This window comes from Nyctereutes procyonoides, unplaced genomic scaffold, assembly GCF_905146905.1.
Source record: "Nyctereutes procyonoides isolate TBG_1078 unplaced genomic scaffold, NYPRO_anot_genome, whole genome shotgun sequence".
Lineage (NCBI taxonomy): Eukaryota > Metazoa > Chordata > Mammalia > Carnivora > Canidae > Nyctereutes > Nyctereutes procyonoides.
Genome location: NW_026575132.1, coordinates 15002081 through 15260810, shown reverse-complemented (window position 1 = coordinate 15260810; position 258730 = coordinate 15002081). Strand labels below are relative to the sequence as shown.

Genomic DNA, 258730 nt, shown 5'->3' with positions numbered 1-258730 from the left:
TTCATAAAGATAATGTTTTACCATTTCTTTCTTCTTGCTATGAATCTTAAGAATTTTAATGAAAACTTTGCCTCTCATTCAACTTTTCTGGCTCTCAAAGCCTGCTGCAATAAAAGTAAACCATATAGGAGCACTTAGGTGGCTCAGTAGGTTGGTTGGGCCTCTCTTTGTTTCACCTCGGGTCATGATCACATGAGTCATGGGGTCAAGCCCCAGGGGCTCCATTCAGCATGGAGTCTGCTTGAAGATTCTCTCCCTTTGCCCCTCTCCCCATTCTCTCTCTCTCTTTCAAATAAATAAATAAACAAATCTTTAAAAATTTAACTATATACCACTTTGAAATTCTTATGTTACACTTCAGACAGGTGCAACGAGAAATAATGTCCTTAAAATAATACTAATCTGAATTTTCTTTTTTCCCAGGAGAAAAAGCTTATCTGACCTTTAAAACTACACAAAATGTATATCACAGTCACACAACTCTAACATAAAGAAAAAAATAGGAGGTCATCTACAGCTCACTTTTAGTTTTATCTTATATTTCCAAACCTTTTAGATGTGAATATCATGAAAGCAAGGAAGGCACAGCTCATGGGAATACGTCTATATGGAACATTTAAGGATAACACCATAAGACTGAATCTTTCTCTTCTGCACAGCAGCAGAGCATATTGAGACACCCTTAAATCAGTATTTCAGAAACGCCTTTGAGCATGCAGGTTCCTATTTGGAAGAGGCATGTTGAGATACAGGTAATTAAAAAAAATTTCCAGATCACTTACACAGGATTTCTCCCTGAACAAACTTATATTCAATATGTCCTCTTCTGAACTAAAATATCGAAGTTGAGTTGCCCCAAAGGCTGTTTATCCTTAGGGGGCAAGTCCAAGGGTCAAGCGCTGAGTTATAGGAAGACGGAGGGCGGGACGCTGTCCAGGGTGCTGAAGCCAGTGCGGTGCAGGACGCCCCGTCTGCTCCCACCACAGCACTCAGGTCGGCTCCCATAGGTTCCCTTCTCAGGCAGGACACTCTTCCCGGAGCCTGCAAGTGCCTCCGTCCCGGGGTTCTCCGTGCGCCCTGCTAGGAGCCCAGCGTTGGGCTCGCTGCGTCCCGATCCCACACCTGGTTCAACGGCCTCCCCCTCTTCAGTGCGGAGCTGCCGAGGACCGGCTGTGCGTGCCCTTTGCGCTCCAGTATTTCCCTTACCCTGAGCCTCAGAACTCCCAGGTCGCAGGAGGGCACCCCTTTGCACTTACCTGCTCAACCCTCCCTGGGTTCCCTGGAGTGTGTGAGGAGGAAAAGCTCAGGCTGCTCCCCGAGCGAGTGACGGTCCCCACCCCGGCGTCCTGAAGGCTACGGTGCCTCTTAAGCAGTGGGAGTGCTCGGCGCCTCTCCAAGTCTACGTCAAAGCGTTGGGAACTGCCGCCACCTCTCACCCCCAAGTCCGTCTCCGGCCCCCTCCGCCCCGCTCCCTCCCCAGGAGATCTCACTTCAGGTGGCCAGCAGGCTCCGCGCCACACGCCCTCACTGACCCCGGCGCGCACCTGCCCTCCACCCGGTGGAACCGAGTCTATGCGGTTTGACTTCCCGCCACGCGCCCGCAGGAACTGGAAAGTTGGGACCCAGCTCCGCGACAGTCTGGGAGCGAGTGGGGCTGCCAGATCCCCACCCCTCAGGCTTGCCTTGTTTGAGGATAAAGAAGGAAGCCCCGGGTCTCTTGGGGTCGGGAGGCACTTGGGCGCTGGGACAGAGGTCGGACAGGGCTCAGAGGAAATAGGGCGCGTCTTAAAGAGATCTGGGTGTGAACTTCTCCAGTCTGCCTGCAGTCCTGGGCTGGGAGGAGAAAAATGCACTTGGGACAAGGACGGAGGGAGGGAGGGACATGGGGATGCTGGAAGCTCCCCCTGTCTGGAGACAGGAAACCCCATTACCTCCAGGCTCTGTGGCCTGGATCCCCTCAGTAGCCTGGACTGTTACTGGCATCACTTGTGTGATGGAGCCCACTGCTCCAGATTCACAGGCTGGTCCCTGCTTTTTGCCTGGGAATCTCTTTTGGTTCTCCACTCACAGCTAGTTAATATCTCAGTGTGGGGCTGTCAAGACTCCAGGGCTCTGCTAAGCATTAGCATCAACCTCAACTGAAAACACACCCAGCCTGGGGGCCTAAGGCGAAAGTCCTACCTATGCAAGTGTTTCCGAGGTTTGCCCCTCACCTTAAAACCCTCTAAGTGTCCTAAAAACCACTTGTAGTCTCTAACTGAAGGCTTTTGTGCCAGCTCAGTAGTATCCATGGTTACCTTTCAGAGGGGCACAGAAAGGAACCCAGGCTTATAGCAAGATTTACTGAAGACAAGAACTGACCAGCTACCCAAGGGATAGAAATACAGCTCCAGAAATGCCTGGGTGGCTCAGCGGTTGAGCATCTCCCTTCCACTCAGGGCCTGATCCCTGGGGTCCTGGGATCGAGTCCCACATCACTTCCCTGCAGGAAACCTGTTTCTTCCTCTGCCTGTGTCTCTGCCTCTCTCTCTCTGTGTCTCTCATTAATAAATAAATAAAAATTAAAAAAAAAAAAACAAAAAGAAAGAAAGAAGAAAGAAAGAAAGCAAGCTCCAAAGAGGATTCCTGAGGGATTCTGGACTTTTTCTCGTGCTCTGAAACCTGATGGAGTGTACTTCAGTCTCTGAATTTGTGAACTGAACATGCTAATGCCTGCTTCTAATTATGCCCTAAAGATGGCAGGAAAGATAATAGGTGAGGTCTTGGACTTACTTCCTGGATTTCAAGATGCTCTCAGCCTTTTGGAGAAGGTCATTAGAAAAACACAGATGTGTGAGCACAAGGGAGAACCCTGTGGAAAGGGAAGGAAGAGAGAAGAGCAGGTATCTTTGAGGAGGTGAATGACGAACTTCTTGGAGGAGTTATGCAAGAGTCCTGGGGCCAAAAAAGAGAGAGGATAGTCTCTTCCAGGCAGTGAAGTAGGCGTGAGCAAAGACATGGAGGGAGCACTCAAAGCTGTTCTGTCGTTTTCTGGGGAGAATATGAAAGGAAAGGAGTGTAGAGAGAGAAGGGAGACAGTAGTAGGGTTGTGAGGATCTAATTCTGGTTTTGGATGTGTTGACATCACTTTTGAAAACATTTGTATATAGATTTTCAGTGCTTACTTTATTTTCCAGGGTCTATGTGCTAGGCACTATTGTAGATGCTATGAATGCAGAAGGAACAAAACAAAGTCCCTCCACTCATGGAGCTTACATTGTAGAGGGGGTGGGGAAGAACATTTATATTTTAATTTAAAAATTAAAAAAAAATATATAGGCACCTATGTGGCTCAGTCGGTTGAGCACCTGGCTCTTTTTTTAAAGATTTTATTAATTGGGGGTGCCTGGGTGGCTCAGTTGGTTAGGCGTCTGCCTTCAGCTCAGATCATGATCCTAGGGTCCTGGGATTGAGCCCCACATCAGGCTCCCTGCTCAACATCTAGCCTGCTTCTCCCTCTCCTCTGCTCATGCTCTCTCTCTCTCTCTCCCCCTCTTTTTATTTATTTTATTTTATTTTTTAAAAAAAGATTTCATTTATTTATTACTGAGAGACACAGACAGAGAGGCAGAGACATAGAAAGAGGGAAAAGCAGGCTCCCTGCAATGAGCCTGTTGTGGGACTCAATCCCAGGACTCCAGGATCAATGACCTGAGCCAAAGGCAGATGCTCAACCACTGAGCCACCCAGGCCCCCCTTTTTAAAAAGATTTTATTTATTTTTGAGTGACAAAGAGAACAAGTAAGCATGAACAAGCTGGTATGTGGGGAGGAGCAGAGGGAGATGCCAGGCAGACCCCAAACCCAGTGCAGAGCCAAATGGCCAACTTGGGGCTCAATCTCAAGACCCTGAGACTATGATCTGAGCAGAAACCAAGAGTCTGGCACTTAACCAACTGAGCCACTCAGGTGCCCCTAGTATTGGACTCTTGATTTAAGCTCAGGTGGTGGTCTTAGATCCTGGGGCCAAGCCCCACTTGGGGCTCCATGCTCAGAGGGAGAGTGCTTCACCCTCTTTTTCTCCCACCCTCTTCTTCTGCCCCTCCCCCTGCTCCTGCTCTCTCTCTTTCTAAAATAAGTGGATGAATCTTTTTAAAAATTATATATTTTTACAATGATTTGTATTTCCAGTTTCTGTGTTGAACATTGAGTTTACAGTTATATATCAAACACACATAAGTAGCTAATTAAACAAATATTGCCATATGAGTCAATAATGAGAATCTATCATTCTGAAGTGCCCCAAAAGTATATGTGTAATGTGTCAGATATGATAAGAAGAAGCAAAAGATGATCATGAGAAAGTAAAGCAAGATTGGAAAAGAATGTGGAGAACAGCTATTCTATATGGATTACTGAGAAGCACTTCCTGGTGAGGAAAAATTGAGTAAATTCTATTTATGTGAAATAATGACCTGTACAGTCACATGGGAATGAATTCTCCATGTGGGGTATATGGGAAGCATGAAACAAGTATGTTGGAAGAAGTATTTTCTGGGTATAGTGGTAGGAAATGAGGTCAGAGAGGTGGTCAGAGACCCATCCTGACTGCTCAGTAGAAAATAGATTGCATGGGGCAGGGCCGAGGCAGGGAGTATAGTTGGGAGCTGCTACAAAACTTCAGATCAGATATGGCAAATTGAAGAAAGGTGTAGCAGTTGAGTTGCTGAAAGTAAGTGGATTCTGAATATATTTTGATGATAGAAAAAATGGGACTTATTGATGGACTGGATATAGAGTATAAGAGAAAGAGAAATTGAAGATGACTTCAAGTTGTGGGGGCTAAGCAACTGGAAGTTTGGAATTACCATCAGCTAAAAGAGGAAAAATATCTTGAAGAATAAGTGTGAGAAAGAAACATCAAGGGTTTGGTTTTCAAGATGTCAAGTTCGAGGTGAACATCATCCAAATGGAGATGCTGAATAGACAAGGCAAAGCTGGGGACTAATGATAAACACTTGAAATACAACATTCAGGAAAGAAGTCTAGATTTGGGATTTAGGTTTACCTGTAGGTAACTCTCACAGGAAAGTATGTAAAGTGGATAAAATAGTAGCCAGAGGATAGAAACTAAGAAGTGCCAACACTTAAGTGATTAAGAAACAGAGTTAAAAGGAACTAGAAATTTGTGCCTTAGAAATCAATGAGATTGAGATTTTCACAAAGAAGGAAGAAATAAACCATATCACACAGATTCAGAAAAGGGGTCAATAAAATGAAGACAAAGAGTTTTCCACTGGATCTGAAAAATAAGAGGCTGCCGAGTTGTTCATTAGGAGACAATTTCAAATGAGTGTTGGGTGAGAGGCAGAGGAAGTGGTGGGCTGAGGAGAAACGTAAAGGGAAGAAATGAGGACGGCCCCCATGACACATTTTCTATGAAGTTTAGGAAAGAAAAAGGAGAAAGATTGGAACAGAAGGTTAGGGATTGGATCTTTATCATATTCACAGACTGAGGGAAAGAAACTAGTAGAGAGGGAGAAGTTGAAATTCGGGAGAGAAGGATGACTAGGAATCTCAGAGGAAACAAGAAACGAGGGGAATGAGAGAATTAAAAAAACAAACAGTGGTTAACAGAAGGGGGCATAGCTTGTTCTAGGAGCAAGGAAGAAGGAGACCTATCTCTGGATAAGGAATGTCTGTAGGTAGTATGATGGGAAGGGGTGCAAGAGTTGAGAGAGATGGTCTCACTCATCTTAATGAAGTAAGATAGCCACAAGAAATGATTGAGGGGAGGTGTTAAGGAAGGAACTGAAGAGTGAAAAGACTTTGGAATAATCATTGACAAGAAGAGAGGAAATAAGAGAGAAAGAGAGACTAAAGAAAGTACTAAAAGCCCAGGCAAAGCTTGAGACCATAAGTTTGTAACAAACCATTTTTCAAGCATGTCTGGTTTTTACGAGGCAAAATAACTTAACAATGAAGATTATTATGCTCTGTATCCAAACTGCCTGGGTTTACACCATATCTTTCTCACTTGCCATATTTCATTGAATCTTAGATGCATTTTTTTTCACACTTAACACCACTGAAATCAGAATGTATCTATCAGCTGATAGCAACTTGCAATTAGAATTACAGCATTTTCTTTTGCTTTTTTGAAATAATGGGATATTGACTGCATCTTTGATTTGATGTAATGTTTTGGGCAACTTGACCTCTGTGAAACAGTTTTCCTGCTTTTAATGGGCAAAAATCTCTCTTATGGCTAGTGTAAGTAAAATGAGATCATACATGGAAAATACTTAGAATGGGGCTGCACGTAGCAAGTACTTGAAAAATGCTACTTATTACTTTTCGCCTGCAGTGTTCATCCGACTGAAGGTAGGAAAAAAGAATGGTCATTATTACATTGATTGAATGTTAGAGTTTTGTTGAGTAACTACTGATGAAGAAGGATGTGAAAGACTCAAAGTCATAAAAGCAAATTAGAAAAAGAGAAGAGGCTGGGGTGGAGGAGGAGAGACTAGAAAGAAGTAGAGGAAATTGGAAGTCTCAGTGAGGGAGGAAAAAGAGCAAATGTGAGATGAATAAAGAAGGAAGGTTCTAGTCAGGGACATTTATGTTTTATATTTTAGAGGTGGAACAGCTCTGAATTCTGAGCACAGTCACTGAAATGAGTGGCTGAAGTGGAGTGAATATAGAAACCACTGTAATGAGCTGAAAATAATGAACTGAAATGGTCACCCCTATTTGTGAGGGGTGAGGGTGAGCTGAGGGTGAGCTGAGGGTGTGTGACACTGCCATCCCAATGAGATGGCCTACGACAGCTCTTGCCAATGGGAATAAACACTATTAAAATATATATTTTTAAAAGTCTAGCTAGTGCTTATTCATACACGTTTTTAAAAAATATAATTACTTGGGACAGGAAGGTTTTACCTTCGGGTCCACCCTGGAAGTAATGTCCTGATGAAACATTTCTCATAAACACAATTTACTACCTTGCACTTGAAACTTAGTCATCTTACTGAATATTTTTATTTAGAAGATCTTAATGACTACATACTCTGTTGTAAGGCATATTTAGTATTCCTCCACTAACAGAGAAATCTGGAGATATTCTTGGGAAGAAATATATGTCTTTTATCTGAACCTTACAATCAGCTTAATAATTGCAGGAGAAAAACAGCAGACTAATTCTTGAATTTAGGTAATTTATGCCACCAAATCATTTGCATAAAACACTTTATACTCTGTTTAACATATGCAAATATTTAGTTTGATATCTCACCTTTGTGGCTTCATTTCCATAGACTAAACTCTCCCCAAAATGCCAACTTCTAGTCAGTAATTATATTTTACAAAACATTATTTTCATATACTTGGTTACATGTGACTCTAAAGGAAACATATTTTATTCTCCTCTTTCCCCATTTGCTGTTAAGAGATTTTCCTTGGGTGACATAGCTGGTGAGAGTTAGAACATGGTCTGTTTCAAAACTTAGCTTTATTCATTGTCATTTATTTGTCCTAAATACTGTACTTGTATAAACACAGGTACTACCTGCCACTCTCTATTCTCTTCACTGTATAGTCTATCCTTGTCCTTGTATTTGCTCCCTGGTACCAACTGGGAGGGAGCATATGGAAGGTCCAACTTAGAGAATCATTTTAATAAGCTAGCTACATCTTTAATCATCTCTCACATCATCATTCTAACTTGTTAAAAATATTCAAAAAACCAATGGGTCATTTAAAATTACATGATGCCAAAAAACTGGTTTGACCGGCATTTGTCATCCAAAGAGTTGTTTCAGTTTTATGCAGTTGCAGCCTAGGGCAAAAGAATGACTAGTTGAGAAGTAAATCGCAATTAGCTGAATGTGCCCCATGGGTAGATTTCCTGATTTTTTTTGCCACTTGAAGCAATTCTCAAAGACATTAAAAGGGACTTCCGATTAATTTTAATGAAATTCAAGAGCAGTTATATAGATAGTTTGCATCTTCAGCAGTGCATTAATTTGCAAATGATGGGGACAGCTTTTAAGAATTGGGTGCTTCTTTAACATTTAGGATCAGATAGTAAAAATAATTACTTTCTCTCATTCTTTTATGCCTTTCCATAATTTGAAGATGGCAATAAACAAGGACAATTTCCTGGAATGCTCATTGGGGTAAGTGGATGAGTCATTCTTTTAAGTGTCATCAAATTCATGAGGACACATTGTAGTAAGTAGTCAGATGATATTGGACACTGATTCTAAAATGTGCAGAAGAGGAAAATTACTCAGGGATACAGGAATAGTTCATTCATGTTTTTCCTACTTATACAAGTAAAGATACTGTGGTTGTGATCATAGGTGGTGGGGTTTTTTGTTTGTTTATTTGTTTTGTTCCTTTTTGAAGGAACTTCTTAAGATCCTTTATCCCCTGCCCATTCTTTCCAGTAGGTTGCAAAGCCAATAGGGATTCTTATGGCTTTGTCAAGAGTAGTTTATCTCTTGCAATAACCCCAGTCATTCAAAAGTGACCATTATAAGTTCTGTCTTTTGAGTTACTCATTTCCAAAGGAGACTGACTACGATACCAGGGATTTGTTTTCAATTTGGTTTATCTACCAAAGTAACAATGATAAAGGTCTAAGATTTTAGTGATAGTAAGTTTCTTCTTCTAAGGCTCCAATTATGATAGAGTAACAACAACAACAAGAACAACGTACAAACTCTATTCAACACATTTAGGAGGAGTACAGGGGTTCAGAGGCAGAAAGTTGGGGGTCCCGTAATAATCATGGATTTTTGCCAAGAAGAAAACATCTGTGAAAAGTTCAAATAAGGACATAGACCTGTAGGTTGAAGGCATAAAACATCTTACTTTCACGGTGTATGAACAGGGCTCATAGGATGAGGAACTTTTCCTGGACTCATGCATCTCTATGGGAGTTAGTTTTTCTCTGCACCAGATATCTTCATACTTTATTCCGCCACAATTTTATTCATACTTTCATTATGTGCTTACTGTACTTTAACTGATATACATGCTTATCTGGTTCTCCTCACCTTCCTACTCCTACCCAATCATTCCTTCAGAATGGAAATCATGTCTGACTACTTACTCTCAGCTCCAGAGCCCAATACACACATAATAACTTCTTAATCAATGTGGGTTGAATTTATTTATGAGAATAGTCTCAGTTTGAACCTGAGACTGGAGTAGTGGATGTCATTAATCAACTTTGCATTTCTTTCTTATGCCTGGACAAAGAAATTAAAATGTCAATCAGCCAATTTAGTTGTTTTCCCTCTCTTCAGTGCCCACATTTTTTATCATGCTTTTGCTGAATGGAGTTATTACTTTGATATGACTATGAATACATCCTCTGAAATGAAGTTTTCAGTTGAAAGACTATAATCTAAAAGTATATGCTGGGCATTAAAGTACAAAATCATTTTCCCTGAGGGGAAAAAAAAAACCATCTCCAATTCAATGACAAGATTTTAATTTTCAGCCCTTGGAAAATGAGAAACATTCTAAATCTAGTTTGAGATCATTTTTGTAACGTGTTGTATTAGCTAGAAATGCATTTAACTACAAGTAACAGAAAACCTGACTATACCAGCTTAAATAAAAAGGGATTTTTTTTTCTTACCTAATAAGAAGTCTGGAGACATGTGGGTGCTGATATTAGTTTAGTGGCCAAAAATATCAGGCCCTACATTTCTGATTCCCTTAACCTTTCCTTGGACTCTCAGCTGAGCCACCACAGCTCCAGGATTCACATCTACATTCAAGGCAGGAAGTCGGTAGAAGGATTGTTCCAACCCAGGCACCTCTGTTAATTTTTAATCAAGAAAATGAAAACATTTTTAAAACCATCATCAATGGACTTAGACTTAAATTCATGGGCTACACTTAGGTCACACGGTCATTTGTAGAGGCAGGTAAGTCTAGAAGAAAGAGCTCCAGTGGAAGGGGGTAAAGTACTTTGTCCAGAGAGTTGGGAACAGCTTTTGGGGAAGCAATCAACAAAGTCAGCCCTACAAGGCAACATGAACGAATGGAAAACTATGCAACCTTAACTCTAAATTGGGTTATCTTTTGCTGCTTATCTTTTATTTTCTTAGGTCTTAACTTCCTTATCTTAAAAATGGAAGTTTTATTATTATTCACCAAACATTTCAAATTTGAGAAATAGAAGATGCTAATAAGAATGCGGTGATGGTTGCATAAACTACTTGGGGATGTATCTGAGAGCCCCTTGCTTCTAGGACTCAGAGAAGCATTTCAATTGTCCCATGCATTAATGTTTTCTGTAAATTATATGGGTCCAATTAGATAATCCCAAAACTCTTTTTTTGCTTTATCAGTTTTTATCTATGACTTATGGCAATAATCCATTGATTAAATAAATGTCTAGAAATTCTGGAGTTTAGAAAATTATTGAAATTAAGAATTAGAAGTGGTATAATCATTGTAGAAAGGAGTTAAGCATTTCTATAGCCTGTGAAAAGTGTACACTTCTCAATGTAAACACCAGAGATAAGCTTACACTTGTACACTAATAAATATGTATAAGAATGTTCACAGGAGACACTATTCATATAGCAAGTACCCAGAAACAACTCAAATGTCCAAAGAGTAGGGAATAAATTGTAGTATATTCACTCAATAGACTACTTCACAGTAGTTAAGATGAATGAAGTACATCTAGTTGGAACACCATGGATGGTTTTATAAATATAATATTGAAAAGGACAACATAAGTCCCAAAAGGTTATATACAAGATGTCAGTACCCTTTTTATAACATTAAGACAACTAAAACCAAACAGCAGATTTATTAAGAATATGTAAAATAATATGACTATGTGTTTCAAATGGCAATGAAATTACTATCATAGGAATCAAAGTAGTAATTACATTAGGAAGGAGGAGTTCAATGAACAAGATGGATGAGTTTCACACAGTGTTAGTTACTGTCAGAGTATATCAAGAATTGGTTCTGATTATTTCTATTTCAATTAAAAAATTTTTAATTCCATATCAGCTAAGGAAGGTCTTTAAGATACAAAGCTATTGTTCTTTCTTCCTCATATAAAACAAATGAAGTAAAACTTCATTAACCAAAAATAGAATTTCTTGGTTATTTAGGATGTCTTCTTTTGGAACACCTAGTCATTTAACCAGTGCTAGTAAAACAAGGTGGGAAACCAGAAACATCACACCCTGCCCTCAAATTTAGTCCCTCTTGGAATGACCACATTCTATTCTCTTTGACCACCAGTCCCATCCCTGTGCTCCTTCTCCAAGTGAGGTCAGGACAATGAAATGTGAGGGTCCATCCACAGCATCTTCCTGAGCAGAAAGGAATTTGCTGAGATGATCACATACTTGCTGTTTCAAAGCATGTTCTCTACTGGGTGCAATGAGAGGTCATCAAGCTATGCTTTAAACCACTCATAAATCCAGAAGCTAATGGAGAACACAGTAGATGAGGCAAAGTACAAGGTATTAAAATATACTAACACATATGCCCAAACAAAAGCAAGTCACTTGTTCAATATTATACACACACACACACACACACACACACACACACAGAGACACACAGGTGCCATTCACTGTTATGGGCATGGGGGACATATATCAATGAACAGGATAAGCAGAATCTTTGCTTTTGTGGAAATTCAATTCTACTGGAGCAAACAAATTTAAGTAAACAAATAAACAAGATAATTTAAGAGCAAGCATGAAATGAAGGAAATAAAATCATGTATTATCGTATATATTGAGGAAAAAAACATGGCTTTAATACACAAGTGACTTCAGTCCTCTCAATTTTTAAGATCTTCAATCCTTGGAAGCTTTGAGATTGTATTTGGTACTCATTGGAACAAAATGACAGCCCTTATGCTTGTAAAATTGAGTAGTATCAACCAAATTCAAGTGTCATTAGGTACACATATGTGAAACTACTGAAACCTATTGAGATATGTGGAGAGCATATGCCCCTTCCACCAGTCAGGCTTCTTTTTAACCCTTCCCCTACCTCTTCCTGGGAAACCTTGCATATGATAGGAAAGTCACCCCTTCTTTAATGACCAGCAGCTCCTGAAGAAGAGTAAGTTTTTTTTAACAGGCCCTATGCCTCTGACATATCTGAGGGTTATATTCTAAGGGAATTTAAACTTATGCATAATTTATATAGGCACAGATTTGGAAAAGCATGTTACATATTCAAATATATATGTATATATAGATGTTTGTATGTATGCCCGCATTCATCCCAACTTAGGATTCCCTATTCAGATGAAGTTTCATACCTAACTGACACCTTGCGACACCCATTAATACATGGTCATTTTTTTAAAGATTTTATTTATTTATTCATGGAAGACACAGAGAGAGAGAGGCAGAGACAGGCAGAGGGAGAAGCAGGCTCCAAGCAGGGAGCCCGACGTGGGACTCGATCCCAGGTCTCCAGGATCATGCCCTGGGCTGAAGGCAGCGCTAAACCGTTGAGCCACCTGGGCTGCCCTAATACATGGTTTTGAACTAGTACTTATGCAGAAAACTTCTAAACTCTAACAAAAGTGTGACATCAGCCAAGGCATTAATTAAATCTTAGTAAGAAATTTACCAATTCCTGTGTATACATTTGTGATTATTTTCAATTTGTAAACCTGATCCAGAGTTGCTATCAGAAAATTGACCACCTCTGCTCTCAAACATATCTACATTTGATATTTTTTTCTTTTAAAGATTTCATTTATATATTCATGAGAAACACACTGAGAGAGGCAGAGACATAGGCAGAGCGAGAAGCAGGCTCCTTGTGGGGAGCCAGATGTGGGACCTGATCCCAGGACCCCGGGATCATGACCTGAGCCACACAGGTGCCCCTACATTTGATGTCTAAATAGCTTGTCGTCTCCAGCTGAAAAATTTGTTTTTGGAACAAATTCCTTGAGCTTTTTTTTAAATTCAATACCTCTTGCTAACTAGGTAACATGAGTAAGAGAATTTTCCAGAAGATCTATCAAACAACTATTGCATTGATCTACTTCAAGACCAGAAAGATGTCAGGCAGGCAACAACTTACATATCACAGGCATTTTTATTAAACATCTCCTCAAATGCCTGGCAGTTTTTGAAACACTCTGATGAGCTGCTGGTTATAGTGTTGGTAAACACTATTGAACTGGGGCGCAGGGGTGGTACGGTCCGCCTCTTGATTTCAGCTCAGGTCATGATCTCAGGGCTGTGAGATCTGGCCCCAAGTCAGACTCTGTGCTGGGGGTAGAGCCTGCTTAAGATTCTCTTTCTCCTCCTCCCTCTGTCCCTCTCCCTCAAAATAAAGTCTATTGAACCTCTTCTTTATCTGCCTCAGATGTAAATGTTTCAGACATAAAAATACAATAAAATAGAGGAGGAAATTGAAACAACAAATAAAGTTAAAGCCATGGTGATATGCTAATAGATTCATGCTCCATCTCTCTGGCCATTTTTGAAAAGTCATACTTACAAATATGACTCACCTCATTTCTAAATCACCATAGTTCAACCATTTTCTGTCCAGAACCATGATCCCAGTAGATTGCTGACACCACACTTCTCCCTTTTCCTAAAATGGCTTCCAGAACAAGAGTTAGGTAGCCCCATAACACATCCTATAGAACAGCCTCTCATGCGGAATAGGGAAGCGGAGGCATTCTTAGACTCTCATAAAATCTAAATGGTGGAGAAGAGTATTATGAGGGGTTAGGACTGTTCTGTTAGGGGTGCGTCCAGGCTTTAATTTTCCCGTGATAGGAAAAAATATCTTGTTTCAAAAGCAAGACGTCAACACTATTTTTAGCCATCAATCACATTTTGTGCAAGGAACTCAGTTTTAGATATCGATCACTTTTTGCACAAGGAATTCAAAATTCAAATTCAAAATTCAAAATTCAAAATCTTTTTCTTTTACTATAATAAAAGTAAATATACACAAAGTGTTCCAACCAAACTAATTTCAGAGCTATTTAACCTTCAGAATAAGGTTTTGCCAAACAAAGAGATGATCTATATTATAGCCAAACAAAGAGAAAGTCAGCCAAACAAAGAGATGATCTATGTTATAAAATATTTGTAATAGTCCACTAATATAAGTGATATGTGAAATGTGGATATATGAATTGCTTGCCTTTCTGGGTAACTAACTGGAAATTGTACAAACTTTGATAGTCAAAGGACTTCTTCCAGGGACATTCATCTGTAATTCATTCATCTGTAAAAAGCAAAAGGCTTTTTATTTTATATGGACAGCTACCCTACTCGGTATATATATATCCTGAGAACAAAGCCAAAATGGACTGAATTGACTACATTTTTCCTCCTTTCATCTGACTGTTTGGTCTCATATAAATGTTTGAGTACAAGGCCTTCTCAGAGTTTTTTTAACTTTAATAAAGAAAAATTTATTACTTCTTTTGTAGCCATAGCTAATGAAATGTGCCCCCAGGCATTACATCACCAGGAAAGGAGAGGTTATACAACTTTCTGAGAACTCAATGAGATACAGAACCATTTTGATTACCTGTAACCATGACTCTCTACTTGGATTGCCTTCTTTTATTTCTTTTGTTCAAATCACATTTCTCAAAATGCCTGATAAAATGTCTTAAGCATCTTACCTCTCCCTTGTGTGGTACTTAGAATGTAATTGGGAGACTCAAGAACAATTACCAACTTTGTTGCGATCCACCTTATACCACTTGTCTGCACTTAAATCATTGTGGCCCAGGAGTAATACTTTTCTGTGGAGAGCCGCCATGGTGTTATTAATAAAAACCACTCTGCGGATAAATCAATCTGTGGCTTCTAATAAGTAAAGGAGTGTCATTCTCATCTCTTGTTCTTGGAATGCCAAATGTTCATAATTTCAGTTTTGGGCTAAAGAAAGTGTAATTACAGTTATAGTAATGGAAATAAAAGGATTTTTTAAAATCCCTTCTTTTGCTACACAGAGATACTGTCAAAGGTATCTTCAAGTTTGGACATCCCAGTTTTCCTAAAAAAAAAATTAAAATATATCTTAGTGAAGCTCCCAGGGCTTGGAGAAGTGGAATGTTGCCCTTTATGGAAAGCCATAATTGATTTCATATCGGTTGGAATCATGGCGACAGCAGGAAGAATGGATTCACCCCTTTTTGCTAAGTTCTGTCCTTGAGATCAAGAGAATTCAGTTCCACTGCCAATTAATATCATTGGCACTAGTACATAGAGCCAATCTCATGGAAGTAATCTTCCTCTGCTACATTTATTTTCACCCAGTCTCATCAGCTGTTTGTCTCCCTTGCTCTGTCCCCATCGCTTTCTGTGGTACCTCTTCAAGAATTTGCCTCTAGTTTTATGGCTTAAAATATGACATCTAAAGATGGTTCTCCAGTAAATATTTCCATCCTAACCCCTCCAACATGTTCTATATCTTCATTTCAATAACATTCTGGACATCTTCACCTAATTTCTGTCAGGCCCCTCAAATCCAATAGATCCACAATGGGATACGTCTTTGACCCCTAAATCAGGATTTCCTCCAGGCTGTCCACATCATCCCAACTACTAGGTATCAGACCTGGCCTCTGTCTTTTTTACCTTTCATCTCTTGTTTCCCACAAGCAGCTGCCCACTTCTGTTGATCCTGCCTGTGTGATCTGTCCCTTCCACTCCTGTTTGCCTTGCCAGAGCCCTATTTCAATTCCTCATTATCCTGGATCTGTGGTATGGGCCTAGCATCCTAACCTAAGGTTGGATACCACCTCCTGGAGCTCTTACCCACCATCCATCTTATATCCTACTGCCAGACAGCTTCCATTACTCTGATCCTCAGAAACTGCTTTCAACTGTCTGAAAAATCAAGTCCACACAACACAGCTCAGAATCTATAACTTTAAAACCCAAGGCTACATGTCATTCCTCACTCCCTTGCTTTCTTTATACTCTATGCTCTGATGAAACCAAGCTGCTTGGTGAATGTTCCAGATGAGGTTCCCTGGGACACAGACTCTGAGGCAGAGAACAGGCACAAGCTGTTTACTAGGGAGGGAAGGAAGTAAGATTGGGCAGAAGAGATGAGTTTCCTTGCAGGGAAATAGAGGAGGAGGTTTGGAGCTGGTCTGGCCCTGACAGCTGTCCTGAGTTGGAACCTGAGGACTGGGCCTTGATAATCCCACATTGATCCACCACTGGATGTGGCCCATTTCAACAAGGGCCACAGGAGAGGCAACCCCCAAAAGGGCCAACAACTGATGCCCATCTTCTGGTGGCACTCCCAGCAGACAAAGGAATACATCCTTTCTACTCCCCTCATTCCTCGAAGTAGATCCAAGCAGTGCATCATGTACCCACCCAGGGATTCCCATCCACCTTCACAATTGATTCCCCATGGTCACTTTCGTATAAGCTCCATGGCAAACTTTTAGCTGACTTTCCCTGTTCCTCTCTAACCTGTTTCTTTAGTAATAATATGCCCCACCTGTTACATTCTCTAGTCTCCTCTGCAACTAGGTGTGATTATGTGACTAAGTTCTAACCAGTGCTGATGATAAAAAGTGATATATGCAACTACCAGATTGGTATCCAGAGGAACTGGCAGTCCTTCCACATCTCCGTCTTGATTCTTGCTTCCTGGAAGGTGGGCAGGGTGGTGGACCCTGCACAGAGAATTTGTCCCATGGAGCAGAAGCTGTGTACTAAGGATTTCACAGCAGGAAGATGGAGGATATGTGGAGTTCCCATACCAGCTGTGGACTGTTCATGGAAGAAAAAATTAAAACTTCCATCTATTTTAAACCACTGGTATTTTGGCCTTTGTTATTTTTCAAAAGATTTTATTTGTTATTCACAAGAGACACTGAGAGAGAGGCAGAGACACAGGCAGAGGGTGACGCAGGCTCCTGTGGGGACCCAGATGTTGGACTCCATCACAGGACTCTGGGATCACGCCCTGAGCAGAGGGCAGACGCTCAACCACTGAGCCACCCAGGCGTTCCTGATCTTTGTTATTTTACCTGACGTTGTACATCCTCTCTAACTCAAGCTGTAACACTTTCCTCCCCATTTCCATATGTCCATAGTGCACCAATTGTTCCGATACCGCTTCAAATGTTACTTTACCCTGAGATGTTTGTTGACCTCCTTCCTTCACCTCTGTGACAGGAAGTAGCATTTTCCTCTGCTGATCTTCCATAGTTTAGCTGTATTTCCTTTACTTAGTGTGACACTTTCATCATAAATGGTCATTCTTTCCTTACTTCTCAGCTCCTCTACTAAACTGTGACATCCTGCAGAGCAACATCTGAGTCTCATAATTCCTGATCCACCATATTAGCCAAAGTTCTTTTATTAGTAGATGTTCATATTACTCGTTGACTCAATGGAGTTATTTTTCATAGAGGATGGAATGTGGCATTCCTGTAATCTTTCACTCAGCAGTTTTGTAGCAGAAAATTGTTTTACTCATCACAGGTAACAGAAAAATCCCCTTTCTTCTTCCACTCAATGCCTTACACATACTTGAAATTGGTTTACATATTCCCCCTTAGGTGCTGTGCCAGAGGAATAAATTTTCAGGCTTTTCCTTCAGTCCTGTGGCTATCCCATCTCTCTCCCATTCTCATTTTAACAAAAGGCCAACATTTACATTTAGAAAGGGAACATTTTACCAAACAGGTTCTCTGAATTGGGACACTCCCTGTCCCCCAGTGGTGGCAGTGAGGAACACAAAGGTAGGCAGCAAGGGATTCTCTCTAAGGATCTACTGTTAACACCCTCCCGCTCATTTTCTTGTGTTATAAGTGCTATATTCTAATCTCTCCTGGGTTCAAAAAAAGATCCAGAACTGGACTGCCTGTGTCCTGAGTCTGGCCTTGCCACTAATTAGAATGGTGATCTTAAGGAAGGGGTTAAATTGCTTCAACGTTGAGGTTTTTTTTTTTTTTTTAAACTATAAAATGGGGATAGATGAGGGGCAATAAAATGATGTCGTTAGACCACAGACTCTAAAGCTTAAAGTGCCTAGGGTTTCACTCCAGATCCATCACTAACTGGAACGTCCATCTTTGTGCATACCTAGAAAGCAGTGGAAGGACCGGGAAAGACTTCATGAGGAAAGTAATATTTGGGGTGGCACCAAGGGGTGCATAGGAATTTGACTGGGGCTGTAGCAGGAAGGAGAAGTCTTTCCAGCAGAAGAAACAGGCTGAGCCAAGGCCAAGAGATTAGAAAGTATTACTTTGCCCTAATAATGTGACTCTCCCATCCTTTTCTGGAGCCACGAGAACACAGAACATGGTACACAGTGCATGCGCACATGCGCACATGAGCAGGAGAACAAAACAGATCCTCAGAGAGACCCACTTGTTGCCTATCTTTGTGGACTGATTCTGTAGTGGTGAGAGCAAACAAAAGAAAGATTGAAGAAATTAACAAAAATATTGATGGGAGTTATATCTTGCTGATTAGATTACAGTTATTTTAATTTTCTCTAAATTTTTGTTTTCCAATTTTTCTGCCCAATAGACAAGTAGATTTTCATAATGACTCAAAATTTAAGTTTTTCCTTCCTGCTGAATTTTTCAGCTTCTGCATGTCTTTACTCAAAAATCTTTTTCTTATTTCTCCAGATTTGGAAAATTACATAGAACCTCTGGATTAGCTGGGTTGGCTGATTCACCCTCATATCCAATTGGTTTTGAAGAGTCAAAGACTGAAAGACTGTCTTAAGATTTGTATGGCTCTAGTCAGGTACTTCTGGTTGCTGGGTAGCAGACATTCATAATCGATCGACCACTGCACTCTCTCTAACAGATGGCACACATGGCTTAGGATCCAGGCAGCCACAAAGCTGCCTTAGCAAGCACTGAGACAAAGCCTCATGGACCACTGAGTAATGAGCATTGAGGCAAAGCCTATTTGCCAATGCATTAGCAGTTCTTGCTCACAAAACCAGCACATCTGAATAAGCCTAGCACACAAAACACCACCAAAAGGAAGCACCTTTGGGCAGGCTGCTTTCAGGTGGCTGTGCCTCATCCACACAAAACAACAGGAAGTCAATGTTGTAAGTGCAACTCATGTGAGCACCTGCCTGACTCTTCACTTGGGAACCCGCATCCCTGACTGGGAGCAAGGCCCGTCTGTGTCCCCACTGGAGCTATTAATTTCAGGGGGCCACACATGAAAATGTCTTACTAATGTATACAGAAGTTACATACTAGGGGCCAAGAGTTCTGTCTGCCCCACCTTGACCCACTTGTTTTTTTTTTTTAAGATTATTTATTTATTTATTCATAGAGATGCAGAGAGAGAGAGAGAGAGAGAGAGAGGCAGAGACACAGGCAGAGGGAGAAGCAGGCTCCATGCAGGGAGCCCAATGTGGGACTCGATCCAGGATCTCCAGGATCACGCCCTGGGCTGCAGGCGGCGCTAAACCGCTGCGCCACCGGGGCTGCCCCCACTTGTTGTTTTTAAAATATGAATTAGCTGCACCATTAAAAAAATAGGAAATTTTGTATACAAATCTGGATTTCTGGTTCCTCTGGAAAAATAAATGGAAAGGGCAATAAAGGAACCAATTTTCCACCTGATGACAATTGGCTGGAGCTGAGTGTAAACGGGGTGTGTGCTGTCCCACCCAGCTCAGTTTCCCCTCCCCTCTTGTCTCCTATACTACACTGTTCTGCTCATTTTGGTAATGTGCCATCCTTGTTTTATAGCCATTTCACCTACATAGGAAAACCTATTTCATACAGTCCATTCACTATCTCTATGAGATTTACAAAGGCCCCATAATGCTGTGTCTGTTGCTGCAGACTAGAGGCATCTCTGGTATTATTTCCAATTCAAGTTACCTCTTTGTATCTTCATCTTGAAGCCTGCGCCTGAAGAAGCAAGGAGCTCTGCTGCAAGCTCATTTACCCCCTGAAGACAGGAAGCTATTTAAAGCTCCAAAGAGATCTGAAGAACCCTTGAAATACTCCTGATCGGTCAGGATGAAGATTTTTTTGTTTTGTTTTGTTTTGTTTTGTTTTGCTTTGTTTTGCCTTGTTTTTGTAGGACCAATCGATTTACTCAGCTAATTTGGCTTTCAATGATCATCACAGTCAGATAAATGTTTTCATAAGGGTGGACTCTGTGGGGTCACAAGTGCAGTCTTTACAGCCACACCAGGGCAAGTGTGTGTGTACCAATCAGCTGCCAAAGGAGCATGGGCAGATCCCAGCAGGACAACTATTTTCAGGTAATGAGGGATCATGGCATTTGCATTCTCTCCAGAAGTCATGTCCGTGGCCAAGAACTTGTTCTAGTCAAGAAGCCAGACCTGCTAACAGGTTTCAGAAAAGCTCAAGGGATGGTAACTTTCTCCAAGGCATAAAAGACAGATCAGTATCAACTTTAGTAGACCGGAAGGGCAATTCCACTTGGAAAATGATTTTGACCTTTCATTAATTGAAGGACTTACTAGATGATGCTTAAAAAGCATTTACTTTTCTCAGAGTTAGGAGTCTCTCATGTTCTGTCTCCCTTTCTGATATTTCCCACTCATTTTTGACTCATAACTCTGGGACATGAACTAGGGGTGGTAGAAAGAGAGGTGGGTGGGGGGTGGGGGTGACTGGGTGACGGGCACTGAGGGGGGCACTTGATAGGATGAGCACTGGGTGTTAGTCTATATGTTGGCAAATTGAACACCAATAAAAAATAAATTTATTTTTTTAAAAAAAGCGTTTACCTACCCCCTCACTCCCGACTGAAATTAGCCAGGGATCTTTATGGGAAGAAAATACTAGACGTTCACAGGTCAGGTCAAAAAGCCCTCGTTGTCATTACTGACAGCCCCAAACACTTAAGACTGAGCCAGGATGGACACATCAGTGGAAAAGTATTTAAGGAACACAAGGTTCTGGTGGAGAGTCTTATAATCATAATCCCCACACAAGCTAAAAGAGTTCAGATATCTGAAAGTTAGATACAACATTACAGGTTGTTCATTTTCAAAGTATTTATGAGTGTACTTCGACCAACCCAGATGAGTCCTGGGTAACAGCAGTTAGTTATCATGGTATTAGGTCCAATGGCACAGCTTTTTTTCTCAACTGCCCCCTTCCCTGTGGAGCTCTTTCTGATCTCCAGGGAAGCAGAAGTCTCCCTCTCCTCTTCCTCTAAAGTACGGAATACTTATGTCTGCGAGAGCACTTATCACATTGCATTTACATGTTGTATCTTATTTCCAAGATCAAGAGCTCATCGCTGTGTCCCTGAGACCTGGCACAACAGGGTAGGGTTTTTATAGCTCAAGTGTTTGTGAAAGGTAGAAGGAAAAGAAGGAAGGATGGAGGAGGAAGAATGGAAGGAAACATGGATACTTCACATTCCTTAACCAAAGGTCTGAGCAGCTCTTCCTGGGTCTTGGCACATTGCTTCCTGTGCCTTGAGACTGCTTCCCACTTTATTAGACTAGTGTAGTCTTGTCATCTCTCAAGATGGTTCAAAACTCACTTCTTTTGGGAAGCCTTCCTGTATCTCTCTCCCACCTACCCCCCATCACTTCTTATCTCTCCCATTCATGATGTTGGCTGTCACATTTATTGGGTGTATCTCTTTGATAAATTGTGAGCAACTTTAGATCAAGAATTTCATTTTGTTCCTTCAACTTCCACAAGGAGCTCCTGGTATAGAGGCTTAATAAATATTTGTTGAATGAGCAAATTGATAAACAGAAGTCCCTTGCACATTAACCTAAGGGATGCCTATCTTAAATTTCAAAAGTGACTTAAGAATTCCATTGTGAGGGGCACCTGGGTGGCTCAGTCGGTTAAGCATCTGCCTTCCGCTCAGGTCATGATCCCGGGGTCCTGGGATGGAGCCTCATGTTGTTGGGCTCTTCACTCATGTTGTCTGCTTCTCCCTCTTCTTCTCCCTGCCCCTCCCCCCCTGCTCATGCTCTCTCAAATAAATAAAACCTTAAAAATATTCCATTGTGAGCACATGGATTTTCTACTTAATTATTCATATCAAAGTTTTAACTCAAGGGCTGCTGTTGTGTGTCTTTCTGGCTTCAGACCACCTTTCTCAGTAACCAAGGTAGCATGGATGGAACCCATCTCAATATCAACCTCAAAAATGGAATGACTTAAAGGAAAACATATCAAAAAAATTCAGGTAATTCATTTTAAGTCAAACTTAAATGATACTCTACATGCTTTCTGGTTTAAAGTATGATATTTGTGTTATTTTAAAATATTTCTATATTCCTTTCATTAAGTGAAATGACATAGAAACAAATGAGTTATGGTGAACAGACATAAAATTTCCATGAGATGATTCAACTTGGGTAGAAGAGGTTCTTGGAGGGGGATCTTAAGGAAGAGGCTTGAGAGGCTAAGCCACTGATGGCTAGAAAAATAAACAAAGTTGAGGCTATGCGAGGCAGGCAGAAGTTTCAGTCACACTATTAAGTTTGAACCTCATTCTATAGGTGATGAGGAACCCCTGCAAACTTTTCACAGAGGAAGGATGTGATCAGATCAGCCTCTCTCCCTATCAGTGTGGCAGATGTATGTGAGTTATCTGTGTCTGCTGAGGCCAAACCAAGGATGAAGGATACAGACCAAAAGATATTTGTAGAGAAGGAATATTATTTGGTGACCAATCCCATGTGAGGTGTGAGGAAATACCTTCCTTTGAATGTTTTCAATAAAACCAAATACTTCTATTTTCTTTAGAGCTTGATTGCAAATTCGGTACCAGGTCAAAAGTGTGGATATTATTACTAGCCATCCCCTTTAGATTCAGGAGAGAGATACTAAAGAAAAAAGAATTGATAATGTATATGATCCTAAGGTGGATTCCCCCCACCCCGATTTATAAGAATACATTCAATAAATTCAATGAAACTGAATTCTAATCAGGAATATGTTTATCATTCATCAGAGATTTTATTTTGCTCCATTGACTGCTTAAATTTTCAGTGAGCCTTTGATTGAGAAGCCCGTGCTAAAACTCTTGAAATCAGGCACATGGCCATTTAATCAACAACACAAGATAACACAAGAAAGGGGGCCTGAGAAAAATGATCCAAGTTTAAAGTGACAACATTCTATGTTAACAAAGATTTTATACACACTTGACGCATACAGTGCATACAATGACTACTGAATCTCCATTCCTAGGCAGCCAACGAGATTATGAATGAATTTATTAACTTCAAACAAAACTTCAGGTTGTACACTTAAAAAATTACAAACCATCTGGAGATGAAAATTAACAGTGGAAGCAACAATGACTGTAAAATATGATGGGATGACTTTAAAGAAAGGTTCAAGTATTGTTTGTAAAGTTCTTCGGACACTAGAGTCTTTGAAAAGTTTGTGCATTTCCCATCTTTGCATAGTAAAAACGAAAATGAAAACAAAAAACATACTTGGTAAAACTCCACGGCTCTACGTGATTCATGTTTCATAACATGCACCTATGTGTACTGCTCATTTAGCTAATAGGAGTAGCACTAATTCAGTGGGCTCATGCAGTGTCCCAGGTGAGCAATGAAGTTAGCGCACACCTCCTCATCCAGGTGTCATTAATTAATGCAGCAAAGAATAGCGGATGAAATGGGAACTCGTCATCACTTAACGCTAACTCTTGTTGGGTAACATTAGGATGGTGATACGCTTGTATGAGCTCAAATTAATAAAAAGGACTATTCTCACCACGAAAATCAGCAAATGAATGGCATGTGCAAGAGAAAATACAGCAAAGAGTTCGAAACGACATAACCCAATACCACCAACAATAATTATAATCCATTGTTTACGGTTGGTATGGTTGCATTACCTTTCTTTCCTATTCATACACACATAGCTTAAAGCTTGTGTATTTTACATATACACACAGATAATTTAACATTGGAACATAGGTCTGGTTACCTATGAAACTGCCAGTGTAACAAAAAGTTACACTGACATTTGCCATTATGTACATATTTGGGGACCACTGTGGTCTGATTTAAAACGTAACATCGCACACTTACAATGTTGTTTGTGAAATGCTCAAAAGTTAATAATAGAGATTTAACTTGTTTTGTAACCATCATGGTTTTGTTTTTGTTAAGTCACCGTGGTGCCTCTGGAAGAGCAGTGAAATGTATATGGTGTACTCAGTAACAGCTCGGAATCCGCTAGTGAGTAGGATCCAACAACAAGGACATAAACAATACAGTGATAGGAAGAGATGCCAAGTAATCTGAGTTTCCTCTGGGTTGAAAGAACCATCACCACTAGGCGAAGGGTTACAACCTGTGTCTTATGGAGCCAAGAATAAGGCTGATAAACCCTGTAGATAGCCCTGTTTTTCCAATATAAATATACAGCTAGTTCTAGAGAAAGACTGCAGACCTGGGTAGCACCTAGTACTCAGAAAGCAGTAACAGGATTAAGAGGTTAGGTTATGATCTACTGGGGCATACCAAAATTGAGGTTTCTGCTCTATGATTGTGACACTTCCATGATTAAATACACCTGGAAATAACCTCACGGTTTTAAGTAGTAGTTTTAGCACATAATCCTTTCCAAAATCAAAGCAAAAATTGTGACACTGGTGTCATGACTCTTGCTGAAAAGGGACCTAAAGCTAAATCTAGCAACTCATTTGGTGGTCATGAGGTGAACAGCAGGATTGCGTGTCCTGTTCCTGAAAAGAGGATGTTGGAGAAGTGTGGGCTTTCTGGGGGCCTTCGGGAAAGCTCCTCTCTATAAATGGGTGCTCACTGAAGGACTCACGTACTAGGTTCTACAATCAAAACCAAGTCAGGACCAAATTTATTAATGTATATACTTAACACTTGAATAGAAGCTATCTTGTCATAAATGGAAGAAGAAATCGATGCCAGTGAAGCAAACTCGAAGGGACTTGGGAACCCAGATTACATCTGCACATCTGCCTGAAGGCAAGAGAAGATCATGATTTTGTGAACAGTAGAATCCCATCACAATCTAGAACATTCCACACACCACACTGTGGGACCAATGAGATTTGTTGGAAACACAACACACAGACTTAAAGCCTACGAAGGCAACACTCGCAAGAAGGCAACTGCTACCTCGGTGTCCATTACCGGTTTGCCAGTGGGGTTCTACCAAATGTATTTTGAGGCAGGAAGAAGAAACATGAACGAAATGTTGACAATAATAGATACAAATAAAATGGAAAGCTTAACTTTTTCCCCAAGTTTTTAACATTTAAAAGTTTTTTTTTTTTTTTTTAATTTAAGGCTTTAAGTTTATCCTCCTTTCACATTGAAGACAGGGAAAGAAAACTGTCAAAACCAAAAACCAAAATCATGAGCTTGGCACTTCTGTGATTAATTCGAGAGGGTGTCTACTTTCTTACATTATATACATACATTTATAATAACATCAAAAAAATTTTAGACTTGTTAGTACATATATTTGCATTTACATAATTTTTGTGTTTTTAATATGGGTTATTTAGTTGTTTGTGTACCACCAGACCCACTCCCACCCCCCACTTTTGCTTATTTTTGGTTTTAAGCATTTCATTCAGGTATTTCCTTTTTAAATTGCACCTGTTTTGTGTCCAAACTCCCTGTATCTGTGGCTACATCTGTCTTTTTTAAGCAAGCCCCCAAATCACTGAACAATATGTTACCAGAGAAGAGAGAGAGAAAAAACAGCAAAAAGAACCCAAAAGATGGGGAGCAAACAATAAACTCAAATCTACAGAGAACCTTTACAAGAAAAATATTTCAGTACAGACAAGTGAAAATGATGTGTCAAAATCTCTTATTTCCATATTTACATTTATAAAAGAACTATACAATAGCATCATTGTTCAAATTCCAGTTCCCATTTCCAAAGGATGCTTGGTCCAGGAAAACACACAATGGGAAAGTGACTCAAGGAGAGCAGGGGTCTGTGGAGTCTCTCGTGGCCCGGTCTAGACTCGGGGGTGAGGGCCAGGCAGCCTCCATGTGTTCATCGCTCATCCTCACCTTAGGAATTCAGTTGCAAGTTTTGCTGCGGATTGGCTTGCTAGCTGCTTGTTGTATATATGCCATGCAGATTTTACCCTTTCGAAAATTAGATCTTCATGCCACTGGAGTGTGTCATTGGTAGGAAAAGAAAAAAAAAATCATGCCAAATCATTTAGAAGATATTAAGTGCCAGCAGGCTGAGGAAAGAAAAAAAATCATTTGCTATTTTTTAATGGTTCTTTTATTGCACTTCATTTTTTGTTATTGTTCCTTCTTCCTTTAGTTAGAAAAAAAAAGATTCGGAAATAGTTCTTTTATAATATTGTCTTTTATCCCCTTTTATTGACAGGTGGTGAGAGGGGTTCTTTGAAATTATTTCCCAGAATGACAGTTTCCTTTTAGCCCATCCCCATCCCCCAACTTCAGCTCTGTGGTCATTATCACCCAGTGGTCTTGGTTACAGACTCAACACTTCCGGCAACAGTGCTGTGAGTATGTCACACCCAGGATCCAACAGCACGAGGCACCGCTCACCCAGTGCCGCGGAGTCAGATGGGGCCTTGCTGAGTAGGGTCGAACCTCCTCTTCTTGACATTTCTTCCAGAGATGCAGGCAGGGAGGGAAAAATCCACAATATTAATCAGATCGCGAGGAGAGGAGGGTGATGATAATGACAACAATGCTAGTTCCAGAGCAAAGTAATCAACTCACACAGAGGCAGACTTCCCAAAATAACTGGCAACACAGAACAGCTCATGCTTTTGAATGTCTTTACAACATCTCCACTAGAGTACATCCATTTGTAAGACCAAAAGGAGCTTCGAGTTGCTCATTTTAAATCACTGGAAGCCTCCGCAGCCCAATTTGTCTCTTATTTCAGCAGTAAATGATACGGCTAATTTTAACCAGATGAACATGACAGGAAGGGCTCTTCCTACATTCTGGAGGGCTATTAGGGGAACTACGCAAAACTCTGAAGGGCTCCTTGATGCTTCCTTCCAGGACTTGAGAATTCTGTATCAGTCAGTCGGCCTTTGCCAAGAGGGCAAAGAGCCTTGTTCTACTCAGTTATCTTGCTGCCTTGGGTGTGTGAGCTCTTACCCCACCATGGAACAAACATTTTTCATATCCAAGCAGTTGAAAACCAGAGTGCACAGTACGACAGTACACTCAAAGGAGAATGGACACAGGCTCGGGTTAGTTAAGCAAATGCAGCAGTAAGCTTAGTGGAAATTAGCCAGTTAAAATGCCTTGCTCGCAGTGTCCAGTCTCCTAAAAAGTGGGTCCTATGTTTAAAAAGAGGAAAGGTAAGAACCAGCAAGACACTACAAGGCAACAACACAAGGTGGTTGCAACCTCCCCATGGTCTGGCTTCATGTGGGGCATCAAGCAGGGGGGGCTCATGCATTGAGTCTGCGCACTGGGCGGGTGCAACGCTGCTGGCCACCGAGGCGTCATGCAAGACTGGAGCACCAGTTGTCCCCGAGATCCCGCTCTCCCCTGCCCGCTCAGGGCCAGCTCAATATCCTTTCAGGCCTCCGTGCCAAAAAATTCCAGCGTGTTCCTCCTCCCCACCATGTAAGTCAAAATAAACACAATATTGAAGCTCAAAATACGCATTAAAGGCATCCCGCCAAGTTCTCATTTGTCCCGAGGTGACCACTTTGATACTCCCTTTTTGAAATAACAAATTAAAAAAAAATCTTTAAAGAAAATCTCCCTTTCCTTTTAAAGGTTTTCATGAAAATGTCTTCATTAATATGCCTAAGCCTGTGGTTTGCCGACCTGGCAGGTAATCCACTGCCACAAACACTACAGCAACAGCGCTGCTTCCTTTTTCCCCCATTCCGTCACCTCCGACAATCCTCTTTTGAGTCAGTTATTCTTGAAAGTGGGCATTGCTGCTCCAAGACCAAAAGGGACATGCCCCATAATGCAAGTGGCTCAGAGTTCCTTTGCTTGGGAGCACAGGACCTGTGCCTGCTTCCCACACTCACAGCCCTTAGAGGTAGATTTAGAAGGAACAACTCTACCCATGAGTCAGGTGGGGAAAAACGAAGACTGCCTGACCCGGCCAAATGACTCTGAAGGACCAGGGGCTCCAACCAACTTAGCTATCTGTTGCTGGAATTGAAGACAAATGGGAAGCTAATGTCCCCTCAATTAAAACGAATATAAAGATCAAGCCAGCTAGCGCTGGGCATGTAAATGACAACCTTGCTCACATCTAAATTCCCTTATTCGAATTCAGCGGATGGCAGATCAACAGCCATGTCCAAGATCTTAACTGCAATCCAGTTCATTTTTAAATGGAGATAGGAATTTCTATTTCAGCCTGGCATCCAGTCAACCTCCAGGGTCCAAAAGTTTGTGCTCCTTTTAAAAATCAGTGTTTGAAGTTTAGATTGCATTATTTTAAGGAGGATATAGTCTACAGGGTGAATGGGTTCCCAGGTCAGACCAGGAGGACACATCACCCTGTAGAATCATGTATTTCTATGGGAAAATGGACTCCAAATACCAACAGGGCACAATCTTTCCCCCACAGATGTTCCAGCAGGAGGAAGGCAGGGGCCTGTGATGAGGACAGAGAGGGACCCTCCTATGGCAGGCTGACTGTGACAGCTCTCTCACGTATAAATTGCAAAACTACTATGGTGAGTTCTGAGAACCCACCATCTATCGAGAATTCCCTATGTGGAAAAAGTCTTTTCGTTCCATTTCAGTGTGAAAGCACAACCATCACAGGTAGATGTTTGCTGCCTTCCTTCCACAAGCGTTTCATCTGAACTCCCTCTGCTCACTAGGAATGGGAAGGCAATGAACTTTGTCATCATAACGTGTAAGGTATTTCTGGATCATTATTCGATATTAGCTAATCCATAAGCCCTCCATTGACCCAGTTTTCATCAATCTTTATGATGTCTGAAAACCTATACTCTTGTCTACAATATATATTACATACATGTACATCTATACAAAGTTAAAATAAAGTTTTTCCGGTTAACAGCAGCCATCTCTAGTTTGTAAAAGCCTTTAGTTTTTTCAAGGGTATGTATTCATCGATTGCTATTACCTTCACATCCTTCCACAGTGAGTCATCACGACCCACCAAGAACCCTTCACTCAATCCCTCCTAGGCCACCTGTGACTGCATTCATTTCCCCAGAGGTCTGAGTCAGGGTCTTCCTAGCAGGAAGAAATCCCACAAGACCAGCCTCCTAGGTCTGAGTGAAAAAGTGCCTAACCCAGGAATTGCAGGATTTAAGGGAATTAGGCTCCTTGTTCCACTGGGATATGGTCATGGAATTCAGATAAGCAGGAGCCTGGTTTTCCTCCCAGAAAGACTAGCTAAAATTGATTCGATTTCCTAACTCTACAAAATCAAAAACAAAAGACATTTGCTCTTTTGAGAAAATATAATTAGCAATATTAAATTCCTTACAAATTTCATCCAACTTGACACTCAAAAATCCAATCTTCCTGTGATAAACCCAGATATGATCCTTTACATATCATTTATGCGAGTACCTTTTGTTTTATCTTTTCTTTGGTTTGTCCTATGAAATGGAACACAGGCCAAACAGAATAGCTTACAATCAAAAGCGGGCTCAATAAGAATCTGTACCCCCAGTAACTTCTCATAGAGAGGAAATCACGGTTACTATACAGACTTATCAAAGTAACACTTTTAATGTCCAGAGCAGCTCTTCCAGGCCAGTATGACCACTACTGGCATGAAATTACATTGAGACAGCAAGTGATAGGAAGTGGGACATGGTGATAGGGCTCTAGAGTCCGAAGCACGGTAATATGGTTGGAAGAGCTCAAGACTCACCCTCAAATCTAGTCAACAATCTATATCACTGTTACCTTCAAGTTTTTTTTCCTATTATCACCTAGAATTTCTCTCTCTGACCACCATCACTCGTGGTGTTCACATACTTCATATGCACGTCATAACTGTATTGCTCATATCTAATGCCTGTATTCAAATTTAGGTAATGTCAGATCAAAAGCCATGTCCAAGGTGGTAACAGAAATTCTGTTCACTTTTAAATGGAACCATGAAATCCTCTTTCCATATATTTGTTACCTTTTCTAAGATTTAGAGGAGATGCTACTAAAACGGCCCTTCATCTACTTGATTTTTCTAATGTCTAAGCAACAGCCCTAAAAATCGAATCAAGTAGTATTACTATTCAAAACTGAACAGAGGTTATGAGTCTTCATGAGTCAACCAGGACCAAGGTTTGCAACACTCTGCAGCACAGTCCACAGCTTTACTGTATGTGTGTGGGTAATGGAGAGGAAAAGGAACATGGGGGCGGTGGGCATGTAAATAGATGCAGATACAGGGGAAATGCTAGACAAATTGATGTGCCAAGAACCTACCTTCATTTTTCACAGGATTTCTCAGAGAAAAGTACTAACACTCCAAAGACTGGGAATCCACAAACCAACTACTTCTGAGGTATGGAATTAATTGAAGTTACCACACACTACCCCACACATCAGAATATGTGAAAGAAAATAACCTGCCAAATAGCATTTTTTCTCTTTTCGGGAGTTTTACAACGAAGCTATGGAAGTCTTGTTTGCATGAAGCAAAGCTTGCAGACTATTATTCTGCTAGAAAGATGTCATCTACACTTACGTTGTTTTTTTAAATCACAGTTATCTTGACAAAATTACATTATCATTTATTCGCACAAAGGTGCACACTTTCACACATGCATGCACACTCACATAGATTCATGCTTTTTACCACCTATTTCAGAGGAAATATGGCTTAAGAAATAAACTATAGAGAATGGCAGATGTTGCCAGGGGTCAGAGCATAGCTGTTTTCTTATCTATACTTGAACAGGTCATGTACGGTTGACACTTCTTCCACATTTAAATTGCTCACGGTGTCCCACCTCAAGAAATGTGACTTTAGGAAAAAGCGATACTTCCCTGGAGCATTAATATGTTTCCTCTATTTTTTTTAAATAATGTTTCCTTTAGCCTGAAAGTTCAGGTACCCTCAAATTACTCAGGCAACTTTGCTACTGGCTTTGCTTTTCGCATCTAGTAAAACACAATTTCAGGAAGGATTTCCAATAAAAGTATTTAAAGCAATCTCTTTTATAAACGATTTTCAACTTCTGATCCTAAATGACTCTTTTGTATTTACTTTGAGTTCCATGAAAAACTCAGACTTTCAGTTCAATTAGCAAATACCTTCTAGACAAATCTCCCAAATTGCCCAAGTGGTAGGAAAACCTAAACTGCACCATTTGGCACCCAAAGCCTTTCCTTGCAAAGTAGAGGTAGCTATATTTAACATTTAATGTAAACCACATGGCTACTATTGAAATCTAAAGCAAATTCAGATCTTCGTATCTGAAGAGTCAGCCACCAAGAGCCACCTCGAAGAGCAGTGGCTCCTCCAAGTTTGAATTCCAGCCTCTAAGAATCATCTTCACTTTTTTGTCTAAGGCATAAAGATACTTCACATTACCGTGTGCCACCCTACAATGTTTTCCTTTACAGAAATTTTTAGGGTCATAGGGCACGGGAAGGGGCATTGGATTAGGGCAGCAGTACACTTGTCTGCACAGCGGTTCCCCCCTCGGTGCTCAGTGGAGGCTGTTTCTCACCTCACTAGGTGTCCATCTCCCCTTCCTTTTCTCTGGTCTTCAGATGATTAGACATCTCTCTTAGATATAAGTTACCTGCACAGGGCCTAATCCACTTATATACACAGTGATAAAGGCTTTTCCATTTTTTCCCCAAAGAAACATGCAATTCAAGCTGTGCGCTAGGCCAGGCCACTGTTTTGAGGTCCTGCTACAGAATAGTGCTCTTGACTCCAAAGGCTGAGATGGTACATTTGGCTTTGTGTGTGGCCGGATAGCAAAGATGCACAGGACTGTTTTCCAGTCCTTGAAACTGAGGCTTCCTGATGCCAAAAAGGCATAAGCTTGAGCACAAGCCAAATTTATTTTTCTCGAAGCATATTTATGAAAAAGTTCAAGGGAGCATTATAAAATAATAACAGATCATGGGACTACTATAAGTGCAATGGCTTTTTTTTTTTTTTACAGTAAGATGGCACCTAAGAAAAAACTTTTGCTTGAATTAAGGCTGGCCAAACCAAACAATAACAACAACAACAAAATTATATATGGATGTTGTTGTTGTTGTTAGGTAAGGTACCATGAGTGACTCATTATCAGGGCAATGTTTTGTTGATACCACGATGAGAAATTCAAATTTGAGTTGCCCACTTTGTGTGTGTTTTTGAAAACATGATGATGCCAAAAGTACTGTTTCAGCAAACAGGTTCAAGTTTACAAATCTCTCTGTAGAAAGGAAGTACCATTTGATAACAACTTTCCAAGTTGAGCAGCTCAGCAACTTGCAGGCTTACTCATTAAATCTTAATATGATAACAAAATTAGCAGAAAATGTTGAATATATTAAGTCATCATGTGTTTTGTCTTCCCTTCATAATCCCTTTCTAATAATATTTTTTTAATCTGGTTTCAATATTTTGATTTCAGGATTCAAAATGTAAAATAGAATAAAGTTCATAATGCAATTATTCAGATAATTCAAGTAAAAAACTGCCTCTGTTGAGTAAACCAGATGGAGGCATAGTGGGTTTTGATTTTAGGTAACGGTCTTATTTCCCATTTAAATGCATTTTGACAGATCTGGTTGGAACTTAATTTTTCTCAGGGAATATTTGGCAAGGAAGTCTCATCTACAGATGATAATAATCAAGCCACCACAGTATGAAAAGATATAAAAAGCAATTATCCAATGAATCTGAGCTCTGAAAACATCTAAACTTTATAAATTAGCTTTACAAATTTTGATCATCATTAAGGTTTATTTGTGACTATCTGCCATGTCTATTTAAACAAACTTAGTTCAGTGATCAATGCATAATCCGAACTGAAAGGTCACTTTGGACACATACCAGTTAATTTGCAGTTAATTAGAAAATAAATTTAAGTATCACAAAGCCACAGACTTCAAATTTCAATGTGAAACCAATTCAGTTGGTTAGGGAATGAATAAAATTTCTTAAATCTATTTTTTATCAAATAATGAAGCTTTTTCAAATCACAATGCTACATATACTGTGTTACGTATGAAAAAATAATGAACAAGCGGTTCCTTAGGTTGTGAAAATTTCAAAATATCAGTGAAATATAAACCAGTTTTAAACAGATACAAGTGATTTATATCCACTAATTTCCTGACCACGAAGTTTCCTGATTATGGTCTATGAAAAACACTATCTCAGAATGCTTGCTGCTGAAAGCTGGAGTGTCTTCCACTGGAGAACCTCTACTTTGTTCACCTTCAGCTGGAGATGCAAATTCCATCTACACTTTCTGCTTTACCCACTAGCCCAGACAGGACATTTGTGGTTCCATGGTTCTTCTTTCCTAACCCATTTCTGAATAAATAAAATTTACTTTCAGCAGTTTCCTGGTAAAGCTTGAAATCTTGTAGCAGGAACTCAAAACCTGGTTATGTAAGCAGAAAAGAGAAGTGCCAGAGCCACTGAGAAGAAGACATGCGGCGTTGCTTACTTAAATCCCCATCCTGTGCCCCCAAGGACAATAGCTGCTACCAGGATGGCCCCAGCGATGGAGCCTATTATGAGATTGGTGGCACTAGGACCTGTGACAAAGGATCATGGGAAGAAAGTCATATGAGCCAACTACTGTCGTTACCACGAGGGAAAGGCAGTTAAGTGGTTTCAGGAAGTAAATACCCAGCATTGAAAAGTCGCTAAGTACTTAAATCGCCTTTATTTACTTCACTTAATTTGCACTGCTGATGCAACGGAGAGCTACTGCTTGGAAAGGAATGCCTCTACATCTAAAGCTTCTGCACCGCTGACAATTAAGTTCCTTTAAATTCACCTTCCACAGATTTTGAAGCAAATGCGCCCCACCTGCTGGCACATCTTTCTTCTCCTCCTTCCCAACATCATGAATCAAACAAGCAAAAGAGCGCATCAAGAACCCAGGTGCATTAGAATTAGCTAGACCTGACTGGCAAATGAGGGCAGGAAAAGAGAGAAAAATAGTCTAATAAAGTGCTCTCTCAGGCAGCACACCAAGTTGTCTGAATGCTACATTTTTGTTTTATCCCCCACTTGGAAACAGACCCCATTTAAAAGTCAGAAGGAGGTTCCGAATAAAGATCTGACTTTGAAGCCTTGCTCTCAGAGATGCATTTCTTCACTGTATGGATCCATACAATGTTGGAACAACAGCAGGTGGTTCCAAAGGCAAGATAGGTAGGAAGCATAAAACTTATTTAGGCAATTTTGTGGAAATGGAAAAAAGATTCGGCAAGTTCAATTGAGACTATCTTTCAAGTTCCCATTTGCAATTTGAGGCTTGGAGATATACTTTCAAAAGGGAGCGGAGAGGACAGCAAGCTAGAACACACAGGTGGAGTTTGCATCAATAGTTGGAGTCAGAGTCGATTCACAGGACAGCACATCCTCTCCACTCACAGAGGGAAAGGCTGTAGCTCTCGATTTTTCAAGGTAAGCAACCTTAACTTTAGTGCAGGATTATTTTGAATATCCCATCCTTAAGGATGCTAGTACATAGGTACAGTGCCCCAAACAGCAGAAACCTTCCAGTCCTGAGTATCCTGTACCAGAAGTCACAAGACCAATTTTGGTATTTCCCCTAAAATCCTCAACTTGGTGTATATATATTCATTTCTGTGTAAAAAAATTCTCTTTTCTGCTCACATCAGTGCCCTCAACTGTGTACATAAATGGATGCCAGTTTGAGCAGCACTAAAATTGTGTGCATCACATGTTTTTACTTAGAGACCACCCAGTGCTTGTGAGGGTGAGTAGAAAGGTGGGGGACAGATGCAGTGGGGGTTTGGGGATGTGGTCTTTTCAGGCTCTTGGGCTTGTGACACGTTCTTAAGACTAACCACTGAGGTCCTACAGAACACACATCTCAGTGTCCTTCAGGAACGCACAAATGATAATACAAGGTAGTAAGAGAGCAATACAACCAGGTTAGTGTCTCTACACTGAGCACGTACTACATGCCAGGTGTGGTTTTAAGCATGTGACAAGTATTCTCTCATTGGATCCTCACAAAAACCATACAAAGTAGGAGTTATGACTATCCCTGTCTAATAGAAGAAGAAGTGTTCTACTTCTAGAACGTAGTTATAGAGACAAGATGTGAACATAGATTTGACTGACTCAAAAGCTTATGCTAAAAACCAAGGGTCAGCAAACTATAGCCCATTGGCCAAATGTGGTCCCACTTCCTGTTTTTGCAAAGCAATTTTATTGGAAGACAGCCACACTGATAGGTTTTCATGTTGTTTACAGTTACTTTTGTACTAAGACAGCAAAGTCCTAAGGTTGTGACAAACATCCTGTGGCCTGCAAAGCCAAAACTATTTATCTCCTGGCCCTTTACAAAAAGTCTGCTAACCCCTACTCTAATGAAACATCCCATTTATATGTATTTCCTTCCCGCACTTTAATAGGGAAACACATTTTGAAACAAACGTTGAGAAAATATTTCTATTTCCATGTACATTCTGCTTTAGGCATGGTTTGCACTTTACTAGCTCAGAAAACAGGCTGGGATTAGAATCAATACATAATTCATGAGAAATGATTCCTGATTTACAATTATAAACTAAGGAGCAGAAATAAAAGTCCCCATTCCCCCCCCCCAAAAAAAAACCCCAAACCTTCTGTCCATAGAATCCTTAGTGACTAAGTGAACCTTACACTATCAGCTAAGCCAGGAAGTGTTAAAACAATCTATATTGTACTATTGTGGATTTTTTAAAAACCATGTTTATGATTTAGCAATTATGGTACAATTTAGAATTTGCAGGAAAACAGTCAGCTAACAAAAACAGTGCAGAAACCCAGAATAATAAGTAACAAATCTATTTTAAGAAAAAAAATACACGTATACGGACTTACCTGTCACAACCAGAAATAGGCACAAACCAACAAGACTGGAAGGGAGGAGGAAAACATGCTGGTAACAAGGACCATGCTTTACAACGAATGCCCTGGGGCTTGCCTATCTCTAAGGCTCAAATGGAAAATTATTAAAACTCCTTCCTTAGTCGGTACACTGCAGCACATCACAATTACGGTCAGTAAATAATCTAAAAAACATTGGAATTATTATTATTATTATTTTTTAGAAAACTATCCTTCTTCAAGGAGGAATTTCACATAAATATCTATGTAAAATTTCCCCCTGGAAAAGAAATGTTACTTCTATATATCACCCAGGCAGCAGATCCAAGGTGAAATTTTTATAGGACAGAGTTTTATTTTCTCTAAAGATGTTACCTCTACAATAATACTTTATTTTCTAACATGTAAAGGGAAACAAAATATCATTTCCAGTATTTCTAGCTGCCCTGAGTTAATGAACTTCACGGTCCCTACCGACGGGCTGTGAGTGAGCAGGTGCAAGTCAAGTCAAAGTCCTTCCAAGCAGGGGAGAGAAGGCTCAGATAATCTTCAGCCCAGAGCGGGACCTATGGGCCTGGGCCCCTCTTCCTGCTGTGTCAGTACCTGGGTCTCCCAGGCCCAGGATGGAAGAGCACCCAGGGGCTGTACTTACTGGGACTAAGGAGGAATGTGTGTAATAGGATCAACATGCCCACAGTTTGGTCCGGTTGAGTAGATGGTGTCCAGTGATTCCTCAAGATACTAGTACTTCACCCCTGGGCCACTATGAAGTGTTACCACCACCCCCTAACACAGAGACAGCACGTGAAGGGGTATTTCTGTCATTTGTAAATGTCCCTTGTAATTAGAGACAGAGAGAAAAATCGCTCTTTTAGCCTAAAGATTAGGAACCTCATGAAAGCAACATCCCATAGAGAACTGACAGCTATTCTGAGGATGTGGATCCAGTCTAGAGCAACCTCAATAAAGGTGCCAGAAGACCTTAGAGTTCTCTGGGAGATCAACAGGCAAGTGATGCACAAGTTACTTATTTACGCACTGGCTATTTTTAAGACAAAGCCAACCAGATAATTTGCAACTATTCACGGAAGGTTTTGCAGGTTTGAATAAATATCTCTTTCTTCTTCTTTGGTCCCAAATATTTATGTAAACTTCTGATTTGAATTATCTATTGTAAGTGGAAAAAAATGAAGGCAATACCCTACATATCTTCTTTACAAAAAAAAAAAATTAAGCCAAAGCCTCCCTCATCACTCTAAATAAGTGGAAAAAAATATTAGTGACTATCATTCCAATTACTGTAAAAAGAAGCTACAACTATTGATAATCCCTAGTTGGATATGTGGATCTATTTGACTAGTGAAGATTGTATTCATTATAAGAATCCTAAGCAAACACTCATATAAAAGCATTTTTGCCAATAAAAAATAACAAAGGGTGTATCTTAAAATTACTTCTATAAGGAGAGGAGCGGGGCGCCTGGGTGGCTCAGTCGGTTAAGCGTCTGCCTTCAGCTCAGGTCCTGATCCCCGCTGGGGACTGAGTCCCGAGTAGGGCTCCCTGCTCGGGGGAGAGTCTGGTTCTCCCTCTCCCTCTGCTCCTCCCCCACCCCACCCCATCCCCTCTTGTGCTCTCCGGCTCTCTCTCTGAAATAAATAAATAAGATCTTTAAAATAAGTAGAGGAGCAATGGGAGCTTTTGGACCATTGTCTTAATTGTGAAGACATCATAAGCACCCCAATATTATTTTATGCCCCACATTGTTCCAGACAGGAGAAGGTTCTTCACTGCACAAGAAGACCACACGACACAAACACATCCAAGTCACACCACAAGTTGCACTAGCATGGGAAACACGTTGACGAGACAACACACAGTAGGGGTCAGGTACAAGGGTCAGCTCATCACACATCGGGAACCAAACAGAAACACTCTGAAACTCACAGAGATGCTTACTCTATTCCCCACCCTGTGCCTCCAAAAATCACCCCCAGAGCCAGAATGGTGCCTGCCACAGCACCTATTAGTCTGCTTGTGGCCATGTTCACTGTGCGGAGGGAAAACGAAGATCTTTTTTAATAAAGGACATTAATCACACATCGATTTTGCTAACACACAAAATAACCTTTTCAGGAAACGCTCTGGAAGTCAGTTAAGTACTGACATCTTTCCTTTAAGATTTGAAATGAAGGTTTACATACACATTGAGAATACTTGAGGATAATTTGTATAATTTTGAGGATAATTTAACTGCAAACCTCACAAACCCTTCTTAAAAACATCGTCTCTTATAAATGCTGTTTAACCCATATATAATCTAATTTGAGTTAGAGTTCCTACAAGGAATGAATTGGAATTAAAATATCACTTAAACCGCCTAACAGCAAGTCTGGGTTTCAATTATAAAGTAACAAGCCATTAGTATACTTTATAAACTTCTCAAACTGTAAAATATGCCTAAGAGTCTACATGTTTTTAAAATTCAGAACTTACTATCTAATTTTGTGAAAGTCCTTACAAATTTAAAAGACTATCTTTAAGTGTATTTTCCCCTGTAAGAGTGTATTTCACGTAACTCTGCAATGTTTGGGTTTCTGTCACAGTATTTGGGCATTTAGGGTTTTTGTTGTTGTTGTTGTTTACAGTTTGAGTCCATAAACTACTCGCTGAGAAAAAGTTAGGGTCGCCAGGAGGCGTGGGACCAGCCAGCAGTAGATTACTGAGTGGAGATACTCCACGCTTGCACATCACCTCTTCCATGCAGAGCTTTTGGATCTTGCAAAAAGGGCCTGCGCTGAGCAGAGGTCCTCAAGTTGCTCTCCACACAGGCAAGGTGAAGGTTAACAATGAAGCAGAAAGGCAGATTAAGATGGAGTGTGTGAGTGCAAGCGTGTGGACACATACACACTTTACCTCATTCCCATGTGAATCAAAAGTACTGGCTTCAAGTCACTTTACTAACGAAAAGAGAGACTGACTTTGATAAGGCTGCAACACACACATTGTGTGCTGTGAGGCAATGAAGCAAAACAAAGAACCACAATTTGAACTCACAACTGTTTAAAGCTCAATATTGGGGTCATTGACCTTTTTTGTCTTTCCTCTCTGAAAGAAGAGAGAGAACCTCGGATCTCCAACCTTGGTGAGCAGCTGTACTTCATTTCATCACAGGGCAAATAATATGAGTAAGAGTCTAGCTTTATCATTAGGAAGGTACAACCTGAGTTGTTCTTAAAAAGGAAAAAAATGTGAAATACAACAGAAAACAGAGAAAGTCTACTGAGGACTTTGAGGAGAATGGAAAGAAGACCAACATATAAGATGGTGGTGATGTTTTCCAAATAGAACAATACATTATAATCCAAAATAACCTGAACTATATCTCAGATTTCCAAACTGTGAAGGCAAATACTGGAATGAAAGGTATTATAGATAGAAATACACATTTTTTTAAAGATCTTAGAAAAATCATTGCCTTCAGAATACTAAATTAACCAGGATATATTATTTTGTAATTTTTTTCCCTTAAGATTTAGGCATTGGCCCTCAGAGCCAAAATGCATGAAAGTCTTATTACCTGTCCAATTTTTATATAAGCTACAATGTTTTAAAGTGCTAAATTGTAGGACACACACACACACACACACACACATACACACACTGGTAAGATGTGGTGCTACATGAATACTTGTTAATTTTTAAAAACTATAACTGCATGAATGAATAAAATGGCAATTTAAAGAGGCTTTTGTGTTTGCCATAGATGTAATTTCTCACTGTACAATCAAGAGAATTAGGCAATCTGTCATGTGGGTTTTAAAAATCAAACAGAAGAGCAAGGCATTTCTGTAGATGCTTCAAATATGCATTCCAGGTAAACAAATACAGCCTATAATATCTTCTGAGCAAGAATAATTATCTTCAAATTCTTAACTGATAACCACTCTTAATACCAAAGAGAGATAAATTAAGTGCGAAAAGAGCTTTTTCAAAAGTATCCTCCATCCTCCTTGTTCACCCTCCCTCCTTCCCTCTCGCTGCCTTCAACTCTCGTACACTGACAACATATGTGAAATACACTTGGCTCTATCATGATACTGAAAAGGGTTATCTCTTCCAGAAGGTCGTGATTCAACCTTGCTTTTAAACTGACATGAATTAATCAACTGGCTCACAAGTGGGTGGATTTTTGCAGGGGACAAATTTGAAAACGGAAGGTTCAGCTGCTCCTTGCAGCTACAAAGGATTTATCTTATTTAAAAAAAGAAAAAACACCCCCCCAAAAAACCCACCTTGTATTTTGGGGGCCTATGCTGTCGTTTTACTCCTGTACTAATTGATTAGTGATGCAACTGTATCTGTTCATTCATTCACTCGTTCACTGGTTCATTCGTTATCTATTAAATGTCTTTTTTTGTTCCAGGAACTATGCCAGGCACATGATGACATACCTTTTTTATCTCCACGTCCCACCAAACCTGGAGATGGAACTCGTAAAGACTCTAGCTAATAACACAATCCCCCTATGAGGGACTCAACTTTCTTCCCTAACTCTTTAACGTACTTACCTTTGCGTTATAACTTGTCTGTGGAAATTCTTTATTACCTAGTGGTATGTCTTCATTTTTGTTTTCTCACCAACTTCTGTTGTCTTTTGGTTTATTATTATCATTGTTTTTAGTTTGGGTTACCTGCTATCTAGTATCACATGTAAAGGCACATTTTTAAATAAACTTGTACTATTAAGATACAAACTATAACTTTACTCCTTTTCGTAAGACTTTCTACTTTATTAGTAGAATTCTCCCACAGACAAGTCATGCTTCCAATAGTGTGAAATTGTGCTTTTGAAACTGAGCAATTGGGGTTTTTTTCCTTACTTTTGAGAGTTTCTGAAAAAAAAAAAAAGGTGCATTTATTTCATCTAAGTGATTCTAATGAGCCAAAAGGGCTATCATCCTGTATCCCTTAATAATTCAAAGACTGGAAGCATCAAAGCCATCATCTGTACTCTTATAAGCCAAAGCTCCTTCTGTAGGGATTTATGATTTCACTAAAATTTAAGATTAGAAATAAATACTAAATATACTCTTTATAATTCAGAATATAACATTGGCATGACAAACATATGTTTTCTAGCTCCATATTTCAATGTTAGACAATCAGATCTCCTTACTCTTTTCCATGAAATTAAAAAATAAGTTCATTTTCAGATACATTGGGTGAAATGTCTAAGAAGATGAAAAATTATTTCATATAAGAGTATTATTTCAGACAGTTTACATTGTCAGTGAAAATATCCTGGAGTTTTTCTGAACTCCAACAAAATCAATTCAGTTACTAAAAAATTAAAACCTGGTAAATCCTTCAGTTATTGATGAGGCCATTATTAATGAGAAAAATACATAGGTGATACATAATTATACATGAGCATAATCATATATGGTAATCATAAATCCTCATCTGTAGTCATCTGAACTACAAAATCAAAGATTTGTGTACTCACAAAGGAAGTTATCAACAAGACATATGCAAACAGTAAATGTAAACACTAAATAATACTCCTCAAGGTATTAAGACTTAGAAATTACTGTTTTCAAAGCACTAAATGCTAATAATATAAAACTCCCTCGACAGGTAATGGATGAGCTAACCAGCTTAATCACAACAGGGTTACTGTTTCACCCTTTCTACTTATTACTGCGCTATGAGAACCAGCAGAATAACGTAATACTCAGCTTTAAATAAGGCAGTGCACAATAACAGAGCATTAGGCTCAAGATCAGGTGATCTATGTTTTATTCTTGGCTTTGTCCCTACCTAGCTGTTAACTCTAATAATTAAATAGTCTTCTCATCTGTAGAACAGCAGGTCTGGACTGAATGACCACCAAGGCCCTTCTATCTCTGATTTGATGACTATTGACATAATGAAAGGGTCTGAGCAAAGCTCCCAGGAAGGCCTCTGTCCTTCCTTATCAATGGAAACATGTGATATGTTCCAGTTTCTTCTCTTCCCTCCCGTAATGGTGATGCAAACCATCCAGTGAGAAAAATTCCACTGTACTGCATAATAAGCACCAAAGATGTCCATGAATTGTCAAAAATTACCAGTACTTCTACTGGCTCTCCCTGCAGCAGGGGGGAGTTCTAGGCCTTTTAAAGGGTACAAACTTATCCTACCCCGTTAGGACAAACCAAAATAATTTCTCTGAATTCAATGGACACATGTTGGGAGGAGAAGGACCAGAAGAGTCCTCATATGTGAAATAAATGTCAATGTGGAGAACATGAGTGAAGTAATATGTAATAGAAAACTGCTCTTCATTTGTAGTAATTAATGGCTTTTTTCAACTTAATCAAGATTATCAGAGTCATGAGGATTTTAACAATTCTGGAACCGGTGGGTGCCTTTACTTTAGTGATTCCATTGTTTTCATTAATAATGAAAAAAGAAAATGTGCAACAGAAAAGAAACACACCAGAATGTGTATATTGATTACCTCTGAGTTGTGGAATTAAGGGTGATTTTTATTTCCTTTTTAATCTTTTTCTGTATTTTCAAAATTCTCTACAATAAACATGTATTACTTGAATGGTCATAAAAGTTATTTTTAAAAGATAGTATAGAATAGAATCACAGGGAAAAGGAAAACAAAACGGAAGGCAGCCATGAATCTCTTCTCCAAAATGCGGCTATTTACGCCTCCATCTAAGCTTTCTAGGTATGGGTGGGTGAGGAATTGGGGAACAGACAGATCCAGACACCTGATAAATCCCCACTCCACCTAATGAAAAAGGACAGAGTCTTAGGCAATGGAGCTCTGCTCATCTTTTCAGGCATCTTTATGCATTGCTTGAGGAAACAGCATCTAGACCTTTAGGAGAATCAGACATGCCATGGAGAGAAAATTTGGAAAGTGTGAATGTCTGTTTCCCTTGTGGGAGCTTTAAATCCACTCTAAATCCAACTTCTGAAGGCGGATCCAAGAATTTTTTGTTCCAGTTTTAAGGTAACTAAAGACTAAATGTGAAAGTGGAATTGGTTCCTTTTTACAAATAGAAAAAGGAGAACAGAAATAGACTGCGAGGGCGTGACTATGATTCTTATAGAATTTTAGCATCATGGGCATTTTCAGCAAATGCACGAAGAGTGTTTAGCACACCCACTATTACTGAACATTACACATGCACCCAGATCGGCTACATCTCTTCAGGAATTGGGGACCATGGAGCTTCATACACTTTTGAAGTTGTATTTACCCATATGGACAATGCTGAAGTTCAGAGTTTAAATGAGCTTTCATGCAAAACTAAGCAGATCAAAATGACACTGTTTCTAGGTGCATTTTTTTTCCTACCTGCTGGAAAAAAAATCATGATAGTTATTTATAAAACACCATTAGTGGTACCATGAAAAAGAAGAACCTGGTGTATGATGTCACTGGGATTCATCCTTTGTTCTAATAACTCTGGTTTCTCAGGTACAATGCTAGATAGATGCTGTAGTAAGCCTATTACAACTGATGACTTCTTTAGATCTTTGCAAAACATGAGGGCTTGGGAATGAGGGGAATAATGAGAAAGTGATTACCATGTTCATGATGACAAAGACTACATTATGACACAATGTAATGGGAGGCAATGGGCCTGGTCCTAGCCCTGTCTCTAATTACCTGGGTAACTTTATAGGATGTCACCTGACTTCAAGGCCTATGTATTCTCATCTGCAAAGTGAGGGTGGTTCTAGATGGTCACTGAGACGCCTCTTAATTCTAAAATTCTAAGGGCGCCTGGGTGACTCAGTTGGTTGAGCATCCGACTCTTGATTTCGGCTCAGGTCACGATCTCAGGGTCGTGGGATGAAGCACTGCACTGGGCTCTGTGCTCAGCATGGAGTCTGCTTGAAGTTCTCTCTCTCTCCCTCCACCATTCCCCTTCTCTCTCTCTCAATAAATAAATAAAATCTTTTTAAAAAAATAAAAATAAAATTCTAATTTCTCTCCTTCTGATGGCTGTTTGAGACAAAGTCCAGGCCTTTTGTTTTCTCTTAAAGAATTAACATTCTGTGAAGATTTTCAACTTCTCCCTAATCAAAAGCATGTTTAATCAGAATAAGAAGACTGCAATCTCCCTCTAGAGGGACTCAAATACTGAAGAATGACTAGAGTCTCACATCGGCCAAAAAAACTGTATCTATTAGAAAACTGGCATAGTGTAGACAAACTGTAAAATGATTAACATATGTGATTATGGAAAAAGAAGGTTTAAACTAAAGAAAGGAAACAAGAAGGAAGGAAATTGGTATATTTACTTCTTCCTAATCTCAGTTCTAAACTAAGGGGAAATTCACACATTTTTCCTCTCAAGACATCATTCTAGAATCCTTCACTCTGCAGTAACATGAACTATATATTTGAAAGGCCAAAAAAAAAAAAAAAAGATATTCTGATGTGTCTCCTTTCAAACCTATTAAGTTGTTATATTGGCACCACTGGAAGAGTACCAACAAATTCAGTATGCGATGAATTGAAACTGAAATCACACAAACCCTTGGGTCCTTCATCTTTGGGCGGGTGAAGGTTCCTAACTGGATCCCGGATACTGCAGTCAGTCCCTGCCCAGGTGAAATCACAGATGCAGGTGGCTTCATTACTACACACCTGTGAAGAACAAAGAACAGAGATGGGACATTGTCACTGGGATTGTGCTTTTCTGAATAATAGTGATAAATGTGAAAGAGCCATGGGGCAGGGCAGAAGCTTTTAAAAACTGTTTTGAATTTTTTAAGTCTCCCACGGTGGACAATGGGAGACAGTGTCTATATTAAATTGTTGAAGAGTGTTTTTCTTGTTAATTAAAGAGAGATCCATTTAAAAAAAGAAGACGTTTCATTAAATATTAATTGTTTATGTTGATATTATTTACCTGCACAAATGTCTGATGATGTAGTTTTTTCAAAAGTAGTTGTTTCTAGGAACATACTTTAGAAACATATGCTTAATTCAAGAAATTAATAGACACTGGGCTCCAGTGGCGAGGCCAGAGGTGAAAGGCCGGAAGCCATAAATCATCAATGTACTGTTTTATCTCACCGTGTCCAACGTCACATTTGTTTGGTGGCACTATCTCAGCCAAATGAACACCCCCCCCACCTCCCCTGCCTGCCCTGGGATCACTCTTCTCTGTCAGCCAGGCTGAAGACCCTCCTCGCATGCTCTTTGTCTCCTTTTGCTGGTCCTGGAGACCAAGCAGCATGCTAGAATGGGCTTATAATTTAGATGAAATAAACAACCATCTGCAAACTAGAGACAGAGGTGTTGAAGCTCTTATCCACCTGTGAGATACATTCAGAGACCGATCATTAGGGATGATAAATTGAATAGAAGCTTATTTCTGTAAGAAGCTTTTTAATCTGAAATGTTATAGTACCACGATTACGATTAATGAGGCTGAATTTGACCTTTTATTTAACAGGATGAAAAAGTGGGAGAGATAGTAGAGAATAAAGAGCCTTTCTAAGCATTAAGTTTTGATGTGTTCAGGGCAATGACTGAAATATCTCTCTGGTGCTTTTATTTTAACATAGCGATTATTGCGCACTTACCACGTGCTAGGCACCTTCACTGAGGGCTTTATGTAAAGCATCTAATTTGATCCTCACACTAGCACTCTGGTGGCTGTGGGAGGGTAAGTGACTTACCCGAAGTCACTGAGAGAACAAGAAGCAGAGCCAGGACTCCTACCCGTGGCTCTATCTAGCCTCCAAATCCATGCTCTAAATCCCTAAGCTGTACTGCCTCCCCTGTGAGCCTAGGATTCAACCAAACCCGAAATGCTCAGTAGTCACTGGGCATGTCCTTCTTAGGCCTCTCTACCTTGTTCTACTCTACATCTACTCTATCTCTATATCTACTCTATATCTATATTTTGAATTATTATCACCTTCATTCCAGCGTCTCCTTTTATATCATCACTCTCAATTTCTTCATGTCTCTCTTTTTTCCATTTCTAAAGTCTGTATACATTTTGAAAGATCTTTCTTTTACTAAACCAATTTAAATAATTATTAAAACTTGTTTCTAGATATTAAGCCTAGTTTTGCCAGGAAGTGTCTGCCCAAACACTTTTCAGAGAACTACAAATGTATTTCATTCAACTACAAATGTAGTCCATAGAATTACAAATCCATGCATGTGTGAGTAGAGAAGGCATCTTCTCTTGAGCTGGCAATGGTCTGCGCATAACCATACAACTTTAAACATGTGAATTATACCAGTGGTCCAACCTCTAGTCTACGCGATCTGGCACATGCAGATATTCAGTTTACATGCTGACTAGCTAAAGGGGAATTTCCGAGAGGACTAAAGTTATTTTGAATGGTACAAAGTAGTTCACGTGGGGTCGACAGCTCTATTAGGAACCATATCAATTTTCTTCCAATTCTTCAGATGTCAAGGTATAGATACGTGGTGAATACAAACAGCCAGTGATAAGAGAAACAACAAAATAAAACCATATTAATATATATGGGTATTATCCTTAGCAGATAAGAATACTAAGGAAAGCATCTTAGGGCACAGGTACCGGCAACACTCACAAAAGGAGAATGAATGGTTGGAATGGAAATCTGACCACTGTGAACTTTGAGGGTGCCAGACAATAAAAGTTTGAACCAGAACACAGATGACTACTTACCCCATGGCCTGAACAGACTTTACCCTTGGAATCAAGTGGGCAGCTACTCATATTTAGGGCCTGAATCTGTAGGCACTTCCGATCTAAACACATCATGGATGGACCACATGGCGTTCCATCTTCTACATAGCCCACATCTGTATCATCATCTAAAATCACATGAGCACCACTAAAAGGAGAAAAATATTCATACAACTATTAGCACCATAGTTAGAAATAGAAAGTCAACATGAAGGAGGCTTGGTCTTCATGAAACTAAAGAGGCATTTCTCCACTTATCCCTTCCTTTCCCCTTTCCCCACTTCTCCTTAATAAAAGAGCACATTGACAGGAAATACCTTTTATTGATATTATTACACTGCATGCCATCAGGAAAAAAATGTCATTTGCACAAAGTGTATTCTAAATCTTCACTTGTTTTTAAGAACAACGTAAAGACTAAGGGAGAGGTGTTCATCTAAGAATAAAGGAAGCAAGCTTAATATGAGCTCTCCAAGGCTCTCAGGTGCGTCATGATACAAAAAGGCAGATGCTGAGCAAATTAGCAAATGAAAATATTTTGAAAATTATTATGATTGCTTTAGAGAATTGGATTGTTCATGGTTGAGAAAACAAACCAATTCCTCCCTATATTTATTTACTTCTAAAATTTCAAAGTTAGGGACAACTTGAATTTGAATAATAATCAATGTTATAATTACTAATGGGGTATCTGGCTAAATATACTAGTTTAGAATGTATAATTTAATAAGGCTGTCATATTAAAAGATGTGTGAAAATTTATGTTCAATGAACGTGCATCTAAGTAACTATACTTGAAGACTGCAATTTTATTCCAGGAAGGATTTTTTTAAAGATTTTATTTATTTATTTGAGAGAGAGAGAGCACTAGAGAGATGAGTGGCAGGCAGAGGGAGAGGGAAAAGCAGGCTCCCCGCTAAGCAGGAAGCCCAACATGAGGCTTGATCCCAGAACCCTGGGATCATGATCTGAGCCAAAGGCAGACACTTAACCAACTGAGCCATGCAGGTGCTCCTCCAGGAAGGATCTTATCATCTAAGACAAGTTAGAATTTTCTTCAGAACAATTTATTTTTTTATTTTTATTTTTTTTAATTTTTATTTATTTATGATAGTCACACAGAGAGAGACAGAGAGAGAGAGAGAGAGAGAGAGGCAGAGACATAGGCAGAGGGAGAAGCAGGCTCCATGCACCGGGAGCCCGACGTGGGATTCGATCCCGGGTCTCCAGGATCGCGCCCTGGGCCAAAGGCAGGCGCCAAACCGCTGAGCCACCCAGGGATCCCTCTTCAGAACAATTTAAAAGAAAAAAAGGGCGTGTGGGTGGCTTAGTTGATCAAGTGTCAAACTCTTGGTTTCAGCTTGGGTCATGATCTCATGGGTGGTGAGATCAAACCCAACAATGGAGCTCAGTGGGGAGTTTGCTTGAAATAGTTCTTTTTAAAGAAAAAAACCAGAAATCATTTGACTAAGAGAACATTATTCAGTTTGTTTACTCAATTTCCTAAATTTTGTGCAAAAAATTTTTTGTATGTTTCCAAATCTTATATTCACTCACATAAGATGAAGGCTGGCTACTCTAAGCATAGTACAATAAAAGTCTGCAGATGCTGAAGGCAATTCTGTAGGGGAATTTCAGAAGTGTTTTGGGCAACAACAGAACCATTTGAATGAAAGGACAGCATCTTAGAATTAAGACTACTTTGAAAGGAACAATACTTATTTGGAATATAATGTGACTTCCTGGCTTTAAAAACATGCCTTGTACTCCCTGTGCCTTGTACTCAAAACTGAATATCAAAAATGTTTGCCTATAGTATAAACAATATTCTAATAAATATATTCTATATGCGGGTGACTATTTATTAAACCATCTTCTAAATGAGAAATATGTTACATATGTATACATATACATAAGTATAGCTTAAACTTTCTTGTCATAAAAAAATAAAACACACATAGTGTTCAAATAGTGACCTATTCCAATGCTCAAAGCTTTAATCATGGATACTGTAAGTCTGCTTGATGATTATAATTACAAAGACTGTCCCTCTACCACTAAGTGGTCCAGTTTTTGAGTGAATGTAATTTGCAAATCAACATACAACTTTGTTTTTTTTTCTTTAAATAACTCTGAACATGAAAAGTGATCATAAAATCAAAGTCTGACGACTCCTGTGAACAGAAAAATTTCCCTTGATTTTTCTGAATTTGTAATTCTTGTGATTCATTAGGTTTTCAAACATTTAATATATTACCTGCAGTCAATCACTCGGCCTTGATGGTAGAAGGAAGTTGGGATGATCTCACCCTGAAGTTGACCAATTCGTGGAGCTCGAGTAAGATTGGTACAGAGTAAAAACCCACAGAACACATCACTGAGCATGTTAAATAAAAACAAAAACAGAACAAGACAGGAGGAATCAAGCTCCACATAATCAAAAGTATTCAGTCCACACATATCCAATAATTGAAAATATTTTCCTCCATCCTAAATAAAAACACGTATTCAGACATTGTTGGTTGGCTATGACCCCTATCCTTCCTTGCTAACAGGATCACAGTTTTGTTTGGGTAGCAACCAGTTTGCAAGATGGATCATGACTGGTGTCTAAGCTAGTAATGGCACCTCCGGCCCCCATACTCACTTTCCTACCCATCCCACTGTCCTGCCCTAGTAGAACTAAAAGTGGCCCCTGGGTGTTGAGATGCGAGTAAAAGCCCGCTAGAAAGTTGCTGGGGAGAATGTTGCTTTCTGGATAAGAGGTTAGAGCCAGACAGGGAAAAGACCTTTTGTTCAGACTCCCACATTGCCTGCCTTTGAATGTGTGGCCCTGGCATCCACCTTGCCATAGTGAGCTCACCAGCAGAAGGAAGCACTCAACATGCTAAGCATTCCAGAGCAGAGAGAGAGAAATCGGCTGGGTCTTTAGCAACTCAGCCCTCATGAGGGCAGCTACCTCCTGCCTCTCTATTAAATAAACAGTGAACTAACTCCCCCTTTAAAATGGGCAAGGAATTGAAATGGCACATCAAAAAAGGGGGGAGGAGGAAATCCATGTCCAATAAATGATGAAAATGTACTAAATTCCACTGGTAATCAGGAAAATGCAAATTAAAAACACAATCAATTAGCATTATACCCACCAGAATGGATAAAAGTAAAAAGTCTGATAATAACAAGTGCTGATTCAGTATGTGGTTCAACCAAATTCTCATATGCATATTACTGATGGTTGGGTTTACTACTACAACCATTTTAGAAAACTATGCCATCATCTGGTAACACTGAAAATATACATACCCTGTGACCCAGCAATTTTTCTTTTGGGTATAAACCTTAGAAAAATGTATACAAATGTGCACTGTTACATGTATAGGAATACCCATGGCAACCTGGCTCCTAACAGCCAAAACATGGAAACGACCTAAATGCCCACTAACACAGAGTGGAGAACTACATCATCATCTGTGAGTATGAATACAAGTTAAAATAAAACAGATGAACGATAAATATGAACAGTGACACACATCATGGAAGATGCTTAAAATGCTGAACTTAAGAGGCAAAATAATACATGAAGTATGAGTCCCCAACTTTATGCCAAAGTGTGAGGCAAGATACATTAGGATGTATTTAGGGATGAAAACCAAAGCATCCAAACTCTAAAAGGCAAGAAAGTAATTGTCACAGAAGTCCCGATGATAATACCTCCAGGAGCAAGATGAGGGCACCCTGCGGGGAAGGATACATTTTCTGGGATGCTGCAAGTCCTATTTCTTGATCTATTTCTTGACATGGTAGTTCACGTAATAATTATTTGGCAAATTGTATATTTGTGTGTTATTCACTTTTCTGCTTATATGTCATATTTCCCATTTTTTAAACGTTTCAGAAAACATGCATTAATTTTCTTTAACTCATTGGTGGTTGGATATTCTGTTACTAGATATTCAAAAGCTATCTTCTACAATGACCCAATCCAATGCCTCCCAAACTTTTTGAAGTTACAAAGAACACACAGAAATGCCCAGGTGGTCTAGGACATTAAACTAATGAATGAAGCTAATGAAATCCAGGTGTCTAACCACATGGATTTTTATGACTTTAGGCTCTACTTCCTTCTACTCTCTGGCACCTCAGAAAGAAGAGCAATATTTTGGAACATCTGTGCCTCACTTGTGAGACATCAGATGGGAAGTTCTGCTCTATTATTTTGGTTTAATTTTAAAGAAATTACAGTCAAAGATTTGTTGCCTTGTAAGGCCTCATCCACCATCAAAGACTACAGGGAATAGCAAAGTTTCATGAAGTACACAAAGAGATCATTAACTAGAAAAATAACACTTCTTTAGATTCTTGCTCTGCTTCATAATTGGAAGAATCTTCATTGTCATGGAAGCATAATGAAGGAAATTTGGCCCATAACCTGATAGTTCCATAGAGCCATGTCATTGAGTTAACCTTAATAAACTATTAAATCACAATTTTCACTTTCCTTGACTAATCCAGGCAAAGTATTACTGATGAACTCTGAAAATATCTCATTTCCTGAGTAAAGATGCCTCTGGAATGCACTAACTAGATGCTTTTGGAAGAGGGAAAATATCTGATATAGACATTAGATGTTTAATTGAATTGAATGGTGTTGCGCTCATGGAACAATCAAAAATATATATTACTTCACTTTGAATTATCCCTAAAATACATACACTCTATATATTTTGCTTGTAGATCTAGATACTAGATATACTAGTACATGCATAGGCATTTCGTACTACCTCAGCAAAGTGTCTTTTCAAAACAAGCATCAAGTAAAATACAACATGTGAGAAATGTTCTGAATTTTACATAAACATTGTGAGTCTACGTCATGGTGAGCAACTTAGTCCAAAGCCATTTGCTTCTAGATATACTGATGTACTTTTAAAATACATACTATAAAATTTTAAACAGCTGAATATCTATTAAAACTCAGTAACATTTCTTTCGTGCTCAACTCACATCTGAACCAGGGCTTCCGATCACTCGTCCTGCCCCCAAAGCTGACCACTTACTGTTTGCTGCACTGGATCCAGCGATCTCCATCCCTCCCACAGTTTCCCTTCTCCGTGCCTTCTGTGTTCAGCTTCTCATAACAGAACTTGTCAGACCCAGAAGCCTCTTTTGGAGATGAACAAGAGAAGAGGATTTGTTTTAGTTGTTTTGGTTATGCACAACCAGCAGCGTGCAGGTAAATGTTTAACAACGGGTTCTCCAGGAAAAAAAAAAAAATCCTGACTCTGGCATATGCCAATTTCCCTGGTGTAAATGCCATCATGTAAATGTCTCTGGTATAACACAGGGCTAATCTCAAGCTACCAATGTGATGGCCACAGGCTTCTGAAATTCCTCAAAATTTAACACTTGGCTCTTGCAAGCTACTCCAGGACAGTTCTAGCATGCTGCTGTTTTTAACTTGAGAAACAAACGGACTCTCAGTGCTTGGTGGGGTTGAGGGAGGAAGAGAGGAATGGCCAACGGCAGGAATTAGGGAAGTAGCACATGGAAAACTAAGAAAGATCCGTAGGCTTGTTTTACCCTAGTATTAAAAGATATTATAAAAATCTTAGGCAATTAAGATTTTATGTCAACACTTGGGTTTTAGTATTTAAACCTTTTAAAAGACAATATGCCTCTATCATCTATTCTCTGTCAAAACTGAAGCACTGAAAATAAATCATTCAGTTAAATGATATTTTGCCAAACACTGAAATACTCCTGCAGGGGCTCTGTTCTCCTTCTGTGGGCTTTCTTTTTCTCTGGGGGTGACCCAGTTTCAGCCAGCAAGACAGACCCATTTCTCTGCTATGGTCTGGCCCAAAGAACTGAGGTTCACAGGACAGGCACAGTCAATGTCAGGAAGAGTCTGGGCCTCGGGGCGCCTGGGGGGCTCTGTCAGTTAAGCATCTGCCTTTGGTTTGGGTCATGATCCTGGGGTCCTAGCTGGACTCCCCACTTAGCTGGGAGTCTTCCTTTCCCTGCACCACTCCCCCCACCCCCTGGCTCAAGCTCACTCACTCACTCTCAAATAAATAAAATTTTTTAAAATCTTAAAAAAAAAGAGTATGTGCATTAACATTTAGGGCATATACTGAGAGCCAGGACCATGTACCCAAATCTCTGGGTCTACACCTCTGGAAGGACCCCATTTCTTCCCTTCAAAACTGAGATGATAAAATTACAGAATTTAAGAAATAAGTCTGGTACTTCGCTGGGGTAAAGGAACAGAAGACTAACCTGAGGGGTAATGGTAAAATCCAAGGTACATAGTGAGTCACACAAGTGGCTGGATATTGAACATGACTGTCACACTGAACCCAATCTTTGCAAGTGACATCTCTTCTCTGACAGCCACATCACTGAGGGACATAGCTTGGTTCTGATGACAAGTCCCCAGCTTGAACAACCATTTTCTGGGGTTTTGTGACTGTGATTCACAGTTCTCTCTTTTCTCACCCTTTCCTAGATTTTTTTTTTAAAAACATCACTCCGGGGGCGCTTGGGTGGCATAGTCAGTTGAGCATGTGACTCTTGGTTTCAGCTCAGGTCATGGTCTCAGGGTCATGAGCTTGAGCTCTGCATCAGGTTCCACACTCAGCAGAGAGTCTGCTTGAGACTCTCTCTCCCTCTCCCTCAGCCCCTCCCTACTTCCACTCTCTCTAAAATAAATAAATAAATCTTAAAATAAAATAAAAACATCACTCCACGCCGAACCAGTCTTCAGCAAGACTGGCAGAGCAGGGTAATGTGTGCAGAGAAACCCACATGCATTGACTAACCAGGAAAACATGACTTACTCGTGCCCCAGACGTGCTGACACTGGTTGTCCCGGGTCTTGCATTCCCCATTATAACAGCGGCCCTGGGGACAGAGAAACACATCAGAAGGGCCCACGCAGACACTTTCATTTCCCCCAGATTTGGACTGCATGGTCTCCTTTTGCTGTTTTAGGTAAGTTGATTTTTTTTCAATGCCATACCCCAGTATTTTCACAGTGAAAAAAAAAATCCCAAACATTGTAAGGGAGGCACCACCGACAGTTAAATTCTAAAACTCACAAGAGACCTCACAGTACAGCTCTTTAAGTCAAAAGTAATCGGAAATTTTAAATTTTATGAAAAACAAAAGTAGGTACACTTCCTTGGGCCATTCCAAAATGATTTTTAGCTCCTTTTGGGTATGAGTGCTACATCATAACATGGCTTCAGAAAAGAAAAAAAAAAAACACATTATCACCTATTATAGCACATTATAACACTCATATTTTCCCATAATAGGCTGACATTACTGAAAGATGATCACAACTCGATAAATTGGATTCCTAATTCTTTAGTCATTATATTTTTTTCCTTGCCCTCAATCTGGACAATTTGTCACCAGGGCTAAATATAATACTATATTTAGTATTTGATATGCTGTGCAACACTGAATTAGCCGTCCATTGAGATAATTTATTGTTCTTTGAGTTGCAATTTCTCTTCAAAGTTATATTCATCAGAAAGGGGGGAAAAAAAACCTCCCAAACTAATCCTTTTAAAATTATACTTAAAACTCATAGCCCAGCATACCTGATTTTGATTGCATGCATAACCATCTTGTTTATGAAGGTTTGGTGGGCACTGAAAAATACAATGTATTTAGTTAACCTTCAGATTATGTGTACAATATATAAAAATGCAAAAAAAAAGCAAGCATGGTGAATATATAATTGGGAATGTCTAGAAAAACACGAGTAACCCCTTCAGTAGGTTATCCAAACTAATTCTTCTATTACTGGCAAACATAATAAATTCATCCATGCGGTGAGTACTTCTTTTTATTTATCTGGCTTCCATGAGGTGGACTAGAATCAGAACTTACATATTCACTTGCCTACAGAGTTAAAAGTAGAAGGAATCAAAATGGACAATGAAGGGCATGAATCAGCTTGTTATGCAGGCAGGGAACATTCGGGAACTAACCCACGAGACCTCTCTCAGCCCTGTGAAATGTCAAATCTGCATTCGACACCCGTGATGCTCACCTAGAGGCCACATTACTGAAAAAGAAGAAATACTCTTTCAACTCAGTGTGAGTGCTGCATCTCCATTACATCTCTGACCTCTCTGACTACAGACGTGTTACTAGAATAATCGTGATGGGATGGTTATTGCTTTTTCCAGGTCTATTTATCAAGTCATTGTTTAAAAGTACACTTCATTTTCTCAGAAAGTTACTCTGAATGAATTAAAATTTTTACTCTCTATGCATTTTATTGGCCACATTTGAGAGAGCTGAAGACAGTTCCAAGTCAGAGGAGCTAGTACAGTGTTCAAAACAAATATGCAAAGAAAAAAGCAATATACAGGTAAATGAGTGAGAAACACAGCAATAGGCACCAGGGTCTCCCCCCAGTCTTCAGCTTCTCAGGATAGGACAGTTCTGCTTTCCCAACTGGCCAGGCCCCAAACCATGAAGTCATCCTCTGTTTCTCTTTCTCTCACACCCTCCTTCCAGTCCGTCAACAAATCCTACTAGGTCTACTTTCAAAATATAGTCACAATCTGATGACTTTTCTCCTTCTCCACTGCTAACCCCCAGTCCAATCCACCATCCTTTCTCACCTGAATTATGCAACAGCCTCCAACTGATTGCCCCGTTTCCACCCTAGTCTATACAGCTACTGGAGCGTCCTTTTAAAATCATAAACCACATCATGTTGCTCCTCTGCCTGATGACTTCCCAACATACTTGAGGGACTTCAAAGTTCAACGTTATATGCACTTTGCCATCCCCCCATCTCCATCCTCTCTCTGGTCTCTTTGCTACTCTGCCATCACTGATCTGATGCTCTGTGAACGTGCCAGGCTTGCTTCTTTCTATGCCACAGCCTCTTGCCTTTGCTCTTCCTTCAATCTCCCTCCCCACCCCCCCCGCCAGATTTCTGCATGGTTTGCTTTCAAAAACTGTAATCCTTCCCATGTTGGCATTCTCTATTTCCTGGTTTTTTCTTCTCCATAAGATTTATCATCTCATACTCATCTATGTTACTTATTTGTGTATTGCCCCCACCTCAATGTGAGCTCCATGCAGGCAGGACAGAATGTGCTGTTCCTTGCTGCCTCCCTAGCATCAAGAACAAAACTGGGCTCCATTATTATTGAGTAGGTGCTCAGCTACTATCAGCCAACTGGATGAAAAAAATGAATGACCCATTCAGACACAATTAAGTTACTCTGTTCTGGGTGCCTGGGTGGAGGGGCTCCGTTGGTTAAGCATCTGCCTTTGGCTCAGGTCGTGATCTCAGGGTCCTGGGATCGAGGTCAGTCTCCTTTTCCCTCTCCCTCTGTGCTTTCTCTCAAATAAATAAATAAATAAATAAATAAATAAATAAATAAAATCTTTTAAAAAAAAGTTACTCTGCACATATCAAGCTGTTTATCAAGTTCACTACAGAAAGGTAATAGAACTAATTTAGAATTTGCAATTGCTAAGAAGCACTAACTTACAAAGGAACACTTTTAGATAAAATGCTTTCGTCTTACATCTTTCTAAAGAATAAGAAGCACTAACTTACAAAGGAACACTTTTAGATAAAATGCTTTCGTCTTACATCTTTCTAAAGAATAACTGACTTTCATATAAGCTTTCATTCACCACAGCTTTTCAATCAATCTGATGGTGACTACTTAAAGGACATAATTATCAGCTCCTTTTTAAAACCTGCCACAGTGGGCCAAAGGCACAGAAACAGAGATCCAAGTGGACTCTTTCATCTATCCAAATCCACTGAAAATGCAGTCATTATCTTATTAATCAACTAACATTAATTATTCACTTACTCCAAGACGAATACAATCACACCAGACAAAAATGCAAAAGAAATGTTGCTACTAGAATGGGTCTATCAGGGTCTAAAATTATATGATAGTTGACTTTTGTGATGTTTCAATTAAAAAAATTTTGTAGAGCTCTTCAATAATTAAAAAAAAAGCCCCTATTGTAAACTGTTACAGCTACATGCAAGATTTCTAATCAATTTATTTTTAGTTTTTAGGCTAATGAAAGCAAATTGCTGATCACTGAAATGTTTAACATGGGAAATTATGGAATGTCTTACATCGTCTGGGGACCCTGAAAACAAAAGGACCATAAATCTGCGGACTTTATTCTACATGTGACTAGAGCTCTGGATTCAGTCTCTCTCTAAATACCATTCCAGCCCCCACTTTCATGCTGTGCAGGAAGGTTCACACGAGGCAGGACTTCAACAGTGCAGTAGCATTTAAATGTGCTTATTTTAAATTGTGTTATATCACCCATATAGATGACATATATTTTAGTGCTAACAAGAAACATTTCCCACATCTTTCAAAAATACTTTTATTATATCATCCAGTATTGTTTGCCAAGGATTTCTCTCAGTTGCACAAGTATTGTTTATTCTGTGAGAAACTGAATTTACAAAGTAGCTCAGAGGCATCAGTAAATGATAATCTCAAAATTTAGCAAAGACATGAGGAACAAGACAAAGTCAGAATATTGCCAATGACACTGATTCTCAGAGATGCAGAGGTTCTCAGAGATCCTAATCATAAGCAGTATCCATTAAATTCAAAGCTCAATGCCTGTTACAAAACAGAAGAATTCTGGGGGATCTTAATTCCCTCTACTCCCATTATCTATGTCAGGAGGATTCTGGTCATATAAGGAAATTATCGCTAAAAGAACATGCTATTCTAATATTCTAATTCTCTACTGAGAAATTAATTTAACAGTATAATTTTCACCTTACATACATAAAGCAAAAGGAATGTTTTAGGGTGTCTGAGTGGCTCAGTCAGTTAAGCCTCTAACTCTCAATTTTGGCTCAGGTCATGATCTTGGGGTCCCAAAACTGAGCCTCACATCGGGCTCAGACTCAGTGTGAAGTCTGTTTGTCTCTCTCTCTCTCCCCCTGCTTGCTCTCGCTCTCTCTCTCTCTTTAAAAAAAGAACATTTAAAAAATTTAGACAATAGAATATTAAGTTGAACATAGAGCCCTCATTATAAAAGCCTTACTTCCAGTAATTCTATGGCAATTCAGGAATTAAAGGCTGACATTAAAAACGACAAATACCCACCATTTGCTCCAACGTGGATGGAACTGGAGGGTATTATGCTGAGTGAAATAAGTCAATTGGAGAAGGACAAACACTATATGGTCTCATTCATTTGGGGAATATAAAAAATAGTGAAAGGGAATAAAGGGGAAAGGAGAAAAAATGAGTGGGAAATATCAGAATGGGAGACAGAACATGAACGACTCCTAACTCTGGGAAATGAACTAGGGGTGGTAGAAGGGGAGGTGGGCGGGGTGGGGGGTGACTGGGTGACGGGCACTGAGGGGGGCACTTGATGGGATGAGCACTGGGTGCTATTCTATATGTTGGCAAATTGAACACCAATAAAAAATAAATTTATAAAAACAAAAAAAAAACAGAATTAAAGGCTGAAAAGTGAAAAAACTGTACTTTGAAAAGAGCTGAACACATAGAACCCAAACTATATATGATGGGTGTAAGAATAGTAGTATTCTACAGAACTAAAAATATAACTCATGGAAACAGTATGTCAGGATTGTCACAAAACATAAAACTTGGCACAAAACATAGAACCCACAATTCTTACACCCTTTCACTATATTCTAGGAAAATTGCAAAGAAACCAATTTACATATCTAAATAGAAGAAACAGATATGCATAAAAATCAATAAAGAATAGCCTGAACACTATTTCTCTGCATCACATCCTTAGAAAGGTCCCTCTGAATTGAATCTCAGATAATATACATCAAGAACTTTCAAAAAGGTTAGTTAGACACTTTTGTGTCCCTCTCTTCTTGTTTTGTTTTGCTTTTTTCCAGTGAAGAGCACAGAGTGCTACTCCAGCTACTCTGCTCCTATACTCGCTTCCCCCTGAGGGCAAGTAGAGTGACTGATTGATTGACAAACTCGGGAAGAAATACTGGCCCTTTGGCTGCTGTTGCCACTCTTTTCCTGCCTACTCATGTGCATTAGACTATCGTCACTGCTCCTCCAAGACACACAAGACAATGGCCCATTTTTGCAAGAAGTCACTCCAGACCCACTTTTGTCAATAACCTGTTCCTACAGCCTGAATCTGGGATCTATTAAGAGGCTCATTTAGCTCTCATACGAAGTTACGGTTTTCAATGTGGCCATTTTCAATATGAAAAATGGTATTTAAAAAAAATGGTATTTTGACCTCCCACTGTACTCTATTTATTGGGAGCCCCGTGGAAACCATAATATCCGGCAGTAGATAAATCCATTTCTGGGCAATTTATCCTAAGGAGTGAATCCTGAATAAGAAACATTCTTAAAGATCCATACAGGTGTTCACTGCCATACTAATTACAATAATGAAAAACTGTCAACAACCTAAATATCCACCACTGGATAAGAAGTCACAAGTCAACTCATAAATCCATATGATAGACTCTCATGCAATTGTAAAAAGGGTATTTATAAAGACTGTATAATAATACAGGAAAATGTTTTTGAACAATGTCTTGAAGTAATGTCAGTGCAAAAATAAAAGTAGAATAAAATCCAAAATCCTTACCTATTCCCTAATTGCCCTAATACCTGATTTACTCTTGATTTTTTTCTACTACTCTCTGGTAATCCCTGCTTTCATTCCATTTCTTAAAGAAGCCAAGCTTCCTTACTAGCTGTTTCCTGACTAGCTCCTCCTTATTTACCCTTCTACTTAAATGCCAGCTTCTTCAGGAAAATACACCTGACCACCCCACCTAAAGCCACCCACCTCACATCTCACCTTATTTTACCTTAGCACATACCACTATTGGATATTTTTGTTCACTTATTTCTCCACCCAGCAGAATGTAAGTTCCATAAGTGCAAGAACTTGCCTATCCTATTCCCTACTATATCCCAACATTTACCAAACTCTTTTTATTAGCAAGATGGTTGCAGAATAGAGACAAGGCCCAGATACCACTCTCTGTAGTAAATATGAATCATTAACCAAGGTATTAAATTGTTCAGATTTTAAGACCCACAGTCTCAGAGTATTACTTTTGGAAAACAAGGCAATGGCAGTTATGTAAAGAATATACAGTAGTATGGTTTAAGACAAAACTTGTTTGTTTTTTTTAGTGCTGACACACAGCAGGTGCTCAATGAATGTTCATTTGAATGAAAAATAAAGACTTAAAATAATGTGATATAAATTTTTTAAACATAAAAAATTGTACAAAGAAGGAATGCTAGTAGGCAACATTAATTATAATGTTATAATAATTTTTAATGTGAAGAAGACCACGCCAAACCATATGGGCCATGATGCCAGGAAAATGTAAATGGGAAACAGTTGGAGACCAGAACTGAGAGGGGGACACCTGCTCCCGCTCCCTCTTCAATCAGAGCAGCGCTACTTGTTCTCTACTTTCTACAGTAGGCATCTAACAAATTTTTTCTTAAAAGAAAGTGCCCTGTGGCTTAAAAATGTTTGAAAATAGTACATTAATTCTTCATCAGTGTGAACATACAATTTTAGATGTGGGGACTGAAAGGAACATAAATTCGTTGGGTAGAAACCATATAATGGGAACTAATTATGAAGGAGAAATTTGAAAGAAGAAAGAGATTTAGGTCCAGAAAACACAACAAATGTTCCTAAAATCAAGGCACGGTGGAGATCCAGAAATTACTAGAAAACAAAGTGAAGTGAAACAAAAAAACAAAGAAACCAAATCATATTTCCATATGTAGCCCAACTGAACGCTTTCCAATGTGTACAATATTTGCAAGTCAAACGTATTTTTTAAAAACTTGGTTTGTCATACCTGGCCAGAGTCTCCAGTACAATATTCAGTAATATCACACCCATTCACAGCATCCCGACATTCATATCCTCGTGGCTGAAACTGCAAATCAAAATTCAATATTAAGAACTTGTGTTAATTAATATTTCCAATAGTTAGCATTGTTATATTCACCAATAATTTGGATACTTTCTCATAACCATCACCAAACTCTTGTTATGAATTAGCAAGTTAGCTGCAGAATAGAGACAAGGCCCAGATAACCACTCTGTGTAGTAAATATGCATCATTAAGCAAGGCATTAAATGTTCAGATTTTAAAACCCATGGTCTCAGAGTATTACTTCTGGAAAACAAGGTAACAGCAATTATGTAAAGAAGATACAGTATTATGGTTTAAAACAAAAGAGCAAATCACTAAAATATGAACATTTAAGATCTCTCTGAAGATTGATATACACACCCAAGCTTCACTAATTGTATCTGTTAGCTTGTTCATGTTAATCTTAATGTTAATCTTGCTTTGGCTAAATATACACAATCAAAGTGCAGTGAATTCATATGAACTCCTTTCAGTGACACCAATCATATTGAAGGGGTGGGTAAAAGATGAATGAAAGAGACCAATGATGTCAAGCAACTTATAATCTGGTGGGGAACATAAGGCAACCAAGCTAGAATTTCTTAAAATACCATAAAACCTCTTGGCATTGAATAAGATAATAAAATCATTTTACTTTATAGTTAGAAGCAATATTAGAGGGTCAACAAATGAGAAAAAGGAATATTTTAAAAATGGCTTTTCAAAAATTGACTGGAGGTTCTACAGATGGAAGTTAACTGTGTCCACATGCATTAGCTCTATATATACACATATAAGCAAATAGATGAATATTATTTCCTTATCTTGCTTTCTTGCCTTTACAGGAGATTTTTTTAAAAACCACACATAAAAATGTGAGCACTAGGTTTTATGTTCATGGTCCAAAAATAAATTAGGTCCAAAATAAATGTACATATACATTGTAATAAATGTAAAGAAAAATGTTATAAGTAGGCCATATTATTTAAAAAGACCCCAGGAATTGTCCCTCTTCTATTCAACCATCCTTTCAACCATCTAATGTGGTTTTCATCTTCATTAGCAGGGCAACTCTCAAGGTTGGAAGGACAGGATAGTTGACAGTGAACCATAGTAAAGGTAAATGTTTTGACCTACAGAATTTAGGTAGCATTATGGATTCTACAAAACTGCGAGGGACACATCAATCAACAAATGTGTGGCCAGATCTACAACTCTTCTATGTACACCGTGAGATATTTAGCTAATACGTCCACGAAAAGGAAACACAGAAGTGTCGGGTGACTCACGAGACATGAGGTACTGTTACAGCAGGGCCCGTCGCTGCAGTGGGCCCCGTTGGACAGAGAGCACTTCTTACAGCATAATCCATAGCATTCCTAGGGGAGACATTCCACGTGAGTAAGTGAGGCTGGTCATTCAACCCTCTCTCTACATGTGACTTATGTATAATCCACAAGAGGAGACTTGCACAATAACTAGCAAGCATTTCAGGAAGTAGTCACTTTAAACAATGATAAAATTCCTTCCTGCCATATTTTTCAGCAAAGTATGATCTTCTGTGAAAGGGCTTCTCTCCCAAAAAGTGAGCTTATTTCTTAGCAGGTACATCACCTTCCGTTAGCTCTTTCTTAAGACTCTATCTCATTTGGGGTTTTTAAAAAATATTTTATTTTTAAGTAATCTCTACATCCAACATGGGGCTCGAACTCACAATCCTGAGATCAAGAGTTGCATGCTCTACCAACTGAGCCAGGCAGGTGCCCCAAGACTCTATCTAGTTTTATAAAGACAAAAATAAACACACCATGGAAAGAATATTTCGTGATTTGGTATAATCTGAATGGGATGGATATGAGCTATGGATTTTTAAGAGATAGAAGATTTGATTAGAAGAACCCATTAGGTATTTTTTCAAACAGGGCCATAAGAACTTGATTATCTCTAACATGTCTGAGCTGGGATTAGACATTGATGAGAGAGATGAGAAAGAAAAGCAGTAAGACCAAGGGAAGGACAGTGTAGGCTTCTCACTATTCTTGTTTGCTCTGGGGAGGAGCTGGTTTGAAGGTAGGAAAGATCTCTTATACTTACCACATGTAATAAACCACAGTCACATTCCTCCCCAGCCTCCACATATCCATTTCCACATTCTGTGGGTTCAAATAGCTGAAAGAGGTTAGGAAGACAAAGGAAAAACATTTTAATTTATCACAGAAAACCAACACACCAATCAGGCCACATACATGGCCCTATAATCAGCTATCATGTGATATTCTTCTGTGATTTGCTGTGATGGCATCTTACAGATGATATCTGTGTGGGTAGCACTGTTCACTTATTAATAACACTTCTAAAAACGTATTCCAAATGGGGTAATATTTCTTGGAGGATTCTCTGGAGGTGGGCTCCAGAGATGACCTCTACCATTAGAATTACTTATTAATGGAAATTAGCTGTCAAAACGAATAGATCATTTATCATACTTGCTAATGGGGCAAAGATGCAATTGCTAAGACTAACGTATATCTAATTTACTGACTTATCTCAAGGTAGCTGAGAAAACATAAAAATTGTCAAAAAGATAAAAATGTTTCGGTCAGAGCTGAATGTAATATATATAATCAAGAAAATGCAAATAAGCTTAGAAAAGGTGCTGCTGGGAATCCATGCCCATCACTCTCATTGAAAGGAAATCTGCACTGTCTAAAGCATATTAAATAAATGTGCAGACGGGGCACCTGGGCGGCTCAGTGGTTGAGCATCTGCCTTTGGCTCAGGTCGTGATCCCGGGGTCGTGGGATCGAGTCCTGCATCAGGCTCCCTGCAGATAGCCTGCTTCTCCCTCTGTCTATGTCTCTGCCTCCTTCTCTCTGTGTGTCTCATGAATAAATAAAACCTTTAAAAAATAAATAAATAATTGTGCAAACATATGCACCGATGTATAGAAATCTCTTGATCATTCCTGGAGCAATGGAAGAGTCAAATTTCTAGAATAATCCACTTGACTAGTGCTATAGTTTGCCAGACAAACTATACTGCAAACAATTGTGGAGGCAGTGAGTGTTCATGAGAAACATTCCCATATTCTGTCAGCTGGAGCAAGATCTCCCTGTGTGTGTCTATCACACTTGGATGAAGACTGGAACAGCACATTCCAAACAAAACGCTCAAAGCCAGGAGTATGAGAGGGCAAAAGAGACTCCTCCTCCAGCATACACACCCCAAGGGAAGGGTTGCCTTCCAAGCCCATCTGAGGAAGACCTGATTCTCCCTCCACATTGAGGAAGGGAAAACTCTTACTCAAAGCAAGAAAGTTTTTCATTCCTCCATAGGAAAGTCCCACGAGTAACATCAACAGTCCTCATCTCTGTGGTATTTCATCAGCAGTCAGGAGGAAATGGAAATGGCAAGTTCAGACTGGACCATGGCTAGCACTTCCTATTAGGCCTCACATGGAGCCAAATGCTAGATCTCATTCTTAGGACCCTCCTTCCATCCTGCGGCAGGCCTCTATCACAAACCAGGTGGAAAACACAGCAGGTGGGGAGAGTCCCACAGCACAGAGACAAGGCAGGCAAGTAATGTGAAAAAAACATGTAAACCGTGCATGCATACATTCATTGACTAAAAAAGCACTTGGAAAAGGTCAGTTCTTTGATACATACATATAAACTATTCCACTGGAATCCACGGGGGCTTCCTTTAAAAAAAAATCATTCTACCATGTAGCTGAAAAAAATAAATCCGTATTTACTAACTTTTAAAACTGAAGACATACGGCTATTTTTATTTGGTTTCTGAGCTACTGGAATAATTTTCTTTCTACTCACAGGCAATTGCAGAAATCTAATGATGCACTCTTCCACACACACTAGAAACCTGAGGACTGAGTGCTGTGCTCTCAGGCAAGATGCTATATTATAATTGACTGGTGAGACGCAAGGCAGGTAAAAATCAATCACGTACACTTTAATTCATAAATGCCAGCAGTTCACATTGATTCATTACTACTCATCTCTCCCATTTTGAACACTTTGAAGTTTTCAGATTTCTGTTGCACTGAGATCAATGCCATGAAAGGCAGGCGGTTGAATTTAATGGTGCAAGGTCACCTTAAAATTCCTGTTTCTTTTTCTGCAGACTCATTGAGATTTTATAGAGATGTCAGGCATCAAACTACAGTCCCTTGACTACAGGAGTATCACTTAATGATGAGGAGAGGAGTAAATTATTCTGTTAGTTATCCACACTAGTCACTGATTTTTTTTAAGTTAGTATGATTTCACTGTTCTTTCAATTCATAGAGCATTAAACATTTTGTATAGCAAATGGACTATATTTGATTTATGAAGTAGTATTTTCAAAAGAAATATGAAATGTGTAATGTTAGAATCTCTATACCATCTGCTAATGAGCAGCAATCCTGTCTTTTTGCCTGTTGAGTGATTCATTTCCAAACACGCTACTAGAGGTCCACAGTCCCTTATGCAAAAGCTTTGTGGCCAGTGAATTTGAAAATTCTGGCTTTGCTAGATTTTAGAAAAGTATGATGCATTTACCACGTTCTATGTAATAGCCCTGAGGGGCCTGGTGCACACCCTCTAATAAAAAACATTTATATTTCTGCAGTAATACTTATGAATATTTACACTATGAAGGATAATAAAAGTTTTCAGTCCAGGAGAAGTTTACTGCCTGACGTGTTTTCTGCAAACTCATAAAAAACACTTTCAATTTTCAGACCTTTTTGAATTAAGGAATGATGGATAAGGGTTGTGACGCTGTATATATGAATTCTGATGAAATGCCAGTTGACATCATGGACCTTCCCACACAAAGAGACTATATAACAAATAATAAATACACATATGTATTTATGAGATCCATAAATAACTTGGGCTATTTTTTGGCTAGCTGATATTCATAATAGTTCCTGTCTAGGGGAATAGACCACTCAAAATTTCTTTTTAAAAAGCCAGGGAATTGGGGATCCCTGGGTGGCTCAAAGGTTTAGCGCCTGCCTTCAGCCCAGGGCGTGATCCTGGAGTCCCGGGATCGAGTCCTGCATCAGGCTCCCTGCATGGAGCCTGCTTCTCCCTCTGCCTGTGTCTCTGCCTCTCTCTCTCTGTGTGTGTGTGTGTCACTCATGCATAAATAAATAAAATCTTAAAAAAAAAAAAAAGCCTGGGAATTAGTTATACCCTTAAAGAGATGTCAGTGGAATATGGAATTTTTGTCAGAGAAATGGGTTGAAGCAATATCCCTTAATCTAACTCACAATCTCTAAGCAGCAGGATGAAAATCCTAACGTGTAAATTTCAAAGATATTTTAATTGAAGGGCATTTGTTTCTTTGTTTAGAGGACAAAGTGGGCGGGGTACAGCTAGCACTGAAAAATCAGATTCACAGTAGCAAAACCATGATTTTATCATTCATTTAAGCAGGACCAGATTTCAACATGATAATGGCTTTTATAATAAATATTAATCTGACTGACAACCCCCCACCAAAGAAAAACCTATTTTCTAAGATAAGTATCTGACATTTGGCAGTGTTTTATTGTAAATAAATATGCCTTTTTGCAACTGATTTTATTAAGGCACAGAGCTACTTTTCAACATTTCACAAAGATAAATGCAAGAATGACTTTTAAGTCTTTTCCCATAATAGATTTGTGACTAGATCCTGAGCAGATCAGAGGTGGATATGATCACGAAGGTTGTTGCTTTCATAAATGTTATGTACATCAAACACATTTCTCAAAAGCAAGAAAAAAAAAAAGGAAGAAGAAGAACCAGAGAAATAATTACACTTTCTGAGTTACTAACCTTTGTCGGCCTGTTGAAAAGACAGGCTCCACCCCCTCTTTGTAAAAAGTCTCTATATTCCAAAATGCTGCACTTTGAGAACTTTCGGGAATGGGACACCCTGAGAAAATAAAGAATCAATTATGTAAATAATTTACCAAAAGCAGTCATCAGAGAAGAAAATTAAAACCCTTGAATTAGAACAAAATGTTCACTCTGGATCTAGATGATTCCACACAAATTTTGACAAGGCATTTATGTTCAAATTGCCAAATAAGTATGTGTGGTAGAACTTATAAAAATAGTCTAAGAAAACCACAGATTGGGAGCCAGGTTATCACCTCCTCAGCAGCCACGCCCTTCTGTGCCTGGGCTTGGAAGCATTTTGGAGAGCTTATCACAAAACTTCTTCACCTAGGCTACATTTTAAAATGTGGTCATTTTTATTTGCTCAGTCTCAGTAAAGGCAAGCACTTTTTGGCCTCTGTCCTGAATAAAAGATGCATGGGAACCTACTAGATTCTACTTAGAGGAAGGAATTGTGACAATCTATTAAAGATTATATAATGCAGGCATCAGCAACACCACTGAGGCAAACAAGGAAATCTAAAGAGAAGTATTATACTGTTTTTATACACAGACACAAATATGTATACGAATATGTGGATATCTGTTTTTTGCCCATATACACACGGTAAAAACAGAATTAGGCTTAAGCTCCTTCTGATTAGAATTAGGTAATTCTAATTTTTATGCTCAACTTCAAACATACTCATGACTTAGGAATATAGTATGAGCCTGTTTGCGATTCAATTAATCAAACTGTCTCTATGTCAGTACATAGGGAGATGTTATACACATGGTCGAGGTTAAACTGAATCATACACACTGATTTCTTGGGTGTGTTTATCATAGTACTTGATTTGAGAGTGACAGGCCACTTATTCTAGGATGTAATCTAAAAGTTTTTTGTATCCTGATGCATGAGGGTAGTATATGGAAGTAGGAAAAGTTTTTGCCATTGTTGACAGTAATCTCCTAAAGGAACTATGTGGAAATGCATACTCGAGAAAATATATGTAAACTTTAAATAGTTTTATTATATCCTCTGGGCAGTCAGTCCAAAAATTCATTTAAAAACTGGGAGTTTAGAAGACAGAAGGTGCCTCCCTAGAGAAGCAATACTATAAATGGTGTTACCTTCTTACTATATTGTAGTTCTCAAAAATGTTGTTTAAGCCATAATGTTAGTAAATTATGGTACAAAAACAAGGGGAGCATGCACACTAACAGTTTCATGTTTAAACCACATTTCTAGAAACATATGTTTTAAAGCAGCCAGCAGAATGGTTGAGTGTCTCTGCAAACCCTCACGCTCACGCTCCCCTTTTCCCCATGAGCAGGACTCCTGGTAGAGGAGTAAGGAAGGGACTCTATACTAGTAGGTCAGAGCTTCTGGCTTCTGGGGCTCCTCAGAATAGGGGGAGGACCAGAAATGGGCTATGTGTTGAACAGATATCTGGCATAGGCACAGGAAGCAGGAGAGACACATGGGTGGGAAAACCTCTTCCATCTAGTAGGAGTGGGCTCTAGCTTAGGGACCCTTCGGTGAATGGCTCCCATGGGGGCAGGGGCCAGGGGCAATGTTTCCAGGCCTTGGCTCACAGATGCAACAGCAGCTCCAGGGCAGTGGCTCTGTTCTCAAAGCATCCTCATAAGAAGAGAGGAGATAGGTGAGAAATGTTCAAATGTCTATCAATAGAAGATACCTAATTTAGACACAATAAATCTGTCTTTAAAAAAATGCTGTATTGATTATATAAACAGTACGGTACAATTTTTCTTACAGCAAACAGGTCTATTTGTGACTTCTTTAAAATATAAATTGACGACTAAATTGATTTTCACGTACTGCTTCAGGCAGACAACTGGCTCTTATTCTAAGTGCACTAAAAAATTAATGCATCTACTAAACTTAGAAGCATTTAATAATGTGCTTTCTTTAAAGGTTAACAGAAGTAGAAGTTGTTATTATATTTTACTCTTATCAACAACTTTAACTAAAAAATGAAAATATAAGGTGAATTAGTCCTTTCATTTTTAAAATATCAGATATTTAATGACTGAATTTATACTGAGTGCTGAGCCTACAAGACCCTGAGAGACTCTGCATCTAATTATATGCAGCAATGTCAGTGAAAGGCCTATATCAAATGCAGGTAAAATGAAAATTTACCCTGTTTCCTCCATGATGCAGCCACCCCAGGATTCTGTGCAGTCACACTCTAGACCAATGAAATAATAAAAAGCAACAGAAGAAAAGAGAAACAACAAAAGTCACATCTTTCATTTGCATTGCAACTCTGGAGATAATTCCTTATTTACCAATTCTGTGTCTTGTAGATACAGAATGTAAAATCCCACCAAACAAAAACTATTTCCATTAAATCAAATTTTCTTTATATCTTTTCCAGAAGTATAGGTTATTTCCTAAGACAACAGCTGACAAGAAATAAAACTATCCCTCCCTTCATATTTGTGACTCAGAAAACTCAATAAAGTTCCTATTTCCAATGTGTAATGGAAAGTAGCCTGGTCGAGAAACAAAAAGCCTGAGTTCTAGTACAAGTTCTACCCAGTGAGAGTCCTGCAGGCAAGTGACTTAGTATTTCTTGGGTCTCCCGTATTCCCACCTGGAAAATGGGGAACAGCCTCTGTGCCTATCTCTCAGAGTGGTTCCGGGGGTTCACATAAGATAAGCTCAGGTGTGCGCTCAGTGAGCTGAAAAGCTCTATTGCACAGATGTAATGAGTCACCAGTGAAACTTCCCCAACAGAGCACCCTGGAGGTTACAGGAGAGAATCCCATTTGCTAGAATCCCAGTGAGGTTCAGCCAGAGATGTGAAGGACCCTCCGCTAAAAGTTTTAGGAAAAGAGAGCATTCTAAAATAAAAGCACAAATAGTCATTTAAACTAAACAACAATCACAAACTCAACATAGATGCCAGAGACTGACATATTGATGTTGTGATGGGCTATGCTTTCCATTTATTTTTTCCTATTCTCTTTCCTATCATAGACAAAGATTTTTAAAAGAGGGACTGCTGAATGGATTTTTTCAAAGTCAAAGTTCAGAACTAATGAACTATCTACCTAAACAAACAATTCATAAAGGACTAAAACATTTTAGGAAGGAACTACTCCAGGCATTGGGCCTGAACCTCTACTTCTCACCCCACCCCTCACCCAATTCGGTAACATCCCTCAGCGGACCCCAGCACTGGCCTCTCCCTGGCCCCAGGGTTCTCAAACAAGGTCAGAAATCTGGCCCTACTCTCCTCTGATTTTCAAGCCATCTCTCCCAGCTGCTGAAACCCAAAATACCTCCTTCAAAGTGTATTATGTGTTTCCTTGGGAAAGCAAATACCCTGAGCAAGATATTAATAAACGAAAGTTTGTGGATATTTGCTAAATGCCACCAGACTTCATATACCCATAAAGTGATGAATTAATATGCCCATAAAGAGAATCGAGAAGACCCTGGATACGTATTTTGTTTCAAGTTTCCATAACACTATGCATTAATGACAATTATTTGATAGTAGTCAAAAAGGCATAAAACGTAGGATAAAGTTACAGAAGAATTTTGTCCTTTTCTTCCTTGGGTTGCTGAGGTGGGCAGGGAGACCTTTACTTTTGGCATCTGATATTTTCACATAGGGGAGCAGACTTTCACTTAAGAGAATAATTTGAAGGAATACCACAGTCTTCCTTTCCACAAGATCGTATGACTTTTCGTGGGTCCTAGGAACTTTTGCCTCATGCCACCACAAAAAAAAAAAAAAAAAAAAAGTATTCAAAATTGTATTTTACTAGTTTGTTAGTCTAAAGAGGAATATAATCTAAGTTGGATTTTACTCTGATTTTTAAAGAAATTGAAATTTTTCATGGACTCCTAAAACCATTGTGGGCCTTGGATACTTTGCCACTGGAAGCTCAGCCCTATCTTTCCATCTTCCTCTCCTCTGATTAATGAAGAGAGTGACACCAGTGGTCACTGGATGCATTTTTCCACTGGATGGGATCTGAGGCCCTGTTTGGACTCCCTCCTGGCACTGCCTGCCCACTAGAGGGCTATCCTCTACCACCTGCTTCCAGGCTTAAAGGGCCCTAGGGAAGGGCCGCCTGGAGGGAAGCTTGTTCTTGAACCTTTCTGATTGGACCACGTGGGTGAGTTCAGTTAGAGGTAGGTAGGTGGGGAAGTTTAATTAGAGTTGGAGCTCCTTTTGACACTAGACCTAAGCTATTTCCTGATTCAGCTATACTATTACTAACTCCACAACGGAACTTTATTGGCACCTAGTGTCTACATTCCACTGCTTAGAATCCAGAGGGTGAGTATTCATCCCCTGCCAAATCTCAACACTCTGCAATGTGAGAAAGAGCTGCTCCTGCTCTGAGAAAATGAGTATGATTTTATGAATTTTTAAGGGGAAATATCTACTACCCAAACAGATTAAGAATTACCTTAAATTGCTCACTTGATAATCTTTTAAGAGGAAAAAGGTATATTACAATTAAACTATAATGAGTTAGGAATGAAAAAAAATTTATTTATTGACTGGACATGCAGTATACAGACAGAATGGCACATGAGAGTGAATAAGAAGGTCAATGTACATACTCGGCTTTCGGCTAGAAGGTTCCCATTGGATTCCAAGGTTTTGAGCCAGGCTCTGCGATAATACTTGTGCCACTGCCATTGGAAGACCATACTGTTTTTCAGAGTTGAAAGTGTGTGGGAGACATTTGAGAGAGTGCACAAAGCTAGTTATTATTTCTTGATCAACATTACATATCATCTCAGTTCCCTAAGTAGAGCCTCACAGCATCAAAAGATGGCATATGCTCCTTATCGCTTCTTTCTTATAGCTGGGCCCAAAAAGCAGAAAGCCTCTCTTACTATGTGGCATCTCTCAGAACTTGATGCTCTCACATGGAAACATAAAACACAAGCCATAAAAGGCTATGCCCTGATTCAACTCACACCAAACCAAGAATAAATTCAACTTACTACAAATATGCCAAGAGAGGTCTTGACTGAATGATGACTATGGGGATAACCTTATAATACATTCTGGCATTAATCAGGGTTTAGAGATAGTTGGTTCAGCTTTTTGGATGCTGTTGCCAACTGGTGTAAGGATTTCCTTGATATAAAGGAAGGTACTGGAATCCAAACAATGAGACTAAGGAAATATTTGTTCCAATGAATTCTACAGAGAGATAGGTAGAAGGCATAAAGATAAAAAACGTACACAGATAGAAAACAAAGATACTGATTAAATATAATCCTAAACTCTTTGATTTAAATGAGTTAAATCTAACATGCATGGGAGAGCATTATAGATTAAAATTATCGGGAAAGGAATAATAAGTTCATAAAAATTTATCTATAGAGGTGAAAAAATCTCTGGACCACTCTTTGGCATGCATTTACCTGATAAACATGAAAAACTATCATTATGAAATGAAGCAATACCTCTTTTTGAACACCAAAAGCCACTTTGGTTTCTATTTACTAATATAAATCACTCATACCTTATCCTCGATGTCACTGTCATTTTAAACAAACCTGAGAAAGATATAAACTAGGCCACAGGGAAGAAAGAGGTCAGATGCAAAGATAAAGCTCTACTTTAAGAAAACTGATCAAATTTACCTCATTCACACCAACTCCCCTTGTGCGAGAACAGACACCTCCAAAGTAACTCAGACTGCTTCTCTTATAGTGGAATGTCACACGCCTAAAGAAAAGGAAGTGCTATCACAAAACCAATGTAGTGACCATCACATGAACTCTCCCAAGACAGGTTTACTCACTCTTCTACACCGAACGCCAAAATCCATCCTCCCTCAAGAAATCAAAAACTACATTTTAAACACCTTTAGATTTATGTGGTCATAAATATCTTGAAATTTGGGTGATGTGAAGCAATCTCAGTTGAGCAACATTAACTGAGCATCTACTAAGCACTGGTTGATTATTATAAACTATAAATGTATAAATTAGTATATATTGCTGATTAGACTGAGAGAAAAAGAAGTAAAGAGCTAAGGTGAGAGACAAGGAAAGAGGACTCTGGTTGGTCTGATTCCAGAATAGAACCTTGGAGAACTGTCTAAAAACAGCTTTTCCATGAGCAGAGAAGGAAACCATTGATTATATTGAAAGAAAGTTTGGTCATCCTTTCCTTTAATGATAAAAATCTCAATTTTATTCAATGGTTCGCCTCAAAAGACTGTATTTCCTGGCCTCTCTTGCAGCTACGTGCAGCATGTGCCCAAGAGCCAGGAAATGATTTGTTGGTAAAATGGATATGTCCAAGCTTTCAGAATATCTGCTTTAAAGGAGCTCACTCAGCTGGAAGGAGGGCTCTTTTGCACTCCTCCCTGCCTGTATTCCTGATGCTTATCATAAAGGCTGGTGCACCAGCAGCCACCTTGAATTATGAGCTGACCTGGAGGATGGAAAGTGTGAAAGTAAGAACGTGCTCTGAAGGTAAATCTTACTACCACGGAACTACCATCCCAGCACCAGACAACTTACCTCCCTGCTACTGAGATAACCAGAGAGAGGACTCAATTCAAGATCAACACACTGAGGTGTAACTTAACAGATATAATTAAGGGGATAAAGATAAATGTCAACACATAGACCGCAGGTACATACGAGATGAGGTGCACAGCATCAGCATGTTGTTTGATACGCTGTCGGTATTTGGAAAATTCATGAAGCATCTGCACAGGGTTGGTGGTGATCTCGATATGATCCTTCTCAGTCCAGGTCTCTACAGCCACCAGGACAACCCTGGTATTGAGCTGCTCCTTGTAAATCTGAGGGTATACAACAGGACAGGTGCAGGAGGAAACACTGGGTCAAACATGCACAATCAGTGATTCAGAGTCAGTGGAAGGACAGGAGGGGAGGTGAGAGGAGAACATGAGGTCACGATTAGCTCATCATAAAGAATCATCTTCCCCTTCTCATTTTCAAGAGCAAAAAGAAAGGAAGAAAGAATAATCACACAACTCAGCCTCTCCTACACTATTTCAATCCCAAAGCGGCACATTTATTGGTCAGGTATCTCACTAGGGGATGGACAGTAGGGATGTCAAGATTCTAAAGTCTGGGCATAAATTCAAAACAGGATTTAGTAAAATCACTCTTCCAAACCTCACAGGAGGTAACAGGTTTGGAGCCTGACCTACTGGCTCTGAGTTAAGTGCAGTATGACCAGTCATTCCTGCAGGACTGGAACGGATCACTAAATCCTTGGACAATCACCAGCAACATGGCTGGCTTGCCCTTGGAGGCCCTGTGACAGGACACGTTAAATAACACTGTGGGGGAATCAAGAGCTGGCTAAAAGAGGAACACAGCACATTCCTATCACCGACTTCCCCCTAACCACAGGGTGGCATCACTCGCAATATTTCAATTGCATCTTTCTGTTCTCTTTCTCTCCAAAAGCTAAACATTTTACACAATTAAGCAATTTTAAAGACCTCTGTCATTTTGTCCTATTTTCAAGTTAATTCAGAAAATAATGGATGATCTTTGAATACATCAAAGAAAGGGAATATCATCGTCCCTAAGTCAATCTGAAGCTATAATGATTTTATAACAAGCGAGTTAAATATGATGTCTTTTAAAAATTAGTTGGTTGGCTTCAGAACCTTATAAGATCACCCAAAATAAAAATTCCACTCTGCAAGATGTGGCTCTATTCAGCCATAGTGGAATGACGGACACAGAGATGCTACCAAGTCAACAGCTTTGGCAACAAAAAAAAGTGTGTTTAATATTCTTTTTTCCATATTCACTTCAGTTTTCCTCTGAGATGACTGCTGACAAGAGCTGAAATTACAGAAGATTAATAAACCAGGTGTAAACTGGCTTTCAGAATTTCAGTCCTAACTCTATATGATACACTGTGTCCATCCACCTGTATTATATCTTTATTCAGCTGTGCCTACAGCTATCATATGTTGTGAGTGATCGAAGGTTTGGGGGACTGTTTCAAAGACAGAAAAGAAGGCAGTTCTTTGGAGAAAATAAGTATCATTTAGATAGTTGGCAATTCATAAAAAGTTTTTTATTTCCCAATTAAGAGGGAACATACAAAAATATCAGATAAAAATAGATTTAATTGAACAAAATAGCACTTTACATTAGAATACAAAGTAGTATGTTATATTTAATCTACAACTAACCAAATTGAACTATGTATTGGAACATAAATAATATTCACATCTGTGGAATTCTACCTAGAGCAGGAAAAAGGAAGAAAATATTAACCATTATTCTTTACAAAATGAGGGGGGGGGAATACCGATATGAACGATTTATAGAGTTAGAAGTCTTTGTAAGGAGATACATATTTTACTGTTTCAAAAAGTTTTATTTTGAGGACTGCACTTAATTCTGTCATCCAGAAATAAAATCTGAAGCATTTACCACTAAGAAAATAAATTTGAGGTTTTTTTTAAAAAAAAAAGCCTTGTATTTCCTATATTCTCCAAACCTACTCCACCTCAATAAATTAGCTCTCTTGCAATATATTTAAGACAATAGGCTCAACTGGTTATCATTAACAGAGTCTCATTCACCAAGTGTAATTGATGCTCTTTTTAGCAGATAATTTTCTCTAGTGTTTTTGGCCTTCTAGACAAAGAGGTCTAGGTATCACTTAGAATAATTATTTAGCCAGATGATCTTAAGTATAGCATTTTTACTTTTGCCCAAGGAAGAATTAAAGTAACAAGGAAATAACAAATATATAAACATTCTGTCTTGGAAAAATAGGTTCAAGAAAACTGGGATACTTACAGAATCCACAAGGTTGACCACGGACTTTGCAAAGTTATTGGTGTGTGCATGAGAAGAGCGATACTTCTTATACTGGAGGGGGAAAGGATAAATCAGTCACTACCAAATCATAACTTACTGGTAAATTTCACAATTCAGTAAAAGCAGACACCTCACAGCAATAGTACAAATGGGGATTAAAAATAGACAATTTAACTTGCGCCATGTTGGATATGGTGGTGTTCTACTTGATTTCTGTTAGGAAGCCAAACTCCATTTAAAACACCTGTACCACCTCCAAGTATGGCAAGAACCTATAGACATCTGTATGAGAAGCTTTACATCTGAGAAATTGTTAATTCAGTCTTAATGTCTACAAAGGCAATCTCTGTTTTCACCGAAACCACCTTTACAGTTTACCTTTGTAAAGGCTAAGCCAAGAAATGTAGTACCAACTGGACACCCTTCTCCCTTGAAACTCAAGATCAGATACAGATCAAGAAAATTTCGTAGGCAGCGCTGTAGATACTGTCTATGACATAGAATGCATATTTTATACATCTAAGTATATTCCCTCAGAAGAATGCCTCCATCAAATGAAGCCTTTTGCTTTTGACCTGTTCCAGTCAGAACAAAGGAGGGACAAGAAGGAAAAATGAAGTACATGTATAGTTTAAGATGGTTTATGGTTATTTATGATTATTTAAGAAAATAAATAAAAATAAGTTAATAGAACAATTCTATAACAACACCCGGAGGGCTAAAGTTTTAACAAAGAATACTGCAGACTGTATCTTTGAGAGGACATTTGAAAACTGAAGTCTAGGGGCACCTGGGTGGCTCAGTGGGTAAGCGTCTCCCTCAGCCTGATTCTCCCCCTCTGCCTCTCTCTCTGCGTCTCTCATGAATAAATAAATAAAATCTTTTAAAAAGACAAACAAAAAAAGAAAACTGAAGTCTATGACAGGGGGATCACACCATCTACTGAGGAAAAAGGAAAACATACTCAAAACTACCAAATCAGATTTGCACCATAAATCTTCAAAATCTACTTTTAATCATAATTATTAAAATTACAATTTTTCATAAAGATTAAAAATGTTCCTACACTGGAAACTCCTGAAATTCCTTTTTTCGCTCCTTTGCCCACTTTCACATTATAAGTTTGTCAGGCTCCCTTCATTTCATTCTCTTCACCCTGGGTACTATGTTTTTTTTAAACAAATAATGTGTCTTCATGTTTACATACTTGATATTTATTTTTTGTAATGCTTTATGCACTGACAACCCATGAAAAAGGAGCAATAAATTAGTACTGTTATTGATAGCATTCACTAATTTATCACCATTTACACTGATAACACTGGCTATAGTGTGAATGCTTGTATCCCCCCAAATTCCTATGTTGAAATCTTAACTCCCAAAATGATCGTTTAGGAGGCGGGACCTTTGGGAAATGCTTTGGTCATGAGGTGGAGCCCTAATGAATGGGACTAGTGCCTCAAAGGAAAGTCCAGAGAGCTCCCTTGCCCCTTCTACTAGATAAAGTGGAGCACAGCCAGGTGCTGGCTATGAATTGAGAAGCAGGTCCTCACCAGAACACAACCATGCTGGCACCATGATCTTGGGCTTATCAGCCCTTATATGGTGAGAAATAAATTTCTATTACTCAAAAGACACCGTCTGCAGTGTTTTGTTATAGCAGCCTGAACGGACTCAGACTTGATGTTATTGCTGCCACCATGTATCATAATCTGATCTAAACTGTCTTCTTGTGTTCTTTTATAGTAAACATCAATCGGTGCATGTAACTGGCCCAAAAATATCAGATTAATCTAAAAATATTAAGGCACTTTAACAGAGTTTTCAAACCTAGCATAAAGAAGTTGTTGTAGATAGATAAGCATTTTAAGTTGTCCAGCAAATTCCACACATTAAAAAATTTCTAAGATATCTTTTAAAGTAAAAGCAAAAGTCTCAACCTTAAGTCCCTTTGGGGTGATGAAAAGGTTAAAAGTCTCGACATTAAGAAGCATACATCATAAAAAGAAAGGAAAAATATTAACTGATACCTATTCTAAGGCGGTGGTCTTATATATCTATTATAATTAACTTAATTTTGCTTCTGAACATTAATTTGTCCATTTTCGAGGCTTCTTTTTGTAGTATAATGATTATGGGAAAACATGACATACATGTTTACAAAATTAATAAAATTAGGTCTTTTTTGAAGTCTATCAAAACGTGATGCTTTTCACTTTTTTCATATTTCATAATTTCCACATTTCTTACTTCCTTTAAAGAAAGCTCCCTCTGGTGTGGGGTAAGTGAATAGAGAGGGTCAAACATGGAAGCAAGAATCCAGGTAAAAGATAATGAAGGCTGGACATCTGCAGAAGTGAGTGGACACACCACGAAGGTAGGGTTCCCAGGACTTGGTGATATATAGGATGTGGAAGGTGAAGAAAGAGAATAATAAAAGGTGACTCCCAGGTCGAACTAGCACAGCTGGGGGAATAGTGGTACCATTTAAAATAATGAGAAAGAGGGACACTGGGTGGCTCAGCGATTGAGCATCTGCCTTGGGCTCAGGGCATGATTCTGGAATCTGGATCGAGTCCCACATCGGGTTCCCTGCAGGGAGCCTGCTTCTCCCTCTGCCTCTGTCTTTGCCTCTCTCTCTGTCTCTTTCATGAATAAATAAATAAGTCTTAAAAAAATAAAATAATAAGAAAGACTAGGCGAAGAGAAGCTTAGGATTTAGGGAATCAAAAGTTCTGATTTAGAAATGTTACACATTATTCAATATTGAAGCCAGAATGCAAGTAGACAGTTGGATATGTTAAGTACTGACTCAGGAGGCTAGAGGCATAAAGTAGAGGGTGATGAAATTGAAATTATGATATATATTTTTTAAGATTGTATTTATTTATTTTGAGGAGGGGAGGGGCAGAGGCCAAGGGAGAGAGAACAGAATCTCCAGCAGACTTCCCACTGAACTTGGAGCCCAACGTGAGGCTCGATCTCACAATCCTGAGATCATGACCCAAGCCGAAACCAAGAGTCACATGCTTAACCGACTGAGCCACCCAGATGTCCTTAAAGTCATGGTATTATTTAAAGATTGAGGAAAAAAAAAATAAAGATGGAGACTGGAAGTGGTCAAGTTGGGGAGTGCTATAGAAAGAAAAGATAGATCAAAGCCAAGCTATGAGCATTCCCCTAATTCTAGAAATCAGAGGCACAAAACTAGGAAGGAACAGCCAGTGAGGAGAGCTGTTGCATCACAGAAGCCAAAAGATGAAGAAAATGTTTCAAATAGGGGAGCGTAATCACCCATGTCCACCACTGCTGAGAAAGCACAAAAGAGGACAACTAGCAACACCCACAAGATTTGTTCACTTGAAGTTCCACTTACTTGAGCAGCTAGGATTTACTAGGATCTATAAGTGTCTCTCTTACAACAAATATTTGCTCCTCACAAGTCTGTGAGGTGGGTTTTATTAGCCCCATTCTAGAATGTGGACAGTGAGGTTCAAAGAGGAAAAAGAAGTCATCCAAGGTCACACAGCTGGAATTCAATGGCCTCCTCTGGGTTGAGATAGGAGATAAACTTTTCCAGTTAACAATTCTTATAAAATAGTTTATGTATATTCCGAATAAATCACAATTCTTGATGAGAACTCAGAGTTTGTTCCCCTGCTTATAAAGTATAGCGGTTTTTAAATAGGGTTCAAATTGAAGAATATTTGAGTTATAACATACTTGTACTCTCTGATGAATATGTAAGGATACAGCAAAAATGTAAGCAAAACTTTTTTCATGCACTTTAAAATATTTCAACCAATTTTCTATTAGAATAGGCTTTTCATATTTATATTTAGCTCAAGTTCAAGTGGCTCAAAGAAATGTTTGCAGACCCTTATCAAGGCTATAATTGGCTCACAAATTAGGTTCCACCAGCCAGCTACCAAGATGCTGTCTACAAAATTGAGGGATTTTCCTTTCCTAATTGAAAGCCACTGATAACATGATGCTTCCTCAAAATAAGGTGTCTGCCTTTTTTTAGGGAGCCAATATTGGGTTACTCTGAATTAAAGAGATTAGCTTGAATGTAAATGTAGGCAAAATGTTTCTATTTCCTGCATGAATGAGAAATAATTTTTCATACAAAGAAAAATGTGCAATCTCCATTTATGATAAAACTTACTTTCACATTTTGTGATCACTGAAAATAATTTACATTTAAAGTGCCAAATTTATTTTTCCTTCCTGAACAATTACAACCCTTAAAGAAATTTGCCTTTTGAAAAAAAATTAAAATTAGAGCTTGATGACAGTTATCAAAACAACTGTGCCGCCTCATCTAGCACAAAGATGGCATGATGAGTCATTTCAAGGATGATCATTCTAAAACCAATAGTAAATCTCCAAGGTATTAAAAAAACAGGTGTTAATTATTCTAGTTCAGTTTTACTTTCAAAATGGGAGTTTCAGTACTCTGATCCATGTTCTGGTTTACTCCTTCTTTGTAGCAATCAAATGCAAAAACAATCTTCATTTTCATAATTTCATATAAAGCACACCTTAAAAGAACTTTTTTCTCGCCTCTCAAAAGAAAAAAATCCTTATAAAATGACACACTTATTTGGAATGTAACCTGGTCTCAAAACAAAAGGAATATTTTGTCCTATTAGCCCAGATGTAGTATTTATTTAAATAGTAGAAATCATCTTATGTAATTTCTTTCCATATTAGGCATTATTACTACTCAAAAATAGAGCTTTCTTTTTTTTTACATTTCTTACTATGTATTCCATCCAAGTTTATCAGTGCAAATTACAGTTCTGTTTTTCTAGTTTCAAAGATAGATGAACATATAAGAACTAGTTCTCATTCAATTTTAATAATAATAATAATAATAATAATAATAATAATAATAATAATATAATTACCAAGGTTTACCATTAACAAACTCAGTAGCATAAAGAAGGTAACTTTATCACAGAATATAAGGTATAATGTGCAGAAAATTTCCTTATACGAAAATGATATTTTAAGTGGGAGGGTGCTATTTTATTATTCATTTAAAAGGATTAAGAAATAAATTTAAAGTATTCAATATTTTTAAAAAATTATCTTTTCCTATTTGTACAGTTACTGACATCTACTCTGATTGATACCATTATGTACATTCCTACCAGAGTATGGTGGAATAGGAGTCGTGGAGATGCAAGTCATGGGCTGGAAAAGTGTTCTATCCATTCCCAGCTCCATGTGAATGTACTTTGTGAATTTAAAGGCATTGCATGTATCATAATTATTCCTTCCACTACCTTAAAAGTATTTGTATAATGGATATGAGAAAAAGCATAAGTGTTTAAAGCCATAGTTTCACAATATGCCACGATGCTAAGGACTGAGAATCAGCTACAAAAAAACCTCAATGCCTCAACCAACAAAAATACTTCAGATGAAAAAATTATCTTGGGGTTTCAAGCAAATTAGTGTCCTTCTGAAACTCCTCGTTTAGCCTTCATTATCTAAAATGGTTGTCTACACATTTGGTTTTCTTTCCTACCAGAGAGGACTTCTCCACTGTTTCTTCTAACAATATGTCAAGCAATATATTTAAAAGCCCCTGGAAAATAAAATAAATCTGCATATAAAATTAGCAGGTATCCTACTGAATAATACTCAACATAACTGAACTAATACTTGGCAATTAATAGAAAATGTCTGCTAATATACAGAGTCAAATAAAAGTATAAAAATAAAATAAGTAAAAAAATTAAGTCACCATATTTTTAAATATATGGTTTCAAGGCCTTTTCTGAATAATTCTACTAATCTTATCCTATCATCTACTAATCTAATTTTGTCTCCTTAAAGTAAAACAAGGACTTAATGATATATGCAAAGCTATCTGAATTTTTGTTGTAATCTTTTATAAGTTTTTCACCCATATCTGACTTTCAAGTATTTCTTAAAAGATTTTCATCTTTCCAGAAATGTAATTCAGTTTTCATAAAAACAACTACTCTTTGTCTTGGTTTATACAATTTCTTAAATTATATAATCACAACAAGAAGTACAACCAGCCTAATACAGTCTGAAAAGTGTAGCAATGGGGTGCGAGAGACCACTCCCAATGGTTCACAGGAGTCCACTGGATGCAACTTTTCCCAACTCCTCATTTAGTGACCTCACTTCAGTAACCTGAAAGCAGCCACGATGGGAGTATCTACACCACAGGTATCAGCAAACATTATAAATCAAGGCTTTTTCCCAGAGAGCTAGGTGTTACACATTTAAGCATACCCCAAGTGTTGGTTATACTAGCAAACAGCCTACTGGACAAGACTTTTTAGAAAGCTCTAGGCTTCAGGCAATCTATAAGAGACACGATTAAGTAAAACATGGTTAAGAAATTTTCTACTCAGGGCGCCTGGGTGGTTGAGTTGGTAGAGCATCTGTCTTCAGCTCCAGTCATGATCCCTGGAGTCCTGGGATGGAGCCCCGTGTCAGGCTCCCCGCTTGCAGGGAGCCTGCTTCTCCCTTTCCCTCTGTCCCTCTCCCTGACTCGTGCTCACTCTCTCTCCCTCTCAAATAAATAAATGAAATCTTTGAGAATAAAAAAGAAAGAAAATGTTTCTACTCTATTCTCAAGAAGGGCAAATGGAGGCAATAATTATTTTTCATGTCTCTTAAATGTTACTGAGATGACCAATTAAATCACAGTTTACTTTAATATAAGTAACACAATATTACTCATCTTTCCAAAATTTAAAGAAGATAAATCATCAAGTATAGTCTCTTTGGATATGCCTTTATTATGCATCTTTACTTCCCATAATTATATCTGCCACAAGTCATAATTAGGAAGAAAAAAACAATGTTCTCAGAACAAAGATGGAATAAAATTGGAAAGTAGTGCCCAAATACGTAGATGAAAAAAGTAGAAAATAAGAATTTTATTTATTTATTTATTTATTTATTTATTTAAAATAAGAATTTTAAAGAAAGGTATGTAAAAGATGTCAAATGAACAGTTAAATCCATTCATTAAAGCCACTAATTAAAAAGAAAGTTTAGAGTTGTGAAAATACTATAAAACCCAATGTTTCCCAACATCATGAAATAAATCAAGTCATTCAATAATTTCAAAGAAATAAAGCATCTAAATATATTGACCCTAATAAGTAATAAATAATGATTAAGTATAAAGTGAAATGTATTCTTCCTTAGGCAAGCTGTCAGGTCTAAAACTCACTGATTCTTTATATTCTTACCGTTTTGTGATCATTAACAATCATAAGTTCCAAATATTTCATTTCTTCAAACACACCACGAGATGGCTGTGGAAAATAAAAATTTAGTCAGAACGGTGGTGGATACATCTCTGATGCTCACTACTAACTTGTAGATCGACTATGAATTTCAAAAGAAATCTTTGCTGCCTACATTATAAACACCCTGGAAGAAACTTGGTCAGCAAAATCAAAGAAAGTGATTGTAAAGTGTGGATAAATACTCAAGTATTCAGAAAAGAATTATATTTGATTATCATTAAAATACTCATCAAGATAGAGAAAAGCCCATGTTATTTTTTAATAGATTTTTTTTCCATTTTTAAGTAATCTCTACACCCAACATGGGGCTCAAATTCATGACCCGAAGATCAAGAGTCACATGTTCTACCAACTGAGCCAGCCAGGCGCCTCCAGCGCATGTTATTTTCATATGTAAAAATATTCTAGAGAAAAATGTACAGTATAATTCTGCTAAAATAAATAAATATCAATTTCTTTGGCATTAAAATATGATAAAAAAGATTCTTATCTACTTAAAACTTCAAAGGAAATCTACTTAAAACTCATTTAATAAGAATAGTACAGTACACGTGGAACAGCTATCAATATAGTCAAAAGAAACATTAACTCAAAGGAGTGAAATTTTAATAATAATGTACTAAATCTTAACCACACAACTTCTCAAAGGAACAAACACTGACAATTACTATTTTCTAAATTCTTCTAAATTTTCATTGTTACTACATAATTTTAAGAGCAAGTGCCAAACATTTTAGTTTTCATTTGGACTTTTTTTGAAACTGGAAAATCAATAATGATGACTCTTTCTTCCTTATGTACTAAGTCCTTGATCAGTTTATATTTGATAAGAGTGGACTGTAGTGAAGTGTCAGAGGCCTATATAAAACTTATTATTACCAACCACATCTTCAAGAGTAAGAAAAAAAAAAACTCTAAGTAGAGAAACAAAATTTATAACCATAATCACCACAATATGAAGATAGGCTCATAAAAGAGAGGACGATTTAACCTGTAACTAAGTTTCTGATGACTGGTAGTCTAATTTTTTCACCAAAAAATACATTCAGCAAAACATTATCTAAAATGTGCAATTTTCAGTATAATTACTCATTAAGTTATCTAGTAAATTACCATGTAATCTATATGCTGTGGAATTAATTCTCGGTTACATAGCATTCACCATGTAATTACGAAACAGTCCCCATCATTACAGCTTTCTAATGTATTATGAAAAAGACTAGGAACATAATTTCAGTTACAAAGCTCCTATACATTTATCAATACATGGGAGCTATACTACAGTTGTTGATTATATAATTACATGATTCTTATTTAGTAACTGTCATGATACTAATGGTCAAATAGATCCTCAGAAAAAATATATCTAGCTTCAAATTCTGGTACAACAGAGCTTTAAATTTGAAAGAAATACAAATAAGCATCATTAGCCAACATTTTAAAACCTAACACTTCCCCTTACTTTTTTGGTTAACAAAAATGTTTCATATGATGTTATATAAGTCATATAAAAAAGTCTGCTGTAGTTTTAATAGAAAAAAATGCACTGCCATCTTCATAAGAAAATGTTTTGAGTATGAAGCTAAAACAATACATTCCTCATATGACATCAGAGTTCAAGGGACACTGTAACCAGTTTACATCAAATAGAAAAAGCTGAATTAAAAGCAATATGCCTGTAAGACTCAAACCACAGGAGGAATTTGGTTTGTTGTTTTGGTTTGCAAGAGGAAGTTGCCCAAATCTAAACTGTTTTAGATAAACTAAGATACTGTGTGATTTCAGGCACACAATTTAATTGAGTGAAGTGGCCCCATCTGTGATTCAATGCCACACTCACATTCACTGCTCTCTTCCTTCTCCTTTTCAACCACTGTAATTCAGACAGAAAGGGCCACTGGTCATTGCTTTCCAGACCTGTGTAAAAGAGAAAGAAATACAAAAATGTATACCTGACTATAGTGCAATATTATGTTTTTACAATATTGTATGAAAGTACCAAAACTAAAGCAGGAAGAAACAGAAAATTTGAACAGACCAATTACCAGCATTGAAATTTAATCAGAAATCAAAAAACTCTCCCCAAAATTAAAATTCAGAACCAAATGGTTTCACAGGTGAATTCTACCAAACATTTAAAGAAGAGATAACACCTATTCTTCTCAATCTATTACCAAAAAAAGAAGAGGAAAGAAAATTTCTAAATTCATTCTATGAGACCAGTATAACCCTGATACCGAAATCAGATAAAGACTATAGACCAATATTCCTGATGAACGTAGAAGCAAAAATCCTCAACAAAATATTAGCAAACTGAATCCAATAATACATTAAAAAAATCATACACCACAATCATGTGGGATTTCTTTCCAGGACCCCAGTATGTTTCAATAGTCACAAAACAGTCAACATGATGCATCACATCAGTAGGAGAAAGCATAAAAACCACATGATCATTTCAATAGATGCAGGTAAACCATCTGACAAACTACAGCATCTATTCATGATAAAAATTCTCTGCAAAGCCGGGTCTAGAGGGAACAACCTCAACATGATAAAGGCCATATATGAAAAACCCACAGCCAATATAATACTCAATGTTGAAAAACAGAGCTTTTCTCCTAAGGTCAGGAACAGGATGTTCACTCTCACCACTTTTATTCAACATAGTGCTGGAAGTCCTAGCCACAACAATCAGACAACAAAAAGAAATAAAAGGTATCCATCTTGGTAAGGAAGCAGTAAAACTCTCACCATCTGCAAATGACATAATACTATATATATAAAACCCAAAAGACTCCACCAAAAAACTACTAGAACCAATAAATGACTTCAGTAAAGTCACAGGATACACTATCAATGTACAGGAATCTGTTGCCTTCCTCTATACTAATAATGAAGCAGCAGAAAGTGAAATTAGGAAAACAATCCCATTTACAATTGCACCAAAAACAATAAAATATCTAGGAATAAACTTAACCAAAGAGGTGGAAAACCTGTACTCTGAAAACTACAAAACTCTGATGAAAGAAAGTCAAGATGATGCTGAAATAGAAAGACATTCCATGCTCATGGGTTGAAAGAACAAATATGGTTACCCAAAGTAATCTACAGATTTACTGTAATCCCTATTAAAATACCAACACATTTTTCTCAGAAATAGAAACAACTAATCTTAAAATTTGTATGGAACCACAAAGACCTCAAATAGCCAAAGCAATCCAGAAAAAGAAAAACAAAACTCGAGCTATCACAATTCCAGATTTCAAGTTATATTACAAAGTGGTAGTAATTAAAGCAGTATGGTACTGGCATAGAAACAGACACAGAGATCAATAGAACAGGAGAGAAAACCAGAAATCAACCCACAATTACATGGTGAATTAATCTTCAACAAAGGAGGAATGAATATAAAATGGAAAAAAAGAAAATCTCTTCAACAACAGCTTCACACAAAAAAATGAAATGGGACGACTTTATTTCATCACACACAAAAATAAACTCAAAATGGGTTAAAAACCTAAATGTGAGGCCTAAAACCATAAACATCCTTGAAGAGAGCACAAGCAGTAATTTCTCTGACATCAGCCATGGCAACATTTTTCTAGATATGTCTCCTGAGGCAAGGGAAACAAAATAAAAAATAAACTAATGGAACTCTCTCAAAATAAAATGCTTTTGCACAGCAAACCATCACCAAAACTTAAAGGCAACCTACTGAATAGAAGGTATTTGCAAATAACATATCCGATAAAGAACTAGTATCCAAAATATATAAAGAACTGATACAACTCAACACCCAAAACTCAAATAATCCAATTAAAAAATGAACAGAAGAGGGGCGCCTGGGTGGCTCAGTCGGTTAAGTGTCCAGCTTTTGATTTTGGCTCAGGTCATGATCTCGGGGTCATGGGATCAAGGCCTGCATTGCACTATAGGGTGGGCATGGAGCTGGCTTGGGCTTCTTTCTCTCCCTCTCTCTGTCCCTTCCCTCCTGTATGCACTCTCTCTCCAAAAAAAATATGTAAAAAAACGAACAGAAGATATGAACAAACATTTCTCCAAAGAAGACATCTAGATGCCCAACACACACACATGAAAAGATGATCAATATCATTATTCATCAAGGAAATACAAATCAAAACTACAAGATAATTGCCTCACACCTGTCAGAATGGAAAAAATCTAAAACACAAGAAACAACAAGTGTTGGCGAGGATGTAGAGAAAGAGAAACCCTCTTGCACTGTTGGTGGGAAATACAAGCTGGTGCAACCACTCTGGCAAATGGTACAGTGGTTCCTCAAAATGTTAAAAAAAGAACTACCCTACAATCCAGCAATCACACTACTAGGTATTTACCCAAAAAATATAAAAACACTAATTCAAAGGGATACATGCAGCCTATGTTTATTGCAGCATTGTTTAAAATACCCAAACTATGGAAGCAGCCCAAATGTCCATCAATAGATGAAAGGATAAAGAAGATGTGGTGTATACACACACACACACACACACACACACACACACACACACACACACACTGGCATATTACTCAGCCATAAAAAAGAATGAAATTTTGCCATTTGCAACAACAGGGATGGAGCTAGAGAGTATAATACTAACCAAAATAAGTTAGAGAAAAACAAATACTATGAGATCTCACTCATAAGTGGAATTTAAGAAACAAAACAAATTAACAAAGGAAAAAAAGAAAGGGACAAACCAGGAAACTCAACTATAGTAAACAAACTGATGTCTACCAGAAGGGAGATGGGAGGAGGGAATGAGTAAGATAGGTTATGGGGATTAAAGAAGATACTTATCATGATGAAAACAAATAAAATAAAAATACTACGTGGAGAAATAGCAGCATTAATAGCACACATCACCTCAAAATCAAAATAAACCAAGGTGAAAAACGTACACCACTCGTTAAACATTTCACATTCTCATGGTCACAATTCAAATTCTATTTGTAATGCACAAATTATAATTTATAATTCAAATATCATTTTCTTCAACATCATCAAAATGTAACGGGCCATTCAAGATTCATTGGAATATGCATATTTGACCTACAATCACCTGACCCTCAATATCTGAAAATTTAAAAGCATTTCAGTGTGCTAAATTCATTTGAGATTTAAAAATAATGTATGGCATAAGATTTTGCATAAATTATTAAAGGCTTTTGGCATTAATATACAGAAGTAATATCACATAACCCAATAATCCAAAAGAAGCTTTTGTCAACATCAGCATGCTTAAGATGCCTTGGGACCAGAGCATAAGAGAGAGACAATATAAACTGTCAAAAAATCAGTAAACTGCCAGGGAAATTTAAGGGTGAGCCTCATTACAAATCACCATTAAATTTAGCCACACTGTCTGGTTCCTAACAGAGGTTTACCCTGGGCTTCATATGTCACCATTTCCATCGGCAATGACTATCTGTGCCTCATTACACACCAGTCACAATCTATTCCCCTGCCCACCCACACTACTTACCACAGAGCATTTCTACTGCCTAGTAAGCCTGCGTCTGCACCCAGTTTCATCAAGGCACACCCCTATTACATAAGATTAAATGGCTACCTTAATTAAAACTTACTGAGATTCTTCATTTGCTTAGAATATTGTCCTGCCAAGCTTTTCTGGATTATATGTGGTCGACCTGTGCTTTTCTGAAACAAAAACAATTGCAGACAATTAAAAAGCAAGATGCGATTAAGCTTCTCTGGAACAGTGTTAGAACTTTCTCCAATATCCTTCTTAAAATGGGAACATTTATATGCTAATGTTTTTGCTATCAAAAATAAAAAGTATATCTTATTGAAACTTTAATTCAAAAAAACAGAGCACCATCCAATTGCCCCAGTGTAGATAAAAGCATAGTTTCATTAGCTTCTCTGAAACCTCAGCTTTCTTCAAAGCCACGAATAGGAAATTCACAAGAAAGAAACAAACAGTGAATGAACATATAAAAAAAGATGAATGCTTACATACCCCTTCAAAATGCAAATTTAAAAAAAAAGATACACCAATTTTTGCCGTCAAGTTGACAAAGGTTTTAAAATTATGATAACTGTAGTTAATTATGGTTGCAAGGTAAAAAGCACTCTCATGCTCTGCTGATAGGAATAAATTGGGAGCATAGTTCAAAGAGAAATTTAGCAATGTCTATCAACAACCTTGAAAATATTCATATCCTTTCTCCTAGAAACCACACTTTTAGAAATATCTTATTTCCAGTACTATTATTACCATCAGCTTCCATTATTGAGTGCAAAATATGTGCCAGACACTGTTAATGTACATGTTACCTGATTTAATCTTCACAAGAACTCTATATAATGCATATTTTATCTTTATTTTATAAACAAAAATATTGTGGCTCAGAGAGATCCATTATTGAGCTAAAATCCTATTACAGAATAATTATTCAATTTATTTTAAAAATATGTGAGACCACATCATTGAAAAACTGAAAGAGTGTATACTGAAAGGTGAAGAGAAATTCTTTCTCCAGAATGGGATGTAGGTAAGTATTTGCTTATTTGCTTTTCCAAATATCCTACAATGTATTAGTTGTATTAGTTTCATGGGCAGAAAAATAGTTATAAAAAGAGTATTCTAAATAGATTACATATGAGACTCACAATAATTAAGAGTTTTGCTCCTCACTACTTGAGAGATAACATGAATTCTTATTGGAAATATCCCATCCATGTTACTTGACTAATAAGTCAAGCATACTAAAGCATACTAAAACCAGCAATAATAAACTAAACATCAAACAATCTAAATTCAAGTTCAGTAAATTCTTAATTCTGGTAACAGGTGAAATGATACTCAGAGCAATGAAACTCACAACTGGATTAGCAACAGAATTTTTTAAACTGACTAGTTTAAAACTTTAAGCACTGTTCCTTTCCCTCTCCCACAGTGAAGAAGACAGACTGTTTCATGAACAAAAGGTAGGGAGTAAGGAAGAAAGCAAAAGAGAAAAGGCAGTAGGCATGGAACAATCAGCCCCTGAAGAATATGATCACGGGTATAACAATGTAAAACCAATGCGCTAAATACTATGATAGTTGGTATTTATAAATCTCTTCAACAGTTTATTAAACATAGTCACATACCTTTGTTTATTCATCAAACCTACAAAACTGCTCTATTGGGGATGCATTGAAAAATCATCTTATTTTACATATTTAGAAACCTGAAGCTTAGGGAGTTGTTATTTTGGGTTTTTTTGTTTTGTTCTTTGGGTTCTTTTGTTTTTTATTTTTTTAGTGTAACAGGGCCATTAATCAATGCAAGATATCAAAGTTGACTGTTCTGCTGACCGAGTCAAATAATCTGGCTGTGTACAAGTTATTTACCTACCACGAGAGTAGGGGAAAAACATTTTAATTAGTCAAAATGCCTTTATCTAGGGGTAGTTGTCTTTGTTATGCAGTAATTTTTATATTTAATAGTTGAAAAATGATACAGGTTTAAGCAAACTTTAAACATTCAAAATGTAATGACATTGTTGTCTCAAATTTGAAATTCACATCATGTTTGAATATACATTGCCACAAAAAAAATGTTATTCAACTGCAATTATCAATAGCCTAAATGGCTAGAGCCTGTTTCAAAACTTATTTTATCTACAGGTAAAACCTCTAAAGATAAAAAAATGTTTTCTGCTCCACATCAAACGATTGCAATATTCTGACTCGATCACTCTCGAAATACTATTTTCACATTAGCAGTCCTTTTCACTGATGTGACTTCCCTACTGACACCCTCCAGTGCCTTCATCTCCTACCATTCTCCCCTTTGTCCACGCCTGTCCAATCCAACTGAGCTCCTCAGAGTTCCTATGACACACTAGGAACTTGCCTCAGGGCCTTTGCATGTGCTCTGCTTCTATAATGTCCTTTCAGCTCCCTAATTTCTTGAAAGTCCTCCTTCAAAAGTACCATCTCATTTGGCTCTTCCATGGATAGTTACCCTGAAGCTTTAACTCTACCCCCTTGGCTTCACTTCTTTTTCCTTAGGCCATATCACTATCTAAAACACAGTATGTAATTATTTACTCAACCTGTATACCCCTGTCTTCCCCTGTAGACTGTAAGCTCCAGGAAGCTCACGCTCAATGTCTATCTTATTCATCATTTTATCCCCAGCACCTAAAATAGTGCCCAGTGGGTCATAAGCCCCCATTACAATACCTAACGAATATAGATCAAATTTCAGATTTGTTTTCATTCCATTAGTGAGCAACACCATGAGAGTATATGATTCCTTTTTCTGTCCAATTTTATTGAGATATAATTGACATGTAATCTTGTATAAGTTTAAGGCATAAATATAATGATCTGATGTATGTATATACTGAAAATAATCTCCACAATAAGTGTAGTTAACATCCATCACAGCTCAGTGACAACTTTTTCCTTGTGATGAGGACTTTTAAGATCTATTGTCTTTGCAACTTCCAAACATACAAAGATATTATAGTCACCAAGTTGTACATTACACCCCAGAATTCATTTATCTTATAACTGGAAGTTTGTACCTTTTGACCACCTTCACACATTTCCCCCACTGGCTTCTGGTAACCACTAACCTGTTCTCTGTTTCTGAGTTCAGTACTTTTAGATTGTACACATAACCAAGATTACATAGTATTTGTCTTTTTCCATTTGACTGATTTCACTTAGCATAATGCCCTTATGGTTTCTCATCCAGGTTGCTGCCCCATGCATGTTTCTAAACATTATTTTCTTCCCTATCTAAAGGAAATTAAATGCTATCTAATATAATCATAGTTCAACTACAAATTTCCCCACTGGAGATTCTTTTAAAAGTTAAGTATATTATAGTTATACAATTCTCTAAAGAAGAGGTGAGATTAAAAGTACTGGGTGTTATACGCAACTGATAAATCATTGCACACTCTATCTGAAACCAAGTGTGTATTTTATATTAGTTAGCTGCATTTAAATAAAATAAAATAAATAAAATAAAATAAAATAAAATAAAGTAAAATAAAATAAAAAGGAAAAGAAGGTGGTCAGTACAAAACAGAATGTCCTCTCTGCTCTATAGACTGGAAAGAACTGCCTTCACTTCCAAAAACCTAGATTTGTTGCCTCTTATCATCCCTTACTGGTGTGTGGCCTGGTGTGATGAGAAAAACAACTTTTGTTTTTCTGAGCTGCTGCCTAGGCATTTTACAGCCTGATAACCTTGCTCACACCCAGAGTCTGGACATTTCCATAAGAACTTGAGTTTAGAATTCCCATGCTAAGTTCCCACTTCAATTTTCCCAGGGCACCTTTTAAAATAACCACTTAGAATTAAGCCTGCTAAAGTCAGGGACTTGCATTCCAAACACCTTTCAAGCAATAGGTGCCTGGTACCTGCTATCTCCTGCTCTCTCATCACCTGGGGTGGAGGACCACTCTTCCTCTGGCTTACTGCTCCCCTCCCAGATACTGGGATCTGTATGTAGTAAATCCCGTGACTTTACTTGCCCTGGGTGAGTGTATTGAAACTGCACCTCCACTCAAAACAACCATGGGTTTCATCTCCCCAGAGTGGGAGCTCGGAGCCACCTGCTGAGCCCGTGTAGGTGGCCTGTGTTCCCCAATTCAGCAGGTCATAATCTGCATATTTCTAAATTCAAAACACCAGCACCAGCTTCTCAACACACCTGAGACGTGTGATTTAAACTTCAAAATTCATGGTGTCATTCTATGTTTGAAATAAGGTACTACCTATCAACGTACATTGACATTCACGTTCTGTTCTTTATGGCTCAAAGGCAAAGATGCTAAAAGAATATAACGCCATCAGGAAACTGAGATCACAGACTTACTTCATCGTGAATCAGCTCCAGTGGTTCTATCATATATACAAAGGTATTATCTTCAAACATACCACTACAAGACAAGAAACCACACGAGGAGAAAATTAACAAAAACAGCAAATGAGCTTCACAGTGCATCTTTAAAAATGAACAGTATATCTGAACAAACATCTTTATGCTGTCCCAAATCTAATTCATACACCTGTCTGTGGTCTCAGAACTGTACTAGACAGCAGACAGGCCACCAAAGGTGTTAAAAGTGTATATACCACAAGCATAGAAGTTAGAAATGTTATAATACATTTTTGAAACAAAATGGAAAGATTAGAGGATTAATCTGGTACAGGGCTATTCATACAGTTCCAGTATGTCACAATATAATTCCAAGACAATGTACATCTAGTACATTTTTTTTTCTTACGCAAATCTGGTATCATCTAGGAAAAAGCAGGTGCTTTGTGCAATAGAGTAATCTAAAACCATCTGATTCTGAAGAGGTGAACAGAAGCATATTTATGGCTGCAAATTGTGAATTTCCATTAAGCAGTATGACTCTATATTGCATATCATTTTGAGAGATATAGGAAGATTAAGATTTTCAAGATCCTTTTTCATCACAGGCCCACAGCTACACCTTTACATCAAGTATTACTATTTGGGTCCAAAAGGTGCTTAGAGAAATTTTTCTAGAGCCTGCCTTCAAGTCGATGTATGAACTCCTCTCTCTGGCCTCCCATCCTCACCTGGCCAACAGCACCTGCCGCTATGTCCTCTGACATATACCTCTGGGAAACCTTCCTAGACTAGGTTTGGTCACCCCGTAAGTCCCTGACCCTCCCCTTCACAGTTCCTACCAGAATGGCAATTAAAGATTAATCTATGTAATCACTTGTTTAATCTCTGAATCTCTTGCAAACTCTGTTAAGAGAACAGAGACTATGCCCTCCTTGTTCATCACTCCGTATCCAGCTCTTAACATGCGACTGGCACAGAAGAGTCACTACAACAAGCATCTGTGGAAAGACAGAAACAGTGAATGGATGAAATCAAGTTCACCCTCCCACTATGACTCGCACGTACTGAAGTCCATTGCAGGTCGACAGAGCTGCCCTGGAGTCTTTGACACCTCGGATGCTTCCGTGGTAGTAACAGTGCTCTCCACCCTACAACACAGAGGAAGGTTTCATTGATTAGCCATGCTTCCGGGGTTATCATTCACTCTTACAGATGCTTCTATAAGCCAAAAAGGATTGCAGAGATGGTCCCGCAAAGTCCTCCTGGTTGACATGAAATCCCAAAGGGCACTAGGCAATTTTTCAGCTCTTCTATAATGACGTCATATTATTACACTTAATGAAGAAGAAAAAGCTATTAACAGGAATACAACACCAACACAACTGGTACAACTTACATACCTTTCTTATACATGCAAAGGAGTAGATACTTACCAGATATGACTATGGAAGGCCTACTCTCTCATTGAGGAGAGACCCCAAAGGTGCTGTTAATAACTGCATTTGACAGAAAACTACATAAAATCTTATTGTTTGCTTTCCTACCTTTTAAAATTAGTTTAAAATTTTCTTAGAAGTATTACATGAACTTAATTTTCAGAGTCAAGTAGTAATTACAAGGCCTATTGTAAAAACACAGGGGTGCCTGGGTGGCCCAATTCATTGAGCGCCCAACTCCTGATTGTTGCTCAGGTTATGATCTCAGGGTCATGAGATCGAGCCCTGCCATGGGCTCCATGCTCAGCAGGGAGTCTGCTTGAGGATTCTCTCCGTCTCCTTCTACCCCTCCCCCTGCCCACACACACATGTGCCTTCTTTCTCTCTCTCAAATAAATAAATCTTTAGAAAGAACACAGCAGTTACTTTTTCCCTATCTCCATGGCTATTGTTTTTAACTTTTATCTATTTCTTCTGTTGTTATCTATGTATTTCTGAGTGGAATATTTATACTCTACATCCTAGTTAAACATAACAGGTAATTTATCACATCCATTTTACTCCTGGAGACAGCCCTCTTGTCCCCCTTCAGCCTCCCACTAGGCCTGACATAGAGCCACCAACCAGGAGTTCTGTTTAGGGCTATCCTGGGAACTCTTCTGCTTCCTTCTATGCAGAATCCTAGACCCCATGTCTTCTCCATTCATGATCTCACTCTCCCCTTTTTTGAAGGTACACATCTTCTGGTGCTTTCTTGAAAAAGTGATCATGGAAGATAAATTTGGTGAGAACCTACACATATAAAACTTTCTTTTTCTATCTTCAAACTAGATCAATCATTTGGGTCGGTAGAGAATTCTAGATTGGAAATTATTTTCTCTTGGCATTTCAACAACATTGTGCACAGCTTCTAATGTTGCTGCTGAGAACTGGATGCTATTTAATGTCAGATAATATTTTAAAGATTGACTGATTGATTGATTTATTGATTGATTTGACAGAGAGAAAGGCACAAGCAGGAGGAATGGCAGGCAGAGGGAGAGGGAGAAGCAGACTTCCCACAGAACTAGGAGCCCAGTGCAGGACTCGACCCCACGACCCTAGGATCATGACATGAGCTGAAGGCAGATGCTTAACTGACTGAGCCACCCAGGCACCCCTTGATAATTTTTATAAAATAAAATTTTCCCCTTTCAAGAAAACTTTAGAGAGTTTTATTCATCCCCATTTTCATGAAATCTCAAGACGTGCCTTGGTGTGGGTCTTTGTTTATTCACTGTGCTAAACACTTGGTCAAACCTTTTAATCAAGAAAATGCATGCACTTCAGTTCTAGGAAACTTTTATTATTTCTCTGATAATTCACTCCTTTCCATTTTTCTCTATAAACAGAACTCTTCTATCAGAGCAGAGAAGGGACGGCTGCCTGGTTATATGGGGTATGGAGTACATCAGGGATTGAAGTACCCTCTTGTAGACTTTCAACCAGCCTCTCTGTTTTCATGTGCTTTCAATTCCTGGATCTTCAATTGGCTTGCTTCTTGGTTTTCCCCTAATGGAACTTAACAGAACAGGAAAAACTCAAACCTGACAGTTACCCCTCTTCCATTTGCTTTCTATCTCCTAAAAGTTTACAGATACCTCTTGTCTGCAGTCTTTTCTTCTCTTGCCTTTGTCCTTGTAGGTTTATATCGTTTTTTATTCTTTAACTGGTATTTGACTAGGTTGTTGGGAGGGAATAGAGATAAATATAAGCACTGAATCCACACTGTTGAACCAGAGCATCCTATTTGTTTTCTTAAATATAACATATTGAACATACTTTTCACTGATGATTTACAGTCATTTTGATCAGTGTTCATTACACTGTATTACAATAGCCTCAGAGATTATTTACAGTGATAGAAAGTGTCTGTCCAAATAGCAAATGACCACTCCTCAACCAACTCAGTTTGCTTCCCCTTAGAAACTATAATACACATTTCCAATGCTGGTTGTCTCAATTTGGTATTATAATCAAATTGTTAATATTTTGTAAAAGTTTGCTTTTGTATGGGGTTTGGTTCTCAAAAGGCAACCTTTAACATAAATATTGACTTGTATGCAATATGACAAGTTTTATTTGCATATTCAACACTGGACCTTATAAGGACAAATGGTATCATGCATCTCAGCAATTTGTGAATCCAGGTCAATATTCTGTAGTTAAATTTCACTCTTCACATGATTCTAAAAACAACCATAGGTAACTGCAAATTCCATCAAACTGGTTACTTAGCACTTTGTATCACACCAAGAGGCTCTCTTAAGTCAGGTGATTATTAGAAGTGCATAGCAAACACTGTCATATTTCCTTGACCTTTCTAAGAAAAGCTATGTTTTCCAGATTTTCCTAAAAATATTCTTCTTTTTGCTAGAAAATATCTCCATCTCCTTTCTTAGATTTTATTTTAATTCACATTAGAAACTGAAGATTGATGGTCTCTCCGTGTAAAAGTCATTGTTAGTTGTTTTAATTAAGGTAGGATATTATCTGAAGGAATTGTTTCAGTTCTCTGTATATTTGAAGGTAAATCACCATATTCTCTAAACCGTAAATAAGACTCAAGGTAACATGCAATCCCTGACATTTATTATCATAAGGAAGCTGGGATATCTAGATTGTGTAGTTACATTAAGCACTATGAGCAATTCAGCAGGCTCTAATTTAATATTAGTATCTGGTAGTATTAAAGGATTTTCTGAGTTTCTTATTACTAAAATTATAACAAGTTTTTAAGAAAGCATTAGCATAAAAATACTATCTGGTAACTCTCCAGATGTATGCAACATTTTATAAATACCATTGCAAAGTAACCTTTCAAAGTATTTCATATTAAATAAATCATAGTTGAAAAGAGGCATTCCCTCTTGGGTAACAGGGATAATGGGAGGGGGCCAAGGGATAGGGGCCACTCCCAGAAGGCTTCGGGAGTGGTGACGTTGGAGAGTCGGCTCTGGGGTTGCCTTCCACCCAAGGATCTAACCATCTTGAGCACTCACTCACAGTCTCATAGTAACTACTATCTCCATGTACAGATTGGGAGACAGTGACAAAGTGCTAAAAGGCCCTATTAAAGAAAGCAAAATCCAAACTGAATGACATGTTTTCAGGCTTCCCAGTTAGTGTTTCTCCAGTTGGGAAGGACTTGGACAGTTCTAGAGCACTGGCCAGCCTCTTTGAGACAATACCTACGAGCTCATCACAGATCTGTGACTAGGCAAGTAGCAGGCAGGAGAACACAACGGGCTCATCCAGTGCATGACACAAGTCTATGTGTGTCCACACAGGCATCAGCACTTTTCGTTTCAAAACTGTCAGTGAGTTATTTAAATTTTTTAAAATAGAGCTTCTGATAAGTAGAAGTTATTGGCTAGTCAAAGGAACTTAAAAATCCTAGTAAGTATGCTCCCCAACCTACTACCTTCCACACATCTGAACACTCCACAAGCCAGATAATGCTCAAATAATGGCAACTTTGCTACACAAGGTTGCCAAGCTCAGAAGGCCACTCAGAACCACCAGGCCACACCTGCTAATAATGGGACACTGACTGAATGTGCATCTTTGAAAACACTTCCTCACCAGAAAACAGCTCTGTGAGTCCAATGCTAACCACCTAAAGAGGAAAACCTAGGTGGTTCCCTAGTATTATCAATCAAATGACAGAAATAGTCTGATTCTTTCTTTCTACTCACTTTAAATACAACCTATTGGAAAATAGAACCTATTGTTTTTATTTAATTTATTTTAAAACTGCCCCACCTTAGTGTCTCTGTTTAATGATTTCATCTACTCCTCAATAAAGTTCAATCAGCCAGTTCTTATTATCTTCATCATAAAGAGACCCCCATAAACTCTAGGGGTGCTGGGCGACACAGTGGGCAGTTTCCACTCATGTCGTGATCTCAGGATAGTGACCTCAGGGTCGGGAGATGGATCCTTGAGTCAGGCTCCACACTCGGCCGGGAGTCTGCCTGAAATTCTCTCTCCCTCTGCCCCTGCTCTCTCTCTCTCTCTCTCTCAAATAAATAAATAAATCTTTTTAAAAGATAAACTCTCATAAACTCCTAAACATCTGGATAAACATTTGGAAAAAAACTACATGGGCCTAAGCTCACAAACATGTATATTTTTAATATAAAAATATAAAATATCCAGCTTCTGAATATAATAATAAAATAGGACATAATGTGCAAGTGATTATTCTACACACATATCCTTAAATTCACACTTTTCAATCATCAGGGTCTATTAATCTATTTAACACATCAGTGGGCTGGCAGCAAAAGAGAAAAAGATATCTTTAACCGGGCACATAGACTTGAATTTGAATACTGCAGCATAAAGAAATGAAAAAAATATTTCAGAGATTCAGGGAACTTGAGACCCCAATACCATTTAATTATTTATCTTCATTAAACTCAAAAGGAGAAAAATGTTCAAGTATTAGAACAGTTTAGCTGTACCAATGCTACATAAATTTTTAATAGTTCATACAAAATTATCCTATTCAAACTTAAAATAGCTTTGTGACGAACCAGTGTTGTCTGCTCTCATGATTTTTTTTTTCCATTTCCCAGCCAGGAGCTATGCCCACAGAGGCCATTTCCTCCAACAGCAATTCCCTGCCAAGAACACTTCACGGAAGAAGTGAGCTTGAACTGAGCTGTGGTGATGACTCGAATAATAATAATAAAAAAAAAAAAGTACAAAAACTTCCAGGAGGATGATGTGATTATAGTGATAAAGCAAAGAACCAAGGCAGGGATTTTTATCTGCTTGGTTCACTGATATACAGCCAGTACCTGGAACAGGGACTAGATCACAAGAAGCTGAATCAGTATCTGTTTAATGAATACGAATGACTTATTCATGAGCCTGAGTGACAAGATCAGTCGGAGAAGTGCAAAGGATTCATGTTTGTTGAGAAGGTGGGTAAATAGACCCCCATTCCCCACCTGAGGGTCTCTTTTTTCTTTAAGATATAAGCGACAAGCCATAAAATTCACCCTTGTAAAGGGTGTAATTCGGTGGTTTTTAGTACACGCACAGAGTTGTCCTGTACCATCACCACTAATTCCAGAATACGTCCATCACCTCAACAGGAAACCCTGCACCCATGAGCAGTAATTTCCCACTCCTCCTTACCCCCAGCCCCTGGCAACCATACCCTACTTTTGGTCTTCATGGATTTGCCCATTCTGGACATTTTTTAAAAATGGAATCATACAATATATGGTCCTTTGTGGCTGACTTCTTTGACTTAGCATAATGTTTACAAGATTCATCCATGTTGTACCATGCATTAGTACTTCCTTACTTGTTATGACTGATTAATATTCGCTTGTGTGGATGTAGCACAGCTTATTTATTCATCGACTGATGGCCATTTGGGTTGTTTCCACTTTTTGAATAATTACAAATAATGCTGCTCTGAACATCTACGTACAAGTTTTTGCTTAAACATATGTTTTTAGTTCACTTAGATATCTACCCAGAAGGGAACACCTGGGCCCTAAGGTAACTCTATGCTTAACTTTTTGAGGAACTGCCAACCTGTTTTCCAAAGCAGCACCACCATTTTACATTCCTACCAGAAGTATGTGAGGGTTCTAGTTCTCCACATCTTCCCCAGCACTTACTACTGTCCAGCATTCAGATTATAGGTATCTTGGAGCGTGTGGAGTGGTATCCATACAAGTGATCCAGGACCGAAACAGATCCTAGGGGTACCTCCATTTCTGATAGTGGTATGCGGGAGGAGAGGATTAGCTGAGAATCCAGTGGGCCTGCTAATGCTGCAGCCCTGAGTTTGCTACATTTACCCACCCAGGGATAGACAACATGGAACAACAACCCCCCCCCCACCAACACACACACACACACACACACACACACGGCTGCTACTGTGCAACTGAGAGTGTGGAAGAGGATAGAGATTGCACCTCTTCCTGCAGGGAGGTGAGACCCACAAAAGAAGGGATTAAGAACTATGCTGACATACCCAACTCCTTCCCATCAGTTAAGTGGCTCTTCCTTCCCAGAGCAGGAGTGAGCAAGGCAACAGGAAGAGGCCGGGGTGAGAAAACAGAGCTAGGAAAGGACATATTCCCCACCCAATAATGATAAAGAGTAATAAAGGGAAGTGGAGATGGGAGCACAGCATCTATCTGTTCCCTCTCGGCTGCTGTCAAGTTGATACTTCTTTTCACAGGCAGAATTGAAACTGAGGTATTAGTAAGCACTCAAAGGTATTGGTTCGCCTAAAAGGGACTTAATAGAACTAAGTTACAGTTGAAAAGTACTCTTATACTATCATAACTATACATAATTCTTTTACAAGAATACTAAAAATTAACTCAGTTTTAATAGTTTCATCAACAAAGTCGATCAACAAATCGAATTTGTTTTATCATATACTGTGCGCAAAGCACTGTGTGGTTAGGAACTCTAACCAAAGTGATTGTTCTGTTGAATGCAGAGCAAAATTCCTCCATTATCATTGACTGATGCCTGGTACCTATTTTATATTGATTACTTAATTGTTGACCTCTCCAGTTCCTATCTTTGCTTCACAAGGAAAAAAGTCCTTTAAAAAAAAAAAAAAAGATTTTATTTGGCAGAGCAAGCACAAGCAGGGGGAGGGGCAGAGAGAGAGAGGGAGAGAAGCAGGCTCGCCATTGAGCAGGGCATGGGGCTCCATCCCAGGACCCTGGAATCATGACCAGAGCCGAAGGCAGAAACGCAACCAACTGACCTACCCAGGCTCCCCGGAAAAAAAAAATGTCTTTTTAACCCACTTTCATCCAATAAAAATAAAAACCTAAGACATTGTCCTCTATTGGTTAAGAAGTAGGAACTAGCTAGGGAAGGGTTAGGTGGTGGTGAGGTGGGAAAACCTAGACAAGCTTCTTCAAAGTGTGGATTCATCATTCTGATTGAACTCATTTGCAGGATATTTTAAATGTCCATACTTATACTTAAGGTCAAAGCAAAATAGGCTAGGAGTAATCTTTTTCATCTCTAGTGAATAACAGAGTGTGTGTGCATGCACTTTTGTCTAAACAGTATGAAATCTTTGGAAGAAAAGTTGCACACTAGGTGAAATAAGTTTAATTAATCTCACCATCCTTACATGTTAATTTCCTTCACTGGTACTCTGTACAAAGATTTTCCTAATGTGGAAAGCAGCGTGAAGTTAAAAAAAAAAGTTTTAAAAAATATGTATGTAATGGTAGAGGGAATGTGGATCTAAACAAACTTTCAGAAAGAAAAACTATCAGTAGGAACCAAAAGCCTTTAAGGAAAAGGCTTTGACCTAGAAAATCCCATTCTCAGAATTAATCCTTAAGCAATTATTAAAGATGTGTTCAAAATGTTTCAGGATGGGGATCCCTGGGTGGCGCAGCGGTTTAGCGCCTGCCTTTGGCCCAGGGCGCGATCCTGGAGACCCGGGATCGAATCCCACGTTGGGCTCTCAGTGCATGGAGCCTGCTTCTCCCTCTGCCTGTTTCTCTGCCTCTCTCTCTCTCTCTCACTGTGTGCCTATCATAAATAAATAAAAAAAAATTAAAAAAATTATTAAAAAAAAATGTTTCAGGAGACACACCTAGGTGGCTCAGGTGGTTGGAGTCCTACTCTTGGTTTCAGCTCAGCTCACGATCTCAGGGTCGTAAGATCGAGTCCCACATCAGCTCCACATAGTCTCTTTCTGCTTCTCCCTCTGTACTCTCTCCTCTCTCTCTCTCTCTCATAAATAAATAAATAAATAAATAAATAAATAAATAAATAAAATCTTTAAAAAATGTATCAGCCCTTTCCTTACTATTATTTGTATAGTAAAAGACTGAAAGCAATCTAAGTTTCTATTGCTATGGGATTTTAAAATAAATTGTAAGAGGGGCACCTGGGTAGCTCAGTGGTTGAGTGTCTGTCTTCCACTCAGGTTGTGATGCTGGGGTCCTGGGATCAAGTCCCACATCGGGCTCCCCACAGGGAGCCTACTTCTCCTCCCTCTGCCTGTGTCTCTGCCTCTGTCCCTGTGTCTCTAATGAATAAATAAGTAAAAATCTTTAAAACATAAAAAAGTAAAAAATAAAATTATAGGAAGGAATATTATGCATTTTTAGAAATAAAAATTTAGAAGTTTATTTAATACATGCTAAAATGTTCATAATGTTATTAGGTTAAAAAATGCTGCTTCAAGTTCGTGTGCACCATGTCGTCTTGGTTTTAGGGGGTGTATATACAAATACAGACACATAAAAAACAGACTGTTACCATTAATTCATCACATATGATGCAAGTAAGTCTGGGTAGATGATCTATTTGGAAAATGGGAGGAAGGTAAGGAACATAAGAGAATAGTAAGGAACATAAAAAAAAATTGCAACAAACACTTGCTTTGCCAGAGTTGAAATACCCTTTGTTTTAAATTCTAGTTGCAACTGATACGAGCTCTGATGTGTCAGATTAATCAGGCCTCCTTTTGGGACCTCAAATGACCTCTGGAGGCCAATTAGTTCTTCTGCTTCTTAAAAAGAAAAAAAAAAGAGAAAGAAAGAAAGAAAAACTGACTGAACTTGTTAGTGAGAAGTTTGACTCAGGTTACTGTGGCCTGCAAAGGTGGCTCCTTTGCTGAGTCTATAAAGTTCCCATGCCATCTCCTCTACTCCAGACTCATGATTCAGCATCCGCAGCGCTCAGGGCACTGGCATAGCTGACGGAAGCTTTGGTTTGTACGAATGCCAGAAAGCACTGTTCCCGTGCTTGATTTAGCATTTCTGCTCGCCTTCCACAGCATCAACTTTTCAAGAGATTCAACAACCCCCCTGATGCAGCCTAAGGCAAGAACTGACAGGATAGTAAGGATAATAACAGGGAGTTCTTAATCTGTGGCACAAAATTCAAAGGTTTAAAACACGCAGTGAATTACAGATGTGCCCACAGTTAATTGGACAGTTATAATTCCTGGGAAACTCCATACCCCCCCAGGCGGTATTTACAATTAAGGCCACCCATAAATACCTGGCGAAAAGCTATCGCACTGAAAAAAACATGTTCTTTGTGCTACACAACCCAGCAAGTCCACCTATAAAAGGCCCACTTCTGTGCCAATACTCATTAGCGATGTAGAAAAAAAAAAATCCAGAGATGCCTGGGTGGCTCAGTGGTTGAGTGTCTGCCTTGGCTCAGGTCGTGATCCCGGGGTCCTGGGATCGAGCCCCACATCCCGGGGTCCTGGGATCGAGCCCCACATCCCTACAGGGAGCCTGCTTCTCCCTCTGCCTCTGTCTCTGCCTCTCTTTCTGTGTCTCTTGTGAATAAATAAATAAAATTTTTATAGAAAAAAGAGCCCAATGTTTCCCATTGTGTTTTGCTTCCCTGTTTCCTCTCCTATGCCCATGGTATCTGCTCCGTGGACACTGCTTAGGCTCAGTGGCACTCTGTGGGTTTCCTACATACCAGAATATCTGAATGTAGCCATTCCAAGGATTTTCATCCCAACTGGTGGAGATCACTGGCTTCCTTACATACAAATAATCTCATTTTCATCTAAACCCACTTTCTCCTTATTGACACTCTGTTAAGAGAATAGTTCATCTCCAACTAAATGAGATTGAGTACCCAATTACCTATTACAATGTATGATGGCCTTGCGTATGTTTATTTGCCCTCTCTCCGCCTCAATTTCTTCCTTCCTTTGCATAACAGAAATAATAATACCCATCTCCCAGAACTCTTAGGAAGATTAAGAAGGACACTGTTCCCTGAATCTCCCTTCCCCCACCTGTCCTCTGCCCCTCTCAGGCAACAAAGTCACTTGGACAAAACAGCCATTCTAGTCTGGTCACACACTGTGACCACAAGCTGGTGATCTACTACTTGAAAGTATTGCTATGGAACTGGATACCTCTTTATACCATTCATTTACAGAAGATGCTATATCTAAAACCAAAACAATAAACATTTCTTTATTGGTCCGAATATACAAAATCTCTAATGTTATCTCAAACATTTGTATGTTTTAGTAAGTTTCTTCTAAACTTATTTCAAATTTAAAAATAGCACTGTTGTACAAGAGAACAGATAATCTTATTGAGAAACTTCAAAACAATGCAGCATGCAATGAATAATTCTATGAGCACGTATGTTTATGCTACAGGATTTCCAAATGTTCTTAACTGTACCTTAGAGTGCTGTGGCTTCCCATTTTCATAATGGATCTCCACATAATCAGAAGACAGCAAACCACTACAAGGAAAAGAAAATAGAGTGATTTCTGCATCTAAGACACTTAGAGGTTTAAAGATAATCAGCTCAGTAGATGGCTGCTGCAGAAGGCCAGTAGACCACAAAGAAACACAGTCCATGGTTATGAACATGTTCTCATCAAAAGCTTTGAATGGCATCAAGCAACAAATCATTTCTCACCCTCTTAAAAAGACAACATATAGATACTATAAGGGTGAACTCAGTTTATACTGAGTTTATATAGGGATCAGCTATTTAAAAACATGGGGGCATAAGTGATAAACTGTACTCAAGAATCAGAGTAGATGGGATCCCTGGGTGGCGCAGCGGTTTGGCGCCTGCCTTTGGCCCAGGGCACAATCCTGGAGACCCGGATCGAATCCCACATCGGGCTCCCGGTGCATGGAGCCTGCTTCTCCCTCTGCCTGTGTCTCTGCCTCTCTCTCTCTGTGACTATCATAAATAAATAAAAATTAAAAAAAATTTAAAAAAAAAAAAGAATCAGAGTAGAAATGATGCCTTAAGAAGAGTGGAGTGAAACAATCAGAACATGCTGTCAGAATGGGTCCTTTGGAAGGATAAATTGTGTAACAGAGCAGAATTAAGTAAAGATACAAAATTTAGACACTAAGCATCATTTGAGTGATAGGTTAATTAACATGGAACAAAGAGAAAAGGCAGGTAACAGGAGGAGACAGACCCTACAAAAAGCCCACAATTATGCTCTAAATAACTGGAATCTCAATATATAATCACTGAGAAGTATAAAGGCCAGAGAGAAAATATCTTAGGCTTTTCAAGGCATGTGGTCTCTGTCACGACTACTCAGCTCTACTGAGGTAGCACAAAACCAGACACGGGCAATATAAACAAATGAGTGTAGCTATGTTCCAGTAAGACTTCATTTATGGACACTGAAATTTGAATTTCATGAATCTTCACATGTCATGAAATTCTTTCTTCTTTAATTTTTTTAACCACTTAAAAATGTAAAAAACATGTTTAGCTTGAGGACTGTACAAAAACAAGTGTGCTTGATTTGGCCCGTGGGCCATAGTTGGCCAACCCCTGGAGTAAAATAACAGCCAACAGTAAAGACTTTGAATCAGACAAAGCAGGCCGTAAACCTAGCCCAGTGCTTTATTACTGCTGTGACCACAGGCCAGTTACCCAACTCAGACTTTACTTGAGTCAAACGAAGGCAATAGAGAGTATGAATCTCATGGGATTTGGGAAGTTAGATGCACACAATGCTTAGCCCAGAACTCAGCACCAAGTCCGTGCTCAGCAATGAGCAATGAGGCTGCCACTATTTTTTTTTAAAGATTTTATTTATTCATGAGAGACACAGAGAGAGGGAGAGACACAGGCAGAGGGAGAAGCAGACTCCTTGTGGGGAGCCTGATGCAGGACTGGATCTGGGGACTCTGGGATCATGCCCTGAGCTGAAGGCAGAGGTTCAACCACTGAGCCACTCAAGCATCCCCAATGTTTTTATTTTAATTCAACTTCTCCACAAACACTCTTCTCCCTATACAATATAGGGAATACAAAATACAAGCCTCAGAGCCACTATTAGGACATCTGAGTTCCTCTTTGGGCTCTGCCACTAGAAATATTGATGCCAAACAATAGGTCACATGTGCTGAACACTCACTAGGTCCTAGGCACTGTGCTAGGGACCAGAAAGAGGTTAACTCATTTCATCCTAAGGGTAAGTGGAGGACAAAAAGTAGGTTCTACTATGTATGAGCCAGATGCATGCCCTAAATTTAGGCCTCCACTTCCTCTTCTACAAAAGGGCTGGAGCAGATGATTTCCTCAGGTCCCTTCCTACTCTGACATTCTATTTTCTCTAGTTCTGCCTAAGTGTAGGTTTTCTTATTAGGAAATTTTGACACTACTTCTTTAAAAGAAATATATACTTCAAATAATTTTGCATCATTTTGAGAGCTGCATCTGACCCAGGTCTAACATGCCAGGGGGAGGAAGGCTGAAGGCAGCTCAGAGCCAGTCCGTGGAGGGAGAGACCCATGTGTGCCTTTACAACACAGAAATAAGGTAAATGCTGGCGCCTTAGACAACTTCTATTGAAATTATTAATCAAATGTGTATCTACTGATGTTCTACATTTGAAAACAAATTATGGTACGTCTATTCGTTCCCTTTTAACAAGCTAAGTAATAGTCAAAGTAATGACAATTCTTAACTCTATGTACTTGGAAATACCTGACAGGGTGCAGAAACTTCTTTCATTTCTAGTTAATTAAGTCAGCTATTAGCATGGTGAATATACATAAACAGGGCTGTTGATGGTAACATTTCTCTGAGGAATGCTTCTACAACACCAAGGCAGAGAGATGTTTCACTAGCTATCTTCTAATTACCTTTCTCTACAGGTAATTCATTATTTTCAAAATTCTCAACCACGGGATTACTGGAGCATGTCTAAGAGTTAAAAACAAATTTATTTGCTTGTGATGACAAGGGCATATAATAGCATTCTAACTATTAATTGTCAAATCTGATAAAGGTCACTTTAATTATCTTATTTACCCCTTTTAAAGGGCTTTCCCTCCCTCTCCCCCTGACCATGGACATGACTATTTCTAACATCTCCTGCATTTGGGAGTCTTAAAGAAGAAAAACAGTGACTTTTACAGGAGTCTGTGACAGACACTGAGCTGGACATAACACTGTGTGCTCCTGTCATCACACCATTCCACCCTTCACCTCCTATAAAAAGCACCACCTCACCATTTGCTCCATCCTTTCCTCCAGTCTGACCATGGCACTCTCTCCCTTAACACTGTTTCTGTTGCTCACCACAACATCCTAATACGTGGCATAATCCCTAACGCATAGTAGGCCCTTAATCAATACTGGCCAAGTGAGCAAACATTTGTAATCTCCCTGAAAGTGAATTAACAACAAAATGTAAACTAATTAATTATAATGTTCTTAAAGTCATTTGAAGTCAGATCTTTCAGTGATGAACAAGTAACACTGGAAAGAAGAAATGAATAATTATGTGGTGGTGTGTCTCTGGCCCCACCCAGTGGGGAAGAAGCAGGTAATCTCCATCTCCGTTTGCCTAAGAAGGAGTTGTCTGGCAGTCTCTGCTTGCAGATGCTCTTCAAGCCTTCCCCCCACTTCTGCTTCTACTAGTTGCCCCAGTAGAATTTCCTGTTGGAAACGGAATGTTCTCACATGCCAATGCTGCCCTATCTGGCAAGTGTGGTTCCAAGCATAAATGGTCAAGTTGCTTTGTTGATCAGCCAATTGGTACTTAATCTCTTGTGAGAACTGATAAAAGGGAGCTGGGGAACACCCTAAATTCTGAAATAAACATGCTTTTTCTAATTCTTAAAGCTATGACATGGCTACCACAATGCCTCTCATGCCAATTATCTGGTGAAAGAGGGGTGATCCTTGGAAGTAAAGGGATAACTGTAGGATGCAAGTTCAAAGCAAGGTGGGAAAGAGTGGAAGAACCAGAGTAAGGAAATTCTCTTGAACTTCCTCACTCTGCACTTTAATGGTGACTCTATACCACTGTGGTATTGAGAAGAACATGAATTCTAGAGTCAGGCTGAATGCGATTTTACTCAAGTATGAAGGGCCAGGCTAAGCACCCTGAAGATGCTGAAGTCTAAGAGCAGGAGAATGGCAAGACTATTAAAACATGACAAGTGAGCCAAGAATCAAACCAATGAAAGGAGCTGTGGTAGAAATGATGCGATGCAGCCACTATATCTCATTTCATTTTTCGCTTCCTAGCACAGTAAACCTATGCTTCAATGCTTCTCCCAGCAGTGAGTTTAAGGTCAAGAGACTGAATTATGGCTCATAAGATACAGAGGGTAGTAATGTTCACCCTTCTAGTGTGGCCATTACACTCCATGCATGATTCTCCAAGTTCTCTCTTCCATGGCAACTCTGGAAGCCACATGCCCTAGATGACATGGCTGCAAGATAGATGCAACCTAGTTCCTACATCATTATCTGGAGAAGAGCTTCTGAGGAAAGCCACTCAACTTGTAATGGACCATAATATAGGTAAGAGATAGGGGATCCCTGGGTGGCTCATTGGTTTAGCGCCTGCCTTCAGCCCAGGGCGTGATCCTGGAGTCCCAGGATCGAGTCCCACATTGGACTCCCTGCATGGAGCCTGCTTCTCTCTTTGCCTCTCTCTCTCTCTCTCTCTCTCTCTCTCTCTCTGTCTCTCATGAATAAATAAAATCTTTAAAAAATGAATAAAAATAAAAGATGAAATTTTACAGTGTTAAATATCAGGTTTTATCTTTGTTACAGAAACATAGTTTCAACTGTACTAATGCCAAGCTTTATCACAAAGAAAAATTTAGAAATTTAATGTTCAAAGAATTTCAGAATCATCAGCAAATACAGCAATATACAAAGAAAACTGCTACAATATCTAAGCATTGGAAATTCACACAAAGAGAGAAATATGCCTTGGGGAAATTTTTCCTATGTAAATATATTTGTTGGAGTCCTTAAGTTTGAGATTTATCTGTCTAATGAAAGTAAGCACATGAATAGCCAAGTGGTCAAAACTTCCAAAGGTTAATATCTTTCACTATAGGGAGGCTCATTATGAAGAAGCCAAGGAGCTTAATCACTGGCGATAAGTTACTTACCAGGAATCCCTTGTGCCTAAAAATCTTATTAACCAAAAAGGGTGAATGACTCCTAGGTTTTTTGGGAAAAGACTTGAATCCTTTACTCTAAAGAAAGAATTATATATATGCTTTCTTTTGGATAACGCTGTTATGAAAGGTCAATCGAGCAAATTGAATTGTTCAGAAAGAGATAAAGTAAAGGTCAGGGCCTTGGGCTATGAGGAAAAATGCTAGGGAAGACAAAGGCTAGACCACAAGGAAATCATCTGGTCTACATGAGTTAAAAGTCATTTACTTCTTTATTAAAAAAAAAAAAAAGTCAAATTACCAGTCTCTAGAAGTCCAGTTCTGCAATCTACATTCACTGAAATTAATACGTTGCTACATTCACTGAAATTAATACGTTGAGCCCTCAGAATTTATACCTCTAATTAAAAAATTGTGGGAACAAAATGAGCTCTTCTAACAGGACCTAAAGGCCAACAGAGCATTCCTTCACCAGCGGAGCTAGGGAAAAGTCAAGAATAGTAGCAAGCACCAAAGCTTACCATCTGGATGGTCATATAATTTATCACCCAAATCAGGCCATTTTGGGCAGTGAAAAGAGGCACATTAATAAGAGACAGGACAAAAGATGTAAACCAAGGTCTGGGATACATGGTTACCCCACCTCAAAGTCAAATTTAAGGTACATACATAAGTTCTATATGGAAGGTCAGGTTAGTCTATGAAATGAAAAAATACCCTAAAGCTGAGATGCTACTAAGCAAGCAGTCTGTGAGTTTGTCTCCTTCTCCAGTTGCTTTTGGCCTCTGTGATTATGTTTATACGGCCATTGTTTTAGGACAATCTTGGGTAGTCCCCTTAGGTTCTCTAAGTGCAAAACATCGAGAGATAGTGGGAGAGGAGTCAGCAGTCAGAGATGTGGAAGCCAAAAAGCTCTAAATCCACATTCACTATGGACTTGTCAGGTCTTGTCCAGCTATGCTTGTCACATGATGTCTTCATTCTTAAATGAATGGTAGCACAAATATTTTAATTCAGTCCTCAGTAGTAGAACCCATAAGATATTTCCATATGTGTTCAAAATTGGGATAGGAACAGAGTAAACATTTATGTAAACAAAGAGTTAAAAATTAAATTGTGTCTAGAAAAACAAGACTGCCGCTAATTTCCACTTTCATAATGTATGAAATGTACCCATCTGATAATCTTCTGTTTGACAGGGTTTAGCTTCTCAATATTGGAAGCCCTGATCATGCCCAGTGGCCCTTGACAGATACACTCAAGAAGTCCCCTGCTGCCCTCTCCACCAGGTCTCATTCATTCATTTAATAACAAACGCTGGTCACTATGGAGATTCACAACTTCATGGGGCTTTGAGCATAATAGCGCTGTACAATGAAACACCATGCCTGTTCCCTTTTTACACTAGAAGCTTCTCTTTTTTCCTTTCACGCACATACATATTTTTAATTCATCAAATAATTACTATAACTTGTAATGAAGAGAGACACAGAATTTAAACTCAGTACATTCATAGAAGCATAAGTTTGTACCCTTATAATTATCCTCTGTCCTTATGTTGCTTTCCTTTTTTGGAAACAATAGGCTTAGAAGTCAAATGATTTTTCAACAGCCACTTTTCTTAGGGTTTAGGAAAAAATTAATCATCCCACCTAAAATAATTTTTATACCAAAAGTGTTTCAGCTAGAAAATATATAATCCTTTGAGTGTAAACAATACAATAAGACTTTAAAGCTGTGCTAAAGGATTGTAGGCATGAAGAGGTTGGAATTTAAAAGAGCAGAAATGATATGTTAAGTGGGTAAAAGTAATTACAGATTGAAAAGAAGCTTTGTGTTAAATCAAACAAAGACAGCCTGCTAGGCAAGGGCTGGGAATGTGGGCATATTTCATAGAAGGAGAGCTGCAGGTGGAGAACACTCCTAGCAGAAGCAGGATGGAGGGGTGTAAACCTCTTTGAGGGTCACAACAGGAATTTAATGATTTCCTAAATCACATAAGAGGTGGCGGCCAAAATTTTAATGCGGAGGCGCTCTTGCATCTCATAGGTGATGGCCCTGTGCACCATAATCCAGTTCAGAACACCCTAGCCTAATGTAACAGGGAACCCAGGCAGGGCTGCAAGTTAATAGGGAGGGAAATAGACAAAGGAGGAGCGAGGAGAGAAAGGAGGAATGAACTCGAGGAGATGTGAAAGCTGAGGACCACCATCCAGGCTGGCTTGATGAACCAAGGAGAGTAGCCAATTAAGAGTTCCCTTCAGAGGAAGTAGCACCAATAGACATCTTTAATTAAATAAAAATGAAAGATGTTTAATTTTTCCTTCTTGTCTTTGAACTCAGACCACACGAAGTGGCGAACCCATTCCAAGCTGCAGCTGCCAATATCTCTGCAAGTATATGCCAGAAATTCCAAGATTCCCCCACAACAGAGTGTCAGGTACTCTCACATATGTGGTTTTACCCCACAGATCATGAAACAAAAAAGATTTTTAGGGACACCTGGGTGGCTCAGCGGCTCAGCATCTGCCTTCAGCTCAGGACATGATCCTGGAGTCCCGGGACTGAGTCCCACATCGGGCTTCCTGCATGGAGCCTGCTTCTCCTCCCTCTGCCTATGTCTCTGCCTCTCTCTCTTTGTGTCTCTTGTGAATAAATAAATAAAACCTTTAAAATATATGTATTTTTTAAACATAGGGGAAATGGAGTCCAAATAAAAACAGCATACCTCTTGAACACAATTGCACATAACTGAAATGTTCTGATGCACAACTTTAAAGCTAATAATGAATATTACAGTGTGTTGAATATTGCCAATGCGGGTTCTCTTCTGACTTGCCCAACATTTCTTTTTACAGCTATTAAACTTGGCATCACACACAGTGAAATCGTAAAGAGTGGGTATGGACCCGTTATCCACCTTGCCTTCCTGAACCTTGTGCAGGTCAGACAGCTCTCCTCCAAAACCAATTCTTGCCACGTCCTAGGAGAACTCCCTGCTTCTTCCATTTTTCAGTTTATCAGAAAAACTGCACATATGTTTACAGTGTTTCATTCTTTCCGAGTATTAATGAAATGGTCAAGAGAATAAAAAGGAAACCAATGGAAAAATCTATCAGAAATAGTAATCATTAAATAAGATAGCTGGTTACAAGATAAATATGCAAAAACAAAATACGTTTTTATGTGCATCACCAAAAACCACCTAGTAGTAGTCTAGGAGAAAAGTTCCTACCAACAATGACAAAAATAGAAATGAATTCCATGCATGTGTTATATATGTAGATATATAAACATGTATGTACAGATGCATAGATGCACATATACTCTATAACTTTAATGTTACTTCCAAGCAAGATCCAGTAAATTTTTATAACTCAACAAAATTATTCCAAAGTTCATCTTAAAGACCAAATGTTTATGACTACCTAAACATTTTTCTTAAAAGAGTTAGAATAGGATATTAGTATTATATTTATATTACTATTGTAATAACCAAGCTACACAGCAGTGACCTGATGAGACAGATGGCTCAAAGGAGAGAACAGAAAGCCCAGAAAGAAATTCAAGTTCATATAAAAAACTTTATATATAAAAATAATGGCATTTTAAATTGGTTAAAAAAAGAGAGAGAGAGATTAAAGAATAAATATGTATGGGACAAGCGACTTAATATTTGGGGAAAGACCTCTAATCATGTCTTATACCAAACTAAAAATATTTGCATTACAGATTTATATTTCTGAAAATAAAGCTATAAATATGCTAGAAAAATACAGCTGAGTGTTAGGAAGGAGAGGCCTTTTTAAGCACAATATTAAATCCAGAAATTATAAAGCACAACAAATAAGACTGCATAAAAATGTTCAGACTTCCATGAGTTAAAAAATTCCATAAACAACATTTCAAGAAAAGCTAAAAAAAAAAAAAAGAAAGAAATCTGCAAAATATATGAAAAACAAAGGTTGCAATCCTTAACATAAGGAGCCAAAATTAAAACCAAGTAAAAACAGATAAACAATTCAATAGAAAATGGGCAAAGGATGTGGGCAGGCAATTAATGAAACAGAATGTGCAAAATGCCGTTCACAGGGGGAAAAAGAAAACGAGAAATACTAATGGTCCTCAATTATATACAAATGCACAATTGCACTAGTAATAAAGGACTTGTAAATTAAAACGACCAAAAGAGACCAATTTTTCCCATCGGTTTAGAAAGTAAAAATGAGTATTAACAGCCAGAGCTGGCAAGAGTTAGAAAAAACGAGCACTCCACGCATTACTGTTGGGAATGTGTATTAGTGCGCCTTGCTGGGGACAATTTGGCAACAGCTATCAAAGTCCTAAAAACATACTCACCCTTTAAATCCATAAATTTTTATAATCTACTAAGTGCTACTTTACTTTTTAAAGGTATCCTGAAGAAATAACCAGACAAGAGCACTCACACATATACACCCATGATTCTCTGAAGACGATGTAGGTATGAGCTGGTTTACTTATATGTGGTTTTTACAGACAATAGGAAAGATATTTACAACGTTGTTCAGTGAAAATAGCAAACAAGAGAATATTATGTTTGGTAACCTTTTTAAAGTATGTTTACAATACAGAAAGGAAAAAATCTGCAAAGATACACACTCAAACATAACAGTGAGCTATTGTTTTCTGTGGAACCGTCATTGGTTTTTCTTTTCTTTCTTTGGCTCACCCATTAATTCCTTAATTCATTAGTTACAATGAATATATATTAGCTTCTAAAATGAGCCACAACACATATGATATTTTTTAAAAGAAGGTGGGGAATGGGGGTTTATTTACCCACCAGGTTCGGGACAGGAAGGGAATCACAGACACCATCGACACCCCCAGCAACCATGTGGGGAGCAGTGGCCAGATTGTCCCTCTGTCCCCTCAACTCGGTCCTCCCACCGCTCCCTGAACACCTGGAGGTTGTTCAAGTTGGAGGGAGTGGGTGAGGACCCAAAGAGAAACACAGTCCATACCGTCGAGGTGTTTTATAATCTCCTACCTGAAACAAGGCAAGGCCACAGGTCGCCTGGTATGAATAATAAAGCATCAGGCTGCCCCCAGAGAGGAAAACATTTCAACTAAGACGATCAGGAATTTTTTTCAAGAAGAAAGCAAGGCCTAAGCGGATTTGTGACAAAATACGGTCAGATTTGTGACAAAATAGGGAACCACAGGCGGGAAAGAGCGGGTGATACAGCCAGGGGGACCGGGTGCAGGCCAGGGAGGCCTATCCAGGGGGGAGCTCCAAGTCCAGCTGGGCCAGGGCATCTGTCCCGGGGGGCAGGGCTGTGAAAAAGGCAGATCGGGGCCCTGGCAGGACACGGGGCTCAGCACGGAGCTGTAACCTGGGAAAAGAAGGGCACGTCGGGGTCAGGACCACAGACTGGGAAAGCCAGACTCGGGTGTGTGGCAGAGGAAAGCACGAGGCGCACCCTGGCTCCTCACAAGCGGCAAAGTCTGGAGGGCCGGGGAGGGCTGCGCAGAGGAGGTTCTCTAACTGGGCCAATTAGAGCCATCTGCAAAGTAATTAATGTTAGCAGCAGGAGAGAACAGCAAGAGACCCGCGGAAACGGGAAGGCAAGGCCGTCAGCAGGTGAAAACCGGTGGCCTTAACTTTCCTTCACTCATTCAATTACTGGCTGAAGATGGAGGAGAAACAAATAAAACAGAGGCAGGACCAACGGAGCATCAGCCAAGACAATGGAATTTTTACCTAACCGTTTCCATTTCTTCAAATGGTTTTACTGTAAATCACAGATACTTGTCCTAGCATCTGCTATGCAAGTGCCAGTGTGAACTCTGCAATTTTACAATCTTTTAATAGTTCAGGGAGAGTAAGAGTTCTGTAGACGGGCCACGGCGATCTCCTGGGCGCTGTCCTCCCCGGGAGGAGCCTAACCCTTTGTCTCACTGGTGCCAGCCAACCTGAGGCTGGACAGTGTCTGCTGGCTAACCTGAGCCCCAACGCCACCGAGCAAGCCTTGCGGGACAGACTGACAGGCAGGACTGCACAGCGCGATAAAGGAAAGGGATCGGAAATGGTCATCCTAGGTTGCTCTGCATGAAGCAGGAGAGCAACATTCTATAGGCGATCGCGGGATGCTTCCTACATAGAATGGGGACGTTTAGGGATGATAACCCCAGGACTTCCTAAATAGCACATGTGTGCAAGCAACTGTCACAATGCAGCAACGAGAAACATGCTTCTGCAGTAACAGCAAACTAAGCTGGCACACAAGAACACAGATAGCAACAAGAAGACCAAGAGGAAAACGAGAACTTAAGGGCTTCTTCAAGCAAGTACAAAATTACTATTAAAATAGCACCCATTTTTTAAATTACCACTTAGAAAAATGACCTTCAAATTCATCCCATACTTCACAGCATCAACAAATGATCCACTAGGCGCCTGGGTGGCTCTGTGGTTGTCTGCCTTTGGCTCAGGTCATGGTCCCAGGGTCCTGGGATTGAGTCCCACAGTGGGGCTCCCCGCAGCGAGTGTGCTTCTTCTCTGTCTGCCTATGTCTCTGCCTCTCCCTCTCTGTGTCTCTCATGAACACATTTTTTAAAAAATCTTAAGGAAAAATGATCCACTAGGCCTCTGATTGTTAAACAAAAATCATGAGTTCCGAAATTAATTGCTCTAGCCAGAGAATTTTTCATTCTTCCAAATTATGTACCATATCAACGTAATAGCAAGGTAACAGACCTTTGAAGAGTATATAATTTAGCAGAAAAACCATTCGTTTGTGGCTTCTGTGGAAAGGGGATTCCTTCTAACTGGTATGGGCTTTCAGATTCGGTGTAGGCTCTTTAGAGCGCTTAACCTGACCTTTTTCACTTTGTTCATGGTAATATCCTCAGTTATAAAATAATGCCTGAACTAAATAACACCCAGATGTATTTGCTGGTAGAAGGAATTAACATCAATTAATGAATGAATGGGTAAAGAGGCATCCAGGGATCCAATTCCTAGCCTGACTCTGACACTGTCTCTGAGACCTCGGAGAAGTCCCTAATATTGTGGAACAATAATATTATGGAACTATATTGTGTAAGTTTTCTTACAAAAAACAAGAATGTTGGGTTATAGGATCCCTAAGGACACTTCCAAGTTTAAAATAGTGAAAGTGAGTATGACTACCATCATCTCCTACCCTAAAAATATACCTGAGCTAACCTGGGAGCTGGGGCTTGTTAATGCACACTTCTCATCTATTTGGTACACGTTTTATGAAATAATCAACTGCTGTGTACTGGGATAACTTCGGCCAGCATTTTCAAGAGTGGTGCTAAAAGAAAAGTTCCGTATCCCATGCATATGTAAAAAGCCTCTTTGTGGTTTTTTTTTTCCTAATTCTACATTTCTGTATACCTCAACCAAAAAGGAACAAACATCTCAATTTTCAAAATGCTAAGTGATAAGTTTCTCTACAGATTAGATTAATAATGAATAAAAGAAAAACTAACCTAAGAGCTAATTTTTAAGAATTGCTTAAGTTATATCTGTGTTAACACCAACCTATTTAAGTGGTGTGTTAAAAATCAGATAACAATTACAAAACCATCACTTGATTGTAACTAAAAATAACTCAAAAACTTAAAGTCATACTAACGTGCTTTATTGCAAAAATACCGAAAACCAAAGATAACAGGAAAAAATAAGTATTTATCCTGCTTACGTAGCTTTTGATAAGCAAATGTGATGGCATTTCATGTCACTTTGAAGGACACGTATAAAATAGTGATTACAGATGAGTAATCTATTGCAGTCTAACTATATAGCCTGGACATCTTGCATAGCCCTAAAATTGAATTTTTATCTCCTAAAAGCTACTCAAATTATTAACTATCAGCATTTAATTCTCTAAATGTATATCTTAAAAGTCACTTTAAATAATTTATAGGCAACGGCTCCTGGGTGGCTCAGTGGTTGAGCGTCTCCCTTTGGCTCAGCGTGTGATCCTGGGGTCCTGGGATTGAGTTCCACATCAGGCTCCCAGCAAGGAGCCTGCTTCTCCCTCTGCCTATGTCTCTGCCTCTCTCTGTGTGTCTCTCATGAATAAATAAAATCTTAAAAAAATAATTTATAGGCAGACACACTCCTTCTGTTTTAATGTATATAATGTGTCAGTGCTAAAATCAAATAGGTGGTGGTAGAGAAAAGAAGAATACCACATGTCTAAAACAACAGAATTTTAAAACAATTTCTATAAACAGGCTTCTCCTCTAGCCAGACAACTTTCATTAAGTTGTCTTAAAATGTTAAGTCCAGGTAGACAATCTTATCCACATTCACAATTAAAGAGCCTCTCAATGTTTGGATCAAAAGCAAAACCTTTACAAGATTCTAGAAGCAGCCAAATCCCAGAGAGACTGACACAGAAAAAAGGAGAAACTATGCTATTTAGGTCCTTTCAGAGAAACTATTTTTAGTTTAATCTTAAAACCAGACATTTTTAGAACCCTGGTGAAAAGTCTAACAATTAACTATGTGATCCATAGTAGCAAATTCACTAAGTACCAACAGTAAGTTCTAGAATCATGAGTTGGAAATGATAAGGAAGGAGAAAGATCCTAAGTGAACAGATTCACATCCAAGTTTGGTAACTCACAATAGGGATAGAAAATGGAGTGAACTACATTCAAAGAAAAATCCAGAAGCTAGTAGTCTGGTAGAGTCAAAACTCAGCCAAGAGAATATTCAGGAGTTGAAATGCACGGAGTCTAGAGATCACACCAGTACATGAACACCAGATAAACAAAGGAGACTCTCCAAACTACCATCTCACAGAAATGTCAGGTCCCATACTCTATCCACAGTTTTTGGTATTGTCACCTACACAGAAGAGGTATCCTAATAAAATTCTGTTGTTGATGAGTCCACAAGCCAGGAAGCTCAGAAGAAACAAAAGACAAGATGGCACATCACATTCCAGCATGAGGAATCCACAGGAACCTGAGTGTCCCACCAGCAGAGCTCAGCCCCAGGTAAGGAAGGCGAGGCCTGAGACAATATATGGCAGCAAGAAAACTGAGACTCAGGCTACCTTCTGTCTCTTCTTTAAGTAAGTATCCATAAAGTTGAAAGCCAAACCAGGCAGCCTGCTCATGAAGAGTGGAAATGTATGGCTGAAAGAAGAAGGAAGGGATGCCTGGGTGACTCAATTGGTTAAGTGTTGGACTCTTGATTTCAGCTCAAGTCATGATCTCAGGGTGCTGAGATCAAGCCCTAAGTCAGGCTCTGTGCTAGTCGTGGAGCCTGCTTAAGATCCTATCTCTGCCTCCCTCCCAGCTTCTCTCTTTCTCTTTCTCTCTTAAAAAAAGAAAGAAAGAAAGAAAAGAAAAGAAAAGAAAAGAAAAGAAAAGAAAAGAAAAGAAAGGAAAAGAAAGAGAAGGAAGGAAGGAAGGAAGGAAGGAAGGAAGGAAGGAAGGAAGGAAGGAAGGGAGATGAGAACAGATGTGATAGTAAAATTACTCTAAGGGCAGGCTTCTTTACTATTTCAACCCGTACCTGGAGCTCTATGAAAGGAACGTATGTGTGTGCACACGCGCATGCGCGCACATGCATAATTTCTTCATGGGTTCTCTATAACAAATTGTTAAGACATGGAAATGCTACTAGTATGTATCCTCAAGGATCAGGAGTCAAAAAGGTAAAGAGAAGTCATGAGCTCTCAAACTGAGAAACCAATGTAGGAAATTTCTAATAGTTCCCTAGAACATCAGACAAAGATATGGTGGATGTCAGTCTACCGAATATTTTCATTATATACGTTTGAAATCTTCATTTTACTCTAATTCTAATTTCAGTAAGTCAGCATGAACAGCTGAATCCTTTCAGTATTAATTCTCCTTATGATCTACACAGCTTTCTTTTGTTATGAAATGCAAGGAATAAACCTGCAACCACATTTTCTTATTTTCTTCTGAAAATTCTGTTATTACTATTTTGCTGGGTTTGTCTTTGGTGTTGCTTTTTGGAAACAAACAAACAAACAAAAAACAACTCCCAAATCTCCTACACAAACTTCAGGATGAGAAGTTACCTGGGGGGAAAGCAATGTGTTGGGGAAGAAGCACACAGGGAGCTCCTAAGTCAACAGTAATGTTTTGTTTCTCAACCCGCATGGTAAGTATATATGAATGTCTATTTAACTATTACTCTTTAAACTATAAAAACACGTTTCCACTCTTTTACTTATAATATTTCATAATTTTAATAAATTAGAGGGAAAGGAATCCAAAATACCTGTCAGTAATAGAAACAGAAAAGCCCAATTTAATTCTGACATTAAAAATTTCAAATATGAGACAAATGGAGCCAGAAATGACCAAGGAAAAGGCATCTGGAATTAGAATGCTCTCACAACTAAGACCAGAGGGGAAAAATGTCTAAAGAACAAGTAGGAAGTGAAAAGCACAGAGAGAACAAAAGGCAACTTTCTCCTTCCCTAAAAATAGCAGGCTTATTAGGCCATTTTTAGACTCCAGTGTTGGTGTAGGAGTCCATTTCTATTAAAAGAGTAAAAACTTAGAAAGGGAAAAGAAGTTCTTGGAGAACGCCAAAGTATGGAAAAGAAAAGTTCCAAAATATAACAAACAGTAATAGACCAGACAGGATTTGAACTATTGATGACTTTATTACCAAAATATTTAACTCTCAAACTAGACAGCTAATGAAACAGAAGATTAAAGGCATGGGACAAACAAAACCCTCCCATGCACTGATTTTCTGTGGAGCTACATAAGGACAGAGAAGGGTATGTGTGGCACAAGGTAAAGTAGACACCACAGGGAGCTGCCACGGCTGATAACTGGTTTCAAAAGAACATGATAAGTGACACCATCCCATGCCCTTCACTGGAATGATCTAGAAACTTAAGTTTGTTTTTTTTTAACAAATACTGGTTTTCAATCACCAAAACTATCATGGATAGAAGAATCAATCTTTGCTGTTTTGATAATTATTTTAAAATATATTTCTGAATTCACAATGAATTTCTGAACTCCAAATCCCTTTTTCACTTGACCTTCTCCTATTGTTTAAGAAATTTATTTGCACCCAGGAAGGTGGACTTCATGAGTGATAACACCAACAGTGGATCTGAGGAAAAGCAAGACCAGTGTCACAGTATATCAAAGTTTGACATTTTTTGCCCAACAAGATAAACTCTTTTTCAGGGTTCTTACTTTTTCAAGGAAAATAGATCATTATTATAAATTGCTCTATTTTTATGCACAATTTTAAAAATCCTGAGGCCATGTAATGACACTTAGCCTTTTTGGATGACTAATAATATCTACAACCAGAAGATATTTTTGAAATGACTAATAATTTGAATATGCACACTAAACTACAATCCAAAATCAGAAAGGATGAGTGAAGTAATAGTATAATGAGGCTTTTCCCTTTTTTAAAGATTTTATTTCTTTATTTGAGAGAGAGAGAGCATGAGTGGGGTGAGGGGCAGAGGGAGAAGCAATCCTGGGATCATGACTTCAGCCAAAGGCAGATGCCTAACCGACTGAGCCACCCAGGCACCCTGCTTTTCCCTTTCTCTGTGTCTTACACCTGATCATCCTATAATTCCTAACTAAAAAGTTATTTTAGTTTGCTTATTCTTTAAGGAGATATTAAACAGCTTGTTTTAGAAATGAAAGATGATTCTAAGTTTTTTTTTTAAATCCCATAACTTCAGATAACACGTACATGGATATCAGTTCTCTTTAGCTCTTTTATCTGCATTCTAGGCATTGCATTATATTCTAGAATTGCCCAAATATCACCACAAATGTCACTGAAGCAATGATCCAAACAGCCCAACCCCAGTCATCGCCACCTAGTGTTGGATAACTCAGTGAAGGCTCCTAGTCAAGAGATCCTCATTGTTACCTACTCATCCATTCTACAAATCCAAGGCTGTTGCCACAATAACAAGACCTAAGAGAAATGGACCTACATGTCCATTAGTACCTACAATACTTTCAAGAACTGAAAATGTTTCCCTCCCTCTCACTTTCTGTCTCAAGCTTGTCACTGGTTTTTTTCCATGTCCCAGATTATAAACTCTTCATATACAACAACAGAAGAATAAAAAAAAAAAAAAGAGGAAAAAAAAACTATTCCACATGCCCTACAAAGAGAAACAGTCTTAATTTCAAGCTACCAAAAACTGTGAAGCTGAATACTGAAAACCCTGAGCCAAAATGTATCTCCTCAGAATCTGAACTGACCAAAGGACTTTTCGGATGTGAAATAAAGGAGATGATGGAAGATAGCAGGGCAAACTTCTGCTCAGCACATGGAGCTCCCAGGAGCTCTACAAGGAGTTCCACCTACCCCGCCTCCCCCAGTAAGATAGTCTCTGCCAAGGAGAGGAACAGACTGGGAAGAGTGAATAGGTCAACAAACATAAATAGGCTATGGGACCCTGACTACCTGCTCCCTCCCTGCTGCTACTCCCTCTCCTCCTGCACTAGGTTTTAGCAAACAGCTATTCCCAGGGGGCGTGGAGTCATCATAACCAAAGAGAAAAGAATAGAGGACTAGAGCATAACTCCTAAAGAAGAAAAGAAAGAAGGAAATGACCAAAGCCAGGGAAGATGAAGGATATACATCACAAGGAAGCAGAGGAAATGCTCAGATAAATACTTCTCTATGACCTCAAAGAAATTATAGACATGACCTCTTTTTTAAAAGGAGCTCAAAGAAACATCATCAAAGAATAGAATAAGATAAAAAGGAAGCTGGCAAACTGAGGAGGCAAAAAGTGAAATAAAAAATAAGTGTTCTAAAGATGCCAATCAAGTTGGAAACAAAAAGAAAAAAATCAATAATAAATCAGTCAGAAATCAATAATAAAATCATATATTGGGGCACCTGGGTGGCTCAATCCATTAAATGTCTGCCTTCAGTTCAGGTCATGATCCTGGGAGTGATCAAGCCCCACATCTGGTACCTGGTCAGCAAGGAGTCAGTCTCTCCCTCTCCTTCTGCAGCTCCCTCTGCTTGAGCTCTCTCTCTCTCTCTCTCCCTCAGGTAAATAAATAAAATCTTAATAATAATTAATAATAATAATAATAATAATAATAATAAAATGATACAAAGATGACAGATACAGAAGATCACCTATACACATTGTTGTTATTCCTGAAGAAGAGAATAAAACACATGGAAGGAAAAAAATAGACAAAAATGGAATATAAACTTCCTAAAATCAAACAAAGCCTTGAATTTGCAGCTCGAACAAACGAACCATGTTCCTGGAAAACTTTATGAAGCACCATTAATACTAGTGTTATTAATCTTGGGGAAGCTACTAATATGGAAAAATCAAATAATCACATTAAGCCAGAATAAGCAATCTCTCTAAAGAGAAAATGTGATTGCTTCTGACTCATCCACAACAATTCTCAATGTCCAGAGAGCGGGGCTAACCCCATAAAGTCCTGGGGGAAGTATGCTCCAAAAATTTTATATCCAGCCAAGTTACTCTTCAAGTATAATGGTAATAAACACTTTTGCTCATTCAAGAATTCATGAACTACAACACTCACAAATCTATCTTGATTAACATACTTTTCAGTTAATTCCAATCAGGCAAAATACAAATAATTCAGGAGGAATGGAGAAGCCATGGTGAAAGGACTCAAGTTGGGCACTGAACCCCTTAAGTTTAAGTTATGGGAATTTTAAGGAATGAACAAAATACAGATGTTATAAACCTTGACAATGCAAAAAGAATACTATAACTGTTAAGGAAGAAAGTGGAAGAAGTATAAATATGTTAATTTCTTCTTCATTCTAGTATACAATCTAGTTGAAACATCCATTTTCTTTAACACTTTAAACAATGTCCTTCATTGTTCAGCAAGTAACATTTTGTCACAAAGAAATAGACATCTGACCTTCATCATCATCCTTCTTTCATTTTACTTCTTTTTCTTTTGCTAACTTTAATATTTATTAAATTCCAACTTGGTTAAATTTAATCATTTATGTTTAGAATATCATTATAGAATAATCTATTTTTTGTAAACAATCTATCAAGCCTTCCATCTGTATGCACAAAGAATTCTCTGAATTAAGTTTACAAATATTAATAATGGCGGCTTCAGAATGATAATTTTAACTTTTTTCCTTTATACTTCTTTGTACTGATTTTAAATGTTATAATAAGCAGTGTCATTTTTACAAAAACAATAAAATTTTTCTTTTGGAAAATTGCTTTTGAGGTCACAGCTATTCTTCTATGCCTCAGAATTATTAAGATTTCTGACATTTAAAAGGAGACTAAACACTTTCATTAGCTGCTTTTTATATGATGGTTCAGTAACAACAGGTCTGTAACTTCAGTCTTGAGGATGAAGAAGTAACTGGGGATATCCACTACTTTGTCATGGCAAGCTGCCACTCTAATGAACTTCTGCTTTTGGATGGAAATCAATGACTCAGAGAGAAGAGCTGAGAGAATGATCCAATGAGCTACTAAGATGCTTTGTTACAAGTCTTATGTTGTTGCTGACTTCTCAGAAATAAGAAAAGATCTTTATTACTCAAATGTATGTGAAACTTGGTAGGTGCTAACTGCCAGCTAACATCTACTTTAGTAAGTGATACCTGAAAAGCAGGGGACTTTACTGAGCCCGTTACTTTTCTAAACACTATTGGGGAAGTAATTTAAAATGAACTAGGCAATGAAAAAAAAAAAAAGAGGAAAGCACCCTTTTTATCTCTTCTTCCCCATTCTCTTCATACCTTTTTCTCCATTGGAAAACAGACCTAGAAGTGAAGGAAGTCCCAGCAGGCAGCACAGCGATCATGCCCTATAGATCTGTGCTGTATAATCATCGTCTGTTCCCAGCCTAGATACTAAGGGCTTGCATAAAGACTGTCATGAAAAAAAGGACACTCCTGCAAAACTTAAAGATACCTACAAACTACATTTTTATATCAGTGCGAGCAAACACAAGCATAAAATTATGACTTGAAAATACACAACACTGGACATTCAGACAAAATCCCCCAAAGAAAGCATATTTTCGAATGAAGCCTCTGGTAAAACTCCATACAATAAATCCCATCAGGCAAGGATCTGACTGCCATTTGTCACCTAGAATATCATGACTTTATCAACTGTCAAAACTTTCACTATGCTTTCTTACTGTTAAAAAAAAAAAGCCCTGCATTTATTTCTAACTATGTCAATGTTGAAAAGCAAAAGTCCTTAAATAGATATGAATCTCCTTTTATTGCAAGATAATGTACAATCCCAGTGTTTCTCAGATTCTCTGAACACTTTCTTTCATTTTTGAAAATCATTTCAGCCAGCCCACTCTCTTTCATTTTTACTTCTAAGTTTACCCAATCATTAATTTAGGCAAATGCCTACTGTTCAGTGTCAAAATACAAGTATGGTTAACTAAAAAACAAAATATTTCTCATTCCATTTAGACAAAGCTAAGCATCAAAACTATGCCCCTGTTAAGGAAGTAACTGTCTTGTCAGCAACAGAAAAATTAAAATTTTTCCAGTTCATTAGAAAGCATGGAAGGCTTTATCCTTCCAACAGCAAACACTCGTAAAAATAAAAAGATTGAATCTGCAACAGTAGGAGGTAAAATTCAAATGAAGGTAGCCTGTTCACCTGGACATGCAAATATGGATATTAAGCTAGAATCGAGGAAAAATCTAACAGAGTGAAGGCCAGAAGAGTGGAAACATAGGAATATTAAGGTGCATGATGGCTGATATGGTAAGCCGACAGAAGAGCCCTGGAGAAAGACTCCTAAATTGAGGTTCTCCTCTGCCTAGCAAAAACACCAACCACTTGCCAATCTTGAGAACAGAGACTTAAGACCACCTCATTTTACTTTTTAGCTAAAGTTACTACTGCTCCCATCCCCACCCTGTTCCCTTTTTTATTCCCCTCCTCATCCTGCCTTCTCCAAAGTCAGCTTGTGGTATCTCATTCCTTCCCATAAGCCCTTTCCTCTGAAAAACTTGCTCAAAAACGACAAGGAATAACTAGGAACATAGAGACTGCCTTTTGTTTATAGAGACTGTAGTGATGAAAAATAAGGCATGGTTTATCTAAAGCCTTGATAAAGCATTCCAAGGAGCCCCGTGGCCTCTGAGAGACATGGGTGAGAGAACTCGAAACTTCTAAGTCTAACTCTTCCTAACGTGATGATCCACTTTATGTCAACACCCAACTGAACTGAGGTTAGACCCTCTAGGAATCAATGTGAATCTGAGCTGCCCCCAGAGATACCAAACTCTCAAGGAGAGGAAAAGCTGGATGGAAACCTGGATTTCCTTACAGTTAGATGAGGCTGCCTCTTTTAGGAAACCATGCAGCTCTAGAGCTCATATGTTGATTCAATCCCAGGCTAGACGTGTGATCTTAACATGAAAGATCTAATTCTCTGTGCCTTGGTTTCATTATCTGGGTTCATCATCTCCGGGGTGGTAGTGAGGATTAAATGAGTCTGTTCACATAAGGCACTTAGAACTGCGACCCCGACTGGAAGTTCTCAGTAAGTCAATTATTACTGTCATTTTTGCCTGAATCCCAGGTCTTGCTAACTTAGTCTGAGTGAAAATTTTTATCCTTTTGCTGATAGTTCTGGAAGTGAAAACCAGATCTAAACCATTTTGTTAGAAGCCTATAATTGCAAATCTACCCACCTGCAAATTTAAGAGCTGGCAGGTTTGATAGCCCTTCTTGCTTTGCAAACCACTTGGCTCTACCAAGTCAGGAGAGGAAATCTTACGGGAATCAAGTCTGGTATTTAATACCTTGAAATCTACATTCTCTGTCCTAGAATCCTCATCAAATTTCTGATACACTCACTTTTCCTTCTATTTGAACTTTACTACTTTTTTTAAAGATTGTATTTATTTATTCATGAGAGACACAGAGAGAGAGGAAGAAACATAGGCAGAAGGAGAAGCAGGCTCCCTTGGGGAGCTGGATGCAGGACTCGATCCCAGAACCCCAGGATCACGATATAAGCCAAAGGCAGACCCTCAACCACTGAGCTACCTGGGTGTCCCGGAACTTTACTATTTAAATAATCTATTACAGGGATACCTGGGTGGCTCAGTCTGTTAAGTCTCCAACTCTTGATTTCAGCCCAGGTCCTGATCTCAAGGCTGTGGGATGGAGCTCAGTGCAGAGCCTACTTGAGGTTCTCTCTCTTCCTCTGACCCTCCCCTGTGCACGCTCTCTCTAAATAAATAAAATCTTTAAAAATAAATAAATAACATAAAAGATAGATTACAGAGTGTACAGTTTAATAATTCCAAGCACATAATCTACAGTCGTATACGTAAGAGCCCTCCAGGCAATATACTCCATACTGGGAAAAGAAAAGAGCTATGAGCTAGAAATTCTACATTCTAGGACTCAAAACGTACCAGAGTCACCTTGGGCAAAAGAATCTATTACTAAATTCGAGGCTCTTCTTCTGTGTAAATGGTAAAATTTGGTGCAAACTCTATGACTCTATAAATGACAAAGTACATATCAAACTGATAGCTATGTTTCTAAAGTTATTCTGTTATAAAGTAAAATAATACCCCTTATTTTCCAGACCTCAGATTCCTGATCCTCTTGACCACCTGGAAAGTGGCCAGCATCCAGGACACAAGGCAAAAGACTCCCCGAGTCTTTGAAATCATTATTCTAAAGGCAGGGTATCTCTTACACTTGGCTAGAGAAGACTTCATGTCTTTATTCAACATTATTAACTCTTGAGTTACCTAAAATGCTAATAATTTTGGTTATATATTACTCTGGCTCTAACATATTAAAAACCAAAAGAGCTGGGATGACACAGCAGGTTCACTGCGAGTCAAAATTACAGCCCACAGCACGAAAACAGCCATGATACTTATCACACTGCTGGTCAAGCAAGCAAACAGCAATCTTGTATATTAAAACGAAAAGTGAAATTACATCTAATATATAACCTATCAAAGAAATTACATCTGATATATATTCTATCGAAGAAAAATACTTTATCCATTTTGGAAAGATTCTTTCAAAAATAACTCATTTTTTTTAAGTTTAGCGTTTCAAGAAATAAACTATAGTTCTCTTCAAAACTCTCTTAATGTGAAACAATCCATGCATCAGCAATCTTATACTTCTGAAGTTATACAATATCAGGCTTTTAGGGCACCTGGGTTGCTCTGTGGTTGAGCATCTGCCTTTGGCTCAGGTTATGAGCCCGGAGTCCTGGGATCGAGACCTGCATCAGGCTCCCCACTTGGAGCCTGTTCTCCCTCTGCCTATGTCTCTGCCTCTGTGTGCGTGTGTCTCATGAACAAATAAATAAAATCTTTAAAAAAATCAGACCTTTAAAAATAGTCCTTTATAGGTTTTAGGTGATGAGAAAAGATAGGTCAAAATGTATATAGTTTCAGCACACACAACTGTGTAAATACAGCAGTTATCATTGAGTGGTTTGTAAACAGAACCTTACTCCAGTTTTCAATCAAGTGCTTCCATGAAGAGAAAAATAGAAAATAAGAGACTCTTTAGAAATCCTTACACCAGCCAAGACCAGAATCAATTTATGACAGAACATTGGGCAAGAGATTATGAAGAGTCTGGAAGTAGGAAGTGCGCTTTGTTGAAGGAACTAGGGGCCTGTTACGGGTCTCTTGCATTGCCAGTCTCCCCCATACGGCCCGTTTGGTGAACTGAGGCTCAGAGTAGTGCCATTCTTTCCCCAAGTGGCAGAATCAGAATGCCATAAAACATTTAGCTATGACCTAAGTTTAGCATACTTTCCACCATGACACATTATTTACTCGCCCATTACACAAATTCTGACCTTGCCTCTACTTTACGTCCAGTGATGTTCTGGGTGCTGATGGGCCATGTATCTCTTCCTCCCTCTTAGTATTCTCGCCTCTTACTGTACAAACTTTTCTTCTCATTCCACAGTTACCAAAGGCTCTCCTGACATATGATATGATACTTAGCTTTACATAAGTATGAATCCAGGGACGCCTGGGTGGCTCAGTCAGTTGAGTGACCGACCCTTGATTGCAGCTCAAGTCATGATCTCAGGGTCGTGAGATTGAGCCCCAAGTGGGGCTCCATGCTCAGTGGGGCGTCTGCTCAGGATACTCTCCCTCCTCCTCCTCCCCACCCCACCCCACCCCTGCTCACTTGCATGTGTGCACGCTCTCACTCTCTCTCTGAAATAAATAAATACATCTTTAAAATAAATATAAATAAATATGAATCCAATTCTTTGTAAGTATGAAAACTTTTCAAATTAACACCATGATGCAACACAGTGCACCAGAAGAGCAAACTTTTCATTTTCATTACTCTAAGGCTCATGTGCGGCCTGACCAAACTAATGCAATCCCAAGGGAACTGATTTATACCAAAGGAGATGCTGCTTCACTTTATAATAAGGTTTAATCTTATATTTCTGAAATCATTAACCAATAAAAATAAGCAATAGCTTCCCAACATACAGAAAATAACCATGCTTAGAGAGGAAAAAAACACTTGGCTCATCCTACCAATGAATGGGATTTAAACACTCTACTCTTATGCTTTGCTGAAGCATTATGTTTTGCTAAAGAGTAGAGTTTTGCAGACTTTCTGCACATCAGATTATGTATAAACTTGTCCTATGACCCAGCAATCCTGCTCCTGGGTATATGCCTCTGAGAAATTCTTACACAGGCGATGGGTCCATAGGTCCATTACACTATGGCTTATGGTTATAAAAACCTGAAGGAAATCTAGATCTCTTCCCATGGGGAAATTGAAGAGTGTTAGATACCCTACCTAAGATATTCTCCAAAAGTTACATAGGATGGAAGAGATATACGCAGTTACAGGCATAGATTTTTTTTTTAAGATTTTATTTATTTATTCATGAGAGACACACAGAAAGAGGCAGAGACATGGGCAGAAGGAGGAGTAGGCATCTGGGATCACGACCTGAGCCAAAAGCAGACTCAACCACCGAGCCACCCACATGCCCCCACAGGCATGGATTTTTAAACAATGTTGAGTAGATATCTGCAGTGTAACACTATTTATAAAATAACATAAAATGCCCACAAAAACGTAGTATCTATAAGAACATGTACGAATAAAAGACCATGTAAAACCCTTTGGGATGACTGCCTCATTAGGATAGGGGTGGGAAGAATAAGGAGACTGGAGATGGACAAGAATGAAAACATTCTATAAGCCTGGGCCTTTCCCAGGCCAATGATTTAGTGTGCCATGAATAAGAAAGATGATTAATGGTCTGGATGTTTGTGTGCAGCAACCCTCCACACCTGAAGTTATGTGAAAATTAAAAGGATATTGGTCATAATCACCAAAACATGCTATTTATGAGTGCTTGACTTCTTTTCTACTACTCTTCAAAGTCAATGGAAAGTACTGATTACCACTAATATGTGTTGTACATAGTAAAGACTCAGTAAACAGCATGTTATTGAAAAGAACACATGCATTCAAAAAATATTTAATTCATAAACAGAGGAAATGTTTTTGCTGGCTCACAGATAACACAGGAGAAAATCACTAGTTATTTATGAAAAGTTTTTACATGAATTCATCAGAAGTTGGCCTGTTTTGGAGGAAAACAAATGGCCAGAAACTTAGCCAATTCAAAGGGCAGAACCTTAAACACAAGGTGCTTGCTGTGTGCATATAAAAAGAAAATATTGGGGCGCCTGGACGGCTCAATCGGTTGGGCATCTGCCTTCAGCTCAAGTCATGACCCTGGAGTCCTGGGATGGAGTCCTGGGTAAGGCTGCCAGCTCAGCGGGGAGTCTGTTTCTCTCTCTCCTCCCCAGCCTGTGCTCTCTATCTCTGTTGCTATCTCTGTCTCTCTCTCAAATAAATAAATAAAATCTTTTTTAAAAATCAAAAATTTAAAAGAAAAAAATATTCAATCAGATTTGGATGCTAAATGTCTTAAGAATAATAAATATAGAGGCGCCTGGATGGCTCAGTTATTTATACATCTGACTCTTGATCTCAGCTTGGGTCGGATCTCTGGATCATGAATTCAAGCCCTGCATTGTACTCCATGCTGGGCATGGGATCTACTTAAAAGAGTAATAATAACAAATATAAAAAATAATATAAAATAATATAAAAATAGTAAAATAATAAATAATAAATATAATAATAAGATAATATATAATAATAAAAATAATTAATAATATAAAATAATAAATAATAAATACAAAAGTATGTTCTTTATATATTTTGGAAATTAACCCCTTCTTGGATATATCATTACACAAACATCTTCTCCCATTTGCTTTTGTTAAGAGTACACTTACCATGTTGAGCACTGAATAATAAATAGAATTGTTGTATCATTATATTGTACTTCCAAAACTAATATAATACTGTATGTTAATTACACTGTAATTTAAAAATATAAACTTCGGGGCATCTGGGTGGCTCAGTCAGTTAAGCATCCGACTCTTGATCTCAGCTCAGGTCTTGATCTCAGGGTCATGAGTTTTTTTTGTTTTCTTTTTTAATTTTTATTTATTTATGATAGTCACACAGAGAGAGAGAGAGAGAGAGGCAGAGACACAGGCAGAGGGAGAAGCAGGCTCCATGCAGGGAGCCCGACGTGGGATTCAATCCCGGGTCTTCAGGATCGCGCCCTGGGCCAAAGGCAGGCGCCAAACCGCTGTGCCACCCAGGGATCCCAGGGTCATGAGTTTGAGCCCTGAACTGGGGCTCCATGCTGAGTGTGGTGCCAACTTAAAATTACAAAAGAAAACACAAAAATAATGACAATAAAAGAAAATACAAAAGTATGATATTTCAGGGCCATCTGGGTGGCTCAATGTTTGCCTTTGGCTCAGGTCATGGTCCCAGAGTCCTGGAATAGAGCCTCATGTCAGGCTCCCTGCTCAGGCAGGAGTCTGCTTCTCTCTCTCCTCCTTGCTCACACTTTCTAATTGCCTTGGTTGCTATCTCTCCCTCTCAAATAAATAAATAAAATCTTTTTTTCAAAAAAAGTATGATATTTCATATCAATGGTAAAAGATCATTTTTCTATGCACCATGCTCACTCTCCAGAATAAAGCAAAAGAAGTCAGTATGTTTTTGTATTATTCTCCCCAATACAATCAAAAAAGATACCAATTAAGTGGGAGCATCAAATTTGATTTTTGAGTAGCCTCACACTGTCTCCAAAGAAGACACTAAAAATATTTTTAAGTTACTGCATTTCAATTTTAACCAGAATACTAAGCGATTTTAACATATTTCAAAGCAATTTTAGAAAAAAAAGCTAAATTATACTTAACACGTTGGATTTTATATCCACTAATGGGTAGTTAGTTATTAACTGTTCTCTCAATAGACTGTATTAAGTTCAGCTCATCTGTAAAACACACAGAAAAATCTGGCAAAACTCATCCTGAGATTGCTTTCACCTTGTAAAAAGTTCTTCCAGACTTCAAAATACCATTTTTTTAGACTGTAAAAGGCTCCCGCTGTTTAATAGTACTGAGCACTGGCAGGGAAAAACTATAAATAACTTCTTACATGCTTAAAAAAATAATACTTTTCAAGTCTTAGAAAAATTCTTTTTATAACTTTCCAATTTTTCTTCTTGAAAAATGATCTGTATTCTTATTTCATACTCTAGGGGAACACCTACGAGCAGAATCTTGGCTGTTTTGAAGGGACAATAGCAATCCCATGACCAATTTCTAGAAACTGCTGATAATTGAATGAAGTAGACTAATATTCAGTCTCTACGACTGAGAGGCTTTTAAGTGCAAAATGTGAAACCGAGAGGTAAAAGTTGATAGAGAGATAGAAGAAAAGGGCTTCATCAGGCAGCCACAGTTTAAGAATCAGCTACCAGGCTTAGAGGTATTCTGGAACACACCAGAAAACAAGTCAGTGGGGTAAGAAAAGATGTGAAAATCAGCTAGTGAGTTGGACTGCATGACTCTCAATGCATCTAAGTCCAATATCCCATGACTCAAAGGAATTTCAAGGAGAAGCTGTGAGTTGCTCTTGGAAATAGGAACCAAATATACAAATACACCTGTAATCGTTTTCATTCAGCCTTTGTAATGTCACAACTACAGCCTTTGTATATCCTCCAATTTCAAAGTGGAGACTGAAAAGTAGCACATATTAGCCAAGTCAGTCAAGGCAGAATGCTCATCTAACTTTGTCTCCTTTAATACAAAAAACAAGACCTTTCAAAAGGACATTTACTGCATTTTTGTATTTGTTTCAAGTTTTTACTTAAATTCTAGTTAACATATAGTGTAATACTAGTTTCAGGAGTAGAATTTAGTGATTCTTCACTTGCATATAACACCCAGTGCTCATCACAACAAGTGCCCTCCTTTAATGCCCATCACCCACCCACCTCCTTCCATCAACCCTCAGTCTATTTCTCCATAATTAAGAATGTTTTACTGTTTGCCTCTCTTTCTCTCTTTTTTCCCTCTTTCCATTGACTGATGAATGGATGAAGAAGTTGTGTGATGTGCGCACACACACACACACACACACACAATGGAATATTACTCAGCCATAAAAAAGAATGAAATCTTGCCATTTACAACAATGTGGATAGTGCTAGACTGTATTATGCTAAGTAAAACAAGTCAGAGAAAGATAAATACCATATGATTTAGCTCATATGAGGAATTTAAGAATCAAAAGGACATTTATATCTTGACTTTAGACTCTGAAGATTACCAGAATAGAAAATACTCTATAATTAAATCCAACTCTCAAAAAGATAATTTGGACCATGCTTTCTTCAGATATTAGGAAAACATCTTCTATTTAAAAATAAATAAATCTCCCACTCAATATAACCAGGCATTAAGCAAGCTTTCTATAATGGGCCTTATAGGAAGAAAAGAATTTTTTGCATATAAAACACACAAAAAAATAACTTTTTAAACAAGTTATGCAGTTTTTCATCATAAAGAGTACTTTCACACAGCATGTCTTGAAGAGAGCTATCAAAGTCAAAACAAGGAAAATGAAATATAGGCGTTGTGTGATGGTATGGAGTGCTGGAACAATTGCATCTTTAATCCACAGACCTGAAAACCCTGCCTCAAACTGCTTTTATTAAAAAAAAAATCTAATAATGTCTTGCAGTTTGTTCATTTCTTTTTTACAGTTCACCAAATCGAAAGGACACAAAGAGCCCAGGTATTCAAAGTTGGATGAAAAGACAGATAAATTATTTACTTCTCAAAGCAGCGCTGTCACTAAATGCTTACATTCAGTTATGAGTACATTAGTGATCACATTGGGAACAGGGTTAACTACACCTCCCAGAGGGAAAAGGGCACATATGCATTTTTAACCTCGGTAAAATAACAGCACTTCATTTTTACAGCTCATAAAACTACTGGCTATAAAGCTGTATCAAGTAGAGATACTAGAGAGAAAAAAATGCAAAATAACCACCTGTATCAACAGCCCATTCACTGTATGTATCCAGTAAAGAACATTCCCTATGGAATATTGACTCACCAACAAGAAAAAAATGAGTGCTCAAAAGAGTTAACTACCCCATACCCCAACCAAAAGTATTGTCTACTCATTCTTGAATTATTCGTCCTTCAAAATTAAGTTCAACCTTCTTCTGTGTAGCTTTCCCTAATCCCACTCTAAATTATGGGCCCCTTAAAGAAGTTGCATCTTATTTTCCTTTGTTTCCTCAAAATGTAGCATAATGCTGAGGGACCCAGAGAGGGCGGCCAAGTGCTAGTAGTCACATAAAGAAACCCTTTACCACCATCTGAATAGTTTTAAAGAGCAAAGCATCTCCTTAGGGTCAAGTAGCATGTCAGTCAGTACTTAATGAATAAAAACTAACAGTAATGAGGAAGAGCCCCAGACGCAATTAAGTCTCTAGGAAATGGTAGGGATTTAGAAGACATAGTCTTGTCCTTATGCTATAAGATCTTCTTGTCACGTAGTTAGTCTGATTTATTGCATGCGTGAAGTCATTTGGTCAAAAATAAAGGAGGAAGAAATGAAATGTGCACTTTACAATGTATTAGAGATTTTCTGCCTTTTATTTGAGAAACATTCCTGTAAGAAAGATAAATATATTTTTCATTTACAACTTATCTTAATTGAAATAAGGACTTGAAACTACTGCAGAAATGGTCTTATGGAAAAGCCTATATGGACTGGTTTGTTTTGAAACATAACTGAAACACAAAGCACATGGGCAACATTACGGTAGATGAATTAGAGCTGACTGTCCAAAGAGATCACTTTTATAAACGAGTCATAATAAACAATAGCTAGGATTTTAATACTGGGAATTCCAATATTACAATTGATTTTCTTTTTTTAAGATTTTATTTATTTATTCATGAAAGACACAGAGAGAGAGGCAGAGGATAGGTAGAGGGAGAAGCAGGCTCCTTGAGGGGAGCCCATGGAGGACTCAATCCAAAACCCCAGGACCACCCCCTGAGCCGAAGGCAGATGCCCAAACACTGAGCCACCCAGGCATCCCAACAATTGATTTTCAAGAGTTAGGGAGAATGACTAAATGATGATTCTAGTCTATGAATCACCAAAAACGATGGTTCTAGAAATAACCTACTTCTTATTGGCAGCTGATGGTGGCCGAGAATCTTAAGGAGCCCTTTTATCTGATGTCAAGCTCTTACTTTATATAAATCTATACAGTAATAAGAGGAAATTTTAAGAAATTATTGTTTAAAGCTAGATTTATGCAAGGTATAGTAGTACTGAACACAGAGCAAGATGTAAAGGACAAGTGATACACAATTTATTCATCCGAGGTTCACCTTTGTAGAGCTTTTCAAACATAACTTCAGTGGGATTCCTTCATCACTGACGTGTCTCAACTCTCCAAGGCTGTGACAGTGGGCACTCCTGAGCTCTGATCCTGACTCTGTCACTTACTAGCTGTGTGGTTTTGCTAATTTCTCCAAGCCTGCCTTTCTCTCACTCCATGCCTCCCCTCTCTTGGCTTCCTTTCAGGCGCTCACATTCTAACTCTCAAACGTGTGTCTGGTCAACTCTTAAGTCTGAGATCTGAGCTTAGATATTTAGCTTCCCATCCACTTCCACCTCTCCTACATGTGATAAAAGCATCTTTTCTTTCCCCCACCATGGCACATCTCAGACTGTCATTTAAATGGTTGTAGATTTCTTTCTCCTCCATTGTTCTGTAAGCTTCATGAGGGAAGGATTTCTCTCTGGTGGCTTCAACAGTGTCTGGCACTTAGCAAGTACTAAATAAACATTTCTGAAATAAGAAGTGCTCGGAATGGCTTATAAAAGGTTTCAATCCAAATAAATAAATAAAAGGTTTCAATCCATGGAAATCTATTGATCAATCTACTGAGGATGGAAAGAACTTCATGCACTTGGCTAATACAGAGTTCAAAGGGAAATGTCCATTTAAGTGAAACATTTCTGATCATTCACAAAACCGTGGTTGCAGACCCTTATGCTACCTAACATCCTGATAACATCAGAGCCAAAGGGATGTTCCCTGTGAAAGGAAAACATTTATGTCTCCCGACAGACAGATAAACTTCTTTTATCAGATAATGGTAATTATACACTCCAGGATGTGGCTTTTCTCACCTGTCAGAAAAGTAAGATCTAAATTCAATAACTACCATAATTAACTCATCTCAGATGCCTAATATCATCTAATCCTCTATGCTTTCCAATCTTTTGTCAAGATTAACTTCTGCTGCAATTTTTACAAATTTATCTGTCTTGAAAAGACCAAGAAGTGGGGGCTCCTGACTGGCTCAAGCAGTAGAGCATGCGATTCCTGATCTCAGACTCATGAGTTCAAGCCCTACATTGGGTGTAAAGCCTACTTAAGAAACATTTAAAATTTTAAAAGACCAATAAATGGTCCAAAGAATGAATCAAGTTCAAGTTTTATTTGCCCACATTGTGCATTAGGGTAGATACCTGCAAAGGATCTTTTTTCAATCCATCACCGAAGACATGGTTTCTTAATTCACTAGATATGTCTTCTATTTCCTAGATTAAGTAACAATACAATGTGATCCCACTGACAATTAGATCCCTTTGATTTTGCTAGAAATTCTTAGATGACTTTCTTTTTTACTCTGTGTGCTAGAGGCTATGGTCACAGATTCCTACATAGGAATCCCTTCACAGTCTTATCTCTTGGAACTTAGAGTCTAAATCTAGCACCTCTGCTCTCCCGATCTCCTCAGCCTGGTGTTTAATTTCCCTTGAAACCATCATCCGAAACAATTATTGTCAACAGGCAGGAGGGATGGGATAAGGAAATCTCATAATTACTAAAATCAGAGGGCAAACTTTCACTGTCCTTTACCACCCAAAAGTCATACACAGCTCACTAACTATGGAAATAAAGAATCAGTATGTAAATACCAATGGTTTAATTGGGATTTTGTTTTTAATCTTTCTGCTATTACTACGTTTGGTTGTGAAAGTCATTCTCAAACTATTTTGAAATTAGGTCAGATACACTCCCTAAAAACTAGAACTAGAACTTATTAATATATAGGCAATACTTACTTTATTACACATTTTCAAGAGTTTTTGGACTTCATCTACCAGCATAAAGATAGGTCATCAAAAGCAAATGATAGTGATAATATCCAAAGCATCCAGTGCAATATAGAGTTACCTCTCCAACCAGAAATGCCCAAGGGAGACCTGATAGGTACTCACCTCATCAGAGAAAATATGGCAAAAAGTAGAGCCACCCAGGACTATAGAACCAAAATGTTTAGACTGAGATAGGGAAAGATGCCTTCAGGAGAGGAAACCCCACAGCAGTTCATCCCTGACAGAAATGGGAACCTTAGAATATTGCAGGGCCTCTATGACATATGAAAATCAATATTTATCTACATCATATTGCACATGACACAGTGGCAATCAATACTTATGGCAACTTTGGGGACCTCTACCTCTTAAGATTCCTTACCATCACAGAAATGTTTTCAAAGCTGCCAAAATAGTTTAACCCTTCCTAAGGTACATAAATGCAAAAGAGACCCTAACCTCTCAAAACAGCATTTGGAAGTTATAGTAGGAATATTAGCTAGGAAACATCTACCAATTAATAAGTAGCAGCTAATGCTGAATGTCCCACTGCAATCAGTAAGCAATAAATGAATTAGGATGTGTACTAATTTGCTAGGGCTACCATAGCAAAGTACCACAGCCTGGGGACTGAAACAAGAGACACTGATTTCCTCCTAGTCTTGGAGGTTGAAAGTCCAAGATCAAGGGGTGTGCAGGTCTTCCTCTGAGGTCTCGCTCCATGGCTTGCAGATGCCCACCTTCTCACTATGTCCTCACATGGTCTTTCCTCTGTGCACACTTAGTTCTGTGTCCAAATTTCCTCTTCATATTGGGTGAGGGACCACCCTAAAGACTTCATTTTAATTCAAGTACCTCTTTATAGTCCTTTTCTCCAGGAGCACTTGTGTGGCTCAGTTGGTTAAACGTCTAATTTTGGCTCAGGTCATGATGTCAGGGTCCTGGGATTGGATCCCGCATCAGGCTCCCTGTCCAGTAGGGAGTCTGATGTCCCTCTGCCCCTTCCCCAGCTCATGTGCATGTGCTCTCTCTTTCTTAAATAAATAAAATCTTTTAAAAAGAATAAAGTCCTTTTCTCCAAATATGGCTACATTCTAAAGTACTAGGGGTTAGGACTTCAACATATGAATTTTGTAGGGACAGAGTTCAGCCCACAACAGATGGTCTGCTATACAAACAAGATTATTTTAAATCCTACTGGGGACTTCTGGGTTTTCTTTATATTGTTAAAAATTGGCTAAAATAGTTCATTTCTTTTTTGCTACTTAATGTGAACAGATGAGCAATCATTAGCATTATGCCCAGCTCACTTATAATTTGACAGTCCAGTCCTGTGATCATGCAGACGCAAAGTAAGACTCCAGACTGACAACACATGCTGAATCCCAGCGTGACTAAATCTTACTAGGCCTCAGGCTGCTCAGCTGTAAAATGGAGATTATCACTTCTTCCTCACAGAGTTCTAAAGGTATTTAAATAGGAGAAAATGGGTAAAGGGCTTAGCAGAGGGTCCATCACTATCATTGCTATTGTTCTAGAAAGCCTTCTTTCTGCAGACCTCAGAAGTCAGGACAAAGAGCATTTAGCCTATGAGTTAGGGCCAACTGGTAGAAAGTAGGATGGAAGTGAGGGGTGTGCACTGGGACATTTGGCCAGCCAATCTTGGTTCAGAAGCCCTACAAGATGGAAGACAGCAAAAGCTCAGTCTTGGGCTAGAAGACAGGCATCTGCCTCACACTCTTCTCCAGCCACAGCTCCTAACTCCTGGTCCTCTTCACTTCTAAAAAGAAAATGGGGCAGGAGGCTTATCTCTTCTATGTTCCTTCTTACAAACCAAATTTAAGTTCAAATCTCCAAATCTGCAGAGCTGAGACTAAATTTCCCACTTAGAATCCAATGAATCCAAACAGGCAGTTCACCTTCCACCTATTCCTTGATAGTTTCAGCTTCTTCAAGTGAAGGGGTTCACCAGTCCTCACTCCCAACAGGAATCTGATGCTTTCCTGCTCCCACACCCTCGCTCCTCCACTTCCCTGTGTGCAAAGCACTTTTCTCCTTCCCACATTCTCCCAAGTGGAAAGTGTGCTTTTGTAACTGACTCTGCCCTGCCCCCCACCCTGCCATGGGCCCTCAGCAGCCCTTCAACACTGCAAGCAGCTGACTGGGAAGACCTAGACTCCTGATCTCAGGGCATGTTCTCTACCTAAGAGAAGCACTGTAAGTACTTAAGAGTTACTGCCCCCAGAAACAGCCCTCAACCAACAACAGATTGGTAGTCGGTGGACAAAACAGCTTCCTCGCCCCTCAGTTAGATGACATTCTGGAGAAGAATCCACCAACAACCAGGGTTCCCTCTTCAGGAATGAACCTGAGTGGGAAATCAGCTGTTTTCTCAGCTCCCTTCTCTTCCACTTCTCACTTCCTATCTCCTGAAGGTATTTCCTGGAATGCTTGCCTCAGGGTCTGCTACCAAGGCAGCAAAGCCAAGACAGCATCCTTAAAATGAATATCAAACCCCACCTTCCTCATAAAACCTCCCCTCAGCACCAAGGTCTCACTTCCTCTCATGTTTTAATACTTTTTGTATATGTTTTAATCTCATTTTTCCTACTGTGGGTTCCTGAAAGGAGAATTCTTTTACACAGCTCTGAATTCCATGGGTCGCTCGGCACAGTATCTTATGCAAACAAGATCTCAATAAATGTTTGTTGACTGAATGAAGAATAAATTAACCATAATAATCAGCACAAAAGTCAGGCTCTTTATTTAACCTAACTGAAACTACATCAGTGTGGCTGTTTTCTTCTTTCAAAAGCATTGCATAAACTACTTTTAATGAGCAAATTACTGTGTGCATGTATTTCTTCAATCAGCATTTTCTAGATATTCATCTTAAATCAAACACCCTTGATTCCCAAATAAAAAAAAAAATCAGAACAAAGACTTTTCCTAAATCCAGAACTACCTTACTGAATGCATTACTTTGACTTTCTCATCATGCCTTTACACTTACTTACCACTTCTTTGAATGCATTCCTTTCTATGTGGTGACACTAAGACCACTTCAATCATCTGCATCCTTGTACTACCCCACCACCCATCATTCTGCACATACTCATCAATACACACCTCAAATCCCATCCCTGGCCCTGGGTGAAGGGAAACATCACTGCGAGTCCATGCAATGAACTCTGCATAGAAGAGCATTGTAGTTGAGGTCTGTGTACTTCTCTCAATGGGGTATGCTACACTGATTTTCCTTTTCTGAGTTTCCTGGTGGCCCCATGTCAAGTGTCACCACTACTTTTGTATAAGGCTAAATCTCAATATGATCCAGGTCTGGCAATGTCTTCTCATAGGGTTTGTTGGAGGATAGAGAAGGCTTAACCTTTGTTGGGGGACTAGTTACCACTCCATGTTCTAGCCAACAGAGTATGTAAATGAAAGGATGGGACTATATAGGACAAACTTTAGCCCCCAAATACAATTTTCCTAATAAGTGACATTGGAGAATGTGGCTAGAGTCTTGAACTAAAGGGCTTTCCTGCAAGCACAGAGAGGTAGACTGACTCAGTGTCTACCTTCCCAGTTCCAAGCGGAATAGCTACCATAACAAGTACTTGAATATTTGTTCTGACTGCTGAGTGGAATCTAGAAACACCAAGGGATTCCCCCACCTTGCCCAGAAATAGATGTGTTAGTGTGAGAAGCTCTCAAAGCCTAGTTCTCTCATTTTAGATAAAGCAACTCTATTAATACCCCGATTATGGCCCAGTGAATGTCAGGTGCTGCCCAACCATGCTCATTATCATCAGCGCATACCAACCTCAGGCGCTACTGTCTCTAATTTTTTCTTCAGTCTCCTTTCAGCAGGGAAAAAATCTTATGGTATACCACCCTCTTCTCATTTATAAAGTCAGAAAAAGTACTGACTGAAACAGAAGTAGACTTGTGCTGTTCTCATCAGATCAGAAGCTTGGTGAAATTAATGACTCTTTTCTTCAATGCTGAGTCCCCCAATACACACACACACACACACAAACACAGAAGAGAGAGAGCTCTCTGGTGTCTCTCCTTATAAGAACACTAATCCTATCAGATCAGGGATCCACCCTATGGCTTCATTTAACCTAATTACCTCCTTATAGGCTCTAATTGCAAATACAGTCATGTTGGGGGTTAAGACTTCAATATAGGAAAAAAAATACTTCAATATAGGAATTTTAGAGAGACACAATTGAGTCCACAGCACTGAACACACCCTTTCCAATTAGCAGACATGTATAGGTACCACACATGATCTCATTTTATCCTTACAACACCCTGCAGCTTAAGAAGTTAAGAATATATCCATAAAATGGCATATTATTTATTCTTTATTTATTTTTAGGAACTTCCTTATTTTTATTTATTTTTTTGAGAGCAAAAGAGAGAGCACATGTGCAAGGTGCAGGGGGAAGGGCAGAAAGAGAGAGAATCTTAAGCAACCTCCACACCAGTGCAGAGCTGATGTGGGGCTCGATCCCACAACCTCAAGATCACGACTCGAGCTAAAATCTAGTCAGATGCTGGACCAACTGAGCCATCCAGGTGCCCCACAATGGCATAGTGTTTAATACAAGATAGATGAACCTTGAAAACATTATGCTAAGTAAAAGAGGCCAGTCACAAAAGGCTACAGGTTGTATGAATCCATTCATATGAATTGTCCAGAACAGCAAATCCACACAGACAAAAGTAGATGAGTGGTTGCCAAGGGCTTGGGGAAGAGGGGTAAGGGGAATGTCCAGGGTCTCTTTGTGGAGCAACAAAAATGTTCTGGAATTAGACGGTGATGTAATTACACAAGTCTGTGAATATAATAAAACCCACTGAATGGTACATTTTAAAGGAGTGAATTTTGTGGCATATGGAGTTATTCAAGCTGTTATTAAAAAGAAGAAACTTGCCCAAGGACACACGGCTAGTAAATGGCAGCCCCTCCAGATTCAAACCCAGGTCTCTTTGATTCCAGAACCTGTACTCTCAACCATTATGTAGCTCTGATTACTCCTACTCCCTAAAACATTTGCTGAAGACACCAGAAAATTTAATGGTAGGTATAATATGGGCTTTGGCATAATTCCAGTCACAAATATGAAGGAGACAATTATTGGACACCCCAGGATTTCCAGGGATCAATACACATTAAGCATTGTTAATCTAATAAAACTTTTTAAACATTCTGAACTTAGAAAAACAGTTATTCTAGAAGAAAAATGGTTATTCTAGAAGAAAAACAAAACAAAATTGAAAAGAGTATCCTAAAAGGAAAATGACCACAGACTCTGAGACCACAGCTAGGATTTTGGAGGGGGCTAAATAAAATGTGAATCCACTGGTGTAACATCCATGCTTACTGCCCTCCACTGGCTTCCACCAAACATGTCTCCATGGATGATGGCCCTTCATGATCTGGCTACATGGCTTCCTCTCTGACCTTATCTCTTCAACCTACCCTCACTGCACTTACCGTCCCTACTGTCCTCAGCTTTCTAGCTTTGGTGGTGGCTCATCTTTGATGATCAGGTTTCAGCTCAGTGTCCCTCCTCTGATTTCTGTGACAGACCTTCTGGCTTACTTGACATCCAAATCATGTTGGCCACCTGCATGTGCAGTGAACGAAGCTCCATGGCAGGAGGCAGGGACCCTGCCCGTCCTATTCCCAGCAGCATCAGCACCACTGGATACAATGGATGGTTGCTCAACATTTGCTGAACAAACCAATAAAACACACATCTCCACCATAAAATGCCTCAGCAAGCCAAGGCCTCACTTGTCCAACCTATAAAAGCATAGAGTCAAAGACTTTCCTCTCAGGAACCCACTTCAGGGTAGTCTTCACAAACGGGCAGTCCAGTTCTGGTGATCTCCTTAACCACTTAGATTCTATGGCCACCGCTTTGATTAGTTTATGTTGACATCTGTATGCTTTCATTCCTTCACCGAGCCCACATACTTCCCATGTATCTTTTCCCTTTCTCATTTTCCAACAATTTTTTTAAAGATTTTATTTATTTATTCATGAGAGACACGGAGGAGAAGCAGGCTCCTTGCAAGGAGCCTGATGCGGGACTCAATCCCAGGGCCCTGGGATCATGACCTGAGCCAAAGGCACTCAACGACTGAGCTACCCAGGTGGCCTTCTCCAACAATTTTAAATTGTTGTAAGTAGTTTGGCCACTACATGGTGGAAATGAGATTCTTCTTTCCTCAAAACCTCTTTCAGCTCCTCCATGAATGATCAAAAAATTCTCCTTAGTTTATTCTAACATGAATCAGATTTTTCCAGTTAACCCCAGCCATTGAAAGTCACTTAAACTAGAGATGTACCCTCTGCCCACACAGATCATACTCTTATACAATTCCCCCTTCTCTAGGTCATACCGGTATCACACACTCATCCTGAGCTCAGAAGGTACAAGACTCTGCACAAGGGAGATACAGCACGAGTACAGACAGCTCTTATACCTTCCTCCCACTGCAGAGACCTCCACTTTCTCTCAGTTCAGTCCCTAAGCCTCCACCTGACCTCATCTCCCTTCCTGCCCAGCCCGGATCCCAACACTTAACAACCCACGTCATTCCCCAGTATTCTAAGAGCTGTGCCTCCACTCTTCTTCCCCTGTGCTATCCCCAGAAAACCTGAACCCTGATCCACACTACAATCTGCCTCCTTTCCTTCCCTCACATGCCACAGTGATAGAGAACCCCAGGTTAAAAAAAGAAAGAAAGAAAAAAACACCATGAAGAAGAATGACTCAAAGACTGACATGTAACACACAATCTCTGATGAAGGTTGCTCATACATTCTTCAACATGACCTTGGTAAGCTTCCTCATCCATTCTTCCCAGCAATTAGCCTAAATTTTCATCATTTTCCTCAAGCCCCAACCCAGCCTCCCTGTCCATCCCAATCCCTATGGTAGATAATGCTGTCCTCAAGAAGGAAATCTCAAGAGGCATTTTCTAAATGCCATCCCTTCAGCTGGAAACCAATCTCTGCTTGCACACCCCCAGAGGTTGGGAATGAACTGCCCCCCATGGTTCAAAACTACATTCTGCCCTTTGTGCTGTTGGTCTCATGACTTTTTGTCTTCGTTCAGGTCTGGCTCCATAAATAATCTCCTGTCTCTTCTGTATCATTACCTCTTGCTCTTTCCAGCTCCATCATTCAGTCTGTCAACTTGCTATGTTACCCCTACCAGCCCAGGCCCCGGTGTCTTCTTCTGGCCACTATCATCCTCCTCTCTTCCTCTTACCCAAACCTCCTCAGGGTGCACCTGCTGTCTCCACATCACCTCCCTTAAGTCACCCCCAGCCTGCTATGACCTGGCTTCTGCCAGGAACTTAATGGATAAATACAAAAGGCAATCCTGGCTCCTAATCTCACTAAATACTTTTACATGTGAGGCTATAAATCACATCTTTCTATTCTGAAAATCTCAATTTAATCATTCTCCTGATTTTCCCCCTTTCTTTGAACACTCACTCTGTCTCTTCTTGGGCTCCTATACCTCTTTTCAACTCTTAACCATCTTCCCAGCTTACGTTCGTGTTCTATCTATCCTCTCTGAGCAATCTCATTCACAGCATGCTTGTCATTAACATTATATGAAAACAATGCTCTACAATCACCAACTGCCACCTACCTATCTCCTAGACATGGCCCCATGGATGTCCCAAACCCCTCAAATCAATTCTGATTTCACATCCTTTTCTCTTCACCATTTAGCCAGTCATTCCCTGTGCTGCCTGTTTCAGCTGGATACAACCTTCCACCTAGCTATTTAATCAAGACACCTGTCCACTTTAACTCGTCTTTCTGCCTTGCCTTCCACATCAAAGCAATCCTGATGATTTTTATCAACTGAAGATTTCTTGAGAGCATTTCTTAGCACTTTCTGAGAACAGAACTTCTGTTTATTCCCCTTATTTCATTTTTCAGGCTCCAGGGTATAATGCCCAAGCTCTTAAGCATAATGTACAAGATCTTCCATGAGTTGAGCTGTCCCTGGGCCTACCTATCCTGACTCACGTCCCTTTTCCTCAACCTTATAATTTACCATGAAATTCAACAAAAATCTCAGGCTTCCATTAACATGCTACACAGCAACCTGTGCCTATCTCCTGAGCACACACTCTTTCCTTTGTGGAGCCACAAGTCTCCATTTCCCCAACACTCCTCCTCCTCATGAAGATTTAACTCACCTGTCACTATTTCCAGGATGACTCTTTACACTCCTGCCTGCAGAACTGCCTCTTTGGTGCTCCCATAGCCCCCCATGTTTATCTCTAGTAGTAAAATCTCACACCCTTCTAAATCATATATTTATCTATCAATATTTCCTGACTAGACTATAAGCTCCTCAAGGCAAGGCCCCTCAGAGGAGCTGCTCAACTTGATTCTTCCACAAGTTAAATACTAGTGGTAAATAATGTTCTGAGGTGTTTTCTGACCTCTATGTCTAATAGACATCCCAGGTGCGCCTTCCTCAGTGATGTGACTGGGGGGCTTTGTTGTGGCCATGATGTCTTCACGTTCAAAACACATGGTGATGTTAGTTGCCATCACCATCCTTCAGACTGGAATGACAGTCTCCATTGCAGCAAGAGTCAAAGGAATAGAGGACCTTAAACAAACTAAAATTAGCCAAGGCCTTGCTACTCAACATAGTCCAAGATTCGGCAAGACAAATCTCTTGGGCAGGTTCAGTGCTGACACAGCAGGGGGAGAAGGCACTCAACCAGTGCTTAGCAGGCTCACAGAGGAAAACCTACGACACCTTTACCACAGGAAATTCTGAGTTCTGCTGATTCATTCTGACTTAAAGCTGCAACAACACTTGAGTAAGGAGCACCCAAGCTGACTCTGCTTTTTTTTTTTTTTCTGCAGAGCTCACAGAATTTGGCGTACAAGAAATTTAATAGTTATTCTTTATATTCCTTTGCAATTTCTCAGATATTGACTGTGGTCACTTACATTTTAGTGTCTGATAGCATTATGTGGTATTTTTCTGGCAAAGATGAAGTCCCGGACAAAATATTGTTAAGAATTTAAAATACTGACTGGAGCTCCCTCAGCTAGAGAAAACTATACAGGAAATTTCTTTCATGAAATAAAGGCTCACTGCTAACTCCATTGGAGACTTTAGAACCCTGCTTAAGTAAATAGCTTTTGTTCATGCTTTGTACAAAGATATCTGTATAACTGGTTCCAACTTAGGAAACAGCACTTAAGTATCAACATAAACGTATCTGAGAAAAACTGGATAAATTTTCATTGGGACCAAATCTCTAAAAAACTGTATTAGAGGAAATTATAAAGCAAAGAACCTTCTCAAAATTGTTATTGCAAGTTATCATTTTCTTTGTTCTTCATATAGAAGCCATCCGAATTGCATAATGAAAAGTAAAATGGAAGAAATTTCTAGACTGGAGTCTAATTATACTTGAGTCAGTAATTGATCATGCTTCCTACATATAGTAATGATTATGGTTAACAATTAACTAGCATTACTTCAAATATTTATTCCATTTACAATCATAATATCTAAGTACCGTTTTGAGATATTAACATGTTAAATGTTAAATGCCTTTTCTTTCAGGAAAAGAAAAAGAGAATTAACTTCAGATTTTTATATTTTTCTTTAAGTGCAATATGACATAATCAGCTAGAAAATATCCGTTGCTTCAACAAAGACACTATTTTGACTAAGCCATCATCATGAAGTAAAATTTTATTGTACTTGCTCCTTACAGAATCAAAACTAAATACTTACTTGTTCAGTGTGAGGTCAAGAATGAATTTGGAGCCAAAGGCTTCAATCTGGAAGCTTGCCTGGGCCAGATGGACAGCCTATGGATTCAAAGAGACAGAAAGAACCTTAGCTTACTTTTTTGTCTTTAAAGCTGATTAATCATATTGATATCAATGATATTAAATAAGAAAAACAGTTTCATGGATTGACGCACTTCTTTTGGGATCCTTATGTAACAATTCATTTCTTTAAAAAGATACTAGGTGCATTGTCATGGCTTCACTTGGAAAATGCAAATATCTGTGTAGCAAGGAACTAATAAAAGACAATCAGTCCTTTAAAATGAACCCATTGTGATAAAAATCAAGAGCATATTCAGCTGGACTTTCAAAGTGACTATGATGAATTATGCAAAAGTCTGACTAATTAAGGCTTGATTTCAGCCTATTTTGTGCACAAAGCTAACCAATTCTTTCTGCACACCTAAGTGAAAAATCATGTCCGTGCTCTGCTCTTCATCAGAAATTGGAACTTTCTCTAAATGGTGTATCAGCAGAATGTGGCAGTAAATTCAAAAGCACAACCTTTTACCTTCAGAAAGCACTTAGAACCATGCCCCTTGTGAATACTCAGTTTCTGTCCCCCTTTAAAAGTCATACATTTACAAATACTGTCGTTATTGTGCCTTAACTCAAAATACAAAGGTAATCTCATCTAAACATAAGTCATATGTACTAGGTTAAAGATCAGTTTAGTTCACAGAAGTACCTTGAAAAATGTAAGTTAAAAATCGATGCAGTTTTGTTAAAGTACGACCCAAGATAAAATTCTCTTTTATTGCTCTATCAGGAGAAAAACCACACACACTCACTTTTCTTCCCTGCTCACAAACACCCTTCCTGTGGACTTCATTCCTAAGGCACAGTGGTGTCACAAGTCATCTGTGAAGTGGTCCCTGCATGGCAACCAGACACCGCATCCTCCTGCCCTGGTACTTTCCACTCCCACTCTCCTCACAATACCACCCATGTTCTTCTTTGCCCTCATCCTCCCCAACTCATCCTTCAAGGGCAGCCCAACTGTATTACTTCCCATGAAGACCTCCTTAGCACGCATGTTGGAAATAAACTCTGTCCTCGAGGCTCCAGGAGCACTCCATCTGTTCCTATCCTGCACCATGATCTATACTCGCTTCTCATCCCATCCCGGACAACTCATATCACAAGAGTATTGCAAACAGTAGTAGATTAATGACTCTTCTTTCAAAAACATGAACTTTCAAACCAAATATTTATTGTCAAGACTATCTTGCCATGCAAAACCCATAAAATACTATAAACCATGACTTCTACTTCCACTCAAGCAGGACTGCTGATTGGATAATCATTAGAATAATCAAAACATATAATAAAAAGGAAATTAACAAATATTAAATGTTAAAGCCATGAGAAAGAAGGAGCCCGAATACCTGACACCTTGGCACACCACACCAAACCCCAAACAACCATGTAGAATTGGGTCATCATACTTGATCTGTGCCTCCTGCATCCAAACAACTACATGACAGAGAAAGAAATCTCTGTCTTGTTAAATGAGGTCTCAGTCACTTGCAGCAGGGCCTCCATCTTCTGACACAGATATCATAAACTCTTTAATCTAAATTCATTCTTTGTCTTGAAGCCTTAATTTTTGAATGAAGATTTTGATGAATAATTTATATAAGGGGAATATTTTTCATTTCTGGATCCCAAAAGTTTACAAAAAAAAAAAAAAAAAACGTAACTTCCTGAGGAAGAAGATAGGCCCTTAGGTGTATTTTCTATTAAGAATATTAAACAGCAAAGAAGAGTTCATTAATGCTACCCTGGTCTTAAAATGGTGATAAATGTACCTCCTTGAGCAACTTTATAAACACTAGGACGAGCCTGATAGTAACCAACAAATAAGCAAACAGCAAATAAGCAATGAGACAAATACAAACCTCAACAAAAGCCTGCTGGACAATAAAGTAGCAGATAGTAACCTCCTACCTCATATTCTAGACTTGTTGGGAGTTACACAATTTGATTGTCATTAAATAAGTTTATAGTGAGCCAATGTGACAAGATTCAGTTGAATAAAATTGAACAAAGGAGCTGGTAAATAACATTAATATTAGGGTTTTCCTTTTTTTTTTAATTCATTCACTCCACACCAGGGTGTTAAGTCCCACTGTGTGCACAAAGGTGGCTGTGACACAGCCCCTGGCCTCCAGGGAGCTGTGGTCTCCAGGGAAGCAGGGAGAGCTGCCAACCTCAGTGGGCCTAAGGGGCCACAGGAACCAAGACTTCACTGACAAGGCACAATCTGAATGAAATCCCAAAAGATGATTAAGAATCCACCTGCCAGGAGAAGAGAAGACATTCAGGACGTGGGGGAAAACATTTGCAAAAATAGATTTAAAAATGAATATAGAAAAAAAGCCTTCTTAAATGTTTTGAAAATTAATATGGCCTATAAAGAAAACAGCTTTTGGGGAAAATGTCCAACACTGGATCTGAAAAGGTGGTTTTGTGTGATGTGCTCAATGACATGCCTGATCACACAGACATACACGTGTCCAAGATAGCAAGCTTTCTTCAAATGTGCCCCCACTTACTCAGCACAGTAACTGGCACATACCCTAGCATCACCACTGTCACCGTCACCATCAGTAATGTTATGACTAAAACAAATTACTCTCCACAACAACTCAAACAATCACAATGCCATCCACAGCATCCTTGTTACTCCATGGAGAAAGAAAAAATCTGATTGTAGTACCTTTATCAGTAAGAATGTTTTATTTTAACATTTTAGCTTATTTTAATGCAAAGAGGCAGCACGTTTTCCTATAAAATGATTGAAGACTTCCTCAAGCATTCATCTCCCTTGCACATACATCAAATAGAATTGGTATATTCATCTGATATATTTGTATCCACGTTAAGGAATTTCATTCAATACATTGGCATGTGTCATTTTTCTTTTTTTTAATAATAAATTTATTTTTTATTGGTGTTCAATTTGCCAACTGTCATTTTTCTTATGTTCTGTTTTCTCTTTCCATTGCTATACATTCACAATTTGTACAGAGATAGATTATTCTCTATATCAAAATAAATGTTTGACAAATGCTACTTTTCTCTACCATTTTGTTATTTCTGCTCTTAGACATGATTAAAGTAGCTTTTAACTTCTGGAATCTCTGCCATTCCTTCCATATTAATTGATCGTGTCTTATTTAACAAAATAATATGCAGTTTTGGTAATCATCAAATTTAAATATTTTCAAATCAGGTAAAATGAGTCCTCATCATTATTGTTTTCCAAATTGCATTTTTGGATATTCTTTGTTTTTACTTCGTATTAACTAACTTCTTCCAAACGACCAAAATAGTTAGAAGAATGGCCCAGATGAGTAGCAAGCTCCATAACACACAGCCATATCACTTAGTTTATTAAACATTTTAGAGATGACTAACCAACCAGGATCACTGAAACCTCTGAAAATACAAAGACTACCTCAAAGATTGCTCTTCTTTTACAGAGAAGGAATCGTACAGTGAGGTTTAGAAATGTGTTCAGTAACACACAGTTGGATCCTAGGAGTACTTCAGACAAAAGTTCACGAACCACACATATGGTCATAATGGGTTCTTTTCTCTTTTGGGATATCTGTTAAACAGACTTGATGACTAACCCTTGTTTTGACAAGGACAGTCACTGTAATAACACTGCGGGAAGAATGCGGGGTTTTACAGTCAAAGAGCATCATTTCATGACAAGAATAAGCACAGCCCCCGGCTCAGAATTACCACCCTGAAGGGCTGAGAACAGCTGTTGCCTAAGCACCTTGATATTTCTCTTTTGACTCAGAATCTGGCACAGGGAAATTACAGGAGCTCTATAAACAAAAACAACTAAACTCAATTATATACACAAACCTCCTTCACTGAAGAACAATTTACACATTTAACAATGTGCTTTTGTTTTCCTAGGTTATTTTTTCCTTTTAGGAGATAGCACCTAATGGTATCTTATTAAATAACTTTAGAAGACTGTCAGGTCCCCCAGTGAAGACTGGCTTTGCATTTTACCATCAAGCAATGTCATGATATTGAGCAATCATGTGCATCACATAAGCTGAAGAGACACAGTTACATTTTCTTGGGACTTATATTCTAGAACAGTTACCATTAACATGGACACAAAGACAAGAGAAAAATACGACTGTCTCACCTTATAGAAATAGAAATCGGGCATTTCCAGAGTACATATGTTTTCAAGCAAAAATACCTCACACATAATGAGTGTTCAATCAGTATTCTTTACTACTTGGCAAGGATTTGTGTGTTCTACAGAGTGCACTCATAACTGAAACTAAATATAGGAAGTGGAAAGTTTACACTTGCCCAGAATTCAGAAAATATTATGAAACTGAGTGTCATAATTTAGTAAAGTGAGCAACTTGAATTAAGGTATGAACACTATCAATCATAACATCCTCTGAGCAAGTAATGTACTTCAGTATGCTCTATAATGTACATGGTTTGGGAAACAGAAGAAAATTTGGGAGAAGTTTTCCTGCTTTTAAGATTTTTTCAGTTTACTTAGGGACATGCTCACTTAACTAAGGAAGAAAACATATCTAGAGTGGCATATGAATAAAGCAAGGAAATGCTTTACAAATAGAGTGCTGAGCCCCTGAAGGGTAAGAAGCAGGCCCAAGCAGACACTGGTGGATGATTCCAGCTCCACCTCCTAAAGAAGAGGGTTGAGGGCTTCTAGGAAAGAAGGTGCTAGAAAGATCAAAATGCTGTAACTAGAGTTAGAACCCAGGCTTAATAAACTGTTTTTTCTACTGGAAAGAATTGTGGAAAAAGTAAAACAGCTAAATAGCTGATTATCAGTGAGATTGTAGGTAATTTTATTTTTATTCCCTTAATGCTATAATATTGTTCATTCTATGTTTATTAAAATATTTTATTTATAGTGAGTATATACCTGCATCTGTATGTGTAAACCATAACCTTCTCAGGAAATTTTTTACCTTATCTTTTTGCTTATGATTTTTTCTCCCTACTCTTGATTTTTCAATAGACTTTCCAAGAGTTTCTACTCCTTTCTCTTCAAATATACTGGGGAAAGTTCACAGAATCTCAAACACCACTTTCTTTTGAGGTTCAGGACATTTTATGTTGTTTCTGAGAAGATGGATTTGGAAATTCACCAACTAAGAAGGAAGAGAACTGCTAATCATATCCTAGAAGGAGCCTGCTTTGCTCTAAGGGATTGAGTTGTTGAAGGAAGAAGCTACACTACACTACAACCATCAACTTGGTTATATAGAGTGGTTCTCTCCTCTTTCTATGTCACAGGAGACCCAGAATCCAGTGACCTGAATCACTAAGTTCCAACAGAAATAAACTAACAAGTTTAAACTGAAATAAAGTTGAGGAAAATACATCCCTTTCTTCAGATCATACAGGCTATTCTGTAAATAGGTAATCTGGGTCTATCCCACACCCAGCTAAAGAAACACAGAAATCTACCTTGTGGATCTTTTTCCCATACAATGTAAAAATATGTAAATACACCTTGGGAATTTGAAAGTCCAAAAGAAACATCAATTGACCATTTTTAATTACAATCTGGCTCCAATCCCTTATCCTAAGTTTGCACATTGGTGATCACCAATATGATTGAGACTTTTAAATATAATAAAAATAATTAGGCCCTAGGGACAACTGGGTGGCTCAGTTGGTTGAGCATCCAACTCTTGATTTCGGCTCTGGTCATGATCTCGGGCTCATGAGGTCAAGTCCCACATCAGGCTCTGGGCTGAGCATACAGCCTACTTGGGATTCCCTCTGCCTGCCTCTGCCCATCCCCCTGCTCATGCATGCCACCCCCCCAATAAATAAATAAATAAATAAAGCCTTATATTTCTTGTGTTTTAATTCTCTCAACCAATCAGAATAATATGGCGCCCTGTGCAGTTAAGTTAGTAGTAGACCGATGTTTTGATTGCCCTTTCATAGAAGAAAAACATTTTTAGAAGGCACACAGAAGTTAAATGATCTTTTGTTCAAAGTCACACATGAAAGGAAAAAATATGAAGTGCTGCTTCAGTTCAGTGAGAAAAAGTGCCAAGATCATGCTAAAAGCCCTTAGCCCTCCAAACTTCAGTGTTTTGGGTCATTAAAATATAAATAACAATAGCTACCCAAAGGTCGAGGATGAAGATTAAATTATATAATAATGTAACAGAAAGTTCCTAGAAAAGTTTGGCCATATAGAGAGAGCTCAGTAATTTAGGAAGAAGGGAGCAAAATAGGAGGAGAAAGAGGAAAAAAGAAGAAGAAAACTATATTAATGCTTTAGAAGGGTTACCAGTCAGCCTTACCTTAAAACCTCCCTCCCAGTATAGCTGGCCACCTTCTAAAAAATCCAATGTGCATTTATACTCTGCAAAATTTGCAAATTTTATATTTTTTATTGCTAATTACCATTAGGCATTATGCTCTGACTTTGTTCAAGTTGTCATGTCTTTACTTTTTTTTTTTCTCCTTGGTCCGTAAGTTGTCATGTCTTTAAAATAATATGAATCATTTTCCTGAGATGTGGAATAGCTGTAAATGTTACATGAAGGCAATTTTGCAAATTAAGGTAATTTGCTGAAAATTCTTCCCAAGATACATTTAAATAGGTAGCTTGTGGGAGAGAATACCATCGTGTTTCCTTCTAGCATGTTCCAATTCACAGGATTACTGGTCAAACCATTAACAAATCTGCACTGAACCCCAACCTCACATAAGATAATGAGGCAGATATAAAGATCAAGAAGAATTAGTATTTATATCAAAGTTTATAATGGAGTAAGGAGAATGAGATGAGAAGCCACAAAGAGCAAGAAACATAATACTTCGATCAAATAATAAGAAAGAATATTATTTGTAAAGATGCCACATACAACTTAAGCATGATTAATCTAATGTTAACAAGTGTATGGTACAGGTAAAAGCGCATTTAAATGTAAGGGGTCAAAATGCTGCAGGCTACAGAAGGCTGAGAAAAGCTTCCTGGAGAAGTCCTTCTGGCATTTAAAGATAGCTAGAATTCAAGGACGTCTGGGTGGCTCAGCGGTTGAGCGTCTGCCTTTGGCTCAGGGCATGATCCAGGATTGAGTCCCATATCCGGCTCCCTGCATGGAGCTTGCTTCTCTCTCTACCTATGTCTCCACCTCTCTCTCTCTTCTATGTCTCTCATGAATAAATAAATAAAATATTTTAAAAAAATAAAAATAAAGATAGCTAGAATTCAGATAGCCCTAAATCGACTTAATAGGATGAAATTTCAAAGTGTTTCTAAGTGTTTGCTAACAAACAGAGACTTAAGAAACACGCTTTTAAAGTAAAATATGGGATGACTCCCATCCTAGAACATTAAACTGCAGTCTGAATTGTGGTCAGAATTAAAACACACACACACACACACACACACAAAAAAAAAAAAGAATTAAAACACAGCAGTTTATTAGAAAATAAAGCATTTCACAAGATCAATAAGTCATGTGAACACATACAAGTCCAAAAAATACTAGTGTATTTTGTTAATCTATATTTTAGCCTTACACTAGGAAGCTGGAGTCCCAACTTTGATGGATATTATAGAAACAACACCAAAACAGCAACAAAGAACACCGTTCTCACAGACCACAGACAGATCAGAATCTCCCAGCGATGGAGGCAGGTCATTGCTTGACCTTGTTCTCTGAGCCAACCTAGCCAAGAAAGAACTTCAATTCTGAAGGAAATCAAGCCAACATTCAATTATCCAATCTGATGATACAGAAAGAAAGGATAGCATGTTGAGTTTAAATATCTGACCAAATCTTTTCCGAGAGTGATCTGCTAAATAAACCAGTTTCTTAAAAAAATATTTATTTATTTATTTATTTATTTATTTATTTATTTATTTGAAAGAGAGAGCACAAGCTGGGGGTGGTCAGGCAGAGAGGGAAGCAGACTCCTCCACTGAGCAGGGAGCCCTACGGGGGGATCTATCCCAGGACCCTGGGATCATGACCTGAGCTGAAGGCAGACGCTTAACCAACTGAGTCACCCAGGTGCCCCTACATAATGTTTTAAAGAGAATCCAGTTTCACCTTCTTTCCTCTTCTTACCTACGCCTCTCTCAGTTTGAAGCGCTCTCAAAGTCTGATACAGACAAAAGACAGATCCTGAAGAGAAAGAGGAAAAATGGGCATTGATAATCCAAACAGATATCCCAGTGAATAAATCATGAGTTAGTTGCACTAAAAATTTATTTTTAAAATTCCTCTTCACCAGCCAAAGAGAAGCAAATAATATTAGGGGGGGGTTCTTTTTAGCCCTAAAGAGCCACACTAAGATCATTTGGTAACCCAGGAGAACTCTAGAAAAATATACTTTCAGTGACAAAGCATCTTTGGACATTTCTATGAATTGTCTCCCATACATTTACCCCTAGTGATTAATATTTGCTGGATATTAAGGTGAGTGTGCCAACTCGACAGAGAGATGAAATCATAGGCCTCCAGAGCTCTTGCTATTTGAAAATGGGCAAATCATTAAAAGTATCACTACAGCTATATTATTTAGCTTTCATATATTTTCTGAAAGACGAGTAAAATACAACTATGACAACAGTTACCATGGAAACCGTTTCTTTCTGCTGCCTTCTTGAATAGTAACATTTAATCTGATGCATTAATCTAGTAGCTGAGGTGTGAATCACCTTCTTTTCCTCATCAATTCCCACATCACCAAACCGCACAACCCCTCTCTCCTAACACTCTTTGTCAAAAAGTGAGAACATATTTTGTCTTCTAGCCGGAATTACTGAACACCCACTAAATAATTTAAATAAAAGAATAGAAATAGGGTATAACTTTTAAAAAACAAACAACACCAAGCTCTATGATGAATGTCTGTGACTCATTACATGACAGATTTTTTAAATTTGTTTATGTAATGTTAATACTATCTTGAAAGAAAAAATGCTTCTGTAAGGCAGCACTTCATGAGGAGCTCTATTTTCCTAGTCTGTTCACTCTGGTCCTCGGAATGCTGGCTACAGGAGCCCAGTGGGCTCAAATATCTATCCAGAGCAAAAGAAAAAATTTTAACTTGGATCTTTATGATGACCACCTAAGGATTAGTTAATAATGAATGAGTCTGAAATACAAAATGAAAATTATGAGAGAATAATTACATAGTTCACTTGAGCACTGTTATATCCAGCAAATCACAAATGATATAAATTCAAATATTAATTTCCAGTTTTCTTCACTAAGAAACTCTGAAAATGTATAACCAAGGGAAGCTAAACAGACCTGTCCAGGCCAGATCTCTGGATTCTACTGATCCTCACTGGCGGGTCTCATACTGTTCTTGCTCAGAGCTGATTTGTGTTGAGATCTCTCTACCAACACTATTATTTCTATTTGAAGAAATTTCTCAGGCTACATTTATGATTTTATCAGAAATACACAGCTATGTGACGATGGTATTCCTAAGAGGTCTTTGTTTTCCTTAACTACTCTGCGCAAGATATGTGTCACAAGTTTTAGGTTACTGGGTGGATCCTCCTTTTGTCTACAGGGACCCAACTACATCTACATTTATGGATTAGAGAGCATTCTGTGTTTGCTGGTTCTCAGTTGTGTCTGGTTCTATTCTTTGCTCTGAATTCTGACCTTAGTTATGGCCATGGAAGGGTTGCATTCTGCCCTATTGGATGGTAAGAGTAACTTTCAAATTAGGGGCCAATCAACAGATGGACTTTCCCAATTTACAAACATGCAGGTGCCATTACACTTCATAAGTAACACTATTAAGACCTTTTCCCAGACTCGCAGTTGTCTTGCATTACAATTTTACTCAAAACAGGTATAAGTGTGTTACACATTTTTCTCTAATATTCATCTTTCATAGAATTCTGCAAAATGCCAACCATTCAGCACAGAATATCATGCCCATTTTGATAAGCAAATGATAGATCTTACCATGTCTACAGAATGTTTTAGGTTCATTAAAACTCCATTTTAATTTCCAAATAAGAACCCAGAAGTAGATAGAATCTTGAAGACATATAAAAATAAAAGTAGTACTTTGGAGTATATCTAGTGCCTCTGATCACATGCTACTTCATTAGTATCTACATTATATATGAAATAATCTACTGATTCAACAAATAATTACTATGTCTACCATATTTCAAGCAGAAACCCTGGTTTTTTGGAGTTTGAATTTTAGTATGTGTTGGGGGGGGCAGTGGTGAGTAATACCATCAACAAATAAATTTAAAGCAACTTAGATGACGATAAATTCCCCAAGTAAAAAAGGGAGAAATTGACAGTAATACAACAAAAGTAAGGGATTTTAACATCCCACTTATATCAACAGATAGATCATCCACACAGAAGATCAACAAGGAAACAATGGCTTTGAACAACACATTAGACCAGATGGACAACAGATATATACTGAAAGTTCAATCCAAAAACAGAAGAATACATATTGTTTTCAAGTGCACATCGAACATTCTCCAGAATAGATCACATGTTAGGTCACAGAACAAATCTCCACAAGTTTAAAACTAAAATCATATCAAGCATCTTCTCCAACCATAACAGTCTAAAACTAGAAATCAATTATAAGAATAAAACTGGAAAAACACAAACACATGGAGGCTAAACAACATACTACTAAAAACCAATGGGTCAACGAAGAAATCAAATAAAAAGTTTAAAAAATACATGGAGATAAATGAAAATGAAAACACAACAGTCCAATCCTTGGGACACAACAAAAGCAGTTCTAAAAGAGAAATTTACAGTGATTCAGGTCTACCTCAAGAAGCAAGAAAAATCTCAAATAAACAATCTCACCTTGCACCTAAAGGAACTAGAAAAAGAAGAAACAAAGCCTAAAGTTAGTAGAAGAAAGGAAATAACAAAGATCAGAGCAGAGGGGCACCTGGCTGGCTCAGTCAGTAGAGCATGTGACTCTCAATCTCAGGTTGTGAGTTCAAGCCCTGCATTGGGCACAGAGCCAACTTAAAAAAAAAAAAAAAAAAGATTAGAGCAGAAATAAATGAGACAGAGACTAAAAAGAATAATGGAAAAGATAAAACCTAGAGCAGCTTTGTTTAAACAATAAACAAAAATGAAACCTTTAGCCAGATTCATCAAGAAGAAGAGAGGTCTCAAAATCAGAAATGAAGGAAGAGAAATAACAAATAACATCATGGAAATACAAATTATAAAAGACTACTATAAAAAATTATATGCCAATCAATTGGGCAACCTAGAAAAAAATAGGTAAAATATACGATCTTCCCAAACTGAACCCAGAAGAAACAGAAAACTTGAATGGAGCAATGACTAATAATAAAATTGAATCAGTAATCAAAAACTTCCCAACAAACAAAAGTCCAGGACCACATGAATTCACATGTGAGTTCTACCCAACATTTAAAGAAGAGTTGATGCCTATATTTCTCAAACTATTCCGAAAAATAGAAGAGGAGGGAAAATTTCCAAATTCATTGTATAAAACTAGACTTATTCTGAGGCCAAAACCAGACCAAAACATGACCAAAAAAGAAAACTACAGGTCAATATTTCTGATGAACACAGATGCAGAAATCCTCAACAAAATATTAGCATGCTAAATTCAATAATACATTAAAATGATCACTCACCACAATCAGGGAGGATTTATTCCAGGGATGCAAAGATAGTTCAATATTCCACAAATCAATCAATATGATGCACTACATTAACAAAAAGGTCAAAAACCATATGATCATTTCAACAGATGCAGAAAAAGCATTTGACAAGATTCAATATCCATTAATGATTAAAAAAACTCCCAAAAAAGTAGGTCTTGAGGAAACATACTTCAACATAATAAAGGCCATACATGAAAAACTCACAGCAAACATCATACTAAATTGTGAAAAACTGAGAGCTTTCCCTCTAAGATCAGGAACAAGACATTTACTTTTGCCAATTTTATTCAACATAGTACTGTAAGTCCTACCCACACAGCAATCAAACAGGAAAGAGAAATAAAAGGCATCCAAATTGGTAAGGAAGAAGTAAAACTATCACTATTTGCAGATGATATATGATACTATAGGAAACCCTAAAGATTCTATAAAAAACAACAACAAACTATTAGTAGTAATAAATGAATTCAATTAAGTTCCAGCATACAAAATTAATATACAGAAATCTGTTGCATTCCCTTTCACGAAGATGGCGTCGAAGGTGAAGAAGGAAGCCCCTGCCCCTCCCAAAGCCAACGCCAAAGCAAAGGCTTTGAAAGCTAAGAAAGCAATGCTGAAAGGCATGCACAGTCACAAAAAAAAGAAGATCCGTACATCACCTGCATTCCGATGACCCAAGACCCTGCGTCTCCGAAGGCAGCCCAAATATCCTCGAAAGAGTGCCCCCAGGAGAAACAAGCTTGATCACTATGCCATCATCAAGTTCCCCCTGACTACTGAGACAGCCATGAAGAAAACAGATGACAACAACACACATGTTCATTGTGGATGTCAAGGGCAATAGCACCAGATCAAACAGGCTGTGAAGAAGCTCTATGACATTGATGTGGCCAAGGTCAACACCTTGATCAGGCCTGATGGAGAGAAGAAAGCATATGTTCGACTGGCTCCTGACTATGATGCTTTGGATGTTGCCAAAAAAACTGGGATCATCTAAACTGAGTCCAGCCGGCTATAAATCTAAATATAAATTTTTTCACCATAAAAAAAAGAAATCTGTTGCATTTCTATACACTAATAAAAAAGTAGCAGAAAAAGAAATTAAGGAAATAATTCCATTTACAATTGCATCCAAATGAATAAAATATCTAGGAATAAATTTAACAAGTAGGCAAAAAGAATAAAGTAGGCAAGAGATGCAGAAATTTAAGAGCTGTGGGGCACCTGGGTGGTTCAGTAGTTGAGGATCTGCCCTTGGCTCAGGTCGTGGTCTCAGAGTCCTGGGATCGAGTCCCACATCAGGCTTCCTGCAGGGAGCCTGTTTCTCCCTCTGCCTATGTCTCTGCCTCTGTGTGTGTGTGTGTGTGTGTGTGTCTCTCATGAATAAATAAATAAAATCTTAAAAAAAAAAGAAATTTAGGGCTGTATAGTACGGAGAGGTGAAAATATTAAGTAGGGGAGGGACAAAGGATGATAATGAAAAGGTGACATCTGAGCAAAGTTTGGGAGGTGAAGGAACAAGCCACATGTATAGCTGCAGAAAGAGAACTCTAGGCAGAGGAAACATCTAGTTGCAAATGTCCTGAGGCAGGAGCATTTCAGCTATGTTGAAGAATAGGCCAACTTGGGTCAAGTAGAGTAACTCAAGGAGAGTATCACAGGCAACGAGTAAGAGAAACAATGAGGGGTCAATTGTGTAGGGCCTTAAAGGCCATTGTTAAGAACTTTGCCTTTTACTCTTAATGAAATAAGAAGTCACTGAGAATTTTAAGCTAAGTGACATGATCTCCTTTCTGTTTTTCAAAGTTCACTCTGACTATCGTGTTGACAGCAGCCCAAAGGATGAGGGTTGGAGGGGCAAAGGAAAAAGCAGAGGGTCTAGTGAAGAGGCCATTGCAATAATCCAGGCAGAAGGTGTTGATGGATTGGACTTGGGAGTAGTAGTGGAATTGACAGGAAGTGGTCATATTCTGGGTATGCAGTGAAAGCAAAGTCAACAGCAGTTGCTTACGGATGAGATACGGGTTAGAAGGGACAACAAAATAGAGGAGAGGGAAAACCCCAGGATTTTTGGCCTGAGTAACCAGAAGATGCAAGCAATGTATCGACATGAGGGCCGCAGAAGGAGTAGGTGGTAGTGAGAATCCAAGACTTCCATATGGGACCACTAAGTTTGATATGCAGCATACACATGCAAGTGGAGGTGTGGAGTAGGCAGTTAGACACAGGCACAAAGACAGATCCTTCAATTCATGTTCACTGAGTGATTAAGTGAATTAAGAAGTAATAAATGGGTGAGTGAATGATTAAGCATTGAATGAATGAGTGAATAAGTGAATGAATATTGGGGATACAAAAAACATATACCAGTACAAGAACTAGTGAAGAATGTATAATTCAGCAGATAACTTACTGTCTGAAATAGCAAGGGCTTAAATGAGAAAACTAAGATAACTTGTGGTTGGGGGAACTGTAGAAATCAGTACAAAGCAACCCACTCACTGGGTTTTAAAATAACATTTTCAATTAAAAAAAAACTCCCTCAAAAGAATTCAAGTCCAAGAGCATCATTTTTTATATGTCTTATATGTATGTGCTAAAATTATAAAAGAATGATCAGATGAGGAGGGTAGTTCCCTAACAAACCACATAAATTGCATGCACGAAGCTATATATATATATACATTAAGTACTCTTAAGAAACAACACGATGGAGCATGTGGGTGGCTCAATGATTGAGCATCTGCCTTTGCCTCAGGCTGTGAATCCCAGGATCCTAGGATCAGGTCCTGCATCAGGCTCCTTGCAGGCAGCCTGCTTTTCCCCCACCTGTGTCTCTGCCTCTCCGAGTCTCTCATGAGTAAATAAATAAAATATTTAAAATATAAAAAAAAACCCACAATGCTGATCTTTGATTTTCCATGAAATAATTTCCATATTCTAGAAGTCATTCTATCTTAACGTTTTTAATATTTCAAATGTGTCACTGCTTTTAGGTATACATTGTTATTACACCTCATTTTAGAAATTTTTAAAGATACACACTTACTGATTTTAATTTACTAACTGTTATCTACTGTCTTAGGGGCCTGATCTTAAGTCACAGAAATTAAGGTATAGGGCAGCCCAGGTGGCTCAGTGGTTTAGTGCCGCCTTCAGCCCAGGGCATGACCCTGGAGACCCGGGATCAAGTCCCACATTGGGCTCCCTGCATGGAGCCTGCTTCTCCCTCTGCCTGTGTCTCTGTCTCTCTCTCTGTGTGTCTCTCGTGAATAAATAAATAAATAAATCTTTAAAAAAAAAGTCTTTAGAAAAAAGAAATTAAGGTATATACTACGCCCTACTAAATAATGTCTGTTTCTCTGAGTCTCTAACCAATTGGGTAATTAAAGTTTATATTGCAAAAATTAGAAATGAGACGACTCTGGAGTATTGTATAAATCTTATTCCTACATCTGTTCCTTGGGCTGCTACTTAAGTTAGCAAATGACAAGAAGGAAATTTTTCTTCAATATTTTTTTAAATCACAATGCTTTTATTTCAATAGTCCCAAAGAATAAGAAAGAGATAAAGCAATTTTTAAAACTTCATTTGATTTCAATTATAGTTATTTTAGATGATTTTTTTTTTACCTAAAATAAGCAAAGAACTATCTAATTAGTCATGACTAGAGAGGGCATGATGTTAGGGATACTTGACAAATAGTCCAAAATGAAAACTTCTCATAGAATATGAAAATCTTCCCATAAATATAAGATTATAACATTTAACACTAGTTTATCTTAGCCAAGAAAGAAAAGAGCCATTTAAATTAAGACTTTAAGCAAATTTTTTTCTTTCTGCTTTCCACTCCCGTTAACACTAAATTAGCTAGTTTCTCACATAAAATAGAAACTATAGAGTTGGGATCCCTGGGTGGCGCAGCGGTTTGGCGCCTGTCTTTGGCCCGGGGCGTGATCCTGGAGACCCGGGATCGAATCCCACATCGGGCTCCCGGTGCATGGAGCCTGCTTCTCCCTCTGCCTGTGTCTCTGCCTCTCTCTCTCTCTCTCTCTCTCTCTCTCTCTCTCTCTCTGTGACTATCATAAGTAAATAAAAAAAAAAGAAACTATAGAGTCTTCAAGAATGCTGTAGTGCTTATGTCAGGGCCGCAAAAGATAAAGTCTCAGCGTACAACTAGATTTATGTAGGAAAGTCTGTATGTTAAAGGACAGAAAGAAAATTGTTCCCATTTTCCTAATCCATAGGTTTACAAAAGTTCTAGAACATGGTTTCGCAACCTCAGCACTATTGATATTTTAGGCTGCATGCATCTGGGCCCTGCCAGATGTTTGGCAGCATCCTGGCCTCTACCCACTAGATGCCAGTAGCATCCCATCCCCAGTATGACAACCAAAACTATCTTCAGATATTGCCAAATATCCCCTAGGGAGAGCAAAACTGCCCCTGGTTGAGAACTCTTGATCTATATGTTCAGGAAATACATGAATTTACATAGATTCCTCTAGATGCGTTGCCTTTATACAAAATTTAACCTTGATTTCAGAGTTCATTTGCAGCTGTCACCAGAGCCCTTGAAAGAAAACAGCAGCAAGCAGCTGATACCAACAGAAAAGGGGAATTTGGTTCTTTCAAAAGTTAAATGTTATCTAACAAATAAGAAATAAATTCTAAAAATTTATACCACAGAAATCCCCCCAGATTAAACGACAGGTTTAAATCTGTTAAATGAGCTCACCTGTATTCTTCCAAAAATAATGAAGAAATACTGCAACTATCTACACAGGCCAGAAAACTGATCTTCTAAAAGGATGCTTAGTGTTGCTTTTTTTTTTTTTTTCCTCCTAAAGTGGCAGCTTCTTATTATCTTTTAAAATGTCATTTGGTGACTCAAAAGAAAACAACTGTAATTTAAACAGCAAGAAATGAGGGGGAATAAGTCAGTATGCGGCTTCCGTTTAGAAGTCACTAAGCTGTCTTGCCATGATTAATGTAATATGCTTTCTCCGCGGGCATAAAACCCCAGTTCTCTAAATACCATTTATATCCTGGTGGTTCCCACATTTCCACCTCATCCTGACCTGTCCCTGAGACCATGGCCAATTTGCTCATCAACCTATCCATTTAGATGACCAATAGTCCACTTGAAGGGAGCACATTCAGTTTTCTCTTAGCCTTCTTTTCAACTTCCCTCCCCAGCCCTTCCCCTGTTGGAAAATTGTTAACACTTCTCCCCACCAAAAAGCCCTACAGCCATTCTTGATTTCTGTACTAATTCCCTATTATTGCTATAAAAAATTTCCACAGTTTTGTGACTGTGTTTTACAATACAAATTTTTATCTTATACTTCTAGAGGTCCGAAGTTCAAAATCAAAGTCTAGAGTCTAAAGTTTAAATGTCAGCAGGGCTGGTTCCTTCTGGAGGCTCAAGGGGAAAATCTGTTTCTTTACTTTGTGCAGCTCCTAGAGGCTGTTTTCCTTGACTTCTGGATCTTTCCTCATGTGGTTCCAACCTCTGCTTCCATCATGACATCTCCTTTCTGACTGCTCCTAGGACTCTTGGGATTACATTGGGCCCACCCAGATAGTCCAGGATGACCTTCGGGTTTCAAGATCCTTAACTTAGTCACCACCTTAATAAAGTCTCTTTTCCCACATGCAATATTATGATTTATAAGAAACATATATATTTAGTCATTTAGACAACCAAAACACATTTCTCATATATATTTGGTCTTCATCTACACTTCCTGGCTCACAGCTCCAAAAACCTTGGAACTTCCTGAGAGAAGAGCAATAGGAGCACCATTTGTCATAATATTTGGTCTCTGGTCCTCAGTCCTTGAAATCACTTCAGAGCCATAAAGGTGCAATGATGTCTTGTTATTCATGACAGGCTCCTTTCTACCACAACTTGGTTTATATTAATGAGGTGACTTTTGGAAAGCACCTAAGGATGGGGGCTGGTTGCCAGGGGAACCAACCATGAATAGAGGGTTGGAAATTAGGTCCCACTCCTTGACCTCTTGGGAAGACAGAGCGACTAGAGGTTGAATCAGTCACCAATAACTAATGATTCCATCAATAATACCTGTGTAATAAAGCCTCAATAAAAACCCAAAAGGAGAGGTTCAGAGTTTTCAGGTTGGTGAACACGTAAAGATTTGCGGAGAGTGGCCTGCTCCAAGAGGGTAAGAAACTTCGTGTTCTTTCCCCATACCTTGCCCTAGACATCTCTTCCATCTGGCTGTTCCTAAGTTACATCCTTTTATAATACACTCATAATCTAGTAAGTAAAATGTTTCTAGAAGTTCTGGGAACTACTCTAGCAAATTCATCAAACTTAGAGGGGTTGTGGGAACATCTTATTTATAATTGGAAGTAGGGATCCCTGGGTGGCACAGCGGTTTGGCGCCTGCCTTTGGCCTAGGGCGCAATCCTGGAGATCCAGGATCGAATCCCACATCGGGCTCCCGGTCCAGGGAGCCTGCTTCTCCCTCTGCCTATGTCTCTGCCTCTTTCTCTTTCTCTCTCTCTCTCTCTCTGTAAATAAATAAAAATTAAAAAAAAAAAGAAAAGAAAAGATTTATAATTGGAAGTACAGGTGGTAACCTGGGGTTGCAAGAGATGTCTAAAGCAGGGGATGGGGAGCAGTCTTGTAGGACTGACCCTTCAGTCTGTGGGATCTGATGCTATCTCCAGGTACACAGCGTCAGAATTGCTGGTGTCCTGAGAACTGCTTGCGGGTATGGGGAACCCCTCCACACATTGGAATTTGGTGATCAGAGCCACCTTTTACCGTGTGAGGTAACATATTCACTGGTTCTGGGGATTAGGATGTGGACATCTTTGGTGGGCCATTATTCTGTCTACCACAACTCTTCCCTTTTTCTTGGCCACCCACCCTCAAATCAACAACCTAGAAGCTCTACTTCTTTCTTTTTTTTTTATTATAAATTAATTTTTATTGGTGTTCAATTTACCAACATACAGAATAACACCCAGTGCTCATCCCGTCAAGTGTCCCCCTCCATGCCCGTCACCCATTCACCCCCACCCCCCGCCCTCCTCCCCTTCCACCACCCCTAGTTCATTTCCCAGAGTTAGAAGTCTTTATGTTCTGTGTCCCTTTCTGATATCTCCCACACATTTCTTCTCCCTTCCCTTATATTCCCCTTCACTATTATTCATATTCCCCAAATGAATGAGAACATACACTGTTTGTCCTTCTCCGATTGACTTACTTCACTCAGCATAATACCCTCCAGTTCCATCCACATTGAAGCAAATGGTGGGTATTTGTTGTTTCTAATGGCTGAGGAATATTCCATTGTGTACATAAACCACATCTTCTTTATCCATTCATCTTTCGATGGGCACCGAGGCTCCTTCCACAGTTTGGCTATTGTGGACATGGCTGCTAGAAACATCGGGGTGCAGGTGCCCCTGCGTTTCATTGCATCTGAATCTTCGGGGTAAATCCCTAACAGTGCAATTGCTGGGTCGTAGGGCAGGTCTATTTTTAATTCTTTGAGGAACCTCCACACAGTTTTCCAGAGTGGCTGCACCAGTTCACATTCCCACCAACAGTGTAAGAGGGTTCCCTTTTCTCCACATCCTCTCCAACATTTGTTGTTTCCTGCCTTATTAATTTTCCCCATTCTCACTGGTGTGAGGTGGTATCTCATTGTGGTTTTGATTTGTATTTCCCTGATGGCAAGTGATGCAGAGCATTTTCTCATGTGCATGTTGGCCATGTCTATGTCTTCCTCTGTGAGATTTCTCTTCATGTCTTTTGCCCATTTCATGATTGGATTGTTTGTTTCTTTGGTGTTGAGTTTAATAAGTTCTTTATAGATTTTGGAAACTAGCCCTTTATCTGATATGTTATTTGCAAATATCTTCTCCCATTCTGTAGGTTGTCTTTGAGTTTTGTTGACTGTATCCTTTGCTGTGCAAAAGCTTCTTATCTTGATGAAGTCCCAATAGTTCATTTTTGCTTTTGTTTCTTTTGTTTTCGTGGATGTATCTTGCAAGAAGTTACTGTGGCCAAGTTCAAAAAGGGTGTTGCCTGTGTTCTCCTCTAGGATTTTGATGGAGTCTTGTCTCACATTTAAATCTTTCATCCATTTTGAGTTTATCTTTGTGTATGGTGCAAGAGAGTGGTCTAGTTTCATTCTTCTGCATGTGGATGACCAATTTTCCCAGCACCATTTATTGAAGAGACTGTCTTTCTTCCAGTGGATCGTCTTTCCTCCTTTGTCGAATATTAGTTGACCATAAAGTTCAGGGTCCATTTCTGGATTCTCTATTCTGTTCCATTGGTCTATGTGTCTGTTTTTGTGCCAGTACCACACTGTCTTGATGACCACAGCTTTGTAGTACAACCTGAAATCTGGCATTGTGATGCCCCCAGCTATGGTTTTCTTTTTTAAAATTCCCCTGGCTATTCGGGGTCTTTTCTGATTCCACACAAATCTTAAAATAATTTGTTCTAAGTCTCTGAAAAAAGTCCATGGTATTTTGATAGGGATTGCATTGAACGTGTAAATTGCCCTGGGTAGCATTGACATTTTCACAATATTAATTCTGCCAATCCATGAGCATGGAATATTTTTCCATCTCTTTGTGTCTTCCTCAGTTTCTTTCAGAAGTGTTCTATAGTTTTTAGGGTATAGATCCTTTACCTCTTTGGTTAAGTTTATTCCTAGGTATCTTATGCTTTTGGGTGCAATTGTAAATGGGATTGACTCCTTAATTTCTCTTTCTTCAGTCTCATTGTTAGTGTATAGGAATGCCATTGATTTCTGGGCATTGATTTTGTATCCTGCCACGCTACCAAATTGCTGTATGAGTTCTAGCAATCTTGGGGTGGAGGCTTTTGGGTTTTCTATGTAGAGTATCATGTCATCGGCGAAGAGGGAGAGTTTGACTTCTTCTTTGCCAATTTGAATGCCTTTAATGTCTTTTTGTTGTCTGATTGCTGAGGCTAGGACTTCCAATACTATGTTGAATAGCAGTGGTGAGAGTGGACATCCCTGTCTGGTTCCTGATCTTAGGGGAAAGGCTCCCAGTGCTTCCCCATTGAGAATGATATTTGCTGTGGGCTTTTCGTAGATGGTAGAAGCTCTACTTCTAACGTACATCCCAAACCAACTATTTCCCAGTAGTTCCTCTGCTACCACCCTAGGGCTGGCCTCATAAACTCTACCATGGGCAACTGCAACATCTCTGAACTGGGCTCCTTGCTGCTACTCTTGCCCCTCTAGAGCCCACTGTCTACAATGCAGCCAGAATAATTTTTTTTTAAATACAAATCAGAGAGTGTTATTTCTTTGTTTAAAATTCATCAGTGGTGGGTTGCCTGGGTGGCTCAGTGATTGAGCGTCTGCCTTTGGCTCAGGTCGTGATCCTGGGATCCTGGGATCCTGGGATCCAGTCCTGCATCGGGCTCCCTGCAGGGAGCCTGCTTCTCCCTCTACCTATGTCTCTGCCTCTCTCTGTGTGTCTCTCATTAATAAATAAATAAAATATTAAAATAAAAATAATAAAATAAAATAAAATAAAAACAAAATTCATCAGTGGCTTCCCATTATAACCAGAACAAAACCTTAATAGGCTCTTCATCCTCTGGCCCCTCCTCACTTTTAAAAAATAATGCAGGAGGAAATATGGAATTTTTTCCTCCACAAAATCTTTCTCCCTCCTTCCCCATCAACCTTCCAAGGCTGAGCAAGAGCTCCTAGCAACTCACTGAAGGGGGGCACTTGTGTTTCCACTGTCCTTCCTGGGTCTCTCCAGAGGCAGAAGAAAGCAACTTACCACTAATTCTAACCCTAAGCACCCCCTCTCAGTCCATCTTAACTATAAAATTCCTGCTAAAACTATCAGAAAATTAAAAATATGTAAGAAATAAAAATGAAGAAGAAAAGAAAGGAAGAAACATAACATAGTGTGATATATTCTTCACATTTCATACATAGCATGCAGACAAAAGATAATATCTTAGGTTGATGGGTCTAAAAATAGGGCAGAGATAAATTATTCAACGTTAAAAGAACTAAAAATAAAAATTTAGCAGCCTTTGGGGAGTGTTGGGAGAGAGACTTCTCGTCTTCATTTTATTATTTTATGAACCCTGAATTCTTAAATCATGCAAATAGAGCAGAGCAACTACTAATTTTTCACAGATATTTACACTAATTTTATAAGTGAAGGTGTGCATTTTTATATATGCAAATCTGTCATCAGTTTTTCACCTACTGTCATATTCTTTTCCCTCTGATTTCTCAGACTGCTCTTCAGAATTCCCCCACCAGAAACTTCCACCATTTCCTGGTGATAAATCAGGGGGTACTATGATCCCATCAGCAGCATCTCTCTGGAACATTCTTCTTTTTTTTTTTTTTTAAAGATTTTATTTATTTATTTGACAGAAAGAAAGAGAGGGAAAGAGAGCACAAGCAGGGGGAGCGATAGGCAGAGGAAGAGGGAGAAGCAGGCTCCCTCCTGAGCAGATATCTCAACATGGGGCTTGATCCCAAGGCCCTAGCATTCTGACCCAAGTTGAAGGCAGATGCTAACTGACTGAGCCACCCAGGTGCCCCTAGAACATTATTCTTTAGGCTCTTTTCTGACTCTATTTTTCAAAAACTCTTTTCTCCTGGAATCACCTCATACCCACTACTTCTGGAACCAGCTGCTGTTCTCACTTCCAAATAATGAGTCCACATTGGACAACTCACCTTTCAACATGCCAGAATTGCAGAATTCAGAGAAACCCTAGAGATGTCACACGTCCATACACACACACACACACACACACACACACACACACACTCTATTAAAACTAGTAAATGAATTCAGCAAAGTTGCAGGATACAAAATAAACAGGCAAAAATTAGCTCCATTTTTAAACATGAACAATGCAAAATCCTTTAAGGATATTAAGAAAACAGCTCCATTTACAATAGCATCAAAAAAAAGAATAAATACTTAGGAACAAACTTAACCAAGGAGGTGAAAAATTTGGACACTAAAAACTACAAAGCCCTGGGGCACCTGAGTGGCTCAGTCAATTAAGCATCTGCCTTCAGCTCAGGTCATGCTCTCAGGGTCCTGGGATCCAGCCCCACATCAGGCTCCCTGCTCAACGGGGAGCCTGCTTCTCCCTCTCCCTCTGCCAGCCCTCTGCTTGTGAGCGCTCTCTCTGTGTCATATACATAAATAAAATCTTTTTAAAAAAATTTAAAACTACAAAGCACTGATGAAAGAAGTAAATAAAACACAAATAAATAGAAAGCATCCTCTTTTCATGGAATACTCAATATTATCAATATGTCAATATGACCCAAAGCAATCTACAGATTCAGTGCAATCTCTATCAAACTCCCAATAATGAGCACTGGGTGTTATACTATTGTTGGCAAGTTGAATTTAAATAACGTATTTTTTTAAAATCCCAATTATTTTTGCAGAAATTGGAAAATCCATCTTAAAATTCATATGGAATCTCAGAGGACCCTAAATAACCAAAACAATCTTGAAAAAGAAAAAAGCGAGAGGCCCCATACCTCCTGATTTCAAAACTTACCATCAAGTTACAGTCATCAAAAATAGTGTGGTACTAACATAAAGACAGACATATAGACCAAAGCACTAAAGAGCCCAGAAATAAATACTCACACATATGATCAAACAGTTTTTGACAATGGTGCCAAGACCATTCAATGGAGAAAGGACAGTCTTTCCAGCAAATGGTGATGGGAAAACTAGATATCCACATATAAGAAATGAAGGTTGATCCTTATCTTACTCCATATGCAAAAATTAACTAAAAATGTGTGAAAGGCCTAAATGTAAGAGCTAAAACTATAAAACTCTTAGAAGAAAATATAGGAGAAAAGCTTAATGACATTGAATTTTGCAATGATTTCTTGGATAAAACACCAAAAGCAAATCAACAAAATAATCTGAACTTCATTAAAATTAAAAACTTATGTGCATTCAACTATACTATCAACAGAAAGCTCAACTCATGGAATAAGAGAAAACATATCTGATAAGAAATTGATATCCAGAATATATAAATAACTCCTGCAACTCAACAACAACAAAACAACCCAACTAAAAAATGGGCAAAGGACTGAACAGATATTTCTTCAAGGATATAAAATAGCCAATAAGCAAATGAAAAAGTGCTCAACATCATTAATCGTAAGAAAAATGCCAATAAAAACCACTATAAGATACCCCTTTATACCCATTAGATTAAAATGGCTGATGAACAAGGAAACAAACTAAAAGGAAATAAGTGTTGACACAGATATGAAAAAATTGGAACCTTGCACATTCTGGTAGGACTATAAAACAACGCAGCTGCTGTGGAACATGTTATGGTGATTCCTCAAAAAATTAAAAAATGGAATTACCATAAGCTCCAGCAATTCCACTTCTTGGTGTAAATCCAAAAGAACTGAAAGCAGGGACTCAAAAGGGTATCTGTACATCCATGTTCATAGCAGCGTCATTCACAATAGCCAAAAGGTGGGACATTCCAAGTATCCATCAACAAATAAAGGGATAAATAAAATGTGGTATATACATACAAAGGACTAGTATCCAGCCTTAAGAAAGAAGGAAATTTTGATGTATGGTACATAGGTGAACCTTGAAGACATTATGTTTAATGAAATAAGCCAGTCACAAAAGAACAAATACTGTATAATATTACTTATATAAGGTATTTGAGATAGTCAAATTCACAGAGGGGATAAAATAGAATGGTAGTTGCCAGGGGCTAGGGAAAAGGAGAGAGTGGGGAATTAGTATGAAATGAGGACAGAGCTACAGCTGAAGAAGATGAAAAATATGGAGATGGATGGCTGTGTGGGTGCACAATAATGTGAATTTACTTAATGCCACAGAAATATACACCTAAAATGGTTAAAATAGTTCCATGTTTTTAGCCATAATTTGTAAGAGAAAGGGAATCAGTATGTGAACTCTTCTTGGTTAAAGGCAGTTAAGGTGCAAAGCCCAAAAGTTTACTTCCTGGTCATAGTATGTTTAGTAATAGCCCAGCATCAAACAGAAACAAAAAACAGAATTGGATTTCTGATGTTTCCACCTGTTAAATGTTTCTGGTTGGGAGGTCTATATACTATTCCACTTGTCATGGTTTTATAATTGCTACATTTCATTCCAAAGCCAGAGAATTATCAATCATGGATGAAAGTATTTCTTGGGTTTGGTTTTGTTTGGGGACTTGAAGAGTGGGGAGAAGAAGAAGTATGTAGGTGTTTATCTAATTGGGACATTCCTCAGGGAAATTATCATACAAATCCATGCTATTTATAGTATTTGGCGCCACACCATACCCACCTTGGTAATTAGCTCCACAAGGAAAACAGTTCACCTTACAACCAAATGCCTGATTCTAAGCCTACCTCAGAGAGCCCTGGTTGTTCACAAGGGATTAGGGAAGACTACTCCTCTGTCCCCCCAGACTACAAACATCATGCTGACATTCTACTGCCTCACCCTGGCTTAGAGGATTGTAGCCCTAAGACACCACATCCCATCTTTGAGTACTTCCTTCTGGATAAGTATGCCACTCTCATAGGTGGTGACTCAGTCAAGGGCATCTGCAGCCATAAAACCAGGGAGACCCTGAGCATCACCCTTCCCCACAAATGACCTCATAATTACTTCTAAGCCAACCTTCTTTTTTGAGTAAAACAACCCTTTATTCATAAAAGAGCAGTTCATAGTTTGGATTCCCTGTGCCTGCACTTAGTCATTAATGGGTAACATTCACAGAGTCCTCCCTTATAGGCCAGGCCCTATGCAAACCTAGAAAATTGGAGCTTCAGAGTACCTGGCATGAGCAGATGTGACCCTTGACTCCCCAACCATTCTTCCCCCACTGTGTAACCAACGAGTTAGTAAAGAAAATCAAAGAATACCTGCCATTCTAAACAGCCTAGCACAAATCATATTTGTCCCACAAATAAATGCCTACACTGTATCATTAAGGTGCCAATTTCCCTGCTTTGCACTGAAATAACATCATGTCTGTGTAGGAACACTGGTTATCACATGCTGACAAAAAGTTTAAATTGGGTGTTAGTAAAAAATAGAGGGTAAATGAACCAGTTCTTATTTAATTCAGCTTGCTTCAAGGACCCATTTCTTCAGGCTGCTGACTCCTGTGTTAGAGAACATTTTTTCCAAAAAAGTAAAACTTTTCTAGAATGGCCAAATGTCTAACTTATCATTTGGGAACACCAAACATGAATGCCCTTGGTTCAGTTGACAAGGAAGAAGGAAATCTGATAGACAAAAAAAGAAAGTTAAGGAAGAATAACAAGAGAAAGCAAGCAGGTAAACAAAACACTAAAAAAATGTCAAGATTTTAAACAAGATTATTTATCTGCTCTACTCATTGAGGCGTGGGGGGTGGGGGTTGGACAGAAAAAAACCCAGCTGGTTACAGAAGAAGGCCAGAGTGTGTATGATTGTGTACTATGGTGTAATGAGTTCATAGAGCTTTTTCAAGGAGAGGAAAGTTTTCTAAAAGGGACAGAAACCTCCCTATTCAACCGACAGATGTGGTGTGACTGGAAGTCCAGGTCATTCTGGTCATGCCAACAATTCCCAAGACCTGAAGCAACTGACCTGATTTCTCTGGGCTTGGTTTTCTCATCTAGAACACAGAAATAATAATCACTAATAATAAAATCTGCTTCAATGCTGTGAGGAACACATGAAATTATAGATATGAAAGTACCTTGATAAAACTGTTTAGATTCACTACAAAGGCAATATATTATCTTTGCTATTACCAGTGTATTTCAGAATGAGCTGCAAGTTCATTTAATGCATTCTACTTAGCTGAAACAGTAAAGAGCAAGAAGACCCATGGTAGATGAGGGACTCCCCTAAGTGTTGAGTGATTTATATTATTAATGGAGCCCATCTGCAATGCTCAAAAATCAATTTATTCATGGCCTTGGAATATTGTTTATGATACGCCTCTAGGTGCACTTAGATTTGACTTCTAAAATTAATCTTTAGCCCCACTGAGGGCAGAAGGAAGTGGTCCAGGAGCATGTGATTATCATGTTCCCACTAACTACCTAGGGTTAAAAATGTGCTGAGATGATTCCCTCAAGTGAACACGCCATGTAGATAAGAAAGAAGTGAATGTCCTCAACTCTATAGCAACAGATCAAAATTAAAGAGCAATACGGGGCGCCTGGGTGGCTCAGTCGGTCAAGCATCAGACTCTTGATTTTGGCTCAAGGTTGTGTGTTTGAGCCCCATGTGGGGCTCAGCGCTGGGCATGAAGCCCACTTACGAGTCTCTCTTTCCCTCTGCCTTGCTCACACCCCCTCCAGCAGGCACATGCTCTCTCTCTCTAAAAAAATAAATAAATAAAAATTTAAAAAGAACAACATAGTCATTAGTTATAGGGTCCTATTTATACTTCTGTTCATTGGTTTCTTTGAACTTAACTCTCTATAATTAGTGTCTGTCAGCAGAGGAGATTTGTTTGGATTTCCATCTTTTTCATTTTTAAATAGAGAACATTTAGTGTTGTGAGATCTTGTTAACAAATAAATATCTTTCACAACACAACTGAAAGTAGACCTTGAATTCATTAATTTATACTGTTCCAGATAAGGAAAGTAGTCTGTCTACTCTTTAGCCAGAGGAGGCATCCACATAAAGAAAAAAAAACTTATTTGGAGCATCAAGCCAATTCACAGGTTTGGCTCTGCCCTGGAATGGGTGCCCTGTGACAGAGTATGCACCTTTCATGCTACTCTATAAAAAGCAAAAACTGCATCCTAATTTGCTATGAATGAACATGATTGTTTTTAACTTCTCATTGTTCTGAATAAACCACGGTAACTGGATCCACCCTTTTTAAAATAGAATCCCTAGCAATCGCTTTGATTAAAATTGTACCAAATTTATATAAATTCTAAATACAAAGCCTCCTTTGTAAAACTACAAAATTCAGATGCCAAGTGGATTTTGAATAAATGAATTATGTGAATGAATGAGTCTTTCATAAGGTTAAAGGGTACCCACGTCACTCGTGAATTGAATACTTTGTGTGAATAAGGCCTTATGACTACATACATTTTGGAGGGGAATAAAACATTTTTATTCAGAAAAACTTATACTCTAGGAACAATTAATTACTCAGATCTTAAAGATGGAGAAGACACAATCTCCTAAAACAGGAATTTGTCAGTACTTGAACCTGAAACAAAAGCCTGAGAACACATTACTGAGTTTCGGTTGTTGCCACTGAGGACAGGGATTTCCCCTAACTAGCCCTAGAGTCTGGACAGATATGAGTGGAATCATCCAGACAAAACTCCTCCTGCCATGGGCTGACCTTTGGATAAACAGGCCTGGAAAGATGCCAAAGGCCTGCAGAACAGCAAACGTGGACACAGGACACAGAAGAGAGCGCCGGCTCTTCCCCAGAATGCTCTCCTTCACCCCACAAGTAAAATTCACTGAGCTGAAATCCCACTTGATGCACATGGATAAGGGGAGTCCTGGGATGAAGTCAGCCTTCCGAGATTCATCTGCCAGCCCGGGGACTGATGGACTGACAGAGAGACAAGAGGTAATGACAAGAGCACAATGCAGAGAGAGGAGGAGGAACGTATTCAAGGAAGAAACGTCAAGACTTAACAAGTGACTATTCATAGACAGAAGATGAAGTAGAGAAAAGAGTCAAAGATGCCCCCCCAGGTTCACTGTCAGATGGCTAGAAAGACGGCTGTGCCACCGAGGAAAATGCGGAAGGCCCATGTGCAGCTCTCCTCCTGGCTGACCTGACTCTCGGACTGGGTGATGCCACACGCCTGGGCAAGTGCAGCGGGCAGCTGCACGGCCCTGGGCTCTTTCCTGACTGGCTCCAGAGAGTGGGACAGGGGCCCAGTCTGCCAACAGAAGCTGAGGACAAGTGAGACAGATGGACACTAGCAGTTACACAGTCAGCAGGGAGGAGTCCAGCCCTGCGAGACCTCAGATGCTCATCTCGGCGCAGCGCACAGTGGCCACCTGGAGCAGGGTGCAGTGACCAGCTAGGGTCCCGGCTTCACGGGGCAGAAGAGTCAAGGAAACACCTCTGGGAGCCAGGCAGGAAACAGAAACAAAGAAGGCTGGGGGTGCGGCCAGCGAAGGGCGGGGGGGACTGAAGTCAACAGTGGGTGCTGCCCCCACACCCCTGTAGAGTCCCGGTGGCTGGGTTACTCCCAGCCAAGGCGATGGCCCGGGTCTTCCCATTCCTCAAGGGCATCCCCACACTCATCGTCCTCTAGCATATACACTATTGCATCTCAAGCACTTGTCAGCGCCGGGCACCGTTGTGTCCCTGTCGCTGGTGCTGTTCTTGCTGTGTGTATGGTCTGTCCCTCCCACAAGGTAAGAGAAGGTGAGTTCCCTGAGGAGCCACAGAACCGACACTCCATCGGCTTCTCGGGCCTTCACCATCTGATACGGAATATCCAAACCCCTTAGCTCTTCGCACTCTGCACAGCCTTGCACACTCACTGCCACCACTCCCACAGACCTTATTCTCCCTGCCACAGGGGCTTTGCAAAGAATAAGACTGGCTTTAAATCCTGGCTCTGTCTGCCACTGACTAGCCGTTTGTCCTTTCTGAAGACACTAACTATAAATCTCAACTGCCACATCCGTAAACATGTACATTACTGGGTTTCTAGAGGAATTAGTTTATTTATTTTTATTTTTATTTTGAGTGCGTGAGTGGGTTGGAGGGGCATAGGGAGTAGGAGAGAGAGAGAATCTTAAGCAGGTTCCACGTTCAGTGCAGAGCCCAATGTGGGGCTCAATCTCACAACCCTGAGATCATGACCTGAGTTGAAACCAAGAGTCAGACACCTAACTGACTGAGCCACCCAGGGGCCCCTAGTGTTTTTTTCTTCTTAATTGACTACAGATTTAACACTCATCGCCAATTCTTTTAAATTTCCCACCCTTGGCTTTCCCCTTCTCACACTGACCACACAAACCCCCTACAGCCTCTCAGCAGGCCAGAGCCTTTGCCTGCTGACTCTGTAGACCTCCTTCACCTCCTTCACCCTCCACCCTCTCTCCAACTCCCAAAAACTTACCTCCTAACTGCTCCTCAGGGTCAGCTCAATTGTTTCTTCCTCCATGAAGTTTTCTTTGACTTTCCTGGGTACCCACAGATTTTTGTTCTTTCAACTACCAACTGCACTGACATGAACCACACACCACCAATTGCCTTGTTCCTGATGCCCATTCAATTATGAACAAGGGTAGGGACTCCATAATACCCTCCACCACTTTTCCCAGAATCTAGCACAGTGCCTGATCCAAAACAGGCATTCAGTATCTGTTTGCTGAACCAAGCAGAACTAATGTCTAACAGACATAAATCTGATTTATCGGAAACTATATGGGTGGACTCACCTTAGAGAATTGACCCATGGCAATAAAAAGGCTATCACGTGGTCAGCTCTTGATTATCCACATTAATGATTAATAGTGGATGACAGTGTAGGGATGATCTAAGAACCGTTGGTACAGCTATTTTTACTATTTTAGGTAATGTAAACATACAGTGTGATTTCTGCAACACTAAAAACTCAAGATCAAAATCATCTCTCCTAATGATCTGTCACTGTGCCAAAAATTCTCAACAGTAACTTGAGGTTCTTTTGAATGTCAATTTGATTATAACACAAAATTTCACAGAAAGCATGGTACTCTTTCTATCATATGAGTGTTCAACCATCAATTCATCCAACAGCTATTTACTGACAACCCATATAACAGGCATTATAAGGAAAACCATTACAAGCCCAAATTCTATACGCTACGGTTTTGTAATGACTGCTTCAGACCAACTGGAAAACCTAGAAAGAATGTTGAGGCCAATATAAAAGTTTGTATTATCATATAACCTTAGAATCACCACCTCTATCAATTCCGAGAAAGGACCCTGTAACTCTTCCGGCTGCCCCACACCAAGACCAGGGAGCCGCTGGCTTCTGGGTGACCATGAAACATGGAACCAGCCTTGGTCTGAAGTCAAGTAGGATGCAATAATCATCATGATCTAAATTCATTTAAACATTTCTCTTCTCTCCCTTCAGTCTGGGGTGGTGGGGAGTAGATCTGAGGAAGAAAACAAGTTTTGCTTTCTGAACTGCAGCTAGGCATTTTACAGTGTGATAACCCTGGTCACACCCAGAGTCTGGAACATTTAGATAAGAGCTTGAGCCTAGGATTTCCAATTGGCAATGAGGATGGGATCGTGGGCAATTTGTACCCCCAAACAACGCCAGAGGTTTGGCTTACTAATTTCCCTCCTGGACTGCTCAGTTTCTCAAGAAGGAGCCACTGCTTGCTGTGGTCTGTGGTCTCGTTTTGTGTCCCTGTGTACTGCTCCTGCCAGGTATTGCCTCGAATCCCCACCCGAAATCGTCAGTGCTGTGAAAGGTCACACCCCTCTGCACAGACCAACAAGTAGGACTCAGTCTGAGGTGGGAAGGTTTCCCAAGAGTCTCCAAACAAGACCTGCAAGGGTGTCTAGTCTGGAGATGATTGGCTATAATAATATGCAAAAGTTCCAGCATTGAGCCAAGCCGAGATAACTAAGGATGGTAGGGCTCTCCTTCTTTCCCATAGGCAGGAACCAGGGATTCCAGCTCTCGGGTCCTGGGAACCAAGGAGAATTCCCCTAGGTCAGGGTCTAAAGGAGAGGCAGGCTGCTAGGCCACTACATCAGGGATCAGCACCAGGTGCTGAGCTCTGGAAACCAGTCCTATCTCATGACAACTCTACCACAGGCATCATGGCACCCGAGTGGGCCAACGCTGCCAAGGTAAGCTTCTTGTATGTTGCTGCATTCCTTGCTGCTGTCACAGACTGTCCCCCAACTCCACAGGATACCAGAAGTCCCACCCCTGCCCTGGTGAGCAAAACAAATTCTCAATAAAATCAGGGCCCCCAAGCACATGGCACCAGCTCTTCCCAAGTTCCCAGAGGAGGTCAAAACACTACCAGATGCTTGAAAGACCCCTGCTCCAATGGTTCAGGCTTTATTTAGCACAGTGGCAAACCAACGTGCCTAATCACTAATGCTACGTTCTTGGAGCTTGAGGGCTTTCCCAAATGCACTGGCTAGTATTATACCAGTGGAGGAAGACCCCAACCCCTTGGAAGCTGATTGGGACACCCAGGAAAGGAGGTAGCAGCTTATGAGCCAGGAAAGAGACAACCTCTGTCCCAGGTGTCCCGTTACTACCCGTTCATACCAAAACATCCAGTGACAATCAGCATAAATGAAAAACAGACACCCAGCTATATACCATGATACAAATGTAACGTTCTAGAAAAATATCCAAAGGATGGTAGGGCTTCCCCTCCAAAGGGAGGGGAAGAAGGGCACTGATTGGCTCTCACGAGTCTTTGGAACTGGCTTCAAGTTTTTGCTTACAGTAGTTAAGATGCACCATTTGGCTAGACTGACTGGTCAAAGACCCCAAAATTCATAATTTGTTTTAAAATCCCAAGATAGGGGCACTGGGTGGCTCAGTTGGTTAAGCATCTGCCTTCAGCTCAGGTCATGATCCCGGGGTTCTGGGATCAAGTCTTGCATTGGGTTCCCTACTCAGAGAGCCCGCTTCTCCCTCTCCCTCTACTGCTCCCCCTGTTTGTGCACTCTCGTTCTCTCTCTCTCTCTCTCAGATAAATAAAATCTTTTTAAAAACCCTCAAGATATTAAGGGCCCATTTTATTAGAGATACCATAAAGGAGCCCCCAGATTTGTCACCACAGCAAGCACACTCCAAAATGCATCAAGCCACCAGGAGAGGAGACACAAAAGAAATACAAAAGGGGACAGACCCTGAGGAAGAGGCCACCCCACACCTTCAGAGCCCATAAGGATAAGGGGAAAGACACTGTCTCTCCCGGCTTGGATGCTGACGGCCTAGCACCGGGCCCAACAGGCTGTCGCATTATTACTGAGTTTGGGCTCACTGTGAGTGGACAACTAAATAAAGCGCACCTCTTCTTATGTAAAATCGGGATGGTTCGATGGGAATATCATTTTGCTGAGCATTATGCTCCCACAGACCCCTTGACCATTTCCAACCCAGAGGAGATGCCTTTGGGGCTGATCTAAGTTCTTCAAGGGCACTCCCCTTAATTGTAAGGACATGCTGTTACAATTCATAGAGATGTTAGACATGGTACAACAGACTTTAGACTACATCAGTGTTGTAGCTAGACATGAAAGAGTGTTCCTGAAGCCCCAATCTTGTTTGCTGGTAAAGATGAATGGAATCCACTGCCCCCTCAGCCAGGAACTCAAAGGAGGGGCCCTAGGGAATTTGGCGGTTTCTGGTTCCCTCTTCAGTTCCCACTGACAAGTGGCCCCTTGCTCCCTCCCTCTGGAGATGACCAAGAAAGGCCTCACTGTATCGGCAATCACGGGGCCCTAAAGACTTAATCTCTCCAGAGATCAAAAATCCCTAATGACTTACTCTCTGGACAGTCCAAAAACAAGGTACAAGCCTTTGCTCGGGCACTGAGGACACTTCGAGGTACTGCCAGCTGCCCCCCCCCCAAGCTCCACCAAGGAAAAATGCCATCATCTCTCAGAGCACTCCAGCCCCAGTAGTAGGATCCGGGGTCCCACGTTCTCATCTCTGAGAGGGGCTGCCAACGCACCCAGCAGTTCCCTGAACTTATCCCTCCTCTGGTGATTTCTCCAATTATCCATCATGACACGCATAATAGACAACATTTTACTGCTCTCATTGACACTGGAGCCCACTGGCCACCGTGGACTATGCATCTCAGAGTCTACTGTGGACTGAACATGGCTCCTCCTGGCTGCCGTATAGGCTTCTGCACCATACAGCTGCCCTCCACAGCTGCCCACGACATCCCCTTAGAACATCAAATTCTGGTCATTTATTGGCTTTGTTAGAAACAGAGGCCTTCATGGTAATGGAACCCACTCTGTATACTCACCTTACCATTAGGCCATGGACAAGGGACACCGCCCAACAGTGGCTCACACAGCTACGAATGCTCTCTGCTAAAATGGGAATGGTACGGGGATGCCTGAGTGGCTCAGCAGTTAAGCATCTGCCTTTCACTCAGGGCATGATCCCAGAGTCCTGGGATCAAGTCCCACATCAAGCTTCCCGCATGGAGCCTGCTTCTCTCTCTGCCTATGTCTCTGCCCTCTCTCTCTCTCTCTCTCTCTCTCTCACTCTCTCTCTCTGTCATGAATAAATAAAATCTTTTAAAAAATGGGAATGGTACCTTTGGTAACAGGTTTATCCTGATGTGACAGGTCTTTCCAAATTGCAAGAGGATGCAGCTTCCCCAGTCCTCAATCCCCTGCCCATGGACTTTGAAGAACTGATGGATAGTGTCTTCATTGCCTAAGTCTCTAGCAACCTGGGGGAGCCCCCGGAAGAGCTGATGGAATAAGAAGGGGAGTCTGTATATTTCCCTGATGGCAGCACCACTACCACCCCCAGTGGAGCCCCCTGGAGCGCAGCAGCCTACCATCCTGCCACCATGCTTATCAAGCAGCACCATCCTTGTCAAAGATGGCCAGTCGGGTCAGCTCAGCTCACTGAGCTTACAGCAGGACAAATGGCTGTGCCGAGCACGACTGCCCATGACAAGCTTCAGCCCATATTTTTACTGACTCATGGGAGGTTGCTAACAGGATAGAAGGCCAATAGCTGCCAGACAACTTTTCCATTCAAGGCCACCCCATTTGAGCTGCCCCAATGTGAAGTTGGCCAGACACTAGTTACGGTTAAGGTTACCCACCTCTCAACACCCTCAAAGGATACCAGAGACTGTCTTGAACTGAAAGAGGAAGCCCCGATGCAAATCCAGATCACCCCCAGTTGGAGCTCTGAGCCACCGATTCTTTACTAAAGACTACTCCAGCTCTACCCACCACCACCAAACTACAGCCCTCCTCTCCCCTACGCACACAAGCATCGATCCATCCTTGGCTCTGCCTTTCTGACCTTTCTTAGTCATGACGTGCATGCTCCTTATCCTCTGGCCAAATGGTCCCACATCTCTTCAGGTCATGAGGGAGCTGCTGCCTCAGTGACCTGGGCCCAGCACAGGGCATTCTGCTTATTCTGACTCGCAAATTATGCTCCCAAACCAAACACTGGACACTGTCCTGTCATGCTTCAGTTCTGTGAGGGAACAGCCCTTTTAGCCTCTGGCAGGTTGATTTCATAGGGTCACTTCCTCTGTCAGTGGGCACCAATCACTTCACAATGACATGCATGGATCCTCTTACTGGCCTATTGCTTGCTACACCCTCCAGGAACACCTCTACAGAGCAGGTAATTTCTCTTTTCTAAGTACATCTGTCCCCATTCGGCCCTGCAGACATCATTGACTCAGATCAAGGACCTCACCTTACCGCCCTTGTATCACAGTGCTGGGCTAGCACCGGGCTCTCCTACAGGGCATCCCGTGGTACCTTCATCTCTCAAGTTCCTCCTTAAGTTACAGGGTAGTAATCGAACTCCTAAATGGACTTTCCGGCTGCCAGGGGCACTTACCACTTTAGACCCTAGGCCACGTGGCCAGCACGATCCTCACACCAACGGGGTTCATGCTGCCTGTGATTGTGATCATAGGGGAATCTGATGCCTTCCCCTTACAGGACGATATTATCTACCTTTCCCCAACCGTTTTGAGTCCCTTTACAGATTTAAAGTGTTAATCATCTCACCTTTGAATACTCATTGGCAACCCAATCAGGGACAAATGGTTAGCTATGACCCCTTAGTCATAGTTAGTCCAGACCCATTAGAAAAACACAGACCCACCGTGCTGCTCCTGGAGCACACCTACCTGCTTGATATGCAAATTCCACCTGAAATTCCAATGTATAGTGGCTTTAGTGAATGGCTCATTTCTCCCAACCATACCTCCCCAAAGGAGGTGAAATAATTGCACCAGGACCACAAAAGGGATAGTGTGGAGCTCTCTAAAAGGGGAAGAGGTACTCAGGCTGGTTGACACCAGCAACATCAGAAGATGACAGCATGGCGATACAATTACACCACTCGGACCTACCCCCACTCTGGAGGAGGCTCCCAATGAACTGTTGACCCACAACAGCCCCATAATAAATCTCACTATGGGGCAGTCAGTGGGCAGGCGCACAACTATAAAATACAGATGCTTACTGCTGCTGGCCTTACTCTGTGTCTTGTGTGCCATCTGGGTCACAGGGCTTCTCCTCAACCTAGAGAAGCAACACTAGAAAGTCGCTGAACCATAAAGCACTTGCCCACAACTGCACCCCAGTGGGGGCAGAGAGCAAGAGTTGAAAGACTTAGAGGGGCTTTACCCCAAAGCCACCTGGTATGGATGCTAGCATAAAGGCCACCAGCCCTGCTTACATGTTCACTGACATCCTGATTTCTCTCTGAGCACTGATCATTACATTACCCCAATTTCAAACCTAATTGGCTGATAGGCTTATGAAGTTCAGACCCGTCTTTAGTAATATAGGGCCAAATGCTAAATTGTTAGGAGCATATAACTAAATTTTCTTTAAACCAAGCTACACAAGTGCCTTAAAGTCTTACTATTTTTTTTTAAAAGATTGACTGATTGAGAGAATGAGAGAAAAAGAGAGAGAGAGCATACGCACAAGTGGGAGGGGTAGAAGAGAGAAAAAAGCAGACTTCACACTGAGCACAGAGCTTGACACAGGGCTGGATCTCACCACCCTGAGATCACAACCTGACCAAAACCAAGAGTCAGATGCTTAACTGAGTGCACCACCCAGGTGCCCCTCCAACCCTTAGGATTCATGGATGAACAGTACTGCCTAATTATTTTCAAGGTACACCCGAAGGACCCCCAAAATTTACTGAGAATTTGTGATTTGCTGAGTAAATGCTCCCAACAGTTCAAGCAAACCTTAATTTGGGCACCCCAAATCTATGCAACCTTCTTAGACCCCTTGACCCTTCAGTTCCCCTCCTGGGTAACTACCTGAGAGAGCCACCCTTCTCTGAGATGGCTCCTCCACCTGTGACAATGCTGGAGATGACAACGCCCAAACCTACAACCTCATCCCAAACACTGCTCTGCAAGCTTCCATTGTAGTGGAGATGACATCCAGGAAGACACAGCAGCTGATGAGGGCAAGCACTGCCTGGGACTTGGTTGCTGAACCGAATGCCTGTTTATCTAAATTCCCTGCTGATCACCCCCTTGAGTGACGTTTTGCACTTAATTGTGTGTCTGCCCCAGAACCCCTTGCTTATCGCAATGCTCGCTGCTCAAGGGTGAGGTGGCACTCTGGCTGCCAAGTTATTCCCTACTGTGCCTTTGAGCTTTGGAAGGCCAACGTATGTGTCCATCTCACCACCTATGAGGGTCTCTTTAAACAGTTCATTCAGATGCTTGCCCTCACCACACCCATTAGACTGGCCCACACTATGCGTCACCCTGGGAGTCCACGAGTTCAATTTCCTTGAGAGGACCTCTTCCTGGCTTCAGATCCTGCCACCACCACAGCATCTCCCTCTACACCCTCTGGAAGGACCACAGTTACAAGGGCTAGGGGACCCTTACCCATAGCCACCACGCAGAGCTCCCGTTCAAGCCCTCCAATAGCCTTATTATTTTTATACAATGGACAGAAACCAAAGCTCATTTTGAGGGGCTGCTGGAACTGCTAGGCATGTTACTGGACTCAATACAAGGCTATTTCCCGAGTTAGTGGTCTACCCAGCTGCTTGACTGACTCTGTCCACATTTGCCCAACAGAAGGCACTTTACTGGTCCCTGAAGCTTATCCCACAGCTCTCTGTGTGCTCAACTACTCCCACACAGGACCCTTTGCAAGACAGTATCTGGCATGTGGCAGGAGCCCACATGCACCCTTTACATACTCAGTATCTGCCCAGGTATCGACACTACATAGATAAATACTAACTACACTTTGTCCCCAGGAGCACAATCCCCATGGTCTTAGGCCTCAAGGCCCAGCCATTCAGGGGAAACCTCAACTTAGTTTGGGTTCCTTCATCAAGCACTTGATGTCCACTGTGGGTCCAGTACCCTGAGGCCATGTCACACATACATGGTTCTCCATATGTGCACTTCTCCTTCCCTCAATGTCCAACACATTTGTGTCCCTTCTGGCCCCTGGGATATCCTGTCTATGTCAGTGCACTTCAGTGTCCCTGAGACCACCCCTACAAGTCCCTGAATTGAACCCTCAACCTGTCTTTCTGCCTCCCTGACATCAAAAGTGTGCAGCGTTCACCTCCATTATGTTGGGTACAGGCCTGGAACCACCCCCCACAGGGGCTGGGCAAGGCACTGCTGCATTAGGCACCCAAGAGCAAATCATTAAGGCAAACACCACTCTGTCAGTCACCCTGGTGGAACACACTGGGCTGCTGCACCAAAGCCTACTCTTAATGTAATAACAACATGATCTGGGCAGCCCCAGTAGCCCAGGGTGTGATCCTGGAGACCCGGGATCAAGTCCCACATCAGGCTCCCTGTGTGGAGCTGCTTCTCCCTCTGCCTGTGTCTCTGCCTCTCTCTTTCTCTCTCTGTTTGTCATAAATAAATTTAAAAAAAAACTTATAAAGAGAAAAAAAAAACATGATCTTTAGCAGAGATGGTTTCAGATAACCACTCAGCTTCAGATTACGTACTGGCTGAGGAAGGAGGTATATGCGCTATAAAGGGCATCACCTGCTGCATGTATAATAATAATTCTGGACAAAGTCAGAGAAACTTAGGAAAGATGGCCCAACAGGTACAAGTGTTTCAAAACCTCACCCAGGCTTGTAACCAAACAACTAGTTTCACCTTATCCAAGGGCTTTATTATCTTGGCTGGATCTCAACAAAAGAAGGGAATGGTTACGGACAGGATTTCAACCTTTCATTTGTCTACTGATATGGCTGACTGGCATTTTTGCTTTTCTCACATGTCTCGTGCTAGGTGACCAAAACTCTGCCAGTGGCTCTTACTATCCACAATCCTGCCAGTGCCTAGAATTTTCCCTAAAGATTAATACCTAAGCATCATAGAGTCAATTGTGATGAGAACAACAACTTTTTTTGTTGTTTCTGAGTTGCTACCCAGGCATTGTACAGCATAATAACCTTGCTCACACCCAGAGTCTGGACGTTTCTTCAGGAACTTGATTTTAGGATTCCCATGCTAAGTTCCTGTTTTGCTTTTCCCAGAGCACCCTTTAAAATAACCACTCAGGGGGTGCCCAGTTAGCTCAGTCAGTGGAGCATATGACTCTTGATCTAGAGGTTGTGAATTCAAGCCCCCCATTGGGTGTAGAGATTACTTAATAAAAATCATTCATGGCATCTCAGTGGCTCAGTTGGTTGGGTGTCCCACTCTTGGTTTCAGTTCAGATCATGATGTCAGGGTCATGAGATCGAGCCCCAAGTTGGCTCTGTGCTCATCAAGAAGTCTGCTTAAGCTTCTATGTCCCTCTCCCTCTGCCCCCCACACTCACTCTCTCTCTCTTTCTAAAATAAATAAATTAATTTTTTGAAATAAATAAACAAACATCTTTAAAATAACCACTTAGGAGTTAAGACCTCGAAAAGTTAGTAACCTTGGCCTCAACCACCTCATAATCAATAGGTGCTTGCTATTCTGCTCTCTAACTCCTGCTCACCCACGACCTGGGATGGAGGACCGCTCAGGTGCTGGGGGAGCTACCTGCCAACCCCTACACAGGTGATTTGTACCCCCTCATTCAGCAGGTTATAATGTGCATATTCTTATTTCCATACACAGCTCTGGCTCCCCATCACAGTAGGGAAGGTCACAAAAGACTGAGCTGTGTGCAGGCCAACAAAAAATAAAAGAGATGACTCTCATCTTTCTTAGATCCCCTGCTAGGCAGAGCGTACCTCTTCCATCCCTTCCCAACAGGAAGAGAAAAGAATCCTAAAGGAGTAGGATCCAGAGCAAGTAATTTTTGACTAAAGGGAAGTTTCAGGAAAAGGTTTGAGGGGGAGAGAATATACCATCTTAAAATATGCTTCTTTGGCAAAAGGATTATTTTAGGCTGATTATTTCTAAGAAACAGCAGACACAGGAGAAGTTCTGAAAATCGGAGTAGAAGTCCTTCTGTAAGAGTCATTTACATTTTATAAGAAATTTCCATCTGTAAGGGTCTCTCTCTCTCTCTCTCTCTCTCTATCTTTCTATCAGGAAGACAATGATTTGAAAAGTCTAGAAACTCTCATCAATAAAGAAGGCAAAAATTTACCTTACCATTGCTTACTGTGCTTTTTCTGACAGCTTCCCACAACTGGATCCCCACCTTCCACCCCAACATCTTTCATCTTTAGCTGGAGATGTTATCTAAAGTAGTGACTTGGGCCATTCTGGAGACATACTCAGTTTTCCTGCGTCTCTCCCATATATATAAGATGTACACATGGTATAAAACTTCCATTTGTTTCCATCCTGTTGAACTGTCTTTTATTAGAGGATGTGACTCCGCCAAGAATTTAGAAGGGTAGAAGGAAAATTATTTTTCCTCCCCTACAGGTTCATTACTTTCTTAGGAACAGACCTCATAGGATTATCTCAGAATGAATGAATGAATGTGAATGAATAAATCTAAATTATTTCTCTTTTTAAATGTATGGCCCATTTCATTAAATATGCCATTAGTGGTTCATAAAATGCTTCTGTTTAGTAACTATAAATTTCCATTTTTGCTTGTAAAAGTCTCCACACATAAAAAAGACAAGTATTGGTAACAAAACAAAACTAAATTTTTCCATTTCATATCCTGATACTTCTACAAGGCGGCAAATTGACTTCCTAGCAAGTAAGAAAAAATTTACAATAATTCATCAGAAAAATAAAACTGGGTCTGTGAAGAAACTTGAATTGGGATAAGCACCAAAACTTAAGGAGCATAATCGTTTAGATCTGAGGTGGCCACAGGTCCCCATCTACTCTGGACCATCTCAGTCTATGCTTATTATCCTAGCAAGATTATTAAGCATGCTCACAGTCACTCTCAAAAATGGCAATTTGGACGATAAGTTATACATCACCCTATCTGGAGATAAAAAGGATCCTCAACAATCTCTGACAAAGAGAACTTCCAGGTTTTCAGGAACACTGGCATTAATGAGGTGTTTTGCACAGTCTGTTTTTACTTACAAATTTTGAAAGAGTTAATAGCATTTTCACTTTTATAGTTGTAAAGTAATAAGGACTGATCAACACTGAATATTTATGAAATAATACAAAGCCCTGCCTTGCAACCTATATCTGGGAACTTCCCTCTCCACCTCTATCCCCAATCTAAGGATCCATGAGAATGGCACAGTGATTCAGCATTTCTAAGGCATTCATTAAAATGTGCTTGAGTGCAATGAAATCAGGAGAGAAAAAAAAGGTACCTAATACACAGATATTAAAATCAAAACCTCTTTTATAAGAGCAAGAATGATGAAATTCTATAGGTTTTCTCTTACTGAAACATTTGTAAAGCAGCTAAAATGACAAGTATCTCTCATCACTATTATTAGGCAAGTCATCCTAAGATACAGCAGAAAACATATGGCACACTTTTTGTCAACTAGTTCAAGAGATGGTTAAAAACAGAAATAAAAGGGGGCAGCCCTGGTGGCTCAGCGGTTTAGTGCCACCTTTGGCCCAGGGACTGATCCTGAAGACCAGGATAGAGTCCCACATCAGGCTCCCTGCATAGAGCCTGCTTCTCCCTCTGCCTGTGTCTCTGCCCCTCTCTCTCTCTCTCTCTCTCTCTCTCTCTGTCTCTCATGCATAAATAAATTAAAAATCTAAAAAAAGAAAACAGAAATAAAAGGGAAATTATAGAACACAAAGGGAAGTTTCAGGGAATTCACAATACAAGACACAGTTTACACCTGTGTAGGACACTTTTTAGAACCTTGCTTATCTCATTTCTGTGTCTCCTGGAGGACAGACCATGTCTTGTTCATCCTTGTACTCCTTATCTCTTATCTCTGAATCCTTAGCATACTCCTTTGCACAGGAGAGATGTGCAACAAATGTTTGTTCGATTAAACTAATACAAAAAGGAGAAAAATGCTCTCAAATATAATTTCTGTGTAAGGATTTTTTTTCTAAAGTAAGAGTACACCCACCACCACCATGGAGGGTGGAAATGGAGAAGAATCATTCCAACTGTGAGTTTGTGTTCCATAGTAAGAAGTCTACATGAGTGGCAGGAGAAGGTTTAACAAATCTTATTATAAAAATTAAGACATAGAGCAGTCAAACCATGTCCCATCCAACAAAACAACCACATAACATCAGACCAGAAGACAGGCATCGGCCATTGCCTCCAAAATTTGAGTTATAAAAATATTGCACTGAATATTTTTTAAGTCTCAGCTCCGGAGGGTTTCAGTATTCTTTGAAATAGCTTTAAGGGTGCTCACTTTGGCACAGCACATATACTAAAATTGAAATAGGCTTTAAGGTAGTTTTTGGTTTTGTTTTGTTTTGTTTTTATTCCTCCAGCCCCCTATCCAAAGGCACTGGAGTTTGAGAACCTGCCACTCAACCGTAGAAGGTCTCGTTAATTAGGAAAGCCATAAAATGGGTCCCAATGCATTAATCAAGAGGCCTTGGATTCTTCTTCCTTGAAGTCACCACCCACTCCTCCTATCAACAAGATAAATGGGCAGACAGGATCCAGGAGTCAACTCATGAAGTTACATAGGAGCAGATGTCACAGGGCTGCGAGAACAGAGTCCTACCCGTCTCAGTCAAAGTGGGTAACAGCCACTTCATAACACTGTAAAACAAAATTAGCTGCTCCAATAATATTCAATACAAAGGAAGCATTTTCTCAGAAAACTGACTTGTAAAAAAATAATAAAAATGAAGTGTTCAGGCTTCTTGAAGTTTATATTAGCTGTTTGTATTAGTTTGAAGTTTATATTAGCTATCACCCGAAAGCCTTAAATTTCTAACTCCCTGTTTGTAAAACAGGAATAAATACCATTACCATTTACCTATAGTTTAGAAAACTAATAAAAACAATGATATAGGCCACAGATATAGTTCTTAAATTCTAGATGTTAGACAGTGACTACTTTTCTCCATTGAACAGCTATAGTCCGGAGTAAAATACTTGACATACAGACTCTATTCTTTGCTCATGATAAAGAACAGAGGTACTGATGACTGACCCACTGTGTAAATCCGCCTGGCATCCAAAATATTACTAACTCAAATAAAGAACAGTAAGCAAGAAGAAAAGATCCTTCCAACTCTTCGAACATTAAGCCCCTTTATCTTCTATTGAATGCCTTTTCAAAAATCAGTGCCACTTTCTGAACCAACTTGAAAGTAAAGCAACCACTTGCAATGAATATAGATAAAGTCTTGAAAGACTATGCTGGCCCAAACTGGACCCTATATTATATAAACAGTTTGTTTATAGTCGCCGTAATCTTTTAAAATGTCAAATTGTTTGCCTACTGAAAATACTTCAGACAAAAAGTATTCCTTCCTATTGATCATTGCAAGAAACTTAAAATTAAATTTTAACCCTCAATTTCTACGTGAAGGACGGATAGGGAATCTGCAAATACCCTGTTATAGCCATCTTCTGTGTGCAGCTGGAAAGCAGTTTTCATCACAGGAGGTAGAACACTGCACCCTTATATAAAGCCTCCAAGATAGAAGTCAGGACCATCAACATGCTCACTTAACTCCTGCTCAGTGCTCAATGCACCTGAGAGACGGATGGACCACATTTCAGAATTTAAAAAGCCGTAAGAAAATGCAGATTCCACATGAGAGTCAGAGAGAAAAAAAACCAAACAGCAGTCCTATCTCAGGAGATCTCAGGTTTACTTCCTCCAATTTCTCCTCTATCATAATATTAATTGATTTCCTAATAAAGTGCTGCAGTAAAATTTGTGAGATCAGATTCTGGCAGAAAATCAAAGCAAAGGAAAACTCCTCAAGGCAGCCACCTCTGCATACCCAGACCCACCTTGCCTACCTTGTTGTGTTTTTGCTGGTGTCTTGTCTTTGTGTCAAGAACATGGTAAGGGCTTTCCGAGTCTTGGTTGATGTAGTATATGAGTCTTGAAGGCAGTGTGATTTCTTTCTGCAATGCATTGCTGTAACTGATATTACTGCTATTCTGTTGTGATGTGTTGTCTTCATCTGCCAGGGCTCCCCAATTTTTTTCTGCAGTTTCATTCCAATGCAGAGCTGGGGGTGGGGGAGAGGGGTGCACAAAGATACACAAATACACACATATACCCTATAAATACAAAAGTACTATGTGCTCCCATTAATTGCAAAAACAAAGTTTTCTATTCATAAGCAAGTAAAAAGTAGAGACACAGCAAAGCAAGTTATCGCAACAACGAAATGGCCTGAGTAGGTTAACAGCCCATGAGGCTTATACAATAATGTACTATTTATTATTATTTGTGCTTTACGTGAACATTTCTAACCAGTCTCAAATACATACTTCTAAGGATGGGGCGTAGGGGTGGGGGGCGGCATGGACTTGAGGGAAGACATTCAGGGAACATGCTCAGAGGTTCCGACCCTCATGTCCACCCCTTCTCTTGAGTCTGCAGAAGCTCAATGGGACTCTGACTAGGAGTATCCCAGCTGAGAGCTAAGAACGCTCCGAAGAGAACTTGAGTGCTGAATGCATGGATAGGGGCTGTTAACTGATTCATTAAACAAAACAGGCAATTCCTTTTGCTTTAAACTTTGAGATGAGCAAAAATCCTTTGCCATAGAGGCAAGCAGATGCTGGCAGCTTTCCAATTCCTTTAATTTTTCTGCCAGGGCCAGCTTTGCCTTTCCACTGATTTCCCATCATCTATGTATTGAATATCGTATTATCTTAATTGTTCGTTATCATGACTAGCATTTTGAGAACCACGAACCCAAGGTTTCTACCTCCCGAGTTGCCCTCCCCCATCCTAATTCCAACAGCACCGAATAAACCCAGTAGGCGATTTGAGGAAACAACACGTTACCCCATTATCATTATTATTATTATTATTATTATTATCATCATCATCATCATCATCATCACATCCTCCCGCATTCGCATTCAGCCTCTCCACCCAAGAAGCAACTTGCTCCCTGTCTGCATTTACCGTCCGCCGGTTTCCCCTCCGCCAAGTTGCAGGGATGGCTGAGGGTCCCCGCATCCACTAAATACCTCCCAGTGGAACCGACAGTCGTTGGGATGGGGTTTTTGGTGAATGCAACAGAAATGGACTTCAGAAAGTGAACTGGAACGCACGGGGGGCTCGGGAGGGAGAGGTGGGGAGGCAGGCGGGCGGCTGGGAGAGGCCGAGCCCGGGACGTGTCCGGGGCGCACGGACCCGCGCGCCCTGCGCTCTCCTCCGCGGGGCCCGGCGGGCAGGCAACGCGAAGGGCACCGGGGCCATACCCACCGCTGGGCGCAGCCGCCCCCCAGGCGCGGGGCCGCGACGAGGTGGCGAGAGGAGGCAGCAGGAGAAGGACGAGGAGCAGGCGGCAGGGCGGCGCGCGGGCGGGCACCGGGCCGGCGGGGCCGCCGCGGGGGCCGCGGGAGGCGCGGGGACGGCTGGAGCCCGCGCGGGGCGGCCGCCGGGAGCTGCTGCCGGGCGGCTTCATGGCTCATAGCTCCCGGGCGCCGCTCGGTGTGGCCGGCGAGAGCGCCGGGGGAGGCTGCGGGGAGGCTGCGGGCGGGGCCGATCACGCCGGCGGGGCGCGCATGGTGCGGCCGCGGGCAGGGGCAGGGGCAGGGGCTGGGGCGCGGCACCGGCGGCCGGGCGGCTCCCCCTCCCCTGCTCGCCTCTCCGCCCCTCCCGGGCGGCCGCGGAGGAGTCCGGGGGTCCCGGTGGCTCCGCCAACTTGGAGCCGCCCCAGTTGCTCCTCCCTCCCTGCGGCGGGCGCGGCCGCTCCAGCAGCTGCGGGGGCTGCCGCCGGGGCTGAGGATGCCGAGACGGCGCGGGCGAGCGCGCGGCGCGGGGGCGCGGGGCGCGGGGCGCGGGGCGCGGGGGCGCGCGGCGGGGGGGGGGCGCCCCGCCCTCGAGAGCGCGCCCGCGGGTCCTGATGCTGCCGCCGACGCCGATCCCGACGCTGTGGCTAGTGCCCGGCACGGGGCGCACTGCGCATGCGTCGCCGCGGAGGCAAGGGGCGGGGGGCGGGGGGCAGCGGAGTGATGCAGCATCCCCGGCGGCCTCGGGGTGACGGCGGCGCCTTCGGAGGTGGGGGCAGACAGCGCGAAGGCCGGCAGCCGGGGATCGTTAGCCGGCGGGGAGGAAAGAATCGTGACGGGGTCTCCAGGCCACAGACCACGGTCATCTGGAGAAAAGAAGCTCCCAGAGAGATGCACCTGCCTCGTCCTCCAGCCCAAATCTTCCAAATTTCCCTTCGTCCTATTCCGACCCCCTCTTTCCCCGGGAGACACCGAGGCCAAGCATTTCCTCCCTAATCCTCTGTTTATTTCCTCTCTCCAAATAAATATAAAGGATTGCGGCCAAGGAGGTAAAAATAGCGCGGGTCCTCCTGGTGGCGCCCTCCCTCCCGGCGAGTGAAGCGGGGGCTGCCAGGCGCGGGGGCTGCAGGCGGGCGCGGGGAGCCCCGGAGCTGGGGGGCTCCACCCCGGCCTCTGGCCCCAGTGCCCAGGCCCCGGGGCTTTGCGGAAAGCCGAAGAAACCAGAAAATGTTGGCTCGACACTTCAGAAAGCATAACTGGGTGTATTGGGGAAGATCTGGAAAATCTGGGAGCAAGAAATGCAAGATTAGAAGCTAAGCGTCTGTGGCATCTAGTTGGGCAAAGCCATCGGTTTTCAACCACGTGGGCGGGCATGCACTGGAGGGGACACATTTGAAATTTTGAGATCTAGTCCTGACTTCTGAAAAAAAGGGGGGAGATTTTTCTCTTGCTGCTCTTTAATTAAAAAAAAAAAAAAAAAGTAAAGGGAGAATCCCTGAGTTGCGTAGGTTAGCAGCCACTAAATCCGACGGCTGGTTTCAAATTAGGGCCTGTGACATATTTCTGTTCCCAAGCTCCCACAATGCAAGCATTCGTTTATTCACCCATCCAATGAGAACAATTAATAACAACGTTGTCTTACTCCATTATTTGTTTAAAATGGAGATTATAACACCTACTGTGGGAGATCCAGAATTCCTCAATTAAAAGGAAAAATAAGAGTATAAAGCACCATAGTGATGACAGGGCTCAGTGCTGTTAGCCTTATTCTCCGCCCCAAAGACGTTCAGTACAATTCTTCCCAAAATGTGCCATGTGACTATGTTGGAAACCCTGTGGACTCAAGAGAAAACTTTGCCCCTCCCTTAACTACCTAAAAGAATTTAAATTGGTGGTCTTTCCCAGAATGAGTTATTACCAGGGATAACTTTTTTCTGAGTGACCCTCTGTAGGGCAGTGAATATCTAATTACCAATCATCAGCTCTTATTCTTATTGCCCTGTGAATTGCAGTCCTCCCCTCCGAAGCCCCCAGCACCTATCCCATTCCTTAGCTCAGGAGAGCAAATATATCTCATTTTACCTTTCGGTCTTTAGAATTTTCATGTATGTGGAGTTCTTGTATGTATGAAATTAATTTTTCTCTTTTAATGTCTCATGTCAATTTAACTTTTCACCATCCAGAAGAACCTTTAAAGCATACAGAAAATTTTTTCCACCCCAACAATCCCCACTTAACAAAGAAGGAAGACAGAAGGAGAGGGGAAGAGAGATAGCAGGAGAGAGGAAGAAAGGCAGACACACATACAGAAATCAAAGATCACAGAGCTGATAAGGGGTTAAACACTAACATTAGCTCCTCCTCTCTGTATCAGAGCTACGATATTAATTATCATACACTTATTAATGTAAACTTGTAACTGATGCTACTTCCCCCAAGCAGGGGAAGCAATAATGTTCTCTTTGACTCAATATTGTGTCCTTAGCATAGTGTTTGTGGCCCAGAGAAGGCTCTCAGAAAGCATAGCATGAATGAATAAACAAAAAGTCTGTGATGCGCTATAGCAGGAGTCACACTGGAGCAAGCTGGTAAACACTCCCATCCCCCTATAGTTCCTACCTGTAGGTCAGTGTTCTTGGGGGTGTCTCAAGGCAAGCATGCCCTGGTTAGGTTTTCCCAACTTATATATGATATAATGATATAATCTTGAAAAAGGGCTGGAGAAAGGGAGGTGTACAACAAATGAGAAGAAAGAAGGAAATGAAAGGGGGAAAGATGCTGAGATGCAGTTATTTGAAAAGACCCTATTGTAATTGAGTGATCCCGTCTCAAAGCCTATTCTAATAAATAAAGCTATGTATCAACCTGGACCAACTAACACACTTCAGTTTAAGCCACCATGCATTCTGTGCACTTGGGGAATAGCATGAGGACTCCTTCCAGTTTCCAATAAGAAGCAGGAGTGTTTACAAAGCAGAATGTTGTCTTTTGCACTATAATCAAAAGACTGCATTTATTTGTAGAACTTTAATGTTTACAGACATGGCTGGAGGCAAGATAGTGTATCAGCAAATGAGATCATGAGTTAGAGAAGGAGTAAATCACTCAGAAAAATTTACCAGAAGTTTGATCCTTAAGCCATATTTTTAAGGGAAACTTAAAAACAGAATTAAATTTTTTAAGTGGATGATTTGTCAGATTTTGTAATAGTCCCATTAAGTAATTTGGAATATTTATGGTTATACAGCTTAGTTCCAAATATGTTCTGTGCTTTCTTGATATTTAATAACTTTGTCAATCACCACCTGCTGCTTTGCTCTATATTCATGTTTGTGCATACCATCTTTCACCTGTCAAAAAAAAAAATTTACTGAACTAGGCTGCATCTTGGTCATCCCTGATTCCCAGTGCCTACGATATAGTACCTGGAATGGAGTCAGCATTTGATCAATGTGTTTTGAGTAGAAGGATAGCCACAGGCAGGAGAGGGAGGGATTCAGCAAGCTGGACTAGGATATCGAAAAGTATGTACCCGATGCTTGAGGGCTGTGATAGCTCTGGTTAGATATGTGTGCTGGATCCCACAGGCATCAGGGACCATTGGAGTGGCCTGGTCAACATGGCAGACATGAGAAATTGTCACAGTTGTAAGTGAAGGCAAGAGGCCAGAAGGTCCATGGGAAAGAAATTACACTAGGTGATGTGGACACCAAGTGAACACAAATAAGGGTGCGTGTGACCAGTGCCCCAAAAGAGTAGCCATACTGCTCACTAACATGGTTCTGCTGGTCTAGTTCTGGAAGACACCAGAAGTCCTCTCTGCTACAGTCTGTTGCAGGGGAAAACTGGACCCACTTTGTAACCAGTGAGAAAACTAAGCCTGCACAGGGTAGGGGGCACCTAGGTGGCTCAGCAGGTTAACCATCTGCCTGGCTCAGGTCATGATCCCTGGGTCCTGAGATCAAGCCCCACCCCCGGTTCCCTGCCAGGTAGGAGCCTGCTTCTTCCTCTCCCCAGTGCTTGCTCTCTCTCTTTCTTTCTCTCTCTCAAATAGATAAATAAAATCTTAAAAGAAAAAAAAAAGATAGGGGTAGAAATATTAGATTTGGAAAGCATCTGTCTTTAAAGGCCTGAGACTCTAGGGGAGAAGGCAGACAAAGGGGTCACAGAAGAGGGGCTTTGGAGGGCGAAAACTGTGGGGGTGGGGGGGCAATGTAACAGAGCAGATTCACAAGAGCAATTAAAATGGAATAATCATGTGGCCAAAAAGCCAAGGTCGAAGAAGGCACGCAGCAGACTGGTGGAAGCAGACGCCGAGGGGCCATCTGCGGGTGAAGCAACAGCGCGAACACGGGCTGGGGGTGGAAGGGCTCTGACTCCACAGAGCTGGCTGGGGGCAGATCCTGGGACAGATTCGGCTCTGGAAGGTTTCTCCTTCTCTTTTTAGAATGGCTGTGAACACTGACTTTACAAGTAGAAATGAATATCACCAAGGAAAGAAGACAATGTGCTTCTTGGGGAAAGTGAAAAAAAAAAAGAGTGAGATCTATTACTGGTGCTTTCCACATGGTTCAAGGGTCAGCAAACATTTTCTATAAAGGGCCAGATAGTAAATATTTTAGGCCCTGTGTGCCATATGGTCTCTGACGCATATTCTCTCTTTTTTTTTACAACCCTTTAAAAATGTAAAAAGCATGCAGCCCCGGTTTGTCAACCTACCATTTTTAACTACATGTGTGTATAAATATCTATCTTAAGCTTAACATTTTTCATCAACTGCATTATCTTGTACGCTTGTGAGCAGAAAAGCATGTGCAATAACAGACATGGTTCTAACTCCCAAAAAGCCACCTCTTCATTGAAATTTAGCTCTTCATTTCATTAACAATGCAGTTGTTTAATTCTTAATACACATGCATTGTTTGAAGGGGTTCCTAAGGAAAGAAGCATTCCTCTGTTTAGAGATGATTCCTAGACTTACACAATGGAGGCGAATGCCAGAAATCATTTTCCAAAAAAATTACAGATACCGAAAGATCCCAGATTGTTCTCTTGTTTTGCCAAGATGTGTTTTCTGGGGAGCAAGGAGATGCTGCATAAATGCTACAGCCATGACAGGTCAGAAGACGGAGTAACACACACAGTGGCAGCCTTTCCCGGAGCCTGCCACCATCAGTGATCTGTCTGGATTCCCCAAGTCCCAAGGAGGCAATGAGGCAGCATGTAGGTTCTCCAGACACAGGGCCACGCCCACCGCCTCAGGCGACCTTCAAATTCATGAAAAATAAGTCTGCAAGTCTACGTTAAATATACCTGTGGTCATTCTGAAGGAGAGGCCACAGTGGGACAATCTCAGAAGTCAAGATGTGACTTGTTCCAACAGTCCTGGGGGGAGAGGGGAAGAATGCATTACCAAAACTGCAATGGCCACAGGCATTTCTAGTGGAATATTTGACCAGATAAAAATGTATCAAACTGTCAACGCATGAACAAATCTAAAGACAGGTAACCACTGTTAAAACCGAAAATTAAGTTCTTAACAGATATGATGCTAAATGAAGGATAATCAGGACTTGCTGGCAGAGTAGGATGCATTTGAAAAACAGTTTCATTTTTTTCCCACCACGGAAACACTAGGCTAGTTTACCCCACAGTTTGGAGCATTTACAAGCTGCAGCACAAAGGGATAAACAAGCATGTCCCCATGGTTTGTGGTGTTGAGATATGCTATGCAAAACCTGGAAGAATTGTGTTTATTAAGAATAATCTGAGTCAACACATAATCATTAAACCCTCACTGTGGCACAGAGCAACACTAGAAGGAAATTGCCACATACTAATTGGGCAGGTGGGAGGAAACCTCAACTACTTTTAGAGACAGCAAGCGAATTTTATCTGAAAAGGTTAGAACTCCAGCAGCAGAATTAATACACCAATGATAATCCCTAACATTTGCATAATAACAATACCTAAGTCCTTTAATAATGTCTGCTTTAATAATTACTGTGCATTTACACATCACAAAGTGCTTTTATCTGTTTTATTTTATTTGATCCTCAATTCTGTGACACAGAGAGGGCAATTACTACTATTTTTTTAGAAGCTCCATCTTAGATGTGAGGACGCTAAGACTTACTGGTTTTGCCGTGATTCTCCATCCTGGCTGCACATCCAAGTTACCCAGAGAGTTTTAACGACTTATCATTGCCTGGCTATTTAGAATCTTCAAGAGTGGGATCCAACATCAGTGTCTTTAAAATCTTCCCAGATTGGTTGAATATGCAGCCAGAGTTAAAATGCACCAGGTCAAGGGATTTCCCAAGATCACATCACACCTGGAATCAGAACCCTCATATCAAGTCTTGTTCTGTACCCAAGATCTTTTTCCCTATGTCTGCTCTTTTCACAAGGTAACCTTGAATCAGGAGAGATACAAAAGATTAGTGTAATTGCCACAGGATCTAATATAGAATTAGAAAATATTTGAGCCAGAATTTACCTTTGAGATCATCTAGGAATTCAACATTATGATTGTATAATTTTAGAAGTAAAGGAGCAGAGTTTAAACTTTTTGTCCAGGGGATCCCTGGGTGGCTCAGTGGTTTGGCGCCTGCCTTTGGCCCAGGGCGCGATCCTGGAGTCCCGCGATCGAGTCCCGCGTCGGCCTCCCGGCATGTAGCCTGCTTCTCCCTCTGCCTGTGTCTCTGCCTCTCTCTCTCTGTGTCTATCATAAATAAATCTTTAAAAGATAAATAAAAACAAATGTAAAAACATTTAAAAAATAAATAAATAAAAATAAAAAATAAACTTTTTGTCCAAGGCCACATCAATCTGTGGCGGAGTTGGGACTGGATTCAGTTTTCCTTTCTTCAGGTTTTCCAGTACTTTCCGTCATGCTTTGTACATGGTTTGTTTAAAAAAAAAAATTGACTTGCAAAAATCCTGGTCACTCTATAATGTAATCCATTTTTGATGTCCCACATGGCATTGCTTTGTAAAGACAAAAGGTTGTAGCTACGATGTCAGGATTCCAATATGATCAGTCCCTCTAAACCCAGTTCCATAGTTTGGCTGCATAAAAGACCCTCATGCTGCAGCATGGAAGTAGCCCAATGTGAACGAAAAATACTGGGGGGGGGGGCAGTCCCACTCCTCCCTGGAGGTAATCCATCCAAATAAAGTATCTATTGTTCTCTTACTTCTCCTGTCTTTCATGTCTTAAATATTTTCAAGGGGTAATTTTCTCATCTAGTGTACTTCTTGTACTACCTGCAGTATACCTTCAGAATTCAATAACTGCAGCTTCTTTAATCCTGTTTTAGATAGTCCAAAATTTGGTGAAAAACAGAAAAGGACAAAGGAAAGAATAAAAACAAATAAAAACAAAATAACAAGGAGAAGGAGGAAGAACAAGAATTATTTCTACAGCACCTACTATGTGCCAGATACTGAGTTAAGAGCTTTATCTGGATGATCTCATTTAATTTCATGCAATTCTGTGAAGGAAGTACTATTATTACCCCCATTTTGATTGATGAGAAAACTGAGACTCCCTTGTCTGCAGTCATGTGACTATTAGGAAGCAGAGCTGGGTCAGGAGTCGTGTTTGCCTGACTCCAAAGCAGAAACTGCCAACCACACCATAGTAATCCACCAACACTATCAATCTATCAATTCACCAAAATTATTACTGAATTACTAAAATTCACCAAAAAAATTCACCAAAAATGTTACTAAAATTCAATCCTCTACCTATTCCTCATTTAATTAACAATTAATTTGCTTAAAACTGGAGCTGATAAATTCGATACCGCATAATCTATTTGACCACTGACCAAAAACAAAAAAACCTGAAACAACTTCTTAAAAGGATCTATAATATTTTTAAATCTTGACTTGACTATAAATACAATTTTAAACTTTATTTTGTCTGTTTAATACCGCTGACATATTGATCCAACAATGGAACTGTTCTGAATTATGTCCCTAACTCCACATTAGAGATTTCTGAATATAGACATTCCATACAATTATCTGCAAATTCCAAAACAAAACCCAATTACCACTTCACAAGAGAGGGCCAAGATCCTCACTTATTAGAGGATTTAATTTTTTCTAAATTTTAAATTAACCACATAACCACCCATTAGATTTAGTTTAATCTGATCAATATTATAATTAACAATATTTATTAATCTTCCCTATGAAACATATTAGAATTTGCCCATATATTAACATGTTAAGATTTCTAAAGACATACTATGAAAGCTTAAACCTTGATCAGTAGTCATTATGTATTTTTATTCTGTTATTCTAAGGCAAAAAAGAACAGCTAACATTTATAGAGCTCCTTAGATCATATAACATGCTTTTGCTCACCTTTTGTCGTTTACTATACTGCAGCAAGTAAATTAAAAGCAAGCTAACTGAATTATCTGTTAGTTTGTCATGGCATTAGACTATTCATGTCATGGATACAGACATGGTTAAAGACAGAGAACAAATGATAGACAGAGTCACTTCTCCAGAAGGAAAAGAGAAACTCAAGGACTCTCCAGAGACAAATTTTAAGATTTTTTTATTTCCTATTCTGATAAATTATGTGAGGGGTAGATTGCATGCTGAAATGCCCTATCCTGTAGAAAACATTAAGCTCTTCCATGTAAGAAAATGTTTGGGCAAACCAAGATAAAATATAAACAAATTTCCTGAGGTTGTGTGACATGGCCAAAAAACTAATAAAAGAATTTTATTATCAACAAGTAAGTTTTGGAATAAGTAATCTAAACTATTTATATATATAAATAGCTATACATCCCATCTTCAAACATCACTACACACATGAAATATTATCCAAATTATAGCTGGCAATAACACCCACATGCACGCACACACACACTCACACAAACTCCTTCAACTCCAATGTGGGAAACAGACTGGAGTTGACTGTCCCCTGAATAAAACAATTCTATCTAAAAATGACAACAACAGTATATTGATGATCAAAATTACACCAAACTATGATGTACAAACCCTATAAAGGAATTAAATGTGATTCAGAAAAAAGCATTTTAAGTGACCAAGCTGCTGCTAGGTGAAAACACCTAAAAAAAGGTAAGAACCATACCATCTGGCAAGATAAAGAAGGAGAGAGGATATTTTAAAAGACTTTAAAATCATGAGCAGTGTAGATAAGGTGAACATAACTATCCAAATCCTAAAATATTTTCATGAAGGGGTAGCATCTGAAATTTGAGAAATAAATTTGTGCGAATAAGAAATAGCACCACATAGTGTTAAATTAATTTGTAGTGGGCCTCTCTTAGGGAATGTTCCTTGTTCAAATATCTCCCTACTTCTGAAATTTTTCAAAGAAACTGGTCCCCATGATTATGTTTACACTTCACGAACTTGCTCCCCAAGTTCCTCTCCAAATTCAGCCATAGCTTGTTCATTTAGAATCAGGTACATGACCTCAGATGGACCACTCACAGTGTTTCACCTTCTAGGTACACTTGATTGGCTCACTATGGCCAATCAAGTCCTTATTTGAGACTTTTTTTATTAAGACTTTTTTAGAGTAGCTTAAGGTTTGTAGCAAAATTGAGGGGAAGGTACAGAAATTTCCCATAGACTCCCTGTCCCTACATATGCATAGCCTCCTCCAATATCACATCCCTTTCCAGAGGTACATTTGTTAGAATTGATGAACCTATATAGACACATAATCACCAAAAGTCCATAATCTACATAACTATCACTCTTGGTTGTTGTACATTCTATGGCTATGGACAAATGTGTGACATATATCTATCATTACGGTATCATATAGAGTTTTTTCACTGCCCTAAAAATCCCCTGTGCTTTTCCTATTGACCCCTTCTTGCCCCAACTCTGGGAAACTGCTGAACTTTTTACTATCTCCATACTTTTGCCTTTTCCAAAATGACATATAGTTAAACTCCTATATTATGTACCCTTTTCAGATGGGCTTCTTTCATTTATTAGTATGCATTTTATAGTTCCTTCATGTTTTTTCATAGCTTGCTAACTCATTTACTTTTAGCGTTGTGTAATATTCCATTGTCTAAAACATACAGTTTATTAATAAACCACAGTTTATTTATCCTACTGAAGTACATCTAAGTTGCTTCTAGGTTCTGGCAATCATGATAAAGCTGCTATAAACATCTGTGTGCTGGTTTTTGTGTGAACATAAGTTTTCAATTCCTTTAGGTAAATATCAGGAAGCATGTTTGCTAGATCATATAGTAAAAATATGTTTAGTTTTGTAAGAAACCACCAAAATGTCTTCCAAAGTGAATGTTCCATTTTGCATTCCCACCAGCAGTATGAGAGCTCCTGTGCCACATCCTCAACAACATTTGGTGCTATCAGTGTTGTAGATTTTGGCCATTCTAATGGGTGTGTAGTGGTATCTCACTTTTCATACACTTATCTCCATCTGTATATCCCCTTTGGTGAGATGTTTGTTCAGGCCTTTGGTCCATTTTTAAATTCAGTTGCTTGTTTTCTTATTGTTGAGTTTTAAGTATTCTTTGTATATTTGGGATAACAGTCCTTTATCAAATGTGTCTTTTAAAAATATTTTCTTATATCTGTGCCTTGTCTTTTTCTCCTCTAGATATTATTTTCTGCAGGACATACATTTTTAATTTTAATGAAGTCCAGCTTATCAATTATTTCTTTCTTGGATTGTACCTTTGTCAATATCCACATAATAACCTGATGAGATTTTGATTGGGATTACACTGAATCTATAGATCAAGTTGGAAAGAATTAACATCTTGACAATATTAAGTCTTCCCATCCATAAACATGAAATATCTCTTTTTTTCTTTTTTTTCATCAGGGTTTTGTAGTTTCCCTCATATAGATCTTGTATATTTTGTTAGATTTATATGTAAGTATTTTACTTTCAGAGGTGTTAATATAAATGGTATTGTGTGGGGATCCCTGGGTGGCTCAGCAGTTTAGCACCTGCCTTCAGCCCAGGGCATGATCCTGGAGTCCGGGGATCAAGTTCAGCATCAGGCTCCTTGCATGGAGACTGCTTCTCCCTCTGCCTGTGTCTTTGCCTCTCTCTCTCTCTGTCTCTTATGGATAAATAAAGAATATCTTTAAAAATATTTTTTAAATGGTATTGTGATTTAATTTCAAATTCTACTTCTTTATTACTAGTCTGTAGGAAAGCAGTTGACTTTTGTATATTAACCTTGTGTCCTGCATCTTTGCTGTACTTGCTTATTAGTTCCAGGATTTTTTTGTTGATGCTTTTTTATTTTCTATATAGATGATCATATCATTTGTGAACAAATACTATTTAACTTCTTCCTTTCCTATCTGTACACCTTTAATTTCCTTTTCTTGTGTTATTGCATTAGCTACAACTTCCATTACAATGTTGAAAAGGAGTGGAGAGAGGGTACTTCCTTGCCTTGTAGGAACTTCTCTTAAATTGGAACTAGAAAAATAAAGTGAGTCCCTCTATGGGGGATATAAAGGTCAGCTATTTTTGTTTCCCATTGTAATGAAGTTGAAAATAGTGCCCATTTGCAGTGAGAAGCACTATGAAAATCTTAATAAGGAGAAAAGAAAATTTATTTTCCAAACTGAGAAATTTTTGAAAGTGAAACAGGTGCTATTAATATTTAAGCCAAGAGAGGAGGCATAAACCAGAAATATCTTGGGAAAAAACAGATGTGCAGTCCCCCTGGTCCTTACTGATAAACAGACAACAATGAAGGAAATGAGCATTGCCTATTCTTACGTGTTCACTTTTGTATGCAGAATTTGAATATTACAGAGGCTGGTTCTGGAAAAAAAATAATTTCCACTTTAATTGTAGTACTAAATGATTTTCTATTATATCTGGTTACTATAGGGAAATACTAAAAACAACAAAAATAGGAGCACCTGGTTGGCTCGATTGGTAGAGTGTGCAATTCTTGACCTTAGGGTCATGAGTTCAAGGCCCTTGTTAAGCATATAATTTACTTTATTTTTTGTAAAGATTTTATTTATTTATTCATGAGAGACACAGAAAGAGAGAGGCAGAAACATAGGCAGAGGGAGAAGCAGGCTCCATGCAGGAAGCCCAATGTGGCACTTGATCCTAGGACTCCAGGATCATGCCCTAAGCCAAAGGCAGATGTTTAACCACTGAGCCACCCAGGCATCCCTATAACTTACTTTAAAAACAAAAAACAAAAATAGCAAAAAGATTGTGTAATTGATATGAAACTGGGATGCCCAAAATTCCTCTTAATTCTTGCTTGCCACTTGTTGCCCTACCTGTTGCAAGTGGTGTCAGAAAATACCCTCAGATGTCAGTACATTTAGGGATTGCTTCAGTGGCAGAGAGTTTTATCACTCCCAGGGGCATCCACAATCACACTATTCCATGAATGATCAACATTTGATTGGTTGAGAGAGAGCTAGAAAGGCCTGACCATTTTGAAAATAAGAAGGACTCAAATAAACAAAATCACTATGAAAGAGGAGGAATAACAACCAACATTACAGAAATACAAACAATTGTAAAAGAATATTATGACAAATTATATACAAACAAATTGGACAACCTATAAGAAATGGATACATTCCTAGAAACATACAACCTACCAAAACTAAAACATGAAGAAAAAGAAAATTATCACAATGAAATTAAATCCATAATCAAAAACTCTCAACAAATAAAAGTGCAGGATCAGATGTCTTTACAGGCAAACTCTACTAAACATTTAAAGAAGAGTTAATACTTATTCTTCTCAGGCTGTTCCAAAAAATAGATGAGGAGGAAAACATTCCAAATTCATTCCATGAGACCAGCATTACCCTGATACCAAAACCAGATAAAGACACCACAAAAATGAATACTACAGGCCAATATTCCTGATGAACATAGAGGCAAAAATTCTCAACAGAATACCAGCAAACCAAATCCAATAATACTTTAAAAAATCATTCACCACAATCAAATAGGATTCTTTTCAGGATGCAAGGGTGGTTGGATACTCACAAATCAATCAGTGTGATACATCACACCAATAAGAGAAAGGATAAAAACCATATGATCATTTCAATAGATTCAGAAAAAACAACATCCACTCATGATAAAAACCCTCAACAAAATAAGATTAGAGGGAATATACCTTAACATAATAAAAGTTTTATATGAAAAACCCACAGCCAACATCATACCTAATAGGGAAACACTAAGAACTACTCCCCCAAGGTCAGGAACAAGACAAGGATGCCCACTCTTACCACTTTTATTCAATATAGTACTGTAAGTCCTAGCAACAGCAATCAGAAAACAAAAAGAAATAAAAGGTATCCAAATTGGTAAAGAAGAAGTAAAACTTTCACTATTTGCAAATATACTATTATATATAGAAAACCCTAAAGACTCCACCAAAAAACTACAAGAACTGGTACAGAAATTCAGTAAAGTCACAGGATACAAAATCAACCCTACAGAAATCTGTGGCATTTCTATATACTAATAATGAAGCAACAGAAAGAGAAGTTGAGAAAACAATCCCATTTATAATTGCACCAAAAATAATAAAACAAAGGATAAGCTTAACCAAAGAGATGAAAGATCTGTACTCTGAAAACTAAAAAACATTGATGAAAGAAATTGAAGACAACACAAAGAAATGGGAAGGCATTCCATGCTCATGGATTGGAAGAAAAAATATTGTAAAAATGTCTATACTACCCAAAGTAATCCACACATTCAATGCAATCCATATCAAAATGCCAACACTGTTTTTCACAGAACTAGAACAAACAACCCTAAATTTGTATGGAACCACAAAAGACCCTAAATAGTGAAAGCAATACAAAGAGAACAAGGAGGAAAGAAAATACAATGGGAAAAAAGAGTCTCTTCAAAAAATGATGTTGGGAAAACTGGACAACTACATGTAAAAGAATGAAACTGAACCACTTTCTTACACAATTACAAAAATAAATTCAAAATGTATTGAGACCTTAAACAATAAAAATCCTATCAGAGAGTACAGGCAGCAATTTTTCTGACATTAGTCATAGAAACTTCTTTCTGTATATGTCTCCTGAGGCAAGGATAATAAAAGGAAAAATTAACTATCAAAATAAAAAGCTTCTACATAGAGAAAAAGGTAGCCAACAAAACTAAAAGGCAACCTACTGAATGGGAGAAGATATTTCAAATGACATAACTGATAAAGGGCTAGTATCCAAAATATAAAGAACTGATGCAACTCAACACCCCAAAACCAAATAATCCAATTAAAAAATGGGCAGAAGATATGAACAGACATTTCTCCAAAGAAGACATACATATGACCAACAGACACATAAAAAAGTTGCACAACATCACTCATCATCAGGCAGCCCAGGTGGCTCAACAGTTTAGTGCCGCCTTTAGCCCAGGGCCTGATTCTGGAGACCCAGGATCGAGTCCCATGTCAGGCTCCCTGCATGGAGCCTGCTTCTCCCTCTGCCTGTGTCTCTCATAAATAAATAAATAAAAACTTAAAAAAAAAAAGAAAACATCACTCATCATCAGGGAAATGCAAATCAAAACCACAATGACATATAACCTCACACTTGTCAGAACAGCTAAAATCAAAAACACAAAAAATAGTAAGTGTTGGCAAGGATGTGGAGAGAAAGGAATGCTCATGCACTGTTAGCAGGAATGTAAACTGGTGCAGCCATTGTGGAAAAGAGTGTGGAAGTCTCTCAAAAATCTAAAAATAGAAATACCCTACAATCCAGCAATCACACTACTGTGTATTTACCCCAAAAATATAAAATCACTAATTCAAAGGGATACATGCACCCCTATGTTTATTGTAGTATTATTTAAAATAGCCAAACTATGAAAGCAGCTCAAGAGTCCATCAACAGATGAATGGATAAAGAAGATATGGTATATGTACACAATGGAATATTATTCAACCATCAAAAAAATCAAATCTTGTCATTTGCAACAACATGGATGGAGCTAGAGAGTGTAATACTAAATGAAATAAATCAGTCACAGAAAGGCAAATACCATAGGATTTCACTCATATGTGGAATTTAAGAAACAAAACAAAGGAGCAAAGTAAAAAAAGAGAGAAAAATCAATAAACAGACTTTTAACGATAGGGGACAAATTGATGGTTACCAGAGGAGGAGGGTGGAGGAAATGGGTGAAATAGGTGATGGGGATTAAGAATACATTTATGATGAGCATTGAGTAAGGTATAGAATTGTTAGAATGACCATATCATACACCTGAAACTATAATAACACTGTATGTTGACTATGCCTGAATTAAAATAAGAACTTAATAATAAGCAAACAAATAAATAAATAAATGCCTGGCCATTCTGGCTTGCATTGTCAGATGTAGCAAAGAGGAAATACAAGACACCCAGTAAATTTGAATGTCAGATAAATAATGAATAATTTTTTAGTATAAGTATGCCTCATTCATCTTTGTATCAAAGATGTATCAAAGATAAACTAAAACTACACAAGTGGCAGTTTCTTAAAGGTTGGTTGCAATGTAGAATTTAAAACCCTTTCACTGAATATTTTGTACTCTGTTACATGAAATACGTAGGGCTATCTTGCACGTTACTGATGGCTACTTTACCCAAAGTGTTTGCTTTAGATGGGGCGTATCTATAATACAGTAGAGCTAGGATTGTTCTGGTCTTTATATCAACTCTACGGTATATCTCAGCCCTGTATAATCAAAATGCACACACATTCATTTCCATTTTTATTATTTTTATTTTTTTATTTTTTATTTTTTATTTATTTTTTTCATTTTTATTATTTTTTAAAGATAAATACTGTTAGTTAATCTTTGATTTGTTGACCAAGACATTTCATGGTCTAATTCAAGAAGGCAACCCTCATTATTCTTTTGGGGATACACGTTCCATTTGGTTGTGATTGATTTGCCTTGCTGAAGGGTTACTAGAATATGCACTTTAGCAAAAATCAGGAGCTGCTGAGAACAGCAAATGGCAGTACTGTGCAGTGGCAGGAACATATTATTCAACACTGAAGGATCAAAGGTCATATCTCAGCCTTATGAGGAATTTCAAAAGTAGTATATGTGAAAACACTTGTAGGCTCTAACGTACTGCAAACTTGTCAATTATCATATTTTGGAATTTACACTTAATTAAATGTTTGATGATTTATATTAATTATTATAGCAAAGTAACAGATTTGGCTTATGCCTCTGATATTTAATACTTATGGAAGAAAATGATGCTTTATTGTTGCATGAACCTTAGGAAAAATCATGAGTTGTAGTTTGGTGATATCCAAAAACATGTATTCTATTTCATTTTCTGGAATTATTCCCAAAAACGGGGCAATGTTTGTGAGTGAACAGCCACCCTATGGGGTAAAGCACTGCGTATACATGTCATATTATAGTGGTTTTATTATTATAAATATACACATTCCTTAGTAACCAGGGTTTCCTTTCCCTTCATCATCATATCAAATGTTCATCTATTTTATTGGCTGTCAATCACTATAAAGAAATGAAATACAAGCCATGCTCAACCAACCAGGTGAGGCAAACACAAAAGGAACCCACCTCCAGTCCAGTACCAATGATACATAAAAGTAACAACAGTCATTATAATCTCTACCTGAGAAAGTTTATCCACTCTGCCATGTACCCACACTTTGCTCTGTCCCTGCCCTGTCACCACCTCTTTGGCCATCCTGCTTCCCATTGCTTCTGTCCCCTCACTAACTATGCATCTCTTCCCAGCTTCTCTAGAATCATGTCCTCACTTATCTACTCATTTAGGATCAGTACTCCTTAGGCAGACAGTGAAGTATATAAGCCTTCTGTCTTGGCCTTGGAATCACTTCTCAGAAATTAAACCATGCTATACAGTCCAATAGGCCAACCAGAACCATGTAGGGTACTATGAGGTTTCGTTAAGCAATGACTAGGAAGAATGCACCCAGAACAAGGGAGCCTCATTCTCAGTGAGAGAGTACTGGGAAGGAGAAGAAGCAATGCCCCATGCCCATTTTGCCTGGGAATCTGCAGATTCTGTTGGCCATTTTTTGTTTATTGCAGATGAAAAGCTCTCATGGTTGTCCAAAGCAAAAAGAAATATTACCGGAATAATGAATATTTAGATAATGAAAATAGCACACCACAGACAGAAGCTGGTCATATTTAAAATGAGATAAAGTTAGACAAAAATGGTCAAAATTATTGAGTCAGGTGGGGTCAAAAGTCATTAAATTCATCCTCCTTCACAGAGATTTCAACAAGGTAAAAACAAGGGTTAAAAAAAGACAAACGCATATAGAGACCAGGCAGGCAATGGAAAAAGTGGAGGTACTGTGCAATTAGAAGTGGTGGGGACCGTGGCAGAAAGAAAAACACATGCCTTGTCTACATGGAACAACCCCTACACAGCTCTGTCTAACTGTGGTTTTAAGGTAAATGGGCCCATTGCTCCTAGATCTTCCAATTTTTCAAGGGGAATTGGAAGCTCAGCTCTTTCTTAAACTCAACCAAAGACCATCTTGGTATGACTTCTAACCCAGATTATACTAACTCAGTCCTCTGGATCAAGACAGAATAACCCTGCTCCTTGTATCTCCTTTCTGTTCTTGAAATATGTCCTTCAAAACCAAAATGCCTAAGCCTTTATTACCTCTTTCTTTTTCTTATCCATCCAACCCCTGTTTGTTCTCCAAATTATCTTTTTTTAAATTTATCACTGCTATGTTTTTCTTTAGATTTTGTTTTGTTTTCATCTTACTCCTTCTCAAGTACCTGCACAGACTCCCTATAGTCTTTGGTTTCAAGTACCTCTGTGATCTGACACATGGTTACCTATTTTAATTTCCCAGTTTGCACCTTCTGCTCTAACATATTGTTAGTGAGAAATTATTTTTCCATTCCTGATGCTACTTTCTTTTTTTTTTTTCTGATGCTACTTTCTAAGGGAATGGAAGTCTATTGCATTCTACTCCTAGCTTCTCTCTATCCCTTTACTGTCTCTACCCTTGAGGTACAGAGAGATTTATCTGGTAAGTAAATTCGAAAAGACTAAATTTGGTATGCTCAGATTAACTCGTCTTTCTTCTACTGGGATTGAGCTACTGACAGAGAATAGAAGCCCTCCATCAGAAATAGAGAGATGTTTTGCCCTCCAACTTTCTTTCAATTTGTACAGAACCTGTTTAGAGAACTGGAGAGCTATTTATTGGGGACTCTGAAAAATACAATATACCAAGTTCTTTCTCACCGCAAAAGATTCTGAAATGCCACAGATCACTGCAACCAAAAGAAACATTGGAGAACATTTGGTTCAATATCATCATGTATTAGGAATAGGAAAAATGAGTCTCAGAATATTTAGGTAACTTGCTCCAAACTCACTAGTTAATAGTAGACCCTAAACAAGATTTTTAAAACAGGATTTGGGAGCGCCTGAATGGCTCAGGTCAGTTAAGCATCTGACTCTTGATTTCAACTCAGGTCCTGATGACCAAGAGGTACATAAAAGGATGTTCAACACATCTTTGTTGTGTTCACTAATCCACATCACTAATGCTCATCATCAGGAAAATGCAAATAAATAAGATATTGCTTCACACCTATTAGAATGTCTATTACAAAAAAAAAAACAGGAAAACAAAAAACAAGAAGGGGCTCCTGAGTAGCTCAGTCAGTTGAGTGTCCAACTCGTGGTCTCAGTTCAGGTCTTGAACTCAAGCCATGGGTTCAAGTCCCACTCCATGCCCAGCATAGAGCCTAATAAACCAACAAACAATAACAAGGGTCGGTGAAAATGTGGAAAAATTAGAACCCTTGTACACTCTTAGAGAGAATGTAAACTGATACAGCTACAATGAAAAACAGTATGGGGTTTCCAAAAAAAACTAAAGTTGGATTTACCATGTGACCAGCAACCCTACTTCCACGTATATATCTGAAGGAAATGAAATCACTATCTTGTAGAGATACCTGCACCTCCATATTCATTGTAGCATTATTCAAAGTAGCCAAGCCATTAAAGCAACCTAACTGTCCATTGACACATAAATGGATAAAGAAAACATGGTATAGAATATTATTCAACCATAATGAAGAAGGAGACCCTGCCATTCACAACATGGATGGACCTTGAGGGTGTTATGCTAAGAGAAATAAATCAGGCAGAGAAAGACAAATATTGTATAATTTCACTTATCTGGAACCTAAAAATATTGAACTCAGAAATAGAAGGTAGAATGGTAATTGCCAAGGGCTGAGTTGGAGGAAATGGAGAGGTGTTGGTCAAAGGGTACAAAGTTCTGGTTGTAAGATAATTAAGTTCAGGGATCTAATGTACATCACAATGACTGTGGTTAACAATACTGTACTATATATTTGAAAGTTCCTAAGAGTAAATCATAAAAAATAACTGTGAGGTGATGGAGGTATTAACTAATCTTACTGTGCTAGTCAATTCACAATATATACATATATCAAATTATCACATTGTACAACTTGAACTTACACAATGTTATATGTCAATTATCTCAATAAATCTGGAAAGAAAAAAAGAGACACACTGTAAGGGATCTCCTGCATTCCAGACATACTCCTTACCTTCATTGTGGAGTAGTAGTCCAATTTTCCTTTGTTAGTCAGGATCATTTATCCCAGCCAGCACATTAACTCCCTTCTTTGCCTGTTGATTCAGAGGCATGAGTAGTTCAAAGTGCTGAACAACAATCTTAACTTCCAGTTCAATGGAATTACTGGTATGCCTCATGATTGTAGCTTTTCTCACTTTGGAACTAAGACCTCTAGGTAAGCAGACAATAAGGTCATGGGAACAGGAAGCAAACTTTTGTCAGTAATTTTCTATGGATAATAGTGACTGATGTCACTTCTATTTCCATCCCTTGTTTCCTGGACCCACTATTTCTGGCTTTGGAAGAAACAGCACCGTATATTAGATACTGATTCAAAGCATATAGAGCCTCCTGCAGAACCTTGCCCCGGGTTGCAAGATATTGCAACCTAGCTGGCACTGTAACAAAGTCTTCATAAGGCCATTCCACCATTCTATCAAACCAACTGCTACAGAATTGTGGGGAACTCTGTAAGACCAATGAATCGCATGAGCATAGACCATTGCCACACTTCTTCTGCCATAAAGTGAGTTTCCTAATCTAAACAATGTGTGTGGAATATCATGCTACCGGGTAGGCATTCTGCAAGTCCACGGATGGTGGTTTTGACAGAGCATTGCATACGGGAAGGCAAATCCATATCCAGAATGAGGGTCCACTCCAGAAAGATCATGGGCATTTAGGCCACATTCTTCATGTAACTTACCTGTGCCTTTGGGGCCTACTCAAGCCCAATCACATATATACTACTCTCATTTGGTAATGGAGTATTGCTATGCAAACCCAATTTTATAGCTTAGTGGGAAATAACACCTAGTTCATGATGGGTAGGCCAGTATGCAAGTAAACTTCATTTCCCATAGTTAAGTCTTCAGTCTCTGCTAAGGCCCAGTAGCAGGTTGTCTCAAAAGAGAAGTAATTACCTGCAGAAGATAATAGGATTTTGCTCCAAAATTTTAAGTGCCTGTGCAATTCACCTATAGGGGAACAACAAAGACTCCAGAAAGCATCCTTATCTACTTGTGACACCTCTAGTACCATTGGACATATAGGATCATATGGCCCAAGTGCCAGAGCACCTTGCACAGCAGCCTGGATTTGTTCTGGACCCCACTCAAAAACTAGCAGCTTTTTGAGCCACTAAGTAAATGGGCCAGAGTAGCATATTCAAGTGAGGAATATGTTGCCTCCAAAAGCCAAAAAGGTCAACTGGGTGCAGTGCCTCTTTTTTGGTTAAAGAAAAGGCCAACAACAAATCCTTCACTGTAAAAGAATAATGAATACACATCTCATACCACTGGACCCCTTACAAATTTCACTGAGGTAGAGGCCCCTGGATTTTAGCTGGATTTATTTCCCAACCTCTGATATGCACACATCCTACCAATAAGTCTAAAGTAGTTGCTATGTCCTGCTCACTAGGTTCAACGAGTATAATGTCATCAATGTAATGCACCAGTATGATATTCTGTGGGAGGGAAAGGTGAGTTCAAGATCCCTACAAACTAAATTATGGCACAGGGCTGGAGGGTTGATATACCCTTGAGGTAGGATAGTAAAGGTATATTGCTGGTCTTGCCAACTGAAAGCAAAGTGCTCCTTCCTAGGAAGCTTGTTATGCAAATATGAGGCTTCGTCCGGTCCCATGATTGCAACTCTTAGGGCAATTTTTTTTTTATTTTAGATGTTCTGGTAGATGCATAGAAAAATACACTGTGGCTTTCATTTCATTTCATTTCATTTCTTTAGTGACAAATGGTGCTGTGCAAAGTATGGACCTTATGGATAGGGATGGAGAAAAGTCATTTGCCAGGTCAATAGCTACATACCAGGTAAGAGGTGATATGTTCATTTGCCCAAGCCATGAAATCATAGTGGGTACAGTAGTTGCAGTTGGAGCCACCACTTGGTTAAGCTTATGATGATCCACTGTTTTGCTCCAGGATCCCTCTGTCCTCCAAACAGGTCAAACAGGAGAGTTGAGTGAGTATTTGATGTGAATCATCACCCCTACATCTTTCAGGTCCTTGATGGTGACACTAATCTCCACATTCCCTTCAGGAATGTAATACTGGTTTTAGTTTACTAATTTCCTAGATAAAAGCTCTAATGCCTTCCACGTAGCCTTTCCCACCATAATAAGCAACAGTGGAATATATGACAGTGGAATTCATGGAGAAAAGATAAAGTTAGGAGTCGTAATGCAGGTGGTATTACAGCTGTGAGATCATCTCACTACATGAGATCACCAAGGAAATGAGTGGAGATAGAGAAACTGAGGACTGACCTTGGGAGCACCTCAACCATAAGAGTAGGGAAAGATGTGCAAGAAGACTAGGAGGATCAGCTTGTGAGATACAAGAGAAGTGTGGTGCCTGGAAGTCAAGTAAAAGTCATGTTTCAAGAAGGAAGGGATGCTCAATTGTGCCAATGCTTGATAGAAAAAGGAAGATTAGGACTGAGAATTTTCCATTGAATTTAACCAAGACTAAACTGTACATATCTCAGCAGTCTGCTCCTTTGTTTTTATTGGGTGCTTGTTAAATCTAGGAGCACCTGGGAACTGTGAAGCTGCTTCTACCCAGATGCTTTGCTTGCATGTTGTGGAAATTTATTAGAAAATATTTACTGCTATTACATGGTGATATCAGAAACACATGTGATTAAAGGAAAGTTCTTAAAGATCTCTGAAAATGTGATTTTTCCACTGTCATGAAGAGTCTCACCTAAATTCTGCCTAAACTTTCAAGAAAGAGAGATCTTGCAAAGAGCTTGGTTCAGCCCCCAATAGGGAATATTGAATTTTACCAATTATATTGTAGGTCACAGAGAATATGAGCATGCCCCACCATCAGCATCATGGAGTATATGTATGATGGGGTCAATGAAGAAAGACTGGTTGACTCACAAAATATTTGCTCCTGCCCATGACTCTGAAGTTCTGAGGAAGACAAAGATCTAGAAAGATCAAGGCAACTGGGAGGCAGTGTTTCCCAATGTTAGTCACATTCAGGCCTACATTAAAAACAATATTTAATAATACTTGTATCACACACAGAAATAAAGAGAAAAATCTGATGTTTGCTAGTGACCATTCCAATGGTTTTAGTCAACTCAGACACCACCTAGGTATCTCAAAGGCTAAGAGGCTCAATATCTTAGCACTATATATTTTAAAATATCAGTTGGGAAGTCCTCCCTTAAGTTCAGAGATTGTGGCTTATTTATCACTATATCCTCAGAATCTAGCAGAGGGCCACAGCACTCAAAAATGTTACAGAATGATATACATGAGCATGGAGACTCCTCCTAACCCCATAGAATGGAGGGTGCAAGATTCAAATGGCCCCCAGGATACTGTACTGACCATTCAGAATTAGCTTGATCAGAGGAACCTGGAATTGGTTCTCATCTATCACTGACATCCTTTTTTTAGTATTAAAATGCAGGCAACAGGGGTGCCTAAGTGGCTCAGTTGGTTAAGCATTCAACTCTTGATTTCAACTCAGGTCATAACATCAGGGTTGTGAGATTGAGCCCCACATCAGGCTCCACACTGAGCATGAAGCCTGTCTGGAATTCTCTGTCTCTCCCTCTCTCTTTGCCCTTCCCTACCCACGTTCTCTCTTTCTGTCTCTAAGAGATGGATAGATAGATAGATAGATAGATAGATAGATAGATAGATAGATAGAAAATGCAGGCAACAGTTTGAGGCAAGCACACATTCATTGCTAATAGAAATGCAAAGAGGTGTACCATTGCGGAAATGTGAACTTTATGTCTTAATATTTTCAAATCCTGGACTTTTATAAATTTCTCCTAAAGAAATTTCAAAAATACAAACAAAATTTTATATTCAAAGTTACTCATCATAGCATTTTTTTGCACAAGGCACTGATTAAATAAATTACCATATTGTGGAATTTTATAAAACTTAAAACAATCTACAAAGAGTTTTAATGACATAGGAAAATGCTTATACTGCATTATTAGGTAATAGAAACAGATACTGTAGCATATGACTTAAAATTTCAATCATTTTAAATATATATACAAATCAATATTCAAAAAGAGAGGGCCAAATAACTACTGGTGGATGAAATTATGGGAAATTTTTGTTTTATTCTCTTTATGTATTTTCTAAGCTTTCTATAATAATACTGATATATTTTTATAATCAAACGTATTTTGGTAAAAATCGAGTTTTTGGAATATATAGTGAGATGAAAAATGTTTATAATGCTAAGCAAAAAATCAAGACGAACAGTATGATTACAACTGCTTAAACTTGTAAAAAGTGTATCTATACTTAGAAAAGAAAACTCCAAGATAATAAATGTGGTTGTCTCTGAGTAATAAGATTAGGGCAATTATTCTCCTTTCTACTTTTCTACATTTTCCAGTTTCGCACAATGGAAATATATTAACTTTATGTTGATAACAGCAATATAATTCCTTAATTTTTATTCTAAATTTAACCATTAGGTGATAGTTGGTAGAATTTTCAAAGTAGAAGATTAAGTATAACTTAGGAGGAGGATCTAATTAGCATGCAAGGAAAAAAATCGTTGGCAAAAACATCAGTGAGACTAAAACAGACTCATTGTAAGGTTGAAAAAGACCCTATTCAATTCCATTTTCATAATCTAGTCTGCAGTCATTGTTAGACTTGAGAACAGCGTTAAACTTTGACATTTTCTGCACTATTACAGATAGTGACTTCTCTCTCCATCCCAAACAACTCCAGCTAAGTCAGTTTTAAATTTAAAGCATTAAAAAAAAAAGTAAAGCATTTTTAGAACCAAGTTACTGTATAACAGATGGAAACACAATTGAATACAATGTTTTTTTATTGTTTTTTTCACCTTCAACACATCGTTACTAAGATTCACCTATCCTAGTGACAGATGTGGGGTGTTAACCAAAAAAAACATGGCCTTAGCATATGGCGAGGGAGTCTCTTTCCACTGATCTGTGTTGACATGAACTAGCAATACGGCTGAGATTTCCTCCTTGGAAGTGAATTTTGCCCCGTTACTAGAATGTCTTTCTTCATAAATCTTTCATAAATCTGACAGTGTGAGCACTGGGAAGTTTAGTTATCAATGTACTAGCCAGTACTATCTCTAGTGGGCTAGGAAATGAGCAGTTCCATGCTTCTAATGACTGGCTATTTGGGGGTGAAAACAGAAAGGAGCTGAGGGAGCTAGCAAGATGCAAAATTATTTGAAAAATGAAATTTATTTCTTCTGTTCTTCAAACTATAACTTGCCAATCACTTTGGATTTTAATGTGCTGGGAATTAAAGGAATTACTATAAAGCAGGACTTCAGGTGATAATGAATTATCTGTTTTAAACCAAAACTTCTTTTTTCTAACGGAGCATTTTGTGCATCAGAGAAAGTATTTACCAAGAAGCCTCCTTCCCAGCATCTAACACTTAGGCCAAAACCCCACCCTCTTTACCATATACACAAGGGTTCATTGATATGGAAAGGAATCCTCAGAAACCTATCCAATCCTCTCTATTCCTTCTACTTATATATCTCTAATAATAAAGTGAAAAGGGGGACATAAATAAAGATAAATGAATGTCAAAGGCCTGTGAAGCAAAACACAAATAGGAAAAAAGACATGGTGACATAGCATACTAGTTGCTCACCAATATCTAATGGCTCTCCTTTCTGGGCACACAGCTAATTTACACTTCCCAGCCTCCCCTACAGCAATGGGCAGCCATGTGATTGAGTTCTAGCCAATCAGATGCACTCAGAAGCAATGAACACTCCTGGAGCTGGACCATAAAATCCTCCCACATACAACTTTCCCTCTTTCATCTCACTTCTCAAGTGAATGGAGAAGTTCTTAAGGACATAAAGAAAAGTGAAGAAACAAGATAGATGAGAACTGAAGGAAGAGAGCTTCCCAGGATTATGTGGCCATGTTGAACATCCATATTGGATCAGCAAAAACTACATTTGTATTATATTAAGCCACAGAAATGCTAGGATTATTTAACAGCCTATCCCAACTAAAACAGACATGGTTACATATATTTACATAATTATTGAAATAGGCATATATATTTAGAGACATTCACCTATGTTTTATATCCAGAAACTAAAAAATGACAAATTTGATGTCTTCAGCTCATTGCTAAATAATTTGAATTATGGTCTAATTTAGCAATTCACTTTTTCCATAAATGTGGTTAAACATTTAAGACTTTTTGCATAATTTGGCTGCTATAAATCTGAGAACTTTAGGGAAGCCCGGGTAGCTCAGCTGTTTAGCGCTGCCTTCAACCCTGGGTGTGATCCTGGAGACCCGGGGATTGAGTCCCACGTTGGGCTCCCTGCATGGAGCCTGCTTCTCTCTCTGCCTATGTCTCTGCCTGTGTGTGTGGTGTGTGTGTGTGTGTGTGTCTCATGTATAAATAAATAAAATGTTTAAAAAACAAAAAAAAATCTGAGAACTTTATATCATTCTACATAGGTCATGACTTAGGTTTTGAGAGAGCATGACAAATATTTCAGCTTAGTCTTGAGAGTAGTATTAGAGTGATCAGATGATTAAAGTTCTAGAATCAGGGACACCTGGGTGGCTCAGCAGTTGAGCATCTGCCTTCGTCTTGGTGTGTGATCCCAGGGTCCCAGGATCAAGTCCCACATTGGGCCCCTTGCATGGAGCCTGCTTCTCCCTGCCTATGTCTCTGCCTCTCTCTGTATGTCTCTCATGAATAAATAAATTAAATCTTTTTTAAAATGTTCTAGAAGAGGTGTTTAGAGTCCTAGCATTTCAAACACTATTGGGTTCTTACGGATGAGGAAAGGAAGAGCCAGAGAAATTTGGACTTGTCCAAAGTCACGCTATTGTATTGCAACAATACCTGGTTCAGGTGAAGAATTCCTTGGCTTCTAACTTAGTATTCCTTGTATGTCACATTATCCCCCATATCACTTCACTTAGCAAAGTATATATATATTCTCTGAATAATTTGTCATTAGGCAATAAGTGTATGCATTTTCAAATATTCAAATGTCTACACACACACACACACACAGGGAGGTTTCTACCTAAACTAGAATGAAATCTTTAATGCAACCATGTCTATCCTTAAGGAATATTACCTCACTTTTGCTTGTCTTCCAAAAGCAAATATCTAGCCACACATACTGTGTGGTAGCTAGGCTCCCAAAGTGCATACCTCATGGTATTCATGCCCTTGCATTGTCTCCTTCTACACTGACTCCAGATTTCCAACAAAATGTGCCAGGAGTGCCCCAGAACCACTTCAAGCCTTTAGGAAGATCAGTTGCGTATGCTTCCTCCTTCTTGAAACATTTAGTTTGGGGAGTCCAGAACCCCACAATATCAGAAGTCTAAGCTACCCTACTAGAAAGACTAAATGGAGGTGATGTGGAGATGAGAATTCTGAAACTACATGGACAGAGAGAGAGGCCTTGCTGTCCAAGGACTCCAGTAAGCATCTGACTGCAGCCATGAAAGAAGACTGCAAACACTATCGGGTATTCCTAGTCAACACACAGCATGAAAGATAATAAAATGGTTGCTATTTTAAGCCATTAATTTTTGGCTTTATTTTCCTTTCTGATTTATTTCTCTTGTTTAATTACATTAGCCAGAATCTTCAGAACAATGTGAAATAAAAATGTATTCATTTACATAATTAATCTATGTAACTTGTCATTTTGTTGTATTTTAAAATGTATTTAAATTTTAAATTTATTTTAAATTTATTTTATAATTGTATTACCTTCAAGCTCTTCTTTCTACCCCCACTGCCCCTGTGCAAACACGTTTTCCACTTCTGTTGCAGATTTTAGTTTTGTTTAGAAGATTATATATTATTTACATAAATATTATATATATATATATATATCATACAGTGTTATATTAGTTTCAGGTCAAAAATATAGTGATCCGACAATTCTAAACACTACTCAGTCTTATTGTGATAAGTCATCTAATTCACTCATCCCCCCTCCCATCTCCCCTCTGATAAATACCAGTTTGTTCTTTATGTTTAAGAGTCCAAAGGTTTGTCTCTTTTTTTACTTTGTTTGATTTATTTCTTAAATTCCACATTTGAGTGAAATCATATAGTGTTTGTCTCTCTCTGACTGACTTATTTCATTTAGCATTATACCCTCTAGGTCCATCCATGTTGTTACAAATGGCAAGATTTCATTCTTTTTTATGGCTGAATAATATTCATATATATATCATATATCGTATATATATCACATATATGATATATATATATATATATATATATCCCACATCTTTATCCATTCATCTATCAATAAACACTTGGGTTACTTCTGTAATCCGGCTATTGTAAATAATGCTGCAATAAACATAGGAGTGCCTATACCATCGAATTTAGGTGGTCTGATGTTGGGTAGGTGGTGTGTGTATAGTTGTTGCATCTTCTTGGTGAATTGACCCTTTTATTATTACATAATGTCCTCCACTCTTGTGACAGTTTTGACTTAAAGTCTATTTTGTCTGATATAAGTATGACCACTCTTGCTCTTTTTTGATTACCATTAACATAAATCAAAAATGCATTTAATAGACCTAACCTACTGAATATGATAGCTTAGCCTTTCCTACCTTAAACATGCTCAAAACACAAATTAGCCTATAGTTGGGCAAAATCATCTAACACAAAGCCTATTTTATAACAAAGTATTGAATATCCCATGTAATTTATTGAATACTGTACCAAAAATGAAAAATATGATGTTTTTATAGATACAGAATGATTGTAAGTATATCAGTTATTTACCCTTGTGATCTTGTGCTGACTAGGAGCTGCAGCTTACTGCCACTGCCCAGCATTATGAGAGCATATCATATCATATATCATTAGCCTGGGAAAAGATCAAAATTTAAAATTCAAAGTATAGTTTCTACTAATTGTGTATTGCTTTACACCATCATAAAATAAAAAAATTCATAAGTTGAACAATTGTAAGTCAGGGACCATCTGCATTAGACCTCATTTTCTTATCCATTCAGCTACTATATGCTTTTAGTGATGGAATTTAGTCCATTTACATTTAAAGTAATTATCAGTGGGTTAAGACTTATTATTGGCCATTTGTTCACTCTTTCCCCAGAGAGAAGCTGGTATTTGGAATTTTTCTTCTGCTTACTCTGCTTTGTGCCTGGGGAAGAGCTCTAGTGGGTGACTGTGAGCTAATCCAAGCTTTTGCCTTTATTCCTCAGTGTGTCACAGGAGTCAAGCATATGCCAGGCCTATCAATGTTCTGAAACAGATGAGACAGACATAAGTCTTCTAGTTAAGCTTCCAGAAAAACTGAAACCTTGGATGTGTAATCCAACCCTTTCCCTCCCCAGGGAGAAGCTGGCATTGGGGATTTCTGACCCATTAATGCAGCACTAAGACAAGAAGAAAGGCTATGGCAAGTGCTTATGTGTTAGTCCAAACCACTGCCTTTGTTTTTAACAACTCCCAACCTGGTATCTTTTCCTATCACCATTCAGATTTAGGCAAAGAATAAACTAGAACATGGTCAATAAAGTCAAACACTGGACATGAATTTGATCCTTTCTTTCCCTCCTCAGAAAGGAGCTGGGATCTGGGTGTTTCCTCCCTATTCTGTGGCACTGTACCAGAGAGGATAAAAGCAAAACAGAACTGCAAGTTCTCCTGCCAGCTTTCATGCAACTGGTTTTGCTCTCACCTTGGTGATAGGATCTTCTCAACTGGTTTCTGGACCTCTCACAAAGGAAACTGATCCATGTTTTGTTTTTGAACTGGTGTGTCCATGGTGGGAAAGAGGATAAAGGACTTCCTATTCTGTTATCTTACTCCACCTTAACTGTTTTTAAGTGTACAATTCAGAGGCAAAAAGAACATTCACATTGCTCCACTGCTTCACTGCAATCGAGAACTCTTCTTGTAGAACTGAAACTCTGGGCCTATTAAACAATGACTTCCCATTCCCCTACTTTTAGTCCTTGGCAACCACAATTTTACTTTCTGTAAATTATCTATGAAGCTGATTACTCTGGGTATCTCATATAAATAGAATCATATGGTATTCGTCCTTTGTGACCAGCTAATTTCACTCAGAAAGATGTCCTTAAAGTGCATCCATGATGCAGCATGTGTCATAGCTCTTGTCTTTGAAAATGAGAACCAGGAAACCTGAGTCAAAAGGCAGCAGTGGAAACAGCAAAGGCATGATTCAATCTAAACACTTGAACTGCCAAAAGGCTCAAAAATTGACAGTATAAGAAAACTGTTAGAGTGAAAAAGAAAGAGAAAGACACAGAATATAGGAAGTGGGGGGTGCGACAAAGAAGAAAAGGTATGAGAATGCTCAGAATGAGGATAAAGAAAGATGCCTGAATGACAATGGTTCCCAGATGGAGAGGAGCAACCAGTCCAGATCCAAGAGGGTCAGGGAGCTCCAGGAGAGATTTTTGTCAAGAAGGTGAATTGATAAAAGACCTAAACATCTGAATACACTAAAAAGATACTTAGACAACCGGAAAAACTTGGCCTTGAATTAGTGAGATATATATACATATATCTCTCTAATTATAGATTTATTATATACTATTTATATTATATATATATATATATATATATATATAAGCACAGATAAAAAAGTAAAAACTCCAAAGAAAGAAAATTTGGGTAGGAAATGAAAAGTCATCATATGACACCAGCTATCAATAATATTTTATAACAATATAATAATATAAAATAATAATATAAATAATAATAAACTCTAAATATTCACCTAACCAAAATTACAATATGACTATATTGGAAAGTCAGATATAAGGATGTGTTCTCATCTGTTATAGTGTCTTCCATAGCAAGAAAACAATAGATTATGTATAACCTCCTTTTAAAAAGTAGTAATATAAGCATGTTATTTGTATATATGAAGGTAAATATCAAAAGAATCACATGAAATAGTTTAACATATTTGCTTCTGAGAAAGAAGAAATGGAGAAGATAAAGTTGGGGTAGGGGCTGCTATTCTTTCATAGGAAACCTGGGGAATTATTTAACTCTTTCAACTACATTGTCTAAAACTTCAGTGCAGCTTAAAAACTTACATTAAAGATAATATCCATACTCTTAAAATCATCTCCATTAAGTCCCAACATAATGAACTACATAGACAGTGTGTATGATTCAAGATGGCATTTCTTATTTTATAGTTGCTACGTATAGTCAAGAAAATGGGCACATGACATGTTTAATTATAAAATTAGCAAGTTCATGACAACTAAATACAATATGCAATCTTGAATTGATTGTGGACCAAAAGAAAGATCTATATATCTATTTGTCTGTCCATCTATCACATTATTGGAACAATTGCCAAAATGAGAATAAAGTCTGTAGGTTAGATAATAATATTTTATCAGTGTTATTTCTTGATTTTGATAACTGTACTATGGTTATATAAGAGAACCATATTCTCCATATTCTTTTGAAATACAAACTGAACAATTTAGGGGTAAAGGAACATCAGGTCCACAATTTATTCTCAAATAGTTTAGAGAAAAATTTACATGTGTATCTATCTTTCAATATAAAAAGAATGATAAAGCAATTAATGAGCCCATGAAAAGGGTATATTGGAGTTCTTTGTACTAATCCTGCAACATTTCTGTAAGCTTGAATTATTTCAAAATAAAAATAATAAGTAAGCCAGTAGACAATAGTAGTACATGGCTAGGTAGATGGCACCAAGACCCTCACACTCAGTCTAACCCTCTAATGGTGATATACACCTCCCACCCTGAAAAATCCTTTTCTGTAGAATATAGTGGTTTGAACATTTTAAAAAATCACTTAAATCAATCCACTTCCCATCAGGGTTCAGTGTTTATACTTATTGACACATCCACTCATAGTTATGAGGGAAATGTTTCCTATTCTCTTTTCTATGAGCATGTGTTCTTATCTAGAGCAGGTGAGTTAATACGTACTTTTTGTATTCCAGCCTAGAATCAATCTAGTCATTTTAGTCTTCCAAAATACAGATTCAAAGAACTACCTATTTTATTTCCACATATATTAGTGAGAACTATATATGGTTTAAAGTACATTGGTAAAAACTTATTTTTCTGACTTAACAAAATGGTAAAGCTAGTGCTGGCATTTATCCAGCTTCATGATGTCAAGGCTAGTCTTTCTACAATTCTCTTGGTCTTTCCTTCGTGGTCATAAGCTAGTTGCCCCATTCTCAAACATCAATTTTAAGGCAGGAGGAAAGAGGTAAGAGCAGCACTAATTATATCTCTCTTCTTCCTAGTAGACTTCTGTCTACATCTTTTTTGCTAGAACTGGGTCACATGGCCACTTTAAGGAGGGGTAGGGGAAGCTGGGAAAGTAGAGAATAAAATTGTCACAACTGGCTTCTTAGACCATGGATCTCACCTGGGAATCCTTCTTGCTTAAGGCTGAGCACATTGCCACCCTGAACAAAATCAGGGTTCTGCTAGAAAATAAGGAGGAATTTTAGACAGATTGGGAAGGCAACAAGAAGCATCTCCCAAACATTCCCAGTTCTAGTCCTCAGACTATTGGTTACAGTCTAGTAGTTCCAAGAACTGCTATTTATTCCATCTGATATAAAACTCTATCCCCTAACCAAATTCCTTTTTAACTCCAAGCATATTCATGGTCCCATAGATAGCTAATACCTGTCCTACTGGCACTTGAAGTTGCTTCCTGGATTATTCAGTAAATTTAACCCTTTGAAGTTGAATCTGCTTCCTTAACTTAAATCTGAAAATCAAGTGTCCTCAAAGTAAATGTATATAAAACCTTCCTGTCAGTTAAGACCTAAGTCTTATAGGCAATTTTCAAAATAAAAATCAATTTTATGAAGGGAACATACTGGTAAAGAGAAGGTAAGCTTATCAGAATAATTCTATATGACTCATATGTCATATGAACACATGGAATCTCTGCCATTTATTCATCATAATGCCTGTTGCGGAAAGGCTGGGGAGACTTTAGAAGCCAATTTGTGGCAAGTGGAACATTTATATTGGCTAAATAACAGCTTTACTATTCTAGCAAACTATTCAATAATGAAAGTTATAGTGGTCCGTGTGTCATCTGCTTTGTTTGCAGTTACACATAATTGTACAATTATTCTTGGGACTATTTTCATGTCTTTCAGCTATAGGAGAAAATTGAAGTCATAGAAGAAAACAAGTTATGTAGAAAAAAACACAGAGTGAGAAAGCTAAGAAACAGAGATCAGTCTAACAAGTACTTTCCTGGACAAGATGGTCAGAGGAAAAGGGAAAATGTAATATCACTTGGAATATTACTCAGTTCCAGCCACTAAAGTGCTCTTTTACTGTGTCCAATATGGTGTTTACTAAGTGTTTTTACTTCATTAACTTATTTTCACTCTCACAATTTTTTTTTAAGTAAGTTCTATACCCAACATGGGGCTTAAACTCACAACTCCAAGATCAGGAATTGCATGCTTTACCGACTGAGCCAGCCAGGCACCCCTCACTCTTCCTATTGTTTTTTTATTTGTAGTCCATCAGTTCTTTACTCAGATCTGCCTACATCCATTTTGTAATTTCTTGTTCTTTATCCCTTTGAAGATTTGGAGCATAATTTTTTAAATCATTTGGTATGGTTCTATTATTTTGCATTTCATTAGGAATGAATCCATCTGATTTATAATTTTGTTGACTCTCTTTTTCAGCAGTAGCTTTTCTAAATGTGAATTTATACTTGGGGTTGGTAGGCTAATGTTAGGTGGGGTTGGTCTTTATTGTTGTTATTGCTGTTGTTTAGCCTTGTTTCCTCTTTCTGTGATCATTGCTGTCTATCTATAAGCTTTGCAGTTGCTTTCACTCAGCCCCGGGGAGATCTACCACCCAGATCTTACACTAGAGGAACAGCTCCAAACACAGAATGATGGGGCTATTTTAGATCTAGTTACTAAGCCAAACAAGTCCCGCTGCTGGGCTTGCTCTACTTCCTCCTGTCCCCTGCAGGGATTCAGCTTTATAAAGCCACAGCTTCAAGCAGTGATCAGAGCTGTCTCAACTTCCTTTCCTGGTCAGGGAAGGCCCACCTAGCCTTTGCTTTTACACAGTGATACTTGCCCTGATGCCCCACCACATGTGGATCACTTTGGTTTTCATTCCCCTGCAGGAGAGGCACTCCTAACTCTGCCTATTTCTAGACCCGTAGCCCAGCAGGCTGATGCTGCAATCCCAGCTTACTGTGAGTGTTTCCATTTCTGGCCCATGAAAATGTTTAGTTATTGTTCGTTTTGATTTTTGGGGTGTCAGTTTTAGTTTCTGTTTTTTTCCCCATTGCTATGTCTTTTAAGTTTGGAGCAGAGGTGGAAATTTGTAAAGATACACTTAGAGCACCACTTGATGGGGGAGTCTGGAAAGAAAATAAAGACAGGTATAGATAATCAGCGCATGAGGAGTCAGAAATTAAAGAACATCATAGTTTTGCTTAAGGATAGCCCTGCTTACATACATACAGAAATTGTCTGACCAAAGGCAATTGGCATGTCAGCTGAGGAATGAATAATGATCACCAAGACAGTATGGTGCTGGCACAAAAACAGATACATAGATCCATGGAAAGGAAGAGAGAACTCAGAAATGGACCCTCAACTCTATGATCAACTAATCTTTGACAAATCAGGAAAGAATATCCAATGGAAAAAAGACAGTCTCTTCAACAAATGGTGTTGGGAAAATTGAACAGCCACATGCAGAAGAATGAAACTGGGCCATTCTCTTACACCACACACAAAGATAAACTTTAAATGGATGAAAGATCTAAATGTGAGACAGGAATCCATCAAAATCCTAGAGGAGAACACAGGCAGTAAACTTTTTTACCTTGGCCACAGCAACTTTTTGCAAGACACATCTATAAAGGCAAGGGAACAAAAGCAATAATAAACTATTGGGACTTCATCAAGATAAAAAGCAAAGGAAACAGTCAACAAAACTAAAAGGCAATGGACACAATGGGAGAAGATATTTGCAAATGAAACATATATCAGATAAAGGCTAGTATCCAAGATCTATAAAGAACTTATCAAACTCAAGACCCAAAAAAAACAAACAATCCAGTCAAGAAATGGGCAGAAGACATGAACAGATATTTCTCCAAAGAAGATCTACACATGGCTAACAAGCACATGAAAAAAAATGCTCCACATAGAAAGAAAGAAAGAAAGAAAGAAAGAAAGAAAGAAAGAAAGAAAGAAAGAAAGAAAATGCTCCACAGCACTTGTCATCAGGGAAATACAAATCAAAACCACAATGAGATACTGCTTTACACTGGCGAGAATAGCTAAAATTCACAAGACAGGAAATCATAAATGTTGGTGAGGATGTGGAGAAAGGGGAACACTCTTGCACTGTTGGTGGGAGTGCAAGCGGGTGTAGCCACTCTGGAAAACAGTATAGAGAAAAAAGAGAATGAAGCATTGCCAGGATAATCCATGCAGGTTTTCAGAGTTCATCCGCATCAACCCCCCTGACCTTAAACTCAGAAAAAAAGCAATCAGGGGATCGCTGGGTGGCTCAGCGGTTTAGCACCTGCCTTTGGTCCAGGGTGCTATCCTGGAGTTCCAGGATCGAGTCCCACGTCAGGCTCCCTGCATGGAGCCTGCTTCTCCCTCCTCCTGTGTCTCTGCCTCTCTCTCTCTATGTCTATTATAAATAAATAAATAAATCTTTTTAAAAAAAAGCAATCAAGAGATTAATAGTGATACTAACTCCAAATTTTATTGAAAAATTCACCACTCTTGTAAACTGTCCCTCTTCTTGCATGATTTAGATATTTGCATTGAGAGTCTCCCCAATTCCCAGAGCTCTCTAAGTTCCTTTCTTTATCATTGGTGTTCATTCTGCATTTTAAAAATTCCTTAATTTGTTTTCACACTTGTTTCCATATACCTAGTGCTCAAATACTGAACTAAGTTTGAACCCAATCTAAGAGTGCAGCTTCTGCTCTCTTATCCTGGTGCTTGTGCATTTACAAGAGACATCTCTAAGCACTAGTGTTCCTGGGCTTATATTCCCCATAGTCTCAATTTCTTGCTCATCTCTATTTCTTCCCCCCCCCCCCCCCGGATGCCATGTGCTTGGTTGGTTGGTCTGTCAGTTGGTTGGTTGAAGCCATGATGTCATCTATGCCAAAGACATGAAAAAAAAAAGACGTGACTAGTTTAGACTATGGGGTTTTGAGTCTTAACATTCCTACAGCCTGGGTTAGATTCCCTTCTGCCTCCATATTTGTACCAGCAAGAGAATCCTCCATCAGTGTGTAACTGAGCTGGAGTTACCATGGGTGACGTTTCTCAAGCTTTTAGAGGTGCAGAAAATAGCAACGTGTCTCCTCTGATGTGTTTTCTAGCTTTCTTTCAGGCCAGCAGAAATACTGCTTTCTCTACCACTTTTTCTGTGGCAACACAACCTAATTTTTTACTCCTGTGTTCTGTTTCCATTTCCCTCAACCCATATTTCTTCAGGTAGAGTCAGATGTTTCTTTCCAAACTTGCACTGTTCCCAGATGGGTCTCATTCCTCCTCTACAACATGTGGGCTCACACTGTTTGTCCCACCGATGGCACCCTTCCTGTTATGTTCTCTTTTCACTTGATCTCAAGACAAAAAATGTATTTTTAAAGCTAGTGCTGTTCCTTTCCGCATTCCAGACCTGCTGCTTCCAAAGCTCAAGCAATCCTTTACCGATCCAGCATTGGAGTTTGAGTCCTTCTCCTTCTTGTTCGGCAGTGTTTCCTCTGAGCAAACATGTTTCTAGAACCAAAATGTTCTGCCACAGGAGATGACATAATCCCGTAGAGAAAGAGGCCACTGGGGTGAAGAAAAAAAAAATATATATATATATATGTATATGTATATATGTATATACAGATACAAATACATAGATACACAGATATCCTTACAAATGTATGGCAGAGGCTTTCTTAAATAAGATGCTAAAAGTAAAATGAGGGCAGCCCAGGCAGCTCATTGGTTTAGCGCCACCTTCAGCCCTGGGCATGATCCTGGAGACCCGGGATCGAGTCCCACATCAGGCTCCCCGCACGGAGCCTGCTTCTCTCTCTCCCTGTGTCTCTGCCTCTCTGTGTGTGTGTGTGTGTCTCTCATGAATAAATAAATAAAATCTTTAAAAATAAATAAATAAATAATGTAAAATGATAAAAAAACTAACAAACAAAAACATGAAAAAAGACTGGTCAACTTGATTACACCCAAAATTAGGTTTGAATGATCCAAGACTATGAACAAAGCTAAAAAATAAACAAAACTCATTAGGAAAAAGTATTTCGACATACTTAACAAAAGATTATTTTACAGGGTGGTTCAGTCGGTGGAGCACCCAACCCACCCCATAGTTTCAGCTCAGGTCATGACCTCATGAATTGTGAGATTGAATCTGTGTAGGGCTCCATGAACAGCAGGGAGTCCGCTCAGAGGTTTTCTCCCTCTGCCCTTTCCCTCACTCGTGCTTGAGCTCTCTCTCTCTCTCTCTCTCTCAAAAATGAATATATAAAATCTTTTATTTATTTTTTTTTATAAAATCTTTTAAAAAATAAAAGTTTTAAAAAGATTATTTTATGGAGTAATAAGAAAAAGACTAACAATATGACAGAAATGCAAATAAGATTACGAACAGAAGATTTACGGAAGAAAAAATACAAATGGCCAATATATGTATGAGAAGAGTCTCAGTCTCACTGGAAATCATAGAAATACAAATTTAAACAAAAATATGTCAGTAATAAAATGGAACATTTAAATAACATTTAAATATTATTTCTCTCCATTAGATTGGCAGAAATGTTTCATTTTATTAATGAGCTTTTGCAAGGTTTTGAGGAAGTGAGTACTCTCAAATACTGCTAGAGGAAGTGTAAATTAATTCCACCCTACACCCCAGCAGTTCCACATATAGATTTCTAGCTGGAAGAAACTCTGGCACATATGCACAGTACGGCACAGACACTTATGTGAAGGTTCCATGCAGCACTATTTGTCATAGACAAAAATTAGAAACATTTTAACTGTCCATCAATGAGAAAATAGCTAAAAAAAATCATATACGTAATAGCACATTGTGTAGCAGTCAAAAGGAATATACTAGAGCTAAGATAGTATCATATGTTAACTGGAATGGAAATAAAAACTTCAAAAAAATAAAAATAAAAAATTTTTTTAGAAAAAGAATACACGGGATCCCTGGGTGGCGCAGCGGTTTGGCGCCTGCCTTTGGCCCAGGGCGCGATCCTGGAGACCCGGGATCGAATCCCACGTCAGACTCCCGGTGCATGGAGCCTGCTTCTCCCTCTGCCTGTGTCTCTGCCTCTCTCTCTCTCTCTCTCTCTCTCTCTCTCTGTGACTATCATAAATAAATAAAAAAATTTTAAAAAAATTTATAAAAGAAAAAGAAAAAGAATACACTAGATCTATTTGTGTCAACATGGATAAATCGCAAAACATCATTGCTAATTGATAAAGGCAAGTTGCAAAATATCACACATACTATGATATCATTTTGTCACACAAACACAAATGATACTAAAAGGATTTTCGGAAAGTTCATAATAGTGGTTATCACTGGAAATTGGGGAGAAGTTGGAAGCGGCATAACAGCAGCAAACATTTACTAAGTGTGATATGCCATTTAAGTGTATTGCATATATTATTACATTTAACCCTTAAACTGCCCTATGGAGTAAGTAGTAATAATACTTTCATTTTCCACATAAGGAAACTTAGGCACAGACAGGCTAAGTAACTTGCCTACAGTGGCACAGTTGGTTAATTGGTAGAGTTCAATTTGAGCCTAGGCAATCTGGTGCCAGCCCTTCCTTTGGTAGTCTGCAACCGTGGGGGGGGGGGGGAGTGGATGTGGGGGCTGGTAGTGGAGCAGTGCGGCAAGAGGCCTTCTCCGCAGCTTCCGCTGTAGGTTTCTGGGTTTTTAGAAGGAGAATATAGCATTCAGGGATTACTTATATAGTTAAAAATTAATTTTAAGTAGGAAAAGGAATTATTGGTATATCTTAGATGGAACCATCACCAAAAGAAAAAGAAGGTTGAATGAACAAAAAGGAGAGAGGGCAGGAAGGAGGGAAGGAGGGAAAGAAGGAGGGAGGGAGAGAGGATGGGAAAGAGGGGCTGAAGGAGGAGGTAACAGAGAGAGAAACCCTCTTCCCTCTTCATCTGTTCAATGATGAATTTCTTAGCTCTGGTTTATCAGACACTTCTAGTGCTCCAATCTCCATGCCATTACCAAGATTTATCTCAGACCAAGCTGAGAATAGGAACATAAAAAGGAAAACAAAATGTTTGGATTGTGCATACACTCTCCTGTCCACAGATGCCGACACCATCAAACCAAGGCTCTCTACAGAGAAGCTCTGTTGTGAGAAGAGCATTTCTTCGCCCTTGAAGTGAATTCCTAACCTGCTGCCATCAGTTCTGTCCCATTACCAGAGGACATCGCTTGGCCTGCAGTCATCCTCACTGTCTGGCTCCGACGGAGAAAGACAATTCTAGTCAACCACAATTAAAGCAAAGAAGGAAAGAAAAGATTTTTCCTAGTTTCTAGAAACCATCCACTGCCCCCAAGACCTTCCAGGGTCAGCAGGCACCCCCACCTAAGTAGAGCCCTCTTTGTCACCACAGCTGTGTCGGGAAACCGGTTTTCCTAAAAAGCCATTCAAAGAGACAAGACCCTACAAAACGAGGAGCCGAGAAGAAATTCTACCAGCAGGAGCTGCATGTAACTTTTCCTTCAGCACAGAGAAACTTCTAGGCCCTAGCTGGGCATCCTAAGCTGTGTTCTTGGGCCTGGCCAACTCAAAGTCTGTGGTCAACCTCTTTGGGGGTGGGGTAAGGAGTGAAGGAGGTGAGATGGGAGCTCCCCCACGTGGCTGAAGCTGTCCACTAACCTGGATGGGGTGAATCTGTTTTTGCACACAATCCCAGATTTCCCAGGTCTGTGTGCAATCCATTTATCTTCTTTTGATGTGTTTTTATAGCATTTTTCCGAAATAACATCACTTTGTGATGAGTTCTTGTCCTGAAACATTGAATACTGCAGTGATTATGGCTGGGGTTAGCCCAGAATATTCTTCTCAGTAATAAACAGTACGATATGCTTACTCCTATTTCTTTTTTGCCAACCCACTCAGCTCTTCTTACGTGAACTCATTTTTTGAGCAAGTTGTTATTTTCAGGGCTGTGCTACAATTAATTTAGTATCTGACTTACCGAATATTCTACGGCCAAGGAGAAAAATAAATCTAGTGTATGTCATTTTACTCTAATGTAGTCCCCACCTATGATTAAAAACAAAATATACCGTACAGGGCTTGATACATGCTCCTCACCCCAAAATACCTCAAGAACACAAATCACAGAGCCCCTTAGCCAAAGCTTGCAGTGTTTCCTTCCTCCTCTGTCTTAGGAACTCCTTCCAGATATAGAACAAGCCTTGAATTTGGCAATTCTTCTTGCTGCGACAGCATATTTTCTCATTCCCAAGAAAATGTTCTTTCAGAAAGAGTAGAATGCCCAAAATTAAAAGGCAAGCTGGCAAACTAGGGGAAGACTGCAATGACTATGATAAAGCACTTACATAAAACCATCAGAGAAAGTCTACTACCCCAATAGATAAAACTCTATGAAGATTATTTCTAAAGGAGGAAACACTAGAGGGCAAGAAAATCGTGAATACCTCACCTTCTAAAGAAATCAAATAAATAAAATTTAAAGCAAGATAACATTTTTGACTCTCATATTAACAAAGATGTTTAAGATGCTCCTTCAGTTAAGTGTCGGCCTTGGACTCAGGTCGTGATCTCAGTGTCTCTGGGGTGGAGCCCCACATGGAACCCCGCATGGCATAGGGCTCTCTGCTCAGGGGGAAGTCTGTTTCTCCCTCTCCCTCTGCCCCCAACCCCTCCACACTTGTTCTCTTGCACGTGTTCTCTCTCGAATAAATAAAGTTGCCGCATGGTGCGCTCTGATGACAGATGAAATAATTACTCAGAATCCAATATCGTGAAACAAAGAGAGGCCCAAAGGGGCTACACCGCCAGGCATCACCAAGAGTTGCAGGTGCTAGGGTGAAGCCTAGAGTCCAGGTTGGCTCTTGGTTTTATGACCATAGAATGTAAAGTATGTAGAAAGAAAGAAGGAAAAACAACTCAAGAGACCAATCATGAGGAGGGCAGCAGGGAACTGCATAGGTGACTACCTGGATGGATCTCAGAGGAGCCTCAACGCGGGGCTGTGGGGGCAGGAGAACCGACCTCAGCAGGCCTGGCTGTCTATCCACTATCATTGTACTGTTTTCAGAACAGACGGATGGCAGGAATAGTTGGCTTTTGCCACACGCATAAAGCTGCTCCTATTTATGCATGTCCCTGTTCTTATTGTTTTCTTTTACCTGCTGAGGTCTTGCTATCCCACACAAAATCTTTAAAAATAATTTTAAAAATAAATAACATGCTAGAAATGATGCATGTACATATGGTAAAATAGACAGTGGGATGTTTACTTTTTGAAAACAATTTGGAAAAATATCAAAAGGAACCTTAAAAATATTCATACCCTTTGCTTCTGGGATTGATGTGAAAAACACACTACAAAACTAGGAGAGGGGCACCTGGGTGGCTCAGCTGAGCATCTGCCTTTGGCTCAGAGCGTCATCTCGGGGTCCTAGGATTGAGTCCTGCATCAGGTCCCCACAGGGAGTCTCTTCTCCCTCTGCCTATGTCTCTTCCTCTCTCTGTGTGTCTCTCATGAATAAATAAATGAAATCTTTAAAAAAAATGGCTAGGAGAAAGCTTTATGTAGAAAGACTCACACTGGGGGCACCTGGGTGGCTCAGTCGGTTGAGCGTCTGTCTGCCTTTGGCTCAGGTCATGAGCCGGGCTCCCTGCTCAACAGTGGAGCCTACTTCTCCTTCTCCCTCTGCTGCTCTCTCTGCTTGTGCTGTCTCTGACAAATACATAAATAAAATATTTTAAAATTAAAGATTCATACTGAAATAGTAATGGATAGAAAACACTACATGGTCAATTTTAAGGGACTGGTTACTACCCTAGTTTTCTTAGTCTAGTAGTTGTCAGTTCTGGCTGCACATGAGAATCACTTGGGAAACTTTATTTTTACAATGCATAGGCCTCATATCAGAACAACTGATTCAAAATCTCTAGGGGTGTATATTTTTTAATGTATCTGGGCCTGCATATTTTTTAAGACCCTGTAAGTGATTCTCACCTGCATTCAGGGTTGGGACCCAACAGGCTAAGGAAACTATGGTAGTGTCATTAAGTAGTATATTATGCAGCCAATAAAAATATGCTTTCAGGGAGCCTCGGTGTCCATCGAAAGATGAATGGATAAAGAAGATGTGGTTTATGTATACAATGGAATATTACTCAGCCATTAGAAACAACAAATACCCACCATTTGCTTCAACGTGGATGGAACTGGAGGGTATTATGCTGAGTGAAGTAAGTCAATCGGAGAAGGACAAACAGTGTATGTTCTCACTCATTTGGGGAATATGAATAATAGTGAAGGGGAATATAAGGGAAGGGAGAAGAAATGTGTGGGAGATATCAGAAAGGGACACAGAACATAAAGACTCCTAACTCTGGGAAACGAACTAGGGGTGGTGGAAGGGGAGGAGGGCGGGGGGTGGGGGTGAATGGGTGACGGGCACGGAGGGGGACACTTGACGGGATGAGCACTGGGTGTTATTCTGTATGTTGGTAAATTGAACACCAATAAAAATTAATTTAAAAAAAATATGCTTTCAGAATTTTGAAAAAAAAATTATTTTAAAACAGTTCTAAACTTAACAAAACGTTTCAAGGTTGACACAAAGAACTCTTATATACCCATTACCCAGGGACCCCATTCAGGTTTGGCCAATTATCCCAGAAATACCCTTTTCCAGTGAAGGATCCAGTCCAGGATCTCATATTGTTCCCAATTGGTAAGTCTTTCTTGACTTCTATCACTCTGACTTTTTTTTCTACTCTGACACTTTTTAAGATTATAGGACAATCATTTTATAGCATCTCTTGCAAGTGTGAGTGTGTCAGAGCCCCCCAAGATCACCTCTGTTTTGATGATTTGCTAGGAGAAATCACAGGACACAGCATATCGTCTTCCTTGCACCTATGATTTATTACAGCCGAAGAGTACAAAGCAAAACCAGTGAAGAGAAAACACAAAATGGGCAAGGTCCAGAGAAAGCCATGTGCAAGCTTCCAAGAATCCTCTCCCAGTGGAGATATATAGGACACATTTAACTCCCCCAGCAATGATTTGTGATAACACATGTGAAGCTTATTAGGAACTCAGTGCCGAAAGTTTTTACTGGATGCTGGTCACATCAGGCACCTCTGCCTAACAAATTCCCAGACTCCTAGAAGGAGAGCAGGTATTCAGCATAAACCACATTCTTTGTACAAACAGTTCAGGCACAATGAGCTACTCTTGTCAGTTAGTGTGGGGGGAACACTCCTGAAATCCAAGTTCCCAGAGGCCAACCAAGGGCCAATCTTACAAGCAGGGCCTTCTAAGAAAAGGCCTTTTCTAAAGCCTTCTATATGAACTCTTTTCTACAGATTTGTCTGATGTTTCTTATGTTTAGACCCAGGCAGTGTATTCTTGCTAGATTATCACAGATGGGGTATTCTTCTCATTATACTTCCTGTGTGGAACATGGCATCTACTGGCCGTTGGAATAAAAAAATGTGACTCAAGGGCATCTGGGTGTCTTAGTCGGTTTAGCATCCAGCCCTTGATTTAGCCTCAGGTCTTGATCTCAGGGTCATGAGACTGAGCCCCATGTAGGGAACCATGCTCCTTGAGATTCTCTCCCTCTCCCTCTGCCCCCGTCCCCCTTTGCATCTCCCTCCCACCAATAAAATAAATAAATAAAGTCTTCTTTAAAAATGTGATTCCATTTTACGTGTTTGACTGCTCACAGCTTTCAAGTCCTATCCCTCTCTCTTCTGCCCCGCAGCTGAGCACGCTGATATGAAAGCTCAGATGCTCCCTCTTTTGGTGCAGGTGAGAAATTTAAACCACACAATCCCTGGTCCATGTCTAGGAACCCCATCCATTAAACAAAATAAAAGCCAAAATCAGTCACCCTCCTTGCTCTCTCAAGACATTTTCAGACCTGCTTGGGGTCCTGCCCTATTCTTCCCAAAAAGCCTCTATCATCTTGGAGGGTGTGTGTGTGTGTGTGTGTGTGTGTGTGTGTGTGTGTGTTTGATCAACAGTCTCGACGTCTAAACCAATTTTGGGTAGGTGGTCCATCCCATCTCTACGAAAGTCCTGTTCCTAGGGGTGTTAACTTCGCTTGGTTAAGACGGTATTTATCAGGTCTCTAAAATTGTAAAGCTATGTCTTTTCCCTTTTCATAATCAATAATATTTGGTAGAAAGATCATTTCACTATGTAAAATCAAAGTCTTCACCTCACTTTCACCCACTAGCTTTGAAACCATTAATTTTATTGTTACACTGATTTTTGCCAGATGAAGATTTTCTAATACCATTTATTCTTCTACATTTAGTAATTGGTTTTCTACTCTAGGGGACTCCTTTAGTCTTCCCATGTATTTATCTAATTTTATTAAGATATAATTGGCATATAATATTTTTAAAGCTTAAGTTGTACAAAGTGACGATTTTATATAAATACAAATGTGCAAAATGCCCTCGCAAGACATTTGCCCTCTCAAGATATTTTCAGACCTGCCTGAAATCCTGCCCTGCCCTCCCCCAAAAGCCCCTATCATCTTGCAATGATTACTACGATAAGGTTAGTTAATACTTCCATCACTTCACATAATTCCAATTTTGTATGCGTGGTGAAAACATTTAAGGTCAACTCTCTCAGCAACCTTCACGTATATATTACAGCATTGTTAACCATCATCACCGGGCTGAATATTGGATCCCTAGAACTTATTCATCTTATAACTGGAAGTTTGTATACCTTGACCAACATCTCCCTATTTCTCCCCAACCCCTGGCAACCACCATCTTACTCTCTGTTTCTAAGAATTCAACATTTTTGGGTTCCATGTATAAGCAAAATCATGCAGTATTTGTATTTCTGTCTGACTTATTTCACATAGCAGAATGTCCTCAAGGTCCATCCATGTTGTTGTGACTAGCAGGATTCCTTCTTATGGTTAAATAATATTCCACTGCGTATATTTGCCACATGTTCTTTTTTTAAGATTTTATTTATCTATTTATTTGAGAGAGGATGCGTGCATGCATGCATGCAGGGGGAGGGGCAGAGGGAGAGAGAATGGGACAAACAGACTCCTTGCTGAGAGCAGAGCCCCACTTGGGGCTTGATATCAAGACCTGAGCTAAAGCCAAGAGTCAGATGCTCAACCAACTGAGACACCCAGGTGCCCCTATGCCACATCTTCTTCCTCCATTTATATGTCAATGGATACATAAGTTGATTCTATATCATGGTTATTGTGAATAATGCTGCAGTGAACATGGGGGTGCAGATATGTCAAGATAATTTCATTTCTTTCAGATATATATCTAGAAGTGGAATTGCTAAATCATGTGGCAAATCCAATTTTAACTTTCAGGAAAGTTCATACTGTTTTCCATTGTGACTATATCAATCTTTAAGGTAGTTTTTAGGGATCCCTGGGTGGCACAGTGTTTTGGCGCCTGCCTTTGGCCCGGGACGCGATCCTGGAGACCCGGGATCGAGTCCCACGTTGGGCTCCCGGTGCATGGAGCCTGCTTCTCCCTCTGCCTGTGTCTCTGCCTCTCTCTCTCTGTGTGTGACTATCATGAATAAATAAATAAAATCAAGTAGTTTTTATTGCTGCTTTTTCTTTTTAAAAAATTATTTATTTATTTATTTATGAGAAAAAGAGAAAGATACAGTGAGAGAGAACAAGTGGAGGGGAGAGGGAGAAGCAGGCTCCCTGCCAAGTTGGGAACCTGACATGGGGCTCAATCTCAGGACCCTGGGACCATGACCCGAGCTGAAGGCAGGCACTTAACTGACTGGGCCACCCAGGCACCTTTATTGCTCTTTAAGTTCACAAATCTTTTCTTCTTTGGTGTTAATTCCATCCAGTACATTTATTTCAGATATTGTATTCTTAATGTTTAAAATTTTGCTCTGAGTTTTTAAAAATATCTCTCAGTCTCTCCTTAATGTACTCATATTTTAATCTACCTTTTTAAACATATGAAATATAATTACCATATCCGTTCTTATGTTCTTGTCTACTGATTCTACAATTTGTGTGATCTGAATCTATTGATTGTTTTTTTCCCATTACAGTTCATATTTTCGTGCTTCTTCAAATATCTAGTAACTTTTATTGGGCCTTGCATTTGTTAATTTGACCTTGTTAGGGGCTAGATTTTTTTTCCATATTTCCACAAATAATCTTGAGCTTTGTTCTTGGAATAAACTTGAAAACAGGTTGATCCTATCGAGGCTTGCTTTTACTCTTTTTTATGTAAAACCAAAACACCTTTTAACTTAGGACAAATTTTGTTTCACTGCCACACAGCATATCCTTCTAAGTGCACTATTTGACTCCATAAGCCATGAGATCTATCCACTGTGGCTGATAGGGAATGGAAACGCCTTCAAGCCCTACCAGAACCCAGGTGATTTTCTTTCTAATCCTTCTAGGCAGTTCTTTCCCAAAACTTGAATCATTTCCTCATAGGTATATATTATTAAGTCCTCAGATGACACTCAAAGGGGATGCTCTTCAGATGTTTAGAGCTTTATTTCCATGAGGCTCATCTTCTTTGGTACTGTGCCCACAAACTAGCTGCTGCCTCCTCAGACTGACATACCCATCTCCCCGCAGGCTGTAGGGAAAAGTCAGTCCCTATTATGTTGTCTTGTCCAAAAGCAAACACTTCCTTAGCATTTTCGCAAAGGAAAAAAGAATAAAGAAAAAAGTGAACCAACAAATACTTTTTAAAGAAGAGAATGGAAGAGGGGTGCCTGGGTGGCTCAGTCAGTTAAGTGTCTGCCTTTGGCTAAGGTCATGATCCCAGGGCCGTGGAATCAAGTCCCATGTCGGGCTCCCTGCTCAGTGGAGAATGTGCTTATTCCTCTCTCTCTCTCTCTCTCTCTCTCTCTCTCTCTCTCAATCCCTCTGCCCCTCACCCTGCTTGTGTTTTCTCATCTGGTCTCTCTCTCAAAAAAATAAATAAAATCTTTTTTTAAATGTTTAAAAATAAATAAATAAATAAATTTTTAAAAGAAGAGAAATGAAGGGAAGAAGAGGAAGGGTAGAACTTTTTACAGGACATTTAATAATTAGAGGGACATTTATTTAATTGGAGAAAACTTATGAAAGTGTTAACTTTTTTAAGAATACAAAATTGTACATACAATATGGTCTCAAGTATGAAAACACACACGCATACACACACCTGGGCCAAGATTAAGACAGATACTAACAACCCTTGCCCTTCAGAACAGGATTTTTCTTATTCTTAGTTTTTCTGTATTTTCCAAAGCTTTAAAGATAATAATTAAGCAGCATTTCCATAATAAAGGAGAAAAGCAAAACAAATTGGGGAGAGAAACTGGGTTCACCTTAAAATAAGAAGGAAAAGAAAAAGGGAGCAAAATGCCCCAAATTTTGTGACAATTTTGTTGGGTAGAAAGAATCATGAGTCTTCATATTAAGACTAGAAATTCTATTTATTTAACTTCCCAAAATGTCACTACTCACCATCACCACTACCACTAAAAATGTAATGGTGTATCCAAGGATCCAAGATACTTTTAATTCCAAGTAAGATGCTACACAATACTAAATAAAACTGCCTTCTCACTTACACTGACCTGAAGACTGATGATAACCAGTGGCCAAAGGCTCTCTGGCATTTGATATGAATGCCAGAAATTTGGCTCCAGCTATCTAAATTCTTGACTTAATGCTATGATGCCACAAGTAAGTTTTCAGCGTGGATGTTGAACTTTACAGTAACATTTAAACTCCATAGACTTCAAAGAAAAAAAGAGAAAGTTATTTTAAACAGCCCAAAGAACAAACAAATCTGTAGGGGTTATTGGACATAAAAAACCTAACTCTCTTTGCTAGCCTGGTATGTAGCATGTCCTCCACCCCTTCCTCTGCAGTCCTGCATTGATAAATTCAGTATTTGCAGGATTTAAAGAAACTTTATGTAAAAATAATTTATCTAAATGAACATAAACAAAATATAAATAGTCTTTCCCCCAAAAAAGCAAACATTTGTCTCTTTGTTCACTGATTCCCCACTAAAATTCAGTGTTTCTTCTTCTATATAAACCTTATATTTGCCATGGCTAACTCAGTTTTCTGCTATCCTGTTCATACATATTAAAAGGCTCAATGACATAATTGGCTTTGCTTTTCACTCAGTTGCTTAGGGCTTATAAAAATAAAACACAAATACCCACAGCTGTTCTAGGCAATCACTCAGCTCTTTGAGAAAAAAATACAGATATAGGGACAGGTGGCCTCACTCTCAGCACAATGTTCAGAATCAAGGGAACAGGGACTGCAGCTGTGTTTCCAGGAGAAAACTAACAAACTCCCAGGCTTTCTAGGCTAACCAGAGTTACGGATGGTCTTTCCTCACTCTTGTTTCTCATGGAAGTTGAACAACTAATATCCAAGGTCTTCCTCTATGGGAATATCTTAGAATTTCTGATTACTCAGTGGAAGTAGTTCAGAGGTCCACAAAATAGAAAGTCAGCAGCAAACCATCAGGTGGTGAGGTTGGTAATGAAAACAAAAAAAGATATACCTGCCCTTTCTACCTGCCTTTTCTAACTTGATTGCAATAATTTGGCTTCCAAAGTGCAATTGATCAAAGGCATAGAGACATACTGAGGGAAGATGATAGCTCAGACGGTTTTGAAGGAGATTGAGTGATACTGTCTGATTTTACTCTTTTTTAAAATGTATTTATTAGAGAGAGAGAGAGAGAGAGAGAGAGAGAGAGAGAAAGGAAGGCAGAGGGAGGAGAATCTCAACAGACTCTCCTCTGAACACAGAGCCTGATGTAGGGCTTGATCTCACAAACCTGAGATCATGACCTGAGCCAAAACCAAGAGTTGGACATTCAACTGACTGAACCACTGAGGCACCCCTGAATCTATTCTTAATATAGTCACAGCGCCCATCCTAATCAAAGCTTCTGACTGCTACCCAGAGGATGTAAAATCACAGAAATAATGATTCTTGTTTCAAATACAGGCTGTCCTAGCAACCCACCAGCTCTTTTCAGCTCTGGTTCTTCCCAGAGCTTGCCTAATGACCCCCTGAGACTCAGAACTCCTATACAACTATTTTCAGCTTGATTTACATCTCTGACTTCAGATTCACCACAGAATTGGGCTGGGAGTTTCCACTCCACCTCTCAGCCCTATTGGCCAGATCCCTGACCCGTCACCTTCTCCCAAGTGGTAAATGAGTTGAACAGCAGCGTAAGTCTCTATGCCATCTTTATACACTAAACCACCATAAAGCCTGTCCAAACCAATCCAGTCATTATGCTATACTGACACTTCTCAATCACTTCGCATTCTTTATGACAGCCCATTTACTCCAACCATTCGTCATTTCCAGTGGAAGAAGAATTTGAGAATAGTCAAGATGATGATACAAGATACAAAATCTAACAAAGGGAAAAAATAATGGTCATTTTTCATATATTTGATAAATATTTATTAAATGAATATAAATATAACAACAGACAGCCACTATCAACTCAAATTAACATAAAGATCAGTCCTCCCAAATTTTACAGACATTCCAATAATCTCCTTTAATGAATTATAAATTTTAGTAAACCTTAAAAGGATAGAGGACTCTGGGAAGATAGCAGCATAGGAAGCACATAATAGGCAAAATCAATTAAATCAAAGATGGCTCTTCAAAAAGGTCAACAAAATTCACGAACTTTTAGAGACACTAAGAAGGAAAACAATAGACCCAAATTACCAAATTTGTAAATCAAAGTGAAGACATTACTATCAATTCTATAGAAATAAACAGGATTTTATTTTTTTAAGATTTTATTTATTTATTCATGAGAGACACACAGAGAGGGGCAAGACACAGGCAGAGGGAGAAGCAGGCTCCATGCAGGGAGCCCAATGTGGGACTCGATCCCGGGACTCCAGGATCACACTCTGGGCTGAAGGCAGACACTCAACCACTGAGCCACCCAGGTGTCCCATAAACAGGATTTTAAAACAGTATTACGAACAATTGTAAGCCAACAAATTGGATAACCTAAATGAAATGGAAACACAAAATCTACCAAGACTAAATCATGAAAAAATAGAAAATCTGGATAGATCTATATCTAGTAAGGAGACTGAATCAATAATAAAAGATCTCCTGACAAAGAAAAGCCCTGAGCCAGAAAAGCCCAAGACTAGATGATTTCACTGATGAATTCTACCAAACATTAAAGAATTAATCCCGGGACACCTGGGTGGCTCAGCAGTTGAGGATCTGCCTTTGGCTCAGGGTGTGATCCCAGTTCAGGGATCTAGTTCCACATCGGGCTTCTTGCATGGAGCTTGCTTCTCCCTCTGCCTGTGTCTCTGTTTCTCTTTCTGTGCATCTCTCATGAATTACTAAATAAAATCTTAAAAAAAAAACTAATACCAATTATTCTCAAACCATTACCAAAAAGTTGAAGAGGAAAGAGTAATTTCTAACTCATTCTATGAGGTTAGCATTACCCTGGTACCAAAGTCAGACAAAGACACTGTAAGAAAAGAAAACTATGAACAAATATCCCTTATGAGCATCTATGCAAAAATCTTCCACAAAATACTAGCAAACTGAATTCAGCTGCATATTAAAATGATTATGCAAGTGAGATTTATTGCTGGAATGCAAGGATAGTTCAATACATAAAAACCGGTCATGCCAGGGATCCCTGGGTGGCTCAGTGGTTTAACACCTGCCTTCAGCCCAGGGTGTGGTCCTGGAGTCCCAGGATCAAGTCCCATATCGGGCTCCCTGCATGGAGCCTGCTTCTCTGTCTGCCTGTGTCTCTGCCTCTCTCTGAGTGTGTGTGTCTCTTATGAATAAATAAATAAAATCCTTTTAAAAAAACAGTCAATGTAATACATCATACTAATAGAATGAAATAAAAACCACAGAATCATCTCAACAGGTACAAAAAAGCATTTGACAAAATTCAACATGCTTTCATGATAAAATTAAACAAACTAGGAAAAGATGACAACTACCTCAATGTAATAAAAGTTATATATGAAAACCCACAGCAAACATCATAGTCAATAGTGAAATACCAAAACCTATTCATCTAAGATCAGGAACAAGGGAAGGATGCCTACTTTCACCACTTCTATTCAACATAGTATTGAAAACTCTGACCAGAGCAATTAGGAAAGGAAAAGAAAAGGTATCCAAATTAGAAAGGAAGGAGTAAAACTATCTCTGTTCACAGATAATAGCAATCCTTAATACCAGGGCTGTTCAAGTCATATTGGAGCATACGGCAAAAGGAAAACTCAGTAATACTGATTCTGCCTTTCTTTAAAATTTTCATATTTTGTTCATCATTGATTTTTACATTAGTTTTTATTTTTAAAATGTGATTTCTTTTGATTCACTGAGTTTTTTGATGCTCCCCCTTAAATTTTTTACCTGAGGTGAGTGTCCCACTTACCTCTCCCTAGACCGGGCCTTGGTTAATATGCAGCAAGTTTCTAATAAGTAATCTTAATCATACTTGAAATTATGTCACTTGTCTATAAGAATGGAAGGAACATTTTACATCCATGGATCATTTTCCAACCCATCTTGAGGCTCTTCACCATCTAGGGCCTTTGCACTTGCTGTTCCTTATGTCTGGATCATCTTCCCATCTTCACATGGTTGGCTACCTCTCACCCTTCTCAGATTAAGTGTCTTAACAGAGAAACCTCCACCAAACCACTACTTCTGCACAAGATCTTTTTTTTAACATTTTATTTATTTATCCATGACAGACACACCGAGAGAGGCAGAGACACAGGCAGAGGGAGAAGCAGGCTCCATGCAGGGAGCCTGACGTGGGACTCGATCCCCAGTCTCCAGGATCACGCCCTGGGCTGAAGGTGGTGCTAAACCACTAAGCCACCAGGGCTGCCCTACACCCCAGTCCTGGCCTCCGGCTCAGTCTCTGTCGATGGTTCATCCTGATGCTCCATCTGATGCATAACTTAGTGCAGTATCTCCCCCTTCAGTGATTCTGACTGCAGAGCCAACTCCATTTCTAAGCACTTGTTCTTGCTTTGGCTCTGATAAAACAATCGTATGAGCAGCTTTACAAATAATCTTCCTCCTGGTCTGACGTGGCCCTGAAGACCTCACACCAGTATAATGACCAGTAGGCAACATTCTCAACATTCTCAACATTCTCATATGTGTTATGACCTTGGCAATGAGAATAACTGCCTTTTTCATTTTTCTACATTTTCTACATCTTGATCTCTTCAACGAGATTATAAATTCCTTGAAACAAGGATTATTTATCTTTATATTCTTCCCCACATTACCTAATACAGTTCCTGGCAAAAATATTGGCTAATTGATTTAAATCACTCCTCAATCACCAATGCAACCCCCACACCATATTCTGAGTGAGCAGAGTAGGCAGCTGTTGGCTTGATATAAATTTAGAGTTTAGGAAAGCTCTCCCAGCCCAAGGACCGTTTCTCTCTGCCAGGATACCTAAAATAACCACATTACTCACTCCTTTGAGTCAAGGCCTTGAAAATTCTTGTTAAAATGCAAATGTCATCTGAGAGGGATAACATGAAGTTATCAATGCCTATTAATAACACAGAATATTATTAGCTTAGCAAGGAATAAGAGAGATCCAGAATATGGAAGGGTACACTTAAGTCCACCCCAATATTTAGGACCTGATGAGATCAGAAACATCTCAGCAATTGGTGGATGCCTATTGAAAGGAACAAGTATCTCAGAAAACTCAAATGAGGTGACAGCTTAAAAAAAGCACCTGGTGAATGCAGAAAAATATTAATAATAATAATAACGGCCAATATTTTTAAGTACACACTCTGTGCCAAATAGTATTCTAGATGCTTTACTTATATTAGCTCACTTTTGATTTCTTCATCTAGAAGATAGATAAAATAATTATTCCACACTTTAGTGATTTTCTTAATGTTACAAAGCTAGTGAAGGGTAGAGCTGGAATTTGGAAGAATTTGTCTGGTTCTGGGGTCCTTCTGTTGCACCTCCATGTCACAGCAGCTGTGTTCCACTGCTGTTTTCATTAATATGGTCATGATTTTAACCACAGAAAAGAGGGCCATTCATTCCTCTTGATCCTCCTCACCAACATTCTACAAGTCTCTCAACACGTCTATTCCTTTCCATTTCTCCTACACCCCACCCCAAATTCTCTTTATTTCTTCTCTATGAAGCACTCTCTGTGTGCCAGGCACTGTACCAATGCCTCAGCTCATTTAAGCCTCAGATAAAATACTAATAATTTCTACATGAAGTAACTAAGGCACAGGAAAGTTCATCACCTGCCCCCCCCAACCCTGACCCAAGTCATTCTATAAATATTAGTTCTGGGATTTGAACCCACAAAGGCTGGTGCCAGAGCCCTTACTCACGTTCCCCATGTGACCTCACTATCCCAAGAGTTATACTAACTTGCCCCACTTTTGTTGGTCTTTCCAAACCCCAACTCCCCACCACCATTGACCCTAAGATCTTACCTTCCCATCCTAGATCCTAGAAAAAAGTAACTGATTTAATCACATTTAAAAAAAAAGTTTAACATTTCTGCATGGTCACAAACAATTCAACAAACAAAAAACAATCTGGGAAAATATTTATAGCACATAGGGCAAAGGGCTAATTTTCTTTTTAAATTTTTTTAAATTTTTTATTTATTTATGATAGTCACAGAGAGAGAGAGAGAGGCAGAGACACAAGCAGGTTCCATGCACCGGGAGTCCGATGTGGGATTCGATCCTGAGTCTCCAGGATCGCGCCCTGGGCCAAAGGCAGGCGCCAAACCGCTGCGCCACCCAGGGATCCCTAATTTTCTTAATTTACACATAGCTTCTAGAGGTGTGTCCCCAAAAGTGGGGGGGGGGTAACATAAGGTATAAACACACAGGGATCCCTGGGTGGCTCAGCGGTTTAGCACCCTCCTTTGGCCCAGGGAGTGATCCTGAGGACCCGGGATTGAGTCCCACAGTGGGCTGCCTGCATGGAGCCTGCTTCTCCCTCTGCCTGTCTCTGCCTCTCTCTCTGTGTGTCTCTCATGAAAAAATAAATAAAATCTTTTTTAAAAAAAAAAGATATAAACACACAATTCAGTGGCTTAAACCCAATTTAAAATGTTAGAACTTAATTACAATTTTTAAATGCTATTTTAATATACTACATTATATTATTCCTCACCTATTATACTGGACAAAAAAAAAATGTTTAAGTAGGCTCCACACCCAGCATGGAGCCCAATGTGGCACTTGAACTCACCACCTTGAGATCAAGATCTGAGCTGAGATCAAGGGCCAGATACTTGACTGACTGAGCCACTCAGGTGCCTAAATTGGACAAAATTTTAAAGATTGGTACCTAGTTTCATAGATAATGTGCTAAAGAAGACTTTTATAGACTGTCATTTGGAGTGTGAATTAGTGTACTTTTTTGCAGGGCAATTTGAAAACATCTACCAAAATGTAAAATGCATATACCATTTGATTCAACATTACTACTTCAAAAAATTCACTTTACAAACATAGTTAAACAATTAAACAAGGATTTGTATCCAAGAATATTCACTGCAGCATTTTTTGATAAGAAAGCCCGATTGCTGGTAAGCAGATCATATAAAATAAATTATGATATCATGGATACATTTCCAAAGGTATCTATGCTAAACTGCAGTAGCCTCTGAATCGAGTTATATGTACCAAAGGTACATAAAGCAATCCAGTGCAAGATGGGAAGAAAATATCACAACTAATATTGAATATATATTTAAAATTTTTATCTTATCTTTCTTCAGTCTATTTTCCTGCATGTTTTTAAATGTACATAATACGGGGTGCCTGGCTGGCTCAGTGGGTAGAGCAAGCAACTCTTGATTTCAGGGCTGTCAGTTTGAGCTCCCCACTGGGTGTAGAGATTACTCAAAAATAAAAAAAAAAAACTTTACAAAATAAATAAATGTACATAATACATGAACACAGTGGTTGAAGGGATTCAGAGTATACCACCCCAAAATATGCCACTCTGGCATAAGGATTATTTTGAGCTGAAAGCAACTGAGAAGAAACAAACACAAGAAAATTTCTTTGGGGTGTCTGCAGGGGGGCTCCGTTGGAGGAGCATGTGTCTCTTAATCTTGGGATTATAAGTTTGAGCACCACATTGGGTATAGAGAATACTTTTTTAAAAATTATTTTAAATCTTAAAAAGAAAAAAAAACCCTCTGTTCTCCTCCTCTCTACCATGAGGGCAGTACCATTCTTCTAATCATTGGAGACCACTCTATACTCTTTATCAGCCCAGAGATGGCACCAGAGAAACTTACATATCTTGCTAAAACCTTGCTGAAATAACCCTTATCTTCCATTAGTTTTCTCCATATATTCACCGTCCTACAATTTACCACCCACTAGAAAATGTCAAAATCCTTTTCCTTTTTCTTGACACTTTCCCACAAATGTATGTTTTTTATTAAGATGCTATGTAAGTGCTGCTGGTGCCTTGATCCTGGACTTCCCAGCCTCCAGAACCCTGAGAAGTAAATGTTTGCTATTTCAGCCACCTAGTCTTCAGCAATTTTGCTACAGCAGTCATACAAAGGCCCCCAGTAGTGACACTTTTAATTATTTTACTTCTCCCCCCACTCCTTCCCCACTCCTCTTCCTCCTCTCCAACACAGTACACCATATGGTCCTACAAACCAATACATTCCCAGATTCTCACTTATATGAGAATAAGTTGAGAGCTCCTCCTCCATAGGTCACTTGTGCTCCTAAATATCTTTCTGGGTGTACCAAGAATGCAAAGCCCTGACTAATCTCTACCAGGACCATTTCTCAGAGTTGTGTCTGCAGCAAGTAACCTTTGGAGATGAGGCAATGTTTCCCTCATGGACAAAGAGCAGGCTTGCTTACTGCTTGCTATAAAAGAACAGGCTCCCCAGCTCAGTGTTCCTCTCCTGTAACAACCTATTGTGCATGCAAACATCTATGTGGGTGCCCTGTGTCACTGTCACGGGGTTTGGGAAACCAGGGAACTGACACAAACATGCTGATTGACGCTTATGCTACTTGCCAGGCTGTGAGTAATAGAGTCTTTTGTATCTTATCCAAGAATCTGTGTCTTCTGCCAACATCCATGAATCCATAATAGACTAAGCTATTAGCATTTAAGTAGAGTAAAATCAAATTTCAGATCTGACAATAGAATGTCTTCACTTCTGTTCCATTGCCCCCACATTCTCTTTGTTAGAAACATTCTCTCCTCCTGTCTTTGCTTCTTTGTTTCTTTTTATTTCCTTTCTTATATGGTTATCACAGTTTAAATTTTTTTTCCTGCTGATTTCAAAATTATATAGTTTTATTCTCTTATTAGTTATCTTTAAGTTGTGATTATCTGCCTCCAGCAGAAGTTTAATCAGTATCTCCTTTCTTTTCTCAGACTCTACAAAGATTTCAGAATGGTTTAACAGCATTCTCTTTTTCCATGTTATGGTGGTTTTTATTTTATTTTATTTTTTGTGGTTTTTATTTTAATTTAATTTCCCCTCATTCTAATCACTCCCCTTTTATTTTGTTTTGTTTGCTACAGGCAATAATTCAGACTTACCATATGCTTACTAATTGTTTTGCTCACCATTGCCTCTTGCACCCCAATCCTTTCTTCTAGGTTTAATTCCTTTCTTACAGTGAAGCGTATCCTTTCTGTGGTTCTTCCAGCAACAGTTTGTGAGTGGTGACTTCTTTCAGCCACTTTATCTGAAATACCTTTATTTTAATTTCATCCTCACTCTCTGGAAACTGCAAATAGCAAATGTTTTTTGACATCGTTATACATAAGAGTAATCTGGAGGAATTTGCCAGTTGCAGACTCTTGGGTTCCTCAGAGATTCTCTTTTAGTAGTTTTGAAAGGGATGGAACAGAAACATACCTTTTCAATTAGCACGTACAGTGATTCTGATGTAAATGTGTCAAAGGCATCCTTTGAGAAGAAATGGGGCTATAAGCAGATTGATGCCATGGAAAAGATTTTTAGTTTGTTTCTTACTTTTTTAAAATTTTTTTCATATAACAGTATGAAACTTCATTTTTTTCATATAAAAGTACATTTTTACATACACATTTACATTTTTTTAAAAAAATCATTACTTTCTTTTCGTATCTAAGTAATACACACACCTTAAAGAAATTTTAGAAAAATAGAGAAGTGAAAAAATAAATAAATAAATAAATAAATAAATAAATAAATAATAAAATAAAAATAGAGAAATGAGGAAGAAAATGTCACTAAATTCTATCTAAATACAATTGCTGTCAATATTTATATAGCTGATCTTCATCATTAGCAGATTCTTATTCGCATATTCACCTACTTCCTAAAATTTATTTGTAGCTCCAAAATCAGTACTTGTGGAAATACAGACAGCAGTGGAAATTTTGAGTGGCCCACGGGACCTGCACTTGTTTCCAACCGAGGATGAACAAAACCGCGCTCTGCTGGTTTCAGCTCTCGCTCGTGCAGAGAGGACCGGAGAATGGGGTCGGTAGGGGGCAGTATAGTGCAGTGCAAGGAGCCTCGGCTCGGGTCCGCTGGACCGGGTTTGAGTCTCACTCGGCTCCGGCGCCCTTGCTGGACCCGTCTCAGGCAAGTCACTTGACACCTCTGAACCTTGCCTTACCTTTCTCTTTTGTAAAATAAAATGCAATCGACCGGGATCCCTTGCTTTTAGCATTTAAGATCGTAATCTAGGTGAGAGATGTATATAGAAGTACATATTTCTCCTGGGAGCAACAGTTCAATGTATGCTAATTCAGGGCTTGCGGACTGTAAGGACATAATCACCATCGTGGCAATTGACTGTATTTCCTTCCAGGCTTTTTAATGCTCTCAAGTTTTTTTTTTTTTTTTTTAATGTTGCTGTTGAGATTTATAGGGTATATTTACTACAAGGTCAACCTCTCCCATTCCAGATCACCTTCTATGAGGTTGTGGTTTCAACCTGGCTGCACATCACAGTCACCTAGAATGCTCTTACAAAATACTGATGCGCAGACCCCACCCTCAGAAATTCAGGTGGGGCCCAGGGAGCAGTGACTTTTAAAAGCTCCCAGGTGGTTCCAGTGGAGGAGCGGGAACTTGTGTTTGTGTGGAGGAGAAGCTCATGGTCTCAGTGCTCTTTGGAGCACGTTTTTGGTAGCCCCCTGTCCCTAGTGGGGAGTACGACTTCCCCATTCTCAGCTCTGCTCTGGCCATGGCCCGTTCCTCTGCCTGCCAGTGCCTGGAACTCACACCTAGCATCTTTCCCACGACTGCGCTATTTGTGCCACTGACCTCATTAGAAGGGTGAGGTAGAAAGGGCCCCAGAGTGCCCTTAATCTCCCCTCAATAGTACCACACAAGGCTGGAAGAGAATACCAGGCTTTCCAGAAGATGAGAGGTAATGGAAGGGAATGCAGAGCAAAAGAAAAAATGCGAAGCATGCACCAGATGTGAGTGCTCCAATAGTCCAAGGACAGGGAGCCATCACCACCGAAGGATCTGTGTGCAGAACCAAACCCCGGCCTTCCACCCCCTTCCTGCATTAGGCTGTGACTAGCCTGAGTTTCTGGGGCTAGAATAATTGTCCATAAAAGCTAGAAAGAGTCCTTATACCATTGTGAGGTAAAAATATGTCTTACCTTCCTGATAGATTCAGCAGGTAACAAAATGAGTCAAATGCAAACACACACACTCACACACACACACACACACACACACACACACTCCCACAGAGACAAAGAAAAATTCTCAGATGGAATACAATCTCAGTTCGCACTAGGGATTTAGAGAAACATTTTCCTAACTGTGAGTTAACGTGGTCCTCACATATATTGAAGATAATATTTTACCTTATTATGCAAAGCGATATCAATCTTCTCACCCAATTTCTTACATCCCTGCATACGACCCCTTCCCAGAGGACTGATGGTGCTTCACTGGAACCCTTCTGCATGTTTTTCAAGCATCTCAGCCACTTGCCTCCTGATGGCCACAATCTGGCTCCACAAAGAAATAGCAAAGCATTGAAATGCTGCTTTCTTTTCTATTATACCAAATCATTTTCTTAGCACGTTTCCAAGACTAGCTTCTGGCAGTAGTCGAAGGCAGCATGAGGTTTATTACCCTCCCAGGGAGACCACTTCTGAACCTCACCTCAGGGCGGGATGGTGGAGATGGGAGGAGGGAAGGGAAGCTTTCAACATTTTCTCTGCATTTTACATTTTGGGATTTTAATATGTTTACTGAGTGTTACTGCATGAGCACTTTCCCATACTATAAAATAATGCAATTAAGTGTTTTTAGTTGCTAAAAAATATTTCCTTGGCTGGGCCACTTAACTCCTTCCTGATGCATTCGTACATTGTTTGTTTCCAATTTTTATTATCTTTTTAAAATGCTGCATTAAACATCTCTGTTTGTGAAGCATCTTGCGCAGGTTGGATGCTAAGAAACAAAACTGTTGAGTAAAAAGACAGATATAGTTTTAAAATTCTTTTTTAGGGGCACCCGGGTGGCTCAGTGGTTGAGTGTCTTCCTTTGGCTCAGGTCGTGATCCCTGGGTCCTGGGATTGAGTCCCGCATCGGGCTCCCTGCAGGGAACCTGCTTCTCCCTCTGCCTATGTCTCTACCTCTCTCTGTGTCTCTTATGAATAAATAAAATCTTTTTTAAAAATAAAATTCTTTTTAAAATTATTTATTTATTTATTTGACAGAAAGAGAGAGAGCACAAGCAGGGAGAATGGGAGAATGAGAAGCAGGCTTGGCAGGGACCCTGATGATTGATGATGATGATGATGATGATGATGATAATGTGGGGCTTGATCCCAAGACCCTGAGATCATGACCTGAGCTGAGCTGAAGGCAGATGCTTCACCGACTGAGCCCCCTAAGCATACCTAGTTTTAAAATTCTTAATAAATATTGGCAAACATTTTTCCAAAAGATGTGCACCAATTTATACCTTTACCAGGAATGTATGACTGGATGCGGCTGGTTTTTCAATGCAGAAATGACATGGTCAGATCTTCATTTTATAAAGGTAAGTCAGGCTCATGTCTAGACCTAGTTAGGTGGTCTACTGGCAGCCCAAGAGTAAATGACAAGAGCCTGGTAAAAACTAGAGGGAAGGTTTCATTAGGAGACTCATCCCACCAGACAACCAGGAAAGAAGCAAGGTCCCTCATCACCTTAAAAACACCTTGAATACCTCACAGTTGAAGGGAACGTGAAGGGATATTTCCCTCTGTGCCACAATCAAGGCATCACACAGTGTCTGCTATATTTGGTTGGAAATAACTGCAGCATCTGACGCCCCTTGAGGCTGTTTTTTGTCCACATAAAGTCACATTATGCAGAAACATCATGTCTATGGATATCAGAATAGCAGAAGCATACAAATAGGTATTTTTTCAAAGTCAAGCCTTTGTCTTTAAAAAAAAACAAATGTTCCTTATTTTGTTTCAATGTTCCTTATTTTGTTTCTGATTGCAAAAATCAGCCATGCTCTCTCTCTGACTTCTGATTTTCATGCTGTTTCACCTGCTCTAGAGAGCTTTAATATCTTTCCGATAGTCCATACAGTCTTAGAACAAATTTCCGTGAAGACTGTTTTAGAACCTAAAAATAGTAGCTATAGCACTAGAGTTCCCTTTCACTTAATAAGAAATGTAATATTTATGAATCTTTTTAAATTGTCACTTACGAATAACCAGAATTTAAATCTCTATTTTAAAGTGACTAAAACTTGTGTTTTAAATTCAAACGCACAAAGTATGCTAATAATCTAAACCTTGAGTCTTGGGTGTATTAACTCTAATTATCCACTCTGGCAATAATTTCAACCAAAAAGGATAATCATCATCATTTAAAAAAATCATCAAAACAATAGTGATCATCAAAAAAAAAAGAATGTTTATTTCATGTGGATTATCCACTACAGCAATAATTTCAGCCCAAAAGGATAATCATCATCATAAAAAAAATCATCAAAACAATGGCGATCATCAAAAAGAAAGAATGTTTATTTCATGTAGCTTTACCTAATTGGCTTATCCTTCCCATCTATAAAATTTTGCCTAAAGATTTTTTAAAAAATCAAACCTGTCTATGGGGAAAACATGCAACATTTCTTCAGGATAAATCTTAGATGTTGCTCTATCTATCCATCTATTATGTATCTGCCTAAATCAATTCTGGTATACATGATGCTTTTCATAAAAATTGGAAATTATTTTTACAACTAGCTACCTTGTTTTTGCTCTGCCCCTACGGCTACAGAATCTGCTCTACCTCCTTAAAATTGTCAGTTTCACTTAAGGATATATCAGAGCTATGGAGAGTTAGACACCTTCAAGAAAATAATCAATTTTAGGGCACCTGGGTGGCTCAGTCAGTTAAGCATCTGACTTTGGCTCAGGTCATGATCTTAGGGTCCTAGGATTGAGCCCCAGGACCACAGTCTCCCCGCTCAGTGGGAAGTTTGCTTGTCCCTTTCCCTCTCCCTCTGCTCCTCCTCTCCCTCGTGCTCACACACACTCTCTCCCCCTCACAAATAAATAAATAAAATCTTTTTTAAAAAGCAATCAATTTCTTCAGTTAATTTTCCACAGAGCATAACTGGCTTTCCTTTAATACCAAATCGAATTTTTATTACATTGACAAATAAGGGTTTTTTGACCATTATTCTGACTGTCAAATACCAGGGAGGCAATGACCTATACTGTGTCAAAATTGTGAAATACAAAAATCACTTTTCTTACCAAAGTATACTAAGGGTCACACTTAACCAAATAGCAATGAATAATCACCCAGTAGCCTGTGGGGAAAATTTCACTTAAAAAAAAAAAGTTTTTTTCTGAGACAGAAATAAAAGCAGAAATGGTCAGCTACTGTTGAGAACTCTACCTATAGCCCTAGAAGCATAATTTGTCTGCTTCCTTTTATGGACTTCATCTAACCCTGTTGCTCTTCTGGAAAACTAGCAATGCATAAATCATGTGTCATACAAGCTTTAACTGCCCAGCACCGCTTTGTTATCCTACTTGCTCCCCACTGGGACCTAAAAATGCCATTCCAAATGAAAATTACTTTCTAATTTAGCATAGAGAAAAATTGAATAAAATAGTTTTTGTAGCAATTTTCAAAATTTAGCAGAAAATATGGATTCAAAGGAAGAAAGACCTAATCCACAGGCTTGCTCTCCATCATGGGTCTCTACTTTCCACACAATCCTCAGTGCTCCCCTACTCCCAGGTCTTGAGGGACTGGCAGTGGTCAACAAGTGCCTTTGGCAGGGGGGCTGAGAGGAAAGGGAAATAGCAGCAGGGATGAGTTAATACATATGTGGTGCCCAGCACAGTGTATTAGCAATAAGCAGTGTATTAGCTACTCTCATCATCAGGATCATTGTTCTTGGTCTTGTTATTCTTAGGAAATAATGGATGTCTTATTTCTTAATATTCTGGAACATTCTGGAAATTCTGGGCCAATAGAGGAGATCCCAGAGTGTCTCATCTCAAATAGATGTACAGGGTTCTTATGTGTTCTTAACCTTCCCCATTGGCAAGATGGAATCTGGTGGATTGTGTTGTCTAATGAGAGGCTATTACAGCTCTCTTGCTTCTATAACACCAGTACCACCAGCTCTCTGCTCCACCACAGTGTAGTCATAACTAGCAGGTACAACTTCTACAACCATCTCCAGCCTCATCCATTGCTACTGATACTGCCTTTGCCATTCCTAACAAGATGGCTAAGGGTGATCTCATCACAAGGATTATAGCCCTTCTTTATGATTCATTCAAGCGTCATCTGACTAAAGAACCAAAAACATATGTCCTGAAGAGTTGGATCGGAAGACTTTTATTTGACATGGTGTGGTGCCTCCCTCCCCACCAACCCTCAATCTTGACAATTAATCCCCAAACCCCTAATGAATCTTTATGAGAATAGAAGTGCTGGTGGCTTGTTATGATAACATTTCTTACATTATTATGCAGATTCGATTTCTCCCTTATTCTCAGGAATACTTCACTGCATTCCCAACCTGTTTATAATCAAAGTGCCCAAGATATCTGAGCAGGAAACTCACTGGTTGTCTTATATTATGAGCAGGGAAAAAGTGATAGTGTGACAAATGAAAGCATACTTTTGAAATAGGCAGCTGGCATTTTTTTTAAGGATAACAGATTGGTGGAGGTAAATGTAAAATAAATGTAAAACAAAGAGAAATGATAATTTTTAAGAATCCAGGAACATTCTGAGAAGTCGCTAATAGCTCATTCTTGGGATAGAGCAATACTCAATAAGAATCTTATAATTCTAACCCAGCCTCTTCAATTATCACTCTCTACTAGACTATGCCTCATTCTTCCATTCCCATTGAAACATTTTGAACTTTCTATGAGTATTCTGTGATGGGAAAGTGAGACTCTGACTAATTTTTTTTCAAACAATGGCACTTCTGAGCATTCAGAAACATAACAGAGTCAACCTTGAGGTGACTGTGAGGAGTCTTAATTTTCATTTAAGATTTGATAGTTCTATATCTTAAAGCTCATTTAAGTTATCTCATGAAAATCATAGTCTGACAATAGTGGATATTTTATGAGAAAGTATACAATTTTTACCTCTCTGATCGACATCTAAAGTTAGTGGGAGGATTCTTCTCAAAACTTGTGAATCTCCCTTTTAAATCACTAAGGATATACTAAATTCTGAAAAGCACAGTTGAAAATAAGTCTGGTTATTGAATATAAAACACTATTGTAAATGGAGTTATAGTTTCCACTTCTTAGCATCCTGAATACAGTTCACTTATGTCTCAAAAGTTCTGCTACTGACAAGTGAGTTTCCATATGAACTTTTTCAACTGTTTCGGAAACTCAACAGGACACTACAGCAGAAATGTTTCTCTGCTCTCTACTCGATGTGTTCATATCAGTTATTCACTCTTCATTTGTCATGGTAACATATAATGCCAACTACCTTCCCAATACTGCCTTAGATACTAAACAGAATTTAGATGAATGAATAAATGAATGACACAGTGCCTACTCTTTAAAATCTTACAATATAGTTGGGGAACTGACTTATGCTCATGAAAACAATACAAAAATATTATAAAATAATACAAAATGGTACACTGTATGAGTATGTGAAACAGAATGCTATAAGTATTCAAAGATGGAAGAGATCAAAGTGGGAAGACATAGTCCGGGAAGCAGCATAGAATGCTCAGTTGTTACTGAGCTATAATTGAGGGGCTGGATAAGAATTTGATTGAAAGAATAGACACAAATGGAAGGGGAAGTAAGAAGAGTCCACAAAAGTAGGAAAAATTCCAAAAGCTAGGGGGATTATTTGAGAATCAGAAATGAGGGAAGGATATACTAAATTCACCACTGGGTGGCTCAGTGGTTTAGTGTGGCCAGCTGCCCAGGGCCTGATCCTGGAGACCAGGGATCAACTCCCACGGTGGGCTCCCTGCATGGAGCCTGCTTCTCCCTCTGCCTGTGTCTCTGCCTCTCTCTCTCACTCTCTCTCTGTATCTCATGAATAAATAAGTAAAAAAAAATTAAAAAAGAAAGAAATGAGGGAAGAGAAAGCAAAAAATACCAACCAGTCTGAAATAAATAATTTCTGCTAGAAAGTAAAAGGAAGATCATTCATTCATTTGAGTGTAACAGAAGACAAGGGAAATGCTTGAGTCTGCTTTTAGGCAGAGTTCAAGACAAGTTCAGTGAATAAAGAGGGACTCTTAAGGAAAACACAACATGAAAAAAAAATTTTAAACAAGGACAGATACGATGGTAGAAGTAACTCAGAAAGAAAAGACAAAATATTCCCACTTATGACTCTGCTCACTGTGTCCCATCTTCAACCCTACCACCAAAACTAAGATTTCAAGGAGCTAATTTCAAAGTAACTGTGGGGAACGTAAGACAGTGAGAGCTGAGGACAGGCCAACAGTGGAAGAACAAAGCATATCTTTGAAGAGCAAGAAGCCAAGTGTAAGGCTGAGAAAGAGGGAGAGATCAAGCACCAGGGGCATATGGGGTGATCACAGGCAGGAAGGAACAGGACAAGAAAAGTCCCCATGAAGGAGATGGAGCATTATTTAAAAGACTCAGACTTCAGTTGGTTTTTGGTTTCCATGTGGCATATGAAGACTTATGTGTATTATATGGTTTTCTACTCACCAAGCTATCCCAAGCACTATGTTTCCCAGACAGGTCATGTGAGAGGGAATACCAAAAAGACAGTACAGAAGGATGGGGCAGGGACAGCTAGTAGCATTCTGAACAGCTATTCTTAGCTTCTTCTTTGGCAGAGACTCCAATCTTCAGCTAAGCACATAGCTGCCTAAAATAAAGACCACGTTTCTCAGCCTTCCGTGAAGATAGGATGGCCATATAACTAAGTTCCAACCAATGAGATACAAAAAGTAAGTAGGTTTATTAGGAAAATACTTCAAAAGAATCTGAGTTGTAGAAGACTCCTTTAAATAAACCTCTGATTTACTTTTTCACTTTGCTTCCCTCTTTGGCCTTGCAACTAAAATAGGGTGACTGGAGCTCTGGCAGCCATCTTGTTCATGAGGTGACCTGAAAGATAGAAGCCATGCACTAGGATGATGAAGTAGAAAGGTGGAAGCAGCCTAGGACCCTGAAGTCTAAGACTTCCCTACACTAGCCCTAGCATGCCTACTCCAGACTTCTACATGAGGGAAGAATAAAACTCTTGTGTATTTTTAAGCCACTGATATATGGAGCTTATCAGTTACACACAGCTGAATCCAAACGGATTCAGGGCATTTGTAGCTGACCACAGTCAATAAATGGTTGCACAATGTATAAGATAAATTGTAAGATTGTGATGACTTAAGACTACAAATGAAAGCATGCTTCCTTCCCACAGTCCTGAGCAGTGAGGAAGAAGAAACACATAACCAACAATAATTCACTACAATATGGGCTCTAACATATTGCAAATGCAACAGGGAAAAAACGTATTTAAAATCATGCGTTGACTTCTAAGGACAGTGCAATTGGGTAACTAAGAGTCTGTTACTTGTTAATTGGAGAAAAAAGTGAGAACATTTCTGAAAGTTTTAGAGTAACTGAAACAAACAAATATGCTCTGTATTCTGGAAGGAAATAAAGACCTAGAGAGTAGAAAGTAGAACCATAGGCGACTAGATCTGGGAGAAGGATTAAAAGAAAGAAGAAGGGATCCCTGGGTGGCGCAGCGGTTTGGCGCCTGCCTTTGGCTCAGGGCGCGATCCTGGAGACCCGGGATCGAATCCCACGTCGGGCTCCCGGTGCATGGAGCCTGCTTCTCCCTCTGCCTGTGTCTCTGCCTCTCTCTCTGTGACTATCATAAATAAATAAATTTTTTAAAAAAATAAAATAAAATAAAGACGAAGAAAGAAGAGGGCAAGAAGAACAGGAGAGAAAAGAAAGAACCAATATAGAGACAGAAAGACACATTAGTTGAAGTCAAGAAGAGAACATTGTAAAGAGATGCCTACTGGACGGTTAAATGTGAAATACAATTAAAATATGTAAATCTGTTCCTCAGTCTACCCATGAAATCCTGAGTTAGATCTCTTATCTGTATGGATAAATATCCTTTGGGGATATGTGAAGAATAATTAAATCCTGCTTCAAGGTTGGTGGGGGCCATACCAGGGGCAGCAACAGCCACCATCTGGTTAAACCAATATACAATGTACTATATC

General features: G+C 39.2%; 1 protein-coding gene and 1 pseudogene across 3 annotated transcripts; one reads left to right on the top strand and one right to left on the bottom strand.

Moving 5' to 3' along the window:
* Positions 1-22935: 22935 nt before the first annotated feature.
* On the bottom strand, positions 22936-192278 carry ADAM23 (ADAM metallopeptidase domain 23). Of its 3 annotated transcripts, none has more exons than XM_055345459.1 (26): positions 191824-192278; positions 190395-190609; positions 146492-146568; positions 104272-104335; positions 93669-93751; positions 92598-92661; positions 88335-88407; positions 84562-84638; positions 82662-82727; positions 75391-75462; positions 73231-73394; positions 72220-72304; positions 71182-71272; positions 68734-68782; positions 66519-66618; positions 62782-62856; positions 61977-62066; positions 60628-60708; positions 54344-54394; positions 53573-53636; positions 51791-51896; positions 48991-49110; positions 46713-46881; positions 44566-44677; positions 37972-38062; positions 22936-26609 (listed from the first exon to the last, which is right to left on the bottom strand). In XM_055345459.1, the coding sequence occupies exons 1-26, from the start codon at positions 192023-192025 to the stop codon at positions 26561-26563; spliced, it is 2490 nt and encodes an 829-aa protein (XP_055201434.1). In that variant the 5' UTR covers positions 192026-192278; the 3' UTR covers positions 22936-26560. The 3 variants fall into 3 exon arrangements, with proteins under 3 accessions (XP_055201434.1, XP_055201433.1, XP_055201435.1); XM_055345458.1 differs by lacking the exon at positions 37972-38062 and adding an exon at positions 33608-33698; XM_055345460.1 differs by lacking the exons at positions 37972-38062; positions 68734-68782; positions 71182-71272; positions 72220-72304 and adding an exon at positions 33608-33698.
* LOC129522922 (60S ribosomal protein L23a-like) lies at positions 158799-159266 on the top strand (annotated as a pseudogene).
* Positions 192279-258730: the final 66452 nt, after the last annotated feature.

Coding starts and splice junctions, on each gene's coding strand:
- ADAM23 (XM_055345459.1), bottom strand. CDS start 192,025: ATGAAGCCGCCCGGCAGCAGCTCCCGGCGGCCGCCCCGCGCGGGCTCC. Junction 146,569..190,394: donor ACCAGCAAAAACACAACAAG/GTAGGCAAGGTG, acceptor TTGAATCCATAG/GCTGTCCATCTGGCCCAGGC. Junction 84,639..88,334: donor TAAGCAAATGAAGAATCTCA/GTAAGTTTTAAT, acceptor TCTTTTACACAG/GTCTGGAAAGCAATGACCAG.